Raw genomic sequence first — 202,194 nt, 5'->3', positions numbered from 1 at the left:
AAACATATACTCTTGTATACTTTATAGTACAGATTAAGGGTGTCCACTCGAGTGTTGTCGACTAGCAGAAACATTTACTCTTGTATACTTTATAGTACAGATTAATGGTGTCTACTCGAGTGTTGTCAACTAGCAGAAACATATACTCTTGTATACTTTATAATACAGATTAAGGGTGTCTACTCGAGTGTTGTCCACTAGCAGAAATATTTTCTCTTGTATACTTTATAGTACAGATTAAGGGTGTCTACTCGAGTGTTGTCAACTAGCTGAAACATTTACTCTTGTATACTTTATAGTACAGATTAAGGGTGACTCATACCAGTAATAATTAACACATTGGAAGGAAGGAAATGTTTTATTTAATGATGCACTCGACACATTTTATTTCCAGTTATATGGCTAAGGACCACAGATATTGAGAGACGAAACCTGCTGTCCGCCACATTATAGGCTACTCTTTTCGATAAGCAGCAAGGGATATTTTATATGCACCATCCCACAGACAGGATATCACATACCACAGCCTTTGATATACCAGTCGTGGTGCATTGGCTGGAGAGCGAAAAATAGCCCAATGGGTCCACTGACGGGGATCGATCCCAGACCAACCGCGCATCAAGGGAACGCTTTACCACTGGGCTACATCCCACCCCCCTATTTTAACGCATTCATTTTTATGACAAAAGTTTGATGAGGTATTTTCAGAACATCATGCATCTCAAATAGAAAGCTAAAAACTGTTTTTTGTTTATGATTATGTTAATGCAAAATACAGGCAACTGAAAGCAGAACAGTAAAATCACTCCCTGATAATGGTGTTAATAAAATATTTTAAATATTTTAGCAAAATCATAGGCTAGACTGTAATATCAAACAAGCAGTGAGAATATACATGTAGTATGTTTACTTGTAATCATTTAAAAAATGGTATGCAACTTTTTTTGTGGGTTTGTGTTTTTTTTAGATCCAAGACTTGCCAAATCCAAGTTTTATGCAGAAGACCATGGATGAGTTGAGAATAGGAACCTATGACAATGTGATCACAGTAAGTTCTGGTTGGTTCGGTTGATTTTGCTTTGAACCATCCGTCAAGCTATGGTTACTTGTGCTGTAGAGACATCATTACATATTTGATGTTAGACTAGTTAATACAGTTAACATATTAGGGTTAGACCAATACATGCTTTTAACATATTTAGATTAATACAATTACCATATTTAATTGGAGTTAGACCAGTTAATACAGTTACCATATTGGAGTTAGACCAGTTCGTACAATTACCATATTGGAGATAGACCAGTTAATACAGTTACCATATTGGAGTTGGACAAGTTTATATAGTTACCATATTAGAGTTAGACCAGTTAAGACAGTTACCATATTAGAGTTAGACCAGTTACCATATTGGAGTTAGACCACTTAATACAGTTACCATATTGGAGATAGACCAGTTAATCCAGTTAATACAGTTACCATATTGGAGATAGACCAGTTAATACAGTTAACATATTGGAGTTAGACCAGTTAATACAGTTACCATATTGGAGTTAGACCAGTGAATGGACACATTTATTTGTTTTTCCAGACGACTCCAGACACTCCGCTGATCAAAGCCCTCAACTTGTTCGTTGAAAACAGAATATCAGCACTTCCTGTTGTGAATGAAGAACAGAAAGTGGTTGATATTTATGCCAAATTTGATGTTATTGTAAGTTGTATTACTTATAAACTTTAAATTTGCAGTATTAAGTACACTGAGAATGAATTACTTGTTAAATGCTGTATACAGAGAGTGATAAATCACACATAGTACTGACTCCCACCTCCTTCTTGATGGTCTAAAGAAAACTGCAGTCATCTTGCAGAATTGTGGAATTTCTAGTCCGTAAGCTGTCCTTAATGTGCAGTGATCACTACTAGAGTATTAGATGTGTACACACATGCATGGAATCAACCCAAACTATTACTATATAGTGTGTTATATTGTTCAGACTAGGTATGGATACAAACTATGGAGTCTTATATTTCATATTCTTGCTTTAATTGTAGTGAATTCTATTTGAAAATATATAGTATCATATGAATAACCACTGGCATAACTTGTATGTTGAATAGTAGTTTTTGGCATGAGTTTGTAATGATTATAATATTAAAGGATCTGAACTTAGTTCACATTATTAAACTTTTAGAAGAAGAAGTTTGTTTTGTTTAACGACACTACTGGAGCACATTGATTAATTAATCATCGGCCTTTGGATGTCAAACATTTGGTAATTGTGACATGTAGTCAGAGAAAATCCGGGATCTTTTATGTGCACTATCCCACAGACAGAATAGCACATACCACAGCCTTCGCATATACCAGTTGTGGTGCACTGGCTGGAATGAGAAATAGCTCAGTGGGGCCACCAACAGGCATCGATCCCAAACCAACTCCACATGAAGCGAGCACTCTACCACTGGGCTACGTCCTGCCCCTAAAACTTTTAGAGTCTAGACTTAAGACTTTAATAATGTCTTGAGACTTTTAACATCATAGCAGTATGCCTATAAATTGCATGTGATGTTTTTAAGATTTGAGTGTTTAACATCATAGCAGTATGCCTATAAACTGCATGTGATGTTTTTAAGATTTGAGTGTTTAACATCATAGCAATATGCCTATAAATTGCATGTGATGTTTTTACGATTTGAGTGTGAACTGTAAAGTTTTATACGGCCTATAAACATAGAGCTTGATCCCATTAAACAAACATTAATGGCAGGATTTGTAAAAATTGTGTGTAACTTTATATATTTACAATGCATTGTTTAAGAAAAACTGGTATAGAAGATTTAGCCCTAAGTGTAAACTGAGGACTTTAAATAATTATAGTGTGGAAACTTGAGCATCATGGCTGTGATATACAAACTGCAGGCAGCCATTCAGACTGCCATAGTTTTTGTGGGGTTTTTAATACTTTTATATGGCTCAGGGGCCTATCTCACAAAACATTGTAAGTTTACGTCTGCGACTAGCAGTTATACCGGGCATACAATTACAAGTGTTTGGCATCTATTTCACGCAAAACATTCATCATTACAGAAGATGGAGCATTTTAAGGACAAAAGAAAATGAAATATGTCTACTTTTAACTATATTTGTTGTATTATAATGGTAATACAAAGTGTTGTTTAGTCATAGATTTACGTTTACGTGCAAAACTAAGCTTACGATGTTTAGTGAAATTGGATCCTGGTTTTTATAATTGAGAATAGCGGTGAGTCATGGAGATGATTCGTAACTGTGACACCTATTGTTGTTCTAAACTTAATTTCTCATGGTTTTGTCGTTTAGAATCTTGCTGCTGAGAAGACGTACAACAATTTAGATATAACAATCTCACAGGCTCTCAAACACAGAACGGAAGTTGGGGTACGTATTAATGTTATAATCCCACAGTCTGCTTTTAGCTTACCTTCAACCATTACATATACTAAACTGAGTCAAAACTGTTTCGGCCTTTCAACCTTTCCAGAAGACTGATATTTGTCTCTCAGGACTATAGTTAGCTTAAAATTCCTAGGAGGCATGAAAAAGAGAATATAACGTGATGTCTCCCCTACTAATCAAAAAGAGTAGTACGTTTTTGTATTTTTTGTGTCCTTCCCTCCCCCCCCCCCCCCACTCCTGATCGAAGCTGGGTACACTCTGTTACTGTATTATGTTGATGGGGCATATTTTGAGTATGTGCTCATGTGAAATTGTTTTGCCAGTATTTTCAGAAACTAATTTCCCCACTAATGTTAACTGATGTGATCTTTGATCCCATCTCCCTCGTTTGAAAGATGAGTTATATTTAATCTGTTTGTGTTATTCAGAGTTACGAGGGCGTGGCGAAGTGCCGTCAAAACGATACACTGTCAGTGGTGATGGATAAAATAGTCAAGGCTGAGGTGAGAGTCTCCATCTTGATGACCTGTTTGTATATGTTAAAAAGTGTTCTTATCTATTCATTCAAGAACTGTTCTAGCATATTTTATCTGTACAACACAGGAGATAAAAACAAAACATAAAAAACCCAACATTGCCAATCAATACAGTGCATAAATAAGTTATGATAAAATTAAGTGGTACGTAATAAATGACAATTCATGTAAAAAAAAGTTTACATTGTTTCCAACAAAATTATTTACGGTTCATGTAGTTGCAAAAATTAATTCATACATCATTGGTAGAAATCAATATCTATAATGTTACGTGCTGTGGCTGGTTTGATTTACATGTAGGTCATTAACAATAAATCTTGCACAGTGTTCTCTCAAATGTGTGTCTAACAATTGGAAATAATCCAGTGAATTCACTGAAAAAGAAAGATCCCAACTGTGTGTGTGTGTTCAGTGCATTACAACCATCTAGGGGTGAGATGTAGCCCAGTGGTAAAGTGCTCGCTTGATGTGTGGTTGGTTTGGGATCGATCCCCGTCAATGGGCCTGTTGAGCTTTTTCTCGTCTCCGCCAGTGCACCATGACTGGCACCACGACTGGTATATCAAATGATGTGGTATGTGCTATCCTGTCTGTGGAATGGTGCATATAAGAGATTCCTTGCTACTAATGGAAAAAAATGTAGTGGGTGTCCTCTCTTAAAACTATGTCAAGAATTACTGAATGTTTGACATTCAGTAGCCGATGATTAATAAATCAATGTGCTCTAGTGGTGATGTTAAACAAATTAAACTGTATTTACAACCATCTAAGTCCCATTTTGCACTACAGTATTAAAGACACAATCTACTTTTGTACCAATGATTTATACATAGTTACACTTGACCACGAAGAAGCGGTGCACTTTTATCGATGTTTATGAATGTGTTTGTTTTGCAGGTTCATCGTTTGGTTGTGGTAGATGATGAAGACCATGTGTTAGGAGTTGTCTCCCTTTCTGATCTTCTCACATACATAGTTCTCAAACCAATGGGTAAGTGGCAGCTTATTACACCAGTTTAATAAAATACATTAGCAATCTAACCAATGGGTAAATGGCAGCTTATTACACCAGTTTAATAAAATACATTAGCAATCAAACCAATGGGTAAGTGGCAGCTTATTACACCAGTTTAATAAAATACATTAGGAATCAAACCAATTTGAGTTCATAGTTCTGACCCACTCTGTATACACTTTGTATATCAAAATATTTACTAAGTTAATATGCTTTTTGTTTGCAGGTGCAGAAACGAAATCTTGATATGCAAATACTCAGGACAAAAACCTTCAACTGTGATCATCCATTACCACGATGACCATTGGCCGGATTTGACTTGCCACAGCACCAGCGACCAATCAGCAAGGAGTTAACACTTTTCATCCTAATGTGTGTGTGTGTGTGTTCATTAGAGAATGACGACCGCTGCTATGGTGGGAGTCGGCTTGCTGTCAGCTGTATATCTACACAGACACAGTCTAGCATCCTTTGATTTGTCGCCTCGGTGCTGGTTGGCGATAAAAGTCAACATGTTTATAGATTGGAGCACAAAGTTACCCAGTCAGGAGATACTACAGTAATACCAGATATATATATTTTTTTCTTCTGAGTTGTGTATATTTTAATACTGCACCAATAAACAAGATTACATATTCGTTAAAACTGTCTGAAGATGCATATTATGCAATATTGTTTAGTTGTCAGGGGTTGGGAAATTGGGGTGATCACAGCACAAATGGTCCAGGATGAATATTACAGATGACTCGTGGAATGTAGCTATTCCCGGAATGTAGATATTCCTGGAATGTAGATATTCCCGGAATAAAATGTACACACACAGATATGAATGTCACAACCAAACTGAAATGGTGCAGGGTTTGGTTGGTTTTAATATTAATGAATGGACTAGGGGGAGATAACTGTTTATTATAACCAAAACAAAACACAGAGGGTGAAAATGAAACCATGTCTAATGTTGTCAAACATTTTGTACCATGTGAAATTATTTATTTACATAATATCTGTATATGTGTATAATTAAAAAAGAGTTGTTTATCGTAGAATACTAGTGTAAATTAAGAAATCCAGTAAGCCTCATTTATTATAACTTTTGTTTCGTAAAATATTGAAAAATAAATTATTTTAAATGTGATTCACATATTATTTTATCCTTAAAACTACATTGGGTATAATGAATACTCTCATACTAGGTTTGTGATGCCGATAACTACATTAGTGCTTAGAATTACAATTCTTATGGCATTTAAACAGCTGATATAATTATATACAGTAACTGAAAACCAAAACCATACGACAGAACTAACAAGCAATAATTGTGTATTAGATATGCTGATGTACTTACTGGTGATGTGTATTGATGCAGGATAGAGTGCAAGAATAATATATTACAATTGTGAAGGAAAACATACATTTTATTCATGAATCTTTTATACATTTATATATCATGGGTCCAGGTGGACTAGTTGAAATTAAAACTTGGTAGGAAAGTTTGTTACGAATGTTGTGTTGAAAAATTATTTTGAATACAAGATAAACAAACCTGAGTGTGGTAATTAATGCTTTAACATTTTTAACAAACTCTTTTTAATGGAATTGTTTTCTTCTTGTGTTAATCAGATTACCCGTATATATCTTTGGTTTATGTTAACTGTTTACAACAGTGATACTAGTTGCTAAAAACATACTACTAGATTAAACATACTACTAGATTAAATTCTTCAGAATAATTCATTGCAAATCCAGAAGAAAAATGGCTCCATTGTTTAAAAATAGAATATCCTAAATTTTCATTTCTTTCATCAGCTGATATTTGTTTTATACCTTGTCAAACTGACTAGAGTGTTAAGAATTTGGTATTATGTGGTATATCTAAGACTCAAAATATTGATAATCTTTACCAACATCTTATGATGTAGATGATCTGTTTTAATTGTCACAGTGATTTGGTCTGTGTAATTTTAGAATATCACTAACAGACTATAACAGATTTTCCACCGATATCTGCAAACTCCAGGATTTGACACGCGCAGATAAATTGAACCTGAAGCAAGCACATGCTTAACACGTCTCAAGAAAGTGGCTGCAATAGCAATCAATGAAATCGTAATATTGGTCTTGTCAATCGGCTATTCTTGTATCGTGCGGCATTGTCTGTCATTTAAACATTACTTGTTTTACTTTCCAGTCAAAATTCAGAAAGTAATCAAAAGATTATTGAGTATATCTGAGAATAGGCTCTAACTTTACATCTAGGAGGTACACATGGAAATATGGTCCAATTTGCTCTATGAATCAATTTGTTTTTAAAAGTAAGTGTCAAGATGATGTCAGTGCCTTTAGACATTGCTGTTGTATCCTTCTGATTTATCAGAGCTTTACCTTTGGCACTCGCCAAATTCTTCAGTTGCAATTTTAAAAACAGTAAGCGAATATTATTTTAATTTAGTGAAATAATTTCCTGTAATAATTGATATTTTGTTGGAAAATAACACATTTTTTTCTTCATTTTTTTAAGTTTAAAAGATAATTTGCCAAAATGTTCTGTTCATCTAGAACTAGTGCTGACTTTATTGAGGCTAATTTAATGGTTTCCATGGTGACTGTCAAATCCTGGACTTTGAACCTAAAGACCTGCATATCATTTTTCTCATTACAGAGAATAAAAACTACTTAATGTTGTCTGTTGGTAATTCCGACAGTCAAAATTAAAAGATTCTATATAGGACTCATTGGTGATGTGTTTTTTTGTATTTTTTTTTTTTTAATCATTACTTTTTGCAACCATCAATACAAAAGAACTATATATGATCATGTATAGTGTAACTTGCTCACCACTCATTTTTGAAACTAAATAGAAATGAATTTGGATGTGATTTACATGTTTACCATTTGTTATGATGAATACTGTTAAGAGTTACGGGATCATGTGAGTTGCCGATATACTGAAGACATTGTGCTAGTGTGTTTTTTCGTTGGAGATGCTGTAGTTACTCACGAAGGAGCAATGTAAATATGTTTGTAAATATTGAAGTGAGCGAATACTGAGGCTGACAGGAGAGGACCAAGTTGTTTTGATTAAGCTGGTAACACTCGAATACGTTCGACTGTTCGACTGTTTGTTACGATTTATTTGTCAATGTACAGTTACGTCTAAGACGCTTCTGTGAGAGCACCCAGTGCTGAAGTGAAAGTGTCCTTATTAGCGAGTGGTCATAATATACTAATGGAGAATATGAGACGTTGAATGTGTTGAAAAGAAGAGGTTGCAGCACCAGGTGGTCAAGTTATGTTTGTCAGAAAGTATTGTAGAGGTTGATCGTAAAACTTGTGGGTTTGAGGCTTCAGTTATTACAGTGGTGCCAGTGGGCAATAATAAAACAATTTAAACTATATTCTGCAATATCAGTGTTGATAATGATGATAATGTAGACTTTTTTTTATATGTTTATTCATAATGGAATATTTCTCATGGTATATTTTGCTATTTTCGTCAGATTTCATTAAGTAATTAGCAATTTGAAAATGGATAAACCAAAAACCAGTGGATATAACAAGACTATTTCATCCAATAATATTTTTCTACTATTAATCAGATCTTTTTTTAAGTCATATATATTTAAGTGAATAATTTATACGGACAGAATACAACAAAGATTGTTGAATATTAAATCTGCAGTTAAAATACATTTAGCATGTGCATCATGCGTTAATGGCAGACATCTATAGTTGGGGATTTAAATTGTTCAAGCTGAGGCTGTTCTGTGAATAATCTGTGTGTTGGGTTAAGCTAATTCTTAATTATTTTTTTTTAATAATAAATTCTGTCCGGTTTCACATTTAGTGCAGAATGGATCGAGCTGGAGAATGTTCTCGAAGCTACGAATTCATGAAAATTAGGGCTTATGATCTATTTTTCACTAATCCGAACTTCCACATACATTCTCCTCCTCCTGTGTTATCTGTTAAAAATATTATTGTCACTTCATAGTACTCAAATCTCGTGCATGTGAATGAATTGTTGCAGGGGTGGTCTAGCTAAGTGTATTGGGGGGGGGTCTAGTCATGCTCCTCCACAGAAAATATATGGGGGGGGGGGGGGAATTTGCCAGGGTGGGGTTTTGACCCCCAAAACTTCCTCTCTGCACACATGCCTGCAATGGCCACATGGCATAATAGCAACAATTTTTGTATAATCTTGTAAATTGTCTGTCATCGATTCAATTCCATGTCGAACAGAATGGCTGTATTCTGTAATATGTGTACCGACAGTATCAGCAAAGCAGCTATGTTAAAAGAAGTTGTATGGATGGTTTTATACACAGCACACTGATTTGTAACTGACTGTAAACTGTGTGAATGGTTTGTGTATATATGGGAAGTCTCAGTTGTGATTATGGGCCTTTGAGCAGATTATTTGTGAATAATTAAAAACAAAATTGAGTTGAAAGCTGAATTAAAATTTGAATCAAATTAGAAACTTGTTTGTCATTCTTATTTTGTCGATTCATCTATTTTATGAACCGGCCTCAGTGGCGTCGTGGTTATGTCATCAGTCTACAGGCTGGTAGGTACTGGGTTCGGATCCCAGTCGAGACATCCAGATACCGACTCCAAACCCTGAGTGAGTGCTCCGCAAGGCTCAGTGGGTAGGTGTAAACCACTTGCACCAACCAGTGATCCATAACTGGTTCAACAAAGGCCATGGTTTGTGCTATCCTGCCTGTGGGAAGCACAAATAAAAGATCCCTTGCTGCCTGTCGTAAAAGAGTAGCCTCTGTGGCGACAGCGGGTTTCCTCTAAAAAACAGTGTCAGAATGACTATATGTTTGACATCCAATAGCCGATGATAAGATAAAAAATCAATGTGCTCTAGTGGCGTCGTTAAATAAAACAAAACAAAACTTTTTACTATTTTATGATGTTCTGTTTCTAAACACGATTGTTGTATACAGTGATTATAACCTGAATCCTGGCTTTATAAAAGGGTGCAGGAAATTATAATGCCAGTATATGAATTGAGGTTCAAAACACTGTAACCCAAATTTTAATAAAGCTTTTGCTCCATTAAGCAAATTAGACAAACATTTTTCTATACACATGAAATACAAACTACCATTGGTTTGAGAGTCGAACGTGAAAATTTTGTTTAATAGCATCACTTGAGCACATTGATTTATTAATTACCAGCTAGCAAGACAGCACATACCACCATGGATATACCAGTCATTGAGCCATGGTTTGATGGGTCCACAGAGAGTGTTCCATCCTGTGATCCGAGCCACGGCCCGACAATCGCTTTTATACAGCCAGAAGGCTTACCATTAAACATACATATTGTTTTAATTCTTTACCATTTCCTAAAAGTGAATATGTGAACCATAACATGTCACAATTAGGAACTATAGTGGACCATGATGAATGAACTCTCACCTGTAGTGAGACCTGAGCAGGTCGTTTATATGTTTCGGCCGTCATTATATCAATGTTTGTCCAACATGGTAACATCGGGTTATCTCCCTTGGCGGAGGCATGGTTAAAGGTAGGGTCAACTCGAACAAGAGCCTTATGTGTTGGAAAGATGCATACCTGGACCACCAACACATACTGACACTTTAAAGGTAGGGTCAACTCGAACAAGAGCCTTATGTGTTGGAAAGATGCATACCTGGACCACCAACACATACTGACACTTTAAAGGTAGGGTCAACTCAAACAAGAGCCTTATGTGTTGGAAAGATGCATACCTGGACCACCAACACATACTGACACTTTAAAGGTAGGGTCAACTCAAACAAGAGCCTTATGTGTTGGAAAGATGCATACCTGGACCACCAACACATACTGACACTTTAAAGGTAGGGTCAACTCAAACGAGCCTTATGTGTTGGAAAGATGCATACCTGGACCACCAGCACATACTGACACTTTAGCAAATGAAAAACGTAATTTTAGAGTTGATAAAAAAACATGATTATTCCTGCTAACTGGGGGCAGCCATTTTGTTTCGTTTTTGTGACGTCCAGTGGGATAGCTTGGGGCGAAGTCATGTCAGCTCTTGACCATCTCCTGTGTGTACAATGTAAACAAAAGCAGTAATTTTTGACAAGGTGCTTCTCTTTGATCAACCTGACTTGTAAAACAGCATAAATGACGTAATAATATAATAAACTATTTAACTAAATATATTTCAAGTTGCATTAACGGAACAAAATGGGGTTATAGTATTTTTCTCTGTTAAATAATCCAAAGGAAAAATGTACACTATTAGGCCTATTGATATGCTACGTTGGAGCAAAAACGACAACCCACAATATCCAAGTGATATTCTTTTCTTTGGGACTACGTGATTGGTCAGTTCTGTGGTTTTAGATGGAAAAGTCTACTTAATCAATAGTTTTACAGAACTATTTACAGTAATAAACCATGTCCATTACCATTTTAGGGGCAACAGGTAATATTCCACAATACTGGTATGTATTTTTGTGTCTAGACAGCGTCAATTAATTGGCTCGTCTGGTTACCAATCAAATACCTGCCAATCGAGAATCACAAGTAGAAGCAACTAACAGCATAGACAACTAAGAAAACTCTCCATGTATCATTTCAGTACATAGGTTAATGCATGGACAAAACATTGTAAATTATTTCGACTTATGTAGCCATTTTGACAATGGTATTTTATTTTGTATTGAAAAATAATATATATAGTGCTGGATATACTTATTGCTGGCTTACTGGGAGGTGTATTATTACAGAACATTGCAAAATATGACTATTTATCATCCCGCAAAAAAGAGGTAAATTGTGTTTCTCTAGTTCTAAGGCTCATTCCTGACGTTACGCATTAAGTATTACATAACCACCAGCTCACCAGAGGGCCTACTCACTGAGACGGTACAAAATGGCGGCACCCGTTATACATTTATAATAGCCGTCACATTTAACCGTTTTATTAATTAACTATACCATTATACTTGTTGATATTAAGCAATAATGAGCATTATATATCGTTGAATATGCATACCAGGCCAAATGCCTTAATTGTCCCTTCCTTTAAGGTAGCACTAAAGCAATTAATTTCTGGCTGGGTCAAAGTTGGAGGTGCACCGTTACAGTAGTTCACACCACAAGTCCTGTGATTGGTTACAAATGTGAGTGTGTTGGTTGTAAAAAAATATTAGTTTCATCTGGGCTAAAAATGTATACAATTTTAATTCATCTAGTACCACTGTGTCAAGTAGCCTTGTTCTTGGAACATGTATGGGGTACCTGTAAAAAAAAGTATTCAAATTTTGTGCGAAACTATTGTCCGAACCAAATTGTTGACAACTACAAAAAATTACTCTCCTACCTTTAATTGCCGTTAGATTTCCTCCAAAGTTTGTCCAGACAGAAATCTTGAAAAAAACATTACAATGACACAGATTCCACATACCAGATGATAACTATGTCACCTATATTGACTTCGCTGAGAGCGCATAGGGCAAAAGCATGTAATTTTGTGCCAGCTGCCATTTTGACTTTTTATGGAATATTCTTCAAGAGGGGTGAGAGGATAGGAATTAATCTAACGGTTATATGGCGTCGGACATATGGTTAAGGAACACACAGATTTTGAGAGGAAACCTGCTGTCGCCACTACATGGGCTACTCTTTCTGATTAGCAGCAAGGGATCTTTTATTTGCGCTTCCCACAGGCAGGATACTCTTTGTGACCAGTTATGGATCAGTAAGGGACACCTACCCATTGAGCCTCACTAATTGGGAGTCAATTGGATTAAAAATCCCATGCCTCGACTGGCCGAAAATTGTACCTACTACCCTGTAGCTGATGGGGAAACCACTACGTTTTGTGATCATAGTGAATTTAATTGTGCAAACATTTCACCCCTTGAACAGTATTCCATTCAGTATTGCAGTAGTTTTTCCTATAATCTCACCAAAGATATCGGCGACAGTTGACGTCTCGTGTCAGGAGTGAAATTTGAAAGTGAGACGATTTTTTGGACAAACGGAAAAATGCCAATTAAAGGTAGGAAGTAATAAAAATGACTAATAACAAAAGATCAATACCGCAACTGTGATGCCATCAACAATACTTTGATGAAAAAGATTTTATGGGTCATAGTTTCGTTGAATATTGCATATAGTGTTTTTAAACACAGACGTTACAGTGGGATTAATGGTGACCGGTCTCTCTGTATGGAGAGGTCAATTAAACGGTCAGTTGAGCTGATTTGAAATTGCGTTTAATTGCAATAGTTAGGGTGTGTAAATGCAAAATTTGCAGTAAAATTATTTTAACTAGGCTGTAAGTTGTAGTAAAATGGTGGGGATGAGAGGAGACAAAATGTCTAAATAATTATAAGAAATGACAAAATAATTAATACCCAAAATATTTATTCACACTTGCATATTATAACATTTGATTGCATAGACTTTTGTATAAGTCATAATCCATTAGATCGCATTTAGATCTATTTCCATCTGATGCAGTGTCCGATGCCTTTGAGAGTGATTAATAGACCAGACCCTAACCATTTTCTTGTAGCATCCCATGTGACATTTGCTGCATGTACTCTACTTTCATGTTCAAAAATAACTGCTCAATCATTAATCCCATCAATAGCTAAGATCCCTTCAATAGCTAAGATCACATAAGTAACAGAGATTGCTAATTACTATCAAATTCTTTCATTATATTATTTAAAGGATTTCTCAAGGCTTCCCAATTACATTAATCCCTGCAGCAGCTAGCCAAGATCAAGCTGTTGTTGTTGTTGTTGTTGTTGTTGTTGCTAATTACTATCATGTTCTTTCCTTATATTGCAAATTACTATCAAGTTCTTTCATTATACTATTATATTATATAAGTAGTTTTCCTAGGCTTCCCAATTACATCTATCTCTAAGATCAAACATTTTGTAAAAACTACAATTCTAAGTCTATGAGTAGCTTCACTGAAAGCCTAAAGTCTATGTAGTGTAACATACACTAAATAACAACATAAATAAATATATTTCAGATAATTATTCAAAAGAGATTAAAACAATTATTCATCTATGTTAATAGTATACCAACTTTACCACTATAAATACCAAACAATAATAATAAGAGGGGGTTTTGACCGTCTGACTATTTATTGCAGGGGGTTTTGACTGGAGGGGGTTTTGACCGAGGGGGTTTTGACCGAAGGGGGTTTTCACCTGGATTCGTGATTAATGGACCTTCCTGGAAATTGTCAAAATCGAGAATGACACCCGACGAACGTGTATGGGGCAACTGCGTGATGCATATGCAAACTATGGAATGTGTGTTTCGGTGTGTTGATAAACAGACCTGAATGTTTTTTACTAGGCTGTCTGTGGTCAAAACGTATGTTCCGTCTAATAGTTGATATTAACATTAATATTTCAGGTTGCCCTACTTTTTTGTTCGTATATATGAAAGTATTGGGAGGTAAAATCCAGTCTGGGCTACTACAAGCATTAGGACAACAACAAACATCTTGTAAATACAGACAATGATATTCTAAATAAGAAAATATTTTTAATATGTATTTTACATCATCAAAAAGGCTCTATTGGTCGGAACCATTTTACAATGGTTGTAAACTCAGGACTGTCCCTTTAATAAAATGCCATTATCGATTTTCTTTCAAAATCACTTCACCTATTTATTTTCATGTTATTTTGAAACAAAAACCTAACTAAAACTGTTGGAAGTGTAAACGACTCCTTTAGAAAAACAACAACAAAGGAGATATCTTACAACACATTTATTTCACTCCTCCAAGAACAACACAAGTTTGTCTGCATGATCTGCCAATATTAGAATGTATATGTGTAATAATGAGGTGTTGGATATGCTTCATGAACAGAGAATGTACAAGCTGCCATAGTGTTTATTGTCTGGTTAAAATACCATGTATATTGCATAGACATCGGCTCCAGAACAGGGGAGAGAATCAAGTTAGCTACTCACAATACGTTGCATTGTACGGAATCGGTTTATGGTGCACCATCATATTATATATATTTACATAGTAAAATCAGTTGTGACTCCGATAGTAAACGTGAGGTGCCAAACTTTATATTGGTGTATATATTGTCTCAGTGTTCGACAAATGTTTGAGAAAGTCACTAGCCCTCACAGAAGCTTTGGCTAGTGCCCTATGTATTTATAGTAATACAGTTGATCATTTCCACTAGACCAAATCAAACATTCACTGGCCAGGACCGAGGGTTAGTGGATTTGTCAAATCCTGTGTCTGGGTGTGTTGATATGCTGCTTAAAAAATGTTAACATTGTCAGCAATGAAAATTAATTTGGTCCGAGAGAATCTGTAATTCTCTGAACTTGCACACAAGTTAACAGGAGTTAAAATGATATGTAGATGTTCAGGAGCTATTTGGTTGCCATGATATATCAAATGAAGGGCTAGTAAAAGAGTCAGAGGCTCTAAACACTATTTTGTTTTAGCAAACTTCTCAAAAATGTGGTTGTCAGTGGCAACCAGGCAACTAATTATTTCAACCCCTGGGGCCTAATTCACAAATGTCTCTCAGGCTCTGCTAGACAACAAAGCATCCTCTTTGCAAGTCTTTTAGCACTGCACTGCACTGCGAGATCGCAAAGTTACGAGAGTTTAGAGAATTAGGCCCCTGGTTAATACTAAAGGGATAAAATAATTTTAAAATGGTACGACAACTAGTACCTCATGACAGTTTTATCCTAGCCATTTTTAAAGTGAAAGTTGAGCCACTTGATACAATCCCCTGCAGGTACTAACCAGGCAATGTGGTGGAATGCTATGATACAAGCAAACATGAAGTATAGGGTCATTTGTCCAAAGCCATTTTTGTTCGGAGAAATATAGGGCACTTGGAAAACAAAAGGAGAAACTATTCTATTATAAAGAATTATTTTTTTCAAGTGCTGAAAAGTATTCAATAAGAATGAAAGGACCAAAACGGTATGCAGTTAGTCAACATTTTTTTTATTATTTAACGACGCACTCAACATTTTATTTACGGTTATATGGCGTCAGACATATGGTTAAGGACCACACAGATATTGAGAGAAGAAACCCGATGTCGCCACTTCATGGACTACTCTTTTCGATTAGCAGCAAGGGATCTTTTATATGCACCATCCCACAGACAGGGTAGTACATACCATGGCCTATGATATACCAGTTGTGGGGCACTGGCTGGAACGAGAAATAGCCCAATGCTTAGAGACTGAACATTTTACATGATAGAAATGTGTACATTGTGTGTCAATGGACTGAAAGTAGCATGGTGAAGCCATAATATTTTGCATGCTTTGTACTGATTAGTGAAAATATAAATAATCCATTTAACTGCTGGCAGTCCTTTATAAAAAAAATACTCCCCTTAAAATGTTTACATAATTCCAGGTTAAACAAAGTTTTAAATGACCTTGAAATTGTCCTGGAGTCTCATTCATTGGAATAAGAAAGTTTAAACATACCCCCAAACAAATATTAGAAAAATCAATTCATCACACAAAAATATATAAAATGTAGCAAAATTTCTTTGATCATATATAAATTTAACAAGACTTCAACCAAATGTTCAGTCGGAGAGTTAGATGGAAAATACCAGTCTACTGGTATCCATTATTGAATGTAGCCAGTGCACCATGACTGGTGTATAAACGGCTGTGGTATATACTACCCTGTCTGATGGTGCATATAAAAGATCCCTTGCTGCTAATCGGAAAGAGTAGCCCATGAAGTGGCGACATCGGGTTTCCTCTCTCAATATATGTGTGGTCCTTAACCATATGTCTGACGCCATATAACCGTAAATAAAATGTGTTGAGTGCGTTGTTAAATAAAACATGTCTTTCCATTATTGAATGTATGCCACAAAGATAATGTATACACATTTTATACAAATGGATCATTACTTTTAAAGTAAAAAGCAGAAATGTTTTGTTTAGTTGAATTTTGAAAAATATGATTCTGAAATATAAAGATTTCACTTGTATTTATTTCTATTTTGAATCCAGTCCTATACTGCTCCAAAGTAAACGTGAATTAATGAATGAAGCAAGAACACGCTAGGTGAAAATATGCTAGTTTCATGCCATATAATAATTGTACTAGATATCTCCAGTGAATCATGCTTAGAACAAACTTGATCAAAATCATAAGTTCACTGTATATAAATTATAAATATTAAAATCGATTACAGCTGTTTTGTTCATAAATAAGCAAATTAAAGTGACGCAAATTCCTCTCAGCTAGAAAGTATATACACGCACACTGGGCATAACAAAACAGAGAGATCAGAAACTTTTTTCAAATGAAAAATATAAACAGCATAAACAAACTTGAACACAAGATGTTCAAGAGAAGCAATTTTATGTCTTAATATTAAAAATTCCATACAAGCTTTTTTATAGAAATAATTTCGAGTTTCATGAATATACAGTTTGTTTAACAAATGGGTTTTTTCTTGTTTTCATGTTTCAACCTACTTTCAGCATTATAAAGCTTCTAATGATAATTTTAAGTAGAGAGCATTCCTTCAGGCACACTGGCAGCTTTTCAATAGATGTGCAATTAACAGGCTGCACAAAAATATATTTAGCATTCCAAGTACATGTAACACTAACCAAAGACAGGAGAAAATTCACAACCAATACAGTGAAACATGAACATATATGAATAAGAAATGTAGATCCGTTTTCTTTAATAACTTTTGTAAAATTTCATATGCATGCATAGATGGTAACAAGTACTGTTTACCGGTAAGTCTATTACCTATACAAATATAATACTGTATTGCACCTTGACTTTACAAGACATGCTGTAATGAGGGGACAGTTACTCCAAGATTTAAGCAGTTTTAAAATGACCATTCAGATTCTGTTTTCATCCATGACATTATATTTGATGTCAATTTTAAATAATTTCCAGACTATCCTCTCTTCTATGTAGATCTAGTGAGAGAACTATTTCACATTACAGGTCAAGTTCTTAAGTTGCATTATTAAGGTTTTATTTTATAGATTATAATTATGTAAATGTTTTTCATTTCGATATACATGTATGTATAGTTGTTTTGAACATATTTTCAACTACTTTTGTTTTAAATAAGCATCAAGTATGACCTCTTTGAGACTTTAATGAGTTTCCTTTTATCATAATTTAAAACTGGTTATTCATATGATAAAACCCATCTCTTTACAGATTATTATCGTTTTAAAATCGAAATTACTTTGTTTACCACAGCTGAACAGTTCAGGCCCTTTTAAGGGCCCCTATGTGCAACCTAGGGAGACATTTCAACATCATCTAGGTCCCCTTGACGAGCTACTCTCGGTTTACTAATCTTCCAAACTATACGTAGCTCCCTCCTTTATTTTTTGGCAGACCGTTCAAAATTGCGAATGATTTCCTTCTCAAAAATGTGCACTATTTCTCTTTGGCTTCATCCTACCCCTTTCTTGTCCTGGATGGAGGGGCCGGCTGAAGTCGACACCTGTGCCCAGGACAGGCGTGCGCTACAACAGCTTGTTCTGAATGTGCACATTAAACACTCTGACCTGACCTGACCTGACCTGTTTACCACACAATTATTTGTTAATATATTCATCAATCTAAATTGCTTAAACATGCAAATCTGAATGCTGACAATAAATGATGTTTTTAACCGGAAGTCCCCAAACTGCAGACATGCTAGTAAATTTGACACAACCATGATATATAAAGTTCACAACCTATGGCAAATTCAATTTATGTTACCGGTAAGCAGAGGTGTTGCTACATTGTTAAAACACTGCCATTTGATTTAACTTGCTGGCAAAACATTGTTTTTCTAGTGATTAAATTTTTCTTGGTACCCTGAGTTTTTTCAAACAGTACTCTCTATAATACAATTAAATTTGTAAACATATAAATTTGAAAACTGTCAACAAAACTGTAAACGTATATGTATGTAACTCCCGTCTACATTCAACAATATGCTTAACTGTAAGGCAATTACATACTCCACACAACTAGTTCTGGGTTAGACCATTCACAAACAATTAAACACCCAACTTTTCACAAAATGTCGCTGATAATTGCCAAATAATTGTAATTCTGAGAGCATTAGGAATACCTTTCCTAGAAATCGTGCACTTTTTTCACTAAGTTGTCTTATCCTGAATCCATCTCGGGGGGGGGGAAATAGTCCGATACAAAACATTAGAAAAACCTGTTTATTGTAGCACCCTATCTATCTGCACTTAAATCCATGTGGTGTATCACTTGTAGCTATACCTATGAGACAATTGCACCTCATGATTATATAGACATTCTAAATGTGTCTTGTATCCATGGATACCACTTTTCACGAGAAAACTCATGAATGAAGTTATGAATGACCAACCATCTCAAAGAGTGAAAGTTTCAGTTTGTATTTCTATTGGTAAACCTAACTGCTGGATAAATCAACAGAAATATCAATGGATTGCAGTTTCTTTCTCTGGTAGGAAAATGTGGTCATGTGCTGCTAAATTGCATTTTCTATGCATCAACATATTAAACAATTCAAATACAGCATTTTCCATGGTAACAGAATGATATGGCCCCTACATGGATGCAGATGAAATGACGACTTGAATTGCAGTCATACCTTTTGGTCTTGTGGGATCCTTTATAGAAACCAGTGGAAACATTGAAACACTTTTTATATATCCATTTTAGAAGCAAACCAAGTTGAAATTCACAGAAATATTTGTAACAACAGTCTTAAGGTTAAATTCCTCCTTTTTGTTCTTCGAAATCTGGACCCACCAGAAATATTTGATAAGTTTTACTATATAGAATCTGATGATAAGTTTTCCTTTATCACAGTTGATCTGTACATTTCTTTGGCATTACTCTCACTTTGTTATTCACATGATTTGTATGGCAATCATATTTCCACTGCACTTCTATGTGTTGTACTGTGTGGAATCGGTAATCCTACACTTTGCTATTCCTTTTAATTAATAACAGCACCTTTTTAGCTTCAACAACATACATCAACCTCGACTTGTATCAACAAAATTCACATTACATCAAAAACTAGTTTCTGAAATATCCAAAAACAGTGTGACTGGAAACTGCCACTTGTTTAACTTTAATTTTATAATTCAAATATATATATATATTTTTTTTAGCAACGAGCTTTTATCAGCTCTTTGATTTGCCAGCACTACCATTCACGGGATTTTTCGATTCGTTCAGCTTTTGCTGCTGTTTGATCATCTCGTTCGTTTCGGACACGATGTGTTCTAGTTTTTTCTGCTGCTCCTGTAGGAGCCGGGTTTTGTTCACCTCCGACCCCGCGACATCGGCAAACAAACACTTCGCAGGTGATGGGATAGTTTCCCCGCTCGTCGACATGGCAGCGTCCTGCATCTCAATGTGAGACTTCTGTTGAAGACTGGACCTCCGTTCGGGAGGTGGAGGTTTCGGTCTCTTCACGCCGTCGGTCAACGATTCCGATCTCGGTTTTCCAACGTTAACCGCGCCTTGCTGCGAATCCAGGCTGGTGCTGGAACTCGTGCTGTCGCTGCTGCTCCCACGCTCCTCGCGGGAAGGCGTCGCGGCTCCCTGGGACGCGGTTTCTTCGGCCGTTTTTCTTATTATGCTTCCCGCGGATATCCTCTGGTGCTGCAGGTCCGGCCGGTTCATGTTGGCGTATATACCAGCCACCAGATCCTTCTCGAACTTGGTCGTCGGCTTTTTAGGCGGTGTGGGCTTGGGCGTGGAAGAAACCGGCCCAGTTCTGGCAGCAATTTTCACTTGAGGATTTAACGGTACATTTTTGTCTCTAGCTACAGATTTAGCACCATCTGATGTCGGGGATGTCTTGGGGGACACGGGGCAGACTGGGGACATGAAGGGGCCAGTGACGACCCCTTGACTAGATACTGGCATGCTGGTCATCACACTTGACGTGGGTAATCGACTACTTTTCCGCGGTGGTGGCGGCGGTGGGATCTTCTTCTGTTTGGCATCATCCTTCTTCCCAGGCTGACTGGGCGAGATCCTACCATGTGACCCTGCAGCTGGCGTCAAGGAAGAACTTGGTTTTCCCGATCGCTGAGGAATGCTGGAGAAAGCAGATTTTGCTCTCGTTGGAGAAATATCATTAGACTGTGCAATGCCACCTTCTAAATTACCCTTTTTGTCCGTGGCTATACTCAGATTGTTAGGTTTTAGATCCGATGATGACGTAACAGGAGTGGGTGCCATGCTAGTAGTGTAAACGACATTAGTACTCGACGATGTCACATTTTTAGCAGGTGAGATCCGAACAGTATAATCCATGGTTGTCTTGTGGAGCGCAGGATCGCGGGGTGAAACAGGGGGAGATAATGCATTAAAGAAAGCTGAGCGAGCTGCCTCTTTGCTGTCATGGAGACCGGCCCCTGGATCCCGTTTTCCGTCCTTGCTGTCGATCACTTCATACACAACGTCCTCATTCGACTCTCCCTTTCTGACGTTGCTGATTTTCTCTGTGGGATGTGTGACCTTGCTGTGACCATCGGGCTGTGTTTCGGCGATGTTCTCGGTGGAGGATCCCGTCCCCGAGCCGTCTGTCATGGGTTTGAGAGCCTTGGTGGCCAGCTCCAGGGTCTTGCCCATCTTCAGGGCCTCCTGCTGACCCACTATCTTCTTCTTTCTCTCACGAGACGATTCCGCAGCCTGCAAGACAAAGAGTTTAATAACTTAATTATCTCAAATTCAGACTCAATATTGTTTTAAAGGTTATTAATAATACAGCAAAAAGACCAGGACCAAGGGAACCAAGGGGGCTGCAGGAGGGGGCTATACCCACCATCAATATGCTTGAGGAGTTTTTTTGTCCTCGCTATAAATAAAGATAAAAATTTGGGTTGTGACCCCCCCAACTAATGTCACAATAAATTTATATCTGAACAGAGACTATATTTAAACTCAAACTAAAAAAATAATAATTAAGACCAAGGCTAAGCCAACAGCAAAACGCTGATGGGAAACGAGACATGTGTGGCAAAGATGACCATAACAGAAGCACCGGTCATAATTGGAGAGACAAGGACTGGGATGTGGATGTGTTAGCAAAACAAATTGAAAGATAGGAGCTTCCAGAACAGAAAAAATATGAAGAAATTCAAAGAGGCAAGGAAAGGGAGATAGTGTGATAAAAACAAATTAAAGCACAAATAAATTTGAAGATGTGAGAGTGTTTGAACCCACCTCTAGGCGCTGTAGCCGTGAATCGTGATCAGGAACGACTGCACGGATGTTTTCTAACACAAGCTGCTTATCATCCTCAGTGGGCTCCAAAGAACTCATCGCGATGGCCGGCACCTGGGGACAGGCGGTGCTCCTGAACAGAGGCCAGTCTGGAAACAAATGAGAGGGAAATTTAATTATGACCCAATGTGTTCATTAATCGACTCAACCTGTTCATGAATTAGCACATATCAGCTCTTAAATACATAGGACCAAATGTACACAGCCAATGTTTGATTTACGCACATGTAACCACATGTATCTTACATTGGCACAAACATGTCATTCTGACACGGTTTTTAGAGGAAACTGTGTCGCCACATAGGCTACTCTTTTTACAACAGGCATTTTTTAAACACTAAGGCATATTTTTCATCTATAGACCCTAGTTTCAACCCGTAAAAATGGACACTAAGTTTGGGTAATTTACAAACCTGTAACAAATTTGGATACAACAGAGTGAACAAGAGTCTGTGATGTTGAAATACCCTTAAAAATAGACTAAAACGTGACTCCATAATCGTTACTTCTCAGATACATGCACATATTTTAAAATAAGAAAAATCAATTTTGTGGTATTAGAAACACCAGGATGACCAGAAACACTTCGGTTGTATGGAAATAGATTATCTAAACAATAAAATATAAGTAATGTTTGATTTCAGAGATCATAAATGGCTCCAATAGTGAAAAATATGCTTTAGTGTTTAAAAACTACGGTCTGTCCCTTTAAGTAACATAATAATAATAATTGTGCACACTATATTAAAGGCATATTGTCACAGACTACTGACATATTACATGGCCTAGCAAAGTATTACCTGAAAATATATATATTTGATTTGTCCCTAAATGTTCTTTATTCAACCATCTATGTAACCACCATACTCCACTTATTAATGATATTTTGTAAAAATAATTGAATTATGGCAATGGTCCATAATTGAAAAGCTAACATTGCTGAGAGGGTTGACATGGATTTCACTCCATCATGGTGTAGTTAAAGTGATGCAATAGTTTGATTTGGTCTGCAAAAATTAATGTAATTTTGATTTATTACCCTTTTTAGAGAAATAAGGTCCTTAAATCTGTGACAGTATGCCTTTAACTGGTCATATAAGTATGTCATACTATAAACATAAATCATGATAATTATGATCCTAGCTTGATAATATGCTACCATGTAAAAAAAAAAAAAAAAAAAAAAAAAAAAAGAAATACAGCCATATTGTTTTCTAGCAATCCATTGTGAACATGCACGCAAACTACGAACTCACCTCTTCAAGGTGTACAGAGTTCCTGTCAGCTTTTTACATCTCTTGAGTTCAGTTTCAATTCTCTCTGGCTCCTCTTTCAAGAATCTGCAACCATGATGATGACAAATTGTTTTAATACCAGGCAGTTACAAGTTAAAACTGAATCTAAGAGTATATGAGCCATGTTGGTAAAGTCCATGAAGTCATTATATAGCTGAAGGTCATGTAACATGTATGGTTATTAACAAATACTTGTTTTTACATTATATGCCACAAGAAGTTGGTTTTGTTTTAACTACACCACTAGAGCACATTGATTTATTGATCATCAGCTGTTGAATGTCAAACATTGTGGTAATTCCGACATATTGTTTTAGAGAGGAAACCTGCTACATTTTCCCATGGTCATGGTTATACAGTTTTGCATACACATTCAGAGAAAGCTGTTGTAGCACACGCCATTTTTCCATTAATAGCAAGGGTCTTTTATATGCCCCATCTCATAGACAGAAAAGCACATACCACAGTCTTTGATATACCAGTCATGGTGCACTGGCTGGAACAAGAAATAGTTCAATAGTCTTGACCGACCATTTCACCCCCTTTAATGCGAAAAAATGCAATTATCTAATAAAAAATCTCTTTAACAACATTTTAACATCACCAAAATGGATTTTTACAAATTTCTCATGAGAACGTGATTTAAAATTAATTGTTTTGATGTGTTAACCTTGTTAGTAACATTATGAAACTTTTGACAGTCCTCGTTTAGAAAATGTTTTTTTAATTTTCATTATTATTCATACTTACCTGGTACTAGCACAACAACAATGCTATACAACCCCTTGTCATAACCTACACTGCAGAATTATCTCCCCTTGCCGGATGTATAATATACATATTCTCTATACCAATAAAGTATAATTTAGCGCCAAGAATTGCTATTCTAGTTTTATTAGGCCTTATATGAATTAAATATTTCAAAAGTATGAATAAGAATCGACTCCCTCCCCCCTCCATCCACCATCTCCCTGTTATTTGTGTGTCACTCACTTCTCTTCTGTTACAACAATTACCCCCCCCCACCACCACCAGACACACACACACACACACCATCTCTTGTTATTTGTTTGTATATCACTCACTTCTCTTCTGTTACAACAATCTCCATCTCGCCCGCCATCACTTGCTTCAGGTTTTCTTGAAGAGCTGGGAAGTTACCTAAAAAATAAAATAACTCAAAGTAAAAACAAACAAATTGGTTTTCATCATACATGTAATTCTGAAGATACAATTTAAAACATTTTTGGATATCATGTGTCATGGAACTAATGTAACATATTACAACATGGCTCACACGGCCGGGCGAAGTGAGCCCATACTTCGCTCTGACCAGACTGACTTCCCCGTGCCAGACACCATAAAGCGAAATCTGTGTCACCTTTTTAAAAATAGTCATCGCTTGCAATGTACACATCACGGATTAATGGTGAAGAACTTGAGGAACACCTATTCATAGATAATAATTAAGTGTGAAGTGTCTGAGAGTTTGATGAGAGACTGGTGCCACAAAATCATGCGACAAGCTCACAGATACTGGTAGACTGTCTAGATCAGACAACTCCCGTGTCTGGCACTAATAGATGACCTAAAAGTGCTACTGACTGTTGAAGTGTATTGTCACGCGAATGTGCTGGAAATTGTACACGGGTGGGGATCTAGACTATGGCGAATGAATTTTTTTTAGGGAGTTTGGGTCATGCTCCACCGGAAAATATACTAGTATTGAATAAAAAAAATTTCGTTTGGAACAGCAGACCTCGACATAAAAAAAAAAAAAAAATGTGGGGAGTAATTAATTAGTTTTACGAAGACTTTGTCATAATGAATAAATTCAACATACAAAACAGATGTCGAAATTATAAAATAATACAAGCAAACCTGTCCTAGTGGATTCTTAATGTATATATGCACTCATAATAAAAGGTAACCTGTCCTACACACCCAGTGACCACCTAAACTGGATCCCCAAGTTGTTAAAGTGCACATGTTAAGCGACTACTGTAAATTCTATAAAAAAAAATTTAAACAATAGTGACAAGGTATTTTGTGTATTTTATTTTTTGGATTAAAAAATCATGTCTCCCTGCTATTAAAAACTTCGCCCTCTCTAAAGTTTGAGAAAGAAGTGACTTTGCTCTATGATTTTGACCTCGCATGAGGCCTGTTACAACATACAACATACCCCGGTATGAAAATTGGATTATAAAAAGTAATGGTGGAGGGAATGGGAAGGCTCTATAGAGTAGTATTCTTGATAACAACTATGAAAATCATCATTATATGGACTGTAAGTAATAACAAAATATCGCGGAGGTCTTCAATTTATAAAACATCAAAAACAGCAAACTGAACTTTAAAGGAGACAATCAAAGAGGCAATTTATATGAAAAAGTAAAGGTAACACATTTGTGTGAATGTGGCACAACATGCAGGCCCGTAGCCAATGGGGGCTCAGGGGGGATTGGTCGACCACCCTCTCTACTGGTGACTTTTTTTTTTCCAATAATCGTTAACGCTTAATGCCCTTTGTGCCTCTCCATAAGCCTAAACGCCCCCCCCCCCCCCCATCTCAAAATCCTAGCTATGGGCCTGCACAACACAACACCACACACACACACACACACACACACGCACACACACACACGCACACACACACATACACAGACGCATACACAGATACAGACGCACACACACATACACAGACGCACACACACACACACACAAACACAGACACACGCACACAGACGCACACAGAGACACATGTACACACACACACTCACACCCACACATTCTACCTTTGAGTTCTGCCAGAGCCTTGGTGATGTTACTCAGTACGAGAGCCATGCCCTCCACGTCAGACATGTTCACACGACACTGGCGGGAGATCACATCTGAACGCAGCTCCTCCACATTCGCTTCCAGGTCACTGGAATAAATACAATATATTACACACATACTACATTATATATTACACACATACTACATTATATATTACACACATACTACATTATATATTACACACATACTACATTATATATTACACACATACTACATTATATATTACACACACTACTACATTATATATTACACACATACTACATTATATATTACACACATACTACATTATATATTACACACATACTACATTATATATTATTAAACGAGTCTGTAAATTTAATACTTGAGGGTCAAAGACACCAACGGAAATTATAGTACAGACATAAAACATGGGTGAGTCGGTTAGTAAAGGAGGAATTAAAATCAACCATTTTCTTTTGACTTTCTATTCCCATATTGTTTTTCCATATAGTTTAACCCTTCATTATTAATATTTAACCCTTCATTATTAATAAAAAAAATGTTGTTTTTTTTGGTGTTTTTTTTATTCCTTTACAATTAACTGCCCCAATCCAGGGAAAAAGGGACAGGAGGTCTACAAGACCCAGGAATGATACTTGAATTCATTATTAATATTAATATTGTTTAAGTTGGACAAACTAAAAATTATGAAGATATATTTTTAAATGGTAGTACAGAAAGTTTAGTATACTTAACAATCACACAGTGCATCCATCCAATAATTTTATTTAAAATGTTTTATGGCATGAACCAGACATTATCAGGGATCATGTTCTGGGATATAGATTCTTTTCTCTTAACTTAACATTTGTGTGGCTGGGTTTAGCCTGCTTCAGGTGCTAGTGTCGCAAGATCGAACCACCTCAAATTCAACCGATTGGTTTTTTCTCGTTCCATGCAACAACTATAGTTTTTTCCTGTCTGTGGGAAATGGTAGATACAACTGAAAACTGTTTTCCTCTGATGTATACTTAAATTACAATCACACAGTGCATCTCTAGTGGTGTCATTAAACAATAATTTTTTGTTTTAAACTACATTGTTTCTATGGCATTATGTTTAACCAGACATTATCAGGGATCATGTTCTGGGATATAGATTCTTTTCTCTTAACTTAACCATTTGTGTGGCTGGGTTTAGCCTGCTTCAGGTGCTAGTGTCGCAAGATCGAACCACTCAGTGGACTCGACATTCAACCTGATTGGGTGGGATTAATCTGGCGTTCCAAGCCGTGCACTCACAGAACATCCTGTCAAAGGTGGGATAGTATGTGCTTTCCTGTCTGTGGGAAAGTGCGTATAAAAGATCCCTTGCTGCTAACACTGAGAAACATCCTGTAGCAGGTTTAGCACTGATGACTATACGTCAGAATTACCAAATGTCTGACATCCAATAGCCAATGATTAACTAATCACTGTGCTCTAGTGGTGTCATTAAAAAAACAAACTGTAAATAAACACAGTAGGATTAACCTGGCAGTTAGCATGGGAACACTCAACAGACACCTACATAAACACAGTGGTTATCTAATTAAAACAGTGAATTATGTTTAATGAGACACAAATACAAAATAATTGTTAACATAAACTCACGAGAGCTCTTTTCCAATCCTCGATCTGGATTCCGTGTATAGCTGCTGATGCTCATCCATGTCAGAGCGATGCTGTCGCACAACCTGGCAGTTAGCACTGGGAACACTCGACAAAACATCCTGTCAAATAAACAGAGTCATCTGGCAGTTAACACTGGGAACACTCGACAGAACATCCTGTCAAATAAACACAGGGATTAACCTGGCAGTTAGCACTGGGAACACTCAACAGAACATCCTGTCAAATAAACACAGTAGGATTAACCTGGCAGTTAGCACTGGGAACACTCAACAGAACATCCTGTCAAATAAACAGTCTGATTAACCTGGCAGTTAGCACTGGGAACACTCAACAAAACATCCTGTCAAATAAACACAGTCTGATTAACCTGGCAGTTAGCACTGGGAACACTCAACAAAACATCCTGTCAAATAAACACAGTGGGATTAACCTGGCAGTTAGCACTGGGAACACTCAACAGAACATCCTGTCAAATAAACACAGTGGGATTAACCTGGCAGTTAGCACTGGGAACACTCAACAGAACATCCTGTCAAATAAACACAGTGGGATTAACCTGGCAGTTAGCACTGGGAACACTCAACAGAACATCCTGTCAAATAAACACAGTGGGATTAACCTGGCAGTTAGCACTGGGGACACTCGACAGAACATCCTGTCAAATAAACACAGTGGGATTAACCTGGCAGTTAGCACTGGGAACACTCGACAGAACATCCTGTCAAATAAACACAGTGGGATTAACCTGGCAGTTAGCACTGGGAACACTCGACAGAACATCCTGTCAAATAAACACAGTGGGATTAACCTGGCAGTTAGCACTGGGAACACTCCACAGAACATCCTGTCAAATAAAAACAGTGGGATTAACCTGGCGGTTAACACTGGGAACACTCAACAGAACATCCTGTCAAACAAACACAGTAGGATTAACCTGGCAGTTAGCACTGGGAACACTCAACAGAACATCCTGTCAAATAAACACAGTGGGATTAACCTGGCGGTTAACACTGGGAACACTCAACAGAACATCCTGTCAAACAAACACAGTAGGATTAACCTGGCAGTTAGCACTGGGAACACTCGACAGAACATCCTGTCAAATAAACATAGTGGGATTAACCTGGCAGTTAGCACTGGGGACACTCGACAGAACATCCTGTCAGATAAACAGTGGGATTAACCTGGTAGTTAGCACTGTGAACACTCCACAGAACATCCTGTCAAATAAACACAGTGGGATTAACCTGACAATTAGCACTGGGAACACTCAACAGAACATCCTGTCAAATAAACACAGTCTAGATTAACTTTTAACATTTAACAACATGAACGGATCTTTAATGCTAACTTTCAGCATAGTGAACATATACAGGATATGAAGCATATACTTCAATATCATCCTAATTTTATTTGCTATGCAAATTATAACTCATGTAAACAAAAAACTGGGTGAACAGCTTGTGAACCAGGTTCCACTTACCTAAGATTTTAAAATATTGTCCCCTAATATTTGGGCTTAAAAGTATATGAATGAAGAAAGTGGCAAGTATCAAGAAACGAATTCTCTTTAGACTACAAAAGACAGCAAATACATGCATTTCTTACACACCTGTTAGTGAGAACACCGTGCGATATTTTTGATAACACTGTTGTTTATACACGTATGTGAGTTAACAATTTCAAGACATACGACTGGCTGCTCCTAGGTGATGACCAGGTCACCAATGCCATACGTCCAATAAAAAACAGCATGGTGGAAATCGATTACACTGTGACGTATAGTTAACCTGGCAATCATGTGTCTGTGAGGTGTATGTTAGCTACAAGTGCAAAGGGTTGTAAATATCTTTTAGTCGATAAAGATGTTAAAATTTGCTTAAAACCCGTTTTTTTAGGATATGTAAGAAATAAAATAATACATTTGTGTCTGGTAGATACCATTTATCTCGCAACTCGTTGTTTAGAAACGTATCAAACTCGCTTTCGCTTGTTGTGAGATAAATGGTATGTAACGGCCACTCATGTATTATTCTCTATGTATAAATACCTTGATTTGCCTGGCCGTATCATACATGGAGTCTGCTAAAGACTCTCTGTTGAACTGATGCATTCTCTTTAAACTCCGCAGATCGGCTCGAAGCTCGGCCGTCTTCCTCTTGATCGCCAGCATGCACGCCCTCATCTCCTTGGATATCACAACACTGGGGTCTGTCGAGGACACCGGGATATCAGACATACCTACATTGAAAGTTAAATTGTTTTTGTAAGCTTCATAATGTAACTAGTGGCACTACTAGATATAATAGAAACTTAAATTAACATAAAAGAATCTTATGAAAAATTAAAAATATATTCTTTATTTAAGTCATATACATACATATATATATACTCTTCAAAAGAAGAAACGCAAAACCACATTGTCGTAACATTTGGAGAATTGATTTAATTATTGAATGGTGAGTCCGATAATTACCAAATGTTGCAGGATTGTTCACAATTCACTCTAGTCCATTGTGAGTAAGTGATAGGACACACCACCAAGGTCAAGGTCATCTGGAGTCAATACCGGGTGTGGCCTCCGCGTGTGTTGACAACTGCCTGGCACCGCCTGCCCATTGAAGCAACCAGAGTACGGATGACGTCCCGGGGGATGGTGGCCCACTCGGCCTGCAAGGCTGCTGCCAGCTCGGGCAGGGACTGGGGCTGTGGTTGTCGCTGTCGGAGGCGTCGGTCCAACTCGTCCCATAGATGCTCAATTGGGTTCAAATCCGGTGATATCGATGGCCAAGGAAGGACATTAATGTTGTTGTTCTCTAGGAAAGCCGTTGTGAGACGTGCTGTGTGAGGCCTGGCGTTGTCATGTTGGAACACTGCGTTGGCGTTGGCCATAACTGGAACGATGTGTGGCCGGAGGATCTGGTCAATGTAGCCCTGTGCATTCAGGTTGCCCTGCACGTGGACCAGGTCAGTTCTGCCAGTGTGTGACATGGCTGCCCACACCATGACACTACCCCCGCCGAATCTGTCCACTTCCTGCACGCAGTTTGCCGCATAACGTTCACCACGACGCCTATACACGCGACATCTTCCATCATGACGTCGGAGCAGAAATCGGGACTCGTCACTGAACCACACCTGTCTCCATCGCAGTTGAGGCCATTGTCGATGAATCTGGCACCACTGCAGTCGGAGTCGACGGTGTGTGGTGTTAAGATGACACCTCGAACTGGACGTCTGGCACGAATTCCTACCTCACGTAGGCGGTTCCGTACGGTCTGGTCGGATATCCTGCGCAAACCTGGTATTGCTGCGGCTGTGGAGGTGGCAGTAGTCAATCGTTCCCGAAGGTGGCGTACCCGGATGTAGCGGTCCTGCCCGGGGGTAGTGACCCGTGGTCGACCGGATCTAGGGAGGTCACGTGTTGATCCATGTTGCTGGTAACGGTCCCACAGTCTGGAGATGGTGCTTGGGGACACATGGAATGCCCTGGCAACGGCCGTTCTGGATTCGCCTGCGTCTAGTCGGCCGATGGCATTGTTTCTCTGCGGTTCACTGAGACGTGGCATGTCCTGGATTGTCAACTGTCGGCCAGATACAGAGGCCAGGCAAGCGAACACCCTGCACTTTTATACTGTCGGTGTTCATGTTGCACGTGCAGACAACGCACGTGCAGTGGTGACATGGTTTGCACGTGGCTGCGTTTTTGCGAATATTCACATTTTGGAACTTTATTGTACAGTAGCTGCGTTTTATCGAATGTAACCGTGGGAATGTGTTTGGGACATGCAATGACCTTATATTCACAAAGCATGAACCGGTAGGAAACATAAAATCGGAGTTATAACCCATTTGTACCCTTTTGCGTTTCTTTTTTTGAAGAGTATATATATTAAAAAATAATATTACACAACACCACAGCACACTTTTAAAACTATGACTGTCAGGTGTCTTAATAGATTCTAACTGACACATGGTCTAAAAATATGAGTTAAAATTTCACTGCTGCAACAAAGGCAACAAGGAGTTTTATAATTTTTACAGACACAACAGCACATACCACAGCCTTTATTATACCAGTCACGAAGCACTGGTTATAGAATGTTAGACATACACATCTGAGATGAATTGGTCTTATATAACTTATCACACTTGATACTATTGAATAACATCCCAAACCAGTGTCTTTAAATGTCAAATAACACATGCATAACTTCCTCTTAAATACTATATACCTCATCACATTTTCTCAAGCATTGGCTGTTTTGTCCCTACCACTATATTAAAATAATAAAAATGTAGTAGTTATGAACGTGTGGTGCCATGATGATTAATAAGATTAACAAACCTTGACTGAGCAAAAGCAAACAGAAAACTAAAATTATTTTAGATAGATTGAAAGATGGACGAGTATCAACTGTGTTGAATGTCTCCTCGTAAACCAATTTCATGAAAAATAATCAAAAAATTTATCTGAATTCCTGAAGCACCAAGATTCACCAAAACCAAATATCTGAAGGGGACTTGAATGATCAGGAAAATGAGATAATGAACCATTCACCATAATGTATGGCACAAGCAAAAACCCTCTAAGTAAGTAGCAAAAGCAAACATTTAGTAGTTAATTATTTAATTAAGTATTAGTTAAGAAGCAAACACAGTGATGGGCACAATGCTACTGATACTCGTTATATAAAGTAATGTGATGTAAGATGCTGGTAACTTAGCAACATCTACATATAACGAGATATAAATTATTGAAAACTTTCAGATTATAATTGACTCCTATTTACTGTGTCTATGCATTCATTGTTACCATGCTATTATTTGTCCATCTCTGAATATAGCTTAATTAATAAGAAACCGAGCAAAACAGTGATCTTTTTAAACAGCGATGACTATATCCAACAACTATAGTTAATGTTTGTTTAATCTATATTACTCATTCAGTTTTCAAGACACACTATATATAATCGACATTCACTACCACCCTGAGGCACTATAGCAAATTCAAATTCCATCTTGTGTGAAAAACCACAGACTCACACATCGCTCTTTGATATCAAGAGATAATCTAGAGCACATCAGAAAACAGGTTATTAGCAACCATGAAGCTGGAAAGCATCCTACTTTGATCTTTTTAGTTGCAATATGAAGTAAAGAAAAAACACTGATGAGATTTTCAGTGATTGAAATAATATCTGAAGGTTCAGAAGACAATTTTCCCCCAGGATGAGTCAAGTCGTTGAGGCCAGTTAGGCACCAAAAGTGATCAAAAAAAATTCTAGCACCTGCTCAATATGGTAACTAGGCAACCGATTATTTCAACTCGACTTGTATTGTCATAAAAAAGTTTGTTTTCTTTAACGACAGCACTAGACAACATGGATTAATTATCAGCTATTGGATGTCAAACATTTGGTAATTTTGACATACAGTCTTAGAGAGGAAACCTGCTACATTTTTCCTATTAGTAGCAAGGGATCTTTTATATGCACCATCCCACAGACAGGATAGCACATACCACAGCCTTTGATATACCAGTCGTGGTGCACTGGCTGGAACAAGAAATAGTCCAATGGGCCCACCGACGGGGATCGATCCTAGACCAACCGTGCATCAGGAGGGTGCTTTACAACTGGGCCATTCAAGGCAACATTTAACTGAAACAATGTATATCATTCTTAACAATTAATTATACATACATGTATAACACTCCTGTAGTGTTTTATCTTTGTAATATTATTTTAAAGAAATACAGGCCCGAATGCTACTTTTTCTATTTTTCAATTATTGTTTCAGACCCCTTTTAAAAAAAAAGCAATACCATGACAAACACTTAAACAATTAAAATAATTATGCTAACGATTTAAACTTCACCGCAAACCATCAACCCCAAGCATTATGCAAAGTATTCTAGCCACACAGTGGATGTAAAAGGCTGGAGTTAGCACGCAGAGCATTCTACAAACTTGTACCTGTGACGACGACCGTCCTCTCAACATCCAGAGCTGCAACAAGTTTTAAACTACGTATCACACACGGCTACCGTTAATAGTCAAAGCAAAAAAAAGAAAGAAATATTCTATTTAACGACACACTCAACACATTTTATTTACCATTATATGGCATCAGACATATGGTTAAGGACCACACAGATATTGAGAGAGGAAACCTGCTGTTGCCACTTCATGGGCTACTCTTTTCGATTAGCAGCAAGGGATCTTTTATATGCACCATCCCACAGACAAGGTAGTACATACCACGGCCTTTGACATACCAGTCGTGGTGCACTGACTGAAACGAGAAATGGCCCAATGGGCCCACCGACGGGGATCGATCCCACATCAACCGCGCATCGAGCGAGTGCTGTACCACTGGGCTACGTCCCGCCACGAACAGTCAAAGCAGTATCAATAGCTAGGAATTCTAAATACATTTTTACTCAAGGAATGTTTCAAATATAAATTTATCAAGTATTAAGAATAAAACAAGAATTGTACAGAATTAAATGTCTTGCCTACCAAAACACTTATGGTGTCATTGTGATGATAAGTGTGACTATAAACCAAGTTTCACTGACCTAGGAGTTACAGTTTGTGAGAAACTGATCTAAACGTGAAACTTTAACATTAAACTTTAATGCAAAAGTTGACGCCTTTATTCAGACAAGTGATGCCACCGCGTCTATTCTAATTATTGTACAGGGTTTTTTTTAAACTACCTTATTCACATGCAACAAGTAAAACTGTTTTGTTAGTCAATTTTCTACAGTTAGATTTATAGAAGAAAACAGAGACTAAACCAATTTAAAGTTGGGTATTCTGTAAAACAAAGGAGACTGACTGAAATTAGTGAAGATCTACAACAGTGTGTTACTCCCAGATGTTAATGTAAGCACGTTTTCATCATCAGCTATTAGAAGTCAAATATTTGATCATTTTTGACACATTGTTTTATAGAAAATTGGCTACATTTTTCCATTAGCAGCAATGAATCATTTACATGCTCTTTCCCACAGACAGGACAGCACATACCATGGCCTTTGATATACTAGTCATGGGGCACTGGTGGAGACGGGAAAAAACCCATCAGAGAATGGGTCCACCGAGGTGATTTAGTCCTGGCACTACGGTATTTAATACTCTTAGGTCATTCACTGCTTTCAGTATTCCGAAAAGATGTTCCCACATACTGAAGTAGAATGTATCATCCTGTGGAATAGCAGTCCACCTATAGAGGAAGCACCTAGGAGCAGCCATGACCTCATAAACATCTTCTTTACTCTTCATGATGCAAAAATATTATTTTTAATGCATTACAGGAGTCAATATTGAACGACATTTCTGCCAGATTTTCAGCACAGTAAGGTATAAAATTTTGCCGACCCAAATCAAAACCTTGTGAACATGACCATTTCAAAATAAAAAATAAATAAAGTGAAATAACTGGTGGTCCAATGGGATGATAATCGAAAATAAAATCTCCAGGGCCCATGGTAACACTGACCAGTAAAAACTGGTCCAGACAGAAGTATTTCGACCCCTTCAGCAAAAAAATCTCCCAGCCATAATGACATTGACTGATAAAAACTGGTCGGGACGGCAGTATTTCGACCCCTTCGACAAAAACATCTCACAGCCATAATGACATTGACCAATAAAAACTGGTCGGGACAGCAGTATTTTGACACCTGCATTAAAGGTTTTGTCAGTGAGGAGTGCACCCCCCCCCCCCAGCAGAAAATGGACTGTACTCACTGCACCCTCCCCCCAGCAGACAATGGACTGTACTCACTGCACCCTCCCCCAGCAGACAATGGACTGTACTCACTGCACCCTCCCCCCAGCAGACAATGGACTGTATTCACTGCACCCTCCCCCCCCCCCCCCCCCCAGCAGACAATGGATTGTACTCACTGCTGGATGTGGAGTAAGAGTCCCCATCGGACGTACTACCACTCTTCATGCCGTCTATGCCCCGGTCCGGTTTGTCCACCACCGACTTGTGAACCCACGCCGTCAGGCTCGCCAGCTGAGCCTCCATCTGGTCAATACGCTTTCTGTAACAAATGGTTCATAAAACACTATTACAACATGTCTTTTTACATATAAAGTAAGATCTCATTACTCTTGGAAGCAGTTTGATGGGAACATCATACTTGTTTACATGACTCATCAACATGGCAATGTCAGGTTTATCAGGTAAAGTCTTGAGTCACCTATAGTCAGTCCTTCCCAACAGTGAAGGTTGTTTTCTTACTATCTATTTATTTCTGAAACAATTGTGTTTTAAGTTGCACACAAAAATTGTGGGATTTTTTGCTATTTTCAAAGCACTTCTACTTTTTTTCTGTGAAATGAAACAATTATTTACAAAAACCAATGTTCATGGAGACTGGAAAGCACTATAATTGAATTCAATAATAATATTTAAGTCATAGATCTTAGTTTCATATGATTCAAATTAATGGAAAGTACTATCAAACCAAATGTTGAATCACCTCTTTATAAATTCATAGGTCATAAATCACAATTTCAACGACTCAAAACAATGGCAATTTAGGTCAGGTCAGGTCAGGTCAATTCTGGTTCATCTATGTCAATTCCTAAGTTACAATATCAAGTTGAACACACGAAACTTGAACGTATTTAGTAAACATTAAAACAGTCAAGTGCTACTTTAATCAGGTATTACAACACAAAGTTCAAGTCGGGGTAAAGAGTTGACTGCCAAACTAAAAACTAAAATCAGTTATAAATTATAACAACTGCAAAAAGCACCGCACACCAAAGCGAGTACTTGTTTATCCCATCACCGAGCAACTATGCAGATAAATGGGTTTAAATTGGATATAATATTTATACACATACTACAGATCAACATAAAATATTTTAGTATTTTCAACATGTCAGTCTTTTTGCTGAGTAATCAATTAGCAGATGTGAAAATGCTTTAACTTTTAACCCTACCTACATTTCTGTTTAAGGAACAGAACTACTAATGAAACCATTTTCAAAATACAGGTGGTATGATTAGTTTCTACAAACAGAGTGATGAATTAGTTTCTATCTATAGCATAGGTCAAGTGGTTAAATAGACTCTATAGGATGAGTTTAGTAGAAGAAGAATTTTTCAAAGGCAAATCTTTAAAATATGTTATGGTGAGGAAGAGAGATAAATGAAAAATACATTTCAAAATGATATTAGTGGTAAAATACAATTTCTGTTACCGTACATAGATCAAGTGGTAACAGTAAATGGTAAAACAATAAGTATAAGTTTAGGTATAAATACAGTATGTTATACTTCAGCAGTTATTTGAGTTTTTATTCCTGCAACTAGCTACACCTACATATAGAACAATAATAAATATACTAGTAATAACCACAACCATAATAAATGTACTGGCTATAATTACAACCATAATAAACTGCAAAGACAGATCGAGAGGGGATCATGGGGGTTTCAGGTGCACTTTTTAAAGTTAAAGTTTGTTTTGTTTAACAACACCACTAGAGCACACTGATTTATTAATCATCGCCTATTGGATGACAAACATTTTGTAATTTTGACATATAGTAATAGAGATGAAACCTGCTACATTTTTCCATTAGTAACAAGGGATCTTTAATATGCACCATCTCACAGACAGGATAGCACACACCACAGCCTTTGATATACCAGTCGTGGTGTACTGGCTGGGATGAGATATAGCCCAATGGACAAACTGACCGGGATCGATCCTAGAAAGACCATGCATCAGGTGGTGCCCTTTTTAATGACTTCTTTTAAATCATCATTTGTCAAATTAATTTGCCCTCTCAGCATATTTCATATTTCTAAACTTTCTGGGGAGCATGTCCTTGAGATCTCATACCCCTTTGGAAGCTTGCCTTATTTAATTAAAAAAATAAAAAAATTCCTTTTTAGAATTTATTGTTAATTTAAAAAATCCTGGATTCACCTCTGTACACACATATATTTTTCTCACAACCAGGCCTGGTGCTTATAAAACTTTTATTGTCTAGACTCGGACTCCAATGAAGTCTGAGACTTTAACGCCATGGCAACACCATACAAATTGTGTGTGTGTGACATCATTGGAGATTGAGTCTGGACTCTAAACGTTTTATTATAAGCATGGGCTCGCAATATAAGACTAAGAGAGCAAGCTGAGTATACAAAGCAAAGCAACAAACATTGGCGGGGTGTACTTGGTTTCAAAGTCCCCGGGCTGTGGCGTGATGCTCCGCGACCTCGGAACCTCTCTCGGAATCTCTCTCTCGGGGGTCACACGATAGCTAGCCGACCGCTGGTAGTTCGGGTCCAGTGTTGGGGGAACGCCAGCTGATGTGGACATGGGGGCGAAACTGAGAGAGTGGCGGTTAGAGGAGGAATTGCGACTGACGTGCCCTGAAATCAAAGTGAAATTCAATAAAGCAAACATTAAAAAACTTTTTTTTTTATAATGAACATTATCTATATATCATAACATTGTTATATATCGAGAAATACTGCATATTTTTAAAGTAAAAGTAAATGTAGTCCATGAGAGATGGATGGATAAATAGATAAATGGATGAATAATTGGAAGGATGGGATGGGATGAGATAGGGGGATGGATGGATGGATGGATGGATGGACGGACGGACAGACGGACGGACGGACGGACGGACGGTTGGAGTGATCATGGATGTAAGGATAAAAGGATAAATGGATGGGGGGGGGGGGGGGAATGGATGGATGGATGGATGGATAGCATCCCAAAAAATATCAAATGTCAAAAAAGAAATGCAAATCTTAGTACAAAATTTATGGTGTAAATAAAAGAACCCAAACGTACTGGGATCAGTGGGTGGTACTGTTGTGGCTCTTTGCGGCACGTGTACTGTATTTGCCCGTACACTGTGAGCAACATACGTCTGAGGCGGGGCCCCAGGTGCCTGCTGGTGGTACCCGTAAGGTGTCTCATAGATAGGCACCCCCGGCTGTGGCGAAAACGTTCTACTTGATCCAGTAGGAGAAGCTGTCAGGAGCCGGGGGTCTCTATGGTAACCTGGACCAGGTTCGTAGTAACCGTTGACGGCCTGCTCCGGAAACCCATTCTTCATCAGATGGTGCTCGGGTATTGTTCCCAGCTGCAATCGTTCTGGGGTTGGCAGTCGGTCTGGCGAAACCTTGGGCCGCTGCTGTGTCATGGGTAGTGTGTGCGGCCTCTGCGGATCTGGTGTCTGTGACCTTGACCTCTGTTCAGCCTCCCACTGCACACGCTGCTCTTCCATGAGACCCTGGTAACCATGGGGAATATGAGGAGGCAAACTCTGACTTCTGGCATACTATAAAAATAAAAACAACTCTGTTTTAGGACCTTAACCCTAGCATGACAGTATTTAATTTGCTAAATTTATAAAGATGTTTAACTACCTGTAGTACTAGAAACTGTAAAACCAATTAAGCTATATAAAAGTTTTACAAGTGTTTATATTTTTAAGCACCCACCTTCATATTAAGGGGTCATTTTATGCTCCCTTCAGTGACTTTATTTGATCTGAACTAAGAACCAAAGAGCAAAAGCATCCATAGAAATGGACATTTGTCCAGACATTCTGAGAAACATGTGAAGGGCGAGGATCTTTTAAACATTTATGGGACAACTTAAGCAAATGTTTTGTTAATATGTGAAATCAAATCCATCTAGTAAAACAATACTTTGCATAAGAATTAAATATATATCACATAAAAATAATTTTATAACTTTATCCTTTCACATCCTGGGGCCTAATTCACAAAGCTCTCTTAGGCTCTGCTAGACAACAAAGCATCCTCTTTGCACGTCTTTTAGCACTGCCCTGTGATATCGCAAAGTTACAAGAGTTTAGTGAATTAGGTCCCAGCTTTGTGAAGCTACTGTAACAAGAGAACAATCAGTCCACTGAGGTAAAACAATCTGATGATCTTTCCCCACATTCCCCTAAAATAATTCCTTACAACACACAAAGAAAGAAAGAAAGAAAGAAATGTTTTATTTAACGACGCACTCAACACATTTTATTTACGGTTATATGGCGTCAGACATATGGTTAAGGACCACACAGATTTTGAGAGGAAACCCGCTGTCGCCACTACATGGGCTACTCTTTCCGATTAGCAGCAAGGGATCTTTTATTTGCGCTTCCCACAGGCAGGATAGCACAAACCATGGCCTTTGTTGAACCAGTTATGGATCACTGGTAAGTGCAAGTGGTTTACACCTACCCAATGAACCTTGCGGAGCACTCACTCAGGATTTGGAGTCGGTATCTGGATTAAAAATCCCATGCCTCGACTGGGATCCAAACCCAGTACCTTCCAGCCTGTAGACCGTTGGCCTAACCACGACACCACCGAGGCCGGTTTACAACACACAAAGATAAATTCTGTGGAACTAAATGTCTCATCTACTATAAACCGATTTGGTGTTCTGTGATGAATGTCCACAGGTGCAACTTTATACCACATTTCATTGACCTAGGGGTTAGTTTGTGAAAAACCGATCTAGAAGCGAAACTTTAACATTAAATTTTAAATAAGAAGTTGACGCTGTTTGCACCGTCATCGAAATAGTAACACATATCTGACCTTTTCCCTCTGTAAAGCCCAGACAAAAAGGGTTCAGATTTTAGGATAATACGAAACAATGTAATTCATTAGAACAAATCTACCTTACAATAGAGCCAATGCATACCTTATCTCTATCAGCCTGATCATCAACCAAAGTGTGTGCTGGTTTTGGGGGTGGACGGGACTTAGCAAGTTGTATGGTCCGGCCCCTCACTGGCTGAATGTCCTTCACCTTCTGTGGCTCTTGACTATCACATTCGTGGACCTTCAGAACTGTGCGGTCTCGGATATCCCTGGAATTCAAAACATTTGAAATAGAACATGGAATAATCATGGAATTCTGAATGGAAAACATTCCATATTTTGTAGCATGAAAGAAAAATGTTTAATGTTTAAAATACATTCATTTACATGAAACAATTATGATAATGTTTGATATTAATAATAATGAAATGTTTAATAGTTAACAACAGACAATATTTCAAAGGTTACTAAAACAGATCCTTCTATCAAATCATGGCATAAAATATGACATTTTTTCCTTCAAAAATTGTAAACCTTTAAACAAACTTCCTGAAATCACTTATAAATTCATTGACAATTTTTTCATTTACACCCCCCCCCCCCCCTTTTTTCATACATTAATTGCTAAACCATAGTTCTTACACTCTTCTAATACTTTTTAAAGGTATTTTCCATAACTGTTTTTACGGATTTTCAATTTTATTTCTGTGATCATCAACTTAATTTAATAATATCATAATGTTTTGATTCCTTCTGCCAATGTCTTTTTGTTGGAAAATTATTTTTTGCAATTTCATGACTTTCCAGAATTTTTATGAACCATATGAACCCTGTACAAAGAACTAAAGCAAATAACCATATAGTCTATACCTCAAATCTTCTAGCTGAAAGAATATGTTGGATTTTGGCTCAAGGACATAGATTTTTTTCTTGGTGCTTTTGAAGTAGTCCATTGAGAGTTTCTCGGGGAAGGATCGCACGAACAGAGCCTGGACGGTGTCGAGTGTTGTAATCTCATTGGGAAGCAGGGCTTTTTTAGTTTCATCTCCGTACACCAGAAAGACCAAACCTAAAACAAGGATGTTGTTTTTTAAAAACCATAAGAGTGATAAAGAGCAAAATCAATTTGAAAAAGTTTAGGATTTGCCACGTGCAAGATCAAATATGAAAGAAAATGAAACAAAAGTAATAAAGAGTAAGATAAATTCAAATATGTGTTTATTATTGCCATAAATAAATTTAAGAGAAGAAAAGAAAAATTCAAGATTACCAACACTAAAATTCTACACTAGCTAAGTAATAAAGAGTAAGATAAATTCAAATATGTGTTTATTATTGCCATAAATAAATTTAAGAAAAGAAAAGAAAAATTCAAGATTTCCAACACTAAAATTCTACATTAGCTAAGTAATAAAGAGTAAGATAAATTCAAATATGTGTTTATTATTGCCATAAATAAATTTAAGAAAAGAAAAGAAAAATTCAAGATTACCAACACTAAAATTCTACACTAGCTAAGCCAATGTCATCAAATAACTATTAACTTGGGTAAAAGAAATAAAGAAATGTTTTATTTAACAACACACTCAACACATTTTATTTACGGTTATATAGTGTCAAACATATGGTTAAGGACCACACAGATATTGAGAGGAAACCCGCTGTTGCCACTTCATGGGATACTTTTTTTAGATTACAGCAAGGGATATTTTATATGGACCATCCCAGACAGGGTAGTACATACCACGGCCTTTGATATACCAGTCGTGGTGCACTGGCTGGAACGAGAAATAGCCCAATGGGCCCACCGATGGGGATCGATCCCACACCAACTGCGCATCGAGCAAGCTCTGTACCACTGGACTATGTCCCATCCCATCAATTTAGGAAAGAAAAAGAAAGGTTTAATTAACGACGCATTCAACACATTTTATTTACGGTTATATGGCGTCAGACATATGGTTAAGGACCACACAGATTTTGAGAGGAAACCTGCTGTCACCACTTCATGGGCTACTCTTTCTGATTAGCAGCAAGGGATCTTTTATTTGCACTTTCCACAGGCAGGATAGCACAAACCATGGCCTTTGTTTAACCAGTTATGGATCACTGGTCGGTGCAAGTGGTTTACCCATTGAGCCTTGCGGAGCACTTACTCAGGGTTTGGAGTCGGTATCTGGATTAAAAATTCCATGCCTCGACTGGGATCCGAACCCAGTACCTACCAGCCTGTTGACTGATGGCCTAACCACGATGCCACTGAGGTTAGTTCATCCACTTGGGTACTACATGAGTATTAGCACTCACTTGACTACAACATGTGCCTGTTTAGATGTAAAAGCAACAAACAAATGTTTAAAATTGCATCTACAGCAATCTAAATATAATGGTTTCAGTGACAGAGTGGATAAGCCACTAAAGTCATAAAAGTTGTTAACCTTCTGACTACTGCAGGCGCGATATCTCGCCCGACGTCACGTCAGTCGATATACTGTACACTGTATACAGTGCATTCCCCAATTCATATTTCCCGCCGTTTTGCACACGACACTCACCGGAAACGGAAATATAATTAAAGAAAAAAGATTTTTTTTCAAAATGGTGGCTGATTGTGACAGCTAATTTGATAATAAATTTGATCGTTTTACCAACAACGAAAATTACCAAATATTGCAATATGAATCGTAGTTCGGGTTTTAAAAAAGATTCTGGTCAGAAAACACTTATCGGGAATAATGAACATAAATACTGGACAGCTGGCCACAAATGCCCGTAAGTAAACGCAACTTTTTTGATTTTTTGCCTAATTTTAATCACCATTAGCCGATCTAAAATTATAAAAATTACAAAAAAAGACACGAAAATAATACTTACCGATTCATATATGAACTTTATTTCATGTATTTATAAAACATTTAAGTGAATATATGTGAGTAAAAATTATAAACTTGTACCCACTCAACGTGGTTTTTGTTAAAAATTAATCCAGTAGTCTAAAGGTTAAGTACTGGATGAGTGAGCTTTACTTGCCACCAACAAGCCACCAGTACAGAGATCCCATCAGACTGAGGTGTGAACCCAGGACAGTACTTCACTTGAAGGCTTTTTTTTTTCTTTTTTTTTTTAACACAGATACTTTATTATATGTATTACTTTATTATGAGAAGCACAGAAGTGTTTAAACAGAGTAAGAGATATGGTTGATATGCTTCGGCAAATGCCTTTCACGTAATATATCCACTGTTGGGGGTTTTTTGGTGATTTTTTAATTATTTATTGTCCCAGCAAAAATAGAACAAAAATTGATTCATTAATCATCAGCTATTGGATGTCAAACATTTCGTAATTTTTTATATGTAATCTTAAAAAAAAACCCATTAAATGCAAGGGATCTTTTATGTGCACTTTTCCTGACAACAGCACATACCATAGCCTTTGATCCGTTGTGAAGCGATGGTTGGGATGGGGGAAAAATCCAAGCAGAGAGTACCTTAGAATGAGATTGATCTTGCCTCTGAGGTGGTGTAAGGTACTATACTAACATCTCTCATATTAACCACCAGTCATATCACAGAGACAAAAAGGCACCCAGGACTAAACTGACCAATTTGGTGTCACTTGCATTAAAATACCATTCCTTCAAACCTAACATTTACAATTATTAATTTGCTACCCCTATGTAATAATTTATGGAATATTTGATAACACAAGGTGATGATGACATCACAAAAAAAAGTTTGTTTTGTTCAATGACATCACTAGAGCACACTTGACTTTATTAATAATCAGCTATTGGATATCAAACATTTGGTAATTTTAACAGTCTTGAAGAGGAAACCAGCTACATTTTTCTATTAGTAGCAAGGTATCTTTTATATGCACCATCCCACAGACAGGATAGCACATACCACAGCCTTTAATATACCAGCCATGGTGCACTGGCTGGACCAAGGAATAACCCAATGGGCCAAAATGACAGTGATCAATCTCAGACCAACTGTGCATCAATCGAGCACTTTACCACTGGACTAAGTCCCGCTTCACTTGCATTAAGAAAGAAAGAAATGTTTTATTTAACGACGCACTCAACACATTTTATTTACGGTTATATGGCGTCAGACATATGGTTAAGGACCACACAGATTTTGAGAGGAAACCCGCTGTCGCCACTACATGGGCTACTCTTTCCGATTAGCAGCAAGGGATCTTTTATTTGCGCTTCCCACAGGCAGGATAGCACAAACCATGGCCTTTGTTCAACCAGTTATGGATCACTGGTCGGTGCAAGTCGTTTACACCTACCCACTGAGCCTTGCGGAGCACTCACTCAGCGTTTGGAGTCGGTATCGGTATCTGGATTAAAAATCCCATGCCTCGACTGGGATCCGAAACCAGTACCTACCAGCCTGTAGACCGATGGCCTACCACGACGCCACTGAGGCCGGTCACTTGCATTAAGATACCATTCCTTTGGCCCCACCATCTACAATTTATTAATTCACTGCCTAACACCCCTATACGATAATTTATGTAATATCTGATTACAAACTGATCTCACCGAGCGTGTCTCCAAGTGGCCTCTCGAACGACAGGGAGGCGCTGCGCACGATGGGGAGACTGGACCGCATGAACCCGCCCCGGGTGAAGCCGGAAGGGACATCCATGTCGGACACGGTCCCCGAGTCATACTCAGCCGATCGGTTGTGGTCCGGCTCGTACGTCACAATTGTCGTCCGGCGACGCTGGTGCTCTCGGGTTCGAGGCTGGAATTAAAAAAGACGACGATGAAATAAAATTATATGTGATTAAATTGTGCTGAATTTCTTTAACATTAAAAAATCTTGTAGCTTATGTCACTAAACATTGTGCTCTTGGGTTCGGGGCTGGAAAATAATTTTTTTTTTTTTTTGAAATAAAACTATTATATGTGATTAAAATGTGTTGAATTTCTTTGACATTAAAAAATCTTGTAGCTTATGTCACTAAATATTGTGCTCTCGGGTTCGGGGCTGGAAAAAAAGAAGAAAATTGTTGAAATAAAATTATATGTAAGTAAACTGTATTGAATTTCTTTGACATTAAAAAGTCTTATAGCTTATGTTGCTATATATATTTTGTATTAAAATCTGAACATTCGTTCTGAGAGCACTACTGAAGCAATACATGTCCTCAACCAGACACACACAAATGTTCATATCTCCTCAGTCCAAGGGCCATAACTCCGTCTATCAAAAATGGGAAAATCTCCACTGATCTGATCAAACTTGATCTGTAATGCTATACGATAAACACACAAAATTTTAGCTTAATATCGTGAGGCATTGGGAAAAAACCCCATCTAGAAAACTACATGCAAACAGATGGACAGATGGGACAAAACCTGTAGTCCCTAGTGGTCCAGTAGGGGACTGAAAATTTTTGTATTTGAACTACGTAAAACATATTGTATTAAGACTATTTCATTTCATACGGGTTACCAATTTGCTGTAGTTGTTTCACCCTGGGTAATTTTGTCCAATTAGTTGAGTTGTCAAACTCGTGAAATTAGTTAATTTCTGTTTTCACCCCAATTGTATTTTATCATAAACAAACATAAAAAACAAAGTATTACTGAAATATTTATTAATTATTATATTAAATGGAAACATGTTAAAATGGGTGTGGGTAATTTTAGATATAATTTCATTTAAGCAACTGTTTTTTTGAACGGGAAGTGAGGAATGAATGAATGAATGAATGAATGAATGAATGTTTAATGACACCCCAGCATAAAAAATACATCGACTACTGTACGTCAAACTAGAGAAGAGAGGAGAAGAAATTGTTGGCTACATCATTAGATGTACATTGTTAAATACTATTATTATTTTAAATGGGGACAAAATAACCCAGGGTGATTGAAAATAAGGGCAACATGACTTCGTGTTAACAGGTTTCAGAGCGAAACGACCCAGATTCCTGTTATTTACACATTTGACCCATTCTACTAGTAAGGCCATCTCATAAGGGTTACTATGCAATTTAATGCAAGTGACTCACCTTATAATATGTTCTGTACAACCTTGAAAGTATGATAAACAACTAATATTGAATCTGTTGCTATTTTAACAATATTTTACCTATGGGCATAAAGTTTTACCTGAATGTGGAAGAGATTCATATAGTAATGGGTGTGAAATATCAAAGTAACAAGACTCCATACTTTTTTAATAATTCAAATTTCAGTATTAAATAGGGTTATTATTTTGTTGGGGCCACCCAATATATATATCTTTATCTAAGTGGTAATGCACAGATGGATAGAATTAAAAATAGGATAAAACAAATGAAATAAATAATAGAAAATGCAAATTCAGTAAAATCTGTTAAACTCACTTCTCTACAATTTGTTTTTGCTTCTTTTGTCTTTATTATCTTATATAAAATAAAATTAAAATAATAATAAAAAAAATAGTTAGCATCCAATTTTTATAAACTAGTTAGCATCCAATCAACTACTAACTAAAGTGTGGAGTGAACCAGGTTATAGATAAATGAGTATTAATTTAAGGATGGCCCAGTGACAGTTTCTCTGTTAATTGGCACTTTAGAAAAATAACTTTAGTTCCATCATTTAATTTTCAACTAACCAAGATCATGCAACTATGACAGACAGACAGCTTTTAATATTAAGTACAATAATATGTATGAGACGTACACCACAACAAGGTTATGTGCTTGTGAGAATTTCTGCATCAGTAAGCAACAAGAAATACTCTATAAACACTTAAGTGTCCTATAAGAATATCTCACGGCTAGGACAGAGTGACATTGGTGAACTGTCTGACCTTAAAACCCTCATATGATGTCACTGCCTCCACAGGTTAAACTAAATCACTAGGTGCACAATTCACCTTGAAAATACAGGTGTGGAACACACTTCCACTTTGTACCTGTCTCTGATAGGTGTGGTTTAAAGATAAAAAAACACAAATCTACATTTGAAATGAGTAAGATAGAACGTTATGTGTTTATACATTAAAAAAAACTGATTGTGTAAATGCATGCAAACTTCTCACAAGTGTACAGTAAACTGATCGTTTGGTTTGAATAAAAAATTTTTTAAAGAATATAAATTATTTTATTTAAAACCTTTCAGTACAGTGATTATAAGGTATCTAACTTTTCAAAACTGACTACAGATTGGCATTTTTGCTTTCACAATTTTGAAATGAATTGGAAGGATGCACAATCAGTCATCAACCACAGGTTATGCTACATTTTAATAGGGCTCTACCGGCCTTGGTGGTGTCGTGGTTAAGCCATCTGACATAAAGCTGGTAGGTACTGAGTTAATTGGCAGCCCGGTACCAGCTCCCACCCCAGAGCGAGTTTTAATGACTCAATGGGTAGGTGTACAATAAGACCACTAAACTCTCTTCTCTCACACAAACCACTAACAACTATCCTGCACAGACAGCCCAGATATCTGAGGTGTGCCCAAGACAGCGTGCTTGAACCTTAATTGGATATAAGCACAAAAATAAGTTAAACTGAAATGAAATAGGGCTCTGGCTCTAAAGAATGAAAGAAAAAAGACTACTGTTGTTGCTGTACAATGTTTTTATTAAGTATTTGGGAAGGGGGGGGGGGATTTCTGTCCACACCTCTCCATTTGTCATCACATCAAGTTAATAAATTTGTATGACATACATGTGACAGCCTTTTTTGTACTTGTCGTCACCTTGTTTCTCAAGATTTGTTTATGCTTTTGTCCAATATACAATACCGCTCATAATACCCATTTACCCAACTATTGTTATCTTAATTGACTGCCATACTTTATTATTTGGTGATCTAAACCTTAGTTTTCAAGAAAATATCTATTTATAAACATGTTCAGAAGTTCCTTATAAATATAGCAAGCATGTCGAAAATAATTAACCATTATTCATTAAAACTGTTCATCCTTCTTTCCTTTATTCTTCCTGATCTTCGTCTTTGCTTTTTTTAAAATCTTTCTATCTATCCTTCTAGATAATCATAGTGGAAATATTTTGAAAAAAGTTCGACCCATACCCCTCTATATCAAAGGCTCTAAGACTAACCCTAACTTAACCACTGAAACGGGGGTATGGGTCGAACTCATGCCAATATTTTATTGCTTCCATTTCCGTCATGTACTAAATATGTGTTTGTGTTTAACATAGGGAGAGGCCTTGAGATACTGGCTTGTTGGCCAATCCCAAAACACTGTATTTGACTGCAGAATAAATATTATTTAAACTGTGCTCTTGAATATTCCTTTATACTGAAGCTTTATAAACCAAGGACCCATTTTACAAAGTGATCTCAGTGCTAAGATCACCTAAGTGCAAAAGGTAGTTATGCACTTCAGGTGATCTTAGTGCTAAGATCGCTCTGTGGAACAGGGCCCACGCATATAAAACTTTTAGAGTCCAGACTCAATCTCAAATGATGTCACATGAATACAGTTTGTATGGCATTGTCATGACATTAGTGTCTCAGGACTATTTGAGTCTCGAGTCTAGACTCTAAAAGTTTTATAAGCACCAGACCAGGGCCCATTCCAGGTCAGTATCAAATGTTAGGAAATGAACTAAAAATGGTTGATTTCAAAACAGGAAACATCACAAGTGTTGACAGAATACAATGCTTGCCATCTTCAGGCGTCTCCAGTAATTGGATGACACTGTGGAACAATTTTCAATTGCAAATAAACCAAAATGGCTTGGTACTGTTTTCCCATGACACTAGCAAATCCAGTGTGTTTCTGATTGTCTCGGTGTTTGTGGCTGAAAATCCATTCTGTATACAAAACAGAAAATGTGTGTATTTTGTAAACAAAGATAATTACTTCAGATGTTCACTATTCAGATACATGTACAGGAATTTTAGCGGGGGGGGGGGGGGGGGGGGGGATGATCTAGATTGTAGCGAGCTACGTTTTTTTTGGTGGTGTTGTGGTTAAGCCATCGAACATAAGGCTGGTAGGTACAGGGTTCGCTGCCTGGCACTGGCTCCCACCCAGAGCGAGGTTTAACGACTCAATAGATAGGTGTAAGACCACTACACCCTGTTCTCTCTCACTAACCACTAACAACTAACCCACTGTCCTGGACAGACAGCCCAGCTAGCTCAGGTGGGTAGGACTTTTCTTTGGCACTGTCACGTGTATATAAAGAACATTATAAATACTTATCATAAATAGAGTTGGAGTTAGGGTTAGTGACAGTGCCAAAGGAATTAAAGTCCTTCCCTGAGGTGTGTGCCCAGGACAGTGTGCTTGAACCTTAATTGGATATAAGCACGGAAATAAGTTGAAATGAAATGAAAAAAAAAATGTAATGGTAAAACAAGTATGACCATAAAAACTGGTAATGATGGATTAAGTTTTCTCAATATGCAAGTACATGTAATTGCTTACCATGTTTATCATCAAATATTTATACTGCACCTTCATACAGCTATTGACATTAAATCCATACCGCGGTGCCGCTTTCCATATAGAGTTAACAAGATTAAATTCAACCACTTCAACTACATGTATATCCACATTATATATTTTTTTAAGGCAGTTAAATTCAAAGGTCACTCATTTACATGCACCGACAATCACTGATTGTACATTGTTACGTTCCACACCAGACGTGAGCACGGGTAATCAAGTATGAATGATCTGAAAAACCTGCACATCCTTGTCAGAATGATGACATTGATATCCCAACAAGTCAGTGTATTTTGTCAGAACTGTCAGTCGGTAATACTCATGTGTCTCATACATATGTACATGCGTATAATCCGCACTGCAATAAAGCTGTCCGTTTTTATCCCATGGCAACCTTTTCAACATCCATATCTTGAGCTTGTCCTTCCTCCCCCAGTGATACCGTACTCAGCCACTGTCACCGATGACACAATATCCGTACACTGACCACAGATCACCTCTGAGGATTTCACTGAGGCAAGCTAGCCAACTACAAGCTGTATGCACCTGAAAATGTGACTTTGATTGCAACACAATACATAATTCAGGTGATTGGAGACACAGGTGAACAATATGCAAGCACTTCCAGTGTGTGTGGGGGGGGGGGGGGGGGGGAGGGAGAGGAGAGAATTTCACTCTGTCCATTACTCAACAGACAGACAAAAAGTCATACAAGTTTGCTGGGTGTTAATGGGTTCTTTATTTGAGCTATTTTCTACTTTTATTGGCTCAAACGATGTTGTTTATTGTTTGACTCCTGGACAAGCAGGTGTTCAGATTGGTACTCACAACACGCAGATCAATGCCCAGGCACAAGTTTTATTACACAAATTTAGATTTTTCAACTCCCATAAAATTAAAGTTTGACTAAACATCGAGTTGTAGTAATCATTAAAGAACATCTGTCGGAACTACATACCCGAGGCATGTTCAGGATGGTGCACGATCATGGTCATTTACTAGACTGGTTTTTTTTACTTCTAAGAGTAGATGGATATGATATGACAGAAACTGGCCTCAGTGGAGTCGTGGTTAAGCCATCAGACATAAGGCTGGTAGGTACTGGGTTCGCAGCCCGATACTGGCTCCTACCCAGAGCAAGTTTTAACAACTCAATGGGCAAGTGTACAACTACTACACCCTCTTTTCCCACACTAATAAGTAGCCCACTGTCTTGGACAGACAGCCCTGATAGCTGAGGTATGTGTGCCCAGGATAGCATGCTTAAACCTTAATTGGATATAAGCATGAAAAATATGTTGAAATGAAAAATATGATGGAAGACAATGATACCAGTCAAACTGTTGTTAAGCATTTGGTCTCCTGAACATTCCACTTTACTCATACCCTCACCTTTTTATAATCTATATACTAGCCAGAAATAGTGGGACACCACTAGAGCACATTGATATATTAATCATCGGCTATTGGATGTCAAACATTTGGTAATTCTGACTCGTAGTCAATAGAGGAAACCCGCTACATTTTCTTAATGCAGCAAGAAATCTTTTATATGCATTTTCCCATAGACAGGAAAGCACATACCATGGCCTTTGACCAGTTGTCGTGCACTGGTTGGAACGAGAAAAAACCCAATCAGTTGAACGGATCCACTGAGGTGATTTGATCCTGCGATGCAAGCACCTCAAGTGGAATCAGTGAACTTAAAGATCAGTAGGTCAGATTGGTTTTTTCCTTCATTTTCTATGAACATTAAAATATATGGTATGTGCTGTCCTGTCTATGAGAGAATGCATAGAAAAAGACAATGCTGTTGATAAATATATATATATATTTTTTTTAAACTAATTTATCTCACAGTAGTAGATTTGTATGTAAGATGATTTGTATGTAAGATATATATATACATACACTACACACATGAAGAACTGTTCAAATAAAAGAATAAACCTCAAGTCAATGCACTGTTTTTCTCTCTATATTCAAATATTTTTTGTATACAAGTATAAGTACACTGATGATTGTTTGTTGGCTATCACAGTATTTTTTCTAGTCAGCTATTTGTGCCTCTGGAAGGTCATTTGCTCTGGGTTAGTCTTCAGTGTGGTCATTACAGTAATTAGAGACAGCCAGGAGCTCTGTAAAGTACTATTGATTTCTTCTATTATTTCCATCCCGATTCCTCTCTATTTTCAGAACTGGCCTTCAATCAAACAAGAAGATGACCAACACATTGACACAGCAGGGAGTCGAGCTCCACACACTGGACTGGGCTTTAGCTCTGAAATCACATTAATCAGACCAGTGTTTGTATGGTCGCCGGATCAATCCTTATCACTAGACGAGATGAGTTTTTACCATTTCCAGTCAGTACACTTGATCGCCACTGTCTGCTACTCATACACTGAACAATAAAAGAAATATATATATTGTGAAACCCCCAAAAACTGATCACACAGAAAACAGTAAAAAGTCTGGGGGGTTTTAAATGGTATTCCTCCGTTCTTTTCTGTACTGATAGTTAGAAAGGGACTATGAAAAATGTCTGGTTTGGGAGCGAATTATGTTTGTTTTTTGTTTTTAATTTGTTTTCATGATAACATTAATTCAGTATTTATTTATTTTTATTTATTTCAACTTATTTTCGTGCTTATATCCAATTAAGGTTCAAGCACGCTGTCTTGGACACACACCTCAGCAGCTATCTGGACTATATGTACAGGACAGTCGGTTAGTGGGTTAGTTGTTAGTGGTTAGTGAGAGAAAGAAAGAAAGAAATGTTTTATTTAACGACGCACTCAACACATTTTATTTACGGTTATATGGTGTCAGACATATGGTTAATGACCACACAGATTTTGAGAAGAAACCCGCTGTCGCCACTTCATGGGCTACTCTTTACGATTAGCAGCAAGGGATCTTTTGTTTTCGCTTCCCACAGGCACAAACCATGGCCTTTGTTGAACCAGTTATGGATCACTGGTCGATGCAAGTGGTTTACACCTACCCAAAGAGCTTTGCGGAGCACTCACTCAGGGTTTGGAGTCGGTATCTGGATTAAAAATCCCATGCCTCGACTACCAGCCTAAAAATCCCTACCAGCCTGTAGACCGATGGCCTAACCACGACGCCACCGAGGCCGGTGGTTAGTGAGAGAGAATAGGGTGTAGTGGTCTTACACCTACCCACCGAGTTGTTAAAACTTGCTTTGGGTGGGAGCCGGTACCGGGCTGCGAACCCTGTACCTATCAGTCTTATGTCCGATGGCTTAACAACAACGCCACAGAGTATCTGTATTTCTCTTGTTGTTCAGTATAAGATACATTAGGACAATACTCATAAAAGACCCTTTCTAGATCTTGTTTCATTAATTACTATGTTTGACACTAAAGTATTAATTCTGGGCTGAGACCCGTGTCAATGAACATAAATATAATGGGCTACGGTGTCAATGAAAAAATTTAAAAATTCTTGTTTCTGTTTTTAGAATTGCTATTTTTCAGCTTTGGATTGAAAACCAATATATTAATGTTTTGGTTAAATTTATATAATTATATAATGTAAAGAATATATCAAGACAACATTTAAATGCATATTCAGAATTTTTTTTTAATTTTGTCAAGAATATATTATTTCTATTTAAAATTATGTACATGAGGCTTAAAATGAATGAGATTTTTTAAAAGTCATTTAAAGTCAGTATTAACCATTTGACTTGTACTTAAACCAGAAAATTTAATGAAGGAAGGAAGGAAATGTTTTACTTAACGACACACTCAACACATTTTAATTACGGTTATATGGCGTTGGACATATGGTTAAGGACCACACAGATATAGAGAGAGGGAAACCCGCTTTCGCCATGTCATAGGCTACTCTTTTCGATTAGCAGCAAGGGATCTTTTACATATACCATTCCACAGACAGGATAACACATACCAAAGCCTTTGATATTACCAGTCGTGGTGCACTGGCTGGAGCGAGAAATATCCCAATGGGCCCACTGATGGGGATCGATCCAAAACCGACCTTCCATCTAGCGAACGCTTTACAACTGGGTTATGTCCTGCCCCAGAAAATTCAGTGAATGCTCTAGCATGTGTGTTCGACGTGTTGTCAATGTTTCTACCAAATTCAGTGAATGCTCTAGCATGTGTGTTCGACGTGTTGTCAATGTTTCTACCAAATTCAGTGAATGCTCTAGCATGTGTGTTCGACATGTTGTCAATGTTTCTACCAAATTCAGTGAATACTCTAGCATGTGTGTTCGACATGTTGTCAATGATTCTACCAAATTCAATGAATGCTCTAGCATGTGTGTTCGACATGTTGTCAATGTTTCTACCAAATTTCTTTAGGCAATGAAATTTAGGTTTTTTAAAATCCCTATGGAGGTACTGGTACCCCCAAATAAAGGTCAATATTTCAGCACACACTAAATTGCCGCAATGTCATCATTGGTTTTCATAATCTACAGACTCAGGTAAACATTTTGATATATAATAACAAATGTTGTAACACCGGTTGCACCCCTTCCAAAAATATCGGTCTCAGCTGCTCTACTATGAATTAAATTGTGGTATATAAGATGTGGCAAAAAAGCATACTGCAATATGAGTGGATATATAAATGAATATTAATGATTACTGTCAGTGTGTTTCATTTATTCTAGCAACTTTCATCATTCATGCACACATCGATCATTGCAGTAATATTAACTAGACCATCTGGTGCAGTGAGAGAACTAAATATTCTAAAACATGATAACGTGGGCGGGGAGACATAATGTTTTAACTACACTACCTTAGCACTTGGTTTAAAAAATCACTATTACATATTGATTAGCATTGGGTTTTTTTTTTTTTTTTTGGGGGGGGGGGGGGGGAGTTAATGTTTTTTATTACCTTAATTCAATCATTAACAGTATCAATATAATTCACATGTGACAAAGGTCTAGAGAATATTTAAAGAGAAAGACTCCACTTGTGACCTAACTGAAACAGGTATACAGAATTATATATCAATATGGGTTTACTTTAGAAAGATCAATTTTATAATACCTTTGTTTGACACCCAATAGCTAATTTGTATTTTTGTGCTGGGGTGTCGTTTAACATTCATTCATTCATTCATTCATTCATTCATTCATTCATTCATTCATTCTTATAAATATATCAACCATGTACTTCTTAATTCCAATAATCTTCATTTAGGAAGTACGGTTGATTACATAATTTATCTTTTTATAAAAACAAAGAAAGGTAGTTCTTAGATGACATTCAAAAGAAACTATACCAAGACTGAGAGACCATTGAAGACTGTATATTCATGAGCATGGTGTTTTGCATATTGTAAATAAAATTCCATTCCATAAAAGCAGGAACATATTTAACCACAATTTCATTTCCATTATTCAAATTATATTGTATTTTGGATGTCAGTATATTATACATACAGTAACTCCCCCCCCCCCCCCCCCCCCCCCCCCCCCCCAAAAAGCAGACATCCATGAGGCAAAGTAAAAAGTTTGGTTTTAAGGGGTATTCAGTTTAGATAGTGACTCTGTTCTGTATTAAGATTTATATTTCTCGTTCCAGCCAGTGCACCACGGCTGGTATATCAAAGGCTGTGGTATGTGCTATCCTGTCTGTGGGATGGCACATATAAAAGATCCCTTGCTGCATTAGGAAAAATGTAACAGGTTTCCTCTGATGACTACGTGTCAGAATTACCAAATGTTTGACATCCAATAGCCGATGATTAATTAATCAATGTGCTCTAGTGGTGTCGTTAAATAAAACATACTTCTATTAAGATTTAAAAAAGGATTGTGAAAAATTTCTGATTTTGAGGTGTTTCACTGTATTGATCATACATCACAAATCTGTCTGCAAAGGAATTGAGTTTCTAATTAAAGAGCCATTTTTAATCGATATTTTTAATAATTTTTTATGTCTACCAACAATTTTTTTTTTTTTTGTTATTGACAAATGTGCTCTTTCTATTTTTGCTAAGGTATATATATGATACCAGATCAACACACAGCTACATTTCTCGGGAGTTCAAGCAAGGTGTACTAGGAAACCTGGTGATCAAACAACTCAATATTTATCTTGCTCTTCAAACATATGCACTGCACATTAAAGCACACACCTCTGGGTGAGACCACTGCACAGAGTGGTGTACAGAAGACCATTGATAGTGTTGTAACATTAGCTGTGGCTAGAACATGCCTGATAGCCATCAGATGGGAGTTCACATTTATCTGATTTTAACAACAATAAACAAATTATATTTATTGATGAAGTGCAAATCTCAAAGAGAAATAAAGAAGGTATTATCAAAGTTGCATTATAAAAATTATGTAAAAAAAACAGAAAAAAAAAAAAAGAAAAAAAAACATCAAGATTCAATCTAGTAATTGTGTAATATTTATAAAGAGAATAACATTTTCAACCATAATTTACTGGGGAAGAAAAACATGCACTAAAGTTGATATTAACTGAAATAATGTGTTAATCAACATATGACATTTAACTCAAAAATATTTCATTACCAGACAACTTAAATAATAAAACTAAAATAAAAATAAAAATTGTAATTCAGCATTTAATTTCTCAAATCTCATACCTTCCAAAAATTCTACTCTAGTTATTAATATAATAGCCAACATACTTGCTTTTCTGAATCCCAAGATTTTTATATAACAAACTTAAATAAATGTGCTAATTAATGCTATTATACATACAATTGTCCAACAAAGCATCTCTGCTGACAGTGCAATACCAACAGACAGTTCTAATGGATCTTGCCATGGTGCATAGCAACCATGCCCTGTGTAGGAATTAAACAGCCAATCTATTAACTGCACAGCTAGGTGAATGAAACCATAAATGCCATTATCTTTAGACAAGTTGGATATGCTGAGCTTTCAACAGATCCCCTTTTCCGTCAGTTGGTCTTTCATGGACTATTTGTACATGTCATATTGATAAGGGAAATAAACGGTCTTGCTCAGCTGGGGTCACTCATAGTCGAAAGAAAGAAAGAAAGAAATGTTTTATTTAACGATGCACTCGACACATTTTATTTATGGTTATATCGTGTCAGACATATAGTTAAGGACCATACAGATATTGAGAGAGGAAACCCGCTGACTTTGCTTCATGCGCTTCTCTTTTCGATTAGCAGCAAGGGATCTTTTATATGCACCATCGCACAGACATGGTAGTACATAACACAGCCTTTATTATACCAGTCGTGGTGCACTGGCTGGAACGAGAAATAGCCCAATGGGTCCACCGGTGGGGATCGATCTCAGACCGACTGCGCATTGAGCGAGGGCTGTACCACTGGGCTACGTCCTGTCCTAACAGTCGAATGAAAGAAAGAAAGAAATGTTTTATTTAACAACGCACTCAACACATTTTATTTACGGTTATATGGTGTCAGACATATGGTTAAGGACCACACAGATTTTGAGAGGAAACCCACTGTCGCCACTACATGGGCTACTCTTCCGATTAGCAGCAAGGGATCTTTTATATGCACCATCCCACAGACGGATAGCACAAACCATGGCCTTTGTTGAAACAGTTATGGATCACTGGTCAGTGCAAGTGGTTTACACCTACCCACTGAGCCTTGCGGAGCACTCACTCAGGGTTTGGAGTCGGTATCTGGATTAAAAATCCCATGCCTCGACTGGGATCCGAACCCAGTACTTACCAGCCTGTAGACCGATGGCCTGCTACAACGCCACCGAGGCCGGTAACAGTCGAATGAATGCCATTAAAGTGATACTGTCCAATTGTCCATCATGTTTAAAAGCAAAGTTCTAAACCGGAGAAATAAATTCTTGTTGACCAGTACTCTAGCATTTGGTTTAATCACTGTCCATCAGTTCACATGGTAATTGCACCACAGTGGCCTACAATTATAGGAGAGAAATAATTAACCTATCAAATGACAGACCAAGTTTTTTTTTCAGTTAGCAGCAAGAGATTTTTCTGCAGACAACAAAACACATTAAAAGGTTTTGTCAATATCCCACCATGGACCTCAGTGGCATAATGGTTGAACCATTTGCATTTATAGGTCTAGGGAAGGAGCCAAGTTCACTTCTCAGTAATGAAGAGGGGTAAGCTAGGACATTATAATGGCTTATCTTTCACCAACTATTATCTCATCAGGGTTCAAATGTTACCGCAGCAACATCCACAAAAGTTTATTTTGTTTAACGACACATTGATTAATTAATGACTGGCTATCGGATGTCAAACATTTGATAATTCTGACATATAATCATCAAAGGAAGCCCGCTACATTTTTCCTAATGCACAGCAAGAGATCTTTTATATGCACTTTCCCACAGACAGGAAAGCACATACCACAACTGTTGTACAGTTGTGGTGCACTGGTTGGGGAGAAAAAAAACCCCAAACAGTTGAATGGATCTACCAAGATGGTTCAATCCTGCAACGCAAGCACTCAATTGAGTACTCAACCGACTGAGCTAAATCCCCCACCCCAGGTCTATGGAAGGAACCCACCCCAGGTCTATGGAAGGAACCGACCCCAGGTCTATGGAAGGAACCCACCCCAGGTCTATGGAAGGAACCCACTCCAGGTCTATGGAAGGAAAACACCCCATATCTATGGAAGGAACCCACCCCAAGTCTATGGAAGGAACCCACTCCAGGTCTATGGAAGGAACCAAGTTGACTTTTCAGTGATGAAGAGGAGTAAGGACATTATAATGGCTTATCTTTTACCAACTATTATAACAACAGGGTTCAAATTTTACCACGGCAACTACCATAGTCGCCTCCTTATTTGCCATTGTGCTCAGAAAATCAGCTGATGTTGATGACAAGATAATATAATGCTGTGCTACCCTAGCTGGTGTGCCATAGTGCTCTTCACATACATTCCCCATGTAAGAAATAGTAAAATTATCATTGGTAATACAATACAAGGCATCTGTATCCAGTAAACTGCATAGCCTAAAGCCCAAGGCATCACCATTAACTACATCAAAGGTCATGGTATGTGCTATCCTGTCTATGTGATGGTGCATATAAAAGATTCCTTGCTGCTAATTGAAAAGAGTAGCCCATCAAGGGCGACAGCGGGTTTTGTCCCTCAATATCTGTGTGGTCCTTAACCATATGTCCGATGCCATATAACCATAAATAAAATGTTTTGAGAGCGTCGTTAAAAAAATCATTTTCTATGTCATATAATATAATAGACAACCTGGAATAACTTGCTTCAACCTCAAGTAAATAAAAAAAAATCTTTGATGAAATCAAATGAATTATAGCATTCGTGGAGTAGTACATAAACATGAAAAAAAAAAACCCATCCATAATTGCATTTTTGTTATTTTTATTCTGATATATTAATAAAGCTATAAATCAAACTTGCAACATTCTTATTTTGTAAAAGGCATAACAAAAGTGTTAAACAAAAAATTTAATTAAAAAAAAAAAAAATTAATTTACTAAGATGGGACAAATATGGTACTATTGAATATGACAACAGGTTTAAGTTTAAAGATTAGAAAAGGAATTTTAATTATGTTGTTTGTTTCTTTGTTGTAGTTTTTTTTTAACTGTCTTTCTCCAGAAACATAGGTGATTGTCAGGGTAGAATGTATGAATGTTACTGAGATGTTCTTATGTAAGGCAATTATAGACTGTAAACCTTGTATAAACAACTCTTGTTAATGTTGCCAAGTTTTGTTCTTGCTGTAATAAAAAGTGAAAAATGGTTGCAGACCTACTGATTAGCAATACATAAAGTATCATGTGTCACTCCATTCCCAGGAGATTTGATTAACAGCATTGATTACTGGAAACCCGAGGTCATTTCTTTTACACACGTACATATACATGTACTACATTTCAGTACAGCATGTAACAAGGAAAAAGAAAACAATATGTTCATGTTTATCCCAGAGGTAAAACAAATAATAATAATAAATAAATTAAATAAATAAAAAAGAAGGAAAAAAAAAGGAAATTGTAATACTTCATATCTAGAGAAAAAGATAAAATAAAGTTATGTTACCACGATAGGCTATTTCATCAAATTAAGTCAGGGTCAAAAACTATAGAGCACATTGAAAGATAGAACGAACGAAATGTTTTATTTAACAAGGCACTCAACACATTTTTATTTACGGTTATATGGTGTCAGACATATGGTTAAGGACCACACAGATTTTGATAGAGGAAACCCGCTGTCGCCACTACATGGGCTACTATTCCGATTAGCAGCAAGGGATCTTTTATTTGCGCTTCCCACAGGCAGGATAGCACAAACCATGGCCTTTGTTGAACCAGTTATGGATCACTGGTCGTTGCAAGTGGTTTACACCTACCCATTGAGCCTTACGGAGCACTTACTCAGGGTTTGGAGTCGGCATCTGGATTAAAAATCCCATGCCTCGACTGGGATCCGAACCCAGTACCTACCAGCCTGTCAAAGAGCACATTGATTTATTACTCATCAGCTATAGGATGTCAAACATTTTGGTATTTATGACATTATAGTTTTAGTGAGGAAACCCACTAAATTTGTCCATTAGCAACAAGGGATCTTTTATGTGCACCATCCTGCAGTCAAGATAGCACATACCACAGCCTTTGATATACCAGTTATGGTGCACTGGCTGGAACAAAAAACCCAATGGGCCCGCTGACAGGGATCGATCCTAGACCGACCGTGCATCAGCTTGACCAATGGGCTACATCCTGCCCCAAGTCAGGGTCAAGGTCAGTTAATTTAACATGTTTATTCAGAACTAGTGGTTTTAGCACATGTCTGTTTTAGCACATGTCTGTTTTAGCACATGTCTGTTTTAGCACATGTCTGTTTTAGCACATGTCTGTTTCAGCACATGTCTGTTTTAGCACATGTCTGTTTCAGCACATGTCTGTTTTAGCACATGTCTGTCTTGGGTGCAGGTTTGGCTTGTGTCAGACCTTACATCAAAGTAGCAGACATGGGATTTTAATATGCATTCTCCATACAGACAGGGCAGTACATACCACATTCTTTGGAACACCAATTATAAAGCATGAGAAGTACCTCAAGTCTAAGTGATATGTGATGGTGCAATTAAATTTTTTGTTTGTTATTTTATAATTATTACACTATAAAAACTGTCTTATATTTTTCGATAGTTGATTGCAGTGCTAGTTGTGAATCAATCCAGCTTAGGAATGAAATCAACATTTTTTTCCAATGTCGTAACACATCTGTGTCTCCCTTTTTTTCCTTCTTTTTTTTTTTAAAGGGGCGGGACGAAGCCCAGTGGTAAAGCACTCGCTCGATGTACAGTCGGTCTGGGATCGATCCCCATCAGTGGACCCATTCGGCTATTTCTCATTCAACCAGTGTACCACGACTGGCAGATCAAAGGCCGTGGTATGTACTACCCTGTCTGTGGGATGGTGTATATAAAAGATCCCTTGCTATTAATTGAAAAGAGTAGCCCATGAAGTGGCGACAGTGGGTTTCCTCTCTCAATATCTGTGTGGTCCTTAACCACATGTTTGACGCCATATAACCATAAATAAAATGTGTTGAGTGCGTCGTTAAATAAAACATTTTCTTCCTTCTTTTTTTTTAAATTAAAGGATCAAGACTTAGCTAAGTTGTGGAGTGACTGGCTAATATGGACTCTGTTTATTTTCCATTCCAGCTAAATGACTAGTGTATCATAGTTAATCTTTAATGAGCACATTAATCAATTAATTAATCATCAGCTATTGGTTGTCAAATATTTCATAATTCTGACAATCTTCAGACAAAACCTGCAACATTTTTTCCACAGACAAGACATCACATACCACAGCCTTTGATATACCAGTCGTGCAGCACTGGTTAACTAGTGTAACAAAGGCTATGGTATGTGGCATCCTGTGTGTGAAAGTGTAGCTATATATCCAATTCATTACCACTAATAAGGAATAGCCTACTGTACATACACATGGTAAAAGCAGGTGTTGTTTTTTTAACATTCTATACCAAGTGTCAAGATTATCCATATTTAAACAGCTATTGATTAAACAGTGTGCTGGAATGTTGTTACACATACACTTCAAGGAAACACAAACATTCTGGGAGTATTGCTATAAAGTAATACATGTCCCCCCTACTTGGCCCAACAAATTTTCTTATCTCCTAAATACAAGGGACATAACTGAAAAACTGCCAAATCGCTATAATAGTCAAATTTGATCTGTAACAGTACATGATAAAGTTATATATACACACAATTTCAGTTCAATATCTTGAGGAATTGCGAAAAAAAAGAGAAAAAAAAACATCTAGAAAAACTGAATGTGGGATGGACAGACTGACAAATGGACAGACAGACAGAAGGATGGTGATGAAACCTATAGTCCCCTCCAGTTAGACCGGTAGGAGATCAATTTTACTTTAGACGAAGATAAAGACGAAACCGTGTGATAAATTTATTTTGTATCGCACATATATGAACAATCTGGACTGGAACTTTTATGGGGAATTCCCTTTTTATTTTTTACTGCAATTAACGCCTTTTATTTACTGACGTCATATATGATTTACAAATTACGTCACATTGTATTTGAAACATTACACAAGGCTGCCACAGAGTATGATTATTAACGTTAAGTAAATCCATGAAAGGAGTTTTGATCATAGATTTAACAAAATGTTATGACATTAAATTAAAAACTATTTTTGTAAAACATGAAAGAAGGCATGTAATAAATACAGAACTTCACTTCCTATTTATTGCACTCGTTTATTTTTCTATGCGGTCTCATGGTATATATTCTTGTACAAAATAAACTTGTGCAATAAATAGGAAGTGAAAACACTGTATGTGAAGTTCTGTATGTGTATTTCAACGTATGCTGAATGGGGGACGAATCTTAACATAAGGTGTTTTTAACATTTTCCCCAACATAAAATTACCATGCTTTAAGTAGTGCTGACAACAGCATGTTTAGTTGCAATATAACAAGAGAACTAGCCTAGAGACAGGGGAAGAAAAAAAAGAGAAGGATTTGAATTACCTGTGAGTACTGTCTCCAGATAACGTTCTCGGTGAAATTCATTTTCTGTACATATTGTCAGTTCATGTGGAGTTTATAGCCACAGGACGTTGCATAAATGCCTCCGGTAAATCCAAACGTGGGGAACATTTCACACACACATTCTAAATGTCACACCACATGAAGGCTGCAAAACCAGTTTTCTACGATGATATTCGCCACGGCAGTCCTCATGGCTGTCGACCGAAGCCCATCAGGTGTGATGGGACGTTTGACAAATTAATGTTACCTCATATACATGTCCTGATTGTATTCTCGAACGAAAGTATTCTCGAACGAAAGTTCTCCCAGCGTGACTCCAGACAATCTACAATATGTACTAATCCAACAAAAATCCTTTTCAACATTATGGGCTTATTTGTGTGTTACAGCCAACAATGGAGGTAAAGGCTTATTATATCACATTAACAACCATTAAATACTTTTAGTGGATATCCAGAAAATCTTTACCATGACCAACCAACAATCCACTTAAAAAATCTTTTAGAATGAATTCACTTGCCTTCCAACAAAATCACCTTTCATATGTTTTATCACTATATCCACATCCAAAAATTACTGTAAACATTTTGTGAATATCTACCTGTATTTTCACCCCAAAACAACAATAAACTTATCCACCAGTATTCAGTTAACCATGAAGCAAAATCACTAACTTATTGTAAATGTCCACTCATATTCAACAAAGAAATCAAGAATGACCAAAACCATAATCAATTAACAAACAACACCTTAATCAATTTGTGAATGTATCCATTAATAATTACCTAAACCAAACATAATAAAGCAATAAAAAAATTCAGTTAAACTTGTCTGTATTAAATTTAAAGCTACTGAACCTAAATTCTGAAGTTCATATCTTTTTCCGTTTCATATAAAATATATTTTGAGCAACAACAGACATCACACTGCATTTGTCAAAACTATTAATTATTATTTTTAATGTCATAAATAATTGCACTTGTCACAACTAGTTGTTTTTTTTAAAGTCATAAATAATTGCATTTGTCAAAACCAGTAATTTTTTTTTTTTTAAAGTCAGAAATAATTGCATTTGTCAAAACCAGTAAAAAAAAAAAATTAAAGTCAGAAATAATTGCATTAATACTGTCAAAACTAGTTGGGTTTTTTAGTCATAAATAATCTTTAAATAAACAAAACTAGATATAATCGCCAAAATATTTACATTGATTAGAGCCTATAGGACCTAGAGCCTATAGGACCAACAGCCTTAAAGGACAAAACTATAGGCAATGCAATCATTTGGTGGAAAAAATATATATATATATTTAACAGAAAATGAGTTAAAATAAAAGTAAGGTCAATGCCTACAATCCCCCCCCCCCCCCCCCCCACCCCACAAACACTTTTTCTTATCGACTACATAACATAAATGTTATCAGAAAAGTGCATATGCTGTATAAAAAATCAGGAACAGTACATTTACAAATGGCTTTCAGGCTCTTTAAATATACAGAAGATTAATTTATCTAAAAATAATTTGTATGCATTTTACCTAGCTTATACATACATTATTTACTGAAAAGTGCACATACTGTATATAAAAACAAAACAAAGAACAATACACTTTTAAATTATACACAAGATTAATGTTCTTAAAACAATTTTAATGCATTTTACCTTTTTTTTTTACATTTTCAAATCTGTTTTCTTTTTAGTCCTGATATATTGAGAATTGAAGCTGGCATATATACTGAGCACCATAAAGTTACTGTGTGGATGAGAACGAAGTGCAGGTACATCTGAACTGCCGGTCACACCTGCGTGTCAATTATACACGTTTCAAGTGATGGCGAAAGCCCCCGCGTACAACTTATTTTCAAAGATGGCAAGTGAACGTTTGGTGTCAAGAGTCTGAATCAAGATGAAATTCAATATTTGTATCCCAGTACAATGCTAACAGCAAATATTTATTCTCATTTTGCCTGCCATGTTGGTGCTTTTTTCTTAAGAGGGAAATTACACAAAACAGTTCCAGTGTTTTGTATGGCACCTGATTACTTTTACCAGGGTAAAGTGTGTGTACTTGCATGTATTTCTGTGATAATATAGTATGTAACATGCTGTCCAAAAATTTATTTTATTTTATTATTAAAACCCAAAGCTAATTTAGCTTGTATATGAACATTTTGTGCTTAAATCCAATTAAGGTTCAAGCACACTGTTCTCGGCACACACCTCATCTATCTGAATAAGTTGAAATGAAATGCAATGGTTAATTCATCATCAGCTATAGATTGGATATGAAACATTTGTTAATTCTGACATGTTATCCTCAGAGGAAAAGCAATACATTTTCCCACTAGTATCAAAGGATCTTTTGTGATAGGTCAAAAAACTAAAACATATGAATATTCTTGTCCTGTATATATATCATCAGTTTTGTACCCAGGTGACCCCAGGGCTGGCTAGGAGACTTCTCTTTTATCTACACAAGTACACAGGTTCACTGGTTAAGGTCATTAGAAGGTTGTTACCAGTCTATAATTGTTATCAATCTTGTGTGAATGACAAGATGACACCAGTCTATCTCACTTACGTCTAGCTTATACATACATATGGGTATATTTACCGCTTCACTGCCTGCATGGCCCATGGTTGGTGAACTGCCGAGGACTATAGCTATCTTGTGTCATCTGTTTCTCTCAACTGATATGGTACATACATTAAAACATTTTATCTGGACATGACGTGGAAAATTACAAATTATTATTGCTATTGCTATTTACTAACAAGTACTTAGAGGTTTTAGCATAACTGTCACTTTACACTGTTGATTGCTTTTAGCTTGATTTTATAATGTGCAATAATAAAAAATAAAAAATAAAATAAAATAAATAAAACAAATGAAACAAACAAATAAACTAATAAACAAATTAAAAAAACAAACAAAAAAAACACAATTAATAAATAAAAAAAACTAAACTTAAACTAAACAAACAAATGAGATAAAATAAAATAGGCTTATTTAATTTGTAATAGCCAAAATATTTTTTTATTTATTTTATTTTTGCAGAATAAAAATGTTTTTCCAAAGGACTAGTGTCACTTTAAAAACAATAGTCTGGAAATACTTAATTATACGCTACAGATAATATTTAAAGGTATACTAAAATTTGCGTAGAAAAACTTTTAAAAAAAACCCCAAGTTAAACCAAAAGGAAATGACTGCTGATCTTTGACCGAGTGCATGGAGGACAAAATCTTTTAAATCCAAAAAAGTGGAGAATAAACATGCTCAATCAACAACATCCTGCAGGAAAGTTTCTTCATCACACCCACACAACACAATCAAAAGTGGAGCAGTCTAGACTTTCTACACACTACTGGGTGGTAAACCATTAGGTTTTTAAAAATTTATGACCATTAAATTTTAAAATTATTTTTAACATTTAATTTTTTTTTTATAACCATTAAATTTTAAAATAAGTTTTAAAATTTTTAAAATTTATAATCCATTAAGTTTTAAAATTATTCATAACCATTAAATTAATCTTTTATAAAAAAATTTTTACAATGATCATGCATGCAGTTTTTGGTGTTAAATATTTTTGCTCTATCATGCATCTTACCAACCAAACAGAATTCATTAGAATACACTATTTCCTAACAATTATCTTATAGGTGTATTGAAACTGTTTTTACAACATTAATAACATGACAAATGCAATGGTCATTTAAAAAAAAAAAAATGCACACAAAAACTGGGCACTACAGTACCGGTATATACCCATTTCTTAAAATAATTCAAATTTGCCAAGAGTACTTGGATCACAAAACTCAAAGCTATAGAGGCATTATAAGTATATATCCACATAGTATCTTTGAGGCAAAACTAGGTATTACCTGTATATACCCAATAAGTAACCTTAGGCAATTAAAGCTATATATAATAAGCACTATAATACACACCCATTCAATACCCTGGAGCAGAGAGGGAAATGAAAGATAAAACAAAATACAGAAAACTGATGATTACTGTTTACTTTTACCTGAGAACAAGAACAGTTTTGGGAAAGGGCTAAAAACTGGAACTGCAAAACATTTTGGAGTTTTTGTTTTCTCTTCATAGGGGGCAAAGTTATGTACTACCTGTAAATACAAATACACCAATTAAAGGGGCAGACCCTAGTTTTTAAACATTAAGGCATATTTTTTACTATTAGAGCCGCTTTTGATAACTGAAATCATACTTTATAGATTTTATTGTTTAAATTATCCATTTCCTTACATTCAAAGTGTTTTTGGTCATCCTGCTGTTTTAAATATCACAAAGTGCATTTCTCATATTTAAAAAAAACGCATGTGCGTCTGAGAAGTAACAGTTATGGAGTCAAGTTTTAGTCTATTTTTAGAGTGTATTTCATCATTTCAAAGTCACAGACTCATGTTTCACTCAATTGTAGCTTTATACAAATGTGTTACAGGTTTGTAGATTAACTTAAACTTAGTGTTAGTTTCCACGGGCTGAAACTAGGGTCTGTTCCTTTAATTAGACACTAGCAAAATACACCCTCTAAGTAATCTGGATCAAATCAAGGCACTGCATTACAACCACTCAGTATTCTGGTCTCCCAATGCCTGTAGTTAGATAAAGGTCGGTGAGCTTCGTGCAATCACCTTTGCAGATTTAACAAACAATTCTCCAAAAATACCTGTCCTGCTAAAAAAAAAAGTTGTTGACAGAGCTTTGTCTCAAACGTTTGTCAACATCTAGCACAATGAGTACATAGCAAAATCGATCTGTCACCAAATTCACCACAGAATTACATGTAAAATTGGCATTAAAACTGGGACAATTAATCAGTACAAAATAAACGTATACTGGAATTCATAAAAAAAAACCTCTAAAGCAGAAGTGAAAAAATGGAAATAAATTATAGGTTTGCAAGAATCTCCTTCCAGTTCAACACCTACTGAACCAGTTGATAGTAAAGATGCAGTGTTGAAATTTAAAAAAAAAAAAAAGAAAAAAAAAAAAAAAGATGCAGTGTTATAAAATACTAATACTAGACTTAAGAAAACATTCATCACATCCACATTAGTTTTCTTAGAGGTCACTATTTTTTATAACAAGAGAAGAATCACAATGCCTGTAACAAATTCAACACCCAAGAAATGAGACTTTAAAAAACACATTGGTAAATCCCACTTAAGTCCATTAGAGCAAATTAAAACTTTTTTAAAATGAGAAAGAAACCAGAATCGTAGTAGAAGCAAAATTAAATAACACATGTTATACAGAGTACTAGAAGCAAAATTAAATAACATATGTTATACAGAGTACTAGAAGCAAAATTAAATAACATATGTTATATAGAGTATAAAATCTAGACCAACCATGGTCAAATGAGATAGAAACCTGAATCACAGTAGACGAAAAACTACAACATGACATGTCTTATAGGGTATAAAAACCAGACCAATCATGGTCAAATGAGACAGAAACCTGAATCACAATAGAAGCAAAACTACAATGTAACGTAACATGTCTTATACATTATACAAACTGACTTATCATGGTTGAATAGACAAACCAGAAGCACACCTAGTAGAAGCAAAATTATACATGTGTCTTACAGAGTGTACTTGAATGTTCATTATTAAATGACACACACACCAGAAACATAGTACAAGCAAAACTACATAACATAACACATGTATTGCAGAGCATACAAACTCAACGGATCCTCATTAGCAGACGTGAACTTGTCCTGCCAGTAAATCACAACAAATCACTAACTAGTGTAATACAGACACAACACACTATATAATACATGTGTAATAGAGTATACAAACTCAACTGATACAAAACTGTATCATACTCATGAATAAAAATTGGCTAATCCTGGATAAATGACAGAAAAACCAGAATCACAGTAGAAGCAAAACTATATGATACACATGTATACAAACTCAACTAAGAGAGACTCGAATGATCATTATTAAATGAGACACACACCAGAAACATAGTATAAGCAAAACTGCGTAACACACGTATTACAGAGTATACAAACTCAACGGATCCTCAACAGCAGACGTGAAATTGTCCCGCCAGTAAATCACAACAAACCACTAACTAGTGTAATTCAGACACAACACACTATATAATACATTGTTAATTATAGAGTGTAACTCAACGGATCCTCATCAGCAGTCGTGAACTTGTCCCACCAGTAAATCACAACAAATCACTAACTAGTGTAATCCAGACACAACACACTATATGCATTCTTCACTAAGAGAGACATCAGAAACACAGAAGAAGCAAAACTACATAACACATGTATTAATTACAGAGTATACAAACTCAACTAAGACAGACACCAGTAACAGAAGAAGCAAAACTGCATAAAACATGTATTATAGAGTATACAAACTCAACAGATCCTCATCAGCAGACGTGAACTTGTCCCGCCAGTAAATCACAACAAATCACTAACTAGTGTAATCCAGACACAACACACTATTATTATAATACATGTGTTATAGAGTATACAAACTCAACAGATCCTCAACATCAGACGTGAACTTGTCCCGCCAGTAAATCACAACAAATCACTAACTAGTGTAATCCAGACACAACAGAGACAGATCAAACTGCCGCCTGTCACCACCAGCCGACTTTCACTCCTCACTACCCAACTATCCACAGCCGACTGCTAAACAGACCATGTCACATTTGAATGAAGGGAAGCCCTCCGGGCTAACCGTATCAATTAAATATCAAACTGCACAAGTCAAAATTAAATTGTTCAAACTTCATCCACCTGCTCAACACTCATCAAACCACAAAATGGGCCCTTCCATTAATGGGGGTGGTTGGTAGTGAAAGTGAAGCAATGTTTGATTTTTTTTTTCCCCATAGTAAAGTTGAAGTGTGATTTTAACTGTTGAACAAATCTTTTTCCACATTAAGAAGCAAATTTAACACTACAAATCAGAACGTGAAATGATACCCTAGCATGTTACTTGACATGTTGATAGGTGTGGTGTGACCACTGCTTCAGGAAGAACATGATGGTAGATCAGAATCTAGCTGTTAATAGCAGTAATAATATACCCATAAACCTGCACTTAAATACACACACATTTTAAATGGTCCCATTTAAATAGTGTATTGTATAGATCAGCACTTACACAAACAATATACAGTACAGGACTCAATATATTATGGGTCGAGTTTACAAAGCCTATATTTTACTTACACGCATGTATGTATTTACAATACCTAAAGAAATGTGTTTAAGAAATAAAACAAGCTTCATAAATTTGGCATTTACTCTTGAATAAAATATTGTTTTCAGACACATACTTCATTATCAGTCAGTTCAAATATATGAAGAAATATTCCATTCATGTCAGGGTACAAGTATACAAACCGTTTGAGGACCATGAAGACATTTTATGTGGAGAATAAAGAGAGTTCATTTAACATGTACAGGGGTAATAAGAAAGTAAATGTTTCTGCCATGATTGACACAGTTTGTAATCAGTTGTGTTAGGACAAACTGACATAATACTATACTGTATAGCAGGGCTTGAAATTAAGAATTAGTCACCTACAGCCAATCTGAGAAGTTTTTGCTGCAGGCAAAATACTTACAGCAGTTTTGTGGCTACCTATGACAATTTTAAAATCTAAAACCAAAAGTTATCCCTGTAACTGATGGCAATCATTAATTAATAATCTAGCAGCAAAAAACTACCACTACACAGTAACAGTGGAAGCAAGTAGACATTGGGGGGGGGGGGGGGGGGGGGGGAGGCACGTGACTGAGATCGAAGGAAAGAAAATATTTTATTCAACGATGCATTGAACACATTTTATTTACGGTTACATGGCGTCACACATATGGTTAAGGACCACACATTTTATTTACGGTTACATGGCGTCACACATATGGTTAAGGACCACACATTTTATTTACGGTTACATGGCGTCACACATATGGTTAAGGACCACACATTTTATTTACGGTTACATGGCGTCACACATATGGTTAAGGACCACACATTTTATTTACGGTTACATGGCGTCACACATATGGTTAAGGACCACACATTTTATTTACGGTTACATGGCGTCACACATATGGTTAAGGACCACACATTTTATTTACGGTTACATGGCGTCACACATATGGTTAAGGACCACACATTTTATTTACGGTTACATGGCGTCACACATATGGTTAAGGACCACACATTTTATTTACGGTTACATGGCGTCACACATATGGTTAAGGACCACACATTTTATTTACGGTTACATGGCGTCACACATATGGTTAAGGACCACACATTTTATTTACAGTTACATGGCATCACACATATGGTTAAGGACCACACATTTTATTTACGGTTACATGGCGTCACACATATGGTTAAGGACCACACAGGTATTGAGAGAGGTAACCCGCTGTCGCCACTTCTTTTTGATTAGCAGCACGGGATCTTTTATATGCACCATCCCACAGACAGCATAGCACATACCACAGCCTTTGTTACACCAGACTGAGATTGAAGGCACAAAACAGTTTTTAGAGGGGTTTGGAGGTATGTTCCCCATAACATTTACTACCACTAATATTTTTTATTCAGAATTATTGGGGGTAGAACCCCCTCAGCCCCCCCCCCCCCACCCCCATGCTCCACAGTTATGGTCATTGGTGTAGTGTTAATATATTTGTATGAACTACTTGTAATTGTCGTGTAAAGTGGGAATTCCCTTTTGCTTAGTCTGAATAGCACAGAGCTCACACACTGAAGGGTCAGTCATTCAAATCATCTTGTTTGTAGGTTGGTTCCAGTATGTTAACAAGATGGTAATTATGTAGCTACCATAAACCAATATAATGCAACGAATAACAAATAACTGGAATTATTTTCCTATTTTTAGCAAGTTCACATTTTGTTTGGTGAGAACTTTAGAAACATCATAATACAGGATTATACAACATAGGAGTTATTACACATTACATAGATATACATGTATTGAATGAATGATTAACAGTATTGCAATTGTCAAGTGTACACCAACTTAAAATGTGCTCTTAAAAATTGAATGAATGAATGAATGAATTAATGAATGACTGACTGTTAAATGACACCCAGGTATATATATAAAAAATACATCGGCTATTGGGTGTGTTAAACGTCCTTGTATTGAAATAAAATCATCATGTGTATATGCTCGTCACCCAAAACCATGCTAGTTTGTTATTGATTATTCAGTGAATATTAATTTGAAGGACACTAGTATTAATGAGAATAACAGTACAGTAAACTCGTTACTATATATGAAGTATCACAGATGGCACTATCATCATACTAACACCACTATGGTACTGGATTAATAATGTGAAAGTAGATGTCCTTGTAGTGATATACTTGTACTGATGAATTGATAGTTCTTCGAGAACAAATTAATATATACTGACTAAAAAGAAAAAAGAAAGAAATGTTTTATTTAACGATGCACTCCACACATTTTATTTACGGTTATATTGCATCAGACATATGGTTAAGGACCACACAGATTTTGAGAGGAAACCTGCTGTCGCCACTACATGGGCTACTCTCTCCAATTAGCAGCGAGGGATTTTTTATTTGCGCTTCCCACAGACAGGATAGCACAAACCATGGCCTTTGTTGAACCAGTTATGGATCACTGGTCGGTGTAAGTGGTTTACACCTACCCACTGAGCCTTGCGGAGCACTCACTCAGGGTTTGGAGTCGGTATCTGGATTAAAAATCCCATGCCTCGACTGGGATCTGAACCCAGTACCTACCAGCCTGTAGACTGATGGCCTAACCATGATGCCGCCGAGGCCGGTATATACTGACTAAGTTTATGTCATTTAATCTCGATTAGCAGATTGGCAAAGTGATATTTAATGAAAAAGTGATCTGCTTTAGATTTAGTACATCTCTGCACTGCATACTATAGCAGATCAATTCATTTGTAGACATTTAACAAAGTTCTCTTTGATGTGGTAATGTAGACATTTACCGAAGTTCTCTTTGATCTGGTAACGCAGACATTTAACAAAGTTCTCTTGGATCTGGTAATGCAGACATTTATCGAAGTTCTCTTGGATCTGGTAATGCAGACATTTAATGAAGTTCTCTTGGATTTGATAATGTAGACATTTAACAAAGTTCTCTTGGATCTGATAATGTAGACATTTACCGAAATTCTCTTGGAAGTGGTAAATTTAATACAATCATTGTAATCTTGCCATGGTGCGATTTCAACCCAAGTATTTACAAAACTTAAAACCAATGCCATTGAAGTCAGCATTTTCCATTAACTCTACTAACAGATACAATCTAACCCCTTCCAAATGAAAAAAAACCCATCCCATGTCTGCTCCTGACATTTTAAGAAAAACTGGACTAAATAGATACATTTTAAGTATTTGGGACCAATATATACATGAAGAAAAAAGTTCCTGTGCATGTTTTGAACAAGGTGTATGTTTAACGGTAATGAAGGAAAAATAAAAATGTTTTCCAAACATTGTTTATTTTGTGCACAGGAACTTTTTTCTGCTAGTAAATATTAATAAAATATTAAAAAAATTGCAGTGAGAAGTGCGAGTTTGGATATAACCTATATAACCAACAAAAGCAAGTGGAAATGGGGTTATATATGCTCAAACTATAACCTATTTTTATCCAATGTTGACAGAAGTCAATGGGCTCGACAGAAATAGCCATTCTATTGAATCATATTATGCATATTGCATGCAAGTTTAAAAGGCTAGCTGAAGATATTACCAATATACAGATGAATCCCATTGGTTTGAACCCCGTCGGTGCTCGAGAAAGTGTTTAACCCATTGGGTAATTCGATCTAACCATTCTGTCAGTGACATGTAAGTGTAACTCGGGACTTCATGTTTCAATTGAGTGTTGCGGCGTATTCAACCTTTCCGAGTTCAACCCAATGAGATCTGCTGAATATAGTTTGTACTGAGCAGTGTATTTGGCCATTTCAAATTAAATTTGGGAAATATAAATCAAAACAGATTCACTAAAAAGCTCACTCAAAAAATAACATTTAATCAGCCTTCTTTTTGACTAAGTCAAAGTAGATTTGTCCACAAAACTCACAACACAAAATTGCCAAAATGCTAACAGAATGTTGTGTCCAGCTTAAACCCTGATAAAGTAAAGATTCGGACATCCTTGACTTGAGTAAAGATGTAGACTTTTGACCTCTGAAAGAGCATACAGTCTATGATCGAGTTATATTAAAAATGATAATAATCAAGGTAATACGATGGGTGACCACAGTTAATGACCCATACAGTGCTGGAGGAGGGAGAGAGAGTTATCAATGGGAGATAATCACCTGCTTGTGGTCAAAGCTGGGATTTAAAGGTAATGATGTGTGAAGGATACCAGGTCATTAAAACACTGACACATGTTGTCAGTGTGACAACAGTCAAGAAGGGTAGACAAAGGAAAGGAAAGCAATATTTTTTTTAAAGTGCCACTGTTTGGTTTGTAACACATGCTTATTTTGACACTTGGTCTAGATAATTTATTACAATCATACTGTTCTCCAGCATTTCCTAAGTTGGAAATACAACAGTTTGTATCATAGACATTGAACATTTTGAAATAACCATAGGGCATTCATCCTGGACAAGCGCCTCTTCAAAATTCTAGACAATTCCCTCTGGTATATTCCTTCCGATGAGAATATGCCAGTCCTCTAATAGCAGCACTGTAACATGTCAACATAACCTTGTTATTCTGGAATAATATACAGAAAACCGATGGAAACTAGTTTCAAGTTGGCTAAGGAGAAGAACCAACCTTTGCAATTGCCCATGGCGATCAGCAATGCCATGGAGATCGCCATGGGAGACTATATTCAACTATTTTTCCACAACATGTTTTTATTGCCATAGAAATGTTCTTAATTGCAGGGGTTGAAAAACCATGGACATTGACAGCTTATGACCTCCTGTCCACAGGACACAGGCATCAAAATTTCTAATTATATGGAAACTCTTCTTTGATTCTATGTTCTGTGATCATAGGAACCTATCAAAAACTGGAATGGGTGTGTGTGTTAAAACATGGTAATGGTGTGTAATAGTGGGACACAGAATTTTGGTTCCATGATTTGGCCAACACACTAGTTACCAACATGGTAGCAGAAATGATCATTGCCATGAAATCTGAACACCTGAGCACATCATCAAACTTTTCCAAAAGCTTTCTCATAATGTATATAAATTTAGTTTTCATAACAAAAGAAGCTAGTATCACTTTAGATTTGAAGAAAAGACTGATGACATGTGTAATTCTAAAACAGTATTGATAAATGAAGAGAGACACTGAAAAAAGCTGTTCATGAAATACTTTCTGATACTCTTATATCTTAGGTTCCAGTTGGTGTACTGCAGAGTCTAGGACAAGATGATTACAATGGGATTATGCCACTGTACTAGTATTTATGCCACCTGCTCACTTATGTACCATCTATATACAAGTTCCTGCAAGAATGACTAAAGTAGCAAATCTAACCTATTCTAGATTATGGCTAGAAAAAAAAACCCTGTGTTTCCAGGAATGAAGATGAAGATGATGTTTAACGACACCCCAGCACAAAAAACCCACATTGACTATTGGATGTCGGACAAAGGTACATGATGATCAACATCAATTTAAAATTATCAAATTATTAATACAAATAGTGTAGTAGCTTTCCAGGAATGATCCCCAAACAAATCAGATTGGGTAGGTTGGCTACATTTGCCCCTACATATTAATTTTAACCCCCCCACCCCAAAAAAAAAAAAAAACCCCAACCAAAACAGACAAACTAGGGTTGGCCCTTTTTTCTATGTAGGTCAGATTCCTGGAAGCACAATTTTGTTTTAGGTCTTACTTGAATGTGTGTTAACAGGAAGAACAAGGTGCTACAGTAGCAGGGTTACAGAGTTGGTCGAGGAAATCTTACCCCATACTAATATTCACTTGAGGGGTGGCATCGCAAGCCAGCAAATACTGGAGTATACCAGCCTTGTAGAGATATGAGTTTTCTCACATGTTTTAACATACAGACTCAGTAAAGTAACTCGATCTGGCCTAGACACCACGACTGGTATATCAAAGGCAATGGTATGTACTACCCTGTCTATGGGATGATGCATATAAAAGATCCCTTGCTGCTAATTGAAGAAGAGTAGCTCATGAAGTGATGACAGTGGGTTTTCTCTCTCAATATCTGTGTGGTCCTCAACCATATGTTTAACACCATATAACCGTAAATAAAATGTGTTGAGTGTGTCGTTAAATAAAACATTTCTTTCTTTCTTTCTGTGGCCTAGACACTACTTGAAGATTGCCTGTATAGAGATGTGATCAACAGGCTGCAGAATGTCAGAGGTTATGACAACTGACTAGTATTGGAATTCCTGTGTGGAATTTATAAATGTGGACTTTTAATAACTTTATATACCGGTAATCAGCCATTTTAATCAATAAGGTTTGTGTGTTCAACTCAAAAAATAATTTAATAACATAATATTTTATTGATTATAGGGAGGAAATGACTTCAAGATGATACAATTTGAACTTGTGGCTTTAATAGAAATTCCCTTAACAAGTGCCAAAATATGACACCTCTTTTGAGTTTGTTACCTGAGCCATGTGGCCCTCGATCCTGCCATCACTGAAAATAATTGATGCTCTCACTAGAAACCCATACAAATTGTGAACATGCATGCACATAATTTCAAACAGTTATTCATCAAATCTCTGAAACTGATCCCACACGCATTATCAATCTGGTATGGATTTTATATAATGACACCATGAGTCACCCATCTGTTGTTAAAAACACATCGTTTTTAAAAAACCCACTCTCCTGTTACAAGATATGGTGATTTTGTACCTTTGTAGACTTCAATTGATTAATGTACTATAGTGACACCAGGGATAAAAACATGAGGAATATGACTTAGTCATCAAACGTATATAAATGCATCAACAAAAAGAAATTCCTGCTCTACATAAGGGAATAATGAGATTTTATTTAGCTACGCACAGCTGTCAATCAAAATGGCTTTACAAATTCAAGGTCATCTTAGGTTAATGTTTCCTGAATGGATAAACAGCCAATTTAACTGGATAAATAACATATTAAATTATGACCTTGAGCAAGCTAATTGAGTTAATTATGGTCTGTTAAAACATTTAGTTTCAAGAAAATATTTACCGGTAGGCATGAAGCATTGTAAATATATATATAAAAAAGTTTGTTTTGTTTAACACCACCACTAGAGCACATTGATTATTAATCATCGGCTATTGGATGTTAAACATTTGGTTATTCTGATATATAGCCTTAGAGAAGAAACCCGTTACATTTTTCCATTAGTAGGAAGGGATCTTTTATATGCACCATCCCACATACAACACTGCACATACCACAGTCTTTGATGTACCAGTCGTGGTACACTGGCTGAGGGAGAAATAGAGAAATAGCTCAATGGGCCTATTAACGGGGATTGATCCCAAACCGACCGCACATCAAGTGAACTGTTTACCACTTGACTACATCCCACCCCTCAATGTAAATATAATGCGCTGTATGAAAACAGAAAGCTAATCACCACATGGGCCATGTTTCTCCTTTTAGGGGAGTTTAAACTGTAAAGAATTAAGTCGGCCTATTAATGTGGCTGGTGGGATTGATCCTCTGTATATTGTTGTTTGCAGCCATAGCATGTAATATAAAATAACGCTAGCTGTTAACATACTAAAAAAAATTGTCTCTGAAATTACCATTGATTTTTTAAAAATAATCTGTTAATAGCAAATGTTCTTTATTATACACATGCTGTGACTACAACCAAAATGATATTGTGGGTATGTACTGGAGTCATCATATTATGACCACTGACCTTGGAATGATATCCGTTGTCTTTGAAATGACCACTGATATTTGTTTTTAATAATCTGTTAACAGTGCATTGTTCTTTTATATTCACATACCATGGCTACAAACAAAATGATAGTGTGGGTATGTATTGGAAGTCATCATATTATGACCACTGACCTTGTATGATATCCGCTGTCTTTGAAATGGCCACTGATCTTTAAACAAAAAAAATCTGTTAACAGCAAGTGTTCTTTAATATGCACATGCTATGTCTACAAACTAACTGCTATTGTGGGTATGTACTGAAGTCATCATATAATGACCACTGACCTTGGAATGATATCCGCTGTCACTGTAATGACCACTGATTTTCTCAGCGTACTCAGGGTACCTCTGAGCTAGCATCTCCATGAAGGCTGCCCGCTTTTTCTCCTTTTCCTGGAAAACACCACAAACCAAGAGTCAGTCGGGGAACTGAGCACCAGGTTAGTAGAGGCCAGGAGGGTGTATATCAGGTCGGCAAGCAGATTAGTACCAGGCTAAATAGGTAGCAATAGAGGTTAAGAGTAGGTTAGAGCAAGTTAGATGTCTGAAGGTCAGGTTAGAGGTTAATTAAAATATATAGGTCAGGTCGGGTTAAAAGGTCAGCCCAAGTCTTGAGATTAGATCAGAGGTCAGGATATATATATGTCAAAGGTTATGGTTAGAAAAGTTGTTAGAAGATTAAATAAAACAATCCATTGTTCAGTTATAAAGGTGGATATATGTTAGTATTGCAGGTGCACATGCAAGATTTCGTTTTTGAGGGTGGGACTGCAAGGTTTAAAAACCTTTATCCAGATGTGTTACAGATTTGTAGATTAATCAAAAATGTTAATTTTCATGGATTATAACTAGGGTCTGCGAGTTTAAAAAGTGCGCCCACAGTATTGTAAAACTATACATTGTACTAATGTGTATATAGATGGTAATCTTCCATAGGTATATCAAGCTGACCAAGATATTACCTGTTACCCACTCAAAACCATTAAGTACATTGTATACATCTGCTACAAACACTTGATTCTTCAGCGCACTTCAGATTTTAGAAGACAAGTACACACTCCCAGCACCCTCCCCTTCGATTCACGTGAACACAGATGAAAAAATTCATACCAACACACAACTTTAACTATAATCCAGTATATGGCGCAAACAGAAAGAACATGTGTTCACCTGTTACTTACACACTCTTCTATATGCATGTATTGGCAGCCTGTCATTTGACTGATTGTGTTAATGACCTTGATGTCACAATGGTCATAACATCAACCTGAAGGCCTGAAGGTGATGGGCTTGCGTCCTCGGGCAAGTCTTAGTGGATCACTGGGGAGGCCTGGGGCCACTACATTGACTTCTCTCTCACCGAACATCAACAAGTTATTAACCCTTGCTCTGGACAGACAGCCCATACAACTGCCTTGGTGGTGTCGTAGTTTTAGCCTTTGGATGTAAGGCTGGTAGGTACAGGGTTCACAGCCCGGTACTGGCTCCCACCAAGAGCGAGTGGTGTCATAGTTTAGCCTTTGGACGTAAGGCTGGTAGGTACAGGGTTCGCAGCCCGGTACCGGCTCCCACCCAGAACTAGTGGTCTCGTAGTTTAGCCTTTGGATGTAAGGCTGGTAGGTACAGGGTTTGCAGCCCGGTACCGGCTCCCACCCAGAGCGAGTTTTAACAACCCTCTTCTCTCTCACTACCACTAACAACTAACCCAGTGTCCTGCACAGACAGCCCAAACAGCTGAGGTGTGTGCCCAGGACAGTGTGCTTGAACCTTAATTGGATATAAGCACGAAAATAAATCGACATGAAATGATGTGTGAACAGAACAGCATGCTTATCCTTAAGTGGATATTAGCATGAGAAAAATTACCATGAAATATACATCCCAATATATTATTTAACATAATATTGACCTCCCAAAAGAAATGTGTTGGTTTTTTGGTTTTTTGTTTAAAAAAAATTACAATTGTTAAAAATTAATATAATAATTCTGTGGCTGAACATTTTCAATGACAAAATTAAATATAATATATATTTGTGATCTAGAATTTTAAAAATACCACAGTGAACTATACATATATGCAAGGTCTCACCCACATGACAAGTAGTGGTGCCAATATTTCATGTTACAACATATTTGTATACCAAAACAAATAAATCTGATGAATCAACAAACTTAATCAGCTGGAAACAATACAGAAGAGAAGAAGAAGAAGTTTTTTTTTTTAACGACACCACTAGAGCACATTGATTTATTAATCATCGGCTATTGGATGTCAAATATATGGTCATTTTTTAACACCGTCATAGAGAGGAAACTAACTACATTTTTCCATTAGTAGCAAGGGATCTTTTATATGCACCAACCCACAGACAGGATAGCACATACTACGGCACTGACTAGAACGAGAAATAGCCCAATGGGCCCACTGACGAGGATCGATCTTAGACTGACCACACATCAAGTGAGCGCTTTACCACTGGGATATGTCCTGCCCTAATAGAGAAAAGGTGACGATATTAATTTCTATTCACTCAATTTAATTTTTTTTTTTTAAATGACAGGTGAGATAACCTGAATAAAACATTGTAGAATTAAAAAACAAAAAAACCTATAACAATTATACTGATAACAAGCTAGGTGTATCAGTCGAGTGCTGGCAATGCAAGGGAAACAAGGTCACCATTGATGAAGAGAATGGTGTTAAGCCAAAGTGCATGTAAACTGGCCATGTCGGTGTAACATGCACTTGGCGTTTGGCTATTGTCTAAAGTCTCGTTCAGTAGTGTTGACTCACTTCCTTTCCTCCAGGAGAATTGAAAACATGCTTTCCAGGATAGCAAGAGCCTACAATGGCCCTTATTAATATCAGATGACACAAATAAAAATGTGTTAAAATTGCTGGCAAGCTCTCAAATTCTGACACAATGTTTTTCAGAAAACAAAAAAAAACTTTTTTTATTTTTTTTAACAATACTTCTGTTAAGATCCTGTGTTATGACAGAAAACATAAAAATCTTGGTTTACGTACAATGTAAAATATTTTAGTTCATCCAATCTGTTGAATCAACAGCAACATTAAAATTTTAATCGATGCTATGATTTAACAAATTAAAACCAAACAAAAATGTATCTACTTTGCTATAATTACTATAGGATGTGTATTTAATTCCAAGACTGAAAAACAAATCTAAAATAAAAATGCACCAAAAAATGAATGTTCAACACCAATATATTTCTTAAACTATTGAACGTTAAGTGTGAAAAGTGTCACATTGAGTGTTAAGTGTGAAAAGTGTCACATACTTACTTGGTCTTAAGAGAAACCAAGAAACAAGAAAACCCTGTAATTAAATCAACAGGGGGTATCTGATAAGCATGTTCCTAGGTAGAACAGCACAAAATAACACATTCATATATACCAGTCACATATTCAGGAGGCTAAGTGCTTACAAACATTTTGACTGGTAACATCATCTTCTATCACATTATATTCATCTAATGTTAGATTTAAAAACTAGTCTAGCTAACTAGATTGATAACTCATACTCTTGAAAATGCCTTAGTTGTAGAGCACCAATTAGAACAATGAAAACCTCCCACAGATTCAGAAAGCTTCTGAACATGAGTAAATAAATATAAGTTTAGTCTAAAAATATGTAAAAACCAAAAACGTTTGTTAAGTATGGGTCTTTATAAAATTCTTCATAACTATCAACCTAAGAAAAATAATATTAAAAAAAAAAAAAAAAAAAAAAAAAAAAAAAAAAAAAAATAATAAACCTAAAAAAAAAAAAAAAAAAAAAAAAAAAAAAAAAATTAAATTAAAACATTAAAACATTTTTTAACATATTAAAAACATATACCATTTACCTATTCCATTGCAATTGCATTCCCAATGGTCCACCAACAAATTGAACAGTATATGAACATTTACAAGGAACAACAAATAGCTTGATTAACATTTCTCATAGAAGCACAATATTGTTACTGTTACGAAGACTAAGTTACCTCCAAGTACAGGGGTCGATATCTGTATCCATAGTAACCCTCATATGGAGTCTTTTTCAAAATGCCTCGGACAGGTTTGGGTGGGGGCTGCTGAAATCTATATGGCGCCAGCCTGCCCTCTGGTAGTCGCCTTCTGTAGTCTATGTTGGACAATTTTTGGTGGTATACATAGTCTAGCCTATCCTCTGGTGGTAGACTTCTGTAGGCTACATGGGACCTGTTTGGTCTGAATCCATAGTCTAGCCTATCCTCTGGTGGCAAGCTTCTGTAGGCTATTTGCGATCTGTTTGGTCTGAATCCATAGTCTAGCCTATCCTCTGGTGGCAAGCTTCTGTAAGCTACATGGGACCTTTTGGGACTTAATCCATAGTCACTGTTATCATCTTGTGGTAGACTTCTGTAGGCTACATGGGACTTATTTGGTCTGAATCCATAATCTAGCCAATCCTCTGGTGGTAAGCTTCTATAGGCTACATGGGGCCTTTTGGGACTTAATCCATAGTCACTTCTATCCTCTGGTGGTAGACTTCTGTAGGCTACATGGGACCTGTTTGGTCTGAATCCATAGTCTAGCCTATCCTCTGGTGGCAAGCTTCTGTAGGCTACATGGGATCTGTTTGGCCTGAACCCATAGTCTAGACTATCCTCTGGTGGAAGGCTTCTGTAGGCTACATGGGACCTGTTTGGCCTGAACCCATAGTCTAGACTATCCTCTGGTGGAAGGCTTCTGTAAGGTACATGGGATCTGTTTGGTCTAAAACCATAGTCACGCCTATCCTCTGGCGGTAGACTTCTGTAGGCTACATGGGACCTGTTCGGTCTGAATCCATAGTCTAACCTATCCTCTGGTGGAAGGCTTCTGTAAGCTACATGGGATCGTTTTGGTGCGAATCCACAGTCTAGACTATCATCTGATGGTATCCTTCTGTAGTTTATAAGGGCTCTCTTCTCAGGGATATTATAGTCAATCTGTGGCCTACTATGATCTCTACGCTGTCGGCTTTGATAACCATCATGTTTAGTTTTGTCTGTGTAAGCTCTCTTTTTTTCGTAAGAATTTCTCTGCTTTACAGCATCATTGCCATTACAGTTGGGAGGATTTCTGTCCAATCGCTTGCATTCTTTGTGCTTGAGAAGTGGTTCTCCAAAACATCCAAACAAGGATGCTCTCATGGTGCAAAAAGCTGCCTCGTGCCAGCCAAGGGCAAACAACAAAAGCCTGATAATCCTGCCGGCATGTTCTCATGGGCTAACAACAACTGCAATCAGACGTAGGGTAACAGACGTAACATGCAAACGCAACACAGACTTCAAACATGACACCACAGTGCATTGCAGAAACATTGCTCATCAAAAACCAGTGTCGTTTTTTAAAGATAGAAATAATCTTCAATGATCAGTAATCCATGGGAAAATTCAGTTTTTCTTTTTTCATCTTTAATGTTCACTGATAAACCGTAGCTTAACAGTCGAAACATAACTATGGTTAATGAATGTTGACAAATCTTCAGAATCTACAATCCAGCCATCATGCAATCATTTTTCACCGTGAATGCCACAAAATATTTCCATATTTTTTTTTTACCATAAAATCCAAAAATGTATTTCAACATATTAATATCCTCACGAATGTTTGTCTTGCATCACTAAATTAAGAGCATTTCCTCCTTTCCAAGGCTCCATTCAATTGTCCACTCTATAACAAAGAATAACCCACATCTGCTTGTTCTAGCCAACAACCGAACTATTTTTCCTGTCTTTAGTGAACACATTATTTTTCTACAAACAAGATATATTTATCCTGTATAACAAATATATCATTTTTTAAACATGGTGTACAATTCATATTTTAATCCTGTACTGATATGTAACCCACAAGATGATTGCACTGTCCAACTAACGAAACCTTTCTTCTTTTAATTTACTTTTACATCTACTTCAAATTCTGAACTTCACCAACCAAGCCGCCTCTGACGTAACAGTCACTGAAGGACAACAGAGTTTAAGGTGAGAGGTCGTTGCTGGTATGTAGCATCACCGCATGACATGAAAACATCAGAAAGTGACCAGTAAAGTATAACGGCCAGTGTTGTTTGGTTCATCTCACTTCCTGCTATTAACGTGTCTATTCAGACAGAAAGAGATTAGCATGAATTACTCCCCGACTATATATTATTACTACAAGCAAAGCACAGTTTACATGCTCCTGGGGATTTTCCAACTTTGCATGTAAGTGACAATGTTCTTAATTCATCTGTGAGGTTGGCCAGTATCGCTAGCCACTGAAACAACATCTGCATGCACGCGGGAATGTTAAGCAAGCCCTCAGTTATTGACTGTCCATCCATCAGTTAATGATTAGGTCTCTCGTTTTTATAACAGTGAGTCATCATTCAACACCATGCTGCTGGGGTTTTTTTTTTTGCTTCTTAAATTCCGTTAGAGATCTGCACTGAGAAATCTCAACATGTAATTGAACTTGATACAAAAAATCACCTCTTTACAAAAGGCACTTGAATTGTCTTTCTGCACACAATGCACTTTTATGAACTGTATTTAAAAGCTGTGGGATAATCATGGTAGTAGGTACCTTTGTTCTGTGTAGACAGTTGTCAGTGTACATCTCTTTTGATATCCAATTTTGTATATTCAAGGTATAATTTATACTATAAATCATCCGTAGCTTTTTGTAGATAAATTAAGTGTGCAGTCACACTAGACGAATGTCCTAACAGCACAAAACAGTTAATTCTTCTCCTAACAGCTGGTATAGGAATGGCAGTGATGCAGTGTAGGAATGCTAGAGATTTGTTTTTCACAACTGGTGTCAAACAGTCATACAAACTGTCATATTCGTCTCCTCAACACTATTGATTCATATCTAACTGGATAGGTTTGTGATATTAATTTCTCAGCACACCAAGCTACATCATTTTGAACTGCAGGTTATTTAAATGTAGGAGAATTTACATAAAGTTCCATAAAAGACCGAACAAACTTCAAATCCAGAAAGAGTGACTAATACAAAGAATGTCCATCTTGACACACTAATAAGAACTGTTATTGAAATCCATCTCCCACAGTGCACTTAGATCCAACATGTGTAAACACCGAACTGATCGACACTGCACACACAGCACATGATGGCAGGGAAATCACACTGACAGCAAGATGATGACATTGTCCTAGCGTTCCAAAACCGCTGACGAATACTTCAACCATGGACATCCTGTTTGTGTCAATGCTTTGCAAAAAAACCATCTTAGACAGTCATGAGTTAAGTTTTTTTGGTCTTGTGATTGGACTATAATTTGACATGAGAAGATTAGCCGTTAAAGATGCTGTTTTAAGCCAGAGATGAAAGCAAATGCATCTTGGGAATGGAGTATGAATCAGTGACAGCATTGGAAGTTCTTTGTCAACACACACACACTGTCCACGCTATACACTTCAGCTTATCTTCCCTTTTGCATCCTGCAACAAATCTTCATATTATGTTGACAAATATGAAGGAATAATTAACTTGGGTGATCTAAGATCGCAGGATTAGCTAAATATGGCCAGTGAGAAACGGAAATATTTATTGATTACCTCGGCACCGACTGACAAACCTAGCGGAGAATTTTAATGACACAATTTTACCACTGGCTGCACTGCCCAGTGACTGGTCACTTACACTGCTGGCATCGGGAGCACTGCCAGGACTCAGATGGCAAATTCGTTTAGCCTACCTCATCTGCATATTTTAATTAATAGACAACATTCTTCCACAACACATATTTTTCGGGTTTGCAGTGGAACTGGCATTTATTGATTGCCAAACTGGTAATGGACTGGTCACATTTAATTTGAAAGATCTTCACATCAAACTGATTGCAATTAATTTCTAATTTATAACATTATTTACTCTTAACACATCGTAAATCAAGGAAGTTCTTTTGTTGCATGTGTGTTCATTCTATTAACATGCTTATTCATATTGCCAAAATCTTGCAGAAATGAGTCATTGTTTCTCAATGTTTCATTGCACCAGATAACAAGATTACACAATTCACAACAACTGATGTTGGCCACCTTGTATTGAATATTTTGTTGTTTTTGTAATAACGTGTTACTTGTAATACAATTTTACCATCGTAATGTGTTAATTATATCTTGCCTGCCAGAAGACTTCTACTAGTTTATCTTGAATTACTAACTTCAGTGTAGTTCAGTAAAACAGTTTGTTAAGTCATTACTGAAGAAGGGTCAGCATTTCTCACAATTAACCCTATAGTCTGTTTAACTCAAAGACTTACACTGCAACAACAACAAGGGTTGGATTCCATTTCACAACTCATGCATGCACGACTCCGGTTCTATACAGCATCCCGAAAATAGTTTTTATACAATCACATCCTCTTGGCAGGCACAAGTGTACATGTTTGATCCCATGTTGAACACAATGATCCTATTGTTTAATAAAACGTTCACTTGATGCGATTCTGTGAATCAACTACACGTCTTGGGTTTGTTTGGCTAACACAACACTGCTGTTGACACCGCTAACCAACTGTCATTCTCAGGTTATTGTATCCACCTGTTGACAATAGATGCTTTCCCTGTAGAGCTACAAACATATGGCTTTGTATATGGGTGAACACAAGGAGGAGTCTCGTACTAACAGCGGCAATTTTAAACTCACAAACACTCTCCAAGTTACAGTTTATGTTTTCTTTAATGACACCACGAGAGCACATTGATTTATTACTCATTGGCTATTAGAAGAATTTTTTTTATTTAATGACGCACTCAACACATTTTATGTACGGTTATATGGCATCGGACATATGTTTAAGGACTACACAGATATGTAGAGAGGAAACCCGCTCACCACTTTATGGGCTACTCTCTTTTCTATTAGCAGCAAGGGATCTTTTATATGCACCATCCCACAGAATGGATAATGCATACCACGGCCTTTGATATACTAGTTGTGGTGCACTGGCTGGAGCGAGAAATAGCCTAATGGGCCCACCGACGGGGATCGATCCCAGACCGACCGCACATTGAGCGGGTGCTTTACCACTGGTTTACGTCCCGCCCCCATTGGCTATTAGATGTCAAACATTTAGTAATTTTTGACATATAGTCTTAGAGAGGAAACCCGCTACATTTTTCCATTAGTAGCAAGGGATCTTTTATATGCACCATACCACTGACATGATAGCACATACCACAGCCATGAATTAATGGACTAGAAAAGCAGTTTTGTATATTTCGTCTTTAGACTGCTTAAATCATACCAAGACGCCACTGAATTATCCACCTTGCATGTAACATTTGTTTGGTTTAGCCAACAACTGAACTATTGTTTTGGTCTTTATACTGATATATAAGGTATTTCCTAGAAAATTATTAAAATGTGGTTAAGTTAAAGAAAATGTATTAGCCAAAGACTAAATGTTGTAGCCATTATGTATGAACATTAGCAATTGGCTAATTTGGCAACATACACAAGGTGGGCCCTGATTTATCCTGCCACTATTTTAAAAACTCCACACAATGTGCAATATTGCATCCAATTATTCTGCAAAGAAATGCTTGTCACAATGCATTTTTATTTGTGAACTCTGACATGGCCTTATGTTGACCGGCAGCAATCAGCCATCTTGTACAAACTTGAGACACAGACCGGTGCTCCAACAGCTGTGTTGCAGCTAACACAATTCAACAAATATAGCTGTAACGAGATTCCAAACCGTTCAACAATAGGACAAAATGAGCTCTCCTTATGCTAAGTGACAGAATAACTGACTTTTAAAAGTGCCAATGTCAGATCTGACCATTCCACAAACTGAATACATAAACTGCATTGTGAAATAAAGAAAATGAAAAGTTAAAGATTAAAAAAAAATCCACCAATTAATTTGGCCAGGGCTTCTAAATTATGGTAGCCCCACTCCCTTGGCTAGTGATATTCAGTGTTGGGCTAGTAAATAACTACTATTGCCATGCCCGATGGCTAGTGAAATTTTGTTGTTGTCAAATGTTGCAGTTAAGTCTATTTTGTAAATATGAATATATATCCTGCCCCAACCCACAAATGTTAGTTTTTAAGCTGTATCTCCTTCTTTAGGTGACATATCTGATTATTACTGATATTTAGTAAAATTGTTTTAACTTAAAGTAAAGTAGGGCTAGTGACTTTTTAATCGTGGTTAGTGAATGTTTTTAATTACTGACCCAATGGCTAGTGAATTTTATAAATATTCTAGAAGCCCTGAGTTGGCAATAAAATGTTCAATCATTCCATAATTCAAGTATATAAGCCAATAAAACTAAAAACATAAACAGGTAGAACTGAGACCATTTTTTGATAGAGTATGGAAAGAAATGGAATAAAAGAAAATCGTCTTTAATACTTTAAAACCCTCTTATTTGTTCTGTAAATCCACAATCATCTATAACCCAATGATGTCTAGATAATAAGTCAAATTAAAATAATACACCTGTTCCCCAAACACAAAAGATTTTAAAAGTAAATTTGAATGAATAAACACCTGCATGCTGTTGCCATGGTAGCTTTATTTTTTATACACAAGCAGAATACAATTCAATGAGAGAAAAAGAATATGAATTTGAAAGAAAACACCAATTTTTTATTAAAATATTTTTTTGGTTTAGCTATACATATTTATGAACAGAATACCTATAATAACTAATAAATATAAATATATAGGGAATAACTGGTTACTGTCTTAAGATATCAGCTTTATCCTGCAGAGCCTCGCTGCATTCGCCATTCGACCTGAGCAGGATAAAGCCGATATCTTAAGACAGTAACCAGTTATTTCTTTTATCCTGCAATCCTACAGGAATATTCGAAAAATCATTATTTATTCCAGTTTTGTGCACGCAAATCGAGTATTGTCAACCTAGCAAGGCTTTTGCCATATGACGTCATACAAGATACATGATGTCATTATTTGTACTAGCTACATTCTGTCACATTAAAAAAGCATTTCTAAACTCTAATTCATAAATAAATATACAACTTTTGTATTTTATCACAAAACTAATTTATTAAATTTACTGTACTACAAGTTTTGTGTCTATTGAAAATTACTCACAAACTCGACTCGAACTTATGTCACGTGATCTATATTTTTGTATTATAGATATTTATCTAGCATCATATCTTGCCAAACAGTGACAAATAGGTTATTACCAGAGTGTTTTTCGGTAAAGACTATGTCTATTGAAAAATCTGACGATACCGAAATGAACGAGGGTAATAATCTCTTTATCATATAAGCTCAAGCTTAAATACTCACGCAACTTTAATTCCAGTCCGCCATTACTAGATATAAATGATAATTCAAATGGAAATGACGTCTTGGCGCCTTATATCAAAATAAAGTTATGCCTAACGAATTGGATTTCAGTCACGTGACCGTATATTTGTGGTCAGTGACCAAAAATAAACCTAGATATTTATCTAGTCATCATATCTTGCCAATGTATACAGTGATTGCTGGATAAAAATAAATATTAGAACCTGAGTTAAAAAACAACTAATTAGTTCAGTATTGAAAGCTTTTGACATTTGTGTTCAGAATCAGCAGAGCCTTGAGGACACTTTATAACACAGCTATGCATGGTCATTATTTTTTATAACACCTCCTTGACATTTAGGAATGAAGGAATTGTTTTTAAATGATTAACTATGTGAAAATGTTACTTTCTAAATAGTACTTTGCACATGATTTATATTAAAGCTTAGCATTTGGTAAATAACTGTAGTTAGAATATTTTACTTCATTTATTTTAGTTTAAAAAATCAAAAACAATCTGTGAAATATCATTTTCAGTTTGAAAGTGTATAATTCATAATTCATTGAATAAGAGTCATAGGTCTGTAAAAAAACAACCAATAATAATAATGATAAAAAAAAATTAATAATAAAAAAACAAACAAAAAACCCCACTATTTTTTAATTGAAAAAAAAGAGGCATATATTCTAAAACTTTTATGTATCATTTTCGTGTGAACACTTCATGGTACATAAATTATGATACTAAAGCAATCTTTATAGACTGGTTTTATTATGTTCTATCATCAGATGAATGATTGAAAGATTAATATTAGACTTGATGGATTGTTTGTGGAAATGGTTCACACAAAACATACTCCATCCATTCTCGTGTCAGTAATTCTATATGACCTGACCATCAAGATGAATGTACAATTCATTTACAGGAGGCTGGATTTAGCTTAGTCGGTTGAATGCTCGCTTTGAGGTGCGTGCCTCGCAGGATTGAACCACCTCTATGGATCCATTCAACTGAATGAGTTTGTTCTCGTTCCAACCAGTGCACAACAACTGGTCAAAGGTTGTTGTATGTGTTTTCCTTGCTGCATTAGGAAAAATGTAGCGGGTTTCCTCTGATGACTAGGAGCCAGAATTACCAAATGTTCGACATCCAGTAACCGATGGTTAATAAATCAATTTATTACCCATATGGGCTCAAATATACGGGGTAATATTTGTTCGATCTCTGCACAGTGTGCAGATTGCTTCTACAGCCACTGATTGGCTGGCTTAAAAACCACGATGTTTGGTTGGTTGCTTGTCATGGCCGGAACTTCACTTTCATTCATATAATGTTTCCATTCATGAGTCAGATTACACATACGTTATACGATATACAAAGATTTACAAAAACAAATGGACTCACTTGTTTCGTAAACATGAAATGGTATATTTTCATAAGCAGCGGCTTTAGTAATATATAAAAATAATTATTTTCAAATGCAAATACAGTTGTATTATTTTGTACTGTAAACATTTGGCTGTAAAAAGAACGCCGTTATGCTATGACGTCACTTACATTACGTCATGTAATGTGCGAAAGATTATATGACGTAATGGCCGATGGCTTTGTTGTAGACTGCAGAGGAATTTTTACATTAAAAATCAGTTAAAATTTACAATGGGTAATAAAGAGAATAACCAACTCGCTACGAGGAGTTACGAATTATCTGTCCCTCGTGAATGAATGTTGTAAAACCCTCGCCAAAGGCTCAGGTTTACAACATTCATTCACTCGTGACAGATAATTCATAATTCCTCGTAGCTCGTTAGTTATTCTCTAAGTGCTCTAGTGGTGTCATTAAAGAAAACAAATGTTTTAAAGTAAAACTTATTTACAAAAATATCTATGATGTATTTCCGAATTACACACAATGCATTATAAACAGAAATGTTTAATTATACCTTAAGTAGCATATTGTTCATCATGGTTATTTGGTGTTGAACATAAGGTCATTTTAACACTTGATATATTTATAAAAAAAATAAAAAAATTAAAACCCTCTCACTATATAACTACAAAGGCTATTTCTGAATTATAACAATGTAAATTTTATAGTTTTTGACTGAGCAGCAAATACAGGCCTTGGAAAATTGTAATACAGCTCATTTTATCTGCTCGATGCTTGCACATACAGTGAAACCTCTCAATACCGGACCCTCTGTAAACTGGAATTCCCTCAAAACCAGAAATATTTTGTGGGCCCCTTTTAAATATCTGTACAGAAGAGAACCTCTCTAAAGAGGATTCCCCTTGGAACCGGACGTTTTACTTGGTCACGAGAGTGTCCGGTTTAGAGGAGTTTCACTGTGTATATCTACCATGACAAAAAGAAAGAAAGAAATGTTTTATTTAACGACGCACTCAACACATTTTATTTACGGTTATATGGCGTCAGACATATGGTTACAGACCACACAGATTTTAAGAGGAAACCCGCTGTCGCCACTACATGGGCTACTCTTTCCGATTAGCAGCAAGGGATCTTTTATTTGCACTTCCTACAGGCAGGATAGCACAAACCATGGCCTTTGTTGAACCAGTTATGGATCACTGGTTGGTGCAAGTGGTTTACACCTACCCATTGAGCGTTGCGGAGCACTCACTCAGGTTTGAAGTCGGTATCTGGATTAAAAATCCCATGCCTCGACTGGGATCCGAACCCAATACCTACCAGCCTGTAGACCAATGGCTACCATGACAAAACCAAGCTTTCATTCACTTATTATATTTAGGACAACATTTATATGCTCCTCGTGGGTTCAAAATGGGTTACCTGTAATTTTGTTGGCATAACCCATAAACGATTTATGAAAATGTTCCATAATTCTCAGAGGCCACAATACACTGATGGAAATATAATACAACACTAACAGGAGAGAATGACTGCAACCAAAACCCTCATCCAATGTATCAGGAAGGAAGGAAATGGTTTATTTAACGACGTACTCAACACTTTTATTTACAGTTATATGGTGTCGGACATATGGTTAAGGACCACACACACATATATATATATATATATAGAGGAAACCTGCTGTCGCCACTTAATGGGCTATTCTTTTCAATTAGCAGCAAGGGATCTTTTATATGCACATTCCAACAGACAGAATAGTACATACGATGGCCTTTGTTACACCAGTCGTGGTGCACTGGTTGGAACAAGAAATAGCCCAATGGGACCACCGACAGGGATCGATCCTAAACCGACCATGGATCAAGCGAGCGCTTCCACTGGGCTATGTCCCGCCCCCAAAATTTATAGATAGCCCATTTTTAACCTGTGAGGAGCATAAAAATTTTGTTACACCAGTTGTGGAGCACTGGGCTATGTCCCTCCCCCAAAATTTACAGATAGATATTTTTAACCTGTGAGGAGCATAAAAATGTTGTTACACCAGTTGTGGAGCACTGGCTGAACAAGAAATAGCCCCCCCCCAAAAAAAAAAAAAAAATAATAATATTGCCCGAAACGAAAAAAAAAAAAAAAAAAAAATAAAAAAAAAATAAAAAAAAAATAGCCCAGTGGGTTCACCAACAATCTTAAGAGCCATTTACATGTAAGGAGAACCTTCTGCTACTGAGCATATCAAAAAATAAATGGAAACAAAGAAAGAAAAAAAGAGAGGACAATATTGCAATAACTTCTACGGTTGTTAGTTTCCAATACAAAAACAGAGCCCAAATTCCTCCAAAAATCATTAACCTATAGTTTTTGCCCATAAACATAAATCTACGACTAAACCACAATTCTTGTTACTATTAATAGTACAACAAATATAGTTTCATTTTCTTTTGCTCTATCTTCCGTAATGATGTAATTTTCTGCGTGAAATAGATACCAAATAAAATAGATACCAAATAAAATAGATACCAAATAGGTATGACCAGTATAATTGCTAGTCGCAGACATAAATTTACAATCTTTTGTGAAACTGGCTCCAGACATCTCCCCTACCAAAACCCATTCCATTCTAACAGGCTGTAACTGTGCTGTCCCAGAACTGGCAACACGGGATGGACCAGAGACAATTGTTTTGTATATCCTCCGCCCTCAAATAATATTTTCATTTCAACAAAGAAATACAGAGTACAGAGAAAACAAAAATGGCAACAGATCCACAAAGCATAAAATATTATTTAACGTGCCTCCCATGTGATTAATTATTGATCAGTCTTACATATAAACAGCAGTATGTTCGTTATATGTCATCAAAATGTGATGACTGATATTTTCTATGCCAGAAGGATTTGCTTAATGTAGAGTATCTGTAGTAAAATAATGACTGTTACTCCAATATGCACCAGAACTTCAGACCCACAAGGGCAGTAGATGCCAAAAGTACTATCCTCATCTGACAATGATGTATGCCATATACAAAACTAATCCAATAAATACTAGACCAACTGATAAGATAGGGTAATAACAATGCCTACATTTCCCTTTTGAGCAGTTAACACAATTAGGAAGGATCACACAAACATTGGTTTGTTTGCTAAATCTGCCATGACCATTGACAAGTCATACCCCGAGATGTAACAGCTTCAGAAAAAAAGGGAACTACTGATGACATGCCGTGCCTGTTACAGACCCCTGGGGATAAGAACAGGTTACACATCACTACTTTCTTTATAGGACCCATAGTCCCGGAGGAACGCCCACCCAGATGTCTGCTGTCCCATTGTACATCTGTCAATTCAAACCACAAAGGACACTGAAATGTTATAACAATAAGTGTAAAAGCTCAGTAATCACATTGTAGAACAAGCTATAATTATTATCTTTTTATTTTATATATACTGTTCAAAATAAGTAGGGGAACCTGAAATATTAATGTTAATATCAACTATTAGACCGAACATACGTTTTAACCAAAGACATCCTAGTAAACACACCGAAACACATTCCATAGTTTGAATGTGCATCACGCAGTTGCCCTGTACAAATACGTGGGGTGTCATTCTTGATTTTGACAATATCCAGGAAGGTCCATTAATTACTGTGGAACATTATGTCTGTAAATCTTTTTCATTCTGTTGACCATACAGTTGTTATTGTTTTGTTTTTAGTCATTTTTATTGTTTGAATTTGCAATTTACTGATAAAAAAACCCATCAACTTTCAAATTTCACTACTAACCCCAATCGTCCTTCAAGATCTTTGGTGGTCATAAAACCTACTGTAATACTGAACTCCCGGTTGTAATGTTTGCTCAATTAATTCACTATTATCATATAATCATTCCCCACAGCTAATATACATTACAATTTTGGCAATTGTAAATTATTATTAAGAGTTCCCCTACTTTTTTTGAAGAGTATATTATTTCTTATAAAATATTCCTATTATAAAATGTTGGGAGAGACCTTAACGCTAATGTCTGTCAGCCAATTCACAGACTGCTTATTTCTGAATGGCAATAAATACTGTTTAAACCACATACTAGAACAATCTGTCTACCTTTCTAACCTGCTACGGTAAAGAACAAAAAAGGTTTGGCTAAGTCCAGTTTGATGCAGGTCTTTTTAATTTATTATGCTTAGGATACAATAAAACATTTAGCTATATAATTTAAATGGTGTCATCTCCTTTATAGTATTAGATATGGTGTCATCAACAAAATATGGTGTCATCAACAAAATATAGTGATATTAACTGCACAAATTAACCAGGCATGCACATGAATCCCCCATCCTTAGACCCACCCGTTTTACACACAACAGTGACCATCTTTTACAATCACAACATTCACAAAGGTCCTTTAGTATTGTAAAAGAATTATGCATCCCACCTCAACTCATGCACCCAAAAAACTTTTAAAAAAATAAATAAAAATGCATCCAAGTCTTTTAACTGACATTATCTAGAAGGCAATGTGTGATAACAAACTCAGCTTATGAATTAACACCCCCACCCCCAAAAAACCTTGCATCCATGCCTGTTAAGTGACATTATCTAGAAGGCAATGTGTGATAACAAAACTCAGCTTATGAATTAACACCCCCACCCCCAAAAAACCCTGCATCCAAGCCTGTTAAGTGACATTATCTAGAAGGCAATGTGTGATAACAAAACTCAGCTTATGAATTAACACCCCCACCCCCCAAAAAAAACACCTGCATCCAAGCCTGTTAACTGACATTATCTAGAAGGCAATGTGTGATAACAAAACTCTTAGTTATGACTTAAATGATACTTAGGTAATAAATGATAAAAATTCTACAGTGAAATATTTAATAACCAACATGGATGAATAAAATGACATTATCTAGAAGGCAACAACGTAAAATACCCAGTAACATTATCTATAGACAGAGGTTCCCTGCACTTTTGTCAGGTGAATAAAATCTTGATGCTGTAACCAGCAATAATCACCATCAACTGGCTAAAACTATTCTAACCCCGGCAGTAAGTTTTATTAACAAGATGTATGGATAAAATGACAGGCAGTCAGTTGGTGTCCATGTCATTAAGATCCACTGACAATCGATAAACTTAAGCACTTCGTTTGCAGATGTAAAACCCAAATGACTATTATTTTTACAATCCTATTAAATCTATTTAAGGCAGAGCCAATCAAAGTAGACAAACAATCATCTTAACAAAGTTTGCCATTACTGAGGACATTCTGGGGGATCTTCCAAATACAGGCCGAAATAATTTAACCTCCTGACCCAACCAAATGCTCCATGCTTTGTTCTGTACTTGTTGACAAATGGGCAACTGTGAGCAAATTCAGGCAAGTCATTAGCGGCCAATTCTTTGAGTTATCCCCCAAGTATCCAAAATGAAATAAAAATTGTTCAGCAAATCCATTCTTAGATGGGGAGTCCGGCCGAAGCATTAAAAGGATTACCGATCTTGAGACATACCATGATGGCCCTTTGTCTTCCTGGTCAAGTTTTGGACACTGACCAAGCGATACAAGCACTGAAGACCATTACTCATTTCTTGTTTTCAATCAAGTGTGGACCTTTGTGGCCCCGGCTCCTTGGGAGTCACTGGCCTAGCTGTCACACAGGAGATGAATTTGTCAAATTGTGAAGTTGAAACAGAAATTATGGATTAATGAAGTATAGATTAAAAATCTGGAATGATCCAAGGTATCATCAAAGATATTTTCCTGTCCTTTTCAATAATTTAACTTTCTCAGTTCATGTCTTAACAGCTATTAAACACTATTAAAATAATTAAATTTTTATAAACCAACAAATTTAAGTGGGAAAAAATGAAATTTCTAATACAAAAATCATATGAATATGAATACAAGCATCATTTTAAACACCAAAATTTAATGCAAATTATATATATTTTTTTTTTTAAATTAAATACAAATATACTATGTCAGGATATTAAAACATCTACAGTTTCATTATATACAAATTTACTATGCCAGGATACTAAAATAGCCATCTTGTCAATATATATATACAAATATATACTATGTCAGGATATAAAAACTACTATCTTTTCATTATATATACAAATATACAAGGTCAGAATTTTAAAACTGCTACTTTTTCATTATATACACAAATTTATTATCTTAATTTTCATTATCACAATATACCATGTCAGGAGATTAAAGCTGCTGTCTGTACTAGCCGGAATAGCAATCTGTACTCACCTAAAAGGATCTACATATACACTAGAAAAACATGAAAAGCGACAGCTATCCACTGTATCTACCGGTAGCTAAGTGTCTTACACCACGCACCATTTCCCTGTTACAAGTAAATCCCGATTACCGGGAGTACTGACTACAAGATGTCCAGTGTGATCTCGCTGCCGCCACTGACAGGTTGGACAAACACACGGTGAGATGAATGGGGATGATAACCCTTGCCCTGCAGCCAGTCCACACATTCCGCTAGCTAGAACCACCGACAATAGACACTTATCTACAGATACTCAGTTATGTTACCTCACTGCCTTTGATGTGAAAAACCTTTTTTATCAGGGAAATAAAGTTCAAGTTTTATAAATTATACATTGTTTCTAAGAATTGTATAAATATTTTAAACAAAAAATTAAAACAGGAAAAAATACCCACCTACATGTAAAGTTTGTTTTATTTAACGACGCCGCTAGAGCACATTGATTTTTTATCTTATCATCGGCTATTGGACGTCAAACATATGGTCATTCTGACACTGTTTTTAGAGGAAACCCGCTGTCGCCACATAGGCTACTCTTTTTACGACAGGCAGCAAGGGATATTTTATTTGCGCTTCCCACAGGCAGGATAGCACAAACCATGGCCTTTGTTGAACCAGTTGTGGATCACTGGTCGGTGCAAGTGGTTTACACCTACCCATTGAGCCTTGCGGAGCACTCACTCAGGGTTTGGAGTCGGTATCTGGATTAAAAATCCCATGCCTCGACTGGGATCCGAACCCAGTACCTACCAGCCTGTAGACCGATGGCCTGCCACGACGCCACCGAGGCCGGTCCCCACCTACATGTATGCCATCCTTCATTGAATAGAATAATTATATACACAAAATTAAATATTTTCTTGACTATAGGAGAATAGTAGCTAAATTTTTTGTTTAACAACACCACTAGAGCACATTGATTAATCATCGCCTATTGGATGTCAAACATCTGGTAATGACTCATAGTCATCAGAGGAAACCCGCTACATTTTTCCTAATGCAACAAGGGATCTTTTATATGCACTTTCCAACAGACAGGAAAGCACACACCATGAGCTTTGTCCAGTAATAGCCTGTGATAAGATGGATTTAGGATGGTGACCGTTTCTGTTATTTCTTTTGGGTGGTTTTGGGTGGGTTTTTTGTGGGGGTTTTGGAGGGGGTTCTTGTATTTAGGTTCAGCTGAGCCCTCAAAGGGAGTGACATCTATAGAGGGTTCGGGGAGGCGATGCTTCCACGGACATTTTGAAATAAAGAAGGAAGGAAATGTTTTATTTAACGACGCACTCAACACATTTTATTTACAGTTATATAGCATCAGACATATGGTTAAGGACACACAGATATTGAGAGAGGAAACCCGCTGTTGCCACTTCATGGGCTATTCTTTTTGATTAGCAGCAAGGGATCTTTTTATATGCACCATCGCACAGACAGGGTAATATATACCACAGCCTTTGTAATACCAGTTGTGGATCACTGGCTGGAACAAGAAATAGCCCAATGGGTCCACCGATGGGGATCGATCCTAAACAGACCACGCATCAAGTGAGCGCTTTACCACTGGGCTACGTTCCACCCCCAAAGAAAGAAAAAAATGTTTTATTTAATGACGCACTCAACACATTTTATTTACGGTTATATGGCGTCAGACATATGGTTAAGGACCACACAGATTTTGAGAGGAAACCCGCTGTCGCCACTACATGGGCTACTCTTCTGATTAGCAGCAAGGGATCTTTTATTTGCGCTCCCCACAGGCAGGATAGCACAAACCATGGCCTTTGTTGGACCAGTTATGGATCACTGGTCGGTGCAAGTGGTTTACACCTACCCACTGAGCCTTGCGGAGCACTCACTCAGGGTTTGGAGTCGGTATCTGAATTAAAAATCCCATGCTTCGACTGGGATCTGAACCCAGTACCTACCAGCCTGTAGACCGATGGCCTGCCACGACACCACCGAGGCCGGTTCCACCCCCAAAGATGCTCAGAGATGCATTTTCTGGGCAATTTACTATTATATTGTGTAATTAGAAGAAAAAAAAAAGTCATTAAAATGGATACTTCAACAGGACCCCTGAAACCACCACCCTGGATCTACCAATGTATATTTATTTTTTAAAACCTGGTTCAAATGTGACAATATTCAGATTCCAACATGTTTTGACAGGCTAGCTCAAATCAACTTGGTCAACTGGTATAGCTTGTGAACTGTTTATTTTATATTGTGAAATATGTCGTACACATCTATACGCAACATTCCACAGGAATGCACTGAATGCATTCTCCAGTTATATCCCGACAATGTGAAAGTGTATGCATCTATTGTGTCAGTAATATTCCATTTGAACAGATGGCTGTACCAGTTTAACAGGGTGGTGATCTATACTAGTATACATGTATACAAGATATGGGGCTACAGTGTGAAATATCAAGTTATTTTGATGACTTTTTGGTACAATAGGTTTATAAGAATTGTGACAACCCCCCCCCCCCATATTTTAGGACAAAAATTTACTTTTTTTGTCCTGCTCTATATATATATATATATAAAGACACAAAAAATGTGGCTTGTGGCCCCACCCCACTAGACTGTAGCCCCACCCCACTAGAGAATGTAGCCCCACCCCACTACAGACTGTAGCCCCACCCCACTACCCACTAGAGAATGTAGCCCCACCCCACAGACTAGAGACTACAGTAGCCCCACCCCACTAGAGAATGTAGCCCCACCCCACTACAGACTGTAGCCCCACCCCACTAGAGAATGTAGCCCCACCCCACTACAGACTGTAGCCCCACCCCACTACAGACTGTAGCCCCACCCCACTACAGACTGTAGCCCCACCCCACTACAGACTGTAGCCCCACCCCACTAGAGAATGTGGCCCCACCCCACTACAGACTGTAGCCCCACCCCACTAGAGAATGTGGCCCCACCCCACTACAGACTGTAGCCCCACCCCACTACAGACTGTAGCCCCACCCCACTAGAGAATGTAGCCCCTACGTCAGAGATTGTGTCCCACACTCCAGATATCATATTTTTTGTCGACTTTTTTATAACACTGATTATTATGTCATTAATGCTCTAAGACTAGTATGTGAAAGAACATGGCATGTGCTGTCCTGTCTGAGTGCATACATATTAACAGATCTACTGCTGCTAGCCAGGTGAGAGGTCTATAGCTTTCTTCTCTAACATTCAAGGCCATGATTATTTGTATTTGACACCTAATTAATAAAATAAACTTCAGCTGTCTGGGCTGTCTGTTCAGGACAAGAGGTCAATGGTTAGTGGAATGATAATCCGGAACATACCAGCCTAAAGGGTGTATACCACCAAATCAAATACCATAGATGACAATAGTAACAGATGTGGCCAAAACTCTAACCTGCAGCGTATCAATCGACATGGATATAAATACTACCACCCCTCATTCTTAAAGTGAATCAGAAAAAACTGGGGGTTAAGCTGCTCATTTCAGAGATAATGGATAACGTCTATGACTACCCTAGTTTTGCACAAAATTTTAGTACTTCTTTTTTAACAGGTACCCCAAATATGTTTCAAGCACAAGGGTACTTGACACAGTGGTCTAGATGAAATAAAATTACATACATTTTTCTTTTTACAACAAACTGTATCACCAATGGCAGGAATTGTGGTATTAACTGCTCTATCAAAAGTTGGGTGCAGATTAAACTTTGACCCAGGCAGATGTTATTTGGTTTAGTACTACCTAAAGGACGATGCTTGACCACAATGGCACAGAGGTCAGTTAAACATTAAATTATGCTGGGATATATGTAACCCGTCTTCATCCATAATGGCTCTGGGCAGGGAACACATTAAAAATACCAAGTCAACCAAGACACTACATGTATACATATATATACATTGAAGTAGTTAGTGATATACAATAATGATAAATGCTTCCAATTTGTCATATGTTTTGATATTTTCATGTAATATGTTTTTGTAATGATTGTGTCTACTGTTTGTACACTATTGCAAAGATGGAATGCATCCGTTTGAAATAAAATTAATCTCATCTAATCTCATCTTAGATTCAGAGTTACCCACCTTCAAAAACAAAGTAAAGTTTGTTTTATTTAACGACGCCACTAGAGCACATTGATTTTTAATCTTATCATCGGCTATTGGACGTCAAACATATGGTCATTCTGACACTGTTTTTTTTAGAGGAAACCCGCTGTCGCCACATAGGCTACTCTTCTTTACGACAGGCAGCAAGGGATCTTTTATTTGCGCTTCCCACAGGCAGGATAGCACAAACCATGGCCTTTGTTGAACCAGTTATGGATCACTGGTCGGTGCAAGTGGTTTACACCTACCCATTGAGCCTTGCGGAGCACTCACTCAGGGTTTGGAGTCGGTATCTGGATTAAAAATCCCATGCCTCGACTGGGAAATACGAACCCAGTACCTACCAGCCTGTAGACCGATGGCCTGCCACAACGCCACCGAGGCCGGTCACCTTCAAAAACAAAGCACTAAAAAGGACATTCGTATAACCTTGAAGGAGGCTCAGAATGTTTGAGTAGTTTTTGTTTTATTGTCTATCCATCCATCCATGTGACGCATGGAGCTGGTTGATGACCTGACTGTAATTATACCTATCACTATCGGATCCATCACCCTGCCACCTCGCTTTACCATCCTAAGATAAGATTTATTTATTCATCCACCTTCACTTGCCTTTGTCCGACATTCAATGGCAGATATGTATTTTTGTGCTGGGGTGTCATTAATTCATTTATTTATCCACCATTCATTTATTTATTTGTCCATCCATCCACCCACCCACCCATCCATCCATCCACCAACCCACACACCGACCAACCCATCATCCATCCATCCACCCACAGACCCACCATCCATCCACCCACCCACCCACCCACCCACCCATCCAATCCATCCAATCCATCCAATCCATCCATCCATTCAATCAATCCATCCACCCATCCATCCACTGACCCACACACCAACCCACCATCCATCCGTCCACCCACACACCAATCCACCATATCGACCCAGTGACTCACCCATCCATCCACCCATTCAATCAAGTCCAGTTATTTTTATTGTCCCAATTTAAAATTCAAATATTCTATCAAAGCTTATTGCAATTTTTACCTGGAATGTGTATTCAGTCCTGGGTTTAATGGTTAGGAGTTGTACTGAGAGAGCCTTTGGCTTAGAGGTGTTACATCTCACCAGTGTACAGTGCACCAGAGCACAATATTCCATGTGAACCATCACTATGTTCATGCATCAGATATATTATACAACTTCAAACTGACACAAATTGCCAATCAATAACATGTTAAATCATTACATTCTAAAATTACAAGTTGCAAACTTATTAGGATCACCAGAACTTCATTGATGTATTCCAAAATTGCATTATTCTGTACTGTTCTAGACTGCTTTTGGGAGACAATGTGCAGGACTCCAGCAGTCACATTGTAACTCACCAATTATGTAATGTAATTCACATATAACCTAATAATTGTTACCTAGTTACAAATCATGTGAACTGACTTCTGATTAAGAAATATTGTCTACTGGTGCACTTATTCTGGGCAGTTTGTTTTTGTTTAACAACACCACTAGAGCACATTGATTAATTAATCATCGGCTATTGAATGTCAGACATTTGGTAATTCTGACTCATAGTCATTAGAGAAAACCCACAACATTTTTCCTAAAGCTGCAAGGGATCTTTTATATGCACTTTCCCAAAGACAAGATAGCATATACCACAGCTACTGATATTTAGAGAAACCTCTCAAAACCGCACCCTCTGTAAACCAAATTCCCTCAAAACCGGACATTTTTCGAGGGCCCTTTTTAAATATCTGTACAAAAGAGAACCTCTCTAAACTGGATACCTCTTAAAACCAGACTTTTTACTTTGAGGCGAGGGTGTCCGGTTTAGAGGAGTTTCACTGTACCAGTCTTGACCGGCCTCGGTGGTGTCGTGGTTAGGCCATCGGTCTACAGGCTGGTAGGTACTGGGTTCGGATCCCAGTCGAGGCATGGGATTTTTAATCCAGATACCGACTCCAAACCCTGAGTGAGTGCTCCGCAAGGCTCAATGGGTAGGTGTAAACCACTTGCACCGACCAGTGATCCATAACTGGTTCAACAAAGGCCATGGTTTGTGCTATCCTGCCTGTGGGAAGCGCAAATAAAAGATCCCTTGCTGCTAATCGGAAGAGTAGCCCATGTAGTGGCGACAGCGGGTTTCCTCTCAAAATCTGTGTGGTCCTTAACCATATGTCTGACACCATATAACCGTAAATAAAATGTGTTGAGTACGTCGTTAAATAAAACATTTCTTCTGTACCAGTCTTGGTGCACTGGCTGGAGTGAGAAATAGCCCAATGGGCCCACTAACGGGGATCGATCCCACACTGACTGTACATCAAGCGATCGCTTTACCACTGGGCTACATCCTGCCCCTTTACTCTAGGCAGAAAAAAAGAAAGAAATGTTTTATTTAACGACGCACTCAACACATTTTATTTACGGTTATATGGCATCAAACATATGGTTAAGGACCACACAGATTTTGAGAGGAAACCCGCTGTCGCCACAACATGGGCTACTCTTCCGATTGGCAGCAAGGGATCTTTTATTTGCGCTTCCCACAGGCAGGATAGCACAAACCATGGCCTTTGTTGAACCAGTTATGGATCACTGGTCGGTGCAAGTGGTTTACACCTACCCATTGAGCCTTACGGAGCACTCACTCAGGGTTTGGAGTCGGTATCTGGATTAAAAATCCCATGCCTCGACTGGGATCCGAACCCAGTACCTACCAGCCTGTAGACCGATGGCCTGCCACGACGCCACCGAGGCCGGTTACTCTAGGCAGATGCCAGTACTAGAATTTACCACAAACTGACCTATATTAAATGGTTGACACTATTTTTTATATATACGACTGACCGTTATAAGTTAAATGTATTGAAACATATTTTTTTTATCTTGTGCTTTACAGAAAATTATGAACATAAAACTTAACCTACAGTATAAAGCAGATCTAGATCTAGAAAAACCTGTTGAGTGAATTTCACATTATTGAAATAAACAGCCAGTAAAATAATTTAATGATTTTGAATTCAGTAAATCCGTGGAAAGAAAACCGGAATTTGAAAACATGTTACATGCCTCAAAATCCAGGTTAATGATATACGTTAGTTTCCACTATAGGTGTTTCAAATGAGTACTAAGTGCTGTCTATTATATACTGACAATAAAACATACCGACAGGAATTGTGTAAATGGATTGACATTATCTTCTTTCATTTGTAAGTGAAATTGTGTTGAGATGTAAGTGGATGTTTTATTGACAACAACACTTCAATGATTTAGTTCAAAGTTAAAAACCTAACACTGACATGCTATATAACAGTTTAACATCCAACCATCACCAAAAAAAAGAGGGAAAAAAGAGGTGTGTTTAATAGAACCTCCTCACATTCCATTAGATAAGAAACCCACTGCCAAACCACATAGACCATTTTATCAAAACAGCACCAATACAGTTTGTTCTGTACCTTTGATATTATCAAAAATGAAAAAACATCACATAATTAATAGAATGTATCACAGGAATATATAATTGGTATGAACCCCCTTCCCCCCCCCCCCCCCAAAAAAAAAAGAAAAAAAAGAAGAAAACACTGTATCTTAAATATAAGTTTCACCAATTTTTACACTCTAGTAGAAATATTTTCAAGCATTGTTATTTTATAATAATAAAAATTAATTAAAATTCTGGAATTAAAAACAAAAGAAGAGGCCTTGAAATCTGCATACAAAATCTAGGATTGATTACAAATACACTATGCAGATACTGAACCAAATCCTGATCCAAATGTATATGAACAATAAAAAAAATTAACAAATTAAATGTATCAAATTTAGTCAGATTACAACTGGCAAATTGGTCATTTCATGGATACAAATACAAACTATATAATATTCCTTTGCAACACTGAGACATTGATACACATCTTTATAAAGATTTTATCCCCCAATATTATTCAATAAGACTTTAGACTACAACTGACAAAACAAAAAAATGTGTAACAATACTACCGGTACATGTACAACAATGACAAACTGATATACAGACCTTTTAAAAGATTTTACCATCAAAGCAAACCGAACAACTATAACATCATTATAATAATAACAGATCACAAATTTCTAAATCCTAAATCCAAACAAAACCAGGGGAAAAAAATCCTCATAATCTGGCCTACCTGTGGAGAGCGAAAAGAAAAACAGCTGAGAGAGAGAGAGATATTAGCCACTGATCACAAACCCATCTCCTCAACTCCAGGCCAGGTGTGCTACTACAACGTAGGTGATCGAATAAATCCAAGCACAGACAGAATAAGAAACCTATTGATCAACAACCACACACACACACACACACGTCGGGCCATACAGACTCCCAACAGATGACTAATTTTCAAATCAGCCAAATAATGAAATCCAAATTTTTTTTTACGAGGGTCCATCAATGATTTGCATTCCGAGACATCTGATGGGGTAGAATAATAAAAATTGATTGTGGATGCTGGCTATATATATACCTCCCTGAGCGAACAGACATGGGGAAACACAGGTCTGTCTATTGATTACTGACTCACGTGTCATCAATATTACCTGCTGCAGGTTTCACTACACAGAACAAGCCTTTATTCTTCGTACTGGGTCGCTCTACATTATTAAACCGTAATGAATTAACGTGAGTAGAACACAAGTCATGGACCAAGCAGCTTTAAGTTTTAGACAAATGATCCATTACTGACATTAATATTTAGCAATGTCAGCACATTTATATTACTGCATACAAAACATTATCCTTTATTACCATAAGGAGCAGGAGGTATCCAGTGGTAAAGTGCTCGCTTCATGCGCCGTCTGTCTGGGATCAATACCCATCGGTGGGCCCATTAGGCTATTTCCCATTCCAGCCAGTGGACCACGACTGGTATATCAAAGGCTGTGGTATGTGCTACCCTGTCTGTAGGATGGTGCATATAAAAGATCCCTTGCTAATGGGGAAAATGTTGTGATATATCAACGGCTGTGGTATGTGCTACCCTGTCTGTAGGATGGTGCATATAAAAGATCCCTTGCTAATGGGGAAAATGTTGTGATATATCAACGGCTGTGGTATGTGCTATCCTGTCTGTAGGATGGTGCATATAAAAGATCCCTTGCTAATGGGGAAAATGTTGTGATATATCAACGGCTGTGGTATGTGCTATCCTGTCTGTAGGATGGTGCATATAAAAGATCCCTTGCTAATGGGGAAAATGTTGTGATATATCAACGGCTGTGGTATGTGCTATCCTATCATTTCATTTCAACTTCTTTTCGTGCTTATATCCAATTAAGGTTCAAGCACGCTTTCCTGGGCACATACTTCAGCTATCTAGGCTGTCTGTCCAAGACAGGGGGTTAGTGGTTAATTGTTAGTGAGAGAGAAGAGAATGTAGTGGTGTTACACCTACCCATTTAGTCGTTAAAACTTGCTCTGGGTGGGAGCCGGTACCGGACTGCGAACCCAGTACCTACCAGCCTTATGTCCGATGGCTTAACTACGACACCACCGAGGCCGGTAATATCCTATCTGTATGATGATACATATAAAAGACCCCTTGCTACTAATGGAATAATGTAACAGGTTTCCCCTCTATGACTATGTCAGAATTACCAAATGTTCGACATCCAATATAAATCAATATCCTCTGGTGTTGTCATTAAATAAAACAAACTTTAATTTTATTACCATAAAATATCTTTACAAATATTGTTATGTGTAAATTCACTAGTTCATAAAAAATCTTTACAAATATTGTTACGTGTAAATTCACTGGTTCATAAAATATCTTTAAAAATATTGTTACGTGTAAATTCACTGGTTCATAAAAAATTTAAACAAATATTGTTACGTGTAAATTCACTGGTTCATAAAATATCTTTACAAATATTGTTACGTGTAAATTCACTGGTTCATAAAATATCTTTACAAATATTGTTACATGTAAATTCACTGGTTCATAAAAAATCAGCACAATCTTTCTTTAGTTTTTTTTATCAATTTTTTTTGTATATCTTTATAATTTCAAAAATGTTATTACAATCTGTAACCACTTATACTCACTTTTCCCCCAAACAATACTTTACTAAAAAAAGTGTTTACAGATGTTGAGTGACCATGACCTTTGAATTAAAAGACCTAACAATAACACTGAAAAAAATTACTTCTTTGCATGGTGCTGACTTGGTGAACATAAGAAGTCAATGACATGAAGAAAACAGATTAGATATTGAATGTCTACTTTTAGCAAATGTGACCTTGACTTCTGAATATCTTGAAAAACAATTCTGTTCATCTTCTTGAAAAAGATAATATATTTATAAGAGAGAAGTAAATCAATTAATATTTGAAATGTAACGACACACTCAACACATTTTATTTACAGTTATATGACGTCAGACATATGGTTAAGGACCACACAGATTTTGAGAGGAAACCCGCTGTCGCCACATAGGCTACTCTTTTACGACAGGCAGCAAGGGATCTTTTATTTGCACTTCCCACAGGCAGGATAGCACAAACCATGGCCTTTGTTCAACCAGTTATGGATCACTGGTCGGTGCAAGTGGTTTACACCTACCCATTGAGCCTTGTGGAGGACTCACTCAGGGTTTGGAGTCGGTATCTGGATTAAAAACCCCATGCCTCAACTGGGATCCGAACCCAGTACCTACCAGCCTGTAGACCGATAGCTAACCACGACGCCACCAAGGCCGGTTTGCCAGTTGGAAAAAGGGTAGGGGATATTTTTATTGCTATGGAACCTTAGCAATTAAGAAAATGGCCATGGCCAAATATATGTGATGTAAAAATAGTCTTCACAACATTTTCCATGAGTTTTCCAGCTATGTGTAAGATAGGAGTCTAATTTGTCAGTATTACAATAAAAATATAATTAAATTAAACAAGCATTTTGAAAGTACTGCCAGAGCAATACATGTCCAAATTTCTTATCTCTTAAGTTCCAGAGCCATAATTAACTGTCAAAATATGTAAATCACGACTAAAGTCAAACTTGATCTGTAACTATACATGACAAGGCTATGCACCAAATTTCAGCTCAATATCTTAAAACATTGCAAAAAAAAAAAATTGGTAAAATATGTCTAGATGGACAGACAGACAGACCACACAGACAGACAGACAGAGAAGAAACCTATATTCCTCTCAAGATGGGAATTTAAAAGTGACATAAAAGGTTGAAGGTTTCACAGAAAAATAGATGCCACAGAATATTAAAAACACCACAGCAATCTTCATGATATTGCTGACTGCCATGGTTAATTGCCAGGACTGACTACATGATTCATAGTAGTAAAAACAAATAATGCATATAATGAAACCTGTAGAACATTCATGTTGCAATAAATTACTTTTAAACACGCAAGTGTTCTGACTGGTATTGGTTTCAAGTATCAATGTAGGCAATACCGTACTGTAACATGTACACGATTAAAAAACAAAACAACAACCCCATATTAGTTTTTTTATGTTATGAAGTAACATAAGATTACAATCTATACAGACGTCAGCACAAACAATGGTGTAACAATACCAACATCTTTAGAAAAATAAGAAACTAAATACCAACAGAGTCAGGTTTTTGGTATAAAATTATAATAAAATATACATTAGATTTTGAGCTGAAAGGAAATGTGTATTTTGTTTTCTATGTTTGCGCTATGATGCATGAGTTCTGGACAATGTTATAAACATGTCAACACATCATTAACATGTGGTGTTCGACACATCTTCACAGACAACCTAGAACATGGTGTATTATTTAGTCAAATTAAGTATTTATATTACAACATCCATGGCCATTCTGACCACTTCTCCTCTTTTGATTTGCACTGCCAACCACCTTCTCTGTACTTACCCGATACCACACTTCGCAATGATCTTTTGGTGCTCCGGTCCAGTCGACCACTGTACACATATCATGCTCATTATTATGATCAAAGATGAATTACATAAATACAATGGTAATGGAAGCTGCCATCACTGTCACTTAACATAGAAGTGACTAGATGTACATGGCGACCATGTATATATAACCTCCACTGAGAAGGGCTGGCTATCTACATGGTGGTCGTTATTTTTTTGGGGGGAAAGCCCAGTGTAAAACCACCACACCCCAATCTAAACTTTCATCTAGTTATATCTAGAGTTAAATATTGCATAGTTGCAATTCAACTCGTTTGTGATGGATGGACACTTCTCATCTAGACTATAATGCACTTCCAAGATGACATTCACATGGTTTTGGTGCAGTTTTACAAGGCTATTCAAAGTTAATGTTAAAGTTAAATTGTTTAACAACACCACTAGAGCACATTGATTTATTAATCATCAGCCATTGGAAGTCAAACATTTGGTAATTTTGTCATATAGTCTTAGAGAAGAAACATGCCACATTTTTCCATTAGTAGTAAGGGATCTTTTATATGGACCATCCCAGACAGGATAGCACATACGATAGCCTTTAATATACCAGTCATCGTGCATTGGGCTAGAATGAGAAATAGCCCACTGACAGGGATCGATCCCAGACTGACAGCGCATCAGGTGAGAACTTTATCACTCAAAAACAAGCCAATCATTCAAAAAACAAGCCAATCATTCAAAAAACAAGTTTGACATTTCTACCGTATTTTGTATTGAACCTTTCAATCGGTCATTGGTTATATCCACTATCATATTTTGAATGAGCCATTGACATTGCAGTGTGGCATACAATATTATAAATTACACCTTTTCTTAACTTGACTCTGACAGCCCACAGTGAACACTATTTCTCACTGCTGAGAACAATTTAAATACCAATCTACTATGGCACATAATTTACTTTAATAATCAGTTTTAATGGTTTAGAGTAGATACTTGTATACAGTGTCACAGTAACACAGAGATATTAATACATAAACACCCTTGTCACCTAAATACATGTCACCTGGAAATAACATGTACTGATATTAAACTGATATAATATACATATAAACCAATTTAATTAAAATGTTCTGTTGCTGCTGTAAATCATATAACAATGAAGTTTGTTTTGTTTAACGACACCACTGGAGCACATTAATTAATAATCAGCTATTGGATGTCACGTAGTCATCAGAGGAAACCCACTACATTTTATATGCACCATCCCACAGACAGGATAGCACATACTATGGCCTTTGATATACCAGTCATGGTACACTGGCTGGAACGAGAAATAACCCAGAGAGCGCACTGGCGGGGATTGATCCCACACCGAGAGCACATCAAGCGAGTACTTTACCACTGGGCTGTCTCGTCCCCATATATCAATGAATGAATGAATGTTTAATGAAGGCATCAAATATCAATATCATGCTTCCAGTGAATGTTAATGTATGCAATGTTTAAAAACCACAAAGGATATGGTAGCTTCTCGACAGGTTATCTTAATGCTGGGTGTATATAACTGCTACTTTCTGTTATGATGGCAGTTTTTAAACAATTATATGTGTTGGGATTTACCCAGGATTTTTCAACAGGGTCCCATGTCTGAATAGACTGGGAAAAGTAGTGCAATTTAATCATAATTAGGATGGATGATGAATGAATGAATGAATGAATGAATGAATTAATTAATTAATGTTTAACGACACCCCAGCTCAAAAATATACATTGGATATTGGGTGTCAAAAAAGGTTATTTAGGCCATTGTTAAATTAATTTATCATATAACAGACATAATTACAAAACTATTTACACATCAAATTGGTACCGGTAATCTTCAGCACCACTTGTTTTTGGGAAGAGGCCCATGTAATGCCTGGAAAAATCCTTGTTGTGTAAAAGTGTATGATGAAGAAAAAACAATTGCTTATTTCCTCCCCGACAGGCCTCTGAAGACATCCATCACGTGAAATTGACACCCCCAATCAGTGTAAATTGCTCGTGGGTTGTCCCAGCGACAGCAGGGAAATGATCATAACATTGAGCTACATTATGTAATTGTATTCACGCTGAAGAGAAAATAATCATTAGGGCAGGAAGAGTTCCCTCCCATTACTATAAAAGCAGCCCGCCCAAAGAGACCATTAAGAGTGTTTCATTAATGTTATTTGATTTTAGGGTAATCCAAACAAATTGATTCCCACTGTGTAACAGTATCAATGTCGAGTATTAAATAACACTGATGTAACAGTCAGTAATAACAAGTATTAAATAACACTGATGTAACAGTCAGTAATAACAAGTGGCATGCAATGAGCAAGGAAAAATAATTAAATTATGGGTGCGAGTGCGATATATTTTAACATGCTCCTATGAGCATACCACTGGCAATACTGAGTCCCAGTTATAGCATGTGGTGGTTAGAATGGTAGCGTGTAGCCCCGGTAGCTACACTGACTGACGCAAAATGGCACAACAGACTTACACCTTTCTTTCTTCTTGTCAGCTCCAAGTTGATGAGTTAATTAATTATTAAAAAATAGTATACGTTGATTTACTTAATCACAAGTCGGAGCAACTTATGACTCAACTACCTCGCTCACCGGCTTGACTCAAGATGTTAAATTATGGAAATTAAATGTGCAAATTGTACAAATGGGCATCAATTTTAACATTGTAAATTGCTTAAATTTATGGTGAATTGCTTAAACATGCAGTCAGCTGGCTAATCCAGGTATTTGCTTTAACCAGAGCTGAAATAATCCCAATTATGTCTATTAAGTCGCTGTACAGATGGTTTAAGCAATATTTATTTACCATCAAATATGTGGTACTGCATGGGGCTGGCCACCAGGCATATACTCATATTAAATGTTAAGTTAAAAGTTTGTTTTGTTTAACAACACCACTAGAGCACATTGATTCAATTAATCATCGGCTATTGAATGTCAAACATTTGGTAATTCTGACTCATAGTCATCAGAGGAAACCCACTACATGTTTTCTAATGCAGCAACGGATCTTTTATATGCACTTTCCTACAGACAGGAATGCACATACCACGGCCTTTGACCAGCTGTTGTGCACTGGATGGAATGAGAAAAACCCCAATCAGTTGAATGATTCCACCAAGGTGGTTCGATCCTGCGACGCAAGCACCTCAAGCCAGCAATCAACTGACTGAACTAAATCCTGCCCCAGAGATGAATTCATTCCAATCATGTCCATTAAGTTGCTGCACAGATGGTTAAAACAGTATGTATTTCCCATCAAATATCTGGTACTGGGGCTGACCAACAGGCATATACTCATATTAAAGTTAAGTTGCATATACTCATATTAAAGTTAAGTTGCATATACTCATATTAAAGTTAAGTTGCATATACTCATATTAAAGTTAAGTTGCATATACTCATATTAAAGTTAAGTTGCATATACTCATATTAAAGTTAAGTTGCATATACTCATATTAAAGTTAAGTTGCATATACTCATATTAAAGTTAAGTTGCATATACTCATATTGAAGTTAAGTTGCATATACTCATATTGAAGTTAAGTTGCATATACTCATATTGAAGTTAAGTTGCATATACTCATATTGAAGTTAAGTTGCATATACTCATATTAAAGTTAAGTTGCATATACTCATATTAAAGTTAAGTTGCATATACTCATATTGAAGTTAAGTTGCATATACTCATATTAAAGTTAAGTTGCATATACTCATATTAAAGTTAAGTTGCATATACTCATATTAAAGTTAAGTTGCATATACTCATATTAAAGTTAAGTTAACAGTTTGTTTAATGCCATCACTAGAGCACATTCATTTATTAATCATTGGCTATTGGACGGATATCAAACATTTAGTAATTTTGACATATAGATAGGAAAACCCACTACATTTTCCCCATTAGAAGCAAGGGATGTTTTAATATGCAACATCCCATAGACAGGATAGCACATACCATAGCCTTTGATATACCAGTCATGGTGCACTGATTGGAACGAGAAATAGCCCAGTGGGCCCAACAAATGGAGATCCATCCTAGACAGACCACACATCAAGCGAAGCACTTTACCATTGGTCTATACGTCCTGCCCCCCCCCCCCCCCCCCCCCCCCCCCCCCCGTGATTAAGAGCAAGTCACACCAACAAGCGCCATCAAAATGACACTGTCAAGTCAAAATCTGATAAAATCTGTTAATTTATACCACCTATTATAGTGACTCTTTTTTTTTTCAAAGTCCTGAAAACTCAATTTTAATCTGACTCATTTATGATTTTGCCTATGAAAAAAAGGCCTAAAACAATTGGAAGTAATTCCTTGAGTTCATAAATGCACATCACAATTGTGCAATATGTCATGTGAATAAAATTATTTTTGTAACCATGGTTTTGACATGCAATGAAATGTTTAAAAGTAGCATGTATGAGTGTAACAATCAAGTACAATTCATAACTAAAACCAGGTTTCAAATTTTAATTTTTGGGGTGTATGGCAAGTATTGCCTTTAGTTTAATACCAGAAATTGGGACATCAAGGCAAGTTGGCAGGTAACTAAGACACACTTTTCCTTCAAACAACGGGTACAAAGACAAGTTACTTTGTATCAAGTTTTCTCAGAGAAAAACAATTTCTCCTTGGTGCCTTGGCCTCTGGCCTATGAAATTTACCATTCCTTGCATATATACAACATGGAATGAATGGGAAGGGTGCGTTGGCAAACCATGTAGTGCACCACAGTTACCTCTACATGCACAGAATACAACATTCAGGCCTATAAAATGTGTGTGTTTCAGGTTTCAATAGTGTAGACAGGTAGGAACTTTTTTTTTTTACTTTAAAAAAAAAAATTAAATCGAGAAACCATAATCGGCCAAGGTGTTCCGAATCTAGTTTGCTGATAGCAAAAAATCAGGGATCACGATTTTAAATTAAAAGTTTTTTTGGGAGGGGGGTTTTGGGCTTCTAAACATTTCAGGGTCGCTACATAAAATTACAGTAAGTCAGGAATCCAGAAACACACATATATTTTTTTTTAGGCCTCATTAAGCTACAACATGTGATTTACACAGAGAATCAAAGCCTCACCTCTTCATTGGTTTCCGGACCCGCCCCAACAGTGACCGTGTGTCTGCGAGGCTTGCGGCCGCGTCTGCTACTCTGTGACTCCATGTCACTACTCAGTGTGTCGTTAGATGCAGACAGGACGTCATCTCGGTCAGGAATGCTAGCTTCGTATATCCTAGAGTCATAATCTTGTTCTTTCTCGGCCGACGAAGCCCTCACATTTCGACCTTCGTATACACTTTCATCACCCACTTTATTAGCGGTGGAATGTCTGCTACTTTCATGTACCTGTACACTGCCGTCGATTATGTGTTGTCGAGTCTTGTCATAAATTTCAGAATCCCTTTCTTGGCTTCTGGAACGATTTTGGTAACTAGAATGACCATAAATGTCCGAATCGCCTTCTTCGCCCCCTTTTATGAGTCTGTTTCTCTCGTATATTTTTTCGCCCCTTTCCTCGCTTCTGGTTCGATATCTATGTCCTTCATAGTCACTAGGGTTTTTCACCGAGGTATACAGCGGTTCTCGTTGACTTGTGGAAGCGTAGTGCCCCTCGCAGCGGCGTGGATCTGAGGTAGGTGGTGGTTGTGCGTGGGGCACGCCCTTCTTGCCGTGTTTCACATACAACACCTCGTGCCCTGCAACCAGAGCATTATCGGACGCGTATCTCTCGATGCCCGCGTGCCGATCGGGTACAAGACGATGTCCCGATTTGGATCTCTGTTTTATGTACACGGGTTCGACGTCGACCAAAGCACTGTCGGAGGTGTACCTGGAAGGAGTGCGGGACCGGTCGAGCTTGAGGGGGAGTTCGTACCCAGCGCTGTCCGACGGGTAGGTGTGTCTCACCAACACGGTCTCGTGGTCGTTGAAGTTCTCCCGTGACATGTAATGCATCTGCACGTGCACACGCTCGGGTTTCGCCGGCCGGCCGTAGATGACGTCGTGTGATCCATGCTTCACGTACACCGGTTCTTGATCCGTGAACTCGGCCTTCGACTTCAGTCGCCCGTGCTCACCGTGCTTCACATAGACTGGTTCTCTCTCACTGTAGACCGGGTTGTACACATTGCCATGCGGCACTCTACCCACTTGTCTCCCTTGTCTCACATAGACCGGTTCCACGTGACCCGGTTGGCGGTGACCAAACGTTTCCAAATCAGCTGGGTACCGCTCTATTCCACGTTCAGTCCGGGGTTGTCTAACCTTCTGCTGGTTGATGTGATGACCGTACACCGATTCTTTCCCAACATTCACTACTTTTGTTTCAATCTGGGGAACTTTGACAGGAGGGATCTGTTTCGCTTTACTTTCCGGCTGTTTTGTGTGGGGTTGCTTCCCTTTCTTCTGTTCGGTCACGCTCTGAATCTGATGATCATGTTCCTCGTTCAGGCTGTTTGATGATGACCCTGTAATGATAAAGAAAAAACTAATTTAAATTGTTGTTTACATGAATATATATAATTTTAATTAACTTAAATTAATATGAATACAATGTCACATTTGTATGATTATCCAGTTTTAGGACTGACGAAAGTCATTAGTAGCAAGGGATCTTTTATATATACACACCATAGCACATACCACAGCCTTTGAGATATACCATGCAGTCTTGGTGCACTGGCTAGAACAAAAAAATGTAAAATGTAAGTACGGTAGCCATTGCTATTTTGTTCTTTAAGAAATGATATTCTATCTAGAGTATATTATCAAAGTAAACAAACAAATACAAACAAAACATTTTATTACTATCAGTCAAATTACCGTACATTATATTGACCAAAAAAATGTTCTTAATAAGTGTTACATAATTTTAGATGGGGGAGTGGTCTTGCATTACAAAATGTTACATATATGGGGGGGGGGGGGGGGGGAGGGAGTAGTAGTATAAAATTGTCACATATTGTATAACTGCTGAACGGTGTACTGAACCTAACTCCATTTTTGAGTCATGAATGTGAATTTGTTGATGATAAACTGGCCCTAAGACAATCAGGGTCTTTTTTGCATGAAAGAAGGAAATGTTTTATTTAACGACGCACTCAACACATTTTATTTATGGTTATATGGCATCTAACATATGGTTAAGGACCACACATATATTAAAGGAGGAAACCTGCTGTCGCCACTTCATGGGCTACTCTTTTCGACTGGCAGCAAGGGATCTTTTATATGCACCATCCTACAGACAGGATAGCACATACCATGGCCTTTGATGTACCAGTTGTGGTGCACTGGCTGGAGCGAGAAATAGCCCAATGGGATCACTGATGGGGATCGATCCCAAACCGACCGTGCATCAAGCAAGCACTTTACAATTGGGTTACGTCTTGCCTGTCTTTCTGTATGAAGGTCAACATGGAATATGTCTGGGATACGATTCCATTAAACAGTCTGAACACCACCAAAATTCATTTATACAATAAATCCAGTAGATTATTCTTGAGCTGATGTAAAAATATTTTAATTATCATCTATACATTTTTTTCATTTAATATCTTGTCAACATTTCTACAGGAAAAGAAAAATCTCCCTTCCTTTTCATTATTACTGTATAATAATAATTCTTCATTTTCCTGATATTTAATGTGAATCCTTCAATTGAAAAACTATTGATTTCCGATAACCACCAGACTGATTTGACTGACATTTGCAATATAACCACTGTCCCCCAGGCCACAGTCAATATTAGCTGGACCAATAAGTGGTGGTCATCTCGGGCTAAAACTGAAACGGAGACCATTATGATTCATACCGTAAACCTGGTAATCAGAAGCTGCCCATTATGTCACGTAAAAGAATGCTGATAACACAGTATCTGGCTAGTTTTGTTACACCAACTTCCACACAATGGTCATATTAGCAATGGTTCAATTATCAACACTATAGTTACACCATGACTTTGCATCTTGCTCAACATTTCTCTGGAAAGTCCATTTGGATGCAATTTTTCCGAAGAAAAAAATATTCTGGTTTTTGTTGACTATATACCGGCCATATTTAATGGAAAAGTACATTCAGGCCTAGCTCTGGCACTTGCGAATTTCAAAAACAATTGGCGAATTTTATTTTAATTTGGCGAATTAATTTCATGTAATAATTGATATTTTGTTAGAAAATAACTATTTCTGAAAAATATTAAGTTTATTAGACAATTTGGCAAAATTTTCTGCTGACTAGCCCTGATATTGGTTTGAGAAAACATCAATGGCTTATGGCAAATTGTCATAATATTTGCATCCAATTTACAGATCGTTAAAAATCTAATAAAGTGGCCTGACTAAGTTATTATGACAGGAAAGTCTCATTTCAGTACAAGGACAAGTGAAAGACAAACTATATCTGCTCTTGTATCAAAGACAGACTGATTTTGTTATTGATGTCTTGCTTACCATAAATGTTTTCAGTGCTGACTATCAATAGGTCCGACTATAAACCTCAAACGGACTCATTCCATGACGTCAGCCCATGTGGAATAAATCTGTCTTGCATGGGCTATGACATTATTAAATTTAACATGGGGAGTAATACGGCATTGGTAATATATGACATCATAGTTTTAGATTGATATTTTGTTATTAAAACCTTCATTATAAAAGCTATCTTGTTAATTTGTAGTGTTAAATTATATTTAACACATTCAACAGACGCAGCAAATATGATAGTGTAGTTTATTGATGATAAAATGGTCAAATAAAGATGTTACTTTTTCAGCAATCTTTGTTCGTGTAAAATAATGTTTTATAGTGATTTCCCTAGAAATTAGGCACGGCATGGTAGACCAAACACTTTTGGGGCATTTTCACAATTTTCGGGGTACTTGTTTTTCATTAAAAATACACAAAAATTAATTGAAATAAACATTAATGTAATTTATGTGCTTGCTTTAATAAATGAATGGCAAAAGATATAAAAAGCATATTTTATTAATTAATAATACCTTTTTGGGTGTTTTATAAAGGCAATTTTAGAATTAATTACTGAAAAAGGCTTGTTTAATCTCAGGGCAGCATGGCACTGATTGAGGCAAGATGGTGCTAGACTATTGAGGCATGGTGTTGCACCATGCTAAAACAAACTAGGGAAAACACTATTTTATTTATTGAATGGATGGGAGAAAAAGACTCCATCATATGCGGTCATGTGAGATAGAAAATGTACACCTTCGGTGGTGGAAATTTCGACCCTGGGACTCGGCAAGCCTAGTCTCGGGTCGAAAGTTCCACCATTGAGGGAGTACTTTATCCATCCCACATGACCACATATGATGGAGTCTATTAATCAGGAGTAAAAACTAATATTCACCAACTAGCCGGAGGTGAGTAGAAATTGCTGAGTATGAGCAGAATTTGAAAACCTTTAGTCCTGAAGGCCAGTTAAATATATTCCAATGTCATTATTATGCAATTATATTAAGGTGGGTTTTTCCAGGATTGGACACAAATGCTGTATATTTGTCAGTCACATTGTGCCAACCAATAACGGAAAGAAAGAAAGAAATGTTTTATCTAACGACGCACTCAACACATTTTAATTACGGTTATATGGTGTCAGACCACACAGATATTGAGAGAGGAAACCCGCTGTCACCACTTCATGGGCTACTCTCTCCGATTAGCAGCAAGGGATCTTTTATATGCACCATCCCATAGACAGGATAGCACATACCACAGCTTTTGATATACCAGTCGTGGTGCACTGGCTGTGACGAGAAATAGCCCAATGGGGCCCATCGACGGGGATCGATCCCAGACTGAACGTGCACTGAGTGAGCACTGTACCACTGAGCTATGTCTCACCCCCACCAATAACTTTTCTAGGCGACCGGCCTCAGTGGCGTCGTGGTTAGGCCATCGGTCTACAGGCTGGTAGGTACTGGGTTCGGATCCCAGTCGAGGTATGGGATTTTTAATCCAGATACCGACTCCATACCCTGAGTGAGTGCTCCGCAAGGCTCAATGGGTAGGTGTAAACCACTTGCACCGACCAGTGATCCATAACTGGTTCAACAAAGGCCATGGTTTGTGTTATCCTGCCTGTGGGAAGCACAAATAAAAGATCCCTTGCTGCTAATCGGAAGAGTAGCCCATGTAGTGGCGACAGCGGATTTCCTCTCAAAATCTGTGTGGTCCTTAACCATATGTCTGACGCCATATAACCGTAAATAAAATGTGTTGAGTGCATCGTTAAATAAAACATTTCTTTCTTTTCTAGGCTACTACAGTCCCCCATGCACCCCAGTCAATTTATCCTTGAATATATATGCACTGTAACAAACATACTTGCAGTTAGCAATAAGTCATGGTATGTGTGTAGGCATCTTCATAAATCAAGGCTAATATTCGTTCCTTGTATTCAGCCTTGATACATGTCGTCAAGAAATCGTGCCACAAAATGCTTAAATTTCATTGGATGCGATGAGATCTGATTGCAACGAATCGCAACGCTCCTTATAGATTCCCTTGTTATTGTAAACAAAGATGTCAGCATCCGGCGGTTAATTTTTGATATTGCTTTCAAGATTGTCACATGTTACCGATGCTGTGATTGGTCAGCGATGTCATCGTGTAAGGGACATATTCGGTGTTACAAATTTACTTCCAATAGAGGGCGCTAGTAGTGGATATCAGTAATCTTGACTACATGTATCAAGGCTGAATACGAGGAACGAATATTAGCCTTGATTTATGAAGATGGTGTGTAGGTGCTTATAACACAATCCCTCGCTGGTAATCAGAGTGGCTCATCATGGACAGAACTTTCTGGAGAAGTCAGAGCTTATTCCCATGACATGAAGGAAGGAAGGAAATGTTTTATTTAACGACGCAACTCAACACATTTTATTTATGGTTATATGGCATCAAACATATGGTTAAGGACCACACATATATTGAGAGGAAACCCGCTGTTGTCACTTCATGGTCTACTCTTTCCGATTAGTAGCAAGGGATCTTTTATATGCACTATCCCACAGACAGGATAGCACATAGCACGGCCTTTGTTACACCAGTTGTGGAGCACTGGCTGGAACAAGAAATAGCCCAATGAGACCACCGGCTGGGATCGATCCTAGACCGACTGCTCATCAAGCGAACGCTTTACCATTGGGCTACGTCCCACCCCTCCCATACATGACTGCTGGAATACTGGATTGATATTCTGATGTGTGTTTTCCCCACCCCAAATACACACTTTAGCGCAGGATCATGACATATTGTGCCAAATTTACAAAGCCTGTTTGTCTTAAATACAGGTGTTTAAGCATTGTAAATCTAATTAGTTACAGGCTTTGTAAATTCGGCCTGTATATTTTAAGAATGACCAACATCACCTTAAGCACACTAACCTGAAAAATAATGTGTGTGTACAAATTTTATGACTTGAAATTGGGTGCGAATGAAACATAAGTTTTACACACACATTTTCACCCCTGGTTTACATCACTTTTCAGTTTTCAAGAATGTAAAAAAAATTAGTTTTACCCACACCCACATTCAGTGTCGATTATGCAACATGGGCAGGTGGTAGTCATTCTCTAGACAAAGTGTTACAGGTAGTACTAAAACAAATAACATCTGGCTGGGTCAAAGTTCGAGGTGCACCGGACGTTTGATAGAAAAGTGAACACCACAAGACCTGTGATTGGTGGTAAATGTGAGTGTGTTGGTTGTAAAAAAAAAAAATTGTTTCATCTGTGAAAAAAAATGTATGCAATTTTATTTCATCTAGTACCACTGTGTAAAGTAGCCTTGTGCTTGACACATGTATGGGATACCTGTAAAAAAAAAAAAAGTACTAAAGTTTTGTGCAGAACTAGGGTAGTCATAGACGCTACCCGTTATCTCTGAAATGAGCAGCTTGACCCCAGAGGTTTTCTGTTTCACGTTAAGGGTGAGGTGTGGTAGTATTTATATCCATGGCGTTTATGTTGATTGATATGCTGCAGGTATGAGTTATAGCCATATATGTTACTATTGTCATCTATGGGATTTGATTTGATAGTATGCACCCTACAATCACCACGTTAGCAGTGGCAGATCCATACAGGGGTTATGGGGGAGTGCATTCTCTCCCCAAGTTGCTACATGGGACCTAATTACCTAAGACTACATAGATTTACAATGATTTATAAACTAAATATTCTCATTCCAGCCAGTGCATCACGACTTCTATATCATAGGCCATGATATGTGCTATCCTGTCTGTGGGATGGTGCATATAAAAAATCTCTTGCTACTGATGAACAAATGTAGCAGGTTTCCTCTCTAAGACTATATGTAAACAATTACCGTATATCTTCGCCTGTAAGTCGATCTCGGCTATAAGTCGAGTCCCTAATTTCAAGCCCTGAAAACATATTTTTTTATTGACCCGTTTATAAGTCGACCCATGAAAAACTACTTATAAATATTGAAATATTTCTTATTTTCAGCACATGAGAACAATAATATTTGAACAAAAGAAATTTATTTTACAAACTTCGGTTTTCACGCTTTGTACATCGCAATATAATCAGACTATTCCAATCAACCTATCATTATTACATAACATCAAAACGAAATATTCCCTTAGTAGAGAGTTAAAGCTGTTTGACTGTTACTGTATAGTACTGTACAGATGGTTTTGTGCACAGACAACAACTTTATTTATAAACACTGACAACAGATCACTACGATAAAACTGAAAGTATCACGTTTTGCCGCCATATTAATACATGTAAGGAGGATAACTCTGGAAAGTACACTGGTTTTTGTACCAAATGATGTGTGTCCCTATTGCTCTAGATAGTGAACTGCAGAGATCAGTCTATTTTAAGGGAAAGCTGAGTAATATTCATGAAGTTAATCACCGCCAAAACATTGTTTGAACAACCATTAATGCCAGTGACCAGATTTCAAAATAAACTCAGGCAACAGGTAGTTAGTATTGTTTACATTTTTACTATTAGTGATGACTGTTAATTTAACTAAGTGGACTGTTGGCTTGGCATGTGAGTGAGATCGTACGCCTTTTCGCATAACTAAAACCCGTTCTAATGCCAAAAAAAAAAAGGTTATAAAAAATAAATGTGTCAAATTAACATATTTGAGTATAAATACATGGCATACTTCAACAATAAAACATGTAAAATAATCCCCAAAACTAATATTTTTTGGTGAAATTTTTTTACCCTCTTATAAGTCGACCCCCCCAAGTTATAAAATAATTTTTGGGTGAAAAAAATTCGACTTATAGGCGAAGATATACGGTACCAATTTTTTTATATCCAATAGCTGATCATTAATAAATCAATATGCTCTAGTGGTGTCGTTAAAAAAAACTTTTTTTTTTCAAAACTAAACCAGTATCCTTTTTAATTGAACCCCTCCCCCACAAAAATCAAATGCCCCAAAATCATGGATCCACCTCTAGTTGGACATTTATCATCTGCTGATTAAACAATGGGGTTTCATTAACAAACATCTAAACATTCACTTCCTTAACATTATGCCAGAGAGATAAAAAGCCTTTGTGTCTGCCAATCTCGCCAGGAACTCGCACTCTTTTCTTTCAGTGTTCCCTAATCACGGGACTACAGGGAAATATGCTTAGAAGAAACAAGCGAATTTATCCTGTACAATTTGGCAAATTCCATCATGTTTTGTTAAATGTCTGATAAAGTCAGAACACTTGTGTGAGTGCTGCCCAGTTCTGTAAATTAGCTCCATCTGACATACAGGCCAATTTGGAATTGCTACCAGCGGTGCTAGAAATCATCAGAAATAACCGTTAGTCTGGCTGCAAGATCTGTGTGTGAGAAATGGACAGGGCTGCTCCACACATTAATATCACATGGTTTTTAGTACTGACATCTACCTGTCAAAATGAAATTAAAGAATTTTGACTCTTTTTTTTTGTTGTTCTTTTTTTGCATGTAAACCAAAACCTATAAGAATTACATATCATAACAAATCATTGTGGTGCCTGGTTATTCTTCCCTCCTCTACAATGAGAACATTTTCTGAAATGGCCCACATGCAGACTAGAAATCTGCCACTGGCACTTTTCTCCACATTCTGCAGGTGGTTTGGACACTTTTCACCACTTATCTCCCATCGGTTCCAAGATGAAGCTGATTAAATATGACAGACGAAGCTGATTAAATATGCTTATAAATTTGGAGCCACTCAAAACTAAACAGGTTTAAGGTATATAGCATTTAAAATCACTGACGGCTCTAACAGTGTTTGTTTTGGGTTTTTTTCAACATGGTGCATACCACCAAATCAAATTCCACAGACAACAATAGAAACATTATGTGGCTACAGCTGCTGTATACAACCTTTCAACATACCAGTATACACCATATATATATATATATATGTATGTAAATTGAATTCAGTAACAACTTGTTCTTATAAGTACTCAAAACGTTGACATTAGTGGAAAGTAATATCTACATCTTGGTGGTGGTGGCATAGTAGTTTCTGGCACTCGTCCTTTTGTGACACCCAATAGCTGATGTATTTTTCGTGCTGGGGTGTCGTTAAACATTCATTCATTTATTCATTCGTCCTTTTGTAGATGGTTTTTCTGACACGAGTCTCAAGAAAATCAATCCTCGGAGCGAGATTTAGTGGAAAGTAATATCTATATCTTGCCTTTTGACTTGGTCAATGTAAGACAAAAATGGGAGCCTATGTTACTAATTTTCAATATAACAACTGGACTATATTAGTTCTATACACAAATTGTCATGAACATTTATGGCACATGGTTCAAACATAATGGTACCTGGCCCCCGGTATACTAAGATATGTTAAATCATATCACATGAAAGTTAAGTTTGTTTTGTTTAATGACACCACTAGAGAACATTGATTAATTAATCAACGGCTATTGGATGTCAAACATTTGGTAATTCTTGTAGTCATGAGAGGAAACCCACTACATCTTTCCACTAGCAGCAAGGGATCTTTTATATGCACTTTCTCACTGACAGGAATGCACATACCATGACCTTTGACCAGTTAATAGTCCACTGGTTGGAATAAGAAGAAAAAAACAATCAGTTGAATTGATCCACCGAGGTGGTTCGATCCTGCGACACAAGCAACTCAGGCAAGTACTGAACCGACATATTACATGAATGTATTGACTAAATATATGGCACTTTATATTAGCAAGAAGGCCAACTATCACCTATCTTAACAATGGCAGACATATTACATGAATGTATTGACTAAATATATGGCACTTTATATTAGCAAGAAGGCCAACTATCACCTATCTTAACAATGGCAGACGTATTACATGAATGTATTGACTAAATATATGGCACTTTATATTAGCAAGAAGGCCAACTATCACCTATCTTAACAATGGCAGACGTATTACATGAATGTATTGACTAAATATATGGCACTTTATATTAGCAAGAAGGCCAACTATCACCTATTTATATAGCAAGAAGGCCAACTATCACCTATTTATATAGCAAGAAGGCCAACTATCACCTATTTATATAGCAAGAAGGCCAACTATCACCTATTTATATAGCAAGAAGTCCAACTATCACTTATTTATATTAGCAAGAAGGCCAACTATCACCTATTTATATAGCAAGAAGGCCAACTATCACCTATTTACATAGCAAGAAGGGCAACTATCACCTATTTATATAGCAAGAAGGCCAACTATTACCTATTTATATTAGCAAGAAGGCCAACTATCACCTATTTATATAGCAAGAAGTCCAACTATCACCTATTTATATAGCAAGAAGGCCAACTATCACCTATTTATATTAGCAAGAAGGCCAACTATCACCTATTTATATAGCAAGAAGGCCAACTATCACCTATTTATATAGCAAGAAGGCCAACTATCACCTATTTATATAGCAAGAAGGCCAACTATCACCTATTTATATTAGCAAGAAGGCCAACTATCACCTATTTATATAGCAAGAAGGCCAACTATCACCTATTTATATAGCAAGGCCAACTATCACCTATTTATATAGCAAGAAGGCCAACTATCACCTATTTATATTAGCAAGAAGTCCAACTATCACCTATTTATATAGCAAGAAGTCCAACTATCACCTATTTATATAGCAAGAAGGCCAACTATCACCTATTTATATTAGCAAGAAGGCCAACTATCACCTATTTATATAGCAAGAAGTCAAACTATCACCTATTTATATAGCAAGAAGTCCAACTATCACCTATTTATATAGCAAGAAGTCCAACTATCACCTATTTATATAGCACAACTGGACAAAGGCTGTGGTATGTGCTTTCCTATCTATGGGAAAGTGCATATAAAAGATCCCTTGCGGCATTAGGAAAAATGTATCGTGTAACTGTTTCCTCTGATGACTACATGTCAGAATTACAAACTGTTTGACATCCAATAGCCGGTTGGTGGTTGTGGTGGTGGTAGTGGTGGTAGCGGCGGTGGCAGTATTCTTGGTAATGTTGTTGTTGGTGGTAGTGGTGGTGGTTGTGGTGGCAGCAGCGGTGGCAGTATTCTTGGTAATGTTGTTGGTGGTAGTGGTGGTGGGTGGTGGTGTTCTTGATAATGTTATTGTTGGTGATAGTGGTGGTGTTCTTGGTAATGTGGTGGTGGTGGTGGTGGTGGTGGTGGTGGTGGTGGTGGTGGTGGTGGTGGTGGTGGTGGTGGTGGTGGGGTTGATGATGGTAAAAAGATGATGATAGACAGGTTCAAAGAAACTGTCTAAGTCACAAAATCTTCCTGGGCCATCTGCACAGAACAGATGCCAACCAGTTAGTGTGAAAGAAAACGAACTACTCTTACCAATTAACACAAGGGCTTCTCTTTGATGTGCTTTCCCACAGAAAGGGCAGCACATAGCATAACTTTTGATAGATCAGTTTTTAACCTCTGGATGGAATGAGAAAATAATCCACCAAGGTAGGATCAATCCTTTCATATAACTATAGCACCTCAGGCACACACACTGCCGCCCTGTGCCATGTGAGCTACATCTCAGTGGCAGAACGAAGTGATCAGCAGATCAGAACAACATAATATTATAGCAAATCACTTGAAGCCATTTGAGGTCATCACAACAGGAAAACAAATATAGAATCTTTAATTACATGGTTATTGTGATCTATAACTCATTTAATCTCATTATGTGGTAAGCTGGACATTTAATCCAATTTAATCTTAGTGGTTTCCTAAGAATGGATTTTCTTCCAGTTAAGGTCCTTAAATACATCTGTTACATTTAATGAGATTAATGTTCCAGGCCTATGGGTAATTGGCAACAAGTAAATGCTTGAAAATAAACTAGTCAAATTCACATCTATGTATGCCTTTAAACAGTAGTAGCAGCAGTCGAAGGAAGGAAAGGTTTTATTTAACGACGCACTCAGCACATTTTATTTACGGTTATATGGTGTCAGATAGCAGCAGTCGAGTGTTTTGGATTGACAGAAGTCTTCAGCGAAGTCAGAGGTTGTGTCCACAACAGTCGTGCTTGAACAATTCTCAGGTGGAAACATGACAAAAATTACCCACATCCACAATCAAGTATGTTAGGCACTACATCACTATTAAAGGGACAGAACCTAGTTTTCAAACACTACAGCATATTTTTCACTATTAGAAAGAATTTTTGTTTTTAACGATGCACTCAACACATTTTATTTACGGTTATATGGCGTCTGACATATGGTTAAGGACCACACAGATTTTGAGAGGAAACCCGCTGTTGCCACTACATGGGCTACTCTTCCGATTAGCAGCAAGGGATCTTTTATTTGCGCTTCCCACAGGCAGGATAGCACAAACCATGGCCTTTGTTGAACCAGTTATGGATCACTGATCGGTGCAAGTGGTTTACACCTACCCATTGAGCCTTGCAGAGCACTCAGGGTTTGGAGTCAGTATCTGGATTAAAAATCCCATGCCTCTGCTGGGATCTGAACCCAGTACCTACCAGCCTGTAGACCAATGGCCTACCAAGACGCCACCGAGGCCGGTTTTTCACTATTAGAGCCGTTTATGATTACTGAACATTACTTATATGTTGTTGTTTAGATTATAAATTTCCATGGAACTGAAGTGTTTCTGGTCAACCTGGTGTTTCTAATATCACAAAATGCATTTTTTATATTTTTAAAAATGCACGTGCCTCTGAGTAGTAGAGTTCTAGTCTGTTTTTAAAGAATATTTTCCGGTTTTAATGTCACATACTATTGTCTTACTGTTGTAACTTTATCCAAATGTGTTACAGGTTTGTAGATTAACTAAACTTAGTGTCCATTTTTATGAGTTGAAACTAGGGTCTGTGCCTTTAATAATTGTAGAAGATCTTATTATAGTCCTGGTTAGGAAATTAGTCTTTATTATAAAAATTTAAAATAAGGAAATGTCTTACAGATGTTTCTTTTTGATAATTACAAGTGCGTTGACCTTTGCAGAACTTAAATGCTGTTTGAAACATGCTACTGATTAATACCAAAGTGATTTTATTTTATCAATTCAAGGTTTATGGTTATTAATGAAAAACATGGTCCGTGTACAATACAATGTCCAAGGAGAAAAATGATTTTTTTTTTTTTTTTTTAAACATCTGAACATATTTCAAACTATGGCCATTTGGTGTCTACAAAATGGCCATTTTGAAAAGAAATTATAGAGAGAAATACTTGAGAGAAAACCTTCTTTCATTATACATACTACCCTTACCAATAAAGAAATTATAGAGAGAAATACTTGAGAGAAAACCTTCTTTCATTATACATACTACCCTTACCAATAAAGAAATTATAGAGAGAAATACTTGAGAGAAAACCTTCTTTCATTATACATACTACCCTTACCAATAAAGAAATTATAGAGAGAGAAATACTTGAGAGAAAACCTTCTTTCATTATACATTATAGAGAGAAATACTTGAGAGAAAACCTTCTTTCATTATACATACTACCCTTACCAATAAAGAAATTATAGAGAGAAATACTTGAGAGAAAACCTTCTTTCATTATACATACTACCCTTACCAATAAAGAAATTATAGAGAGAAATACTTGAGAGAAAACCTTCTTTCATTATACATACTACCCTTACCAATAAAGAGAAATATAGAGAGAAATACTTGAGAGAAAAAACCTTCTTTCATTATACATACTACCCTTACCAATAAAGAAATTATAGAGAGAAATACTTGAGAGAAAACCTTCTTTCATTATACATACTACCCTTACCAATAAAGAAATTATAGAGAGAAATACTTGAGAGAAAACCTTCTTTCATTATACATACTACCCTTACCAATAAAGCAGCCACAGATTTTTGTATATGCACTTTTTCATAGACAGGACAATACATACCATGGCCTTTGATGTTCAAGTTATGGGATATTGGATGGGATAGAAAAAAAAAAAAATTCACTGATGGTGATCAATTCTGTAACACATCATACCTCAGGAGAGAAAGGAAATGGTTTATTTTAACGACATACTCAACACATTTTATTTACGGTTATATAGCGTCAGACATATGGTTCAGAACCACACAGATGTTGAGAGAGAAACCCGCTGTCGCCACTTCATGGGCTACTCTTTTCAATTAGCAGCAAGGGTTCTTTTATATGCACCATCCCACAGACAGGGTAGTACATACCACAGCCTTTGATATACCAGTCGTGGTGCACTGGTTGGAACGAGAAATAGCCCAATGGGCCCACTGACGAGGATCGATCCCAGACCGACCACGCATCGAGCGAGCACTTTACCACTGGGCTACGTCCCGCCCCATCTCAGGAACGTGCTCTACCACTGACGTACATCCCACCCCTATGTTTCAACCCCTGCAATTAACAAAATATCTACAGCAAAAAACATGCTTTTGAAAAAAAAAAAGGCCCAGAGAGAATTAAAAACTCCACAGCATTGCCGATTGCTGTGGACAATTACAGGGGTTGTAATATCCAAGATGCATATCAAAAGGATGCAGTCATACACGTGTTTAAATTAGCAAATCCATCAGTGCTCAACGATTCTAATTACAAAGTCTGCATTCAAGTTCAAAGTTCAAGCATGCCACTTGAAGCCTTCAAAACGTAATTAACTCATGGATCTTGCAGATTCTTTTCCATTTCGACATGTCCACATTGCGCAGCAGATCAAGACAGCCAAGTTGAAATGTGATCACAACATGTTAAAGGCAATATCTTAATGGTTAATTGAAATTCTGGTGAATGTTAAAGGCAATATCTTAAAGAGACATTCCCGAGTTTGCTGCATTGTAAGATGTTTCCGACCAATAAAATATTTTTATGATTAAACTTACATATTAAATATATTTTCTTGTTTAGAATATCAATGTCTGTATATTCAATGTGTTTCTGGTAGTCTTAATATTTGTAAGAAGCCCTAACTGGATTTTGTCTTCCAATAATTTCGTACATACAAAATTTTTTTTTTTTAGGAAATAAAATAAAATTTAACCTAGTACAAATATTACAACGATCAGAAACATGTTTACTATACAGCCATTAATATTTTATGCAGAAAAATATATCTGATATGTAATTACAATCATTAAAAGGTCTCTGTTAGTCGATAACATCTTAAAAACTGCAGCAAACCCAGGAATGTCCCTTTAATGGTTAATTGAAATTCTAGTGAATGATAAAGGCAATATCTTAATGGTTAATTGAAATTCTGGTAATTCCGACGTGCAAGACGATGGCAGGCCAAGTGTCAATACGAATAACATTGATATGGTCAACAAGAACATTGTCTGATTAGCTGGATAACAAGCCATCTTGAAATTACCACAAGTTAGGGGTCTCAGGACACGTCCATTCTTGACACTTAAACTTCATGCGAAGTCAAAGCATTTGTCATTTACTTGTTTTTCGGTATTTTTATATTGATGTTGTAAATCAATTCCTTCATGTGTTTCTCATTGTTTGACCTTCATTAGCTGATGTAACTTTGTACTGGGGTGTTGTCATTGGTTTTCAATATACATTTTATTCATATCTTTACTATTTATAATCCATCTGTTACAAATGAAAACAAATATTCAAGAGATTTGGATTGATAAATTCTATGATTAGTTTTCTTTCAAATAAATGAATATATTAATTGAATTTTATTAAAGGGACATTCCTGAGTTTTCTGCAATTTTAAAGACGTTATCGACTAACAGACTTTTTAGTGACTGTAATTACATATCAAATATATTTTTTTGCATAAAATATTAGAGACTGTATATTAAACGTGTTTCTGATCATGGTAATATTTGTACTGCGTTAAATTTCATTTTATTTCCTAGAATATATTTTTTTCGTACATACGAAATTTTTTGAAGACATAATCCAGTTTGGGCTTTTTACAAATATTAAGACGACCAGAAACACATTGAATATACAGACACTGATATTCTAAACAAGAAAATATATTTGATATGTAAGTTTAATCGTAGAAATACTTTATTAGTCGAAACAATTTTACAATGCAGCAAAGTCAGGAATGTCCCTTTAATAAACATTCTTTTATATTAAAAAATGTATTCCAACCTGTCAAAGATGGGTTTATGAAAACCCCCATCCCATCATATTTGTCTTATTCACTAAGATGAAAATAATGAGCTAAATACATTTTAATTACAGAATTAAGGAACACATAGATTAGATTTGGTTAAGGAACACATAGATTAGATAAGAAACTTCCTGTCACCAGAGACAGGATAGTACATGTACATACAATGGCCTTTGTTATGTCAGTTGTGGAGCACTGGTTTGAATGAAAAATAGCCTAAAGGCCTCACTGATGGGGATTGAACCTAATCGGACTGCACTTCAGGCAAGCGCTTTACCACTGGTCTGTTTCACTCCATGATTGGTATTTTGGCCTCTTACTTTCTTTGGATAACCTTATTCTACAAGCCTCTGAAAATGGCAAGAATTTCAATTGTTTCATTTGGCTGTTTGCTCACACAAATCTAATTTTGCATAACCTATTTTTTTTTAGTGCAAAATGTACGCTACCATTTGCTTGGATAAAACTAGTTAGCAAAAAGGAAATGGGTTACCTAAACTAATTTTTATTAAACTCTTATATAGGTTATGCAAATGTTTTTTTTATTCTCAGAGGCTATATTGTACCAAAGTAAAGGTGGGGCTCTATTCTTCACAAATCTGAGGTATCATTAAATGTCTATAAGGCCATTAGGTGTTGGTATAATTGTGGTTTACTGAAGGAGGCGAATCACTGAAATGATGGAACTTTGTGACTAATTTACAATACAAATGTGATTGTTCTGCCATGTATCATCTTGGTTTTTCCACACTGCTAGGCAACACCATGCTAATATTATATGTCAAGTGAGTAACGATGGTATAGTTTAGTTTCTAGTGAACAGATCTCGGTTAAACGTGTACCACTGATGATTTGTGGAGAGGGAAGGTCGTCTCATCTTGTCCGACATCAGTAACTCATCTTGGTACAATTTAATGATGTTCAACATAATCATTTATATTTTTGTAAACTTACCATACATGATCCTTTATATTTTACATTCAGATCTGGGTTTTTTTTTACATTTAATGATTTATAGTCAAACCTGTTAGTCTTTGGATCTCACCCTGTCCATTGCCAATTTAGACTACAGCTAATTTTAATACAAACTGACTGGCCTCATTGGCATCATGGTTAAGCTATCGGACATAAGGCTGGTAGATAACGGGTTCGCAGCCCGGTACCGGCTCCCACCTAGAGCAAGGTTTAACAACTCAATGGTTAGGTGTAAGACCACTACACCCTTTTCTCTCTCACTAACCACGAACTCACTGACCTGGACAGACAGCCCAGATAGCTGAAGTGTGTGGCCAGGACAGCATGCTAGAACCTTAATTGGATATAAGCATGAAAATATGTTGAAATGAAATACAAATTGGTTTCAGCATTTAGTCGTTGGCTCATAAAATATTTCTTAAATTAACCACATTTTAATAATTTTCAAAAAAAAAAACCCCTCTATATACATGTGAAGATTGACTAAACCAAAATTCTGGGCCGTCAATCACCAAAGAGATCATTAAAAGATGGCCATTTAAGATTGATTGATTATACTCAATTCCATACTTATGTTCAATTAAGGTTCAAACATGCTGTCCTGGACCAACACTTCGGCTATCTGAGCTTCCTGTCCAGGATTAGGTTAGTGGTTAGTTTTTGTTAGTACATGTAGTTAGTAAGAGAGAAGTCAGGTCAGGTCAGGTCAGGTCAGGACATAGGGTTTTATGTGCACATTCAGAGCAAGCTGTTGTAGCGGACACTTGTCATGGCTGCAGGTGTCAGCCTGGGCCGGCTCCTCCGTCCAGGACAGGAAAAAGGTTGTTGGGGTGGGTGGGAGAGGGGACCGCCTGCACTGGCAGGTGCATCAGCAGCCTGACTGGGGTCATAGCGGGCAGGGGGTATAGACGATTTTTGGTATAGTTAGCCATGAAAGCTCACACTGGGTGGGAGCTGGTACCAGGGTGTGAACCCACTACTTACCAGAGTCAAATTCGATGACTCAACCATTACACAACCGAGGCCGGATATAGGGATTTAAAAAACAAAAATTATACATCATTAAGTTAATGGCTTTATAAGGTGTCTGCTAATTTAAGAAACCTTGTACCAGGAACATTATAAAAATAGCTCCTATTACTAACTGCAATATGGAATGCTGAGTAAAATGCAATACAGAATGCTTAGTGCATTATCTAGATCTGTAGGGATATAAAACTATTTTATACATCAATAAGACTTAGTTAATGGCTGTGTAATGCATCTTCTGCTAATTTAAGAAACCCAGCTCCAGGGACATTTATAAAAATAGCTCCTGTTACTACCATAGACCAGTCTTGGTGGCGCAGTGGTTAAGCCATCGAACTACAGGCTGGTAGGTACAGGGTTCACAGAGTCTGGTAACGGCTCCAACCCAGAACGACTTCTTAAGGACTCAATGGTTAGGTGTAAGGCCACTACACCCTCTTCCCTCTCACTAACCACTAACCAACTAACAACTAACCCACTGTCCTGGAAAGACAGCATATATAGCCGAGGTGTGTGCCCAGGACAGCGTGCTTGAACCGTAACTGAATACAAGCACGAAAATAAGTTGAAATGAACGAATCAACTACCATATAGTATATCTAGTTTATTGTTACCAACTACCGACACACTCAACACATTTTATTTAGGGTTAAATGGTGTCGGATATATGGTTACGGACCACACAGATATTGAGAGAGGAAACCCACTGTCACCACTTCATGGGCTACACTTTTCGATTAGCAGCAAGGGATCTATTATATGCACCATTCCACAGACAGGGTAGTACACCAATTGTGGAGCACTGGCTGGAACGAGACATAGCCCAATGGGTCCACCAACGGGGATCGACCCAAGACCAACTGTGCATCAACCTAACGCTTTACCACTGGGCTACATCCTGCCCTGCTAATTTAAGAAACCCTGTACCAGTGGAATTACAAAAATAGTTACCTCAGTCATGACATTGCTATGCAAGCAAGATTACTTATCTTTTACACTATAACCTGTATTTATATTCCATACTCTCTGTACTCGGAGACTACCAGCACTTATAACGATCAAGTCTATCTTTCTCCCAGAATAATAACTTATCCCTCAACAGTCCTATATGTGCCGTTTACAGCTCTTGTATACCCAGTGTTGTTAGCAAGACTAAGACATACAAATTACCTGCTGAAAGAAGATCGCCATTCTACAACACACTGTATAAGGCCAGCCGGTAAACAAATAAACCTAGATCTGGTTGTAATGCAATGTATTAAAATACAACACTGTTGACAGAATGTTCTTCAGATCATAGAGTGATTGCCTTATTGTAGTCAGTTAATGACTACAAGTTTATGAATACCTCAATACTTGATGGTCAAAAGATTGAGATTAACAAGGGTAACATAGTCCAGCATATCGTTTTATCAGCAACCATTACTTGGACTTATAATTTTTATTAAAGTTAAAACTGTTTCTGTTTAACGACAACATTAGAACAGATTGATTTATTGATCATCAGCTATTGGATGTCAAACATTTATCAATCAGCTACATTTTCCCATTAGTACCAAGGGATCTTTTGTATGCACCATCCCACCACATACAGGAAGAAGATATATGGTCAAGAACCACATACATATTGAGAGAGGAAACCCGCCGTCACCACTCCATAGGCTATTTTTTTCAATTAGCAGCAAGGGATCTTTTATATGCACTATCCCACAGACAGGATAGTACATACCACAGCTTTTGCTACACCAGTTGTGGAGCACTGGCTGGAACAAGAAATAGCCCAATGGGTCCACCGATGGGGATGGATCCTAGACAGACTTCCCATGAGGAGAGTGCTGTACCACTGAGCTACATCCCACAACACAGACAGGATAGCACATATCATAGCTTTTGATATACCCGTTGTGGTGAACTGGCTGGAATGAGAAATACCTCATTGGGCCCACCAACGGGGATTGATCCTAGACTGACCACGCATCAAGCAAGCATGTTACCTACTGTAATTTCTATGCAATACACCAGCTAATAATAAAATGGCCAATCTTGCTAATTTTGAATGTTGCAAATAATCAATAATTTGGCTTTCACTAAATTTTAAGGCTGCTACAATGTCAGCATGTGTGGAAAGAAGGCATCTTATGTGATAGGTGGATCCTTAAGAGCTTTCCACTTGAGCTCATTATTGTTTAACACCTTGTTACATCCACTCAAGTGCTCCGCATTAAATACTATCAGAGGGAGTTACCACAGAATTTAATGGCTGCCATCATGCAATGGGCTGGCATCCATTTTCTCTCCATATAACAAGTGGTCCCAGCCCTGCAATTTAACCATCCTGTAATGTCAGGATATCCATCAGTGAGCCAATGAACTCAGATGGAATTATTTAAGTGCAGCAGACTTGCAGCCACAATATACAGGTGGATGGAAGAACAATGACCCAGCCAAACAGCTGTGTAATCAAAATCATGCAGTTCCATCATAATGGTACGATTAATATGTTCAGCAGTAAATGCCATCCTCAGTCTTAATGTTGTAACCATTCCAGGTGATGTAACAGAATATTTACACTCCCTGAAAATGTTTTCTGATATGAGAGCAGGTATATGGTAGGTAGGGAATTATTTATGTGTCTCTATCCACGGAGGGATACTGTATGCCTCATTAATATAGCAGCCAGGGATTTTTAACTGTCTTTTTAATAAATTATTGCCAGGTATTGAATTACAAAGAATAAATGTTTCCTGACCAAATGCTGACATTTTACTGTCTAATTTGTGCATGTTGACAACTCTGTTACATAATAATTAATATGCAATTGTAAGCTTTTATCCGATAAGTTAATGTCAATGTGTATGTTAATATATAAGAAAAACCAATGAAACTACATCCAACCAGCCTCGGTAATGTCGTGGTTAAGCCATCGGACATACGGCTGGTAGGTACTGGATTCGCAGCCTGGAACCGACTCCCACCCAAAGCAAATTTTAACAACTCAATGGGTAAGTGTAACACCACTACACCCTCTTCTCTTTCACCAACCACTAACTAACCACTAACAACTAATCCACTATTATGAACAAGCAGCCCAGATAGCTGAGGTGTGTACCCAGGACAGCGTGCTTGAACCTTAATTGGATATAAGCACAAAAATAAATTGAAATGAATGAAAAAAAAGTTTGTTTTGTTCAACGACACCACTAGAGCACATAGATTTATTTTACATCTATTGGATATCAAACATTTGATAATTTTGACAGTCTTAGAGAGGAAAACCGCTACATTTTTCCATTACTAGCAAGGAATCTTTTGTATGCACCATCCCAGACAGGATAGTACATACCACATCCTTTGATATACCAATCGTGGTGCACTGGCTTAAAGCAATAATATGCAAAGTGTGTATATGTGTGTGGGGTTATGTAGTGGGGAGGCATAATGGGGAGTTTAGGGTGCCTCTCTCCCCAGTTCCTGAAATATATACACAGATTGTATGCACAGTGACTACCAGTAACTAATATTCTCACGAGTGCTTCACTGAGGTCCATCAATACCTGGCCATGTAAGCTGTGGAATCTGATGAACATTGTCAATTGGAAAAACTGTATAGATTACCATTATATAATTGTTGCCAGGGTAAAACAGAATGTAACATTCAGGCTACAGATTTTCAAAGCTATCTTAGCTATTATATCGTAAAACCATCATAGACACTGACGTCATTATACGACCCAGGCAAATGCTTACAATGGTTTTATGATACAGTACAAAGATAACTAACCTAAAAAATATGGATCCTGCATTTATTTCAGAACAGACCCTAGTTTCAACCTGTTAAAATTAACAATAAGCTTAGTTAATCTACAAACCTGTAATACATTTGAATAACATTACAATTGAGTAAAACATGAGTCTGTGACTTTAAAATGGTGAAATACCCTCTAAAAATATACTAACACTTGACTTCATAACTGTTACTTCTCAGACACAAGTGTGTTTTTAAAAATATGAGAAATACATTTTTTGATATTAAAAACACCAGGATGATAAAAAATATTTTGAATGTACCTAAATTGATATCTAAACCATAAAATCTAAGTAAAGTGTGATTTCAGTTATCAAAAATGGCTATAATAGTAAAAAATGTGATTTCAGTTATCAAAAATGGCTATAATAGTAAAAAATATGCCTTAGTGTTTAAAAACTAGAGTATGTCCCTTTAATTGGATTATTTGGAATATTGTATACATCATTCAAATATTGTGTTATTATATAGAATACAGCTACTCTTTCAAAACATTGTTTCATTATGTAGAATATTGTATACATCATTCAAAACATTGTTTCATTATGTAGAATATTGTATACATCATTCAAAACATTGTTTCCTTATGTAGAATAGTGTATACATCATTCAAAACATTGTTTCATTATGTAGAATATTGTATACATCTTTCAAAACATTGTTTCATTATGTAGAATCTTGTATACATCATTCAAAAGATTGTCGATAGATACATTGCATTATATAAAACCTTGTGCATCTAATAATAAATGACCGTAAAAAGGGTATTCTAAACAAATGTTCCTGGTCTGTAATTCTCTGCACCAAATTTACTTTAGAATAAACACAAAGAATTTGGATTTAAACTGCATGCTATTTACACTTGCTAATGAAGATCGATACGCAAATATTTAAAAAAAAAAAAATTCTTTCATTTCAACTTATTTTCGTGCTTATATCCAATTAAGGTTCAAACATGCTGTTCTGGGCACACACCCATTTGGGCTGTCTGTCCAGGACAGTGGCTTAGTGGTTAGTGAGAAAAAAAAAGTCAGTATAGTGGTTCTACTCATTGAGTGGTTAAAACTCGCTCTGGATGGGAGCTGGTACCGGGCTGCTAACCCTGTACCTACCAGCCTTACGCCCGATAGCTTAAGTATGACACCACCAAGGCTGGTGCAAAGATTTAAATTTCACTGCAAGTATTACTTCACTTCACCTGACTTGTTAAAGGGACATTCCCGAGTTTGCTGCATTGTAAAGATGTTTCCTACTAATAAAATATTTCTATGATTAAACTTACATATTAAATATATTTTCTTGTTTAGAATATCAGTGTCTATATATTCAATGTGTTTCTGGTCGTCTAATATTTGTAAGAAGCCCAAACTGCATTTAAAAATCTTTTTTTAGGAAATAAAATGAAATTTAACCTAGTACAAATATTATAACGATCAGAAACACGTTTAATATATAGCCACTAATATTTTATGCAGAAAAATATATTTGATATGTAATTACAGTCGTCAAAAAGTCTCTGTTAGTTGATGATGTCTTAAACATTGCAGCAAACTCAGGAATGTCCCTTTAATCAAGATACGCAAAACTCACAAAACCCACCAGTGCCGACAGTGGTAAATACATGCCAATGAACATCAAGGAAAACAAATTGTTTTGTTTCCAGAAATAATTCTAACGGGACTTGCTAACAAGCACTACATTATACTACTTACAGTAGAGATTATCATAATCCCCTGATCCAACACTCTGTGTGTCAAACATGTTTAGATTCCCTGCAGCACATGTATGAAAACCGAACTGAAATCTGACATGCACTCAAACGGGCCTGGTGTAACCACCCCCCACTAAAACACACAACCCCTCCTTGGGATGAGCCAGGCACAATGTGTATAACACATTAATGTACAACTTTTACACATGTTTGTGTTGGGTAACTTTGGCCACCTACCAGACATGCTTACGTAGTTACTATGGCAACAAACTTTTCACAGAAAGCTGATCTGCACCTCAGCGATGATGACGTTACCCGTCATATACATCAGGTGTGTGCTGGTGTACCTGCACAGGTGTGCCAGGTTAACCACGAGGGGTAGGGGAGGTGCTCACACTGGGTGAGACATGGGATGTCACTGCTGGAGGGGAGTAGCAGAGAAACATTTTGCAGCTGCTAGTGTAACTTATTACAAGCGAAAGAAGAACCACCATTCATTGTATTAAATGCCAATCTTCACACAGATTTACTACTCAGTTACTGACAGACAAATTACTTCCCCATCAACGGGTCTCCCCCATACCTATGAACTTGTATATTAAAATAAAGATATATTTAAAACATCCTGGTGCCCATAACATGTTCAAAGTTTGTTTTGTTTAATGACACTACCAGAGTACATTTATTAATAAATCATTGGCAACTCAATGTCTAACATTTTGGTAACTCTAAACAAAGGAAGCCCACTACATGTTTCCTAATGCAGCAAGGGATCTTTTATATGCACTTTTTCACAGACAGGAAAGCACATACCACAGCCTTTGACCGATTGTGGTGCACTGGTTGGAATGAGACAAAAAACAACAATCAGTTGAATGGTGTAACATGTTCAATGATGCAAAAGCTGTACCCACAATATTATGTAAGAATATTCAACTGATGCAAAGCAACAATTGCATGCAATGTTTGTATCCTTCCAAATGATTTATATATATATATATGCATGCAAAATTAATTGAATTTCTTTTACCATTGGGTATGTATGCAAACTCCATATCCATAGCATCACAGCTTCAGCATTTGATTTAATGAGAGTTTTGTATTTGCAATAATTCACACCTAGCTATAAACTTCAACATTTGATTTAATAAGAGTTTTGTATGTCCAATAATTCACACATAGCTCAGCATTTGATTTAATATGAGTTTTGTATGTCCAATAATTCACACCTAGCTATGTCCAATGATTCAAACCTACCATTTGATTTAATGAGATTTTTGTATGTCCAATAATTCAAACAGAGTTATTTGCCATTATTGTAGCTGTTGAAAGAAGGAATGTGGACATGAACCCATGGTATGCCCAGTGGTCTGTCACATTTCTCAGAACTGGTCAGGAGATGAAGAGACACATTCAGTGTTTTATTGCCCTTCAGAGGTGATCAATGGAGATATCTTCAAGACTTGGTTTTTTATTTGTCATCACTTGTCCTGATGGCAAACATCTTCCTTTGATATCGTTACAAGAAGGAAGGAAAAGAAGAAGAGGAGGAGACTTGTGATATTGCAGGGTACATTTTGTTTTCATAATCTTGATTAGCAACTGCTGTTTAATGTTTTAAAATTATGTAATGATCTCTGAAAACTTGCATAACAAATCGCTATGTGATAGTGAACAAAATGTTCCATATATTGTATCACTTAGTACCATCTCATTATGGCTGCTTGGCAAGTGCTGGTATATTTATAGAACCTACAAAAACAAAAAGCTCCATAAAAGATGGTAATATTTGTTAAACAACACCTTGACACATTGTTTAATCCATCACTATGATGATATTGTGTTAAATACTGGTTTAAAGTATGGGGAAGGGGGCTGGAAGAGATCTGCTTTTATTAATTATTCAAAAAAATTTATGTACTTAAGTCTTTATCAAAATAAGAAAAACAACACAATCAATAGAACTTTGAAAACTGCAAATTTACATAAGCCATTTACGGGTTATGTAAAAGCAAATTTAGGTAAACCATTAATTTTTTTTTACCAATGCTGTCCTAAATGTAATAAAGAAAAGAAAAAAGAGAGTTATGTAAAACTAGATCTGTGCGAGTGACGCACAAATAAAACTATTATTCTTGCAATGTTTTGAATAATGTTTTCAGACCCGGTCATGGAGCACTGGATGGAACATCAAATACTAGTAACCCACTGGTTGTACCGAGTGGATTGCTCCTGACATATTGATATGAACGTCAAATACTAGTAACCCACTGGTTGTACCGAGTGGATTGCTCCTGACATATTGAACGTCAAATACTAGTAACCCACTGGTTGTACCGAGCGGATTGCTCCTGACATATTGCACGTCAAATACTAGTAACCCACTGGTTGTACTGAGCGGATTGCTCCTGACAAATTACACATCAAATACTAGTAACCCACTGGTTGTACCGAACGTGTTGCTCCTGACATATTGCACGTCAAATACTAGTAACCCACTGGTTGTACCGAGCGGATTGCTCCTGACAAATTACACATCAAATACTAGTAACCCACTGGTTGTACCGAGCGGATTGCTCCTGACATATTGCACATCAAATACTAGTAACCCACTGGTTGTACCGAGCGGATTGCTCCTGACATATTGCACATCAAATACTAGTAACCCACTGGTTGTACCTAGCGGATTGCTCCTGACATATTGCACATCAAATACTAGTGACCCACTGGTTGTACTGAGCGGATTGCTCCTGACATATTGCACATCAAATACTAGTGACCCACTGGGTGTACAGAGTGCACTGAACCTGACATATTGCACATCAAATACTAGTCACCCACTGGTTGTACTAAATGGATTGCTCCTGACAAATTGCACATCAAATACTAGTGACCCACTGGTTGTACTGAGTGGATTGAACCTGCATTATATTGCACATCAAATACTAGTGACCCACTGGTTTTACAGAGTGCACTGAACCCGACATATTGCACATCAAATACTAGTCACCCACTGGTTGTACAGAGTGGACTGAACCTGACATATTGCACATCAAATACTAGTCACCCACTGGTTGTACTGAGTGGATTGAACCCGACATATTGCACATCAAATACTAGTAACCCACTGGTTGTACTGAGTGGATTGAACCCGACATATTGCACATCAAATACTAGTGACCCACTGGTTGTACTGAGTGGATTGAACCCGACATATTGCACATCAAATACTAGTAACCCACTGGTTGTACTGAGTGGATTGAACCCGACATATTGCACATCAAATACTAGTAACCCACTGGTTGTACTGAGTGGATTGCTCCTGAAATATTACACATCAAATACTAGTAACCCACTGGTTGTACTGAGTGGATTGAACCCGACATATTGCACATCAAATACTAGTAACCCACTGGTTGTACCGAGCGGATTGCTCCTGACAAATTACACATCAAATACTAGTAACCCACTGGTTGTACCGAGCGGATTGCTCCTGACATATTGCACATCAAATACTAGTAACCCACTGGTTGTACCTAGCGGATTGCTCCTGACATATTGCACATCAAATACTAGTGACCCACTGGTTGTACTGAGCGGATTGCTCCTGACATATTGCACATCAAATACTAGTGACCCACTGGGTGTACAGAGTGCACTGAACCCGACATATTGCACATCAAATACTAGTCACCCACTGGTTGTACTAAGTGGATTGCTCCTGACAAATTGCACATCAAATACTAGTGACCCACTGGTTGTACTGAGTGGATTGAACCTGCATTATATTGCACATCAAATACTAGTGACCCACTGGTTTTACAGAGTGCACTGAACCCGACATATTGCACATCAAATACTAGTCACCCACTGGTTGTACAGAGTGGACTGAACCTGACATATTGCACATCAAATACTAGTGACCCACTGGTTGTACTGAGTGGATTGAACCCGACATATTGCACATCAAATACTAGTCACCCACTGGTTGTACTGAGTGGATTGAACCCGACATATTGCACATCAAATACTAGTCACCCACTGGTTGTACTGAGTGGATTGAACCCGACATATTGCACATCAGATACTAGTGACCCACTGGTTGTACTGAGTGGATTGAACCCGACATATTACACATCAAATACTAGTAACCCACTGGTTGTACTGAGTGGATTGCTCCTGACATATTGCACATCAAATACTAGTGACCCACTGGTTGTACTGAGTGGATTGAACCCGACATATTACACATCAAATACTAGCAACCCACTGGTTGTACTGAGTGGATTGCTCCTGAAATATTACACATCAAATACTAGTAACCCACTGGTTGTACTGAGTGGATTGCTCCTGAAATATTACACATCAAATACTAGTAACCCACTGGTTGTACTGAGTGGATTGTTCCTGAAATATTACACATCAAATACTAGTAACCCACTGGTTGTACTGAGTGGATTGAACCCGACATATTGCACATCAGATACTAGTAACCCACTGGTTGTACTGAGTGGATTGCTCCTGAAATATTACACATCAAATACTAGTGACCCACTGGTTGTACTGAGTGGATTGCTCCTGAAATATTACACATCAAATACTAGTGACCCACTGGTTGTACTGAGTGGATTGCTCCTGAAATATTACACATCAAATACTAGTGACCCACTGGTTGTACTGAGTGGATTGCTCCTGAAATATTACACATCAAATACTAGTGACCCACTGGTTGTACTGAGTGGATTGCTCCTGACATATTACACATCAAATACTAGTAACCCACTGGTTGTACTGAGTGGACTGAACCTGACATATTGCACATCAAATACTAGTAACCCACTGGTTGTACTGAGTGGACTGAACCTGACATATTACACATCAAATACTAGTAACCCACTGGTTGTACTGAGTGGACTGAACCTGACATATTACACATCAAATACTAGTAACCCACTGGTTGTACCGAGCGGATTGCTCCTGACATATTGCACATCAAATACTAGTAACCCACTGGTTGTACTGAGTGGACTGAACCTGACATATTGCACATCAAATACTAGTAACCCACTGGTTGTACTGAGTGGACTGAACCTGACATATTGTACATCAAATACTAGTAACCCACTGGTTGTACTGAGTGGATTGCTCCTGACATATTGAACGTCAGGTGAGCACTGTACCGCATACATGCATACCACTGCATTTATTTGTGTGAAAGACATTCTTTCGCTTCCAGTTTCCAGCTTCTACAGAAAGTGAACTTGACCAAATATTTCTACATGTCTGTGAGTTGGTGGTATTTCTGGCAGGAATGCTGGCACTGTGATGGTATATTTACAGACGTTTGGGTTGCTCCTTGCTGTGAATGATGGGAACACAAACATTTGGAAGGCATTAAGATGTAGCAATATACATGTACTGGTCTATACAAAATATCAGAGTATTTCATAGGCATTAAGATGTAGCAATATACACGTACTCATCTATACAAAATATCAGAGTATTTCATAGGCATTAAGATGTAGCAATATACACGTACTCATCTATACAAAATATCAGAGAATTTCATAGGCATTAAATAATAGATATGGGGTCAGGATCTAGCTCGGTTAGAAGAGTGCTCACTGGAGGTGGTTGCATTGTAGGATCAAACCATTTCTGTGGAGATAGCACTAAACCAAATAACTTCCTTCCAGCTGGGTCAAAGTTCGAGGTGCACCCAACTTTTGATAGAGAAGTGAACAACACAAGTCCTGTGATTGGTGCTAAATGTGAGTGTGTTGGTTGTAAAAAAAAAAAAAAGAAAAAAAAAAAGAAGTTTCATCTGGGCAAAAAATGTATGCAATTTTATTTTATCTAGTACCACTGTGTCAAGTAGTCTTATGCTTGAAACAAGTATCGGGTACCTGTAAAAAAAAATTACTTGAATTTTGTGCAGAACTAGGGTAGTTATAATCGCTACCTGTTATCTCAGAAATGAGCAACTTGACCCCCAATTTTTTCTGATTCACTTTAAGGGTGAGAGGTGGTAGTATTTATATCTGTGGCATTTATGCCAGTGGATATGCTGCAGGTAGGAGTTTTAGCCGCATGTTACTATTGTCGGCTATTGGATTTGATTTAGTAGTATCCACACTGGACTCATTGTCTGACTGGGTTTTTCTCCAGTCCCAACTAGTGTCCCGTGACTGGTATATCAAAGGTTGTGGTATGTACAGCTGGGTGGTATTGAAATTTCAGGTTTGGTATTGATATCTGTATTTTTGGGGGTGATTTACCTTGGTATGTGTATGGCATTCGGTATTGATATCTGTATTTTGGGGGTGATTTACCTTGGTATGTGTATGGCATTCGGTATTGATATCTGTATTTTTGGGGTGATTTACCTTGGTATCTGTATGGCATTCGGTATTGATATCTGTATTTTTGGGGTGATTTACCTTGGTATCTGTATGGCATTCGGTATTGATATCTGTATTTTGGGGGTGATTTACCTTGGTATCTGTATGGCATTCGGTATTGATACAGCCCTGATACCCATAGCAATAATGAGCGGTATTTTCGGTATACTTGGCTTTAAATGCATGCACAAGTTAAGTCTCAACTTAAGTAGCAGGTGGGAGATGTGATACCGATACCGAACAGTATATACTGTATACTGCTCAGCTCTAGTGGTATGTACTGTCCTGTTTATGGAAAAGTGCATATAAAAGATCACTTGCTGCTATTAGAAAACTGTTGTGGGTTTCCTCTAAAGATTTGACATCAGATAGCCGATGATTAATAAATCAATATGCTCTAGTGGTGTCATTAAACAAAAATGAAAGTTTAACTTTCAATAAAAAAAGACTTCAGTTCATATCAGTGAGCTGACTGACTCTATACATTACACAAGTGGTGTGCCGATGATCGATAATAATGTGAAAAAAAATGGATCAGTTTGGTTCTATGATCTGATGTAACCAATAATCAATTGTTGTGGAAACTTAACTGTAATTATTTATACAGTCTAGATAATGGAACAGATGTGAAACCTGAAGCAGTCTGGGTTAATATAGACCTGTATTATATACAAAAATTGTGTGGAATTAAATCTCTCACCTACCACAAATGTTTTCAGCATTGCTAATAGTTACATCCACAAATGTTCATCTCATATCTCAATCCATTTAGTAGAAAACAACAAATTTCATTGATCTGGGACTTCTAGTTTATGAGAAATCAAGCTAAATGCAAAAATATTTTATATGATTTAAAAAATTTTTTTAGTTCAATTGCACTGACAAATATCCATAAATGCAACTATAAACCAAGTTTCATTGATCTAGGACCTATAGTTTGTGCTAAACTTCAATACAAAAGTTGACACTGACACCACCACCACCACCACTGATTGAAAAGTAATACCTGTATCTCGCCTTTTTGCTTTGTAAAAGCGAACAGAATAGAACTGAATAGAACCGACTAGAACAGAATAGAATAGAGCAGAATAGAATAGAATAGAATAGATGTTTAACAACACCCCAGCATGAAAAATACATCAGCTATTGGGTGTCAAACTATGGTAAATGCAAACAGAATGTGATGATCAACATCAATACAAAAATGCAAGAGGCAAAGAACTGTGCAAAAAAAGACAAATATCACAAATAGATAAAATTAAAATTAATAATAAAAGTCAGTATTATGTAGACATTGTAATAAAAGTTCTGATGGAATCAAAAAGATTGGAACCATCACGTTTCTTTGAGCAAAAATATATTTTCTAGTTTCTTTGAGAGTATTGCACTCCACCAAAATGTGGCGCACCATCAGAGTACACCGACAGTGCTCACACCAAGGTAGATGATCTTTCTTTAAGATAAATGGATGGGTCAAGTAGGTATGACCAATGTGAGCACAACACAAGACTATTTCCTCTTGCCTGCACTGCCTTTAGGAGGACTGTCACTTGTAAAAGCGAGACCATGAAATTAATGAAATTCATTGGGTCTGAAGTGTATGGATTGTTTGTTGGTTTGGTGGAATGTTTTTTTTTTGGCAGGTTTAGAAGAAAAAAAAGCTTGAATTTTTGTGGGTAGGTTTTGTGCAAGAAGGAAGGAAGGCAATGTTTTATTTAACTATGCACTCAACACATTTTATTTATGGTTATATGGCATCAGACATATGGTTAAGGACCACACAGATATTGAGAGAGGAAACCTGCTGTCGCTACTTCATATGCTATTCTTTTCGATTAGCAGCAAGGGATCTTTTACATGTATATGCACCATCCCACTGACAGGATAGTACATACCACAGCCTTTGTTACACCATTTGTGGAGCACTGGCTGGAATGAGTCCACCGATGGGGATTGATTCTAGACCGACCACACATCAAGCGAACGCTTTACAACTGGGCTACATCCTGGCCCCAATATTGTGCAAGAATGCACAGTGCTAAAGTGTGGCAAGTTCATTCCATGTGGTCCTAGTGCTGTGAAGAAACTGAAGGAAGTGATTAATTGCTCCCCTCACTTAGACTATGGTAAGCCATTTCAGATATTACCATACTGAACATTGATATTTAATCCTTTTGTAGTAGGCTACTTTTTAAAAATGCACATGCTAATTAAGGGGAGATACTCGCCTGAACTAGTCTCAAGGGAGTGATGGGCAGTTAGCCCAATAGCTGCCCTTAAATGCAGAGGTCTGTAGAATGGATTCAAATGTGTGTATGTGTGTGTCTCTGTGTGTGTCTCTGTGTGTGTCTGTGTGTCTGTGTGTCTGTGTGTCTGTCTGTCTGTCTGTCTGTCTGTCTGTCTGTCTGTCTGTCTGTCTGTCTGTCTGTCTGTCTGTGTGTGTGTGTGTGTGTGTGTGTGTGTGTGTGTGTGTCTGTCTGTGTTTGTGTGTCACAGAATGCCTTTGTATTTTAATTAAATAAAATATGTGAGACTTGGCAGATCTGAAGTTCATATTTTATCTTGTATCATTATTATTGTAAGCATTTTCCGTCCGTCTGAACATGTAATTGGAATGCAGTAATTTCACTTGTTTTAGAAACCTACAGATCTATATATGTATCCAGTGTAAAGTTTCTCTAAACGTATCCAGTGTAAAATGTTTCTAAACATATCCAGTGTAAAATGTTTCTAAACATATCCAGTGTAAAATGTTTCTAAACGTATCCAGTATAAAATGTTTCTAAACATATCCAGTATAAAATGTTTCTAAATGTATCTAATATAAAATGTTTCTAAACGTATCTAATGTAAAATGTTTCTAAACGTATCTAATGTAAAATGTTTCTAAACGTATCCAGTATAAAATGTTTCTAAACGTATCCAGTGTAAAATGTTTCTAAATGTATCTAATGTAAAATGTTTCTAACCGTATCCAGTGTAAAATGTTTCTAAATGTATCTAATGTAAAATGTTTCTAAACATATCCAGTATAAAATGTTTCTAAACATATCCAGTGTAAAATGTTTCTAAATGTATCTAATATAAAATGTTTCTGAACGTATCTAATGTAAAATGTTTCTATACGTATCTAATGTAAAATGTTCCTAAACGTATCTAATATAAAATGTTTCTAAACGTATCTAATGTAAAATGTTTCTAAACATATCCAGTGTAAAATGTTTCTAAATGTATCCAGTGTAAGATATTCATAAATGTATCCAGTGTAAGATGTTTCTAAATGTATCCAGTGTAAGATGTTTCTAAATGACTAAGACGTGCAGTATTGTGAGACGTTACCTCTGTGTAAATATAATGTACATGTACGTGACATCTGCTTTCATTCGGTATTTGCAAAAGATCTTCATTTGTGATATTTTTAAAGCAAAGGAAATGTCAACATTTACTTATCACGAACTAAGCACCATGTTAATCATTTGCTATTTGGTCTTGAACACATGGTAAATATGAGATTGCAGCAACAGTAAGAGGCATGAAAGCCACCATTTCAACGAATGTTGTTGTTTTTCAATTAAACACTAAGGCATATTTTTGACTATTGTAGCCACTTTTGATGAACTGAAATCATACTTTACTTAGATTTTATGGTTTATATTATCAGTTTCCGTATATTCAAAGTGTTTTTGGTCATCTTGGTGTTTTAATATCACAAAATGCATTTCTCATATTTTTAAAAACGTACATGCGTCTGAGAAGTAACAGTTATGGAGTCGAGTTTTAGTCTATTTTTAGAGGGTGTTTCACCATTTCAAAGTCACCGACTCATGTTTCACTCAATTGTAACGTTATCCAAATGTTTTACAGGTTTGTAGATGAACTTAAACTTAGTGTTAATGTTCACTGGTTGAAACTAGGGTCCGTCCTTTTAAGACTTGTTTTACATCCACTTTTGCAACTATGGTTTGATTTACCATGCAACCACATATCATTGAATGGAACCTGCAGGGGTGGGATCTAGCTGTAGGACACTTGCCTCATGTTTGCATTGTAGGATCAAATCACCTCAGTGGACCCATTCTCTGATTGGTTTTTTCCCCATCCCAACCAATGCTCCATGACTGGTATATCAAAGGCTGTGGTAGGTGCTGTCTTGTCTTTGGAAAAGTTCCTATAAATGATCCCTTGCTGTTAGAGGAACCCCACTAGTTTTCCATTAAGACAACGAAAGTGAAAGTTTGTTTTGTTTAAAGACACCACTAGAGCACATTGGATTTGTGTCAAACATTTGGCAATTCAAACACCAAATATCTGATGAAAAATAAATGAATGTTCTTTAGTGTTAATTTTTTGTCATTAACAAAACCCCAACTTTTGGAAGATGTATTTGATAGGTCTACATGGAGGGGCAGGGTGTGCACTGATCCACAGCCTTTATGATGACACTTGATCAGAGAGCTAAATCCTACTCCATTCAGGACGAAGTGCAGCAGTCAAAGAACCAACCTTTTACACTGCTCATGCATAACAGAATCTTTTGTTTGAAATATAAACACAAAGAATATAATAGCAGTGATATCATTTTCAATATCCTATCCTATGCAGTCAATTTGAAACAAATACAAAATATATAATAGCACGGATATCATTTTCAATATCCTATCCTATGCAGTCAATTTGAAACAAATACAAAATATATAATAGCAAGGATATCATTTTCAACACTCTGTCCCATGCAGCCAATTTTAAACATAAATACAAAGTATATGGTAGCTGGGATATCATTTACAATATCCGGTCCTATAAACAAGTTTATCTAGAATCCTGATACAATGGTATTTTATCAGTAAACGGGAACCCCAGTGGGAAAATGTGTTGTCAGGACAATAACAATCAGACACCTCACAACAGGTGCCCCTCCGATGTAAGGCAGGTGCCCTTCAATACACAGCATGCACATTGTGTTCACGAGATAACTGTAAACAGTCAAAATAAAGCTCACTGAACTCACTGCAATGTGAAAATGTTACAAACATTAACATCCTCCCACGTACACAAATACACACAAACTGCTCTGACATTTCTGTAAAAAATTTTACTGAATTGATAGTAATTGCAAAACATTAATATCCTCTCACATACACAAATTGCTCTGACATTTCTGTCATTTTTTACTGAACTGATAGTAATTACATCTAGTGTTATAAATGAGAGACTGAAAAGCATTACTACAAGCTACCTGTTATATTAAAATTAAGTAACGATGTGCATGTTTCACTTCTGTTGTACAGACCTCGAAATGAGAGACTAAAAAGCATTACTACAAGCTACCTGTTATATTAAAATTAAGTAACGATGTGCATGTTTCAGTTCTGTTGTACAGACCTCAAAATGCAAATAATCTTACTATGGCAATTTAGAAAAGATAATAAAGTAAACACCTGATAATAATAAAAATGCACATTTTCAGTGCACTGTGATGAACGTCCATAGGTGCAACTACAAACAAAATTTTCAGATATTTTGCTTTATATTTGCTTTATAATAGTGTAAAAGTGTGTAAATATGAAAGTGTGCCCCCTCCACTTTTTGGCACCTTCCAACGCTCATGAATATGCACTATCACACAGACAGGATAGTACATACCACAGCATTTGTTACACCAGCTGTGGAGCACTGGCTGGCACAAGAAATAGCCCAATCCTAGATCGATCGCTGATCAGGCGAGTGCTGTACCACTGAGCTTTCATAAAAGGTGAGACAATAAAATTAGCTTTGTTTGGTAACCATTCCAAGCTTATAATGTATTAACATATAATCTCAAATATGCCAAAACAACTGTGATAGTGGCAATGTCCTGGAATACACTCACCAGTTTTCAGTTCCTTCTCCTGAACAGCTCCCATTATCCAACAGTCCAACAAACACAATATAAAGCCATACACATCAGACAACAATGTGGGGTTTTTTAAAAATATGTAGAAAGTTCCACAACAGGCGCCAGTGAATATAAACTAGCAGATTATTCTGTTGAATAACACATGGATTTTTCCCTGTTTGTAAATACATGGTGGCTGAAATGAGGTTCTTCTGACATCAAACAAGTCATTTGGTAATTATCTAATAGCATGTCAGTTTCCCATTTATCCATATCTGTTTAAAGTTGATGAAAAACAGATCTTGAAAACCCCCACATGAATGAATGGTTATCCAACACCACAGCATAAAAAATATTGGTGCACGTGTTAAAGTTATTGCGAAATATAAATAAATTGTTGGTGGCTTTGCAGCTGGAACATTGTGCCCTATACATTGACATTTATGTAAGAACAGAATTAACAGCTTCTTCTGTATAGTGTAAATGATATACACTTTATATTGCTGTTAGCATTAATTGTATGATTAATACAAAAACTAAAATATCTGTTCTGCAAAATCTAACTTATTACAAGATTAAAGCACACAAATTTTCCATGACCATGGCACAAATGTTTAATCACAAACTCCAATCTGTCTTCCAGTTCTGCACTAATGCACACTTTCTACACCCAACAATAAATGTCTTCATATTATAAAAACTGTGAACTCCTTAAATCAAAACTTCATTCCAGATATCCCTGGATGCACAAAATTGCTCATTCAGTAAAAACTATTATAGAGCTGCCGTGTGAGTTATATTTTGTATTCCTTGTAAAATCTACCAGGAACTGTCTAAATCCAAACATCTTGCAATGATCCAGTGGTCCATACAATTGCAGATTTAGTCAAAACTATTAATACAATAACTCCCAGGGCTGTTGTACGAGAACAGTTTGTAATTCTTGCAAAATCCATCTAGGAAAAACTGCTTAAATCCAAACATCTTGCAATGACCAAAGGATTTACAAATGAGAAATAACTCAAGAGCTGTGTTGTACGAGAACGAAGTTTGTAATCCTTGCAAAATCTAATTAGGAGCTGCCTAAATCCAAAAATCTTGCACTGAGCAAAGGATTCATAAAATGGCAAAATTCAGTCAAAATTACTGGCACATTAATACTCGATTTGACAGAAATCGTCATAAAAGAAGAGGCACATCAGCCTCGACCATCTTCACACTGAAAAGGCAGACGACTATTAACGAATGTCACAAAGATGATTCACAAGTACTACATCACACCAAACTTCAAAACTATAATTCCAAACTATTCATCGCAGCGCTTCATCTACTGGCAACATCTTCAATTTGATGGCTGACTTGATACATTAATTTAACAACATGTTTGGCACAGCTTTTGACCAGTATCTCACTCCTGAGGCCTGGTCAGCGGGAATAACAGGAGCCCTGGGGCATGACACATTCCATTATAACGAGTGGTCAGTGCATCCCACTGTAACAGTGCAACACACCTCCCAGCTCTTCCCATCTTTTATTATCTCCCATCTCCCTTTGGCCTCTCTGAAGCCAATTTGTCAATTCATTACTGAACCAAAGGGTTCTCTTGCTGCCATAAACAGACCATATAACTTGCAGTGACAAGAGCTATTGCTTTAGTATATTATTGTAACAAATTGGTTTGTTGCGGAACACACTTAGCGGCACTGGGTATAGGATGGCGCAACCTTGAGTACCGGGAGGCACTCATACATACACACACATATACACACACACACATACACACACAATGCATACTGTGCCAGATTTAATCACTTGAGATGGTTCAAGTAATGAGCATTGCAGGAAACCCATGTGGATTGAGGACGGGTAAATCTTTTGTAAGAAACCATGTGGATGTGATGATGATTGGTAAATCTTCAGATGCTACGGAATCTTGATAATAGACAAACTGAGCCAAGAATGTCACTGTTCATCGACATCAAGTCTCTTCTTGTTTGCATTATCTGCACGCGCACAAGTCAGCACTAACAACAACAACAAAAAACAAAACCACCCTGTGATTATTTCTGCAGGTTTGGGGAAAACCTTGTTTTGGACACGCTTTATGGTGAATGACTACATGATGGAACTTCTTGATAAAAATAACTGAAATAAACATTTGGAAATGAAGGTGTTAACCTCAGCACATGATTTAATCAGTGACTGGTGGAGGTGAGGTGTAGCTCAATGCTAATTGCATTCGCTGAGGTGTGGGGGGTTGCAGGATCAACTGCCTTCAGTGGACTGTAGCCCAGTAGTAAAGTGCTGGCTTGATATGCAGTCGGTCTAGGATCGATCCCCGTCAGTGGGCCCATTGGACCATTTCTCATTCCAGCCAGTGCTCCACCAATCTAATTAAAATTAGCTCCACTATTACATGTGGATCTAACAGCAGCCCGCTGGAGCTCATGTCCAGTTGAACTTTCATTCGACCAATCAAAACCTTACTCGCAAAATCATGCCAGTGATTTGAAAAGAATTTGAAAAGATTTAGGATTATGCTGAGGGTATACAAAATTATTCGGGTGAATTTGTTTCAAGACGGAAAAAAACCCGTGATGGTATAGCCATAAAATCTGTTTATACTAGTATACAATCCAGAGTTTATTACTACACTTTTCCCCGTTTTTTCAATGTTGAAATAGACCAACACCTTCGCCTATTGCATAAATAGTCTTGCCCGATATTTTTAGAATTTGTATGCTCCCAAATAACGCTATAAAAGGCGAAGTGTAATTGGTCGATATTTAAATTGTTATTTACAGACGAAATGTCACCTGGACACGGTAATCAATGCACTGCCGTTAGATCTACTGATATATACCAGTAGAGCTAATTTTAATCAGATTGGTGCACCACGACTGGTATATCAAAAGGTCATGGTATATGCTTTCCTGTTTTGTGGAAAAGTATATAAAAAAGATCCCTTGCTACTTATGGAAAAATGTAGCTGGTTTGCTCTGATGACATGTCAGAATTACCAAATGTTTGACATCCAATAATTAATAAATCAATGTGCTCTAGTGGTGTCGTTAAACAAAACAAACTTCTAATTGGAGTAGAAAATAACCCAAATGATCCAACAAATACCGCATAGAACTACAAGCTATATATATTGAATCACCTAGCTAAATCTTAGCTGTAAGACAAAAAACCTAAAATGTTTTAATATAGATTTAAGGACCACAAAGATAATTAGAGAGGAAACTCGCTCGTGCCACACCAAAGGTTATTCTTTTTTTGATTAGCAGCAAGGGATCTCTTATATGCACCATCTCAGTCAGGATAGTACAAACCACAGCAACCAATTGTGGAGCACTGGCTGGAATGGAAAACAGCTCAATGGGCCCATGCACTGATGGGGATCGACTGGCCTCTGTGGCATCGAGGTTAGGCCATCGGTCAACAGGCTGATAGGTACTGGGTTCGGATCCCAGTCGAGGCATGGGATTTTTAATCCAGATACCGACTCCAAACCCTGAGTGAGTGCTCCGCAAGGCTCAATGGGTAGGTGTAAAACCACTTGCACCGACCAGTGATCCATATCTGGTTCAACAAAGGCCGTGGTTTGTGCTATCCTGCCTGTGGGAAGCACAAATAAAAGATCCCTTGCTGCTAATCTTAAGAGAGTAGCCCATGTAGTGGTCCTTAACCATATGTCTGATGCCATATAACCGTAAATAAAATGTGTTGAGTGTGTCATTAAATAAAACATTTCTTTTTTTCTTTCTTGATGGGAATCGATCCTAGACTGAATGGCTACATCACTCCCCTCCATCAAAAAAGAAAGTTTGTTTTGGTTAACACCACCACTAGAGCACATTAATTAATCATCGGTCATTGGATGTAAAACGTGGTAATTATGACTCGTAGTCATCTGATGACACCCGCTACATTTTTCCTAACGCAGAAAGGGATCTTTTATGTGCACTTCCCCCCCAGACAAGAAAGCACATACCACAACCTTTATCCAGTTGTGTCTTGCTCCAGCCAATGCACCACGACTGGTACATTAAAGGCCGTGGTATGTGCTATCCTGTCTATGGGATGGTGCATATAAAAGATCCCTTGCTGTTAATCAAAAAGAGTAGCTCATGAAGTAGTGACAGCGGGTTTCCTCTCTCAATATCTGTGTGGTCCTTAACCATATGTCCTACACCATATTACCATAAATAAAATATGTTGAGTGTGTGTCGTTAAATAATCCATTTCTTTCGGGGTTTTTCATTATCCAGTTGTGGTGCACTAGTTGGAATGCGAAAAAACCCAATCAGCTGAATGGATCCAGTGAGGTGGTTCGATCCTGCGACGCAAGCACCTCAAGTGAGCACTCAACCAACTGATCTAAATCCCCCCTCCCCCCACTTTTCCATCAAGACAAGTAGTAGATGTAATAACATTTCCTAAATGCAAGTGGTTGCACTTAATTTAGACATTCTAACTTCTATTTAAATATTTGAGGAGCTTCAACTGACATTTTCACTCTTTACGACAGTTGTGCATTTTATTCTTGCATAACTGATCAAGTGATAATTTGCTTTATAGCCATCATAGAACACGATCTCTCAGTTTCACACTATTGATCAGGTCATACACATTGCCAGACAGACAAAATACACAAAGCAAATGTTTCCCAAAGTTAATTTACCTCCACTTGCTCAAACATAACTACTGGCTCGGCAAATTGTTCATACACAGACTGATGCAGCTTTATAGCAAACAGAGCAATTTACTTCGCCATCAGGTTTTCAAGTCTCAGGTGAATTTGCAACAGTCGTAACATCACGTACAATTCCGATGCTATTCATCACGCTGAAAGGTGCCATGATTGTCTGAGGATTTCCCATTCGGATTTTCTGAATGTCTTGTCGTTGCTATCCATCTTTTTGATTCTTAATCGGCTAAAACGGAAGGTGGTGGGTGTGTTCATCTCAAGCAGACATCTGTAATCTGTCTGCCAGGAATTGGGCCAAATTTATCAGATTTTTTTTTTTAAGATGTCGGTGCAAAAATGTGAGGGTACATGAAAATGAAATTTAATTTTTTTTTTTTTTTAAATATGCACGGTTGTGGTTTTCATATATATATATAGACCTGGGGCCTAATTCACAAAGCTCTCTTAGGCTCTGCTAGACAACAAAGCATCCTCTTTGCAAGTCTTTTAGCATTGCACTGCGAGATCGCAAAGTTGCGAGAGTTTAGTGAATTAGGACCCTGACCTGTTCTAGCTGTAATATGAATTGCCGTAAGTCAAGGGCTTTATCAATTAATGGCAGTCTTTTGTTCATGAATACAAATTATTGCTTAGTTGAAAGCATAATTTTAATTTTTTTTAAATTTATTTACAGAACCTGTTTACATTTGTTATCTGTCCCAATACCAAAATATACTATATATATACATGTGTATATATATACATGTATATATATATATATATATATATACATGTGTATATATATATATGTGTATATATATATATATATGTATATATATGTATATATATGTGTATGTGTATGTGTATGTGTATGTGTATGTGTATGTGTAAATGCAAATGTATGTGTATGTGTATGTGTATGTGTATGTGTATGTGTATGTGTATGTGTATGTGTATGTGTGTATATATGTATATATATATATATATATATATATATATATATATAACCATTTTCATATACAGATCAACATTTTCATTCAGTATTTACAATAGTTACATGTATTATCAAGATGTTATACAATGTATGTATGAATATTAATGATACAGATACAAAATCGATTGTATATTATGGCTCATGGCGTATAATTTTGAAACAGATATGTAAATTAATTAAACAAAAATTAACTACACAAAATGGGTTCTGCAAGATATTTTACTATATTATATTGTATCCCTTGTATATTGTGAAAGCATCATTTTAGTAAAAGATACTGGTTTAAAATTGCTGAAGGCAAGCTCAAGATTACTGTATGTAAGCATGTTGCCAGAGGCAAAAACATTTTAAATTGTTGAGATAACAAATTCTAAAGTTTCAGCCCTGGATATATTTTATGTGGACAACAAAATAAAAAAACCTTTTAAAATAAAAATCATCAAAATTACTGTAAAGTGTGGTACACCAGTTTCATAAATTGGTTCATATGACACATAAATATTTCATTAATATTCCATTAATTTTCTTATCACGAGAATATTATTTTGCCATGAAATAAGCTGTTCAAGTCAAAGATTGCAGATCTGATTGAAATATAAGTTTCACTGATACATACGAAATACACAAAAGGTCAGTTGCTAAAACAGGCCTGTAGGAGCTGGGGAATTTTTTTTTTTTTTTTTTTTTTTTTGGAGGGGGGGGGGGGGGAGACAGTGGCCCCTTCACTCAGGTACAAAAATTATGTTTTTTGTTCCACTCTATATAAAATTTGGCTTCTGCCCCCCCCCCCCAAACTAAAGACTGTGGCCCCCACACTAGATTGTTCACCCTCCCACTCCAAATTTAGTTCTTACTGGCCTTTAAATATCACATTAACGTATTATTAAATTTCGGTAATTAGCAATATTGTTTAAATTACAAAACTTTTGAAACAATAGAAGGGCGGTCTTGTTTTATTTATCTATACGGTGTCACCTTCATTGTGGCCTCAATCCATACCTGTAAACCAGGGGTAAAATGCATACATATTAATTTTGTGTCATTTCCAGCCAAATTTAAATTGTGAACTTTATTTGCATTATCAAGTTATGGTTAAGGCAATGTTGGTCAGTCATACCATTTACACATAATGAACATGTGCTAAGGTGCATATTTGGGGCGGGTGTGTGTGTGTGTGTGTGTGTGTGTGTGTGTGTGTGTGTGTGTGTGTGTGTGTGTGTGTGTGTGTGTGTGTGACATCGCAATATTAATCTAGTTTATAGTATTAGATGTCTCCAATTCCTAACAAGGTATTTTGAGACTCAAACAAGCATACATGTATACTTAGCTATATACATATAATTATCTGACTCCCCCCCACCTCCCCATCTACAGCAATGACATACATACCACACAATAAATCTTACCAGCTATAGTACTGCAACTTGTTATTGTAAACTTCAATACATTAAAATAATGCATAAAAATGCAAGATTACACTATTTGCTTTTTAAATTGGGTGGATTCTGCAACAACAACAACAAAAGGTCTCAGTAAATAAAACATATTTTTGGAGCAATTTGAAAGTAAATATCTGTAAATGTATGACAACGTGTCAATGCCTTAGTAAATTTAGTTAATTAACACTTATGATGAAAGTAGATATCTGTAAATGTATGACGTGTCAATGCCTTAGTAAATTTAGTTAATTAACACTTATGATGAGGTTTATTTTTTAAGTCCACAGAAGAGAATCACAATAACAATGCAGGAGACTCGTAATTAATTCATGATGATTTATAGATCCAAGGTGTGGTAAAAATAGAAATCAACCGACTGATTAAAAATAACCTGCACATGTTACGTACTGCTACAATGTGTACAACAAAACGTGTAATAACCAATCACACTCCTGTCTCCAAATGCAGGTCGCGTATTAACACGGTCATCGTGCACACAAGTGAAATTCCTTAACGTAGCTGCTACCATCCAACAGATAACTGTCATTACCACGAGTATGACCAAACACGGCTGTGATTGTAAAGTAAACGACACTTCCACAAACGGAATATACATCAATAATAAAAAAAAAGAGACATATTATTTAAAAAAAAAAAAAATCAACACTTACAGGGTCCCCAGAAGAATCGTTTCAAAGAACACATGTCTGTTGTGGATGTGTTTTACAATGCTCACAATCTGATGCCATCACACCAAACGAGGTTTCTTCATCACCAGCCGAGTACACGACATGACAGATATCGGCTTTCTTCAACCATTACCCGATCAATACGGAGAGAGTGCCACAGACAGAAAGCAGGAATATGCGGCCTTGGCATTTTCGAGACCAGTACAAAATGTAATTCTTGGGTCAAGTATTGACCATCGGTTGGCAATAATTGATTTTCCTGGACACAATGGGGAGTGCAGCTCTGCATCGACAGGTTTTATTTATTAAATACACAGCACGTCTGTCAAGAGAGTTAATTAATTCAAATAGTCAATCCGTACCTGTTTCAGGAAATACACCAAATATCCCGTAATACATGCTATGTGGTAGTCTATAATGAGAGTACATTGAAATTTCACTGTATTTAGAAAATATAACAAACTTAAAGTTTGTTTTGTTTAACAACCCCACTAGAACACATTTATTTATTAATCATTGGCTATTGGATGTCAAACATTTGGTAATTTTGACACAGTTTTAGAAAGGAAACCCACAATATTTTCTATTAGTATCAAGGGATCTTTTTATATACCTCATCCCACTGACAGGACAACACATACCATTGCCATTGATATACCAGTCGTGGTGCACTAACTGGAACGAGAAATAGCCCACTGGGTCCACCGATGGGGATTGTTCTCAGACTGTACATCAAGCAAGCACTTTACCAAGGGGGTACGTCCCTACCCAAAATTTAACATAAATGTATATATATGCACATGTATGTGTCACATATTAAAATAACAAGAATTCTGTGATATTAAATATCTCGTCTACCATAAACGTATTTGGTGTCATTGATAGTTGCATCCATTATGTTCATCTAAAAAACACCTACAATTAAAACATTATTCCAATATACAAAAATTCATCAGAATTAAATGTCTCACCTACCATAATCCTTTTCAGTACACTGTGATTAACATCTTTAGGTCAATCAATCAATTCCTTCATTGTATGTAAGGCCATAAGGCCATAAGGCCATACAATAACTCCTATATTGATATATTTTGGGACCAGCTGTTCAAACGATTTGCCAGCTGTTTTAGAAACACAAAATGGACATTTTTTATTATTACACATATGGTTAAGAAAATGCAACATATCATCGATTATCTTACTACAACCTTCCATGAACGCCAACCAAACAAGTTCAGTGATATAAATCGATATCAATTATGGGTAATAAATATGATATTAAACTCGCCACCACCCCGCACCATGTCTATGTCACTCTTGAAACAATTCTCATTTGTTACTCCCTAAAGCTCGAAACTGCTGAAGACTATTTCACTCGGGACAAAAACACTGTACAAAATGGAAGTTCGTCCAATATCCTATAATTATTACATTTCCAATTTTTTTTAAAAACAGATATTTACAATGGTCAGCTTAACCATTCTTTGAACAAATGGCTCCTGGTGCAGGTAACATAATTTTCAAGTATAGTAGCATACAGTGGATTATAAATACATGATACATGTCATTATACATCAAGTATAGTAGCATACAGTGGATTATACATACCTGATACACATTATACATCAAGTATAGTAGCATACAGTGGATTATACATACCTGATACATGTCGCTATACATCAAGTGTAGTAGCATACAGTGAATTATACATATGTGATACATGTCGCTATACATCAAGTATAGTAGCATACGGTGGATTATACATATGTGATACACACTATACATCAAGTACACTACACATCAAGTACAGTAGCATACGGTGGATTATACATACCTGGTACACGTCGCTACACATCAAGTACAGTAGCATACGGTGGATTATACATACGTGATACACGTCGCTACACATCAAGTACAGTAGCATACGGTGGATTATACATACGTGATACACGTCGCTACACATCAAGTACAGTAGCATACGGTGGATTATACATACGTGATACACGTCGCTACACACAAGTACAGTAGCATACGGTGGATTATACATACGTGATACACGTCGCTACACATCAAGTATAGTAGCATACAGTGGATTATACATACCTGATACATGTCGTTATACATCAAGTATCTACCTAAACACATCTACCTCTTTTCTACACTTTAATGCTTTTACAATATAGATTCCTAAATGTTTCTTTAGGTGCAACTATACACCAAGTTTCATGGATCTAGGACCTGTAGTTTATGAGAAAAACTTTCATTAAATTATATTCTTAATATGCATTTGAAAAAGTCATGCAATGACTTAAAATATTAAATATAAAATGTCAACCAATAAAAACAATTAAAGAAACATTAAGGACAATTAGTTTGAACTCCTTCAACTTGCCCTTGAGTTGTATTCATGGAGTTGAATAGTGGTGTGTGCGTGGTGGTGGTGGTGGTGGTGGTGGGGGGGGGGGACTTCAACTACTGCCCTAAGAACAGGTCATTAGCTTAAACCAATTAGAAAAAAACAAAATTCTAAATGGCCATGACCTTGTTATAGGGCTGGGAGTATGGAGTTAGAAGATTTATTACATTTTCATTTGATTGAAACTTATTTTCGTGCTTATATCCAATTAAAGTTTAAGCACGCTGTCCTGAGCACACACCTTTTACACCTACCCATTGAGTCGTTAAAACTCACTCTGGGTGGGAACTGGTACCGGGCTGTGAACCCAGTACCTACCAGCTTTTTGTCTGATGACTTAACCGCGACACCATCGAGGCCAGTCTCATTACATAAAGGCGGTGGCTGCATTAACACTACCAATGAGCATTACACACACCAATTTTTAAATTCATTTAATAAATTGAAATAAAGATGCTGAGGGAAATATGATAGGTGACACTAGAAAATATAACATCTGCACATTTAGAAAGAGATAAACAGTACCTTATTATTATTTTTAAAAATATCCATCCACATTAATCCCTTCACTGTATGGTGGACTCAGTAAACTTTTGGTTTATTGTCACAGAATTCTGAAGCAAAGAAATAAAAATTGTTCACCTATAAGCACACTTCCTGCCCGGTCGTGTGACTTGAATAGTCCCTGAACTGGTTATGCACTATGTACACACAATAATCCTGCACACACCTGGCTGAGTTCTCACAATAGAGACTCCTGTATCCACGCACAAGACACCACCACACTCTTAATAGAATCATGCTCCATAAACCATGACCATCTCCCGACTGATAGCACAAATATTTTTTAATTAAAAAAAAATACAGATAGATATAAGATATAGGTCAGGAACCCACAAAACAAAACTGACATGAGTGTTGAGTATTAATGAATATTAATTAAAAACAAACAACCTCCTCCTCACCTCCACGTCAACAGCACATATATCAACTTGTCTGGTTGAGCAATACTGTATATATATATATATATATATATATATATATATATATATATATATATATATATATAAAATTAATTTACATTTCATGCTATCTGACTTGGTTTTATTAGTTTATGCTTAAACTACAATTTAAAAAATTTATAGCTATTAGTTTGTAATGTTAAGATCAACGTCTTCATCTAAAATTATATAGCACTATGATGGATGGATGGATGGACGGATGAATGGATGGATGGATGGATGGATGGATGGACAAATGGACAGATGGTTACATGGATTGATAAATGGATGGATGAAGGAAGGAAATGTTTTATTTAACGACGCACTATTTTATTTATGGTTATACAGCGTCAGACATGATTAAGGACCACACAGGTATTGAGAGATAACCCGCTGTCGCTACTTCATGGGCTACTCTTTTCATTTAGCAGCAAGGGTTCTTTTATATGCACCATCCCACAGACAGGGTAGTACATACCACAGCCTCTGATATACCAGTCATGGTGCACTGGCTGGAAAGAGAAAGAGAAATAGCCAATAGGCCCACCGACAGGGATCGATCCCAGACTGACCATCCATCAAGCGAGCGCTTTACCACTGAGCTACATCTCGCTGCTGGTTGGATCAATAATTCAATTAATTAATTAATTGATGGATGGATGGATGAATGAATGGATGAATGAATGAATGATAGAATGAAAATATACCAATTGGTTAATGCTGTAAATTACATTTTGTGTCGATGGTTGTAACTTGTCTATTCAACAATGGTTGCCAGATATGATCGCAGTGATAAAACACTAGAAATATGTTTTCTAATTACCACTGCACAATTTCATGCCAAACAATATCCCGTGCTTTACAGTAATAACCCAAGCAGAACCGAAACAACCTGCTAAACTAGTATCATTGTGATATATTATTTATAATTACAGCAACATATGCTGCACACATTGATCAACATCGACATAAATCAATGTTTTATCAACTGACAACTGCAGTCCTATAACACACATACTGACCTAGTGTACTGGGGCCTAATTCACTAAACTCTCGTAACTTTGCGATCTCGCAGTGCAATGCAAAAATAATTGCAAAGAGGATGCTTTGTTATCTAACAGAGCCTAAAAACCTTTGTAAATAAAAAACCCTGGCTCCGTATTCATAAACGTACTTAAGTCAATGTATGATACCTAAATACATACCTAAAGTACACAATTAAGTATCATACATTGACTTAAGTACGTTTATGAATACGGAGCCTGGTCTATAGTTATACATGTGTATAATGAACCAGGTACTCTAATAAACCAATACAGCTTAGTAAAAAAATCAATCTTTTACCAACTGACAACTGCAGTCCTATAGATAGTACTAAACCAAATAACTTCCAGCTGGGTCAAAGTTCGAGGTGCACCCAACTTTTGATAGAGAAGTGAACAACACAAGTCCCGTGATTGGTGATAAATGTGAGTGTGTTGGTTGTAAAAAAAAAAGGTTTCATCTGGGCAAAAAATGTATGCAATTTTATTTCATCTCGTACCACTGTGTAAAGTAGCCTTGTGTTTGAAACATGTATGGGGTACCTGTAAAAAAAAGTACTCAAATTTTGTGCAGAACTAGGGTAGTCATAGACACTTAACTGTTATCTCAGAAATGAGCAGCTTGACCCCCAATTTTTTCTGATTCACTTTAAGGGTGAGGGGTGGTAGTATTTATATCCGTGGCGTTTATGTCATTAATACGCTGCAGGTAGGAGTTTTAGCCACATATGTTACTATTGTCGTCTATGGGATTTGATTTGGTAGTATACACTCTATAACACATACTGACCTAGTGTACTGATCTATACTTATATAATAAACATGATACTCTGATAAACCAATACAGCTGTTAGTAAAAAGAATAAAAAAATCAATGTTTTGCCAACTGACAACTGCAGTCCTATTACACACGTACTGACCTAGTGTACTGGACCTGGTAACATAAAGCACTCATAACACTTACGTCAGATGCACACCATACATAATAAACTTGATACTCTGATAAACCAATACAGCTCTTAGTCAAAAAGAAAAAAAAGACATATCAAAATACACAAGTACAGATACTGCTTTGACAGAGTTGTATAGCTGTAATGCTCTTTAATCTTCCATTCGGTTTATGTTATCAATATTTGTTCTTTTGTTGAGCTACTGTCTTTGTACAACATAATAAACAGCTATATTTAGACAATTACTATCAACCATTTAGTAGATAAAATATGTGTGTAAAGGTGCTTGGTATCGGTCAACTTAAGTTGGAAAAATTAACATATGCTTAAGATCCTTAAATGTCCCAGTGATTTGTTCATAATAATTATTCTGGATCAGTTTGTAATGTGTGGTCCTTTATTACATTTGTAATATTTGGTCCTTTATTCCATCTATAAACTCACTCACTTTCACCTATTTTTCACCCCTCTGATTCTTCCTCTTCATCTCTATTACACCTCTGTTTCTGTTTATCTCTACCCTCCATCCCACTACCCCCCCCCCCCCCCCCTTTTCATTTACCCCATTCCTTCAGGACTCCAATCTAGGCAAAAGGTGAGACATCACAAACCCGTACTTATAAAACTTAAAGTGTAGACTTTAATAAAGTCCAGACTTTAACGTAATGCTAGTTGAATGGTGTTGCCATGACGTTAAAGTCTGGACTTTATTAAAGTCCAGGCTTTAAGGTTTATAAGCACGGGGCCAGAAGATTTGCACACACACATGTTAGTGGACCAAGTATGATCTTGTAAAAACCCTATTTTGAGTGTACATATTACCTTGATTTTTATACAACAGAACCAACACTAAGATGCAGGGATGTGAGAGGAGCTGGAACAAAAAACTTTACTGCAGCTGGAGTCAAGGGGCTGCTCAAGGGACCCTGAAGGAAAATTGTTGTTTGCAACCCCTGGAACTGGCAAAAATTGCATTCAGTGCTAACAAATCTAAACTGGTTATAAGGCACACATCATAAACTTGAAACCGTGAACACATGCAAATGAACCTTGTGTGGTCAACAGTACTGAACATCATGTTTTTGTTTTTTTAGACGAAATGAAAAAGCGCATTTACATGTTTCCGCATAGCTCTCACATCCCTGAAGATGCCACAATACTAGAGAAGACACCAAAAGCAAAAATACATACTCTGCTTTGGCATACATACCTCCATCCCTTGAAATTTCACCTGTGATCAGAGGTACACTCTAATAATAATAAAGCTTGAGGTGTTAAAATGATACACTGCCTGCACTACACCCGAGGTAAATCTACATACCTTGCTGTGGCTAGTTAGTTCCAAAGTTTCACCTATGATTACAGGTATACACGCTGATAATAATAAAACTCTTAAGAGCTAAAATGATACACTGACTGTGCCATGTGTTGACACAAGTGAACAGAACCAATACTAAGATGGACAAAACACTGAAGAAAAAGCAAAATTACATACGTGTACCATTCTTTGGCTAGTTATACCTCCAAGTTTCACCTGTGATTGCAGGTATACACACTGATAATAAAGCTCGAAGTGTTAAAATGATACAATGTCTGTTGACACAAGTGAACAGAATCAACACTAAGATGGACCAAACAATGAAGCACAAGCAAAAATACGTACTGTTCTTTGGCTAGTTATACCTCCAAGTTTCACCTGTGATTGCAGGTATATATACTGATAATAAAGCTCGAAGTGCTAAAATGATAAACTGCCTGTGCCACGTGTTGACACAAGTGAAGCCGGACTTCTTTTGTGTGTTGAGGGTCAGTCGGACAGATTACAAAACACTGTATTAGCTACACTTCCAGTTGTAAAAATAAAACATACAGAAGCCAGTTGACGGCAGATGTTCCTGTACAATGAGACAACATGGCCAACTGTCAAGTGCTGCCGGACACTGACAGGTGAATAATACAGAAGGGCCAAATCCAAAACTTGTTTAAGGGACGGCAAAGAAGAGGAATGTTTGTTTAACAATAACCCACAACACTGGTTAATCATCAGTTATTAGGTTTCAAGAGAAGTATGGGGGAAAAGTTTGCTGCCATCACAAAGGGTATTACTTTTTTGTGGAAAAGCAAAAAATCAATATATAAAATGTTCATTGACAGACGCGTGTGTACCACAGCTGTTAATATTGCAGTCCTTGTGTACTTATAAAAATAAATAAAAATAAATAGGGGCAGGACATAGCCTAGTGGTAAAGCGCTCGCTCGATGCACGGTCGGTCTGGGATCGATCCCCATCGGTGGGTCCATTAGGCTATTTCTTGTTCCAGCCAGTGCATCACGACTGGTATATCAAAGGCCATGGTATGTACTACCCTGTCTGTGGGATGGTGCATATAAAAGAACCCTTGCTGCTAATCGAAAAGAGTAGCCCATGAAGTGGCGACAGTGGGTTTCTTCTCTCAATATCCGTGTGGTCCTTAACCATATGTCTGATGCCATATAACCGAAAATAAAATGTGTTGAGTGCGTCGTTAAATAAAACATTTCTTTCTTTCAAGAGAAGTACAGGTGAAAAGCTTGCTGCCATCACAAAGGGTATTCTTTTTTTGTGGAAAAGCGAAAAATCAATATATAAAATGTTCATTGACAGACATTTGGGTTTTTTTTTTTTTTTTTTTTTTTTTTTAAATATTTGTTAATATTGTAGTCCTTGTATACTTACAAAAATAAATAAAAAACATCATTTAGCTAATAATATGCTTTTTCTAACAAGACAGCACATACCACAACTTTAGATACACCAGTAATGAAAAGCTCCATATTCAACCGATATGAGCACCAATTGGTAAAATTACCAAGTGTCACTAGACTGGTTTCTTATTTAATATTAAATTAGCGTGACAGAAAGAAGTGAAAATACTCATGAGCACCCATTACAAAAATATAATTTTTAATTAGCAGCAAGGGATCTTTTATAAGCACTAAGCCAGTTTTCCACAGACAGGACAGCTAGCACAAATAAATAAACTGTTTTGGATATTACAGTGAAACCTCTCAAAACCAGACCCTCTGTAAACCGGAATTCCCCACAAACCAGACATTCTTCACGGTCCTTTTTTTAAAAACATTTGTACAGAACTTAACCTCTCTAAACCAGATACCTCTTAATACCAAACTTTTTGACTTGGTCCTGAGGGTGTCCAGTTTAGATGGGTTTCACTATACCAGTCATGGGGCACAGGCTGGTAATGAAAAGACACCGATGAACCCACTAGGAGAATAACCCAGTTATCAAATGAGCTGTACCAGTCATGGGGCACAGGCTGGTAATGAAAAGACACCGATGAACCCACTAGAAGAATAACCCAGTTATCAAATGAGCTGTACCAGTCATGGGGCACAGGCTGGTAATGAAAAGACACCGATGAACCCACTAGGAGAATAACCCTGTTATCAAATGAGCTGTACCAGTCATGGGGCACAGGCTGGTAATGAAAAGACAATGATGAACCCACTAGGAGAATAACCCTGTTATCAAATGACCTGTACCAGTCTTGGTGCACAGGCTGGGAAAGAAAAGACACCGATGAACCCACTAGGAGAATAACCCTGTTATCAAATGACCTGTACCAGTCATGGGGCACAGGCTGGGAAAGAAAAGACACCGATGAACCCACTAGGAGAATAACCCTGTTATCAAATGACCTGTACCAGTCATGGGGCACAGGCTGGGAAAGAAAAGACAACGATGAACCCACTAGGAGAATAACCCTGTTATCAAATGACCTGTACCAGTCATGGGGCACAGGCGGGTAAAGAAAAGACACCGATGAACCCACTAGGAGAATAACCCTGTTATCAAATGACCTGTACCAGTCATGGGGCACAGGCTGGGAAAGAAAAGACACAGATGAACCCACTAGGAGAATAACCCTGTTATCAAATGACCTGTACCAGTCATGGGGCACAGGCTGGTAATGAAAAGACACCGATGAACCCACTAGGAGAATAACCCTGTTATCAAATGGCCTGTACCAGTCATGGGGCACAGGCGGGTATGCGGGTTTCCTCTCAAAATCTGTCATGGGGCACAAATAAATAAAATGCTGGGAAAGAAAAGACAATGATGAACCCACTAGGAGAATAACCCTGTTATCATGGTTATCAAATGGCACAGGCTGGGAAAGAAAAGACAACGATGAACCCACTAGGAGAATAACCCTGACAAATGACCTGTACCAGTCATGGGGCACAGGAATGAATAAATTTGTTTTATTTAACGACGCCTGACACATTATTTACATATGGACGTCATATGACCTGTACCACAGTTTTGAAGAGGAAACCTTGTCGCCACATAGGCTATTCTTTTTTCGACAGGCAGCAAGGGATCTTTTATTTGCGCTTCCCACAGGCAGGATAGCACAAACCAAGGCCTTTGTTGAACCAGTTATGGATCACTGGTCGGTGCAAGTGGTTTACACCTACCCATTGAGCCTTGCGGAGCACTCACTCAGGGTTTGGAGTCGGTATCTGGATTAAAAATCCCATGCCTCGACTGGGATCCGAACCCAGTACCTACCAGCCTGTAGACCGATGGCCTGCCACGACGCCACCGAGGCCGGTCAGGCGGGTAATGAAAAGACACCGATGAACCCACTAGGAGAATAACCCTGTTATCAAATGACCTGTACCAGTCATGGGGCACAGGCGGGTAAAGAAAAGACACCGATGAACCCACTAGGAGAATAACCCTGTTATCAAATGACCTGTACCAGTCATGGGGCACAGGCGGGTAATGAAAAGACAACGATGAACCCACTAGGAGAATAACCCTGTTATCAAATGGCCTGTACCAGTCATGGGGCACAGGCTGGTAATGAAAAGACACCGATGAACCCACTAGGAGAATAACCCTGTTATCAAATGACCTGTACCAGTCTTGGGGCACAGGCTGGGAAAGAAAAGACAATGATGAACCCACTAGGAGAATAACCCTGTTATCAAATGGCCTGTACCAGTCATGGGGCACAGGCTGGGAAAGAAAAGACACCGATGAACCCACTAGGAGAATAACCCTGTTATCAAATGACCTGTACCAGTCATGGGGAACAGGCTGGTAAAGAAAAGACACCGATGAACCCACTAGGAGAATAACCCTGTTATCAAATGACCTGTACCAGTCATGGGGCACAGGCTGGGAAAGAAAAGACAATGATGAACCCACTAGGAGAATAACCCTGTTATCAAATGACCTGTACCATGGCTAGCTCTGGATCAGCAGAAAATTTCGCCAAATTATATATTAAACTTCAAAATTTTATAGGCCGGCCTCGGTGGCATCGTGGCAGGCCATCGGTCTACAGGCTGGTAGGTACTGGGTTTGGATTCCAGTCGAGGCATGGGATTTTTAATCCAGATACCGACTCCAAACCCTGAGTGAGTGCTCCGCAAGGCTCAATGGGTAGGTGTAAACCACTTGCACCAACCAGTGATCCATAACTGGTTCAACAAAAGCCATGGTTTGTGCTATCCTGCCTGTGGGAAGTGCAAATAAAAGATCCCTTGCTGCTAATTGGAAGAGTAGCCCATGTAGTGACGACAGCGGGTTTCCTCTCAAAATCTGTGTGGTCCTTAACCATGTGTCTGACGCCATATAAATAAAATGTGTTGAGTGCATCATTAAATAAACACTTCTTTCTTTCTTTTTTCAAAATTTTATAGATACCCAGTTATTTGGTAACAAAATATCAATTTATACTTGAAATTCTTTTGCCAAATTAAAATAAAATTCACCAATGGCAAATTTGGAGAGTGCTAAAGCTAGCCCTGTACACCCTGTACTTAAGTACAACAAGCATAGTGGGTCTATTAATTCTAACCTACTCTTCTAACATTAATGACTCTCGAAAAATATATTAATTACGCGATTATGAAACTCACCTTAATAAACAATGTTACTATATATAACCCATAAAGATGTCAAAGTCTGATATTTTTTCAGGTATACGTTGAAATAAAATCTCATTAATCTTTTTAATATACAGTAAAGTTTGTTTTATTTAACGACGCCACTAGAGCACATTGATTTTTTATCTTATCATCGGCTATTGGACGTCAAACATATGGTCATTTTGACAGTGTTTTGAAGAGGAAACCTGCTGTCGCCACATAGGCTATTCTTTTTTCGACAGGCAGCAAGGGATCTTTTATTTGCGCTTCCCACAGGCAGGATAGCACAAACCATGGCCTTTGTTGAACCAGTTATGGATCACTGGTCGGTGCAAGTGGTTTACACCTACCCATTGAGCCTTGCGGAGCACTCACTCAGGGTTTGGAGTCGGTATCTGGATTAAAAATCCCATGCCTCGACTGGGATCCGAACCCAGTACCTACCAGCCTGTAGACCGATGGCCTAACCACGACACCACTGAGGCCGATTTTTTAATATACAGTGAAACTCCTCCAAACCCGACACCTTCAGGATCAAGAAAAGACCGGTTTTAAGAGGTATCCGATTTAGAGAGATTTAAAAAAGCCTGTTTTTGAGAGAGTTCCAGTTTACAGAGGGTCTGGTTTTGAGAAGTTTCACTGTAATATGAAAACAGTAACAGAATCTTTCTATCACTAAAATATTTAGTCATCTTACAGAAAACCACATCTTTAGATATTTTTTTAAAAGAATAATCTGAATATTATATATAATTACTGACAATTTCACTCCCATCCAGATATTACATGTATTTGTATTGTACGACTAACAACTGTTTACAAAAAAAAATGGAAGTACAAGGCTTGTCAGGAGGCAGGAAGCAAATGAACACTCAAAAGTTAAAAGTTAAAAGTTTGTTTTGTTTAACGACACCACTAGAGCACACTGATTTATTAATCATCGGCTATTGGATGTCACACACTTGGAACCAATTGACACTCAAAATGCACTACATGATTTCACAAGCAGATAGTGATTTTCACCTTATTTTTGACAGTTCTTCTGATATATCCAGAATGACTCATTTTTTTTGGAGAAATAATATAAATCATAAGCAATTTAATACAATTGTTTTTGTAAAGAAAGCCTCACTACAAGACTATGAGATGTAGTCTAATTTCAGACCACTTTCTAAAACTGCTCCTCATTTCTAACATTTGCTTCACACTCCACATACTGAAAAGTTTGTTTTGTTTAACGACACCACTAGAGACCATTGATTAATTAATCATCGGCTATTGGATGTCAAACATTTGGTAATTCTGACTAAGAGGAAACCCTCTACATTTTTCCTAATGCAGAAAGAGATCTTTTATATGTATTTCACCACAGACAGGAAAGCACATACCACGGCTTTTGTCCAGTTGTGGTTCACTGGATGGAACTGGAAAAACCCAATCAGCTGAATGGATCTACTGAGGTGATTCGATCCTGTGATGCAAGCACCTCAAGCCAGCACTCAACCAACTGAGGTAAATCCTGCCCACAACAAAATTAATTTTAGTTGAATAAATCAGTAGAAAGGTGCCAGAAAGTTGTGCTAGAAAAACCATCTAGCACACGTCCCCTAGACGGTAATGCACCCTTTTCATTGGTCAGTTGGTCTCATCGTTTAGGAGGTAAATGACAGTTGCTACCTGTTCATTACATCATTCTCTAAGCAACGGTAGTACCCGACGTCACGTAATATGTAAGGCTGCATGCATGCCTTTTAGTGACGTAACATATCAGCTGAGAGAAAGAGTGACATCACAGTACAAAAAATAAAATGCAGGGCATTTTATAATATACTAAAATTATAAGAATTGTTGAAATAGAAAATATTTCTGTCACTTGTGATTTTGTATATGTTTTTTCTGACACTCGTCTCAAGAAAATCAATTTTTGGAGCTCGCTAAAGCTTGCTCCAAGGATTAATTTTCTTGAGAATCGTGCCAGAAAAACGACTCGTGGCAGAAATGATTATTCTGAGCCTTGAAGCAATTCAAAAACCACTGTCAATAAAAAAGAAAATTCAATCTATAAATTAACAAAAGAAAATCTAATTGCTACATATACGTGACTGCTTCAGACAATCATCAATACTAAACCTGTTCTGTGTATTCCCTATGGAAACTTATATCAGTTCTGCTGCATTAGGCAGAATCCTATTGTTCAAAGTCAAATGTGGCACTGATGAGGCAAATGCTATTCGGAATATTTTATTTTCTGTATTAGGATAAAGTCTTCTGACATTTCTCATTCGTCTATAATCCTTGAACTAGTTAAATCCCTAATGGATTGAACCAACCAAATCTACCAATTTAGACAATTTCAAATTTGGAGAAAAATCTCTTGGTCACTCCCAAATTTCAAACTAAAAACAATCCCCACAATCATGTGCCCAATGAAAAACTATTTTTAAATTAATGAAATTAAGTTTTAGAACAAAGTTTAAAACTTAATGGACTGAATTTACAAAGCCTGTTTTAGGCTTACAAATGTTTAACTACATACAATGCTTAAACATCTGCATTTATGAAAACCAGGCTTTGTAAATTTGATTTTCATTGTTTGACATCTTGGGAAATATTTATATGATTCTACTTCTATGAATTCTACAAAGAATCAGGCTTCTGAGAATTAAAAATCTGGTCCCAGTTGTTCAAAGCATAGTTAAATTTAACCCTTGGTTAGTCTATTATTTTCCCTTTAATTATTTTTACACAAATACAAAATACTCTTTAGATTTGATTGTGTACATGGATACCATTGGTTGTTCTAAATCATGTTTCAATTAACCTCTTATGTTTTAATTATTATTATTATTAAAAAAAAAAAATTCCTATTATTATTGGTGATGATTAATTTCTTGGTTTTGAACATTTCTGTTAACCACTGGACCAACATTTGAACAACTGGGGTCAATTTCACAAAACATTGTAAGTTTATGTCTGTGACTAGCAGTTTTTCTGAGCATACATTTACACGTGTTTGGCATCTATTTTATGCACACAATTACATCATTACGAAAGACAGAGCATTTTACGAATGAAAAGAAATGTTTTATTTAATGACGCACTCAACACATTTTATTTATGGTTATATGGCGTCAGACATATGGTTAAGGACCACACAGATTTTGAGAGGAAACCCGCTGTAGCCACTACATAGGCTACTCTTCCGATTAGCAGCAAGGGATCTTTTATTTGCGCTTCCCACAGGCAGGATAGCACAAACCATGGCCTTTGTTGAACCAGTTATGGATCACTGGTCAGTGCAAGTGGTTTACACCTACCCATTGAGCCTTGCGGAGCACTCACTCAGGGTTTGGAGTCGGTATCTGGATTAAAAATCCCATGCCTCGACTGGGATCCGAACCCAGTACCTATCAGCCTGTAGACCGATGGCCTGCCACGACGCCACTGAGGACGGTAGCATTTTATGAATGAAAAGAAATGAAATATGTGTATTTCTAACTATATTTGTTGTACTATTAATAGTAATAAGAATTGTGATTTAGATGTAGATTTATGTTTACGTGCAAAACTAGGCTTACGATGTTTTGTGAAATTGGGACCTGTTCCCTGCATAACCCATTTATGGGTTACACAAAACTAATTCAGGTAACCCATTTTTTTTTTTTTTTTTAAATGTTACCTGTCATCACCATGTAAATGATGTCCTAAATTTAATATAGAAAAAAAGAAAAGAAAAGGATTATGCAAACCTAGATTGCGCTAACAAAACAATTATTCTTACAATTTTTAGAGCCCTGTGAATATTTTCTTCCTTTCTTTTCTATAGTCACAACATGAAATGATTGACAGATGAAATGATGGATGACACAGCAGATCCCTTTTAAGTAAAGCTATTTTAAAAAGAATAGCCTCCAGAAACTAAAAATGGCATCCCAAAACTGCAACACCTGTATAACACGCTAACTATTCTATCTGTACATTATCATGCATTCTTGTGAAACTATTTGGAAGTACATAAAACAGAAATGCGTTTCTAAGCAGATTTGCACAAAAGACTCAACGACTTGAGACATGGTTTCTGATCATAAACTGACAATGAAAAACACATCTGGAATGTTAAAAGTGAAATATAGTAGATATAACACACATTCCAGAAGACAGAATTATCCTTCACTGATAATCTCGACAATAATGTACCGTGTTTCACTCACAGCCGAAGACAGGGCTGCAGTTCTGTTTGAACATGCTTAACAATCAGATAAGAAAACAGTTTCCTGTCTCTACAAAAGACAACATGATTTATGGGGGCTAATTACAAAGAAATTATTATCTTTAAAAACAAACAAAAAAACATTAGTGAAACAAAAGTCACTTGTGGCAACTTTTATCGTTCCTCATTACAGTTACTGAGTACAGAATGGGTTTTTTTAAAGGTTGCTAGATCCTCACTAAAGACCCTCACTAAATCATTTTAACTGTAAAAAAGAAGCTGTTAACACTATCATCATTGTATCTGCTGCTGTTACTTTCGTATACATTTTTACATAAACATGTCAATAACATTCAGGAAATTTCATTACTAAAAAAAACCCAGTCAAATCCACTTTATTGCATATTGGTTTATAGCATAAATTGGTTATTTGCATATTATTCAGCTGCATGGAACCGTTTAGCATTAAACCAATAAAATTATATTGCATATTTGAATAGCTTTATAAAGACAAACATCAAGAATTTGAGGAAGTATAGGAAAAACAACAACACTACTAAGATATGTAATAATTTACACAAGATTTATCGCAAGGTGTCTAATAAATAAATAAAAATCCATGTCCTGGTCTGTTTTTTTCACCAGTGTGTATTTGATTATGTCAGTCTACCTGATTTATCATCCTGCTGTTATGCCCTGTACCCTAAATATAAGCATGAGGAATTTCTTTTGGCAAATCAAATAAAAGAACTATTTAATTTCTCCTCCACACATTTTAAACTATGACTACTTGGTGTTTTGACATATGATGTTTATTTTTATACTTGACCAGCCTCGATCTAAAGAATATTTTGTTACCTACAGCAAGTTTGAAAGGTTTTTGCCACAGACAAAATGTTCATCTATGACAATTTTAAGTCTTAAAGGCATATTCCCTAGTCTCCGTAAAAATGGACACTAAGTCTGGTTAATCTACAAACCTGTAACACATTTGGATAACATTACAAAAGAGTGAAACATGAGTCTGTGACATTGAAACAGTGAAATATTGTTTAAAATAGACTACAATTCGACTCCATAACTGTTATTTCTCAGATGCATGTGCATGTTTAAAAATATGAAAAATGCATTTTGTGGTATTAGAAACACCAGGATGACCAGAAACACTTCGGTTGTATGGAAATGGATAATCTAAACAATAAAATACAAGTAATGTTTGATTTCAGTGATCATAAACGGCTCTAATAGTGAAAAATTTGCTGTAGTGTTAAAACAGCGATTTTAAATATTTACTACAGCGAACAAATATTAACTTATGCAGTTAAATATACAAACAGTTAAATATAAAAATTATCCCTTCCACCAACAGCAATAATTTTTATTCAGCAGCAAAACAGTGTGATCAGTAAAAGCCCTGACCTACGGCAAGTATATTGCAGTGATGGCAATTGCCACTGATGCTTCAAGTTTGTTTTGTTTAACGACACCACTAGAGCACATTGATTTATTTATCATCAGCTATTGGATGTCAAACATTTGGTAATTCTGAAATATAGTCTTTGGGAGGAAACCCGCTAAATTTTTCCATAAGTAGCAAGGGATCTATTATATGAACCATTGCACAGACAGAATAGCACACACCACGGCCTTTGATATACCAGTTGTGGTGCACTGGCTGGAACGAGAAATAGCCCAATGGGCCACCAACAAGGATCTATTGCACATCAGGCTAGCGCTTTACCACTGGAATATGTGCAAAGCAAAAAGCAGCAAGAAATCTTTTTTACATGCACTGGAAAATCTCGGTCCATCAAGGACAATTGAGATTCTGACTTATCACACCTCGGGCAAACACTCTACCACCAAGCTACATCTTGTTCTGTCCCCCAGAAAAAAACAAGAATACTGATGATACATGATACACCTGTCAACCTGCGAACATTTTTAAACTTCAATAAAATTTATGATTACAACAAACAGCAAGAAAAATGTACCGGGTTTCCTCTCTAAGACTATATGTAAAATATTTTTTACAAATGTTTGACATCCAATAGCTGATGATTAATAAATTAATGTGCTCTAGTGGTGTCGTTAAACAAAACAAACTTTAACTTTTTATTTCTACCCATCTAACAAGAACATTATTTCGCTTAGACTGCCATGAAACAAGCAGACAAAAGTTCTGTGTCAGGATATCAAATTGCATATTCTTTGCAGAAGGGAACTGGCTTCAATATTGTTTATATAAAGTGGCCAGTAGTGGTGAAATTGTCATAACACTCCCTGTTAATCTTAATGGATTTCGTGGATTTCCAAGAAGTGTCTTTAAGAAGACTGAGGGAGAATGATTGGAAAAGTAACTGAAACTGAAACTGAAACTAGGAAAACAAAAAAGCTGACATGTTGTTATTGTCTATTATACACAAGTCATTTTCTATTTGTCTTGTTGGATAAAAAGGAAAACTCATTGATGTACCATATGGTCACTAATCAGACTTTTGGACTTTCAGTTCTGAAACCAAAACAATCAGTTTACACATTTCTGTAGTCTGGTTTTCTGTAGGAGTTAACACAAATGAGATCTGTTGTAAGCAAAAGCAGATTAAGCAGTCAAACACACAAACATGCATGGAGCAAAGTCATAGCCACAGTGGGCCCATAGAAACAAAATGGTTTATGTTAGGTTAATAAGTTTCATACAAGGAAAGGAACATTTCTTCAACACCACCTCAGCAAATTTTAAACCAGGCTACTCCGTGCCTAACATGGTTATTTCAACAAACACACACACAAAAGCCTGATGTTGCCCCATAGCCTACTCCCACTAATAAATAAGTGTTTTTTTATTTGCACTGTCTCAAGACAGTACAGATCACAGCCTTTGATATACCAGTCGTGGGGTATATTGATTGGGATGCGGTAAAAATAATGAGTCCACAGAGGACAACTGATCCTGTGACTTATCACATCTCAGGCGAGCACTCCATCACGGAGCTACGTGCTCCTGCTCCTGCTCCTGCTCATACATGGAGTCGGGTTCTCAAAATGTTTCACACCACTAAAGAACAGTGATTTTCCACATCAGTTATAGGATGTTATACATTAGATAATTCTGACATGAAATAATGGAAGAAACCTGCTATATTTTCTCATAAGTATCAATGTATCTTTTATCTATATTTTACAAAACAGGACAGCACATACCACAGCCTCTGATATACTAGTCATGGGACACAGGTTTCTTCTTCTGAAAATGGGTTCGATCCTATTGACAATTTAAGCATAGCAGGTGAGTGCTCTACCAACTGAACTAAATTCCACCCCAAAACGTTCTTGAATTCAAGACGGTAATACATGAATTGGTTTAATAACACAACAGCACATTTTAAACTTTATGTCTAGCACATGGTTATTGCAACACTAACAATAACAGATGTTTTATACTTTCCCACAGACATGACAGTATATATCATGATGGCTTTTGATGCATCTTTAATGGGGTCTGGTTGAGACAAGCAAAAGGTTGAATCAATTAATGGCAATCGATCCAACATCCTAGCACATATCAGGCTTGTCACTGAGCCACATCCCACCCACTCATATACTAGAAAGTTATGTTACAATTAAAATCATTAGCTGACTCACCTCCTTTCACAGGTAAACATTTCTTAGTTTTTAGACAGATCTTCTTCGGCAGTCTACTGACACCTGAGGCGGGTTTCTTTTCCTTTTTCCCCATCGTGTCACCAGTTCTTCCCATACATCCAATTATGATTCACAACTGAAATGCACACTGCAATAATCCATTTACCAATCTATTGTAATCCAACTCCGCACATAACTGGAACACATGTTAAATTGAGCAGTCATTTTTATAGGTAAGTTAAGATAAACACAGGAAGGCAATCTCCGTTGGCTATAGCCTGCCGAGGACTCCCATGTGCTGATTCCAAACTTGTTATGGCTAGTTTTCCAAATATAAAGCTTATAAATATTTTTGAGGAGACTGGCAGACGGGAGAGCTAGGTTAAAGCAGCTTTGGCCAGAGCACTTCCCTCTTGATGAAGAATATAAAAAGAATTCCAACGAAATATGTAACATATGAACATGGCACAAGTGGCTCCTTTTACAGCATCAAGTGATATTTTGATTAAATCTTCGGGCTGGCACTAGAACACAGGGGATCTATTAATATAGTTCCATGTTGTTTTTAGTGATTAAATTTTAATGTTATTAGTTCCAGTGCCAAGCCAGTGATGTCTGCTGTCTGCGAGAGGCTAGACATAACATAGCCACTATTATCTAAGAGAAATCAGGAGTAAGGCCATTAGTTTGGCAGTGTTCACAAATAAGCCTGACTTTGTCACCCGATTGGATATCATGAAGTCTAGCACATAGCTGTTTACTGGTTCACAGTACACAAAGTGTTCATCTTGATATCAGTGATGTATGACCATTCTTTCTTCATCCAGTCAGTTTAGATTATCCAGGAATGCAGTAATTGTTTACGATCCGATCAATTTAGATATTGCGTAATAATTAACATTTTTCTTATATGGTAATCCTTATAACACAGATATCTGGGAACATAGCAATTTTTTTATGAACTGTTTAATTTAGATATCCACGAATATAACAAGACTTAAGATCCACTCAATTTAGATTTTCCATTAATATACTAATTTCTCAACATCCATCCAGTTTAAATTAAAAAAAATATATATAGCACATTCTTTTTAGTTAATTTATAGTTATCCACAAATATAATTTTTTTAAATCCTGCTGTTTAACTTAAATACTGATAAATACAGTATATTGTTGTAATCCTTTCTGATCCACTTAATTTAGATATTCCAGGAATATAATTCCTTCAAATTCATTCATTTCAGATATCCAGAAACACAACCATTTGTTAATTTAGAAACCTTAAGATGAAAATATAATTTATTGTTCAGTCTCCAAAATATAATTTTTTAAATTTAAATCCAACTTTTCTTTCAGTTATAGAAACAGAACCATTAAGAGGCTGTGTACAAAGTAATTATAGTTGCAATCCGTATACACAACTGCCTTTCTGCAAACAGTCATCAGAAATGTCGAACAATCACACGAAATGTTCACAGGTCTGTCCAAAAGAGGTGATTTTAAAAATATGTCTTGGCCTCTCGGTGTACCAGAAACAGAAATAGAACACTATATAGCTATCAGTAATGTGGTACGTATGCACACACATGAACTAAATGTTGACAGGTCTTCATAAAGCCAAGTTATGTTAAAATATTATCTTGGCTTATCCGTTCCGGTAGTAGAAATAGCAAGTATGCATATCATCAGGTATGCAAACACAAATGAACCCAAAAACCTGTAACAAAAATAGTTGTGTTTAGAAAACATGTCATCTTGTTCTGCGCATTGGGACATGAATAAATTTTCATAGTCTATAATTTATAACTTTATGTTTTGGCTTCTCATGACAGGGATAACAAAAACCCATAAAACATTCTGTCGTCTGAAGTGGAAAAAGTTGACAGGTAATTGTTAAGTTTTACCTCAACATATTTCACAATAGAATGTGTGTTACAAAAGTAATGAAACGTATCTCTCCATTTCCTTTGCATGTAAAAAGAAGGAAAGAAGGAAATATTTTATTTAATGATGCACTCAACACATTTTACTTATGGTTATATGCAGTCAGACATATGGTTAAGGACCACACAGATATTGAGTGAGGAAACCCGCTGTCGCCACTTCATGGACTATTCTTTTCGATCTTTTATATGCACCATCCCACAGACAGGATAGTACATACCACAGCCTTTGGTGTACCAGTCTTGGTGCACTGGCTGGAGTGAGAAATAGCTCAATGGGCCCACTGACAAGGATCGATCTTAAACTGACTGCGCATCAAGTGAGCGCTGTACCACTGGGCTACGTCTCGCCCTGTAAAAAGAATGTATTTGGATTTGTTTATAAATAAATAATCAGTTGTTTTTAATCTTGGCTGTTTCTCCCATAATGGGCAATCTACAGTACCCAGATAAGAAAGGGAACGCACACATTCAAAAGCATACACCATAAAGATGAAGACACATGAACTCCAATATGATGTTAACAAGTCTTTACAGTCGATTGAACACATTCCTAATTTTTCTTCACTTTTTCGCATAAATAGTATGTACACCGATTTCACACGTCAACAACAAAAAATTCAGTCTTTTTAGCACAGGTAGTTGTCATTTTGAAAAATCTCTTGTCTTCGATCTTCATACATCGAGAATAGAAAGTACATGTAGAACTTCAGAAGTATAGCACATGAACATACATGGAACACATGGAGTAAAAAACCTGACTGGTCTTTATAAAACAAGTAGTTACACTTGAAAAAATAATCTCTTAGCTCTTTGCTACACCTGGAGAGCAGAAACAGTATGCATGCCATCAGAGGTTTCACATACTGAACCTTGTGTGGAAAATAACACAGGGGAGGTAATCACAGGTGGCATCTTAAAGATGCAATTAACACCGCAGCATTTCACGATGACCACCGTAACCTTCTCGCGATCGGCTGCTGCTAGGGTGCATGCCAAGTGATCTGTGTATGGTGTGCCGACACTAATTTATTTCACAGTTACAACAATTAACTACCAGAGATATTCCACCGGCATTCACACAACATAAATGTCTACAGTTAAGAGCTCTAAATATCCGGCTACAACTGATCTATCACTTGCTAATGAGGCATTGAGGGAAAAAAAATATTTTGCTATGCATTTTAAATATAGCAGAACCAAAAATGTTTCAAAAAAAGAAAAGTATAGTTGTTTAACAAAACACAAGTAATTAATCATTGTCAGATATCGAATGTATCATGACTGTAGTCAGATGATGTAGAGTATTTGGGGAAATTACCTGTCAACTATAATATTATATCTTGGGTTAACAACAGTACACTGATGTTGATAGGAACAATCCCAGTCAGATTTTATGTAATGAAGAATACACGGTTAACTGTATTCTCCAACTTAATCCATTATTCATTTTAAAAAAAATTCGTCGACTGCTAAATTAACTTCTATTTAATCTTTTTTTAATGAAAATATTGGTTAAAATGGCAAAGAATATTTACAAAACTAATAACCTAAAATGGTAGAATCCTTTCGGATCTAACCTGAACGATTCGGTCAAGAAAACCTCAGCAGTGGATAGCTGGCATTAAGCATGATGCACATGCTAAACGTGTAACCTGTGATTTCCGATTTAGTTTCCAACAATCTTTGTTGTGTTCCGCCCGAATACATTACTATCACTAGTATCAGGTTTATAAGGCTTAAATTACATGTTCATTTGATGATTCAGAAGCTTGGCCTCGTGGGCTAATGCTAGTTCTGTCAGTAGTGGGTTCAAATACCTGTCCCGAACTAATAAAAAGTTCAAATTGCATTGTTTCACAGGTGTTGATTCTTGAAAAATAATCTACACCTTGAACAACAGTGTGACGTCACAGATATGGATTAACATTGGTTAATGAGCAGACAAGGCTGTCACATATAATATTATATTATATTATATTTCTGGTAACACCAGTATAATACTTTTGGTGGAAGTGATCCCAGTCAGAATTCACCATCACACCACCATTGGTTAATGACCAGACAGACTGTTAACAGATAACACTAGTGGTTAGACATCAGTGATTCCACATGCCTAGCCAGACCAATGAGGATCTGATGACAAAGCTACTAATGGTCCACTGACAGCTTATTATCTGTAATGCCATTCTAATGACTAACAGCAACAGGTCTTTTCAGCCCTTGTGATTTAAAGTACACAGGTGGGTTAAGAACAGCCTGCCTAAATTAACTTTTTACTGGCTTGGCAGGCTGTTTTTAACTGGGAGCAACTCATTTTGGGTGGGTCTCCTTAAAACTAAGTTGATGGAGTTGTCCATTTTAAAGTTATTCATTGGATAATCCCCATTTTATCTTCTATTTTCTTCTGCATAATGAACTTATACCTGTCCATTGTTCACTTAGCTGCACTGCTGCTTAAAATCCACATCATTAAGTTTCAGGCAGTTATTTTTAATGACGACCACATCGACTCTTAATATAAAGGTACATTAATCATTAAACAGATCAATAAGACGGGACGTAGCCCAGTGGTAAGATGCTCGCTCGATATATATGCGCGGTCAATGTGGGATCGATCCCCATTAGTGGGCCCATTGGGCTATTTCTCTTTCCAGCCAGTGCACCACAACTGGTATATCAAAGGCTGTGGTATGTACTACCCTGTCTGTGTGATGGTGCATATAAAAGATCCCTTGCTGCCAATTGAAAAGAGTAGCCCATGAAGTGGTGACAGCGGGTTTCTCTCAACATCTGTGTGGTCCTTAATCATATGTCTGATGCCATATAACCATAAATAAAATGTGTTGAGTGAATTTTTTAAATAAAACATTTCTTTCTTTGTTAGATACAACCACCTTGAAATTCCTTTTAACATTATCTATCTTGCTTTTGCTTGTAAGACATATCTTGTATATTTTGTAACAGCTCATAAGATAAATGGTATCTAACAGCAACTCCTGTACCTTTCCTACTCTATATATAACAGCTTACTCTGGGCAACCTAAACCATGCATGGTAAAGCAGTTTTCCGGTTCGTAGTTCTAACTGCATTGTATAGAGGTACGTTAACAAGTTGTGTATGTTTTCATCCTGTGGCCAACATACATGTGGTGCAATTGTTAAACAGCTGTCGTTCCTGGTAAGTGTTAAATATCTATCCTGAAGATGCCTATCTCAGAATACACATTAACTGAAAATCAGATAAAATATGCCAAGTCCTCTATAAGAACTGTATAAAGATGCTATTACAAAATCTATTACATAATCTGACTGGTACATCAAAGGCCGTGGTATGTGCTATCCTGTCTATGGGATGGTGAAAGATGCCTTGCTGCTAAACAAAAAGATTAGCCCATGATGTGGCGACAGCGGGTTTCCTCCCTCAATATGTGTGGTCCTTAACCATATATCCAATGCCATATAACCGTAAATAAAATGTGTTGAGTGCGTCATTAAATAAAACATTTCCTTCCTTCCTATTACATAATCATGCCCATAGAATGAGGGATTTGGGGATTTACGGTTATATGGCGTTAAACGAATCCAGGTGTCGAAATAAGTCGAGAATGGTTGTTCAGGTAACCAGGTTACCACATGTCATGAAAGTCCAGGACGGTTCTTTGTTTTTGACATTTATTTTTAAAAACAAAAGCACAACAGTATACATTCTGATCAACTGTGTGCTGTTTAATAATATGTCAGTACAACGAGAGTAGTGACATGAATGAACAAGAAACTATCAGTGTATTTATGAAGGAATTATAACAGGAATTGTAAACTTCATAAATGTTAAACTACTGGTTACCAGGTGCGTAATTTATGAATTTTAAAACAATAACCATGAAAATATTTTGGACTTGGTTTTGAAAGAAAGAAATGTTTTATTTAACGACGCACTCAACACATTTTATTTATGATTATATGGCATCAGACATATGGTTATGGACCACACAGATTTGGAGAGGAAACCCACTGTCGCCACTACATGGGCTATTATTTCCAATTAGCAGCAAGGGATCTTTTATTTGCACTTCCCACAGGCAGGATAGCACAAACCATGGGCTTTGTTGAACCAGTTATGGATCACTGGTCAGTGCAAGTGGTTTACACCTACCCATTGAGCCTTGCAGAGCACTCACTCAGTGTTTGGAGTTGGTATCTGGATTAAAAATCCCATCCCTCGACTGGGATCTGAACCCAGTACCTACCAGCCTGTAGACCGATGGCCTAACCACAACGCCATCGAGGCCGGTGGACTTGGTTTTGTTCCCGTTCATTTGGAACACATCATTTCTTTTGCAAAACGACTATCTCCAAACTAATATTCACTTATATTTCACTTACAGAAACAACAAGAAAAATATTCAACTCCAGTTCACTTATACTACTGATAAACCACTTATAGGTGTAATATATGTGGAGTATCAGTGAAGCATCAGTTAACCATTATTTTCACTTATACTTATACACACTGATACTTCACTTATACCAATATACAGGTAACTTATATGCCACTTATAAGTGGCGTACAAGTCAAGTTATTTCCGTAAGGGCACACACAGAACCCACATCCATATTGGCCTGTGAGTGTGATATGTACAATATTCATAACAAATTACAAATGGCATCATGATTAAAAGTATCTCTGGAGTGATTTCTTTGTTAAACATTGAATTTTATTTTTAAATGCCACAGAAAAACCTTTTATTCATATTTACAGTAGTCAAATATTTAAGTATTTACCTTAGTAGAAATGAAAGTTAAAGTTTTCGTTAACAACATCACTAGGGCACATTGATTCATTGATCATAGGCTGTTGGATATTAAACATTTGTTAATTTTTGACTTGTAGTCTTAACCGTCTGACTACTACAGGTGAGATATCTCGCCCAGTGTCATGCCAGTCGACATACTGTATACAGTGCATTCTCAATTCATATTTCTTGACATTTTGCACATGACACTCACTGGAATCAATTTATTAATAGGAAACGCAAGACAACTCAGCTTCCTGTGTCTATAAATTTAGATTTTTCAGTCTAAAATACTTTGAAATTTGGAGTTAAAAAAGTGGTTTTCAGCAAGTATTTTCGCTTGACAACGAAAATTACCAAATATTGGGATATGAATCGTGGTTTCTTTTTCTTTTTATTTCTGGTCACAAAACCACTGTTATTAGGAATAATGGACATAAATATTGGACAGCTGGCAACAAATGCCCGTAAGTAAATGCAATTTATTTCCTAATTTTAATTAACATAACTGAAATATTATTAAAAATTTACAAATCGTCAAAAATAATACTTAAAGATTCAAATATCAATTTTATTTTATGATTTACAAAACATTTAAGTGAATATATGTGAGCAAAAATTATAAACATATATATGTACCCATAACATGGGTTTTGTAAAAAAATTAATCCAGTAGTCTAAAGGTTAAAGGAAACCTGCTACATGTTTTCATAAGCAGCAAGGGATCTTTTATAAGCACTTTCCCACACAGGACAGCACATACCACTGCCTTTAATATACCAGTCATGGTGCATTGGTTGGAATGGGAGAAAAAACCAATCAGAGAATGGGTCCACTGAGGAGGTTTGAACCTAAAACTCAAGGATCTCAAGTGAGCACTCTACTGACAGAGAAACCCTTACAGCCATATACAATGAAACCCCTCTAAACCTGGCACTCATGGAACCAAGTAAAAAGTCAGGTTTTAAGAGGTTTCCAGTTTAGATAATTCTTTTCTGTACCGATATTTAAAAACTTTATTTAAAACGGTACCATAAAAAAAATATTGGTTTTGGGGAATTCCGGTTTACAGTGAGTCAGGTTTTGGGAGATTTCACTGTACATGTATGGTTACAAACAAAATAGCTCAACTATAGTCCATCCCACAGTGAATGCCTTTTTTGATATTATGAAATTTACTACAAGTTATTTATTTCTGAGCCGATTGATTTGTAACTTGAACACATATATATGTACCCATAACATGGGTTTTGTAAAAAATTAATCCAGTAGTCTAAAGGTTAAAGGAAACCTGCTACATGTTTTCATAAGCAGCAAGGGATCTTTTATAAGCACTTTCCCACACAGGACAGCACATACCACTGCCTTTAATATACCAGTCATGGTGCATTGGTTGGAATGGGAGAAAAAACCAATCAGAGAATGGGTCCACTGAGGAGGTTTGAACCTAAAACTCAAGGATCTCAAGTGAGCACTCTACTGACAGAGAAACCCTTACAGCCATATACAATGAAACCCCTCTAAACCTGGCACTCATGGAACCAAGTAAAAAGTCAGGTTTTAAGAGGTTTCCAGTTTAGATAATTCTTTTCTGTACCGATATTTAAAAACTTTATTTAAAACGGTACCATAAAAAAAAAATTGGTTTTGGGGAATTCCGGTTTACAGTGAGTCAGGTTTTGGGAGATTTCACTGTACATGTATGGTTACAAACAAAATAGCTCAACTATAGTCCATCCCACAGTGAATGCCTTTTTTGATATTATGAAATTTACTACAAGTTATTTATTTCTGAGCCGATTGATTTGTAACTTGAACACAAAAATAGTATTTGTTTATTTCCAAAACACTTTTACTTTTCTTCTTACATCATACCAAACTGAAATTATTAACAAAAACACTTTTGTTGGACGGACTATAGATGACTCATTAACTCCCACCACAGTATAATGTTGAGGTTTGGCCTAGTGACAACACTCAAGACCCATCACCTCACACCTACATGTCAAAAATACCAAATACTGTTTAATTCAAGAAGTCACTTATATATCTGCAAACACTGCGACCTGTTTAGACAACACCATAGCACAACATGTCAAAGAGACATTCACAAGGTGTCTGCACTGATAAGGGAGATAAGCACTCACTTATCCCTGAATTTATTATGATAAACTTGAGTAACAGCTGAGTAAACTGTAAAGTGTGGCCATTAAAATAAATTATGGATCAGCTTAACCCTTTCAGTGCTGCTATGCACCAGTTAGGTCTATTCCCCAGGGTCAAGTTGACCAAAGAATAAAGCCACTTAAGAGGTCAAGGTCACATCTGTTTGGAAAGAAGGTACAGAAATGTTTATGACACCCAAGGACATTGTTTAATCAGAGGGTCAGGATGTATCCCAGTGGTAAAGCGTTCGCTTGATGTGCAATCAATTTAGGATCAATTCCCATCAGTGGGCCCATTGGGCTATTTCAGATTCCAGCCAGTGCTCCACAACTGGTGTAACAAAGGCCGTGGTATGTACTATCCTCTGTGTAGTGGTCCATGGAAAAAATAGTCCATGAAATGGCAACAGAGGGTTTCCTCTCTCAATATCTATGTAGTTGTTAACCATATGTCCGACGCCATATAACAATAAGTTAAATGTGTGTGTCGTTAAATAAAGCTTTTCCTTAATCAGCAGCTATCAGGGGTCAAACATGATAACTATGACACTTAAAAAGTGTTTGTTTAATGACACCACTAGAGCACATTGATTAATCAATCATCGGCTATTGGATGTCAAACATTTGGTAGTTTTGACATATAGTCTTAGAAAGGAAACACACAACAAGTTACTGTTAGTAGCACGGGATCTTTTATATGCACCATCCCACAGACAGGATAGCGCATATCACGGCCTTTGATATACCAGTCACGGTGCATTGGCTGGAACAAGAAATAGTCCAATGGGCCGACCAACAGGGATCGATCCCAAACCACCGCTCATCAAGCGAGCACTTTACCACTGGCAGTGCCAGATTTATAAAGAGCAAAGGGGTTAAATGCCTCGGCCCCCCCCCCCCCTGCCAGAAGGCCCTCCCCCCAGACTGACTTCCTTTATAAAAAAAATGTAATAATTATAAAATTAGTTCATTTTTTTTATTTGTCATGTAATTTAATTTCTATGTTGAGGAGTCCCCGAACCTGAAGTGCCCCGGGTTCTTGCCCCAGGTTCACCAAAGTCTGAATTCTGCCCTGACCACTGGGCTATGTCTCGGTCTAACTATGACACTTGGTCCAGAGTACTACTTCTCAAACAGTGCATCCAGGGATGAGCAGCATTGAATGACACTTGGTCCAGAGTACTACTTCTCAAACAGTGCATTCAGGGATGAGCAGCATTGAATGCGTGAAAAAATATTTCTTGGGTTCATATCACCCAGGCTTTTTTTTTTTTTTAATTCTAATTTAAAAAGTAAAAAACAACAAAACAAAAACAACAAATAATAAAACCCTGTATAACGAGACCACTCACGTGGATATATAGATTAGACTTTTAGACTTTTGTTCAAAATTTTATGTCGAAATTACTTCTTTTAAAAAAAATATTATTAAACAGTCCGATCCTCTCTTCTTTCTCGTATTTATTTTTGGACTGTCCTTCTAAAATGCTCCAAATTATATCAATATTCAGCCGAGCAGTCAGTTATTTTATTTTTGGCTTATTAACTTTTTATTTTATTTTTAAAATAAATTATATTAACTTTTTCACTAATTGCCATTTTCAAAATTCTGCCCATTTTTCAACTCTAACCCCCCCACCCATCCCTTCTGTCCCCGACACAGTCACTGGCAAAGTCAGATATTGTGCCTGGGAGAGATGTGCTTGAACCTTAATTTGATATACACACGTTAATATGTTATCTAATCCAATTCATGCATAAATTTCCACAGTGAAAGATAAAACTGTCAAATTCCTATTATTGGTTTTGTGGTGTCTAACTCTCAAGGGGGTAATGATGCTATGGAAACCAAGTAACACTATCTGGCTGTCTGAGAAAAGAAATAGTAATTAGGCAGAAGTCTATTCCGACAAAAAAAGCTACTTCTTAAAGGCACAGACCCTAGTTTCCATTCGTAAAAATGAACACTGAGTTTAATTAATCTACAAACTTGTAACACACTTGGATAAAGTTAAAACAGAGTGAAACAAGAGTCTGTGACGTTAAAACTGGAAAATATCCTTTAAAAATAGACAAACTCGAATCAATAACCACTACTTCTCAGAAGTACATGCATTTTTTAAAATACATGTAAGAAAAATGCATTTTGTGATATTAGAAGCAACAGGGTGACCAGAAACACTTTGGTTCTACGGGAATGGATAATCTAAACAATAAAATATAAGTAATGTTTGATTTCAGTGATCATAAATGGCTCTAATAATGAAAAATATGCTGTAGTGTTTAAAAACTAGGATCTGTCACTTTAACAAAAGATGTTTAAAATGTGTATTCTCTTAAATATGATAGCACACGCTAGGAACATCTTGTTTTCAAAATCTTAATTAGCGATATTTTTAGTCGATTGAAAAAATCGATTAGCAACTACTGGTTAATGTTGTAAAATTGTATAGTGATCTCTGAAACTTGCTTAGTGAATTGCGACGCGATACTGAACAAAATGTTCCCTGACACACATTCTTTTAATCATCAATTGCAAGGCACAATATTTCACTGAAACTGTCATTCTGTTCTTGCGTCAGTCACACAACTTCAAAAGGATGCAAATTCACAATTGTTTTATGTGGTGAATTGTTACATTCTAAAATTAAAATTCACAAACCTAAGGATCACCAGAACTTAATTCGTGTATTCCAAAAATGCATCTGTTCTAGACTAGATTTCTTTTTTGGACAACCATTTGTAGCAGACCAGAAGTTAAATTGTAGCTCACTGGTTATGTAAATATAAAAGAAAAAAAAGAAGTTTTATTTAATGAGGCACTCAACACATTTTATTTACATTTTATATGGCATCAGACATATGGTCAAGGACCACACAGATATTGAGAGGAAACCTGCTGTTGCCACTTCATGAGCTACTCTTGTAGATTAGCAGCAAGGGATCTTTTATATGCACCATCCCACAGACAGGATATTACATACCACGGCTTTTGATATCCCAGTCGTGGTGCACTGGCTGGAACGAGAAATAGCCCAATGGGCCCACCGACGGGGATCGATCTTAGACCGACCGCGCATCGAGCAAGCGCTTTATCACTGGGCTATGTCCCGACTCCCCCCCACCCCAGTGATTAGTTTTTGTGATCCACTAAACTCACACAGGCAATCTAACCACGGCCATCAGCTCCTTCCCCACCTATCACTAAAAAATTTAATAACTTTTCTGTATTCTCAAAAAAAAAAAAAAGCTTATAAACATCAAAATGAAACTATTTATAATCAAAACTGATTTAAATCTTACTCAGAATAGAAAAAGATTGTTTACATGCACTTTCGGACTAGAATTTTACCCATATCCTCATTAAAAGTTAAAAACAAGTTCACAGTTTTTGTTACTGTTCTCATGTGTGTGCAGAAGGTAAAGTGATGAATGTAAAGTTGCCAAGATGATAAAAGAGAAAACTAAGCTAATTTGAGATATTATGATCACCGCTTCAAAAATGGTCGAATAAAAGTTTTTAGATACCCCCACTTACTTTCTTTCTTTCTTTTACATTATTTTTGTGCTTATGTTCAATTAAGGTTCAAGCACGCTGTCTTGGGCACACAGTTCAGCTATCTGGCCTGTCTGTCCAGGACAGTGGGTTAGTTGTTAGTGAGAGAGAAGAGGGTGTAGTGGCCTTACACCTACCCATTGAGTCCTGGGTGGGAGCCGGTACCAGGCTGCGAACCGTGTACCTACTAGCCTTATGCCTGATGGCTTAACCACGATGCCGCCGCATGTTCAGTGTACAAATTACAGTGATGCTGGATGCAGTTACCCACCACTCGTAATTACTGCCAGCACTTTGTTGAATTTATAGGCATTTTGCCTGACTTTATACACAATATTTGTGTCAGGCAAATGACCTACATATAGCTTGCCTAAGTCACTACTGAGCAGTACCGGCCTTGGTGATGTCATGGTTAAGCCATCAGACATAAGGCTGGTAGGTAGAGGGTTCGAAGCCTGGTACCGGCTCCCACCCAGAGCAAGTTTTAACAACTCAGTGGGTAGGAGTAAGGCCACTACACCATCTTCTCTCACTAACCACTATCCTACTGTCCTGGACAGGGAGACCAGATAACTGATGTGTGCCCAGGACAGCGTGCTTGAACCTTAATTGGATTATAAGCACGAAAATAGGTTGAAATGTAAATGTTAAGAAGTTCTCATTACATTATTTCAATTTAATCCTACCATTTTGCAGTATAGTATTAGCAGTCCTTGTTCTACAACAGCTCTCCAGTGTTGTACTCTCCAGCTGGTACTCATAACTGCATATAACTACAGCCGTAGCTGGGATATTTGTGGGGTGGGTTGGGGTGGGGCAGATGAGTTCTTGGTACGAACGAGCATGGAAGGTGCAAGACACTATGGGTCCAGAGGCATGCCCCTCAGGACATTTTGAAATCTAGAGGTTCTGAAATACCATTTTGCAGCCATTTCAAGGAGGTTACATACTTAAACCCAGGAAGAGAATTTTCTGTAAGTTTCTGTTATTTTTACCGGATTTGTTTTGGGAGGCAATTTCCCCCATGCCCCCACCCAACCATTAGCTATGGCCCTGCTAACTTTGTCATCTTTCCCAGTACTTTACTTGTAACCGATATACATGTACCAGTATACAAATTTAACAACAGAAAACAACATGCTACCTTAATTGGACTGATGGCTTATTACTGCTCTAGTCTATATGTTACATATATATAGATACTTTTAAATTACCTGTAGACCTGTATGTCAACATAGTATACTCAAGATCACAAACATTATCTCTTGGCAGGTGAGCACAGAAATGATTAATAAAGAGAAGACTGACTGATAATCAATGTTATTTTGATAATTTTTGAGTTAGCAAACATTAACAGTTCATAGAATTAAACTAATTCCAGTTAACCAGCCATTACTCAATATTCAAATTGCGTATAGATATATGACACAAGGTCTTTCTCAATTTGAATGACATAATTATTCAAATGACATCATTTTGCATGTCCATACAATAATAATACATTAGTGCATGACATCTTGGTTTTCATAATGCTGGACAACTTACAATGTAAAATTGCTATTGAAATGTTGGATGACAAATGAATCTGTCGATTCTGGAGGTAGAAAATTATACAGCCATGTTTATTTATTCGTTATTTGCTTACATATCAATAATTTACATCTACATTACCTATTATATAATAGTTGTTATCAGTTTGATATCCATGCAACCTTTGAAATATGTACAATTTTCATGCAATGAAGTAAATAAACTCAATTTAACTTACAAACCATCTTGGAGCACAAATATGTTCAGAATGTAAGAATGTCTACAAAAGTCCACTACTTTTCAAAATTTACACTTATCAGTGTGATGAAAGGGAATTAGAAAACTCAGTTTAACTTACAAACCATCTTGGAACACAAACATGTTCAGAATGTAAGAATGTCTAGAAAAGTCCGGTAGACTTTGTAAAATTTACACTTATCAGTGTAATGAAAGGGAGGTAGAATAATCTACACAAAATAACTGACCACTGGTTGCCAATGGTGATTTCTGCTGCTGGTCAGTTCTCCAGTGTCCAGATGTTTGTTCAGTAAACATGTTAAAAGTCTGTGTGGACAAACACTGACCCTAACATGCTGGTGACCAGACACCTGATGATAGAAACATTCTTATGTATAGATACATGCTATTAGAAGTTAGAACACAGTATATTAGTCGGCCTTAGTGGCGTAGTGGTTAAGCCATCAGACATAAGGCTGGTAGGTACTAGGTTCGCATCTTGGTACCGGCTCCCACCCTGAGTGAGTTTAACGACGCAATGGGTAGGTGGATACTCTTAAAATCTATTACACTCAAGGTAAGCCTTCTATACTACTAAGCTACATTCTTCCTCCTAAAGGCGACCACACATGATACGAGTGCCTCGTATGAGAATGAGCCATGACAACAGCTATTTGTGACAAGACATGAGTCAGTTGTATTGTGTGACATCGCCTTAAGTGAAAGTGAAAGTAAAAGCGAAAGTTTATTGTTGTTTAATGATATCACAGAGATTATTATACCAGCTTGTGTGTGGTACTGATTTTACCAAATGAGAGTCACGATTTTTGTTTTGCCCGAGCGAGACCGAGGGTAATACATGAATCTTGACATGAGTTTCTAAAAATTAGTGCGACACACACACAACTGTAATAATTTTTTTTTTTATGAATAACAAGAGCCGTCACAAAATGAAGGAGACCACGAAATGATGTCATATTTCACATGCGCCCAATCCTTTTGTGTATATATATTATATGCAATAAAATAGGTTTTCAATCATAACATGCTTCCCAGAATTACGTCATCACACTTGTTATTACATGTGTGCTTCATATGATTTTTATTAACTTAGTTATGTTGAACCATGTGGATATTAAATCAATCATCGGCTATTGGATATCAAACATTTAGCAATTCTGACATGTAGTCAGAAAATCCTCTACATTTTTTAATTAGCAGCACAGGTTCTTTCATATGCACTTTCCCACATTCAGAACAGCACATACCACAGCCTTTGATATACCCGTTGTGGGGCAATGGATAGGACTGGAATATCCCACTGGGTCTGCAGGGCTTTGTACCTATGACTCAAGCACCTCAGAGATAACTGCTCTACTAAGTACAGGTAAATCCTACTTCACCCCCCCCCTCAATCCTCTACCCCCACCCCCACCATAACCTCCAGCTGCATGTTGATTAATTGGAAGGTGCAGATAAATCCTGCTTCAACCCCACCATCACCACCAACTCCAATTGCATGTTGATTAAATGGGAGAAGTTTGTTTTTTGTTTTTGTTTAAATAACGACACCACTAGAGCACATTGATTTATTGATCATCGGATACTGGATGTCAAACATATGGTCATTTTGATACAGTCATAGAGAGAAACCCCGCTACATTTTTCCATTAGTAGCAAGGGATCTTTTATATGCACCATTGATTAATTGGGAGGTGCAGACAATTGTCATTAAATATTAACCATTAACTTCAACCATGGACAGATGGCTCTTTTAACTTTGAAATTAGTCGGGCACAGATCCACGGGGTTCAATGGGGTCTGTATTTTTTTTCCTTCTACTTGTTTTAAACTGCATTATCCATTAATATATAACTTCCAGTTAAGTAGCTGCATGTAGACCCCCACCACCACCACCACACCCCCAGCAAACAAATCCTGGTCTGCACCTAAAAATTTAAAATGTCATAATGGTGCGATGGTCTCAAAAGACATGTGGTTGGTATACTGAGTTGACCACTTTAACAAGGTTAACATATATTGACTGACACACACCTAAGCTATCTGAAATGTCTGTCCAGGACACTGGGTTAGCTGTTAGTTGATTAGTGGTGTGAGAGAGACAGAGACAGGGAGACTGGGAGGGAGAGAGGAGAGAGGAGAGAGAGAGAGGAGAGAGAGAGAGAGAGAGAGGAGAGAGAGAGAGGGAGAGAGAGAGAGAGAGAGAGAGAGAGAGAGAGAGAGAGAGAGAGAGAGAGAGAGAGAGAGAGGAGAGAGAGAGAGAGAGAGAGAGAGAGAGAGAGAGAGAGAGAGAGAGAGAGAGAGAGAGAGAGAGAGAGGGTGTAGCGGTCTTACACCTACCCATTGAGTCTTTAAAACTTGCTACGGGTGGGAGCTGGTACCAGGCTGTGAACCCAGTACCTACCAGCCTTATGTCTGATGGCTTAATCATGACACCACCGAGGCCGGTAAGCCTCTACAACAGTCTTTCTGTTGATGTAAAAAAAAAAAAAAAATCCCACCCCAAATGTGTTAAATATCACGGCCAACTTACCTTGTTGTCACAGACGCCAATAATGTAAAACATTTTTAACTCCAGTAAACTCCACTGTTTAAACAACTGGTCCGTGTTTGCCTACCTATCAACCCACTTGAATGTCACTACTTCGCACAGGTAGGCTTCAAGCTTCTATACTAGACTCAACATGTTTTCTCTAATCTTACATACCAGTTGTAGAATCTGTCATATTTACTGGCCTTGTGGAAATCTTAAATTATTTCCAAAACTGATATTTTTAAATTCACAATGAAGTCTGCAATATATGTTTTTTAACACAAGACCAATATTTGTTGCTTAAAGTTTGTTTTGTTTAATCACATTTTTTATTTTAACACGTCTTCAGAGGAACACATTATCAGTAAGGAAACTTTTATGTGCACTTTCCCCACAGACAGAACCTATTTGCTGGTTTAAGACCAAACAAATAAAAAAATTATTTATATATTTGTTTTCATTGAATTAGACATTTAATTTTGTACTACATCAGCTTCTACTGTCATTTAACACAAACAGGACATATTTTATCTCATTTTAAACATTCTTTGAATTTTTTCTTTTTAAATGTAATTTAGGGACCTTCTCTTCAATAAGTTAGTTCTTTGTACTGCCAGTAGGAAGCAGGGTTTGAAACTTACCAGAAAATATGGTGGCCCAAAAAATAATAATGTATGTTGGCAAATTATGGTAAGCGAACCAAGAGTACAATTTTAATATGGAATACAAATATTAATAGTGGTTCATATGTTATAGCTCTAAAGAAGATAATATTATATGGGTGACTAACGCCATTATTTTTTAATATTAAAGTCGCCCAAAGAGGACCTTGGTTGCATTTGGTGACCTGGCCACAGACCGTGTCGAGCCCTGAGGAAGGTCATCAAATATATTTTATTTTCTGTAAATATATATATATATATTTTTTTATCCAACTCACATTTTTTAAAACAAAATATTGTTCCTCTACATTTTGTCCGTTTTGAGTAACATTTCAACAATAATTTTACTAAATAAAATCTTTAGCTTTCCATAAACTGGTATAGTGGCAGCCATTGACATAGCCAGGATTTTATATTTGGGGGGGGGGAGCATCAACACTGGGTGGGGGGCACCCACATTGTCTATGAGTAGTGTTATGGGGTGACAGGAATATATAATAGGTGGAGGTGGAAAGGGTTGATTGAAAGGGCCATGTCCCCCACCCCATGCTCCCCAATTTTGACAGAGGAAATATGCAACATTTTCCCCATTAGTTTCAAGGGATCTTTTATACACACCATCTCACAGACAGGATAGCACATACCACAACCTTTAGTATACAAGTCATGGTGCATTATCTGGAAAGAGAAATAGCTAAATGGGGCCCACCCACTGACAGGGATCAAGCTCTTTACCACATAGTCCTATGTCCGACCCTAGGTCACGTTATATAAAATACTACTAGGCCTTACCTTTTTCATTCTATTTCATTTTGTTTTGTAAATTCTTTTATATTAGAAATCAATCAATCCAAAAGCAAAAAACCAAAATGTAAAAAAAAAAAAGTAACTTTCCTTTCCAAGTCTATTAAAGTCTATGGTATCCGCATGTAAAATGTAGGGAGAGGTTTTTTAATATAGGCTGTAAGTCTGTTGACCTTAAAAGTTAAATATGTTTTTATCAAATAAATATTGTTTAAACCAACTTTCTTGTTTTAAAGGGACACACCCTAGTTACGTTTATTTGTTAACCATTACGGCGTTGTTTTTCGCTATTAAACCCCATTTTTCACAAATAAAATTGCACTTTACTTACATTTTATTATTTAGAATACACATTTCCATTCACCTGAAGTGCTTTTTGGTAATCCTGATGTTTGTAAAACCACGAAATGCATTTTTTGCATTTTTTCACAAAACGTGTTGTCGAGAAAAAAACGTTAAGCAAGCGAGGTCCAATCTATTTTTAATGTCACAGACGTTGGTATATCACGTGACCGTTATCATTTTGGTTCGGTTTGTTTTCTCGTGCACGGTTCGCGCAATCAACATCCGATTTGTTGTTGTTCATTTGTGAGATTTTTCTTCACAGTTCGTGAACATTTTCAGTAACAATAAAGTTCAGACAAGTAAGTGTCTCAATACAAAACGTTACAAACCCTTAAAACCAATAATTTTGCTAAGTCTTACGATATCTGGAGAGGGGATACAACCAGGACAGAACAGTTGGAACATGTCCAGGAGAGGTGAAACGAACACACCCCAAGTCTGTGAAATTTGTGGTGACTAGGCATTGTTGTGCTTCTACCGGTGACATCAGAATACTAACTTTCAAAATTATTTCAAGCAACTGGGACATGGGGATTCCCATGGTATTTATCGATATAAAACCTGCTTTTTCACTCCATTTGATAAAAACGTGATCTAAAGTGTGTTACAGGTTTGTAGATTAACCAAATTATAATTTATTTTCGCTGGATGGAACTAGTGTGTGCGGCTTTAAGCGTTTTCTAAAAAATTTACCTTACCTTTCCAATTGTTAACTGGAGGTCCTGGTGACTTCCGAATCTGTCGAACTCGGTTTCTCAGTCTTCTGAATCTGTCCTTCCTCTCCGTCCGACTGTGCAATGCGTCCAATGCCACCACTTCAGCGACGTCGTGACTGCTGCTGCTGCTGCTGCAGTGTGACAGCCTGTCGCTGGAATCGTACGGCTGATCGCAGTCCATAACTACGATCAGTTAATTAATGCGGGGTATTCTACGTTAATGCTCCGACAAGAACTCTATAGTTTCTTCCTTTAATACAGATTTCAATTAAAACACAAATTGAGAAGTCACGAATAGTCGAAAGTGCACACGCCGTTTAGATTGAACAAAAACAAGAGTTATTTTACATTATTTATCATGGCTGGTAATTATTGCCATAAAGTGTAAAATGTTACGGAAAGCAGACTATTTTAAATGCATGTAACCTCTATTTTTGCATCTAAACAACTTATTTTACCTTTGAAGAGTATGGAAAGTTACGAAAACAAAATACAAATCAAACAGGTAAACAACATCCGTAAAAAGTTTTCTTTGTCAGATGAGGTGTTGCGCGTTGCACGTGCAGAGTATGCTGTTCGTAATTCTTATCGACACACTTACCGTATTAAACATAATAATTATATACGATGGCTTACTATTTTTTTTTTTTTTTTTTTTTTTTTTTTTTTTTAAGTAGCATTAAAAGAAATCATAAACGTACGAAACGGGGGAGGGGTGTGTGGCTGCCAAGTAGCCTACTGGGGGGAAATACACTCATTTCGAGAAAAACGATGGCGACTTTCGAGTAAAATGAGCTGGCCTGAACACCGTTGACCATGTATTTCTGTCATTCTGTCGTTATGAATTTTACTGGTTGCATTTCTAGTTTTCAAAATTTTCCACGGGATGAACCCTAATTATTGATTGGATCCTACAGTTAACTGTTCATATAGTTATAATCATGTTTTCCATCTATTCGGTACATGTATGACTGCATGCCCCCCTCTTTGTGAAAAATACGTAGTGATTCGTTTGTAACTGTTTGCTAGTGATGCAAATGAGAATAAATATCAATATTGAGATTCGGATATTTTCGTTTAACCCTCCCCCCCCACCCCCCCCCCCCAAAAAAAAAACCACCCAAAAAAAACAAAAAAACAACAACAACAAAATAAACAAACGACCAAATACTGATTAAACAGTAAACTCTCTATATGTCAAAAGATAATTTTCCCAGTCTATTACGTCTGTAAAATCTACGAGTTATAAATTTAGTCAGTAAAGATGACTTATACAGTTACGAATAATATATATATTGTTATTTTAAAGTGTGTAATTTGCCAAAAGAGCCTTTTTACGCACGCTCCCATCCCCAATCAGTTTCAAGGTGAAGGCACGACGAGACGATTACTCAACTTTAAAAATATATAATATTTCATTTCATTTCAACCTATTTTCGTGCTTATATCCTATTAATGTTCTAGCACGCTGTCCTGGGCACACACCTCAGCTATCCTGGCAATCTAATTAAAATTACCCAGTAGAGCTAATTTTAATCAGATTGCTATCCGGGCAGCGGGTTAGTGGTTAGTGGTTAGTGAGAGAGAAGAGGGTGTAGTGGTCTTACACCTACCTACTAAGTCGTTAAACCTCGCTCTGGGTGGGAGCCGATACGGGTTGCGAACCCTATACCTACCAGCCCAGTGGCAGATCCAGAAAATCCATTATGGGGGTGGGGGCAATGACATGAGGCGGAATACCAAGGGAACTTTGGGGGAGGTTTGGAGGGGCATGAAAATTAATATATAATAAAATTATAACTGTAACAAAATTTAGGCCACCCTGCCCTCCTCTAGATCCGCCTCTGCAGCCTTATTGTCTGGTGGCTAAACCACGACACCACCAATGTCTTCACAATAATGAGGCATCTCGCGCAAATCAAATCAAGGGAGCTAATTCTTACCATCCTATTGGTTTGTTGTTGTATTAGTTATCTCCAATAACTCATTTTATTTGAATTTTACAGTGTGGGGAGATATTGTCATACATGTTTTTGTTGTTATTATTAACAGTACAAAATACTAAAGTAGTGTCGGAAATAGAATAAAACTGATTTTCATTGATTATGTCTTTCATATTAAACTGACAAGTAAATATTTTGTAAATGTCTGTTTCAATTAAGGACACAAATCACATGTTTACTGACATCTTTCCTTTAATTTCAAGAGTACACACCACCTTGTACATCAATGAGAACCCAAACAAGTAAATTCTAAATTAGGTAGAATATCATTAAATAGATATTTACAAAATATTTACTTGTTAGTTTAATATGAAAAACATAATCGACGAAAATCAGTTTTATTCTATTTCCGTACTACAAGTAGTATAAGGCGTGAGCCCATGTAACCTATACGCCTATGGCGAAATGTCCAAACGGGTAGACCCACTAATAAGGAAGGAAGTGGTTTTATTTAACGACGCACTCAACACAACTTATTTACGGTTATATGGCGTCGGACATATGGTTAAGGACCACACACATATTGCGAGATTAGCAGCAAAGGCATCCGACATACAGGGTAGTACATTCATATACCACGGCCTTTGATATGCCGGTCGTGGTGTACTGGCTGGAACGAGAAATAGTCTAACTGGCCCACCGACGGGGATCGATCACAGACCGACCGCGCGCTGTACCACTGGGCTACGACCCGCCTCCTCATATAATTAATAGAGGACGGGACGTAGCCCAGTGGTAAAGCGCTCGCTCGATGCGCGGTCGGTCTGGGATCGATCCTCGTCGGTGGGCCCATTGGGCTATTTTTCGTTCCAGCCAGTGCACCACGACTGGCATATCAAAGACCGTGGTATGTACTACCCTGTCTGTGGGATCGTGCATATAAAAGATCCCTTGCTGCCAATCGAAAAGAGTAGTCCATGAAGTGGTGACAGCGGGTTTCCTCTCTCAATATATCTGTGTGGTCCTTAACCATATGTCTGACACCATATAACCGTAACAAAATGTGTTGAGTGCGTCGTTAAATAAAACATTTCTTTCTTTCATATAATTAGTAGAGTAGCCAATATATTAATTGTAGACTACAATGACATGAGATTGACTTTGCCGAAGAAAAATAATTTTAAAAAGCTTAATTTTTATTTTACTTTACTGAACTACCTGATGTTGTCCTAATTGGTGTACAAGTACTACACATAGTATAAGGTATTTGCAGTGAATCCTCGGTTGAAAATCAAATCATTATAAGAGCTTCCCCCAACCCTGTCGCGTTGAAGCAAATAGTATTCTGGTAAAACCCATCAAGACTCACGAACAAAATGAGCGGAGCTGGTCAGGTCAGGTCAGGTCAGAGAATTTAACGTGCACGTTCAGAACAAGCTGTTGTAGCGCACGCCTGTCTTGGGCGCAGGTGTCGGCCTCAGCCAGCTCCTCCGTCCTGGACAGGAAAGGGGTGGGGTGGGGTGAATTGGGGACCGCATGCATTGGCTGGTGCAAGGGAGCACCGGCAGTCCGACGGTGATCTGTAATAGACGGAGGGTGAGCTAGCCTGAACACGTTTCACCATCAATATATGCCCATCATATATACTCTTCATAAAAGTAGGGGCACCTTAAATATTAATGTTAATATTAACTATTAGACCGAACATACGTTTTGACCACAGACATCCTAGTAAAGGACGTCCAGGTCTGTTTATCAACACACCGAAACACATGCCATAGTTTGCACATGCATCACGCAGTTGCCCCGTACACGTGCGTGGGGTGTCATTCTTGATTTTGACAATTTCCAGGAAGGTCCATTAATCACTGTGGAACATTATTTCTGTCAATCTTTTTCATTCTGTTGATCATACAGTTGTTATTGTTTGAATTTACTGATAAAAAACCCCGTCAACTTTCAAATTTCATTGTTTGACCCCAATCGTCCTTTAAGATCTTTGGTGGTCATAAAACCTACTGTAATACTGAACTACCGGTTGTAATGTTTGCCCAATTAAAAAAGTAAAGTTTGTTTTTATTTAACGACGCCACTAGAGCACATTGATTTTTTATGTTATCATCGGCTATTGTACGTCAAACATATGGTCATTCTGACACTGTTTTAAGAGGAAACCCGCTGTCGCCACATAGGCTACTCTTTTACGACAGGCAGCAAGGGATCTTTTATTAGCGCTTCCCACAGGCAGGATAGCACAAACCATGGCCTTTGTTGAACCAGTTATGGATCACTGGTCGATGCAAGTGGTTTACACCTACCCACTGAGCCTTGCGGAGCACTCACTCAGGGTTTGGAGTCAGTATCTGGATTAAAAATCCCATGCCTCGACTGGGATCCGAACCCAGTACCTACCAGCCTGTAGACCGATGGCCTAACCACTACGCCATCGAGGCCGGTCCTGTTTGCCCAATTAGTTCACTATTATCATATAACCTTTCCCCACAGGTAATATACCTTACAATTTTGGCAATTGTAAATTCATATAGAGTTCCCCTACTTTTTTTGAAGAGTATATTCTACGTCCGTTCGGGCTACATCATATTATATATAGCTGTTGGTATATGTAAATATGAATTCATAAACGTTGTATCCAGATGCCCCCCTCCCTCCCTCCAAAAGGGTAGACCCACTAATAAAGTAGGGTAAGGATTAAAAGCTGCGACCAACAGAGGCGGATCGGGGGGGGGGGGGGGGGCCCCCACTAAATTTTGCGACAGTTATAATTTTAATATGTACATATATTTACGATCCCCCTCCAAACCTCCCCCAAAGTTCCCTTGGTATTCCGCCTCATGTCATTGCCCCCCCCCCCCCCCCCCCCCAAGAAGATTTTCTGGATCCGCCACTGATCAAGCCGGAAGCTTTACTAGTGTGTTCTACATCCTCTCTTCCAGTCCAACGATATGCTACAAAGTTACAAAAAAAAACCAGTTCCAAGTTTAACTGCCCCGGGTTGGGTCACTGGCCTCCAGAGGCTGAACCCGGGGTGGTCATGCTCGAAACCTTAGTGGTATAGGAGCATGTTAAAAATATTATACCATACCAAGTTTAATGATAGAC

General features: G+C 37.1%; 2 protein-coding genes across 11 annotated transcripts in view; one reads left to right on the top strand and one right to left on the bottom strand.

Annotated features, from left to right (window-relative positions):
* LOC121382081 (5'-AMP-activated protein kinase subunit gamma-1-like) overlaps positions 1 to 9,464 on the top strand; it is a 374,706-nt gene extending 365,242 nt beyond the window's left edge. For all 10 annotated transcript variants that reach the window (XM_041511567.1, XM_041511561.1, XM_041511560.1 and 7 more), the window contains 6 exons: positions 968 to 1,048; positions 1,590 to 1,712; positions 3,342 to 3,419; positions 3,866 to 3,940; positions 4,871 to 4,964; positions 5,215 to 9,464. In XM_041511567.1, the coding sequence (XP_041367501.1) occupies positions 968 to 1,048; positions 1,590 to 1,712; positions 3,342 to 3,419; positions 3,866 to 3,940; positions 4,871 to 4,964; positions 5,215 to 5,234 (471 nt within the window). In that variant the 3' untranslated portion in view covers positions 5,235 to 9,464. The remainder of the gene's footprint in view (positions 1 to 967; positions 1,049 to 1,589; positions 1,713 to 3,341; positions 3,420 to 3,865; positions 3,941 to 4,870; positions 4,965 to 5,214) is intronic.
* A 6,640-nt stretch (positions 9,465 to 16,104) lies between these two features.
* On the bottom strand, positions 16,105 to 177,968 carry LOC121380885. The gene is given in 18 exon segments (XM_041509892.1): positions 16,105 to 21,708; positions 22,243 to 22,365; positions 22,367 to 22,391; positions 23,559 to 23,642; positions 24,683 to 24,758; positions 26,396 to 26,526; positions 28,052 to 28,170; positions 30,123 to 30,313; positions 34,051 to 34,083; positions 35,992 to 36,134; positions 38,275 to 38,488; positions 38,919 to 39,411; positions 40,800 to 40,968; positions 41,570 to 41,768; positions 45,258 to 45,462; positions 78,526 to 78,633; positions 114,452 to 115,839; positions 177,824 to 177,968. Coding segments are annotated over 18 exon segments (5,337 nt in total). The 5' UTR covers positions 177,939 to 177,968; the 3' UTR covers positions 16,105 to 20,187.
* Positions 177,969 to 202,194: the final 24,226 nt, after the last annotated feature.

The sequence above is a fragment of the Gigantopelta aegis genome, chromosome 9, assembly GCF_016097555.1.
Source record: "Gigantopelta aegis isolate Gae_Host chromosome 9, Gae_host_genome, whole genome shotgun sequence".
NCBI lineage: Eukaryota > Metazoa > Mollusca > Gastropoda > Neomphalida > Peltospiridae > Gigantopelta > Gigantopelta aegis.
The sequence above is the reverse complement of the archived record's forward strand: the minus strand, read 5'-3'. Positions and strand labels throughout refer to the sequence as shown.